The sequence below is a fragment of the Pezoporus wallicus genome, unplaced genomic scaffold (assembly GCF_028554395.1).
Source record: "Pezoporus wallicus isolate ANWC-B61680 ecotype Strahan unplaced genomic scaffold, APGP_CSIRO_Pwel_v1 contig_3568, whole genome shotgun sequence".
In the NCBI taxonomy this organism is placed as follows: Eukaryota; Metazoa; Chordata; class Aves; order Psittaciformes; family Psittacidae; genus Pezoporus; species Pezoporus wallicus.
The window spans coordinates 2,108,875-2,390,981 of record NW_026637826.1 but is presented as its reverse complement, the minus strand read 5'-3'; the positions used below and the strand labels follow the sequence as shown (position 1 = coordinate 2,390,981).

The window sequence follows — 282,107 nt, the reverse complement described above, 5'->3', positions numbered from 1 at the left end:
AGGGAAGGAAGCCTGGTGTTTCCTAAGGTCCTACAGGTGGGTTATTTCCTATGGAGCCTGTTTTTCATCTGGGAGGGTTGGCTTGGGGAATGTCAGTTCAAGAGGCTGTTTGTGGAGCATGCACTGCTCTCTTCTGGCAGCACAGCTTGAGTTTGTCCACATGATACAAGTGTTTGCAGGGGCACAGTATGTGAGCACGTTGGGCAGCAAGGCAGTGTGGGGTTGTGGTTCCTTCGTGTGCTGCTGTTAGGAGAGGATGCACTGTGAGTGCTGAGAGAGCTCGAAAATTTGCTTGGCCAAAGGGCAGAGAATTTCTTCTATGTGCATTGTGTATCATAGCCATTGATTCTTGAGTTAGTGCTGCCTGATGGGAGTGTCTCATCTGTGATATTGTCATAATTGGGCAGTAATGGTCACTTACCCTTGCACAGTTTTGTTAGAAAAATGCTAAATAGCTACAGAGTGCTTCCAACCCAGAACACAGCAGTGATGGTTGTGTGATGTTGCAGGAGGACAATGTCTTCAGGTGAAGAAATCCTTACCCAGACATTGTAAAGGCTCCTTAGAAGCCCAGATGTGTCTCCTGCTCCGTCCTTTGGCTGCAGACAGGAAAGACCCTCATGTGCTAAGTGTAGATTCCAAGGAAGGAGTCAGATAGCATCGCCAGAAGTGCACGTAAACAGAAAATACATATAGGAGAAGGAGCAGGTTTATGTGATGAAGTCTTGAATAGCTGCCAAAAAGCCAATCTGTGTATTTAATCACTTGGAGGAATCCCAGAGCCTGTGTGGTGCAGTGAGGGTCCCTTGAGATGGAAGCATTACTGCCTGTAAGTAATATTCCTGTTTACTCCCACTGATGCTTTATGTAACAGTCCTGCTCTGCCCCTGACTGCCTGTCAGAGCTGAAATAACTTTCCTTCTGATGGATGTCCTCATGCTGGAGGGGAATTGTGGGGATTTTCAGTGTGAAATGGCCAGCAGCAAGAGCAGGTATTCTCTCTGTGCTGTCTTCTAGAGCAGCGTGGGGGCTTGAAGGTGGATGATGAAGATCCAGACACTGAGCACTGCGTTTATTTGTCCTGGATGTTTCTTTACCGGACGTACGGGTTATGAGAGCAAGAGTCTTTTACTCTGGGAGGGAGACTCTGGGATCACTCAGTTACTTCTGGGAGTTTTCTCATTAAAATACGGGGTACAAATCCTGACATCATAATATCTGCTGTTTTCTGGCTTCCTCGCTGTGTTGTGTTTCCGTTAAGTGTGGAAGGCAAGGCTGTTTATGCTAGGAAGGTATTGCAAAGGCAGATGTCCAGCTGTGTCTGTAGTATTGAAAACCCGATGATTATATTCCAGCCCCCCCCAACCTAAACCCCAAGCAACCACTCACATGGCAGCAGCCGATAGAGGGATATTTAAATTGACTTGAATAAGCAGATATTGCTGTGTATTTTTTCCCCTTCTGTGAGAAGAAGTGGAAGGGGCAGCACTGTTGGAGAAATGCTGTGGTTTGGTGCTCCAGGGAGCCATTGTCTTGTGGGTAGGACAAGAAACTTGCAGCAGCGCCTTGGAACGGTTCAGGGTGTCAGCAGACAGGTTCTGTCAGGAAAGGTGCTTTGAGGATGCAGCAGGCTGATCTTCCAGGGCTCACTGAGGGCATGGCTCAGCTTGCATTTAATGAACAGCAAAGCTGTGGTTCGGGTAGGCTCTCATTCTTTTCAAATCTTCTACCTTGCTCTAAGATATACCAGGACAAAACTCACCCTGAATCATTCTGAGCCGGTTCCCTTGGCTGTTAAGTAGAGGAAGAGAAGCAGCAGCTAAAGCTTGACCTTGTTTAGAAGAACTCTAATTATTTATGTCCTTTTTATGGACTGCTGCTGCCAACAGCTTTCTCTCACTTTGCGGTTCTGGGTCTCACTGCCTGCTGCTGGTGTGTGTTCAGCTGGGCAAATACCGCATGCCCTGTTCCATGAATATATTCCCTTCATCAGAAATGAAGATTTTTTTCAGCTGTGTTTCTCTCTTCATCTACACTCTCTCCCCCCATCCACCGTATCCCCACCAGTAAGACCTCCTGCTTGCTTTTTCTTGAGACTGATGTGGCCTGAAAATGCAGTTACTTTTCATTTTATGCATGTGACTGGATGTCTGAAAGTCGTGTTTTCATCCCTGTTCCTCAACTCCTCCCAGTGAGCTGTTGTGAGACGTGTCAAGGGATAAACCTGAGTTGCATTCATCTATTCCAAGAAATCTGGGGTCTTGGCTGCACCGTGAACACCTGCCCAAACTCGGACACCAGAGACTGTTAACACCCACCCAACGCTTCCTCACTGGGACATCGCTGTGCTTTGTACTGTCAGAATGTGAGGGAGAAAGTACACTTTTAGTGTGGACACAGCCATACAGCCCAACACAAGTTACCCTTGTTTAAAATAAAACGGTGGGGGTGGGTTGCTGGTGTAAGTGTATGTGCACATGGGGCTGTTGCCAGCACGGCTCCGTCGGTGAAGGATCACACCTCTTCACATCCCTGCCTCGCAGAGCTGCGCTGGCAGAAATGCGTCTGCATACATCACCGCTTGTGGCCTGAGGGGTCCCTTGAAAAGGACTCTGCTGATGGGAAGCAGGGAGAGCGAGAGACCTGGCGTGAATTCCTCCGCTTCACCCACAGAATAGCTCCCGTGGGAGAGGACAGACTAATGAATGGGGTGTGAGTCTGAGATACTGGTCCCCTGACAAAAGTACGCATCGGCTGAAATGGTGTGAATCCAGGCTGCTCCTGTCTCTCTGGTACTATTTCAGTTACATGATTCTCATTACAGCTGGAGCACAGACATGCAAGTTTGGTCCTCGCTGGGAGAAGAGAGACATTGTGTGGTCCCAGCTCTCTGGGGCAATCCTGAAATTCATCCTTGCTTCAAGGCTGCCTTGGCTGTTTCAAGCTTGCCAACGGCCACCTGACTTTATTGAGTTCAGCAGTATCAAAGGAATCACCTGCAAAATCACCCAGTGACACAGGTTCCCAGTGAAAACGCCTCTGGGCCTAAGCTTGCTTTGCATACGTGTTAATTCTCTATATTTTCTTTTAATGTCTTCACGGTTGTGCTGAGGTAGTCCTACACCAAGTGCAGAATAAGGCCTGCTCCTGCCCTGGACAGCTCAGAGTCGGGAACCGCACTGAGTGGATCATTGGTGTGGGATTGAAAGTATCAGCAAAGCGGTCTTGTTCTCCAGCTCCCTTCACCATACATGCAAATCCATAGTGTTACGAAGTCCCTCTTATCCTCTTTCACATCCTGTTTCTGACATGGACTGTTTGCTCTGGAGCTCATGAGCTGGGAGGTCGTTGTCCATGTCATCTTCAAAAGAGACTTTTTGTCTGCTGCCATCTCCCACGTTCAGCCCTGGAGCACCAGGGTCTCAAGCCATGTCTTCCTTCTCATTATCCACACCAATATCTAAACCTTTCCTTTGATGCTGCCAAGATCCTGGTGCCAGAGAAGCTTTGCTGCGGTCGCTTCTGTAGTTAAGACAATGAAAACTGTCAAGTCTTTTACCTGTTTTGTTTGACATACCAAAGTGTGCCTCAGACACTCCTGTTCTTGCACTTGAGGACTGGTCTGATGCTGTATAAGGTTAGTGTGTTCAACTTGTAGCTCGGGTTTCAGTGCAGAAGTTTTGTATTCAGTTAACTCCAGTTTGGATGCCTGTAAAATTCCCACTATGCAAATGTCCTAAATTTGGCAGAATTGGACTGGAAATCTCATTAGAGCAGGCTTTTATGTGCCGTGTCCCTGACTTCCCTTCCAAATAAGCTGTCTTTAAAATACTTTATGGTAATTCTCTTGGGATTTTTGCTTTTCTATCCTTGCCTTTCCCCAGAAAAGGAAGAACAGAAAAAAAGCTGGAGAATGACAAATGCAAAAACAATTTGCATGAAGTGAATTTTTTTCCACCTCCTGCACAGGTTTGCTTCAGATCAAAGCTGAGGTTATTCCCCAGTGCCTGAGGTTTTTTAGTTTCCATGCTCGCAGCACAGAGGATGATGGAACTAATATGAAGTGATGCCAGTGCCTGTTTGGACATTACTTGGATCCGTAAAAATGCGCTCACTGTTGTCCAAGTATAAAAAGCCAAAAGAAACCACCTTGAGGTGCCATGTGATGTTATTTGCTTTGACCCAGGATATCTAAAATGAAAGGTCTCTCTGAACACAGGGTGTTCAAAACCATCCCACTTCTTTCCCTGTATGTGTGAGGAAGGAAATGCGGTGTTTACAGGGGCACACTGAACTTCAGCTTGTGTGTTTGCCTCTGTGTGCCCAGACAGCGTTTCCTGAGTGAAATTGGTTTGGCTGCTCAGGTCCACCTTTTAAAGGTGAGCAAACAGAGTGCTCTGCTCCCGGATTACACAGATGGAATCTTCCGCTGGAAATGTCAGGAAGCAGAGCAAGGGCTGGGAGGCTTGTCCCAGATGGGCTCACTGGTCGGGTGAAGTCTCTCAGGTTGATTTTGAGGGGTGCTCTCAGGGCCCTATGAGGTGCTGCTGCAGTTGGTTGTAGCTGCACGCAGCTGCGGTGTGTGCTTTGAACGTAAAACATGAGCTGCTGTTACTTCTAGCTCTTCATATGGACTGCTCTTGTCCTCAAGGCTCTTGGGTACCTCTGCAGTTTGGGACTGAGGAAACCAGGACAGTTTGAGGCTGGACCATGGATACCGGTACCGATGAGCAGTGCTCAGCTGGATTGAAGCCTCAGGGCTGCTTTGTGCTTCATCTTGCCTGAAACGGGACTCACAGGATAGTTTGGGTGGGAACCACACCACTGGGAATCAACGCTTTGTGCAAATACTGGGTTGATACACTGGGGAGCTGTTAGTTGGTGGACACATCTCAGAAGGTATCTGAGCAGTTCTCAGTCTTGTGCTGGGGTTTACAGTGTTTGTCTGTCCTGTTTTCCCACCATAGCTGTTGGTTTGGGGTAATGAGAGAAGTGGAAGGATGAAATGCTGTGACTAGTACTGACTGTTGAGCACAGTCTCAGTTTCAGCTCTTTGGAGATCAGACTAGCAGCTGCTGGTCATTAACTGACATCAGTACCCTGCCTAACCTCTGCTCATTCTCCTCACAGCACTTTGCATCAGGATGCATCACTCACAGTTCAGGTAGAGCAAAGAGAAATAGCACTAATGGAAGACCAGGAAGGATGCAAGGCTGTTGTGGTATGAAAGGAGAAAAGGTCTCCACAAGCAAGATGTGCACCAGTAGAAATGGTATGATTATAAACATGAGCATGTTGGCCATCTATGAAACAACTAAATAGGGGATGTGAATTGAAACAGAGGAAAACCAGAGCACATAGACAGCCACACCAGGAGGGGAAAGCCAGTGCAGTCTTAGCTATGATGTTCTCTCCATCATCTTCCAGTGGAGTTTTAAGTGGCAGTCACTAAAGATGGGATGCTTTTGCTTATCCTCTGTGCAGCCTGGGAGCACAGTCCCAGATGTGAACACAGCCTCCACCTTTGATATGTAAGAACAAGCTCTGATGTCATTGCACAGGCTGGCTGACTTCATCAGCTGCGATCAGAGCCTCCCTTGGCTCTGTATTAACACAGCTGGCATTTGCAAAAGCAGGGTATCATGCAGATATCTTCAACTTGCAGGTAGGCACCTGTGCACAGAGGAATATCCATGTCTGTCAGGGTTGTCCAAGTCCCAGTCTCAACTGATAGGTTATTCTTCCAGTTTAAAAGTTGCAACACCCGTTCCTTGTCCAGCCAGAGGAGGAACTCTCTCATCCTTCCTGCAGTCCTTTATGGGATTGCTCACCCTCTGCTATCCTTCATGCTGCCCTACACGTGACTCTGCGTTTAATCTGGCCTTGCTTGAACAGCCTGTTTTTCTCATGGAGGTGGATGGTAGGGGGCTGGGGGCAGATGCCAAAACTGAGCATTTCTGAGTGTGGACATGTAAAAACCATTCTGTGCTCAGGGGGGCTTGCTGTACCTGTTACTGAAGCTTGAAACAATTCCAGCTCTGGCCTGATCAAATAAAGGTGTCTAGTCTAATTGCTGCTCCCTGCTGCAGGGATTACTTCTCCTTGGTGTGCTGGGACTCACATCTGGTGACACTCATCCCGCTTAATCCCAGGGACATTATCCCTGCCAGGGGAGGGGCTCCCCAGGCAGCCATCTGTGCTCTGCCTACCTTGATGTTGCCTTGTATCCCCTTGTGACTGAATGAAATAGGGAGGATTAAAAGCAGGAGGAATATGTCTGTGGAATGGCAGGTCACTCTTACAGCAGCAGGGAGGTCTAGCTGGCTTTTAAATGGAAGAGGCACTAAGTTGCTGTTTGGTACAGAAGTCATTAATTAGCAGTGTCTCACTGGCCCAAACTCAAGGCTTTGCCTGTCCAGTTTAGTACACACCAGATTGCTCAGATATCTTGGTATGCAGTGGAAGCACAGGTCCTTGGCTCTCTCTTTATTATTATTATTAATTTTTAATTTTATTCCTTTTTTAGCCCAAGCAATGGGAGCATTTGGGTTTAGACTTGGAGTGTCCTTACTTGAGATTGTTACTTGTGATGCAAACAGCAATCCTTGGGCACTCGCCTGGCATCCGTGGGGGTTAGCAGCTAAATCCGAACAGTGTCCTCTGCTGTCTGTGCACTAGGGCGTTCTCCCAAGTGTTCATAGCCTTATTTTACAACCACAGTTTCTTCTAAACTTAGCAGAGCATACACTTTGTCAGGAACTGTTCCCATGCCAAGTTTCAGGTTTCAAAGTATTGCCATTTTTGAGCTATTCCCTACTTCTTTCCTTCTGTGTGTCTCCCTCACACTTGCACACAAAACTTTCTTTTTAATGTAGAAGACTATATTTTTTTCCACACATTTGTAACTTAAAACATCTGAAGAGGTTTTGCTCCAAGTTTATATTTAAGAGAAATAATGAAAGCCAACACTGGCAGAGAAAGCTGTGTGAAAAGTTGCAGCTCAGAAAATTCAGGAACTTTATGGGCATTTCCAGAGGAGAACTAAAATGGAAGTTCTTGCAGCCTGCCTTAGCAGGAATCCATGTGTGATGGTGAGATTATAGCTGCTGTAGCACAGAATAGTACCCCTGTTTGGGCAACTTAATGTGCTTTATAAAGCAACGAGAAGGGCTTGCTGGCAGTCCAGTCAGTTGTTGGATCCAGCATCTTCAAAAGCACTGTGAAAGCTGAGCATTTATATATTTGAAGATCTAACTGGGGGGGGAGTTTCTGTCCTGTGAGCAGTTACAGTCATCTGGGCTTTCTTCATACTAGCATCATCCCATCAGCAGCCTTTTGGACAACTCCCCCTGGCCTGGTGGAATCTTCCGCCATTCCCTGACATCGTGGGGTTTATTGACCGGCTGTCCCCCTAAAGAAAACCGGTGTAACATGAGCTGGGTCCAGGTTGTCTAGAGGCTGGTAGGCTCAATTTAAGTCTATGTTTCAGAGGAGGGCTCTTAACCTATGTCTGAATGTAGCATAGCTATTTGTACGCATCACCCTGAGGCATGGCGCTAGGTTCTGATGACCATGGCTGTTGGTCAGGGCAATGAGCTGGACTGTGGTTTTCATCAGAAAGTGAAGTTTCTGCACTTTAATATCCCATGAGCCGGATGCTGCCATCTCCTGGGGATTCTCTTCTGCTCCCACCCTGTCCTCTGAAGCCCCCCAGCAACTGTTTTATGAGTAAGGGCAGGCATGTGGGTTTCAGTTGGTGCACATCTTCTGTGGATTTGCTGGGCTCCATCGGAGTTGCTCTTTCATCCACCACACAGTTGTCTACATGGCAGGAAGTATAAGATCTGTCAGACAGGACTCAGGAAATAGTTCTTAGACAAGGACATACATCTTCTGCATGCTTTTTATGTAGCAGAAATGGTTTTCAGCTATAATCTAGAATGCTGGGACCAGGGTGACAACTGGGCTCCACAGCAGAACGCAGCATCTGGCAGATATAATCCTCCCGTGTGGCCCTGGTTTATATCTGGACATCTCAAACTTCCCACATTACTTTCTGTGTCACTGTTAAGGCTTGTGAATCCAGAGTTACGGATTTATTGGCATGTGCAAGGATTTGAGGTGCTACACAGTTAATCCTGGCTGCAATGCCAGCTACAATGAGATGTGGCTCTGAATCAAAGCCACAGGTTGGCCAGCCTCCTCTCTAGGGACATCCGTGCCTGTTTCCAGATCGAAGTGTTGTGTCTGGCTTGAAACTTTGTGATCAGGTAAATCAAATTCTTAGGTCTGAATACTGCAGGAATTCGTAAAGATGTAGAAATAGGGTAGGATCTAAACAGGCCTGGTTAAGGTTATCCTTTTGTCTAAACAGGCTTCGGCTGGGAAATTCTGGGGCTAAATTGTAGGTTCACTGCCCTGAAAGGGATGATTCAACATTTCATCTTTAGGCCTGGCAGGATTCGTTGGGTACAACCCATCTATTATGCACAAACGTGAAAGATCCCGTCTACTTTCCATGAAAATCTTCTTCAACCTGGGACTGTTTCAGGCTTTCAGCCTTTGAAGTATGTGTACGTTTGAAACCAACCTGCCAATTTCCTTTAAACCAGCCTGTTTTGTGTGTGTGTTTCTCAGTTTCTCACTGCTCTCAGTTGTGCGTGGGCACTGTATTTAAGAAAAAAGGAGAATCCAATGATATTGTTATCACCATTGACAAATTCCTAGAAGCGGTGCCATGGTGTAGTCAGTGCTGTGTAAACCCAGCGTAACAAAATGTGCTTTCATTTACCACCTACCACAACACAAAGGTGTATTTCTGGGGGTGAATGCTGTCGTGTACCATCCACAGCGTGCAGCTTCTGCGGCAGCCCGATGAAATGCTGCACGTTACTCCTCTGCTTGCATCTTTGGGACACGTCAGGTTAGACACAGGAGGTTTCTTTGTGGCTTAGGGTCCATAAACGGCCTTGTTTGCTTTGGCTTCTTTGCCGATTGACATCTGCCTCTTGCTCATTACGCACAGATTTAGAAGGTGATCACCCAGCTACTTATCTTTGCAATCCAGGTGGTGGTGCCAGGCAGTGTGTGTTTAAGATGTAGGAGAGCAGGGAGCCTCTCATCCCACACCAGTCACCTTCAGTCACCATGCCCACCACACAGCTCTATTTCTACTCCTTAAATATACTTAATAAATAAATAGCACCTTCTGAACACGTAGGCGGGTTGTCTAGCACGGCGCTGGCCCTTCCAAACGCACTCTGAAGTCGAAACTGTCTGTTCAGCTTGGCCAGGATTTATCATTAGAGCCGTATGGGCTAGAAAGCGTGTTTGTGGCCGGCGTGCCAGCTTGCCTGAATGGCCCGCAGTGTAATCTCCCTCTTTCCTTGGTGGGAGGAGCTGCCAAAAATAGCAAGCCAAGAATTTGTCCATGTTTTTTCTGGGATTGCACCAGGAATTGACATCAGGAGGGGAGAGGAGAGGAGAGGAAAAGCAAGCAGTGCGAGTTTAGGGTCCGTGGTTGGTTGGGCTTGCAGGCTGCCTTGGGGCTGCGTGGAAGGGTCTGGTAGCCACCTCCTCTGCGTGCGTGCTCCCATGTGCAAGGCTCTCTCCAGGCCCCGGGTGGCTTGAACAAGGTGACTTAAGCCTCTAGTCTTTGTTAGGGCAAACCTGCTTGGCCCAGCATCAGTTTGAGCCAGAAAGTCCATTCTGTGGTCCCATGGAGCAGCAATGCCCCCCCCCAACATCTGTAGTACTGTGTGAGGAGTGGAGTGTTAGTTCCTGCAGCCGTGAAAAGGCATGAATGAGACCCAGCTGAATCAGCCTTCACAAAAGCCTGTGAATCAAGCTGTGGGTCCTTTGTGGAAAGGGATGTTTGTGCTGTAGGAGACATCACTGCTGTGGACAGCTGAGTGGGATCCCAGGGACAGGGGTGGAGATGCTGAGCATCTCCTTAAGCTGGCCCTTGTGCCATGGGGCTGTTTCTCAGGCAGCTTGAATGATCCTTCCAGTAGAAAATTTTTGCTTCTTGTCAATCAGCAAAAGGAATATTAAAGTAATACTGTGTTGCCCCTACCTGATATTTTCTGTGCTATGTTGCCCTGTCCTTTCTTGCCTCCTCTTTGTTCTCATACGCATTGCAATGGCAGCAGTGAGCATCCTAGTCTGCACCCACAGCAGCTTCCCTGTTAGCCGGGAAGCGGCTCTGCGCTAGCCCTGGCATGTGCTGCCACTTGTTTGGGAAAAGGGTAGGGGATGTATAGGAAGCTGAGGTTACCCTGGGCTGAATGATGAAACATGGGGGGGAAAACAGGGTGTTCTTGTTGGAGAGAGAAGTGAAAGATGGTCCTGGAGAGGAGGGAGGAACTTGCGCAGTTGTGTTGACAGTGTAGGCACACTGCTGCAGATGAGTGTTAAATCAGGCTCCGTTAGCGTTCCTGCTGAAATAACCACTTTGTTAGCCCAAATGGATTCATCCCAGTACGTCATACGCACTGCGGAAGAGATCAGAGCTGCCTCTGTGTGCTAACGAAAGCTCTGTCTCCCTCCAGCACAGGCTGTGGGCCAGCTCTTTGGCCCATGATGGGGCTAATTGGGCATCCAAGTCCCGGGTTCAGTGGCACTGGCCTCATAAGGCCCTATTTAGCTGCTTATCTCCAAATAGCTGTTTGTTCGCTGCCTGCCGTTGCATTCACCATTATCTTTACTTAATAGTGCATCGTACTACAATGGAGAGGCTACTGAGTGTAAGTCCTAGGGAATGAATAAATTTCTGTGTTGACTGTTACGGGGCAGGAGGAAAAAGAGTTCAGTTGTAGCTTTAGTCGGCCCTTGCTTCTCCAGTATTTGTCATGCTCTCGAAGTTGGTCCATGTGCTATGGCAGTGGCAGTTTGAACATCCTGGGGGGTCCGCCCAGATTTACCAATGCAGAGAAAATAAGAAATGCATGTCCACGTTTGACTGGTGATTAATGGCATTGTACACACATCCATTTTAGAAAAGGCCTCATCTGGAGCTCAGCACTGGTGCTGCCATGGTGGGACATCCCTCCTGCTTTGCAGAGCTAAAAGTCTAACCAGAGAAGCCAGATGAAGGGTGATGTTGAGGGAGGAAGGGGAAAAGGTTCCAAGACTTTTTGTAAATGTAGAGGCTCCAAGACCTAAAAGCACCTTCTCCAAGTCCTGCCTAAGCAGGCAGGCAGGGCTGGGAGCTTAAATTAGGTGCCCTTGTTCAGAATCCTCAGTGAAAATATTCTAGGCAAAATCTGTCTGTAGGTTGAGGTTCTGGATAATGCCAGCTCCTCCTATAATCCTGTCTTTTGCCATAGTTAGTCCTGCTAGGATCTGACAAAGCAGCTACAGAGCAGGCTAACAGCCCTCACTGTAATTAAGGGGTTCAGGATCTGATACTAATGCAGCAAAAATCAGTCCTGGCTGCAGCAGGTAGCAGGAGCAGGGCAGCATGGTTTCACCTGCACCTTCTCCCTGAAGAAGTCACTTTCGCCCATCATCTCCTTTTTCTTTCCCCAGTGAATTAGAAATCAGCAGGGCATCTTGGTTTAGCACTTGCAAAACAAAGCATTGAGCACTTTTTATTTGAAGTAATGTTACAGTTCAAAATGGTGCTTGATTTTATTTCTGTTTAGAATGGCTCGAGTGAAGTATTTCACCCAAATGGGATCTTTTCTTCTTCAGAGAAGAGCCATGAGTACCACTCTGCTGATTATTTGATCATTTTTAAGATCTAGAAATGGCAGCTGGCCTTTTCCAGGTAAAAAAGGATGCTTTAAAAGCACCAGCCAGTACATTCAAGGAGGGTGCTGTTGTTTGCTGTTTAACTCCCCTCTGGTCTGGTGTTTCAAGGGTCAAGTAGAGATGTGTGGACATTTCAACAACTTGAAAACAACGCAGCAGGCTTTAAAATTTCACCAAATGAATCATTGCAGTGAAAAACATTCCTAATCATAAACCTGTAACTGGGTCATCTGCCAGTTATGGGAATACAAGAGTTGGGAGGCAGAACACGCCCCACGTATTAAACTCAGCAGGATTATTTGATTAATGTCTTGCTGTCATTCCCACTAATGGCACACAACTGAAGCTGCTGGAGGTGACCTGGGAAAATGCTTTCATAGTTTTTACTTTTTCTGAGCTCCACAATGGAACAGCTGCACCCTACGAAGCACGGCATCCCATCAGGGCACAGCCTGGAAAAGCCACACTGTTTTCCTAGTAAATGCTAGCCAGTTAATCCATAATTTGAGAGCTGCACATGACCCCTCAGCATGCAGGATCCCAAAGTGTAAAACCAGGTAAAGAGGAGAGAATGAAGGAAAGAATGAAGGAAACTGTGGGCAAGGAGGAAATTTAGCTGCATAGCTTTGTGGGATGCTGAAACTGGTGTGAGTGAACAGGACCCATCAGTAAACAGATTTGCTTCCGAACCACTTTTATTGATAAAGGCACTTACAGCCTTGATTCAGTGGTACAGCAGAGTGTTAAAATGCTGATCAAGAAGTCTTCAGGCAGTGCACCAGTACCAGCATTTGGGCTTGAAAGTGCTCCTTGGGATGGTTTTCCTCATGAGAGCTCTGTTTTTCCAGCACAAGCCAGAATCTGCTTCTCTGTCCATGCAACTTGGCTAGCAGGAAGATGGGAAGCATCTTTGTTTTCCTGTGCATTTAAATCTGGCTATGGTGCAGGTAACTCTTGTTTTGGAAACCCAAAGTGGGTGGTTCAGTTCTTAAGGACAGAAAGGAAACCCAGTGTGTATTCTATTCTTCCATGATTAGTGAAGGCCCTTGTTGCAGGAAATGAAATGGGTAGCTGTTCAGGAGAGCTTTTATCCTAACAGGCCAGAGCTGATTTTGTTCTGCAAAGCTGAAACAGAGCCTCTGGAGAGGAAGATAAACCTCTGTGTGCTTAGGCAGGGAGCTGCCAGAGGATTTTCTGGCTGGGGGCTCTCATCTTTCAACAGATCCTTATCCAGACGAGGTAGCGGGGAGATCAAGGACCACACAAGCCGACATTATCTCCGCGACTGATGCGTTTCAGTTTTGGATAAGGGTGGCCAGCTTGCTCTGTTGTGACTGCTTTAATAGGTTCTCTGTAAGGTCCCTAGAATTTGGCCTTTCCCTATAGAGCCAAGCCCATTCAGCTACAAAACCCACCCAAACCCTTTCATCACTTCCCTCGACATTCTTCCCTTCACATACCCCCAAGTGATGTCGGTGGTTGAAATATTTCCTCCTAGCCCGAAGCGTTCCCTCAAGACAAAGGCTCTGTGACTCAATGGGAGTTTTCCAGGGTAAAAACTCATTTAGGACAGGATGATGCAGTGATGATACAAACTATAACCTGTTTATTTTAGCCAGTATTTAGATTAGGACTGAAGTGGGAAGCAGCGTGAGCTGCTGCAGGCCAGCGCTTACATTTCTCACAGAGCTTTGGAGATGGCATCGGTTCAAGGTGGGGCTGGTGCTGGTGGAAGCCTTCAGAGTTGATGTTAGAGGAGAATGGACATGTAGAGCATCACGTCAGCCCCTCATTGTATATGAAGACCTGATGAGGGATGTTACAGATTAACCACAATGACGTATGCTCATAGGAAGCAATGGGCCTGGCACTCTTTCCTCTGTACAGATAAAGGATCAGATAAAGACATTGTGCCAGACACGGCCTCTGTTAGAGGAAGAGCTTTTAGGCTGGTAAAGTCATTGAAATATATCAGATTGAAACACTTGTCCTCTTTCCTATCAGACAGTCATTCTGAACAACCTTACTTTGTTTGAGTCCTGTTGCTGGAGTTGCTGGGAAGAGTTCATACGTGCATTGTTCACACCATTTTCCTGTTTGAGGACTGAAAGTCAAGAACCTCCTGTGTGCCTATTCCTGTATCTGGGAGTTTACTAATGTAAGGCAACATTTGTTTCAATGAAACAAAAAGTTTTTTCCAAGTCCCCTTTTTTTGTCCAAGTTTAGTCTAGTTTTTTTTAAAACAGACAAAAAAACCCAAACAAAAACCAAATTGGAACCCAGAAGGCAAGCAGAGGTTTCCCCTCACACACACTGTTTTTTTCATTCTAACTTTTGACATTGTGACTCTTCACCAGCACCTCTAAACATTGGCCAGCTCTCAGGTGTTGCCCTGCCTATGGAGGCTCAGGGCTGCTGCTCTTGTTCATCATTAACAGCACAGCCGTGACTTTGCAAACCACTCAGCTCTTACTGAGTCGAAACTCATTGCATGTCCCAGCAGAAGCAACAAATTGCTAGAGAAGAGGCACACACAAAAATGTAACTGGTCGCAGTAAAGTGCATGCAGGAAGATGCCAGTCGCGCAGATCTCTTGCAGTGTAAATGTTGCCTGCTCTTGGCTTAGCTTCAGTATGAAAACTGAAAATTCTAGAAGTATATAGTGTGTCGCTTCAGGCACAGCAAGTGAATGGCTGCAGTGAAGCCCCCGTGCTGTTGCCCCAGTGGGTAGCACTCCTTCAGGTGGGGGGCTCTGTGGGAGCGGTCAGTTTAGGATCTCCTGCTCTGACCTTCCTCACAATCATGTTTATCTCCTCTCTAAACATTCCCCGTTACCAAGTGTATCTTTGATGAGTGTCCAAAGTTCATATCCGCTCTTGTGTTTAACCTTCACGTCCAGCGGCCGAGGTCGGTGGGTTGGTGACGGGCGCACCAGCCTCCGAGCACGTAGAGCAGCTCCTTTGCTTTTTACTGGGTGACTGATTAGCAGCAGTGGGCCAGCCCCTAAAGGAAGGGGCAGCCATTCATGCCAGGAAGTCAACAGGTTTTGTGCTTGCACCTTGTAAATCACGCTGGAGGGTCGATGGGCAAGACCAAGCGCTGAGCCTTTCCTGCTGCGGTTTCTATAGGTGGTTGTGCAGACAGCGTGCTCTCTAGCTGATAGAAAATGCTTTCAAGGTGTTGCTAAGAGGCATAGTCCCATATTTTATCTTGTGATCTGGCCCAGCTTTGCTACTCTCATGGAAATGAAAGGTTAAGTAGCTGCTGCCCGAGCTTACACCAGTATGGGGAAGTTCCAGCCTTGAGGACTAAGTCCTTGGGGAAATAGCACAGCAGTCAGTGGGGTAGGACCCTCAGTGGTGTGATGGCTGGGGGGGGGGACACCGCAGAGAAGAGGCAGTTCTGCATCTCAAGGTGCTTCAGTGGAAGGGTGAAGCGAGCTGTCACACTGTGCGGTGTGGTTGTGATGTTCATGGCGTGTTTGATGTGTATCTGCAAAGAGACCTTTGTAGTTCTTAACTGGAAGGATCCGGAGTCTCAAGAAACTGTTTGTTGTTGCCCTCCAATACATGCAGCACATGAATAGAATTTGCAGTGGTCAGCATGTGGGGACATCTAAGTGTGCCAGTGATGAAGGCTTCAAAAAAGGTATGTCCTGAGTTCTCTTACCAGGGCTAAAGCACCTAATGTTCATAGCATAGGTCAGTTCATAGAGGTGGAACACGAAGTATGAAGAGGGCATAGTCTTCTCTTTCTAAAACAGCCGTGGTGGGGTTGGCTTGTCTGTGGTTACAGCATGTGCCCAAGAGGTGCACGGTGCCTCTCCTTGGGCAGAGGGGCTTGAAAGCGCCATTTCCCTCTGCACGGAGACTGCCCCAGTCCCATGGCAGGGTGTTCTCCCATCCACCTTCCTGTGGCCTCATGAGGCTTTTGTTTTGTCTGGAGCTTGGAGTTCTTCAGTACCTAAATAAAATCATCTGTTTGGATTGCTTGGGCGGGCTGCTGAGGACACCAAAACCAGAAGGATTTTTCCAGAGTCTCTAGACCTTAGGTGGCTTTAGCACCCTCTGAAGCTCTGGGAAATGGAGCTTTGCGCATAGATTTCAGACTCTTTATCTCCATGTTTTATGTGGATATTTGGCTTTGCATTAATACTTTTCAGACAAGATATTTTATGCTAATGAGCTACAGTACTTACAATAAAGAGAGCGGAACTGAATAAAGGGCTAAAGGAATAATTACTTTTACACTTGAGCAACAGACTGACAAGTCCTGCTCAACCCAACAAGCTCGTGGAGCAGGTGTTTTAGTGTGTTACTGTGAGATGGTAGAGCTTTTTCTGTGCTTCCTGGACACTGATACCTACTTGAAGCGCAAACCAGAGCAAAGCAGGAAAGTGTAAGCAAATCAAAGTGTGTTCTTCGCTTGAGGTAGCTTCTGTCTTCAGGGCCAGCTGGATTATAGGCACCAGTTTGGTGCAGTATCCTTTTTTTTCTCCACAGTTGTGAAAGAAAATAAGGTTCATGCTGCAGTTGAGTAGAGAACTCTTGCCTGGTTCAAACAGTAAAATACACCTTTTGCTCTTGGCATATCACACTGTGAATATTTGCTTTGGCTAATAAACACAGAGCAGTTGTTAAATGATTTACCTGCTCTGTGTACCTAGCATTTGTTGCTAAGCTCTACGATATTTAAACACCCATCTCTTCAGCACACAGCTCTCTGCTGAGCTGAGGTGTGGAGGCTCCATGCAGTATCTCCAGCTGACCTTTTTGGGGAATGTGGGTGTGTAAAACATCCCAGCAGCAAGGATGGACTCAGGGACCAGCAGCTCAGCTCTGTAGATGGGCATTGTGTGCTCACGGTGGGAGCTGCGTATGGGCCATCACTGGGTTTGACTGAGCAGCCTTGCTGTGGGACTGCTGGTGGCACTGGGACTGTACCAGCTGCAGCCTGCACAGGGTGCCTTTGGGAAGGCAGTTCATTATTTCTGTGATCTCATTTGGGGGTTTTGGTTGTTTGGGGGTTTGTGTGTGGCTTTTGTTTGGTTTTTTTGTTGTTGTTTTGGATTTTTTTTTGCACATAGTGTTAGACTACCAGTAAATCGCAGGGGGCTGCCCATGGATGATGATAGCAACTTGTTGGCGAGAAAAAACTGTTGTTAAATGTATTTGTCCTAAGGCAGAACAAGCAAGTGGACTAAAATCCAGCCAGTCAACATCTGTGGTTTCAAAGAGAGCTCAAGGTGTGAGTCCTGTCCTAAGATTTTGTCCGTTTCTTAAGCAAAGCTCTTGGCTTTTTTATGAGCTTGGTTTCTTACCTTGCCTTGACTCCAGTTTCCGGAGCCATATCCAGACAGGGTGGCCTGACAGAGGGATGTGTCAGGCAAGCTGCTCTGTATCACTGTCTCCAGTACAGGTTACTGTATGAATATGATAGGGATTGTTGCTGGGTTTTGAGCCTCCTAGGAGTCTTACATAACCAGAGGTACCTCTTGATGCTACGTAGAGGTGGGGTTTTCCAAAATCATCACTTAATGAAGCCATGTATCGCCAAAACCAAATTGCTCCTACCCCAAATGATGCTTGTGCTTTGCTGTTGTAATGCTATTCACTAAATCCATCCCTTGAAGCACACCACGCAGTGTGTTCCTATGTGCAGTGTCTGTCATTGCACATGGCCCTGTGTCATACAAACGTCAGGTATTTGGCTGGAATAGCTGTTACTGGTCTGCTGCATGGCTAAAAATGGTGGACAAAGATAAAATACCACTTCAAGTTCCAGCCAGCAAACCAGCTGCCTAGGGAGCCTACTTTTCTTTCAGTAATAAGCTTAAAACCCGCAGATTACAGATTACAGGCTTTAAGTAGCCTTTACTCTTCATAGTGCAGAGTGGGAAGGGTTCCATTTGACTCTGAAGTTCTGCACACCTGCAGGATGATCGTTTTTACCCCGGCAGGGCTTGCTTGTGTGTTGAATGTTGTGCTTGGATTCCAAATCAAGCTATTTGCTGATGTCATGAAAATTGTTCCTTAAGCTGTGTCAAACCCTCAAAAATGTAACCAATTTCCTCTGCTCACTCAACACCTCATGCGCAGTACGCTGGGGCCGGAAGCCAAACGGCAAACCAGCTTGTGACTGGTTTTGCCTGAATGTTCTGTTTGAATGGTTTTGGGTTGGTTTGTGGGGTTTCTTTACCTTTTCTGTTGCTTTTTTTATCTGTCTGCGCTGATTCCAACAGTGGTATTTCTGCTGTGTGATTTTCCCTAAGCAAGAGAGATGTGTTTGCTCAAATTATCTCCGAGCATGAGCTCTACATGGTGTGTTTCCTGTGATGCACTGCAAGCTCTTAGTGCATAGCCACCAAAATGGGGAATACTTGCAGTCCTGGGGCTTCTATAGTTATTCAATGTGGAATGGATTTCTAAATTTGACCATGAGCTACCTGAAATTCACTGTTTGCAAGGCATTCATTGAAATAGGCTCAGGCAATGCTGCAAAGCTTCAAGCAACAAAGTCATTCAAAGATTTGGTGAGATACCGTGGAGCATTCAGCTGGAAAAGTACTCATCTGGTAGTTTCCAGGTAGAAAGTGAGTCATGGTTTTGTGAATGTGGTGGTTGACTTCTTCATACAGGAACATTTCCTACTAGTTTTGGTCCTCGAGTTGTGTATTTCAGCCTGGAGAAGAGAAGGCTGCGGGGAGACCTCATAGCAGCCTTCCAGTATCTGAAGGGAGCCTATAGGGATGCTGGGGAGGGACTCTTCATTAGGGACTGTAGTGACAGGACAAGGGGTAACGGGTTCAAACTGAAACAGGGGAAGTTTAGATTGGATCTAAGGAGGAAATTCTTTCCTGTGAGGGTGGTGAGGCACTGGAATGGGTTGCCCAGGGAGGTTGTGAATGCTCCATCCCTGGCAGTGTTCAAGACCAGTCTGGACGAGGCCTTGGGTGATATGATTTAGCATAAGGCGTCCCTGCCCAAGGCAGGGGGGTTGGAACTGGATGATCTTAAGGTACTTTCCAGCCCTAACTATTCTATGATTCTATGATATATGGTTTAATTTTAGAGCGCTTTGAGATAAGTAGATCTGTGTGCCTTCCACAAATGCTGATGATGGCTTCTGTTTTCCCTTCCACCTGGGAGGGGTGTGTAAGCAGCTGGGTTCCCTTTTCCAAAAGAAGGCTGGTGATCATAGAAGGCGTCTGATGTGCCTAACATCCCGTGCAGTATCTCAAGGTCAAGCCAGACTCGGGTATCCTCCCCTGGTGTGCTCTCTCCTAACTTTATTCACCACCTAAGGCTTTCTTCACGTGCGCCATCAGAAGGAAATGTGGTTTTGTATCCCATATTTACCCATAAGAAGGCTTTCTAACGTTTGTGGAAATAAGGGATAGGAGTTGGTTTGAGACAATTTTCAGTGTGAGCTGGGACTCTGATCTTGCTGATGTGTCAACACTTGTAAGAGTTGAAAGCTGAGAGAAGAGTAGTTCGCAACATCCAATTGTATCTTTTGGCCCCAAATTGGGATGTGAGATCTTAAATTGAAAATACCATTAGAACTCGGAATACAAGAGCCATAGGAAGAGAATGCAGATGGAAGGAAATACTGTTGAGCATTAAGCCTTAGGGCTTAATTTGAGGTTTGGAGCAAAGTCCAGGCTAGATGCTGTGTGCCTGTGGCTGGTAAGGACACCATGTGTCTGCATGCGGCCTGAATTGAAGCACTGGGATATGTTTACCCCAGCTAATGGTCACTGCCTGCAGGAACTGAGCACTGAGCCCAGCTGAGCTGCTGTGGCATCAAAGGGGACCCAAGTGTGGTGTTCAGGCAAGGTGATAATGTGTGTGGGGACTGGGCTCGCTGTTACAGGCTGCTTTGGCCTCCACCGTGTTAGCCAGGCACTCGAAATGGGCTGGCTGCCTCTTACAAGTTCCGGAGGTCTTTGGTCTCCAGTGCTTTCAAAACCAGCAACTGTCATCAGTAGTGCATTAATATTTCATAAGTGAACAGCATTGGCAGAGATGGCTCTGCAAGCCATGTCGGCTCCTTGGGGAACAGTTTTTCAGGTTCTCTGCTTAAAGCGTTGCCTGATGCAGTGGCTCTCAGAAGAGCTTGAGAGGATTTCTAATCTGCAAAAGCTGGAAAAGAAGTGACCATCTCGTGGCAGGATTTGCCTTTCCCCTTTGGCCTCTGCATCACTCTGCACTTCCCTTTGGGTTTTGAATGCGTTCCCGGAGAAACACCCTTTGCCCCCCATGGGAGCATCGTACTTCAGTGTTTCCTTCTACGCATTATTAAGCTCCAAAAAAAAGCTTTGCAGCTTTGAAATATGTTCTCATTAGCTGTAATTAAATCTCTGCATTCTTCTTCAGGCTTGGGTAGGGCGCAAGCTCTGCTCATCCCCAAAGTTTTTCTTTTCTTCCTTCCTTTTCTTTTCTACTTCGTTAGTCTCACACTTTGCTAATTACTGAACACAGTGATGTTTCCAAAGCAGCCACAAATGAAAGGATTTACTATTCAGCGAGGCATGTGTTAATCTGGCAAACTATTATATTGGCTACACAGTCTCTTATTTAATATGAATCACTCTGTAAAGTGCCTCAACAGCACAGCTTCTTATTCATTATTGCTTAATTTCATGATATCTGAGATGTGGGATTTCAGTTAACGGATAATTGAGATCATAAATCAAAATATTTTCAATGAGATTACACGAAACACAAGATGTGCAGGTTTGGAGCCTGAAACGTTGTTCTTCTCAGCAGCTCTCAGCAGGCATGGCTGAGGTCTGCAGGCTCATCCCTTTTACCGTCTTGACTCCAACATTGGATCAGCCGGGAGGGGGCAAGTTTTTGGTGTGATGTCCACTTTCTGTCTGTCTGGTAGACTTGCATTGCCTCTATCAGTGTAGGATTCCCAAGTGATGTGTCTCTGCTCCTCACGCATCTGTTGGATGAGGAGCATTCCTATCCCCAGTTTACCAGTAGGAATATGAGGCCAGTCACAGCACATGCACTCAGTTTCTGGCAGCATCTGGGCATCCAGGGATGTGCATGGGGCTTGGCTGGGTTTTCAGTTCTGTACTAACTTGCCAGAAACATCCTCCAAGTGCCCTCAGGGTTGCATAGGAAATCTGGGAAGGAGCAGAGATGTCGCAGACAGATGATCTGAACCACTGACCCATCTTTCTAACTCTTTTCCATGGCAGAGAATGAAAATCGACTCACCTGGGATGAGTAAGTCCTTCTAGAAGGCCTAAGTATTGCTTTTGTTGCTTGAAAAGGACTCACAGATATCATAGCAGCCACTGACAGAACAAGTATTTTAGAAGAGATAAGTCACTAGATGTACGGACAGGCACTTCCAGTCTGTCTTCCCCATTTAGCCCTACTGACCTCTGCAAGCCTCAATGGTGTTACCATGTTTTCTATCAACAAATTAACTTTTTTATTCCTTTTTTTTCTGAGAAAGCACCTTAATGATCAGCAGGAGGACAGGAGTCCTGTTCATGTGGAACAAAGATGTAAAACAAGAATGTCCAGTTCTAGATTTTTCTATTAGAGATGAAAACCTGCAGCACATTTTTATATTTTTAATACATTTCTATATTTCATATATTTTTAAAGGAAAAGTATTTTGGGGGCAGATTCCTTTTGTTTCTTTTCTATCTTGGCTCATTTGTATCAGCCTTGAAAGTAGTAATTTCATATGGAAGCACTGATGCAGCGCTTGGGGGCACAGCAGCAGCCCCTGTCTTCTCTGGTAGCTTAGGCTGCCAGCAAGGCCAGGGTTACTACTGGCTGCATCTTACCAGGCTAAATTACTGCTTTTTATAAGGTCAAATGTGTAGCTTCTTCCTACTGGAAAGCCTGAGGAAGGACAATGAATGATTCATTGTAGGCACTCCAGAGGCACACAGACCCCTCGTGTGCGTGGCTGTGGGATACATTAGCACACAGATTTCCTGTTCTTACGGTCCAAGTTATGTAGAAAATGCCTGTGCTCCATCGTTGGAGGACAGAATGGGCTGTTTGTGGCCAGCTTTCTCTTGTTTCCCGTTCTTTTTTGCTCTGCCCCTTCCAGGGTGGTGTTTGACTTTGCTCCTTACCTGAGGGGTTTATCTGGGAGGTTCACCCACAGCATGGACAGTGTGAATTTAGAGCAGCTGCACCATTTAACCCTGTGGCTGTTGCAGAACCTGCTGCGGTTTTGTCCAGAAGTCTCCAGGTTGCTCCGTCTATTCAGACACTCAAACCAGGCTAATACATTCTCATTGCTAATCCACTTTTACTGATCCCATACTCTGTGCACTCAGGTATATGCATAAAAAGCAGGGGAAGGACAGAAAGGCCATGGAGAAAAGAAGCCATGGAGGATCAGGGGTGGGAAGTGAAGAGCATCTTGGGCAAGTGTTTCCTCATGCTCTGAGACCCTTCAGATCCACAGGTGCTCTCACCTCTCAAGTAGGATGGGGAACAGAGTCATTTTTGAGACCTGAAAAAGTTGCTTCAAGCCTTCAAAGTGATAGAGATCTGGTGCCAAAGTCATTCTGTGGATCCAGGTGTAAGTGGGTCTTCCCCAGGCTGTGGCCAACTGGAGGCATAGCTTGCAGTTTGATGCAGTGCACATCGGCCCTTGTGTGCCTGTGGTTCTGCCCCACCATCCAAACCATCTTCATCTTTTGCCTGTAAACTTCCAGGCTGCCTCCTAGCTGCTTTACTTTTGGTCAGTGTTAGCTAGAGGCCTTGCTAAGAAGTTCATCCGTAGGTAAGGGTGGCTAAAAGGGTTTCGGTAGTGTAGAGTAAGGCCACTCTCATTGCCTCACCTGGGTCACAAAACCCAGGAAACTTCACTCGCTTCTCGAGCTCTCACTACATCCCTGTTTTGCCCTTCTAGGCGGGTTTTCCTTCGTTTTCTTTCTTGCCTTTAATGGTTAAAATAACTCTTAATAGCATCATTCGCTCAAAGGGTAGAAACAGACCAAAAACGCATTCCCCAACTGAGCCGAAAACCCGTCAGGTCTCATGTCATTATTTTTTAACCAGGTCTGCATTAAAAGTTTTATGAGCTGCTCCAGTTTCGGAAGGTTTCCCGTAAATGAACTTTCCACCGCTCTGTGACAGCCGTGCGCTGCCAACACATGGATAATATGGAAAAATGAAATAAGGAGAAGAAGCAGCCCTTCCCCCTCCCCTTTCCTCCATCTGTTACAGTGCGGGACTGCGGCAGGAAATGAGGCTTTGCAGTTTTATATGAGCAGAAGTGTGTTGTGTTGAAGGGGGGCTGCTGGTGGCTTTTCTGTGTTATTTTCCTTGTGAAGCCGTGGAGTGCGGCGTTTCGGAGCGCGCTCCAGCAATCTGGAAGCAACCAACCGAAGGCATGGAAAAGACATTATGTAATTGCAGAAAGGACCAAGGAGAAAAAGCCCTTCCTCGCGCTTGTGGCAGAAGCCAGTGTCTGAGCTCAGCCTGCTCAGGATCTCTGGAGAACACCGTGTTCCTCTGGCCCCTCGTGGAAAAAGAGCCTCTGCCAGATTTCAGCGCACAGTTCCGGCGTTTCCTTCCCCTGCCTCTGGTCTGTGGGTGTTTTGGAGGCTCTCGCATGCGTGGGCAGGGATTCGTTAGCTAAAATAAAAGCCGTACTACAGAGCTGCATTAGGGAGGAAGAAAAAACAAGCTGAGGGGTGGAAAGAAATGCAGGCAAGTGTCATAAGCCTGCGGCATCAGCCGCTCTGGACTCAATTCCAGTGTGGGAATTAATAAGGAGTAACCCAGAAATACAGGGGGTCTCATGGGTCCGCTTGTCTCCCGTCCCGTTGTCGATCCCAGGTGCCCTGTCTTGCCCGGCAGCAGCCCCACTGCTGCAGTCTGAAGTGCTGCCTGCGCAGCTCCCGCAGGCAGAGCTGAGCACGGGCCCAGTGTTTGAAAGATCAAGGTCTTTGTTCTTTTTTAGCTTTTCCCAGTATAATCTCTACAGAGATATAATTGTTCGGTGGTGTTTTTCCTCTGACTTCTCTTTAATTTCCTGCCTGTGGTTTTGGGGGTTTTGTGAGGTTTTATGGTTGTGGAGAAATTTTGCTGTTTACAGTGGCTGTCCTACATGCTCCAAAAACGGCATCCCATTTCTTCTAAGAAAAGTCCTTGTCTGTCCTAATTTAAATTGCCAGGTCACCATCATTGCCACTGTGATACTCGTGTGGCAACCCAAGGAAATAGCCCTCCCTCCTCATGGGCATGCTGCCTTCGCTTTGGTGCCAGGTCTCTGGGAGCAGGAGGACCCAGTTCATCTTCAGGGTGCAGGTTGAAGACCTTGGATTTCACTCCTGGTGTGTTCAGAAGCAAGGGAAGGCTGCTCTGGTTCCCAACCGTGGAAGCCAGCCGTGTTGCCCTCAACTTTCCCTGCAAATGCGCTCAAGTTGGGTTGGTGTCTGCCAGCTGGAGCTCCAGACCTTCTTTACAAGCTTCTGCTTTGTGCAGGCAGGCTGCCAGGGGAGCTGGTGATAGGTTTTCAATGGCTGTGCTATTTATTGAAGATCATGGAACCTCAGAAGGCTCCCAGAAGCAACCAGAGGTTTTGGTTGGCCTTACAGGGAACCCTACCTCTGCCTGCTTGGGCTCTGCAGTTATTGTTTTAGCATTAAGAATCATTTGTGTTGCATGTTCCTCATTTGGCTGTCATGTCTGGAGAGTTTTGTCCTGTTCCTGTTGGCACTGATGCTTTCCTTGCTCGTAAAGCTCTGCATTAAGGAGCAGGTTTGGGCTGGGAACTCAAGGGAGTCTGTAAAGTGTCTTCTTGGGAGGGCAGCTGAAGGGTGAAGAGAGAGCTTTGTGCCTTCAGAGGGGCTTGCGTCCGTACCTCTGCATTGATCACTCCTCCCTGGCACCAGGGATTTGAGCGATCACTTTGCACCAGTGATCTGCAAAGACATCTGAGCGCTGGCCCTGCCGCTTGCCTCGCTGGAGGGAGCCTGCTGCTTGTTGGCAGTTCTTTCCTTCGCCCCTGTGGAAGAAACCATAAATCATTGATGAGTTCTTTACCTAAATGACTCTGCAGCTCCTCCAGTGGGAGAGCCCGGCTGCAACCGAGAGTCACCGGGGGGAATGAGTCCTGTTCCCTTGTCCCTTGCCGGCGGCAGCAGAGCGTGCAGAAGCGCTGTGGTAGGGTGGATTGAGCAGAAAACCCTGGGAGCCTTTTTCCTAAGCCACGTGGCGCTGCTGTCTCGTTGCCTGGTTTCTGGAGAAGTATCTGACATCTCGCTGCTGTGGGGTTGTGCCTCTGTTGCCCCAGAATAAAGATAAGTGAATATACAGTTAGGGTATCTATGTATTCAATATATTCATTTATTATTAATAATTCTATATTATACAAATGTAGAATTAATAATATATAGTGGATAAATCTAAATAATAAATGAAGCTGTTTGCCTCACTTGCACACAGCTCTAAAATGTGGCAGGTTTGTGCAGCACTGTGGAAAATGCAGTGGGAAGAGGACAGTGAAGTAATGGTGGCAAGAATGTGGACAGTTGCCAGGATCCTTGAGGCCACTTTGATAAACCTCTGCTGAAACTGATAGAAACTGAGTGATGGATGGAGAGGATGCGTCAGCTCGGAGGGTCAGCGCTGGCTGCCCAGTCAGTCCCAGCTGGCTCCTTGAAGTATTTTGTCTTCATCAATCATATGGTGATTGATAAAAGCTCTGAGTTTCTTGAGGAATGTCCATCATGTGTGCTGGAGTGAGGAGCTGAGGAAGGTGTCGAGCATCTCCAAAGCTCTGGGAGAGGGGAAGTAGCAGAGATGCAGGTGGGAGAGGGGGCAGCATGAGCTAGACAGGACACTGGGCACTGGTTGGAAGGATGCAGGTAATTCCTGCTGCCAGCAAAGCTGCTGATGTTCTGGGGACCTGTTTCCATGATTGCTGAGGCTGGCGAATCTAGAAGGACTGCACAGACATCAGAGAGCATTTACGAATCTGATTTCAATCTGGCTGTGCCTTGCCAGCGTTTCCACTGGGAAGACGTTGGCTCTGTTCACCTAACTGCTCCTCTGAGGATCCCAGTCCCTTGTTAAACGCCTGCCTGATTTCTCAGGTAATTTTCCATTTGCACAAAGTGGCTTGATTTTGGAGAGGGAGCACAGAAAGCGCTGCCAGCAAGCTGTTATCCCTGACAAATAACACTGTGTGAGGAGAGCCTTGAAATCCCAGCGCTGAGCTCTTGCTCTAAATGCAGCCTTCAGTGGGGTTTAAACCATATCCCTGAGGAGACACCAGCACAAACATCTTATCTTCCTCTCTGGAAGGGGTTTTGCCTTGCTGCTTGATAGTGTTCCTCATGATAATTTGCCAGCAGTTACTTCAGAGCTTGGTCCCCTCTTGTAAACAGTCTGTCAACCTCGGATTTGTCATTCCTGGGCTGGAGTAGCGCATGTGTGTCTATGTAATGCCAAAGGAACCTGGTTTAGGTGAAATAAAGACCAGCTCGGGGCTGTGTTTTCTGCTGGTTTAATTTACCTGTGTGGGTCAAACCTGTGATTGTCTGTAAATGCTGCAGGTTAGCTAACTGCTGCACGGGTTGCAGCGGTGTCTGGTGATCAGTGAGAGCTTTGCTCCGTATCTGGATTGGGATGGTTTTGGGTGGCAGCTGCCCTTCCTTCCCAACGCAGCTGATTCAGTAGCTGTTCCCCTTGCTCTGTCTCCGTTTCCCATGCATGCTGTCAGTAATGTAGTTTTTACCCCAGAAAGTGAGATTTCGGTGAGCTAAGGGATACCTTGGTGTTACTGGGGCAGGAAGGGTAGAGAGGTTGTAAAAGTGAATTTTTCCTGCTGTGCAAGGCTTCTCTTTCCCAGCGCTTTCCTTCTCTGGCTCTCCCTGCAGTAACTAGCTGTAGGTGTGTCCGTACTCTCCATCTCATTGCACAAAGTCGTTTGGCTTTGGCACGAGCAAGCACTTGTTCCTCATTTGTGCATTTTTGGAGTGTAGGACTGCAGCCACACCACCATCAAAGTGTCTAATGAGCATGTCCTCTGGTGACTTTGGCCTAAGGGCGAGACTGTATAGCCAGGTCCTGGTCCAGCAAATAGGCTCAAGTGGCAGAGTTGTGACTCCATGGGATTACTGGGTTTACCAGCTTTGAGATGTGGTTCTTGTGTCTGAGCCCTGTTCTCCTCCTGACCCCCTTCTCCGTCTGAATCAGGAAACACTGTTTTAAAAAAGGAAAGTAAGAGTTGTCCTGCCTCTGCTTTTACATCCGTGTCAACACGAAGCAGGGATGCCAAGCTTGGAAAAAGCAGACAGGGGTGTCTGGGTGGAACGCCATGGATTTGTAGAGGAGGACATTTCAGAAGGAATTTCCATGTTTCAGTTATTGTTCTACTGAGAATGAAACCCAGTGAAAAATGTGCCCTCAGTGCTGGATAACCTCTCTCCAGGGAGGAACAGCCAGCGTTGACTACACCCTTTAGCCAGAACTGCGCCCACAAAGAGGAAAGATGGGTCATTGTCATTGGAGGCTCCTTTCTGAAGGGAACAGAGCAGACCCACTTCTTAGGGAAGTCTGCTGCCTCCCTGGGGCCTGGGTTAAAGATGTGAAGAGAAAGCTTCCTGCCCTGGTACAGCCCTCGGATTATCACCCCTTACGGGTTTCTCAGGCAGGCAACAATGAAGTTGCAGCAAGAAGTCTGAGGGCAACCAAGGGAGACTTCAGGGCCATGGGATGAGTGGCTAAGGGATCAGGAGCTCAAGTGGTGTTCTCCTCTACCTCAGAGGAGGCAGGGGTCAGTCTCTTCTCCCAAGTAACAGGCCATAGGACAAGAGGAAGCGGCCCCAGGTTGCACCGGGGAGGTTTAGATTGGGTATTAGGAAACGTTCTTCCCTGAAAGGGTTGTCAAGCACTGGAAATCGGTTGAGTGACCATCCCTTAAAGGTAGTAGAACATGCGTACATGTGGCACTTGGGACATGGTTTAGTGGTGGACTTGGCAGTTCTAGGTTAACACTCAGTAGTCTTAAAGGTCATTTCCAACCTAAACAGCTCTGTGATTCTGTGTTTACCACTCAGGCCTCTGAATACTGGTGTGTTGCTACAGTGCATCAGAATGTTCTCCCCAAACATTTTTGGAGCAAGAAGTAGCTTTTGCCAAAAATACGTATCTTATCTGCTGAAAACAGATTTTTGTTTGATGAGAAAGAGTCAAAAAGCATCTCAGACAGGTAACGGGAATGTGAGGTACTGAGTGGAAAATAAAATCCTCCTGGTTTTCTCTCCTTCTTTCTCATTTGCATCCAACCCAGCCCCTCAGTATTTCCCCTGTGTAGCTATGGCACAGCCCGTCTGGAGTTGTTAAGGGAATTTTTTGCTTCTGGATTGCCAGTAACTGAACAGAAGATGATCTGGCCTGGAAAGAGCAAGCGTTTTAGCTTGACAAAGAAAAAAATGGACTATTGTTTCAAGTTGGATTATTTGAAAGGAGTGAAACTACTCAAAATAATTTGCTTCTTTCAATAAGCCATACTTTATGGTGGAAAGATCATAACTTATGTGCCTTATCTTTTTATCACCAGCAAGTTTTTAATGTAGTACCATTTATCTCTGCATTAGTTGAAAAGTTCATCGCTGTGCCTTTCCTCTCCAAATTAACATAAATTAATTACTCCTCCCGGAAATGACTGTGGGGAGAATAAAAATGCCTTTTGGTAACTGTGATCAGACTTGGACAAAACCCCAAGAGTGAGTGTAGCTTTAAATGCAGAGAGAAGAGACAAAGCAGCCCCCCATGTTAGATGCCAGACAATAAAGCCTTTAACGTGGCTTTGGGATTTCGAGGGGACTGTACTGCTGACCTCTCATTCCTGCATATTTTCTGCTGGCAGCGTGGCCGCCTTTTCCCTCTGTTGGCTCTTAGAAACCCATTCCATGAAACAGCAATACAAGGACCAAAGTAAAGGCAGGCACCCAGCTGATGGCTCTGCTTTGGAGGGTGGAAGATGCTCTGAGCTGGTGACCCCTGAGGGTAAACACAGTCCAAGGCACTTAATGCCATGGACAGATGTTCTGCTCCTGATCTGGGTGGGCTGGCCAGAAACATCGCTGCTGCTCACCAGGAGTGATTCTACAGCTCTCCTGGCAGAGGGGATGTCAAGCCCCCGACATGGCTGTTTCCTTCTCTGTGGGCTTGTTTGGGTGGTAGCCGATGGGGCAGCTCTGGCATTGCTGTGCTAGTAAACATGCAGGAGGTAGGAATGGCTTCAGCTGGCCACCGTATGTAATAGAAACACTTATTCATAGCCTGAATCCAACCACGAGTCACCACCTTGCTGCTGCAAGTAGCTCCTGAAGGTTTTGAGGCTTGTAGGGAACTTCTGGTGACGTGGCTCTGGTCCTGGTGGGACCTTGTGGTGAGGATGGGTGCATGATGGCTCCTTTTCACTCCAATGTTGCATGCACACAGAGAGCTGCCACTGTGCTTGTATCTGTGTCACATTGAAGCCATCACCTGGGATATGAAGTGCTCACTGCAGGAAGCATGCATCTCTGGGAGATGCCTCTGCTCTGGAGCCAAAGAAGAGGAGCCTTCATCTGCTGACACTCACATTGGTTTTGTATGAGCCTTACACCTGTGGGAGGAGGATGAGGAGGTGTTTAGAAGTGACTGCTTGGGGGATGAGCACCTTCCTTGCATGGTGACGTGAGTGCAGATGACTCACTGGCTGTGCAGGGTGGGCATTACTGTTAGGTAATGGTGAGCTGGCTGACTTTGTGTATTAACAAAAGGGGGACCTGACTAGTAAAATGGTAATTACCTTTGGATCTAATAAGTGTAATTATTGAGTAACCCACCAGAGTATATAATGAGATGGGAATATTTTTAGCCTGTGCGTGAGTTCTTTGCAGTCCCCCGGTGCCATACTCCGAGTAGAGAGCACTTGGGCAGCACTGATGGCCTGTAGCTTTTAAGAAATTACAGTGATACATCTTTAAAACTGGCAGCTGCAGCTTCATTAAAAAGGGGGGGGGGGGGGATGCTGTTAACATAGCAGGGCTAAGAGAGAATACGCATTTCGGAAGGGCCCCATTGCATTGTGAGGCTTGCAGACTTCGTAGCTTGAGGTACAGCTAATAGCCAGAGATGCTGAGAAGTTTGTCTGGCCCATTTTGAGCTGAACACGGTGCTGTTCTCTTACCTGGGTGGTGGGGCTGCACTGGGCTCATCCAGCACTGATGTGGGCACTGTCCAGCTATCCCATATGTAGGGAGAGCCTTTGTCAAATGCCCAGAGGATGCTACAGCACAGAAACCAGCTGAGCTGGAGCAGTGCTTTAGCCCCATGTTCGCTGATCAGGTGATGATTACGGAAAGGGAGAGGAAATCGTAGTTTTCTGGTGGAATAAACTCATCATTTAAAAAACCCCAAAACCAAAACAAGCGAAGGCCCAGGAAATGGCACTCATGTTTGCCGTGTGGCCAGGGCGTGTTTTCAGAGAGCCATCGCAGAGCAAGCAGCGCAGCAGCATGTTCAGGTGCGATTTCGGACTCCCTGTCCAGCTACCCCCATTGCCAAGCACTTGGTGCAGCCCCGAGGGCAGGCTGAGCCCGGGGAGAGCAGAGCCTTCAGGCCTGTGTCAGCACAAGCACCCTCTCATCAGCCTTTCCTTTACTACTTCTGCATAACAAATACCAGTCAATACCATTTATGAGGGTAGAACAGAGGTCACGCTGGCACCGTGAACAGCGCTTGGAAGATGTCAAGCTGTGATAACAAACATCTTTTGCTCGTACTAAAATCTTCCCTTTGCAAGTTTGTCTTCTTCCCCAGCCAAGAGCTCGAGCTTTGGAGAACATCATTTTTACATCAGGTGAGGATTTTCAGGGCTGAGTGGCTGGAGTTCATCGGAGCCAGCCATGCACTCCCAGTCTGCAGCACTTGCCAACAGAGCGGGATGGTGCTGGGTGCTTGTCATCGCAGGGCAGTGGAGCTGGGCATTTCCATCGTAAACGCGTGTTTACCAGCAAGCAGAGTACATCGATGTTCCCAGGGAAAGGTGTGCATTCCCCAGGCGCGCGCAGGAAGCCCATTAAAAGCAAGAAGGGTGTAAAACCACTCAGCTGGATTCATTTCCATATCTGCAGAAACTTCCGTGGGAACGCCTGTCGCAGCGCTCAGCCAGCTCGTGCTATGAATTAGCTGAGCCCTTTGCCTGCCCCCAGCCTGCAAAGCAATGGTGAGCTGCCTCTTTCTTCCTTTTTGTCATGGACGTTTCAAAAGGCGGTATCTTATTCCAGGCTCTTCAGACTGGAGTGGGAATGCAGACCTCAAAACACCTGCTTCCCACACCAGCAGTGCTGAATGGCTGAGGAGCACACGGCCGCTGAGCCTTTGTTTTGGGGTTTTCTTTTAACTACAAGGAGTAATCAGAGTTGGTTGTTAAATGAATGAGTTTGGTTTGGAAGATAAGCGTGGACACCTGAGGTCTTGCATTCCCAGCAGGGCTGGCGAGCACCAAAGGGCTTTTTCAACTGGCATCTCTGGAAAGTCGCTATTATGTGTGAGCTTTACACTCAAACACCTTTGGACAATGAAGGCACCAGAGGACACTGCTGCTCCCAATTGTCAGTGGCAGAATAAATCTGTGCTTCCTGTGGTGTTTCCCTCCGCCGACCACGGGGCCAGTGAGGAGCAGAGAGCTTTGCAGAGGCACAAAAGGTCTCTCAATAGAGCAGGGGTCAAACTGCGGGTTCCTCCTTTCAAAACGGCTCCTGATCTCTGATGCAGGGCCCTGCAAGACAGCCTTTCGGAAGCGCAGAAAGAGCGACATTGTGTTGCTGAAGCGAAGGAGAGGGAGGAGAGAATCCCAGAGCTCCCTCCTGAAATGAACCTGTGCTGACGTTTTTAAAGCTCCCCGTGGTAGAGATGTAGGTTCCCAGTGCCCAACAGGACTGATTGGTGCTCTTGGCCTACATCTCTTGCTGCTGTGCAGCATCTCTTGCAGGGGGGTCCAGATATCTGCAGCAAGTGGCGGGTCCTGTTAGCCATGCACCCCATTTGGTCTCTCGTGTGTTGGGGGTGTTTGCTAACCCTGGAGTTCTAGGGAGGCAGTGAGATGGGGTCTGGTACTGAAGGACACCTGCAGTTGCAGTAATTCAGGTGGATTTGTGATGTGTGTGTTAGCACAAACGGGCTGGCTACAGGCTATGTGTGCAGTGTTTGCAGAGCTATGGGCTCATGTGTCCACACACAGCCTTTCCCAGGAGGCTGCTGAGGACCAGCATCTTTGGAATGAGCTATGCTGTGGTGCCAGGAGCATCTTTGCTCTTTCTTCCAGTGGTGATGGGCTGCACATGGATTTTCTTCTGCAAAGCAGATGGAGGTTGCGCTGTCTAACCTCAAAGTTGCTGTGCTCCCTGCAGACCCAGTGTCTACCCTTGAAGCTTGAAATACAGTGCCCTTCAAAGCAGGCCTGTAATCTTACAGCTGTTCTCATTCACAGTCATCTGCTGTGGTGGTCAGGTGTGGTGTGCTGTTGATGGCAGGGTTGTTTTGTACAGTGGGCTCAGCTGGACATGGCACCCCAGGATAGCTAAAAGGGTATGTAGAACAACCTCATTGCAGTGTAGGTGGTATCTGTGAGAGCAGACACAATGGTGCCATAGAAATGAATGCAGAGAATGTATGTATTTTGGGGGTTCCTTTCACTAGCTCTGGTCAGATCTTGGGCCTGTTAGCTGATGGGGCATGTGTTTGTCTGTACCTGTAAGGAATCCCGTTCTCACAGCCCGAGTTCTCTGTGTGGTGGGAGTCAAAGTGGAGATCAGGATTTCTCTTTCCAAACCATACTACTGATCCAGATCGGTTCCTACTGAGGCACTTTGGTGGACTGCCCACCAGCAGCATTGCTGACAATAGAGTGGTATTTTGGCACCTTGTTCCTGCCAGTGTATGGTGGGTGGCAAGTCTGGAAGAACTAATGGGGTATGCAAACCTCCTCCTTTCCTGTACAAAAGGACAGGTACCTAGGCTAGGTCTATCAGCAGCAGCCAGAGGGGCCCAGGCATCCACCCCTCACTGAATTGGAGTGCCCAGCGGGCACTTTGTTCCCCTGCATGCTGTGAATATCCCAGCATGGCAAGCCAAGAGCCACTGTTAGTCAGTGTATGAATGGATGCAGCATTTGCATTTTGAGTCTTTTACTGCCGTTTTTAAGGCGAACATTATCCCCAGAGGTCTCTGAACTCTTCTGAGAGTGTAGAAATATGGTCATGCGCATAGTGCCCTTCCTGTCCAAGCCTTGTGAAATCCCTCAGTGCAGCTCCCTGGCATGGGGTAGGGTCTTCAATGGCCCCGGATTCAGCCACCAAGATTTCTTCATTTGAGTGAGGAAGCTTTTGCAAGTAGTCCCTTTCCTATTTTTCTACCCACAGAAAGGACGGGACAGGCTGGTTCTCAGAAACTAACCCAGGGAGCCTGAATTTGGCCATCACATTCCCCATCTGTTAAGTACATCCACACAATGATATTTCAGTGCATGTCTTAAAACAATGATTTCCTTTTCTCGTATTGTTTCAAGTCCTTTGGATTCCTCGTGCAGATAAAGGAGTGTTCCTGTAGAGCTGAAACACTGGCAGAGCTTCTGGGGTAAATTGGATCCTGTCTCCCTGCAGAGCACCAGCAGCGGAAGAATAGCACTGCGCTGGCATTGCATATTTGCTTTGCAGCTGGGAGCGTGGGGAAAGAAAGGATCCAGCTTGTCCATTTTGCATGGGCACAGCCACATTTTAAGGGGTGGAAGAAGGGAAGGGGAGACCCACCAGGAACTCATTGAAAACTGCCCTTCATCTACGGCTTTTCTTTCTGTGTGATAAAATCCTCTGCTTTCCACTGTGCGGAAAGCAGCATGTGGGTAACTCCGGTGCCAGGAACACTTCTTACTGGAAACCAGGATGCTTCTGTAATGAGGGAAAAAAACGTTCTTGAGTATGAAGTTATCAAACATCTTGACAAATTCAGATGCGCTAAATCACCCAGTGTAAACATGTGTCTGGCCTGCTCTTACGTGCCTACAGCAAGGGCGGCTTATCCGCTCCTTGGCGAGATGCGATCTCTGTCCTCTGCTGCTATTTTTAGCTTGTATTTGTTTGGAGGAGGCTGTTACAATAATCAGGCCTCACTTCCCTTTAATTCCTCTCAAGACTGTTTTGGGGAGAGGGGCGGTTAAAACACTGCTGTAGCTAAAGCTTTGCAGCACGCTATAACGTGAACGTATGGTACCCCTTGAACACTGGAGCCGCTGGACCCTGGGTTGCTGGTGCTCCTCCCGGCTGCATTAGTGACTTACTTTCTGACGTTGGGGCAAATCGCTTTGCTGTTCTGGTTTCTCTTTACCTTTTGTCCTCTTGGACAAAGCCCTTCTGGGGCAAAATTGGCTGTTACTGAGACTTCCTGGCGCTTGTCTGGGGGTATAGGGGAGGAGAAGGATGGCTGGGAGCTGTTAGAAAGCAGCATTATGTTCATGCATAATCCCATTGACCTCACCGAGGCTGTTCACGTGTTTTAAATTAAGTGCGTCCTTAAATATTTTCAGGAATGGGAGCTGGGTTAGTTTAGGCTGAATATATTAGGAAATACATATGCATTTGGGACCAGAAGGGAACCCGGCTGTTTAAAATCCATTAAATGTAAAAGAACAAGATTGAGTGTTGGCTTAAGAGCTGGGAAACCGAGTCTGAAGTCAGTATTCCCTGCTGCTGAAAGGAACCCAGCGCTGTGGCTGCACAGTAGCATGGGAGGGAGCAGAGCTCCTAGGGGGAAGGCAACCACCTCCCTTTGTCAGGCAAACCTGGGCACCAAGGAATGCTTGGTGCAAACATCTGCTTCCTTTGTGTTTCACCTCTCTGTGCAATGATGTACTGCTTTGGCAGGTATTTCCTGCTGTCTGTGGGAAGTGCACCTTCATGGCTTTGGTGTCCCCCCAGAGGACAGTGGAAGTGGATTTGTAATTCATGCTAAGTGAAAATCTAAAGGCAGCTTTTCAGAACGTTGCCCACACTGGGACTTTTCCCATCTTCTCCCATTAGGGATGTTCCGTTTCATGAAAGGATACTTTATTTGAGGAAAAACCTTCAGCTATTTCTTTTGTTTGGCATCAAAGCCAGCCTTAGAGGAGACTTTCTGGGAGCAGCGAGCTGCATTAGCAGTCTTGAGCCATGTTCTTCCTTCTGCTTTGAATATAAAGCCTATAGCAAGGGAACATTAGTTTTTCATCATGGCAAATAGGTTCTGAAGCTGCTGGTAGTGGAACTTGTCCATTTACTTGGGAGAGAAAGTCAGAATAAGCACTAATGCAGAAAAGAAGCAAATCCAGCATTTCAGGTCCATATTCCCTGTTCCCTATGAATAGGCATATATTGCTTGGAGCAGTTATGGTGATGGACTGGAAATCCGCTGGATGTTGCTTGTGCAGGTATAAATCCTGCTGGCTGTGAGCCACTTCTCTTTTGCCAGTTTCTCTGCTGCAGTGAAATGGCTTAAAATTCACTTGTGAGTCCTGAGGCGATGCTCATGTCCTTGCTTTGGCTTTTGTGTGTAACAGCAGAGCATGTGTTGCCTTTTGGTTCAGTTTTTAGAAAGGGTGGAAGAAGAAGAACCAGAAGAAGAATAAAAGAAGGTGTTCACTTTATTCCAGGAAGGTTCTCCTCCAGATCTGAATGGAGTAAAATAAATGCTATATGACTTTCCAGCCACAAGAGAGAGCTTGTCCAGTTGACAGAGTGAATGCCCTATTTATGGGCTAATCTTTGTGAGCATTTCAGTGCCCACAGCTAACATCCCAGAGGCCTGGGAGCCTCTTTGTGAGCCAGCCAGCTCTGGGGAATGGGCTGCTGCCTTGGGATTTGCTCTCTTGCATGAGCTCTTCGTGGCCCTCGGTCACACATCACAGCGCTTCTGGGGTTTGGCTGCTTCTTAAGGGATGTCCCAGTCAGGCTGAGCAGACACAGAGTCTGTGGTTTTCCCTCTTCCTGAGTTCAAGTCCTGTAAAGTGGGAGCGCAGGGAAGAAATGAGCCTTCGTAAACTTTCAGTTCACAACTGTTGCTGGGTCTTGTATCTATCCGCTCATCCCAGTGCTTGTCATCACGCAGCTGCCACAAGCTTCTCTTTATCTCGTTCCTTTTCTTTCTTCCTTCCATGGGCTTTTTTCCTCGCTGCTGGTTTCTGCTCCTTTTTCCCTCTCCCCCTTGCTCCCCCTTGTCTCTGTACTTTTTTCTTGCCTGTACATTTGCTCACCACCTGTGTTCAACCAGGCTGGGCAAGAGCAGCTCACTCCCTGCAACCCCCCTGCGGCGTTCCCATCGTCTGCAGGAGCCACAGCCGTGGGACATAAATGAACTTTGCTCCTGTGATTCAAGTACAGTGAAAGTACTCAAAGGGCTATTTAGAAAAGAAGAACCAAGCTCATCTTTCCTTTGAGTTTTAATTCATTCACCAAGGTGGAGATCCAGCAGAGATGGACACCCTTGGAGTCCCCACAGAGCCAGTGTTGGTGCATTGCAGCCCAGCCAGAGAGTGTGGATGGATGCTGGGCATGGTGACACTGATTTAGCAAAGCTGCTGAGCCCAGTGGCTATTGTGGCTTCAGGGGGAATTACGGCACCCAGTCCTGCCTTCTTGGGGTGTAGAGTCGGAGCAGATGATACTCTGAGCTGCCTCTCTGTCCTTTGTTTCAGATGAGCTGCTCTGCCAGTCTGTGATACACCCACAAAGTGCCCTGCCCAACAGACAGCCTTGGCAAAGAGGGATTGGGAGCATCCATTTCTGCCTGAGGTCTCTGTCTGCCCAGTTAGAACTTGCATGAGAGAAATCCCATGTGTATGCTTAAAGAAATGAACATAAAATCACCTTCTCACCCACTTTCTTGCATCCTCACCTCCCTAGTTAGTGTTTCCAAAGATATCTTTGCATCTGCTCACAGACGATCTCAGGAGTGATTTTTGGAGATGAACAGGCTTTGCTACTTTTACATAAGCTTTAGTTTTTCCCTGTGGCACCATGAATTTGTTTAAACCTGAAGTTCCAGAAGCACAAAACCATTGCAGAAGGCTGTTGAAACATGTACAAACTGGCAAGCAAAATATGCTGCATCTTACTGAGAGGGCCGAAGGTTTCCTGCGTCTTAGAGTTGTCCTTCACTTACTTAAGGGCTTGAGTGCAAGCAAAATCAGAAACCTAACTTCAGTAATTCGTGTCTCCTAGCTGTTTTCTTTATAAGCAGCAAAAGATCTTGTGTCCTGCTAAATAACTTTTTGGGACTGGAAAGGTACGAGATGAGGTGCGTAACCACTTTATAGTTACAGTCGTGCACTTGGGATTAAGCTTTGAATTCTCCTAGATATTCAGCTATCAAAGCTTTTGCCCTGAACAAGCTCTGCTTGTAGGAAGATTTGCAAGCAAAGCAATATACAATTCTAATGGAGTATTTGGTAAGAAAGCAACCCTATGATTCTCCTTCAAATGTGGGGAAGTCATAACTTATGTAGAGTTCTGGAAAATTAGTTCTGACTGTAAACTGAGATTTTTATCTCAAATGAGAACTTTTTAGAAGATGCTCTCTGGAGGCTCAGGTTGTGATTTGCCATATTGTCGAAAGGCAAATGTTGTACAAAGCATCCCATTCCTCTCTGTGTCTCACATCTATTTTGGCCAACAGCTAGTGAAAGATGAGGAAGCATGGAGAAGGCAAGGCGGTTGCCTTCATAGAATCACAGAATAGTTTGGGTTGGAAAGGACCTTAAGATCATCCAGTTCCAACCCCCTGCCATGGGCAGGGACACCTCACACTAAACCATCTCACCCAAGGCTTCATCCAACCTGGTCTTGAACACTGCCAGGGATGGAGCATTCACAACCTCCCTGGGCAACCCATTCCAGTGCCTCACCACCCTCACAGGAAAGAATTTCCTCCTTATGTCCAATCTAAACTTCCCCTGTTTCAGTTTGAACCCGTTACCCCTTGTCCTGTCACTACAGTCCTTCCTTGTCCTGGTGCCCCCATCTTTGCAGGACAGCATGTGAAACTGCAGAGCTGCTCCTCTTGACAGGCAACAAAGATTCCTCTTTCAGGAGAAAAGTCTCGATAGCCAATAGCTTCTAAGGTTTTTGTGGTACCCATGCCAAGCCCTAATTGGTTTTCTTAATCAAATGCCTCTTCTTTGGCTTTGTGCTGTTGCTTGTTAAATAAAAGAATGCACTGGTGATTTGACTTGTTCTTTGGAGATGAGGTATGTGTAATATTTTTACATATATACAGATATTATATATATTATATATTTATACACACACATAGTATTGTGTCTTTGTCTCAGAAGTCTTGCATTGAGATCCATCGTGTAAAGAGGCATTTAAAACATCCATGGACATTTCTGTTTATTTTTTTAGCAACATGTCTGATTCCTACTGCATTGAACTGCCTCCGAAAGGACTAATGCAAAATGTTAACCATAGAAACCACTAATGCTCCTCAGTTCTTGCAGGGACTCGGTGAGGTAACAGACCTTCTTGTCCGTGTATCACTTTGGTTTTAGCTGCATGTTTCCTGTTAGACTTACGTCGTGTATTCCCATCATCTGGGTGCTAAAAAAGAAGAAATTACCCGCAATGATCAGTATGATTCTTGTGACTTTTTGATGGTTGCTCAGTCTCCGGAGGGGGAGAAGGTGTGGGGCTGGGCAGTGAAAACCTTTTCCTAGCCCCATCCTTCCATCCACACCTCTCTCTGAACGCCGCCCTGTTCCTAACCAGTGAAACGAGGCCAAAACTGGGATCGGTCTGCCCGATGGTAACAAGGCAAAAAGCGTAATTGTGTTTGCATGTTCCAAACCATGGCTAAATACTGTGAAATGTTGCCCAAAGCAATGCTGTGGCTGCTCTCCTGCCTGTTGCCGAGCACATGGCTTGTCAGCTGGATTCAAGAGCAGGCAAAGAAAGGTTCTGAGGTGGTGTGACAGCTGTAATTGTCAAAGAGGGGGGAACCTTTGGGACAGCAGGTTCAGTGTGTGTGTGGTCTCCTCACTCAGCCTTTCTCCTTGTGTAAGGGTGTATAAAGTTCCACGTGCGAATCAGTTTGAACTCCAGGGATCAGCTTACAGACCTTGTGGTGAGCCAGGTTGATGTTGGAAAGCAGCAAGAATTGCTTCAGGAGATGTCAGTGCAGGAAGAAGCAATCCCAAAGTGTTTTTAATGATGGTGACTTGGAGTTTTGCAGTTTGCGGGAGAAATCGGGTTCCCACAAGGAGCGCATCACTCCAAGTATCTAATGTTTACTGAAAACTGGGGAGGAGGCATTGGAGGCTGGGGCAGACGCTGATCTTACTTCACCTTCCTGAGTGCTCATGAGTGCCTCTCTGAAGTTGTATCGCAAGCTGCGTGTGCTTCTTTGTCTGTGGTCTGGAAGTCGCCCGGCCTCAATGCACTGCACTTCCTGCCACAGGGCTCAAGTCCAGGCAAGCCTCTCTTCATTGATAATTGCCATCATTTTTAAGTTCTTGATTGCATTCAAAGGGATGCCCGTACTCAACTGGATGTTACCTATTTTGTTTCCAAGGGTAATTAGTCATGGGTTTAAATAGAAGGACATAATTGATGCACATATAGAGTGGGAGCACTTCTCTGCCATTACAGTCTGAAAACTGTTCATTCTGCCTGAACTTGAAGTAGCTCTTCTGTTAGCAATGTAGAAGGAGTGGGCTTTTTGACGTAAGATTGTTCTGTGTCTTATTAGAGGCTATTTTCTAATTTCTGGAAGAGTGAGTAAGAGCGAATTAATTTATCATAGAAAACAAAGGTATTTTTCTGAAGAGTTAAAATGTATTGCTGACATAGTGGTTTTTACATTGGTATAACATGGCCAGTGTATACTGAAGTACACCTGCACGTACATGATTGAATAGAAACCTGTAGGCTGGAAAGGTTCTGATTCAGGATTCCCATCTGGGAGGTGCAAGATACACTGGTGTCATCAGCCAAGAGCACGAGAAGGGTCTTTACTTTGTAAGTCCTTTTCCTCCACTGACCTTGCAGTTCAGGTTGCCTGCCTTCCCTTCTCTTCTCCCAAATGGCCTGGTGTGCTTAGTTGTGTGATGATATCACCATGAGGAACATCGCCTGCCTGCCATGCCTCAGTCATCCTTTGGTCATCTCTACTTTATGCTTCCCTTGGGTCACCCCTCAAGTTCCCCCATTCTCTTGGAGCACTTGTTAGATACAGCCTCTCATGACTCACGTTGTTGGCATCTGTCCTCCAAGAAAGATGTCTTGATTATCTTTCCAGTTCTGTGCCCACTCTTTCACCTAGCTTTCCATAGTGAATTCTTACAGGAAAGAAACAGCCTGCACACAGGGTGCAGACCAGTGCCATGTTGGTTGGTGGAGGATGCAGTGTCTCAGGTAAAGCAAAAAGTGTTTGAAAAACTGGGCTAGGATACAGGATCCAAGAGAGCTGAGCTAAAGGTTCCTCAGGGAAAGACGGGACCCAGTCCAGGGCTCCCACATTCTATGCAAGAGCCTGAGCCACCAGCCCCTAAAGAATAGAAAACCCTTTTGTTTGCTGCTTTGGCTCATCAGATTTTGACTCAAATCCACAGATTTCTGGCTGATCTACACTGTGTTTCTGCATTAGTTTTATGAGTAAGCTGTGTCTTGAAAAATTCCATCTATGTATAGATAGAAGTCATAGCATCAATTCCTGCCATGTTCTCAATCTGACAAGAGTTACATCTTGCTACTGTATGTAGGAATTCCCACTGCTGTATGTACAAATGCTAGTATGGTGCTTAAAAGCTCTCTTTCATGTATCTTACTGGGCCAGAGAAATGCCTTCTCGGAAACCTGTGCTGTCAGCTGTGCTGACAAAGGTTTTATTTAACATGAGGCAGAACTTATATCCTTTAAAGAAAGCTGCCATGCCATTAATTGTCACGCTGGTTTGTGTCAGATGCTTGCAAGAAGCGTGCTTGGTTCCTCCTCAAACACAACAGCATCTTTCACTCTTAATGAATAATGCACTCCAGATGTTCCACCCTGGGAGAGTTTCTTGCGCCCACTGCAATGCCAAGAGAAAAATAAAGCAGTTCAACTTATTTAACCCAGATCTCAGACTGTCTGTCTGCATCATCTTAACTCCGTCAAGCTGGTGGAGCACATGGAATGGATGGAAAACATGTGGTTCCTATAGACTCCTGCATTTCATGTTGGCTAACAAATGTAGCATTAGTTTACTCAAGGCCGTAACGGGCATATGAGCTTAAACCCAGCGTGTTCATGGCAGGTTCTCTGTATCTTCTGCATACCATACCATCAACACTCAGGCCTGGAGCCCTTGGAAGACTTTGCCAGCCCTCCTGTTTCTGCTCACTGTATCAGCCTCAGGGTTCTTTTACTTACTTACTTTATAGGGCAAACACAGAAATAGTGCCTAAGCTGCCCTTAAAAACCTAAATGGACTGCAATCCCTTTCTGCCTAACTATTTTGTGAGTGCCACTGGGACCTCTTGTTCTTGTCTGTAGCTCAGGTACTTACTTCAGTGTTTCTAGGCAAATGAAGAGTGGGGGCTTTAAAGGGGTGTTTTAAGGAAGCCCCCTCAGAATGGGCTCTGAGTGGCACAAACTGTCTTGCTAACTGAAATGCCAGCACCACACTCCCATCATTGAGTGATGACGGGAACCACTCAGATGGACCATTGCAAGAAAGGGCAGGAAAACCGGGTGTGAGGCTTGATGCATTACAGAGCCCTGGTTCTTCCAGCTGAGCATGCTGAAAGGGGTGAAATCATCTCTAGGTTTAGCTCCAGAGTTTTCCATGGTTGCTTTCAAGGAGGGGAAGAAAGACAGTTTTGTGGTTCAGGTACTGGAACATGATTTATAGGCTTACCCTAGCGAGAGACTGCCCAGGTAATCCCACTCATGTTGCATGGGAAGCTTGTGCACTTGGCTTCGCCCTTACAGAGAGTTCCCAACCAGTCAGACTCTTGAGGGAGGGTGTATTGTTACAGGGGTGAAGGTATGGGTGTGAGGATGTGTGCCTGTGTGAATGCTGCAGTCCTGCATGGGAGTGCACAGTCATGAAGTTGGATAGATTACTTAAAAATCCCTGAGGGGTCTCCAGCAGTCCTCCTGTCTCTGTGTTCAGAGCTCATTCTTTACGAGTTATCTAGGTTTTGAAGAGGTAATTTAGGGGAAGCCTTTGCTGCCTGCCTCAGGTACAAGACCTCAGACTTCTCTGAGTAAGAGAACTCACCATTACAGTCAGTAGGACCAAGTGTGCTAGTTCAGTCCGTTAAGTCCATACCTTGCCCTTGTCCCGTGCAAGCCGGTGGGATCTCTGGTGGTGCGTGTTGGGGACTGTGTTCTGCACTTGTGGCAGGTCTTCATCAGGAGCATCAAAGGCAGGGCTCCAGTGCCAAAGAGTTGTGCTGGTTTTACAAATGCAGGTAGAAAAATGTAGGGTTTGGTGGTGTTTTTTTTTCAGTGGCCACACAACTGGGAGAAATTGTTTCTTTCTCAGGGCTGGAGCTCCAAGTGTCATCTGAAAATACCACGTGTAAAACTCACCTCTATCCTGCTGGTTTCTCGTAAGGTCCTGGCATTCCCTGGTCCTGCGCTGCAGGATACAGGATCCTGATTTCATGGTGGTGCTGGGACTCTGCTTTTATAATGGCAGGCACCTCAGAAGCAATGGGGACATGTTGCTAGCACAGCAACTAGTGTGCTCCCTTGCTAACCTCCCAAAGGGTTCTTTAAAAAGAGCAACATCAAGCTTCAAAGCAGAGTAGCACCTAGTTTTCCATGGTGAGTTCTGCTAGCTTCCATAGTGAGTTTCCAGCAGCATTTTTCCTTCATCTTACAGGACAGAGGAGAGGTCACCAAACTAATTTTGTCATCCATCCTAAGAAAGAAACTCTGTGGAAGATGGTACCTGGTTACCCCATCTGTGCCTCTACCAGTGCCGTATCCGTACAGGATTATGCATGAGTCTTTTGGCGTATCCACCTCTACGCCGTGGCTTTCTGAGGTTTACTGAGGCTGATGTTCTGTACGCCCTTTTAGAAACGTCTTTCTTCCTCTGAGCTGTGCAAAAGATGCAGAACCAAAGCAGCGTGCCAGAACAATTATTAGACGTTGTTAATTAGGATGTGTGAAGATGGTCCCTCTCCCCTTTTCCTTTGAAACATGAAAGCCCAGAGGGAGCCTTTATTAAAGTCAACAAAGAGATCTCAAAGGAAAAAATTCCCTTCTTTAATGTGGTCACACACATCATCTCCCGCCTGGTGCGACCTGACATGTGAATGTGATTATGGGCTGTGTCGCATCGGGGCACAGGCACACTGCGCCCCGAGCACCGGTGGGGAGAGGAGAGGGCAGAGTCCACACAGTTGGTCTAACACCCAGCTGCTTGGATGCCACAAATGCAGCATCTGGAGCTTTTGATGGATCACGTATTTTTCATTAACTACCTTTGATTTAGTATGTTTTCTCTCCAAAGAAACCTCTGATAAAAGCAAGCTTCAGCACCCAGGGTAGTAGCTGGATATCCATCCTGGGTATTCCTGCTACAGGAGTGCGCATTGCAACTTCTTTACTCACCAGATAGTTTTGTTTGTGTGTTTAAATTTAAACCAGTCTCACAGCAACCTGGTAATGGTGGTACTGGTGGGCTCAGAAATGCCAAAGATCCCACTGTACTTTGGGAGCTGGGGTAGCAAACCTCAAGATGTCAGCTTGGTTACGTGACAAGCAATCCACAGTATTGCTTCCTCCTCAAATTCTTAAATGGTGTCCATTTGTGGGCATAAATGCATTGTCCTCTTCAATCCCAAATGACACAGGATTTGAGAAGTGCTGCTTCACGAATTCTTGCTTTCTTCCTAAACCTTCCATTACAGGGAAAGGTGGGGTGTGGCGAGCTCTGATCCATAGGGTCAAAGACATCGGGGTCTTGCACTGAAGCTGTGTTTTCTGTTGGGTGGAGGTGATGAAGACAGGGCATGATGTGTTGCACTATACTTTTATTACATGAAAATATGAGAAGCCCTTTTTTTCTCTGAGCTGCCCTGTGGGCTGGAGAGAGCAAACATTGATGTGCTATAGCTTCTCAGGGGTGCCTCGATAATCATGGAGATCAACTAGGGCAGGTCCGGTATAAGATTAGCAAAGTGGAGAGCCTGTGCCCGCATGAACCAGCACCGCTGGTTGTTGCTATCAGAAGTGTTCTGTCTAAACAAGAAACAGTGCAACATGTGCTAGTCCTGTCCTGCTCTGTGCTGTTCCTTTGGTTTGGACTCTGTGTTTTCTAGAGAATTTTCAGGATACCAGGATTTTCATGTTGTGTGTCCCCATCCCTCCTGCCCCAACCCCACCTCCCCTCCCTGTTGTTAATTGAGAAATGGGGCAGCATCCTCAGTGGACTCTCCTATAGCCACGTTCTTCTCTGTGGCCCAGAGCTAGGCCGTGAGCTTGGAATTTTCCAACCAGAATTCTCTCTCCCTTTCTTACGGAAAAACCCAAACCCCATATGAAAACAAGACAGTTTCCAAAGAGGAGCATCCAGCCTCTTCTGACACCCAGATACCTTGGCACGGTCATCTAATCTTCTGCCTCGGCTGCTGGGCTGCCCGGCCACATCTGAAAGGAGGGGGATAAGCCAGCAGTCAGAGCCTGTATCTGGGAGCGATGTTGGTGGCAAGGAGACTTTGGCAGTGGGTTGCTCTCTCACAGCCGCCTTTTCCCCAGCTGGAGGCACCAGTTGTTGGGCGATGGCACATGAGCCTGCGCCCCGAGCCCGGCAGAGCCCCGCAGGAGCTGGCTCCGCACTGTGAGCAGACAATGCAATTAGCTGGCTTTCACAGCGTGCTGCTTGGGGTGACCTTTCCGGGGAAAATAATTAGAGGGAGACCATGTCTGCCACTGGTAATTGCCTTCATTAGCTCTGAGGTTAATTTCGGGGATGTGCCCAGGAAGCAATAAAAGAGGCTCGGGGAGGATGCCCAGTGAATTACTTGTGTGCAGCAAGGGGGTGGCTCATGGGCAGGTTGGACCCTTCTCCTGCCATCCCAGCAGCGGTGGGGTCAGGCAGCCTCTCAGAGTGGGAAGTTTCCAAGCCTTTGGTAAAGACTTGCCCGACTAATAGGGGGTATGAGACCAATGGACTGGATCTGCAGAGACCACTTAGTCACCCATGCTGCAAGCCGGAGGATAGGGCTAGCCTCGGTGTAAACTTCTGTTTCTTAGAGATTGGGGGATGCGAAAGGGACATCCCTCCTGGGGGACCTGTTCTTTCTGGTGGCACTGAGCGTCCAGGGAATGGGAGCAAGATGAGCAGGAGGGAAGAGCCCTGGACAGCAGAGCCATAAGCCTTTTCCATGCTGCATCTGGTCTGGCAACACAGACAAAAGTACCACTTGCTGTCTGTCACCAGGGCTGTCCCCACATTGCCCTGGGGCTTCTCCATAGGCCCATGTCCCTCTCTGCAGGGAGTCCAAAGCTTGCTTTTCCTGCTGGGAAGGCAACCTTTCCTCATTGCATGTGCAACATCTCTGCCTTCATGGAGTCTCTTTTCCGTTGTCTGTTTTGGTATCACACAGGTAATCAGATGCTTGATTGCAGTCCTTGCTGTCTCCAGGCTTGGAGTGGTGGGAGCATGAGAATTAAGACAGATGAGTGCTTTTCAAAACAGATTGGGATGAAGCTATCCTCCTAGCCTGGCTGGTCTTGGTGTGCACCCACTGGACTCAGAGGGGCTGGTCAGTGCAGACCTATTTCAGACCCATCCTGAAGACAGCTAAATACAACCCCTCCATCCTCCATGCTTGCCTGTCATTGCAACAAGCAAACTGTGTTCTTTTTTAGCTTTTTTGGGGGAACTGTAAAAGCTTCTGCTTCCATTTGTAACCAAATCTGAACAAGCTTTGACTTCCATTTACCAGTGCTAAGCGAGCTCCCAAATACCCACCATGTGGTTGCATTTGGTGGTATGTATAGTTTGCTGAAGCCAGGGCTGGGAGAGGCACAGCATCAGTCTGTTCCCCCACTGTTGCCTGTGGTTCTCATGTTAAAAGAGTGTTCCTGTCTTGTGGGACATGAAGGGGAATGGGGGGCAGGGAGAGCAGGAACACCAACCTGTGCACAGCCCTTGCTCCTCTCCTTACACCTTTGAGGGGGCTGTAGCCAGAAGGGGCAGCTCAGAGGGCGTCCTGGAGGTACACAGAGCGTTTAAAGGGCATTTGAGGTACATTACATTAGCGTGGCGTATCTTTGTGCTATGAACTGGAGAGAGATGAGACTGTCAGAGATGAGTTTCCCTCTGTTCTTTTGTTGAGACGGACATCAGAGGAGAGCAGGAGGCGTTGGGGTTTTCAAGCAGGAGAGCCAAGAATAAGGAAAGTGGGAGCGGGACACTTGGGCGTGCATTCCCACAGCAAGCAGTTGGGCAGGAAAGAGGTGACCAGGTCAAAGGGAAAGCATATAAACAACCCGGAGAGAGCATCTTCTTGGCCGCTGCTTTGTTTATATCTTGCAGAAAAGAGCAATGCACGGCACGTGCGTCTCTAGCTAGCTACGAGACAAGGTTCCTGTCCTTCCCCATGCTAGTGCAGGGGAAGGACCCACAGAAGTCACGTCTCCGTTTCCTGTCCCCATTTTGGCATGAGGAAATGCTGCAGGTTGTACCCTAATGAGATGATCAAAGTGGGGGGTTTTGTTCCCTTGGTTTCCCTTTCCTTGAGCACACAATTCCCTGGGAAAGCTCTCTGCAGTGCGGTGTGGAGGGCGGAAAGGTGGGAAGTGTCTAGGATGGGTATGAGAAAGACCCTTCCTCTTGGCTTCAGTGAACCAGTGCTCAGGCATGGCTGGACTTGGACTTGATCAAGATTCAAAAATGCATAACCTGATAAAGAGTGGGGCTTTTAGGGGAGCCAGCACGGATGTGCCAGGCCAGCCCAGTGGGTGCTGGGCATTTTTGTGCTCTTCGGGTTTGAGGAAAATCCCTCACTTTCCTCTTTTAGGAGCTGCTCTTTTGTCCCTTATTCCCAAGTGTTCAGATCAGCTCTCAGTACTCTGCTCCTCCCTGGCATGTCCACTTCCAGCAGAAACTGCATCCCATGAGTGAAGGAGAATGAATTGTACCTTGATGGTAGAACCATACTTAGAGTATGTTAGATCATTTCCAGTTTGCAGGCTTCTCATTTGTGTTTGGAGTCCAATTCTGCAGCTTTTATTATTGATTGCACCTGTGCTAATGTACATGGGGTACTTCTCTGGATGCTTTGCCGTGCACATTCCACAGGAGACCATGAGTTCAGTTTCATACTCACTAGGAAGTTCTTCCTGTTCTGAAAAGCATCAGTGGCCGCGTGTTGAACCAAGGTTTGATTTTTCCCTGCAGCCTGGGGTCGGCTCTCTGCTTCTTTTCTCTAATGGACTCTGCAGATGGGTGAAGCACCACCGTGTGTGCTGGGTAAGAGCAGTGAGGAAGGAGCTCTGGAGCAGCGCGGAGCTGGCATTCGGTAGGGGAGAGCTCAGCTTCACAATGGGATTTTACTGCACTTGGCTGTGGCCTCAGAGAGCCACCGCGGTGTAAACCCTCCCTAGGAGGAAACATCTGGAGGCCAGAGGTTTTGCTTGGGCTGCCTGCGGAGCATCTTGCACAGAGAGGTCCCAGTCCAGGCGAGGAGTGTGTAGCAAATAATAACCGAAAGAGGCAAAGGGAGTTTTGGCAAACACAGCTCATTAGCCCCTCATCCCTCAGTTCCCTGGAGATGATCTAACAGAGCTGTCTTCAAAACCCACTGATTTTGTACGTATGGAAATATTACTTTAGTCGTCTTTAAAATTACTTGCTCAAACGTCGAGAATGGCATCAGTGTGCGAGAGGCCATTCCTTCAGTCACGGTTCCTCTTTCCTTTTCCTGTGCTGTTATTTCTTGGAGCCGCCTGCGTAGATGATTTGTTAGCAGCTTGCTGCTTTGCCATCAGGTGATCCTGGCACTGGTGCTGGGAGGGGGTCTCTCACACTCCCTGCTTTACTTTTCTCATCAACTTTAATGTCACTTCCTGAGCTGGAAGGTCATGAACAGAGCTCTGTACTTTCCTTGCCCGGTCTGACAGGCATGGCTGAGCAGTTCGCACCCTGCTCTGAGGGTCAGGGCACCTTGACCTTTATCTAGGTCTTGCCTGCATTTATTGTGTGAGCCCCAGTGAGTCAGGCTCAGAAAAAGGTGACTGCACATAGCAGGTATGAGAATGCCTTCATCCTCAGCTTGGCTTTGCAGGAAGCTGGGTTACCCGCCCTGCTGCTCCTGGTGAGACCTCCTGAGTTTCGTATCTTGGACCTTCGCTGGTGTCCACTCTCCTGGGATTAACACAGGACGTGGATGCTGGTATGCAAAGCATAGCTGCTTGCAGCTGTGGTAACAGGGCTGTCCCACCTCCACTGCCTGCCACTGGGCATCCTACCAGCATGCACGTAGGGGAGGCTTTGAAGGCCTTTAGTGCTGGCTTTTATCCATTCCTGTTGAAGACAGTAGGATGCGTGCAGGGGTTGACCTCAAATTCCCCAAGCCAATCCTTGCTATTGACCCCAAAACATCCTGTTTTCCGTGCAGAAGCGGGATGTTTCCCACATTCAGTCATGTTGAAGTTCTCCATCTCATCTCTGAGAGGGCTACAGGTTTATTTAACTGGTATCTGGGATCAGCAGTTACTCCCCAGGGATCCCTCACCAGCTGACACATCATTTCTGCATAGCAGCTCACAAATACCAGCAGAACTGGAGATAGCATTAATTTCTCCGGGTTGTGTCCCCCACCCTCCTTGCCCCACAGAAACATTGCTGTTCCTTGTAATGTTGTTACTTCCCAGGGGAAGATAAGTAATTCACAGCACACAAAGACAGTCTTGGTTCCTCAGAGCTCCCTGTTCAAGAGTAATTCAAGAGGATATTTTCAGAAGGTAGTAGATGGGTCCTTGCAGCTGATGGGGTTTCACTGGGGAAAGCAATGATGAGCTCCTTCAGCTTTCCAGTGCCCAGGGAACCTCCTGAGCGTGCCCAAATGTTGAGCGGGTAGCGTTGACGGTGACCTTGTTTGACAGCACCTGCCATAAACCAAAGCGCAGCAGTTGTGTTTGGTCGGTGGTGCTGCCAAGCAAGAGAGGAACGTTCATCTTCTGCCTGTGGCTGTGGGTGGCATTGAGAAACCCTGAACCTTGAAAAAAACCCTTAGTGAAACTTGCCCAGGGATTTACGCAAGCCTTGGCTGCTGTGAGAGAGCCTCGGCTGGTACCATGGGCTTTCCCCAATGGCTCTTCGCATCAGCTGCTGAATGTCATCAGGAAATAGATGTTGAATGCCTTCTCCATAGACAGTTTCATTTTCCACCACAGTCACGTCAGAAAATGCTTGTCAGCCAGGTTGTATGCAGTGCCCACAGTCAACAGTAAAAGGCAGTCATTTGAAGAACTACCTGAAACTTTTAAGTATATTACAGGAGGAACAAATGAACAGAGTATGTGAAGGCCTGCAGGGTCAGTCATCTTGTAAAATGCTTGTCTTCATTTCATGACATGTCTGAGTATGGCCCATGGTTATTTAGCAAGTCAGCAGAAGCAGAAGTTTATGCCAGTGTCTCCTTTGTGGGCAGCAAATGTACGAACAATCTATGTAAGTGTCTTGTTTCCATCCTCTCATCACTGCTCATTGCCATGTACTGGTGCACAGAGGCATTTGGACAGAGGAGATGAAGTTCATCTGGTTCCTAGCTAAAGCAAAGGCTCTGTAAAGCACTCAGCTTTTGGGAGGTGTTGAACACTTAGTTGTTTTCACACCTCAGTGCAATGCAGCAGTGGTTTCTGCAGCCCCACTTCATCTCAGGGGTCTCCTCCAGCTCAGGCTGGGATTAAGGCTATGATGAGGTGAGGGAGGGCGATTCAAAGTAAGGATGGAGGAAACTGCTGTGTTTCCTACGTTATGGATGCGTTTGGTTCCCTTGGTGCTAACCAGGCAGCCTCTCCCCCCACTGTGATGTGCCTGGCCAAAGGAAGGAGCATGGTGGGTCTTGCGTGACAGCATGGAGCTCATGTCACAGAGCCAGAGAGGCACGTTGAGAGTTGTTGTGGAGACCCAGGCTGGTGGCAGGGGTCTGTGGATGGCAGGGGAGTTTTTACAAGACTTCCTGGGAGAAGTGACTGCACTGGGGAGCTTCAGCAGTGCTGATGACTTTTTCCCTGTATCGCAAGACCTACGAGAGGCAGAGTGGAAGATGGGAGGAGATAAGTGTGTTTCTTCTGGCAGAGTAGCCTGGAGTTGGGAGATAAAGCACCAGGACTGTTTTGTCTGTGCCTTCATGCTTTTTCTCATTGAGTCTCCCAGTGCCTGTTGCCTTGGGTCCTTTCTCTTCATTGCCGCTTTGCAGAGTAGGAGCAGAGGGCTGCTCTCTGGCTCTGATGCAAGTAGGGCAAGGCAGCTGCTGGGTTAGAAGTGCCAATCCTCAAGCCTTCTTTCCTTTGGGTAGATAGTTCTAACACCTAGAAGGTGTAAGACCTAGGTGAAGTCTCAGGACAACGCACGTCCAGGAGTCATTCCTCTATGAGCCTGTGTTTGAATCTTTGCCTGGGCTCTCCCATCCCTCTCCTCCATCTCATCCTTCCCTCTCTGCCATGTGAGATCCTGATGCTGTCTTTCTCTTACCCATCTCCTCACTGCTCTGTTGCATGGTGCTTGTTGCTAGATGCCGTTTTGGGAACGTGTTGCATCTTTGAAAACAATACGACCTTGTGCTGTCCTGAGCATCCAGCCGGGGTGTTTGCTGCTGGATTTTCAGCCTAAGCATTGTGTTTTCTTGGGGGAGAGCCATGAGATCAGACTGTGAGGCAGCTGTGGTAACCTATTTCAACTCCAAAAGATGCTGCTTTCTTCAGCAGATGGGTTCGGACCTCTCCCTTACATATAAGCCAACTTTTAGGGCACATTAAGAGTAAGTGACTGCTAGATGAATGGAGATGAGCTGGAGAAACACAGCCAGTGCAATTAGCTAGTGTATGACTGGAGGGAATTAATTAATTCAGGCTTTGGTTCTGTCCTTTGAGAATAAAACAAATGAGAAGACGTGCCATTAGAGGACATGAGTTGTCTTAATCATTGGCTTGACATTCCTGTTCTTTTGGTTGGGCACCTTTTATCAGCAGGGCTTTGGGTACAGATGAGGGTACCAGACAGGCACTGGAGAAAAAGTCACAGCGTCTTAGGTCATGGCTCAGAAATTTCCCTGCACAGCTACACTGGTGTAACAAACCCTTGGTGTTTGGGGTATCTCCAGTGTGTGGATGCATTACTTGCTCAGGGGCAGGAATCATAGAATAGTTAGGGTTGGAAAGGACCTTAAGATCATCCAGTTCCAACCCCCCTGCCATGGGCAGGGACACCTCACACTAAACCATCTCACCCAAGGCTCTGTCCAGCCTGGCCTTGAACACCACCAGGAATGGAGCATTCACAACCTCCCTGGGCAACCCATTCCAGTGCCTCACCACCCTCACAGGAAAGAATTTCCTCCTTATATCCAGTCTAAACTACAGGATTATACTGCTCTAACCCAGTGATATCATCATACTGGGACACTTGTGATGGTAAATTCATGGAGGTGGACGTGCCAGTAGGTGTATTGTGACTTAAATCACAGTATCTGCTAAAGGCAGTGTGTATTCTCCCCCCCCATGTATATATATATTTAAGTAGGCAGTGATTCTGCGTTGTTGTTCCCATCAGCCCACCAGTCCTGCCTACCTCATCAATAAAACAGTGTGACAAGTTCAGCTTCTAGGGAGAAAACAGTCGGTGCCTCTGCCCGTTGTTCACTCATGGCGTTGGAGCTCGTCATGGGGAGCCCATCTCCAAGGCAGGTGTCAGACACGAGACGTTGCAGCCATCCCTTTTGGATCTGGGGTCGGCAGGGTGGCTCAGCAGCGAAGGGCTGCTCTTCTGAACTAGGAAGCGAGTCCTTGCTCGAGCTAATCCTATGGATCTCAATATGTGCTTTGGCTGAGCTCACAGTGGCACAGCGTTTTACCTGAGGAGAAATGTTGCATGTGAAAGTCATAAATACAGAAGCCCTGTCCAGCTGGATGAGGGCCAACTGCAGAGCGGTTTTAACTCACTTGTACCGGGGACAGTCCCAGTGCACGGATTTTCTTGGTCCCTTTCCCCGGTCTCTCAGCTCAAAGTAGAGGTGAGGAGCCCTGCTCCCACTTTCATTAGCAAAGGTGCTGTTTGGAGGGGCTGGGGAGCAAGGTGTGAGAGGCAATTACACACCCCAGGCTTGGAGGCCGGTCATGGCTTTTATGATCTCATTTCCTCATCCACACACAAACGCTTGGCCAGAGCCCAATCTCTGCAAATGGGCTTTGGTCTCCGCTGGTTTTAATTAGCAGGAGCAGTCCTGTGCAGTGTTCCCAATGAGCAAATGACAAAGTATCGGCCTCGGTCTCTGGCACTTTTCTCTTCTTCATCCTGCCAGAGGGCTTTCTGTGAGCCCCAAACCAGCCCCTTGATCTCCGCTTCCAGGAAACCTTTATAAAATTCAGACCAGATTCTTGAGCAAGACCCAAATGTTTCAGCCAGAAAGGTTTCTTTTTTCCCTCTCTTTCTTTAACCCCCCTTCATTTTGTTTCTGGAAAGGTGACTGGGGGATGGCTAAACCTGAACAGATGATATTTTCAATGACACATTTAGCATTTATCTGAGAAGACTGCAATGGGCACGGGATTGCTTTTGTTTTCTTAAAAACATCAATCAGGCTGGTGTATTTAAACAGGTTCGGCTGTCACCTGCTTTCCTCACGTTTCACAAGCGCAACCGGTGAGTCATGTGCAGTGTTCTGTATCGGTATTACAGTGCAACAGTGATGGCCCATTGTAGGAAGCATTGCAGAAAGCCCAGCAAGCAAAAGGCTTCACTTTTGAAGATCATCTTCAGTGAAACACCCTAAGTGCTGGCTAAAATCGCTAACTCCCTTTTCACACAGCAGGGATGGAGGTGGCTTCCTTCCCATGGCAAACGCCGTTGCACGGCGCTAAGATGACTCCTCATGATGCACAGTGGCTCTCTTGGTCACACCAGAGAGCGAGCTGAGGTTCTCTGAGCCTAAAGACAAGCTGCTGCTGCTGCTCATGTGTGCCCTATGACCGATATACTGTGTGCATAAATCATTGTGTTTCCATGCCCCAGCACCCAGCGTGATTGCCCAAAGATGCTTTTCTGCGTTAAAGATGGTCTCTCTCCAGGCCTTAGTTAACTTTCCCATTAATGCAGCCCCATTAATTATTCATCAAACCGCCAATGAGGCCATTAAGCTGCTTTTGAAGATACTGGTACCTATTTCTATAACAAGAGCAAAGGAGGAGGCTGCAGATCTAATTGCAGGCTGCAAAGTGAGGAAGACTCCTCATCTGCTGCTTTCGTACTGTGCCTGAAAAGCCTCTCTTTTATGGAGGTGTCAATAGCAATTTCATTCTCTTTTCAGAGGAGCCTTTAACCATTTAAACCCACTTAAACGAATGGCTTTTGTGCTTCGATTAAAGACACAATGCACAGCAAACCAGGCCTGCAGAGTCCCCCATTGGGGAAGGTCCAGCCTGTGGCCAGAAGGGTCGTGGATGCTGCTCTGCCCTTCTGACCTGCCAGCCTCTCCCAGCTGGGATAAACCTGTCCCTGCTAAACTGAGGCTGGATGCAGAGTTCCATGGGCAAGAATTGCCATCTTAAGGCTGCATTTTGGGACACAGCTATGGAGCAATGCCTCCTGTCTGCGGGTGACACCCTGCCCTCTCCCACCAGCCACATCCAAGAGCCCCCATGTTGCTTTAGGAGGCCTGGGCAGCCTGTGCCTGACTTGGCATCCACCCTCTGCTTTGCTTTGCTTTGCTTCAGCAGCTTTGTTGCATGCAAAACTGCTGTGAAATGGCCCTTTGCAGCCATGGGGTCACCTTGCTGCAGAGCTCGAGCCCCTGCCCAGGCACTGTGGTTTTCTTTGTTGTTCAGAATATTCCAAGAGCTCCAATAAATAATGAAAGACATCAATAGTTCTGGGGATTTTATAGCCACTCCTATCTCGAGATCTCAAAACATTTCACAAATGGTAATTTATGGAGCCTTACAGATGCTCTTGCCAGACTGTTCAAGAGTGGAAAAGAAAGGGCATGCAGGAAAGCAGGAACCCTTTGGGCCGCAGCTATAAGCAGCCTGCATTTGTACAAGCATTCAGGGAGGCTGGTTTTTTTACCTAATTTTGATATGCATAGCACCCTTTTGGTTGGATAGGAAAGAAATCAGGAGGGCTGTTGGCTCGTGTTGAAACTGTTTCTAGCAGCCTTTGATATAAACAGCCCAGAAGACCTGTGCTGGTACTCAGCTAGTAAGCACTGGCCTGTTTATATGCTGTGAACCGCGTCTTTAAGGGAACATGAGATCATTGTCATAGAAGGGTATTATTTTGACATAAAAATGTGATAGGATTGAGTGGTAAGGGAAGGAGGCCGTCTGGTGCAGACAGTCTCATCCTCCAGGTAGAGTTAAGCAAGCTTAATGGCTAAACAAGGTTTTTTAATGTGGTTTTGAGGCTATTTTGCTTTCACAGTCCTGTATTAGGGACTGTATTAAGTCTGTTCTCAATTAGCTCATGGCCGGGGTGAACTTGAGGAGGCTTTGCTGGGCAGGCTGAAGCAGCACAACAGAGTTGTAGGAAAGCCCAGAGGAAGACACCCTTGTCTTCCTTTCTTCATGCTTTCAAAGTGTTTGCTTGCTCACCGGATCGAAATGCATTTCTTGTGTCACTGCAGTGGCCTTAGCTGGCTCGGTGCTCAGCTTGCTATGAAGTGGGAAGCAAATGGCAACAATGGAAAAATAGAGTAAGAAGAAAGTAGTCTTTCTTCAGGTTTTCGGGGCAGGGTATAAAGTCCTGCTGAACAGCAACATTAAGAGAAAAGGGCCGAGATCTGAGTGGAGAAACTGTAGATGGTCTGGTACAGGTGGGAAGGCATGAGCTGTCAGCTTAGGCAAACATGTAAATACCCAGCTTTGTGTATGTGTGTGTCACTGTATGGTCAGCGCTTATGGGGAATGAAGCAATTGCTTTGTCCTTCCTAAATATACTCCATTCAAGCAACCCTGATGTCCAGGGAATTTGTTGAGCTGTGCTGTGACCGGCGTGGCTGCTTGGTGACGGGGCTGAGCTCAGGGCAAAGGAAGGGTTGTGGCAGGAAAAGGGGATTGGTGATCCTTATTTCTGTTTATCCCATCTCAAGTGACTCTCTAGTCTTGGCACAAGGGAGAAGGGGTAAAGTAAGGCTCAAAATGCGTCTTTGTTGCTGACCTATGTTCGGTTAGCCACGCTCTGATAGCTCACCAGGACAAATTGTCTGTGGGGGCAGTCGCTAGCGAGGATGATCGCATCACCTAGGTGAAGTGTTTTCACTCACTGAAGATTTAGTTGTTCTTGGACCAAAGGCCAGAAAAAACCCATGGAAACCTAGCTCCTCTTTCTGTTTCCAGAAGTGAGGAGCGGAGGGGAGGCAGCAGTTTCTGTTGGTGTAACTGAGTACATGGGAAAGTGACAGTCCGTGGTCCTTCCTAGGGCTGCCATGCTATGGGATCAACTGGGAGCAAACTGTGCCCATTAATGATTACAAAATAAGGGGATTAAAAGCTGTGGGAAATGGGCAATGGGATGGTTAGTACTGTATCAGCAGATGAAATACAGGAATGCAATGTCTGCGTCTGCAGCACAGCGAATCTAGTTCAGGAGCAATTTTGGAGGCGGTTTCTGAACCATGTCAGGATGTTCCCTATCTAATACTGACTCAAAGCAGCTACAGCAAATGCTAAAGGATTATGTTCCTCTACAGGAAGGCTTCCCAGGTTCCTGCATAACCAGAGTAAAGGAGAATCCAGCTGGTTTGGGTTGGGTTTTTTTTTCCTTTTTATAGTCATCAGTTTTGTTGTAACCCACCTTGGTTGGCAGTGGTTTCATTTGGCAAAGGTGCTGCTGTTGGCTTAAGTGTGTAGAGCAGCAGATTCCCTCTGGTGATGCTGAAAGCTGCAGCATCTGAACGTCTTGCGCCACTGTGAGCCACAGATGTAGTGTTGCTTCTGGGTTTTTAACTGGTTGTTTGAAAACAAGATGAAGGTACAGCACAGAGCCACAAAAAGAGAGAGGAGAGCTAGAGAAAATAGGCATCGAGGGCGAGACGCCTGTATAGTGAGGCAAAGAGAAGTGAGAAGTGATTTGGGTTCTCTGCCCAAGTACTTTTGCAGGGAGAAGATGCCAGATACAAAATGGCTCCTTAATCTCAGGAGGTGATTCAGCACAAGCATCCCTCGCTGGTAAAATGAAGCAAAGAAAGTTCAATAGGGCTTGTGTTTTTGGCAGTGGGGACAGCGAGCCTTGGGGACAAATGACCCCCAGCAGAGGCTGCTTTGTCTCAAGTGCTGTAATAGTCTCTCTTTTGAGATAGGCCATAATCAACACAAGCCATTAATCTTAATACTGGGGTAATTAAGCTTAATGCAGGGTAACTGAGTGAAAACAAATAGGCTGGGATGTACGGGAAGTCAGATGGGATAATTCTTCCTGGCCTTCCAGTGCACAAACAAGCTTTGTAGTCCTAACGCAAGCCCCGGAGGCTTGCTGTGTTTTGCTGTGAAAAGACACAGCTTTTATTAACAACCAGATACCCTTCCAGGCTGTTTTCATAGGAGCTGGAGGGTGTTGCAGGGGTCGAAACTTCCCGGGGGGTTTTAAACTGTTGGCAAGTGTGCTCCCACCTTTTTTCCTGCAGGATGTGGAGAGGTCAGGTGCAAAGCTGCAGAAACGAGCTGCCTCTCCCCAGACGTGTGCGTGTGATGCACGTCTCGGTGGGTGAAGAGGCGTGCAGGGTGGCTGTGTGGGGCAGGATGGGCAGTGCCATACGTGTGTGATGAAAGGTCAGCCAGCCCGCTGCTATTTACAGCAGCAGTGAGCCGGAGCCACGTGGAAAGATGGCTTAAACAGAGGTGTCCGTGAGCAGGGAGGGAAGCGCGGGGGGCAGAGGGTGGGAGGGCTGGCTCTGCAGTGTAAATGTCACTGCTCATCACCTCTCTCCTTGCCCCTGCGCACCCAGCCCTCCATAGCCCTGGGATGAAAACCTCTTGGCATTCTCAAGAGAAGCACGTTTCTTTCTGTCTTCTTTTGCTTTTGTGACTGTGTTGTTGCTGATTTCATAGCTACATATATACTGCATTAAGATGTTTTGCATCACCAGTAGCTTCAGCCACATGAAGTCCCGTTGGGTGATAGAAGGGAGAAAACGTGACTGTCCTGTTCGCCCCAGACCTGGAGCACGTAGGGCTGAGTGGCAGATCAGACTTGGCTTCTCATCAGAAAGCCAGAGCTGTGTTTCTAACAATACTGCACCCACCCAGCATGAAATCGTAATGGATCACGCTTTGCCCTAGGTCCCTGGCTTATCCCCGGTTGACGCTGAATTAAAGAACATGATGTGTGGGACTCGGTAAATCCCTAACCTGCTGTCCCAGAGACAAGTATTACCAACCGTACTATGCTGACAGATGAGATTAGTGGAAGAGGTGCCCTCAATGCCAGAGGCAGAAATGGGTCAGCTCAGATTTAGAAGGTTTTGTACTTGAAGTGAGTAGCAATGCAGCCTGTAGACATAAAAGGCCAAAAATGCTGTGTTTTCTACCTTGGAGCCCCGCTGAGATCCACAGGCAGTGAGCCCTAAGTGGCTGAACAGGACCATTCTTGTGATGGGTATTAGCTTTGTGAATGGCATTTTATTCAAGATTAGGTAAAAAAATAGGAAACAGCCCCATTTAGGAGCTGTACCCTTAGCAAGTATGAATCTCCTGGCCACCACCAAAGACCCTAAATTTATATTAATGTACATCAGCCAAGAATTTTATGATTAAGGGCATTATTGCTAACTTCTCAAATGCAATCCAAGCGTCCCCACTGTTTCTAATAACTGTGTGCAGCAGCAGCACAAATCTCATATCTCTTCCCCTTTCCCTCTTCCCCTTGCCCTAATCAAATCCTTTATTCATGCTTTTCTGACATACTAGGTTTCCTGGCTTGGTTCAGCAATGACTAAGTAGCTGTACAGTAACGAAACAGTGCTGCCTTTGTTCTGGAAAAGTGGAGAAATGAAGATGTATAAGCTTGAAATAAGGAGGCTTGCAAGTGAGAAGGAAGCCAAGCGCGTGCACTGTTGTACTGCAGCATGAGCTGGGTTGAACTTACCAGTGCTGCTTAGAAAGAAAGCAAAGAAAGAAAACACACTCACATGTTGTTTTGTTTTACCGCCTTTTAAATGACCCAAAGCTTATCAGAGCCGATGGGGTTTCTGTGTTTAAACTGATGGTACTCATCTGCTTCTCATACGTATTTTCTCCATTTCACTCTCCCACTGTTCACTTTCCTACAGTGCACGTGCTTATCCTGCCCATCAGGGTCACAAGGAGTCCCAGTCGAGTTCTTCCTCCTGTGTAGCATCACATCTTCAATTGGTATTTCAGGCAGGAAATCATTCCCGAAGCTGTGCTTTGCTTAGGACAGCTTAGTATAGTGCTTCCATCGTGATGGAGCAAGTCCAGAGGAGGCCACGAGGATGATCAGGGACTGGAGCACCTCCCGTATGAAGACAGGGTGAGGAAGTTGGGGCTGCTCAGCCTGGAGAAGAGAAGGCTGCGTGGAGACCTCAGAGCAGCCTTCCAATATCTGAATGGGGCCTGTAGGGATGCTGGGAAGGGACTCTGCATTAGGGACTGTAATGACAGGACAAGGGGTAACGGGTTCAAACTTAGAGGAAGTTTAGACTGGATATAAGGAAGAAGTTCTTTACTGTAAGGGTGGTGAGGCACTGGAATGGGTTGCCCAGGGAGGTTGTGAATGCTCCATCCCTGGCAGTGTTCAAGGCCAGGTTGGACAGAGCCTTGGGTGACATGGTTTAGTGTGAGGTGTCCCTGCCCGTGACAGGGGGTTGGAACTGGATGATCTTAAGATCATTTCCAACCCAAACCATTTTATGATTCTGTGTGGGCCTCTCCAAAGAGAGCCCAGCTGAATGTATGTGCATGCTGTAAGGAGACCATAAGTGTGTCTCTGCCTGGGGGTTTTCAGCAAACCCTGTTAATTCACCATACTTGTAGAAAGCCAAATTGGTATATAAAGTGTTGCCTCCTGCATAAATCCTCGGGGCAGGATGGTGTAGCCGAGGTGCATTCCACAGGGCTTTTGATGCCCCCACTCTGCCTCTACTTCTGGGCTGGCCACTGTATCTCTGGGAGCCTTCAACGAGGCCATGAAGGCGTCAGTGCTGCAGGGTACAGATGGGGTGCTCTAGGCGAGTACATACAAACTGGGGACAAGCCCCAGCTCCTCCCTTCAGCTGGTGGAGCCAAGTGTTAAGCTGGGGAAGATGGGGGGTGAGGCTGGTTTGCTCGCTGGTAACCTTTCAAGGTCTACACAGACATAGAAGGCATGCAGTGGGCAGGAAGGGGAAGGCAGAACCAGGTGGAAACCAGATGTGAGCGTGGTTCATTTGAGAGTTTGCGCACAGACCTGTGGAGCTTGGCTTCCTCTGCTCTTTTGAGTCTGCCCTGTGAGCTACCCCACAGCTTGTGCACCACTGGTACAACTAAATCCCTTGGGAAGTTTGGCTTCTCCAGGCATCTGATGGTGTGCACAGTCTGCTCCGTGTCCGGTTGTGGTTCTGTCCTGCAGGGCTGTGCTCTGCCGTAGCTGTGTGCTCTAGGTCTGGCTCTGGAAGGGGAAAGGTCTGCCTTCCCCGGGAGCCCTGGCTGCTGCTCTTGGGGAGGAACAGACCTGGGCTGGCTGTAGGGCAGTGAGCCTCATGGGGAAGCTAGGCAGGGCTGGCCTGGGGAGGCACCTGACTGCCCCAGAAACCAGCTGGAGAGAGAGCCAGGTCACAGAGCTGGTGGGAAGACAGAGGCACACGGAGGAGACTACACTGAGCTGACAGCAGCCTGGAAGGCTCTGTGAAACCACACCTAAAAGGACAGATTTGTCTTTCAAGGCAAGAGTGGGAGCAGTCTGGTTTAATCCTTTTGGGGTGGTTTTTTGGTAGTTTTAACCTTTTTAGTGTCATTCTTTAATCCAGGAGTTCCTTGCTTATGGAGCAGGAGGCAGTCATGATGGCTGCTTACACTGAGGGAAGGCAGGGACAGATCCACCTCAAAGCTCTTGAGCTTTTGAAAACCCAGTGCCAGATTTATCCCTTCAGCCAGTTCCTGTGGCGGTCTCTGGCCAGCCAGGTTGTGCCTCCACCAAGCCAGTACAGAGTCATGGCCCGACCAGTGTCCACAGTGGGAAACTGTCTGTGGTGTCTGGAAGCGTGCAGTGTCCCAGCAGTGCTCTGCAGAGCAGGTCCCCAGGTTCTCAGCCTGCAGGGATGTGTTACTATAGCAAGTCCTGCTTCCCAGATTTTCCTTCTTTGGTGGGAGCCTCAGGAAACATGGGGCCACCTTCTGCTCTTTCCCATGTCTTGGAGTCCTTTGGGTACTGCGGGCCTGCTTTCTCGACCAGGGTGGTTTCCCCGCGCATTCCCCACGGGAAGAGCCATCAGTGCGGTCATGACGCTGGAGTTCATTATGAGATGACTGTGCCGACTGCAGGAAATAAACAGTGGGAGCAGATGGGCTTTTCGAGACCAGAAATCCCATTTCTCTGTTAACATCTTCGATAATTAGACACATGCAAAAGCAAAGGAAGGAATTAAAACGTGGAGGGTTTGGGGCATCCTGTAGGCAGAGTTGCTTTAACGTACGTGTGAGGCTTTCCCGGTGGCTGCAGCGTGGTGTGGGCTGCAGGAGCTGGATGTGGATCACCTGATACACTCTTTGCTTCGTTTTGCTGCACTCATTGCGCTGTTGGGTGAAGATTTCCACGCCGCCACCCCAAAGCATGGTCATCTTTCAGGGCTTCGCGTTTCATCAGCTCAGTAGCGTGACCCAGTTACCTGATTTCATAGAATCATAGAATAGTCAGGGTTGGAAAGGACCTTAGGATCATCCAGTTCTAACCCCCCTGCCATGGGCAGGGACACCTCACACTAAACCATCTTAGGGATGGTTTGTTCCCTTTGAAGGGCATTATTGTGAAAAACTGTCTTTGCTTATCAAAGCAGCAGTGACTAAACCCCATTCTCCTACCCCTGTCCCATCCCACCCGGCCCATCTTTACATCCTGTTCTGCATTGAAATCCTTGGCCACAGCAAAAATTATTATACATAGCAACATGTAGAAGACAGGGGAGCTGTAGAAGGCTATGGAGAAGCAGTGGTCATCAAAGGCATTCGTATTGCTCACAGCAAATCCTCTTGGCTCCAAACCTTGTACATTCTGGCTGTCTTGGGCCAAAGGGGCTGTGGATTTGTTGCTTCCTTTCCAGCTGAGGTCCTTACTCAGCCCAGAATAGCTGCTGCTCTTCCCCAGGGTTAATGCATCGCAGTTACGCTGAGGGAGAAGCATGGCACGGGCTATGACTTAAGAACAGCAGCTTTGGGTCAGCATCAGCAAAACTGGGGCTACGGTCTGGAGGAGAGTGGCGAAAGCAGATGGAGTTTGTGCTCCACTAGGCTGAATTGGGATCTTTTAGGAGAAGGGAGATCTCAGGTGGTCCTGAGAGATGTCCAATGGGAGGTGAGGGTTCGTAGTGGTAGAGGAGGAAGCTGCTGTATGTAGGTGTGGGATACAGACTGGACAAGTGCCTGTAAATAATGAGGTGCAGCTGCTCAGGGCGGGCAGGTCAGGAGGCAGGTAGTTACGGCTGGTCAGGAAGTTTTTCCAGCTTGTCTGTTTTTCTTAGAAGGCGTGTTAGAATGTGATACATAAACAGTTGCCTTGGTAAGTTTTGTGTTTTCCACAGTAATTTTGGCTTGTGCTGGAAAATGAAAACCTGAGCACCTAAACCCTAGTTTAATTTTCTTCATTTCTTACGAAAGGCCTGAATGCTCCCAGGATAGGGATGGAATTTTCCAACCCCTTCTGCTGAAACTGCTGGTATCTTGCTGGTTTCCTGGAGGTAACATCTGGTGTCTCCCACGAGGGCTAAGATGTACAGTGACACCCTGCCTTCGTTTGACACTGTCCTGTCCAGGGTTTGCTCCCTGAGAAGTGGCAGATTGCCCTGAAAACGCCTTGAAATGTGCTCTAGCCGCCCCTCGGCCACACTCTCACACATGGTGCTTCCAATGCCAGTGCAAATGAGAGTTGGTTTCAACAGTTCCTTGTCTGTAGCAATAAACAGAAACACAGGGCTCCAAAATACACAAAGATGCAAAATAATCCTGGCAGGGGGTAGTTAATCAGGCATTAAAACCCAGCACTGAGTCCAGGCAGAGATTAGACAGTTGCTCTTTAATCAAAGCAATTGAGCTCATGTGTGACTGCTAGTAACACTGCTTTTCAACCTGGAATTGGAGGTAGGAAAGCAAGGTTTTCCTGTAATTCCATGAATATTCTTATTATTATTATTTGTGCAATGATCTGGAAGCATTCTCTTTAACCAGGGTTTGGGATCAAGTGCTGTCAACTGCCTGTTCCTGCTTAGAGCAGCAGTAAAACAGAAAGATGTCCTGTCTTGGTCCGTTGCATTGCAGAAACCATGGTGAACCATTGCTTCTGAAGGTTAATGGCTTACCAGGGCTTGCTACCAAACCCTGCTGTGGGGTCACTGCCAGCATAATGCTCTCTCTTAGCTGACCAGCTCTGGCACAACCAGGTGCCTGAGCGAGCTGGTTGTGTGTGGTACCCAGCCTTTGCCCTGCTCGTAGCATCAGTGGTGTAGTGGTTTGGTCTGTAAGGTGAGAGCTCAGTCCCAGAAGCCTGTCTCTCATCCTTCAGCCTGTGGATCGTGCTTTATGTAAACTCAGAGGCTCCCTTACAAAATATGGGTGCTGCTGTTGCACGGATTTAGCTTGCAGGCACAGGGATGCACTGGGCAGACCAAAAGGACCAAAACCACCTTGAGGCTGTCGGTACTAAATACACAGCAGTCCCAGGAGCTGCCTCCTGCTGCATAATGGAGCCGTGCAGATGTGAGAGCACAGGATTAGCAGGGCCCTGAGCTCCTCGCTGTCCGGATTTACAGATGGATTTGAGCTGCAGAGCTCAAGCACAGGGCAGCTGCCCTTGCGGCTGGTGCTCGGTTTCTCCTTTCCTTCCTGTGCTGGATGCCAACGAGTTCAGCTTCTCTCTCTCTGCATGAATACCTCTTTTCTCGGCCCTAGCAAGGTCTCCTCATGCCAAGCAGAGCTGGTGCTTACTGGAGCTTACTGGACCCTTATGGGCACTTACTCAAGCAAAACTGTTTATGGTACTGGGAAGGCTGCCAGGTTTGCACCTCCAGCTCCATGGCCACTAAGATAAATTGCAGTCCTCCCTAGTGCATGGACAGGGTGGGTTATTACTGGCCAGCAGAGGTGGTGGTAGATAAGGAGTTCATTTTTGGCAGTTTTCAAAGGTTTCATAGCTTGGGTTTTGTTCTGGGTGTGATAGCACATCAGTCACAGGTTGGCTTCGTTTCTCTCTGGTCTTGGAAACCTTCTTGTCAAAACCTGATTGCAATATATAGCTTTTGACTTCAACCCGCTCTATTTCCATAATGATCAGTTTGAACAGTGGTGTTTGAGCAAGCTTTACCCATCAGTTGCTCCATGATGCTTTTAGGATTGGAGAAACAGAGGAGCTCCATTTCCTCCAAGGACTTTTGGGTGGCAGTGAGAGCTGGCCTCAGAGAGCCGGCACAAGTTCACCTCCCCAGTTTCTTAACTAGACTTGAAATATTTCACTGCTTATTGGGCATGACATGTATCCTTCTCAGTGGAAGGTGATGCGCTGGGGACACTGCTCATTTTTCGGGATTAGAAGCTTTTTTTCCATCTTACTAAAGACACAGTAAGGAGTGCTTGTTGGAGGCATTGTCTGCAGATGGGTAGTGTGTAGCTCATCAGCTGTCCTAACACTCTGCTCTTAGTTTTGGCTTTCCTTGATGTTGGGAATCCTCACCACTTTCCAGCTAGAATATTGCTGTACATCGTGGGCCACACAAAGTGCTATAAAGAAGTAAAGCATTTGGGAGTTGGCGCAGGTGCATGAAGCTCAACTGATCCTCATCTTGAAATTCCCCAGTAAAGAAAAGGAGGCAGAGAGATTTGCAAAGGAACCACCCTGCTGCTTTTCCATGCTGGAAAGCAGTGGAATCAAGGAGTGGAGATGTGCATGTAGACAGGTGAGAATGCTGCTGGACAAAACCAGAGAGATAGAGGGATCTTCAGGTCTTGCTGGGACACCGGGCCCCTCTCTTTGGTGATGGGCTGCAGTATCCCCTCCTGCTTGACTGATGCTGCTCGCTGGCATCAGGACTGCAGGCCAGCCGTGAAAATGGCTGTTCTGGGTTGGTATCCAAGGTGTCAGGAGGAAAACAAACAGGCTGTAAAGGAGCACCTGAGAAGTTGCTGCGGGAATTGAAGGCAGCACGGGGGAGAGACTGCTGGGTAAACGCAGACTGGTGTTTGATAGCTGCACCCAGCAGTCCCTTCCAGAGAGCCTCCCTGCCCCCAGTGAGGAATCCCTGCCTTCCCCGTTAAGAGTTAACACTAGATCAGCACAATCGCTACTGTTAATTGTCTCTGAGTCTCCTAGCAGCCTGCTTTGACTGGGTTGTGCCGAAGGCCTGCAGGAATGTTTCTGCCATGGGGGAAAAGAAGAACTCCTGTGCTGGCCCGGGAGCTGCAGGACAATTCCCAGTGAGTCCTGCTTCGCCCACTGCCTTTTCCAGTGCTTCTGTCCGGTTGAAACAAGAGCCCTTCCAGAATTTCTGAACAATTAAAACTGCGGAAGGCAGGCCTGGAGTATCTTTCAGGAAAGGAGGCTGACTGCAAGCAAAGTCAGCTGCGTCTGTGTTGAGCCATGCAGCAATGCTGGGAGCAGTTTGCCCTCCGATGGCCAGTTGGAGCTTGCAGCAGGTTTTCCTTCAGCTCAGGTGGCTCTGCACTCTGGATTAGTGCATTGTGCTCCTTGCCTGCGTCTTTACTCCAACCTGAGGAGAATCTGTCTGGAAGGGAGAGCAGGGGTCTTGCCTGGAGCAAAGCACTCACAGCACAGGCCACTCACATTGTCTCTGCAAAGCACTCCACATCCCAGAGCAAAGCAGAGAGCTGGTACCAAGGGACAAGCCATGGAGCAGGCACTCCCCGGTAGGCAGCTTTTGCCAGGGATGAGGAGGAACTGGTTTGGAGGGGGCACGTCTTTCTCCTCCTCTCCAGAAGGGGAAACACAGTCAGCAGAACCTGAAAGAAGAATGCAGTGAAAATAAAACAGGATTTTTCTTTGCATGGTAAAACAAGAAAGTAAATACAACATCCTGCTTTCCATAATCTTGTTTGTTTGAAGTACGTTTATTTCCAGAGGCTTAGAGTCTCAGGTGTTAGGTAGAAGACGGAAAGAGGGGCAGGCAGGCTGATTAACCCTCCTCCCCATCTTCAGTGACATCCCAGTAACAATGAGCTATGAAGCTCTGCCTGCTCCCCCCTTCACCCTCCTATTGGAAAGCTGTTCTCCTCCTTTGCCCCTTGCATTTGTTGAGGTTTTTGTTCCCAGCATCTTCAGCAGATTTCCAACCCTCAGATGTTCCTGCAGCCCCTGGCTACGTGCAGTGGCCTTGTAGGCAGTGTGTGCATGGCAGCAGTTCTCACCCTGGTGACATCTGAGTCCCCAGCCCCACTCTCCAGACCTCAAAAATACAGGCTCTGTTAATTGGCTCTTAGCACCAGCAATATCCAGAGTTGAATTTCTTGGTCTTTGAGCAGCTGGTAGTTACCATGCTGTGTCCATTGCAGCAACTGTGGAAAGTAAGATGATTTTAATGACAGCATGTCCACTGAAGTCCCTGGTGTGTGTGAGGCTGTGGTCATTTCCTCTCTCCCAGATAAAAGACGTACAGAGTAAGAGAAGTTCCTTGGCCGTTTCTGGGTGGACACTTTGAATATCTCATTTCATTTACTAGATAATGATCACATTTCTGGAACAGCTTGTTTCAATTTTCTCATTATCACTAACTGAGATGATAGCTTGTTTAATCCACTTCTGCACCACTTCACAGACAATGAGAAATGGGGGAAGGTAAGTCATTCAGGGTAGCACGTGGAGCCCGTGCATAAGCAGGCTGATGGAGATGAACCCACCTCAGGTGTCTGATGAAGGCTGTGTGAAAATGAGCAGTTTTTCAAGGCCTGCACTGTTGTCTGTTCAGGGAGAGCCATTGCAGGTCATTACAGTGGATTGCTGGCATCCAAGAACAGTCTCAGGATTGTCTTCAACGCCTCATGCTCCCATGCTGCTGGAGCTGCAGTTGCTAAACCAGATGCCAAAGCTTTCTCCGAGACGGTAAGAAGTCTGTGCTGACTGTCAAAAGCCTGATGTATTGTCTACTGAGAGGACTGAAGCAAATGATGGATGAGATCAGAGATGAATGTGCCCTAATACCAGTGCGTTATTTGTAAGAGCACAGAGCATTTCCGCTGATTCTGAAAGAAATTTAATCCTCTGCCACTGAGAAGGAAATGGGTTTGTAAGTCTCAGGAAGGAATGCATCATAATCCCAGGAGAAGTAGGCAGCAATTTCTGGCACTAGAGATCTGGCAGAAATTGGGGGTGGAAGCAGAACAGGAGGAGCTTTAGCCAGTAGATTTCAGCAATGGCAAATGGGGTGAAGGGCATTTGTGGTCTTTTGGCTGTCTCCGGGCTGTTGTGTCTGTTTCTTACCCATGTGATGGTGGCAAGATTAGTTATCTGGTGTTTTTACATGGCAGAGAGCAAGCTCTCATGCTGCTAAGCCTCCTTCCCTGCATCCAAGTGCATGTAGAGCCCTACTGTGGGAGGGGAGGGGGTCCCAACTTCAGGAGCAGCCACAGAGGAGAATCAGCTGATGTCCCAGGGGGGACTCCCAGGGAGCTCTGGCATCATCTCCCTCTTTGCCCAGTGTGACAGATGACGAAGGAACCCACCAGCTGTCTAACTCAGAGCAGAAAGAATGTGACTGAGAGCTTCTATCCTCATGCACGCCTTCATGAAATGACACGTTCTCTGAAGGCTTACACAGAACCCCCTAGAGTAAAGTAAAATCACTCCTCTTATATAAGTTGGCTTCTAAAGAAGGAGGTGCACAAAAGGGGCCGGGAGTACTTAGGCCCTCAGCTGTCTTTGTCAGTGTCTCCCCAGGACTTTCTTCAGAGCTCAAATGAAAACCCAGGTGTGCTTTGCAGTGGGATTTGTTTTTTTCCAAATGGAAATTAGAAGACAAGAAGAAAGACTGTCTTTTCAAAAGGAAAAAGCCCTCTTTGGATTCCAGCTGTAAATCAGACTGTCAGACCTTCCATCTCTTAAGTATCTGCTTGACCTGAAGCTGTTTGGGAGTCATTCTTAAAATACTCTATTATAAATTACCAGGATCAGAGCTGTGTCTAAAAAGTTCTTTCTGACGGGCTGTCCTGCCTTCAAATCCTGCTCATTTTATGCTAATTGCTGGCAAGTCATGATTTTCCAGTAAACCACTCAGAACAATCTTGATGCAGATATTAACGATAAAATAACTCTTTGAGAAGGCACTAAGAGTGCAATATGAAAAGCAGAAGCATTTGCTTTGGGGATTTGAGCACTTCATGTACTGCTTGCCTTCTAGACAGTGTGTACAAATTCTGTGTGCAGACGGTTGATTTTTAATCCCCAAATCACAGCGATGAATTGATCAGTTACCTATGGGATTAGCTTGATGAGGATGGAAGTGCCACGTCTGCAGTTTCTGCCCAGCCTTAGGGCAGTGAGGTGCCCATTCCCTCCAACTTTGGTAGCAGCCAGGTGCCATATTCACTTACACTCATTGGATGAATCCAAGCTATTACCACTTATGCTGCTTATTGCATTTCTACTCTCAGCCTTACTGGAGGAGTGTTGACTGCAAGCTGTGTGTCGTGGAGGGGTGTCTAAGGTGCACTGATACAAAATGGTGTGGTCAGATATGCCTGGGGGTACCACTGCTGCCTTTGGAAATAGCCCAACTGCACACAGGTTCAGGAAGGGAAGTGCCAGGAGGAGCTCCTGGCCAGAGCACCTAACGGGTAACTCCTCCTCTGCATCACACATCTGATGGTGAGGGGGGGGAATTCTACAGAGTGAGCTTGGTGGAGGCAGTTTTAGTCTTACTAGTGTTTGGAGGAAACCCAGGAAATGTTCCATTGGAAAGCTGGAAGCTGTTCTGCAGGGTAGCTGCTAATGACCTGGTATGTGCCCTTGGGGACCCAGCTCTCCCAGCTTTGTGAAAAAATGGGATAATCTGATTCTCTGGCTTTGTGTCACTGCAGACCCAGTGTGGTGTTTTCTACAAAAGCATCATGATGCTCAACAGCTGCCGTAGGATTTCTGGTCTTTTTGATGGGTAGGACAGAAAGGGAAATGAGAAAGCAAATGGTGGAAATGTAAAGTCTGTTACTGAGTGACTTACCGCCTGGAACCCAGTAATTTGCTAGGCATTGTAGATTTTTCAGTCCTTTCAGTTACTTGTACTGGGTAACTCCCAGGATCACCCATCCATCAATGTTTAAACAGAGGAAAATGGGATTTTCCCTGTCTGCCAGTTAATTCATTGTGATCAGCATGCAGTCTTCAGGGCATCACCAGCACCTGTGGCCCTCTCCTCCTTCCTGTGCTTTACCACCACTGCTGCCTGGTGTGTTTGTTGAGCTGTTAACTCTGGGCACGTGGTCCCATTGGAGAGGACCTTTGCTGACATCTTGTCTCAAGTCTGGAACAAGCTGAGTAGCTGAGCTGGAGCTTGAGTTGTGTTTCAAGGGAAAGAGGCAGGTAATAAGTTCTTACAAACAGCTCAGCCCAGAGGAGGGTTGAACTGGTTGGGAGCTGGTAAGATCTTCCTCTTCCATTGTGTTGTTTTGGAGGAGGAGGCCTTGTGCTTTTGGCAAGCTATGAGCACCTCTAACCTTCAGGAAAGGTCTAATTGTCTATTTGGGCCAAGGGCTGACATCGGGTGAATGGCACCACGTAGCTTGAAGAGGATGAGAGGATCCGAGCCGCTGGTTTCAGTTACGCAAGGTGACTGTGCAGTATTCCCCCCCTCCACTTTCCCACAGTGCAAGTGCTCAGCATCCCACCTAGTGAAGTCATGAGGAGGAACCTGCCAGAGCCTTCACATAGCTCCTATGTCTGCTCTGTACCCATGAGCTTGCGCTGAATCATCTGCCACAGGTCCTGACAAAAGGTTGCTGGGACTGAGGAGATTGCAGGGACAAGGCAGCTGGGTTTCCTGGCTGGGAGAGCCACCAAATGAGGAAGACTTTCTTGTTGCCACCGTACTGCTGTTCCTGGCCTGCTTACAAGCAGGAATGGGCTGAAGCAAATCTCAGACAAGCTCTTAGGCTTAGGAAGGGGAAAGACATGAATAGGAACTGGGAGGAAAGGATGAGAATAGGAATGGAAGAAGGAAAGGCATTTTGGCCAAGCAGGCTATGCAGCTGCCTACAAAAGAAAGCCTCTTCCCATCATCCCAGTCACACAAAAGACACCAGTGCTCACCAGAAAGCTAGTAAAAGGTACAAGATCAGCAAGCAGAGATTGGAAAGCTTTGTTACATACACTGATGGGCAGTGCCCAACACAAGTGTTATCTTTTGTGCTTCAGAAGACAATACGCAGTGTTGGGAGAGCACTGCTACGTCTCAGCCTGTGGAGCATCCTGGGAAGGAGAGTGGCAGGGTTTGCTGGAGTAAGGAAGTATCTGATCGTGGTAGACACCTTGGCCATTTTAGAAGGCCATGGTCATCACCTGGAGGCATTTACTGTTGTATCTAGTCAAAGGATGAGCTAAGATGAAACTGTGGTGGCCTGAAGTGCAGAGCAGTTGCTTCAGCTCCCCCGGTGACATGAGTGGGTAAAGGGGAAGAGGAGGCTGTTAGCACCCTCTAGGCACGATCATTTTGTTGTGTCTTTAGCAGACCAGGTAGCACGGCTAATGATAAGTCCTTTGAAGTTCCTAGCCCTCTCCCCACACTGGTTCCTTCTGTTGGTGGCTGTTTGAGGCCAAACGGTGTCTCCACCATGCAAGGAGCTGTCATGAGCTAGTTAGAACTGGCAGCTAAGGCTCGATTTGACATGAGAACCCGTTCCCCCCCCCCGTGCCAGCTGTACACGTCTCTTCACGCCCAGGCAGTGTCATTTCCGTTTGCTTCCACTTACTACATCTCTCCTGGCTGGCCTCGCTTCCTCGCCGCCTGCGGAGCGCACACGCAGGCTCGGCTGTGCCCGGAGCTGGGCGCACGTGTTCGCGAGCGCTCGCGCTGCGCCAGCCGGGTTGCTCCCCGGTGAGGGCTGCGCAGGCTGGGCGAGCCTCGGGTGGCACCAAGCCAGCAGCTTGCCGCTGCTGTCAGGGTAGGTGCGGTGTGATGAGCAGCACGGCTCTGAGAGCGAATGAGTAATCTCCCTCTCAGCCCCGGCTCTTTCGCCATTCATTGTTAAAATAAAACAAAATCCCTTTGCGCTCCATCGCTGCGCTCCCAAAGGGCACTAAATGGCCCTTTGCACCTGATGGTCACCATATCTCTCTATCCTCAGCATGACTCCAGCTGAGCCTAGAGCCTCCCTGTGACCACAAGCAGGGATGTCCTGAGGTGTCACCAGACATGGGCGCAGCGGATGGGACCTTCCCCATCTTCCAGAGGGTGGATGGGGCTTGTCCGGAGATGGACAGGAAGCTCAAGAGATTGATGCTTAGTCCACATCCCCTGAGTCCCAGTTGAGAGCTTTTGAACTTACAACCGTTCTTTGTTACCCAGTCTGGAAAAGCAGTAAAGCACATATCTGATATTAAGCATGTGAGTAGTTTTGCTGTTGATTTGTGAAGCCTGATGACCAAATGCCAGAAAATCATTCCTTTCAAGGTGTTCCAATTTAAGAACACAAAAATAAAAGAACTTAGCCCATTTAAATAATTTGTCAAGCCATTTAAATCTTCCAGGAGCAAAGGTCAAGCTGTACAGCTCTTGTTAAAAGAAAGTGCTGTGAAAATGCAATCCTTCGTGAAAAAAAGCACTCACATTTTCAGATTGCCACGTTTGACAAGTTTTTATGTGTTTATCTTCCCTTTCCCCAGTGATGTCTTGAAGATAACTAATAAGCTGGTAAGGCTGATTATAATAGATCCAAAAATAAGACTCAGAGATTCCCCGCAGCCCATATCCGACAGGTCTTGTCACTTGGATGCATTTGTAAAGAGCTGGTTTGTCTCTCCCCTTGACAGATGCTTTGATGAGCTAATCATCTCATTTCCGTGAACTGCACATCTGTGAAAACAAAAGGGGATGAGACTCCAGTAAGTGACTGAGTGACTAAGCCCTGTTCTTGTTTGCATTGTTTCGTTACTATTATTTGAGCGGAGCTGGTATTCCTCCCATGGAGCCTGCCATGCCCTGTGCCTGCTGACAAGTGACATGCAGACCTGCTACTTCAAGCAGGTGACTTCTCCTTCTGCTCACTAAAAAGTCCACAAGGAGCTTTTTCCCTGCACCAGTGATGGTTTCTGATACCCCAGGACCAACCAGCCTTGGCTCAGCCAGCCACTTGTCTCATGGACGTGTTGCTCTCACTTAGGAGGGCAGGTAGGAAGGGCAGAGCTGGGGGGGGTGATCGTGATGCAGAAGTTCCTGGAAGTGACAGATGCTCTTCTCCATTTTCTGCACCAGTGGTCATCCCCAGCGCTGGATGTCCACATGGGCCACAAGCAGCAAGAGGGTCCTCATTGTGCTCGCCATGTGTGAAACAAGTGTTAGCCAGGGGACAGAGGTTAAGAGCCTGCCAAAACTTTTCTGCCAGGGCCATCAGCTTTGTGGGGTCACCTGCTCCAGGAGCAGTAGCTCTCTCATGCATGTTAGGTTGTAAGTCACTGGATGCTAAATAGGTGGTTTCCTGCCTTTGTTACTGTCAAGCCATAGATTCCCATTATGTTTTCAGGGTTGTGCTCAGAGGCCAGTGAGGTAGAAAGATGAACAACTTTTCTGTACATTTTCTGCACTCTGTATTGTGGAAGGCAAAGCCCCTACGATCCCCGGTTCTCATGTGATTATTTGAATCAGGAAGTTTGTCTGTTTTTCCTTTAGGTTTTTGTGGTGTAGAGCCGTGATGGAAGAAGAACACATAGAATGATCCTGGAGTACAGGGTGGAATATGCCTGACTACTGAAATGGGCAGGAGCGTTAAGTACTGGTTGGGTTGTATATCCTCAGAAGTTTGTTTCCTTGTTTCAGTCACAACTTGAATTTAGGAGAATGTCACATTGTGTGTGCCCACCTCCGCCTGCCCAGAGCCATTTGTTTCAAAGCAGGGTTTGTGCTCTGAAGTGGCAGTTTAAAAGGGAAATGATCAGGTACTTTCAAAACCACTTTGGCATCTTTGTTACTGCTTTATCTCTAGTAATTTGAAATGCTGTGGGTGGAATGTTTTCTGATGCAGTGCCAGCAGATAAGTAAAGCCCAGCTTTAACCCTTGGGCTCCTCTTGTCATGGCTTTGTAGCTTAGGACTGTGTTCTGTGGACAGTGAAACTCCTTTCCTTTGGTAAGAGTTGCAGTGAGCAGAGGAGCTCACGCTGTCCTTGCAGAGGTGTTTCCTGAGCCAGAGCTGCAGGCTGGAAAGTCATTGTTTGTGCATTAGCCAAAGTTCCTTGGGTGGGGGTTGCTGGTACGGGGCTGTCATGGTCCAGAAACAGGTATGCACAATAATGAGTCACACTGTGAGCAGCCAGCTGGGGAGGCTCCTGCATCCGTGGTCACAAATGAGCACTGGAACATGGCTTAGTGATTGCTCTTTCTGTGCAAGTAGATCCTGTCCGGGGGTTTTTGTTGGTTTGGGGTTTTTTTTTTCCCCATTTTCTTTCTTTTTTGTTGAATGTGTCAACACCAGTCCATGGGCACCGCACCGTGAGCTAATGTTGCTGCCAAGCAAGGGCTAAAGTGTGGCCATTCCCCTCTTCCATTTCCTTACTAACAGCTTTCACATCTTGGCATCTATCAAAATAGATGCTGGAGCCAAAACCTAACAAAGGTGGAAATGACCGCCACAGGGCATGCCGCTGTTTCCTCTAATCCAGTCTCAGGCCAAGGCAGATACAGCTCCAGCTGCAGCCCATGCTTCTGCTGGAGATGTTTATGAGGAGCTGCTATGGTACCCAAAGCTGGAGCAGTCCAGGGAACTGTCTGTGCAACCTGAAAACAACCAAACCAGGGGCACGTCATGCCTGAAAGTGTGGGTTTGGACAGAATATGCATGAAAAGACATTATGGGTAGGGGTTATAAGGGTGACCTGGCCATTGGGAGCCAGCTTTAGCTTACAGAGGAATGTGGTGGGAAAGGCAACTGATTTGAGTAAAACATCTTGGCTACCCCATGAAGTGTAGTGAAGGAAACAGGCGCTTCATGTTTGCAGGGCTCCAGTCAACTGTAGTTGCCTCCATCCTTGTTCCTAACCCAAAACCCACCAACAGTCACGACAGCCGATGGCTCAGTAGGGCTTGAACAGGCACCTTGGGTGGGCTGTAGTTCTGTTGATTTTATGGTCTTGTGAAAATGTGGTGGCTTTAAATGCCAGTCTGGTGGTGCTCTTTTGTAGATGTGTGGCATGGCGGTAGTGGGACTTTGCTGGTCACTATCGGCTCCAGCATGGCTGAGCCCTGGCACAGATTGATGTCAGCTGCTTCTAGACTTGGTTGGGGTGGCATAATGGGTGCCTCCTGGCTGCTGCTTCTATACCCTGCCCCTTTTCTGCTGAGATACAGAACTCTGGAAGAAGAAGAGTTTGGTGGAGCTACATCTGAGTTGCAGAAGTGCAGGGAAAGGCAGTTACTGCTGATCCTGGAGGCATGTGGGGGGATTCTGGACTCTGGGATCGCATTTGAGGACAGTGGAAGTTACGCTGAAAGCCCAGCGTGTTGGGAAACAGGCTGTAAATGAAAAGGGGATGTGATTTCATGAGGTGCCTTGAAGCTTGTGGAGGTAGCTTACCTAAGTCAATTAGCAGTATTCATGTGCCTTGGTATGCATGAATCCTACCAGCAATGTTGAGGCTTTGAAAACCAAATCTGATACAGTTTTGGGCAGTCCTGGAAATAGGAAAGTCTGCAAGACTCCTTTGAAAGTGCTTCGTGTTGGAATATTAACTCAGTTTTCCAAGGGCTGCCAACACACGTAGTTCCACCAGTAGAAATGGAGGTGAGGTTACACCAGTTGGTAAGGAGTAGTGTATAGACATCCATTAATTTTTTAATCAGGCTTATTTTGACCTATTTAAAGGTCAAAGTTGATTAAGAAAAGGTTGGTGTTGAACCACAATAAAGCACTCTCAAATAAAGGAAGCAATACAGATTAATCAAGTGAGTAATAAGCTGGATCTGGAACACTCAAGTTGCATCTCTGTCTGTCCAGTTTTCTGTTAAGATTCCTTTTACACTGCAGACTTTCTCTCTTACTTTCTCTGTGCCTATGAAGGCATTTTAGATACCTGTTCTCTAGTGCCTTTTTTTTTTACTGTGGGCATTTACTGGAAATAGCATTTAGCTTCTTACCCCTTAAAGCTTGTGCTCAAACCCATGCAGAGGGGGAAACAAGTGTGTTTCTTCTTCACTGTCATCACAGATCTGTACCACAGTGTGCTCTGCTTGAGACTGAGAAGTACTGGAGGTGTGAAATTCAAGCTTTGTGCATACAGGTTTTTGCATTATAAGAAGAAAAGCATAGTTCTGTGACGTTCAGGGCACAAGAAGGGTTGCTGTAAGACACCGGCATCCTTGCATCTGCCATGGGTTTGGTACGTGGCCTAGGTTTAACTACTGCTCTTGCCCTAATGCAGTTAAGACCTCCCTGAGTCTGAAGAGTGCTTTGAGGTCTTGAGGGGGTCAGGTCTTTCTAGAAAGACGAAGCATGGCTCTATTCACCTTGTCTTTCAAACCTTTTATTATAAGTGCCTTCTGTGAGCACCAAGTTCACACAAAAAATGTGTAAAGCATTTCAAAGTCACGGCAGCCTGTCTCCTTTCCCCCACTGATTGCTGGAGTTTCTCAATTTCGTAATCGGTTTCCATCACTTGGGAGGCACATACATCATGCCAATAGCATCCATAAATATTCTTAATCCCACTTTGCTGGCAATTTACTCTTGTTTTAATCTAATGCAAATGAGATCCCAACTCATATGAGAAGCCACTGTTCCGCCTGGCTCCACTGGTAATAATGCCTGCCCCCCCTTGAAGCATGCTGTGGTTGTATTTTGAATATAAACCCACACTTATTTCATGTTTACATGGTCTCTAGGCTTTGAAGTCCTTCGAGGGCACCCCGAAATGTGCCTTCACTTGCTACTGGTTACCAGGCACTAGAGGAAATACTGGAGGCTGTTCAGAGCAACAGCCGCAAGGCAGAGACCGGGATGTAGTGGGGACTCATCTAGCAATGCCAAATAAAGAAAGCACTGTGCCTCAGGAGGGTTTCTCGAGTGCTCACCAGCGCAGTAGGCGTGGGGTGGTGGGCTGTCATCCTTGTGACGCCTGAAGCGAGTGGGGTCAGCCAGGATTAAGCTGCAGCTCACAGCTTTGAGAAGGGCTGTTGCCTCACCGCATCATCCAAAGGTGTGTTCGGTGCGTGGTGGTACATGTCACCCTCATTAAGCTTCATCACGTCACGCCGGTCTGAAGCTGGTGATTTGCTTCTGGGACCAGTGCCATGCCTCGGGGCGCCTGACGGGAGGATTATTTTTGTTCTTTGCAGAAGACACTGTTTCCAAATGGATCATAAAAAGAAAAATGTGCTCGTAGGTGTTGGAAGAGCAAATGCTTTTGCGTTTGACTGCACTGTGCTTTTTCTAGTTTCTCCAATCTTTGGAAGCAAATGGGAGCTTGCATCCTGAATTTAAATTCTGGGTCCTCATGCACTGGCTTGGACTGCATCACTACAGTGAGGACTGTGATTCTGGGGGGGAAGGCAATGGAAGCAGTGTACAGCGATTCACAAAACACACCTTCTGAGATACCATCTGCTCCCTTAGCCAAATTTTGCCGTTTACGTTTTCCTGGGTCTTTTCAGCTTTGTTCTTGGTTTGTGGGCGTTCATGCTCTCATACACCCCCAGAGTGTTTCTGAAGCTCTTTTAGGCCTGCATCTGTGCCTGGTTTGAAATCCATTTCATCCTTTCTCATGGAGGCGATGGTAACCCACACTGCGGTTTTCCATGAGGCAATCTGCCATACCGTGTCTTGCCCACAGTGTTCTCGTTACGCACTCTTTCTTTACTCCATGTTACCCTGCCTGGACCCATCCGTGCTTGTTCTGAAGGTTGCTTCTGGTGTATTTTTTTCCCATGTCTCTGGCTTTTAGTCAGGTTTCTTCAAGTCCTTCCTGAGAAGTCCCTGGTGCCTCCTTATATACTGATTTTGGAGGATTGTGCCTGTCGTTTTCTGCACTGTAACATTTGGATCCATTTTGAGACTTCTTATTTGTGAGTAGCTCCCCAGGCCTGCAGCTGGCCTTGTCCCCTACACCAGCATGCTTCTCTTTAGCCATTTGACTGTGCAGATCTGTTCTGAAACGCTTTCCATGACTCATCCTTTTAATCCTTTTAAACTGCCCGCTTGAACAGCACATTGTAGGCTGGGATGAGGAACTCACCCAGGCTTGAGCTGTGCTGCTGCCTTTCATCCAAGGGACTCTGAAGCTTCTGAAGGGGAGATAATTCCCACCAGAGACCCACACAGACTGCGGCATGAGTTTGTGTCTTCTCTGGCTGCTGGGGAAGAGTCCTGAACTTGCGGAACCAAAAAGGCCACTGCCTTCACTTGCTGGAAGGCAGGTTCAGCTGGGAGAGTGAATGAGGAAAGGCTGAGTCTGTGCTGCTGGTTCTTTGCATATGGTGATACCTCATTTTTGTAGAAAAGCTATGATTCTGTGCTGCTGGTTCTTTGCATATGGTGATACCTCATTTTTGTTCAGTATTTTTGTCATGGTTTAAGTGCAGTCAGTAACTCAGACCCACGCAGCTGCTCACTCCCTCCCTCCCTTCTCCCCCCAGCCCGCTCCTGGAGGGATGGGGAGGAGAATCAAAAGAATGTAACTCGCACGGGTTGAGATAAGAGCAGTCCAGTAACTGAGGTATAACACAAACCACTGCTGCTGCCACCAGTGATAATAATGAGAAGGGAAATAACAAGGGAAGAGAACACAACCGCTCACTACCTGCTGACCGATACCCAGCCTGACCGAGCAGTGAACTAGCCCTTCTGGGTGACTCTCAGTTTGCATCCTGGGCATGATGTGCTGTGGTATGGAATACCTCTTTGGCCAGCTTGAGTCAGGTGTCCTGTCTCTGCTTCCTCCTGGCTTCCTCTCCTCCCTGGCAGAGCATGAGGCTCACAAAGTCCTTGGTCAGACCAAACAGCTGAGCAGTAACTAAAACCATCGGTGTTATCAGCGCTGTTCCCAAGCCAAAAGTCAAAAGCACAGCACTGCACCAGCTACTGAGAAGGAGAAAAATGACTGCTACTGCTGAACCCAGGACAATTTTCAAAAAGCTCTTTTCTGTCAGGTCAACAAAAAGAATTTTTCATGGGCATTTTCACAGGAGAAGGAGCCAGTGAGGATGTCCCCATCACAAAGTGGGTCCTCGCTGGGTACTGTGGAGGCAGAGCTGGTGCTACATGAATGGCCAGAAGGAAATCAGTCCATAACCACAGATGGTTCCTCTGGTGGCACAACCTCTGTTACTGGATGCACAGAGTTATCAAATCTTACCTGCTGTTAAAACCACGTTAAAAGGGCAACAGCAACTTCAGAGAATTCTCTGTGTGTCTCATGTCGTTCGTGGACATCTGAGCTCTGGTTGCAGGGTTTATCTCTTTGGAGCAACCTTCCTAGGTGGATGGATGTTGTCTCTTTGCTATGAATTCTTCATGGCATTGTTGATCTCCTGACTTACTTTTTTATGCAATTCACGAAAGCATTATCACCAGCCTGTCTCTGCAGGGAAGTGATGATCGGTGACAGCCTGAATATATCACATCAACAACTTCCTACGAGGCACTTGCTACCTCCACAGAAGTTATTTGCAGATAGTTTTTGTTACTCTTTGTCTTGCCCAAAGGGAAAAGAGTCGCTCAAAAACTAGGATGGTCAGTGGAGCCTCCAGAGATTGCCTCTTGTTTCCATGTGGTCTTGGGAGGTCCTGTTTTCCCAGCCTGTGAAAGGAGGATGTTCTTACTGGATGGAAGGGGGAAAAGTGTTGAGATGTGCCACGCAAGTTTGGCAGGTACCTAACTGCAGAGAGAAAGGGAAATGGGCCCAGTGCTCTGCAGTGAACCCAAACTACATGGGGTAGAGTTTGAGCAGAGCTGCTGCTCCTGAACAGAGCAGGCCACAGTTGTGCTTCTTGCTCTGAAATGAAGTCAAAGGATGTGTGCCAAGCAGGCAGCCATCGCTATGGGACAGCACACTGCCTGCACAAATGTGCTGCTGCTCTGTACAGAGCATCACTGATGCTCTGTGAGATGCGGTTTCCAAAGTGGCCATTGGTACTTGCCTCTTCCTCTTGGGGCTGGTCTGGGAGCTTCATGCCAGGGGTAGGATGACAGAGGTTGCACATGGGCAGTTGTCAAGTGGAAGGAATAAGTGACAAAGCAGCCGTGCAGGGAAGTGTTATCCCTAGCAGCTGTTTATGTGTGTGGTCACTTTAATTAACCTCCAAACAATGTATTTGGTTATTTTTTTTTTCTTTTTAAATATTATTTGAGCCCAGCTTCAAAGTGACCTCCTGGGATAGTGGTTCAAATTATTCTTGGTAGAGAACTACTTCTGAGTAAGAGCTGGAGCCTTGTAATGAGGCCTCAAAACATTAAAGCCATCACTTCATTTCCTCAGGTACCTGCAGCCTGGAGTACATTCTCCTTATATGCCTCTTTTTTTGGACTCTAGGAGGGGCGACAGAGTTATTAATGAACACAGTGGCGTGCACAAGGTTTGAAAAGGGAACAAGAAACACGAAAGGCCTGTGAGCAGTTTCCTCCTCCTCTCTTTCCCCTGCAATTTATTCTATTCCTGGTTTTCTGTGTGATATCTCTTCCTTGGAAAAAAAACAACCCAACCAACCCACATTCCCCATCCAGACTTATTTTGAGATGGTGCTTGGGAACACCTTTTGCTTTGAACTGAATCATTGCTTTATTTCATAGGTACAGAGGCAGCAGCAGGGTCCCCACACATGCGCGCCCTGCGTCAGGTGTTGCTGCTATGCAGATATACCACAAAAAGACATGTCCACAGTAAATCCCTGCCCTGGTATGGGGATAAGAGGGAGGCTCTCAGAAGCACCTTTTTCTTTGGGTTCTCTGCCCTTTTTGAGTCAATGAGGACCACTGATGATGTCTCCGTGCAGGTGAGGCTCTTGATGTGAAAAGACGTATAGCTAGTTACAGGTGAAGACTAAAAGTCAAATCAAGGAATCCAGTGCTGGCCATCTCTTCCAGGTAACAGGTCAGGGCCTATTAACCAGCCTGGCATCCTCCTCTGTGTCCCACGGAAAACTTCCTTTGTATAATCTACCTTTATGCAACCTTTTTGCCACTGTTCCCTCTCACTGAGAAAAGCTGGTGTCCTGACTGGCCTGAATGCTGCAAGAATAACTGTATTGTCTGCAGTGAAGTAATATAAAAAATTAACACATTAAAAATGTTTCCTTCCTCTCCAGTAATGATAATCTTAATTTTTGAGCTTCCTGCAGTGGAACATTTTCTTAATTGAATTCCTAATTCATTGAACATCTCTAACAAGCATTAATGGCAATTATCATCTTACTGGCTGCATTCTTCTCAGGGACGCTCTTTGGAGATGGGTTCATGAAACAAAGACATTTTTCCCCTCTCAGGACAAGGTTTTAACTCTACCCTTTGCTCACCAGTCAGCATCAACCCAGGACACTCCACTCATTCAGGCCAGGGAGTGAAACAGGGGTAAGTGCTGGGTTCCTCTGGTTGCTGTCTCCAGCTTTTACATGTCGTTTAGACATGGCATTCCCAGTTCTCATCTCTAGGACCATTTATCCTCTATCTTTGGTATTTCCAGAGTTTAATTATTATTATACCTCAGGGCTTCCCAAGGTCTGAAGCATTTATTCAAGACCGGCACAGGGTGAATGAGCTACGAAGGGATTTGTGTTCTTCTGGGAGGAAAACCCCAGTCTGGCATGCTTTGAGAAGCCAGCACCATCCCTTCCTTTTGCAGCCAGGGCTGACCGTTCACAGTCTGCAGTTCAAAGTGAAGAGATGGTCCAGAGGCTGCAGGAACATCCAGGGAATGATTTCCAGGGCAACCCCACATAGTGCTACTGGTTGTGCAGGAGCTAAATGGAGCATGCATGTATCAAATAGCTGCAATGCTGCCAGCTTATTGCAGCCAGGAAGCCACGCTTAGGACATACAGAACAGCCCAAGCGATCTTGGGCCATGCTGGGTCGTTTCCCATGGCAGAGGCTTTTTGCATGGTTACTTTGTGCCTGTCGTTTTGGGACTTGCCAAGGCAAGACCAGAGATGAAGCGCATTTGAGGCATTATTCTTTAGATCTGGCAGAGAGCTGGCAAGTTTGGGAGAGTGGGGGAATAATGGGAAGTAATCCCTCTTCACAGGAGGTCTGAATTCTTCCCAGTTCTTCTCTGAAAGTCACTGTCAATCATGAGCTCAGTTACAGCATAGCTCCTGCAGAACATCTCTCCCTTGCTGTCCAGCTTCATTATGATTCCTGTTTTCTCTTGCCTCCCAGGGCAGCATTATAGTGCACTTGCATTGCTGCGCACGAGGGAAGGGAGCCCTTGTAAGCAAACCTCTTGTGCAGGGAATAGTCCTGATATAAGGCTGTTTATGTGCATACCTCAGAATCACTCTGCAGGCTTCCTCTGCGGTTCATTATAAATGTGACAGCAGGCAGGTGAGCACTGCTGGCTAGAAGAGAACATTTTTGCCCTCTAATAAATTGTCAAGTCAAGCTCTTTAGAAGGAAAACACTGATAATCTTCTATCTCAGGAAAACTGAGCACAAGCAAAAGTACAGGGCTATTCACACTAACTCTGCTAGGCCGAAGTGTGTGCAATAACACCTTTAACTCCCATGGCTCAGCACATCTGCTAACAGAAGAAGTTGTACTAGGGACTGGCTGGACCATTTCACTGTTTAGTGGTTCTTTTGCAGAAAACACCCTGTGCTGAAGATGCTTTTCCATTTGGGTTAACAGAGGAGTGCTCTCCAAAAACTCTGAGCATGCACAATATTTGTAACTTAAAATGCAAGGAAGCGTGTGGCCAGTTAAGCCACTGACCATTTAAAATTAGCACATGTGGGTCAGAGAATACAGCCCCATCCAGTTAGAGCTGAGTGCTTTGCTAAAGGCATGTATAAAACCAGGAGCTTTGGAGAGGAAGAAGGGTCTAGAGGCTTCTCAGCCCCATCTGCAGACGAAGACTGTGCCCTTTTATTGTAACTTGAATATTCTTCCCATGACTTTGATGTGGAGTGGAGAAGAAGGAGATCACAAACACCCGTGGATCTTCTATAGCTTGTGCCATATTTTCCAGCTTTCTCCTTTTCAGTGGTCACCTGTATGAATGCAAGACATACTTTACTCAAGGCCAGAGCAGATAAAAACTGCTCACTATGTTATACATATATTTAGTCAGGAACTTAAGTCAGGTTGTAGTTCAGTATTGTGAGGGGTGGAGGAAGGTTTTCTTCCCTGCACAGCCCAAGTGGTGGAGCAGTTGGTATGGGCTCACTGCTGTCATCTCTTGTCATTCTGTGTGCTGGTTCGATGGCTCAGTGACACATCCCACAGTCTGGGGGACTCCTTTAACTCCATCCCGTACCAGTTGAATGCCTTTTCTTCGTTTTTATTAGTAACACCAGTCTTTACTAAGGATGGAAGCTTGTACCAAGCATGCATCATTTAATTAGAGGGATGATACCAACATGTGTCTGAAATATCCTGTGGATATTGACTTCTGGGAGGTTGTCCGTATTTTGTTTGGACTCTGGCAAATTGGTGTCTGTGTAGTGCTTCCTTGGAACAATTTGGTTTGCTCTGAAAGCAGTAACTCATTTAAGGCCACTTAATACATGCTCTCAAGGTGAGCTGCATCAGGGCTTCAACCGATTTCAGCTTTCATTAAGCAAATTTAAGAGGTCTCTTTACATCAGGAGCCTCTCAATATGCTGATACCCTTCATGGCTGTGGGCAGGGCAGTCTGTCCACTAGAGACCTACCCAGAAAGGTGACCACTGCCCAGCACTGTTTGTGCAGATGGGTCTAGCCGTATTCTCCAGCATGGCATGTGTCTTGTCATTCTCAGTGGGTGAGCCTGCTAGTAAAGACTTCCAAGCTATATCTTGTTTGTATTTTTTGGTTTGATTTTATTTAGAGAAGCTGGACAGGTTCAGATATGAGTGCCCCCATGTTTCAAATCAGGTATTGTCATCAGTGAAGAGCCTCCACTGTGTAAGTTGGAGGATGTAGCTTGAGAAAAAGCCGAAGTCACATAAAGAGAATATATTGTCCTTTGGAAGCGGAATGAAGAAACTGGTTTCCTGGAGGCAATTTTAGAGGGGTCGTTTGAAGGCAAGCTCTCATCGTCAGTCCATACAGCAGCCTTGGAACCCTCAGAGCACTTACAAAATTGTTGCAGAATTTGCTTTCAGGTGGGACTAGAAATGGGGATGTTAACCCAGAGCCTTGGAGCCTGTGCCATGCATGCTGGGGGCAGAGAAAACACCAGCAGTCAAACAGGGCAAGCACACACAATAACCCCCATCAGCTGGTTACATTCCCTTTGTAATTAAACTTCTGGTTTGTGTTTCAGTGCATTCCTTGCTGCATTGAAGTCACTGCTGTTCCATGATGTCTTCTCTTTTCTGCATTGTTCAGGTGGTTCTGCTGCCTCAGTCACAGCAATACTGGAGCTCTTTGGAAAGTGTATGATCACGGGGCCTGCATTTCATCTTTTGTGGCTCTTCCTTGTTCCGTGTCCCTGAGATGATGACCCAGGTGAGTGTTTCATTTTAGCGTTTTCCTTTTTTTATCACTGCTGACAAACAAGTGTCCACAAGGGAGAAGCTTAGGAACTCAGCACTTGAAATGTGATTCAGCTCTGAGATGTGGTGGGAACTCATTTTAGGGTTAGTGCTTGAGAAAGGTGGGGTTTATTTCCATGTTTCCCAACCAACTGGCCTAATGGAGTCTGGGAACAGGTCATCCCAAGCTTCACTGTGGCCTCAGTGGCCTGAACGTATTTAAGAAAACCCCAAGAGCTGAAGATGGACTTTGAGTAGAGGAAAATGATGGGCAGGATGGCTGCCCATCAAATGATGGTGTCATGTAGCTGCTGGCCGGGTCAGTGAGCGGCCCTGCAAAACACCATGTAACACTCAGGTTTTCTGAAGAACGTGGTAAATCATATTGCCAATCTTATATCACCTGGAAATGAGAGGGGTGGGCTTCCAGGGTCCTCATCTTGGAAGAGGAGTGTCAGAGAGCAGTTCTGCCCTGTTGCGTTAGCATGGGGAGCTGGGAGAGAGCACTCTCTGAGCCCAGGGTATTACCTCTGGTAATACAAGTTATGTTACTAGCTAAAAGAGGTTTAAGCTTGGAAATGTTGCAAAGGGATAAAAATATGCAGAGAGACAGTTGCTGCAGCTCAGCCATGTCCTCCTGACAGTGGTCTGTAGGAGAAGCTAAGCAACCTGTTGTGGCTGTCAGAAGAATAAATCTCTTAAACAATTCAATATCCATAAAAGATTGATGGTCCAAGCCCTGCTCTCAGCCAGGTAATTTTCACTACAGTATGTAAAATTATTATCTACATCAGAGCATCCCATAGACTTACTGAGTGTGTAAGAAGCCCAAGCCTCTTGTGTTAGATAATAATCCCAGAAAGAGTTGGCTGAGTGTCCCAGGCTGGGATCTTGTGACAAAGAGAAAAAAGGAAAGGAAAATGCATTAGAAACAGTATGTGTACAGCTGAGAGATTCGGGAGGGTGATCCAACCCCCTGCAGTCAGAGGAAGAGGCTGTTGTGACTCTTAGCACTGGTACTCTGGCTCAGATCCTAAACAGTTACTGAGGCCAGATTATTAATAGAGGAGGTGAGTGACAGATTCCAGACGCTCAAGTCAAGCTGCCTCCTGACATTTTCTGTCGGTAAAAATAAGTAGCCTTTCTTTACATCTAACAGAAATCTCTTCCCTGGCTCTCCTTGATGGCTCCCCCTTCTCTCTCCACCTCCGGAGATGTCTGAACAGTATAATTTCCTTTTATTTTTAGCCACATTTCATAATTGAAAGTATCTCTGTGTCAAAGAGAAAACGTTCCCATGAATTCCTCAACAGGCACTTACTGAAAGCAATTGATAAAACTGAAATATTTAATGGGGTTTTATACCTGTGGACTTGGCGACACGCATCTCAAAAGCAGAATTTTAATGGTATCAGGATGGATGGGCATCGGGCCATCATCTCCCCAGTTTCGCTGGTGCTTCTCTTTTGGGATCAGTATTGGATCCACGTGTTGGAGCTTTGGGAAGTGGTGGCTTCGCTGACCCCAGAGTGTCCTGCTTTTCCAGCTGAATTCCTACTGGATACTGCCACTCGGGGCAAAGCCGATGGTTCTCACTTGTCAGTAGTACTTAGGGTGGGTGCAGTGCTCTCCAGAGATTCAGCCATGTTCACAGGCAGCTATTCATCTCATCTAAGGTAAGAACTACTTGGAATCATATCCATGGTCCAGCTAGCCCCATTCCTTCTGTTGCAAAGTGGCCAGAGTGGATGCCTCTGGAAGATGATGAAATGGGAGCTCCTTTGCATGGTCTCCTGCATATGTGCTGCTCACCTGCCTGAGTTTGCCTTCGGGATCTTCCCAAGACATTGCTTTTGTCTTTGCATTCAGTAGTGTTTGAAGGATTTTTCTTCCCTGGATTAGCTCACCTCTTCCTAGGCCATTTCTGTGCTCCGGTTTCAGTGCTCAGGGAGACAGGTACTGCTCATCCTCGGCAGCTCAGCTGGATTTTGCCTTGGCCTAAAGAGCTGTAACCAGAGCATTTCAAAGAAAGCAGAGGAGAAGAAACAGCCCCCAACAGCACACAGTGAGGCAGGAGTTCATTCAATTGAATGTGGCTACTAAAACCTGCCTCCAGGATTCAAGGTTTTAATTGCATCCACTTTGCAAATCAAGCTCTTCTAATCAAGCTCTTTTGTTGTGACTCACCCCTAGCCCAGACTGCTGTGGAGGTGGAGAGGACTCGCCTCTGTTCCCCTCTGCCCGTTCTCCCTCCCTCACCAGCTAATAACATCTCCTTCATATGTGGCCCCTTCTAGACTGCCTCCCCTTGCCCCCCAAGTGTCACTGCTCTGTTTCCAGCCACTTCCCAGCATGAGCAGTGGCTTGGTGGAGCAGGGTGTGGGGAACACTGTTGTGTCCAGAATTAAGGAGGCAGGACCCCTCCTTCTCACTGCTGCCCCAGGTGTGGGTGTCAGCCTAAGGAGGATCTCACTTGCTGCCTATGTCCGTCCCTCATGGTTTTCTGTTGCAAAAGCTGTGGAAGAGATTTTTCAGGGTACCATGTCCATCATAACACGGCTGGAATTTATGAATCATAACTAAGCACATTGCAAGGTACAGAGAGGATTGTATGATGTGTGATCTAACAACTCCTGACCGGTTAATCACGTGGAATGGGTTCTGAGCACGCTGCATGGCAGGTAACTGACCTTTAAAAGTGAAACCACAAAGGGTGTTATTTCATAGGTGTTTCCTCACTCTGCTTACCTAGAGCATCATTGGAAGTAACGGTACCTCCTGGCCTGGAGGCAGCCAGCACTAGTGTTGTCCCACAAGTGCTGTCACATCTCAGAGGAGTCTGGGATTTCTGCAGTGATTTCAACAGCAAGGGAAGGAACTGAAGCTGTATTTTGCATGAGCCTGTTGTTGCACAGGGGTCTGTAGATGCCCAGAAGCCCACATGGTCTCCAAAGGAAGCTGAAAGGGTTCTGCTACAGAGAAGATGTTACTGGGGACCCGTAACTGTAATCTAGCCCTCCAGCTTACCTGCGTGTGAGTTGTGTAGGTTCAGAGCTAGCAAACTCATGCCGGCTGCGCATTGTTCATTCACTCCTGTCCATCAACCCCAAAGAAACACTTTCCCTTATAAAGAGCTGCCTCCATAAGGAAGATATGAATAATGGAGATAATGAAGATGTCTCTTGCCTGGCAGGGACAGTCCCTTCCTGCTGACACCCCACCACTGCAAGCAGCTGAAGTGTGCACCACCAGCACAACGTCCTCAGCAACCTCTTAGTCTAAGCTTAACTTAACCAGTACAAATACACCTGCCACGGGAACGCAATTACATCTAATTGCTGAAATGGATATGAAATAATTGCCCAGATGACATTCACCTTCCCCAGGCATCTGTGAACAAGCAGGGGGGGTTCTGGGTAACCCCGTGCTCTGCCCAGGCGCTGATGGTGACTTTCTCAGACAGCCAAAGCTCGATTCTTGCTCTTGAACATCTTCCCAGCTGCCCTTGAGTGGTTTCAACTGAAAAACAAAGCGGTGACATTTCTTGCATCATTCATGTCATTAATCACAGAATCATAGAACAGTCAGGGTTGGAAAGGACCTTAAGATCATCCAGTTCCAGCCCCCCTGCCATGGGCAGGGACACCTCACACTAAACCATCTCACCCAAGGCTTTGTCCAAACTGGCGTTGAACACTGCCAGGGATGGAGCATTCACAACCTCCCTGGGCAACCCATTCCAGTGCCTCACCACCCTCACAGGAAAGAATTTCCTCCTTAGATCCAATCTAAACCTCCCCTAAGTTTGAACCCGTTACCCCTTGTCCTATCACTACAGTCCCTAATGAAGAGTCCCTCCCCAGCATCCCTATAGGCCTCCTTCAGATACTGGAAGGCTGCTATGAGGTCTCCACGCAGCCTTCTCTTCTCTTTCAAACATTGCCTCCCACCATGTCTCTCTTCAGCCTCCACTGCTGCTTGCTGCGGGTTCAGAAGTCTCTGGTAGATCAGTCTGCCCTGAAAAAAACCATGGGTATGCCAAAATAGAGGCAGTTTTGCAGAAGGCAGTGATTTGGCTGCAGGTGTTGCCAGTGCGTGTCTCTCTGGGGCTTGCAGTTTGTTTCAGCATTTTGTGGTTTGGTTTACTTTTGGATTTAATTTTCTGTAGGAGATACCAACAAAACAACAGGTTAATGTTTGCAAATAATGGTTGGGGCAGGGGGGAAGACATTGGTTTTTTCAAATCTATTTTGAAATGCCAGGATTTCCTATGGAGCAGTAGCCCCATTTTGCTGTCAGCTCACAGCATCGCCTCTAGTTATACATAACTTAATGCCACTGTGAAAGGACCTGAACGTCTTTCCTATTAATATTCTTTCAGGATGGTGAATTATTTAAAATGCTTTCAATGGCTTTAGTCTGCCCCAAGTCACAATCTCATATTTCATTATCTCAGTCTCATAATCGATTATTTCTTTTCTGGGATCTCCTGTCAAGGACAAAAGGTGCACTTGGTACCTTCCTGGGTGGTGATGGAGATCAGGGCACAGGGGCTCTTGTATGGTGCACTTATTCAGCCAGAGCTAGGGGTGGTCGTGACCTGCACAACCCGGGGCAAGCTGGAGAAGAGCAAACCCAGCAGCTGAGCAGAGAAATTTCAGAAGCAGGGTGGAGTAGACACTATGGTTGGTGGAGAGGGAACATAGAACAAAACAAGGAAAGTTCTTTGAAGGCAACGGGAAGCCTTTGTATTTGATATACCTCTGTAAATGCTGTTTTCTGGCACCTGGGAAAACTGCTCAGTAGTCATAGCAAGAAAAGAGAGTGAAGAATAATGTGTCCAGCAGAAATCCCTGCAGTTCTCAGCTCAACAGAGAGTAATTGCTGAAGACTGGAGTCTGCTCAGGGCACTGGAGCTAACACTTCTGCGCTCACCAGAAGTGGGACCTTGTGCGACCACAGGCAGTAAGCTTGGGATGTCATTAAAACAGCAACACCTGCCCAGGAGTTCAGTGTGCTGCTAACTTGGAGGGAAGATGCCACTACTAAATCATCCGAACTACTTCATGCAGCACCTGGTTTTTCCTCACGCCTCCTACCCAAATAGTGGCTAGACCCATCTAAAAATGCTCTCTCTGCTGAAATAGCTGGGCTGGGCATTGCTGGATCCACAGCACACATCGCCTGCAGGAGGAGTAACATAGAGAAGGAGTAATGCCTGCCTGCATTATCACAACCCTCCCCGGAGGCAGGCTCTGCAGGTAGTTGTGGCTGACTGCAGGCTCCTGGAGATGTACTCAGCCAGTACATTGGTGGGGTTTGATGGAGAAAAGGTAGCATAGGTGTGCATATACAGGATGAATTTTATGAGCTGCGTGGGACTGAGTAGCCTACACAGTGGCATCTCTTGGGCTCAGCATCCCAGCTACTGCAGCAACCCGAGAGGCACTAATTCCCCTTTCCTTCGTGCTTTTTCCATCCCTTATGCTTTTGGGTAGGACCTGGAAATGGCAGGAAAATAAGTGTCCTCAGAGCAAGCTAAGTTGGAGTGCGGTGCAGTTGCAGGGAGGGCTGTGAAGATCCGGGATGGAACCAGATGGGCTGTACTTCCAGTGGCAGCTTCTCAGAGGTGGGCTTCCAGGGACAGCGTGGCCAAGGCTGCCTGTGGACACCGCCAAAAGGAAAAGCCGTGAACATTGCCTAGACCCCGCATTCACCTCCCCTCCCACCCTACACCACCCCTGCTGAGGTAAACACGTGGATGGAAGCAGCTTATTCCCTGTCAGCTCTTTCCTGCTTATCTGGAGCCAGGGGTGAGAGCAGAAGCTGCTGTCGCTGAGGGACCCTGCAAATCCTCGGATGAAGGCCCGGATGGAGCGCTGTTTCCCAGGAGGATCGGGGTGGATTGGGTAATTAATCACAGCTTGTCTGGGGGAGGTTGAGGAAGTCTGAATAAAGGTGTTAACGGCTCTTAAAGGCTTTCCCGGTTCGCAGAGGGTGCTGCCTCAAAGAGATTATCTGGAAATATTATTAGCTGAAGGGAGAAAGGGTTTTTTCCTCTTCTGGGCAATTTGTAGCCACCCTAAATCTGCTTGAGCCGTGGAGACAGGTTGTATTGTGTGGGGGGAGATGGGGGAGAGGCGGTGGCTGTCAGTGGGTCAGCAATTAATTGGTTTATTCCTTTCTCACGGTTATTTTCTACCCAACATCTGCTAAAACCCCCGTGCCCACTTTGTCCCAGCTCAGCCAGCAGTTGATGTGAACCGCAGGGATTTGCACTGGGGGGAACCTCAGACTAAGAGGTCAGCTTTACTGGGAGGTCCCTTGTCCCCTGCCAAGCCTCTTTTCCTGTTGTCTCATCTTAGGAGGAGGATGTGATTAGTGCTTTCTGCCATGGGATGTCAGCTGAGGGGTAAGAACTGTGTGCCAAGAGGAGGAAAGAGCTGCCACAGATGGGTGGTAAGTGAATACAGAGACATGCCCCCTTTACTCCAACAGAAACTTTCCTTTCGCATGCCTCCATGGCCCATTAGTTCAGACAAACGTTCCTGTTCAGCCCTGTGCTACCTTCTCTCCTGGCAGAAGTGGCCCTCAGCCATGTGTTTTTAGTGAGGGTGGGCTCTCCTCCATTTCCTGCTGCCATCTGGGAAACTGTGTATCATGAAGCCAGCTTTACTGGAAGACCATTCCTGTTTACCCATGGCTTTATCACAATTCTAGTGCCTTTGCAAGTCAGAAACAGTCAGTGCCATCACAGCAGAAACCTTGTGCCCTGCCAGCCGCAGCTCAGCCCAGTTTCTGCCCACCAGCTCCACTGCTATAAATGAGCTGAATTTGGTGGTGGGACTGTGCCAGGCAGCAGGGTCTTGCTGGGAGCATCACAGATGGCTCTCTCACAGTAATTGCTCTGATAGTGCATCTCGAGCTAGAAAATCACCTTTCAGACCAGAGCAGGAATAGAGAAAGAACATGGCTTCGCCCTGAAGAATTTTGATACTTGTAGTTTGACATCACTTGGCTTTGAGTGAAAACCAAACGTCTTTAGTCCTAGAAAGGTGATGGAGCAGGGTAGTCCCCACTCTGCAGCGCCTGCCTGGCCTCCCCAGAGCGTGCTGGGCAAGTGGGAAACCCCCTCTGTGGAGAAATTAATTTGAAATCACATTGTCCACAGGGAACATTCTTGCCGTGCTGCTGCTTGTCTCCCAGCTCTTCCTAGATCTTTAATTGGAATTAGGTGCTCTGAGTAGAGTCCCTCGGGCTGCTTTCTTCATGGTCTCATTGATTTCCAACAACTAAGTTAGCCACAAAGCATAATGAAAGCAGCAGATCTCCAGGTCTCTCTTTTCCTTTACAGAAGATTATCCCTATCAAGCATGAAGCACAGCAAGTCCAAACCAGATCCCCATTCTCCTTGGGGATCAACCTGCAGGGTCGATGAGAGAAACAGAGTGAGTCCTCGGCCCTCTGCAGAGCTAAACTGCAAAACCACAGGCTTCAGCAAAACCCTTGGAGCCAGCCCATCTCCCAGCAGATCCTCTGTCCCTTTCTGTCAACTCAGGGCTGGAAATAATGACAGGTATGGAAAAACCATTACAAGTAACTAAATAGCCCTTCATGCCGTGATGCTGGCTCCATAAGCACTTCCCCAGCTGCTGGGAGACTGTGGGAGCACTCCCTGGAGCAAGTGGACACGGGGCACTGATGTGTCTGGAAACAGCCCAGCAGTGGTGGGGGGCTGAACTTTCTGGTTGTCTGGACCCTCTGTGGCCAGACCTCTCACCAAGCCCTGCAGCCTCTCGGGGGTTTCTGGACAGTCTGCTGTGTGCCCAGGGGAGTCCCACTGTAGGCTCAGTGATCTGAAGGCAGTGGCAGCAGAGCAGGGGGATACCCTGTTTCCTCGAGGCAGAAATGTAATTTTGGGTTTAAAATTGCTTTTTCCTTCCAAAAAGCCCTTAAGCATTTGCCAGGCTGTTAAGAGGCAGGGGGGATCTGGCTGGCTAACCGGCAAGGCCGCAGTGGGATAGAGGGGAAGGGACCAGGCAGTGTCTGTTAGCACTGGCAGCCAGCACGTTAACCATGGGAAGGGAGAGAAGTTGGCCAAGGGCTCCAGCAAAACCCAGTCAAGTGCAGCCCACTAGGGGCTTTTTACTGTTGGTCCACTGGCACCTAAAGCAGCATGTGTTGAAGCAGCTGAAGCTGAAGGGCTGTGTCCATACCTGACACTGCATTATTTTTCTCCAGGGGTTCCTGGAGAGCATGGAGCAGGCAGGAACCCGGAGAGGGACAGGTTGTCTTGAAGTTGGACTCTCACTACCGCACTAAGTAAAACCAGAAGGCAAAGGGTCAGTGTTTCTGGTGCACAGGCAAGCTTTGAACTAAGCTAAGCTTTTGCATGCTCCCGTGTCTCTTTCCTTCCCAAAGGATGTTTCTGGTAACACGTTTCTAGGGAAGGAAATCAGCCATCAGTCAGCAGGGTGGCACAAGGAGTTCTGAACTTGATGGTGCTAGATAAAAGCAGAGAGATGCTCCAAGAGGAGCAACTGGACAAGGGGCTTGTTACAGGCATCTCCTTCCAGCACTCCTCACTTCCCTGCAGACTTGAACTCTGCAAAGCAAGCTGGATTGTAGCCACTGGGAGTGAATAGATGTACCTGGTTAGTCTTGTTGCCCATACAGGGAACATATAGGTATAGTGCACATGATGGAGAAGAAACCAACTGCTCATTCTTGTCTTGAAGAGCCTCCTCTTGGAAGTGAAGGACAAGGGTTCACACCACAGCTTGTGTTCCACCAGTAACTTCTGCTCTTGAAATTACATTGTCTCTCTTAATCATGCAAGGCTTATTTTCCCACACTGGAAAATGAATTCATCACCGTTGGCAAAGCTAGGGTATGGGAAGTTTTAATTACTGTTTGTGCAGTGCTTTGGGGCTCTGGAGTGAATGGTGCTGCAGGCCTGGGAAGGGTTCTGTTATATATTGGCAGTAACTTTTATTATATATGTGAGCTCTGTGGTCCTGTCAGCAGCTCCGTCCTGATGCCTAGATGCAGTGGGGCTTCCTAACACAAGTAGTACAAATACCCCCCTCTTGTAGCCACTTACTGCTGCTGAACATCACTACATAGTAAGAGATGCACCTACGAAAGAGCAGTGTCCACCTCCAGCCAAAATAAATTCAACAAGTGTGTGCCTGTAAATACCCACCTGCCACACAGCGAAGAAGAACCCTAAAGCTCTCCTCTCATGAGGTTTTTCCCATTAAAGCATCTCTTCCTTAGGCAATGCACCCACATCCTGTATTAACCTTCCTGTCCCCTCCCCCTTGCTCAGAACAACACCTCCTTAATTATAATCCATTAAATTCCTTTCTCCTGTACCTGGAAAAAAAGGGGATTTGGGGACAAGGAACAAATGTGAAGGCGTAAGTCTCTTTTCATGGGAAAGGAAATCTATCCAGCGCCCTGCTGGGAACCCTGCTTTGCCTAAACCCCAGCATAATGCAGTAAGAAGTTAAGGCTCTTAGCGGGTGAGCAGTGCAGTACTGTTAAGCAGTGTCGGGTCTCTGCGGTCAAGCGCTCCATGTTGTACCCAGCGCACCGCGTTTTGCACAGCAGGCAGATTGTGGCCTCTCGGCTCTGGCATCGGCATCCTGCGAGGGCTGGTGTGGGTCCGGGGAGGGCAGGCTGGCCAGCTGCCTCGCGCAGGCTGAAGGCACTGCTTTGGAAAGTGGTGGTGTAGAGAGAGGAGTGCTTCGGTATCGGCAGAGTCCTGGATAAAGAGCGCATGTGGGCAGGTGAAGTAGTACGGTATCTAGGCTTATGATACCATCCACGTGAAAGGCAGGGAGGGAATATGATGACTTGGACCTAAAATACGATTTCTGTATTTTTATCATCACATTTGTTCTTTGGTGGCACGTTTGGTTTTCTGACAGGCACTGCAGAAACATTCAGCTGATTACCACAAGGGCAAAACTGGAGTTACTTACAGTTTGCCAAAGCTGCTGAAAAGCAAAAGCCTCCCCAGTAGATGTGCTGTCCCTCTCTAGCCAGCTGTCACTGCTGATTCCTCCTGAATGGTGGCTCCCTGGGGTGGTGGGCAACCTGTGCCAGGCATAGCAGGCAGGGCAGGATAGTCCAGGCAAGGCCCCGGGGTGAGGGCAAAGCCAGTGGGACAGCACTTCAGTCACCACCCAGTGGGTGACATTGCCAGCACTACTTCCAATGTGTCCCCTTCAGCTTGGAGTGGACAGAAGGCAGGAAGAAGTTAGCTGCACCTCTGTGACCCTGCTGCTGCTCCTCAAGAGGGCTTCATTTACTGCCGGGTACATTAATGGCTTCTGCTAGGTGGCTGCTGGGTTGAGATCTGTGGCTTTCTCAGGATGATTGGTTCTAGGTCCCATGGGTTACCACAGCCATTGCACTGAAATCAGGTGAGAACCATATCAGTCCTTTCAGCAGCACCAGCATGTCAGGGTGGGATGGTGTCAGCCCAGCCCAATACTGGGGCTGAAAGGCACAGGGCTGCTAATGGGCTGATGCACATCTCCCCAGTGCTTCTCCACCAACAAGCAAATTTGCAATGGTTTATTCAGTCTGTTCTCTCTCTTTCAGGATATTCTCTGCAGCCTGCCTGACATCCAGCAGTGGCAAAGAACCAAAGCACTGATCCAGGTATTGCCTGCTGCTGGGCTTATTTCACAGGCACACAGGAGCAGTAAAAAGAGTGCTGAGATCACAAACTTCACCTTTAATTTAAACCTCCTTTTTTAGGGATGGAGCCAGAGCTGACCCTGCAAAGGAGAATCCAGCTCCAAGGACTCGAAGGAATCAAACAGACCCTTCAAGACATTTAATGCTGAATGAAGCAGGGAGGGATTTGGCATGAAGCCACAGAACCAATTTTGAGGAAGAAAAGCAGCTTTCCTCCTGCCCGCCACCTCTGTGACCTGAGGGGGAAAGGTTGTCCATCACCGCCTGTCCCTTCAGGTCAGCACCCGGGGCAAAGACTATTGGGTGTTCAATGGTCTCTTGGGGCACAGTTCTGTTTAGGTTGGCTGCTGCTGACCCAGCCTGTCTTCAGCACATGGGGGCTTTCAACCCCTCAGGCAGGGGTCTGTGTGGCCAGCTGGAGGGGAGAGCACCAGCCTGCTGCTGCCGAGGACACTGCCACCATTCATTCACGTGCTTGCTCAGGGCACAGACTGTAAACACAGTAGGGAAGCCAGGCCACAACCCAGCCCAGTTTGGCTGCTGGCCTTGAGGTCCCCATCACCCAGAATCTGGAGGTTACTTCTTTTTCTGTTACCTCTAAGCAGCAGTGGTGAATGTTTTGGTAATGTGTCCTAAAAATAGAAATGTCAATAGAAGTAGCTGTTTAATAGCATGAGTCTGTGCATCTCTGAGCCCTCAGCAATCCACAAGCTGGAAAGAGAAATGCTGAAATAGCTCTTGAGTGTGCAGATACTCTGAGAAGCTCCCTTACTGCACATGGACCAGCTCACCAGCATCACCTGAGGCAGGAGGGTTGTTTGAGGACTGTTTTCCCTACCTCCGTAGGCAAATAGCTACCTACTCTTCAGCCCATTTGTCTGTTACTCTGGTTGGTAGAAAGGTCTGTGTCTGAAAAAAGGAACACAACTTGTGCCGAGATGCCTCCAGTGTGGCAGCAAATGGACTGGTTTCTGTTCCTTCACTTAACTAGGGTGTTAATTTTCTGCTCTGGCTTTCACAGGGAAAGAAGTCAAAGGACGCAGGCACGCTATGCCGGGCAAGAATTTGCTATTTGGGGATGCACAAATCTGGTCCAGTTCACGATAGCCTTAAATGTCAGGGAGCAGCTTCTGAAGGGAAGCTCCGGAGCTGTCTGGACAGCAGCACTGTGCAGCAACACAGGAGAGAAAACAGAGGGCAAGTACTTTGTGCATCCTTCTGGTAAATGTGTGTTGAGAAGGGGTGTGAGGATAACAAAATTAACTCCTCCTTGCAGTTCAGGCAGTGTTAAACCCCTGCAGTTCACGTATTTGGGGAATGACCCTACCCGGCACCCTTGCTTGCCTATGTTAGGCCCTGATCTATTCCCATCAGAATCCCTGGCTGGATCCTTTATAGGAACTTCTCCCCTTTATTGAGCTTTTCCCCACCAGCTGACGACAGGTGCTGGGGTGGTTAAAGCATTAGTACAAGCTACATTAACCCATCTTCTGTGCCTCAGCTGTAAGTTGGCAGGTCTGATGGGTGTGCTGCATGGTTACAGAGAGTAGTGCTCTCTGTATGGGAGCAGGGCATCTGAGGACAACAGGAGGACAGTGAAAGCCTTGTCATACAGCCTGAAATCTCACAGCAAGTGTCTATTAATATGCCATGCCTACGCTTCCTCCAGGTATTTACAGTGCACTTCCTCCCTCTTAGCTTTGAAAACCACAGCTCTGTTCTGACATAGCAAGTCCTTTTCTTTTACTAATGCATTTGGTACCGCAAGTGCATTTGGCTGGGACGTGTGTCAGTAAAAACCTACCTCATTTGGGGATGCAGACAGGATTTCCCTCTAAATAATCTTTGTCTCCAGATGAACAGTTTCAGCCTGTTCTCTGGGAGCCTCTCTGCTGCAGAGCTGCTGTCTGGCTGCCTTTAATCGGGCTGCAGATGGGTGCCACCAAACCCATGCAAAGTCTCGCAGTGACAGCATCAGTCCAGCCAGCAGGGTCACTTCCCCCTGTGCCTGCTGTCCAGAGGAGTGGGGCAGGTAAGGATTCCTGAGTGCTCAGAAAGGGACTTTTGGAGGTTTGCCAGTGTGTGGGGAGCCCCCCAGAAACCCTGAAAGCTTTCTTACCTTTGCCCAGGGAGGAGCCCCTTGAGCCATGCTCATGCTTTGGCAAACGAGCCAAAACTGGTATAGCTGCAAAATGGGGCGAGCTGACAACTGGGATGAGCCTGGCTTGTGAGTCAAGTTGGGCTGGAAAAGTAAGGAGGAAACAGCGTTTTCAGCCCAGGGAAACAATGGGGAAATGAAATGGAAGCTGAGACTGCTGAGTTCCTCCTCCCTTCCCCAAGGAGAGCAGTGGGGTACAGAGGGCAGTTCCCAAAATCCAGCATCTGTTGTAACTCAGTTATACCCTCTGAGAAATGCCTTTTTGCCTTTAGATGTGCAGTTCCTGCTGGAATGACTTCCTTCTCTTCAGCTGGAGCCAGAGACAAAGGAGAGAATCACTGGTAATGAGCTATTTATGGAGAAATTAATCTTGATATTTGCATCGCTGGTACAAGGCAAGGCAGCGACACAACTTGCCTACCATGGTTAAGGGTAGCACTCGGAGCATGTCGGGAGCCTCAGGGTCCTGCGAGTGGTAAGAGCATGTTTCATCATTGCTTGTTTGCAAGAGAAGGAGCCAGTTTGCATCAGTGGGAAAACAGCCACAAGAACTCGTCATTCTGGTCAGGCCCTTGGATTTTGTCAGGAGTTTTTGAATACTCCTTTGCAATTAAAATTCCCACTGCATTGTCTTGCTGTTTGCAAGGCTGACTGGGGTTGGGAAAGTGCAGGTAAACTGGCAAGCCCCAAAGCATCAAACTCTATTCAGTTAGCCCACCTCAAGTGCAGGAACATGGTTAGCTGGCAGCACATCACCCCCCCTGGTAAATTAGATACCGCACTGTGGTGTAGTCACACCGGAGAAATAAATGGTTCCTAACTTGCTGAGACAAATTCCTCCCAGCTTTAATTAGCCGTGAGATGCTGGAGTGCCTAAAGCTGCCTCCCTGCCCATGTTTGCACTCAGTGCACCAATCCACTTTGGACTGAGGTCTCCAAATATTTGCAAATAGCAAATATTGCTAAGTTTTGACAGCCCAGCTCTCTGCAGCTAACTGGGAAACACAGATTTGTATTCCCACTCTCTTCAAACACAAAAGGACAGATGCCAGGACTTCAGCAGGAGAACCAGAGCTGCTCATGGGTGTGCACTGGATTAGAGTCATCCCACAAAAGAAATGTCAGGAGAGGCTTCTGGCAACCTGAGGATGGACAGGGAACCGTGTAGCATATAAATGGAAGAGCCCTTAGCACTAAAGGCTTCATCTCGCCTTTGCTGTGTTTTTTATACCGTGTCTTGTAAAATGGGTTGCAGATGATATGTGCCCGTGTGTGATGCTTGTTTTCACTGGTGTGCCTGCAGCAGGTAGAGGCAGAGGCTGGTGTGATTTTGACTGCCTGAACTGTCACCTTTGTGTGTCCCTGCGCAAGTCAGTCAGTCCTCATGGGGGCCCAGAGCCAGTGCAGGCTGGAGGGTGCTGGGCAAGGCTTGGTTTTGCTGTGACTTTGAGACGAGATGCCCTCATCCTGGATGGCTTGGGCAGATCTGTTTGTGAATGGAGCATTTCTATTCAGCTTGTGATGGTCGAGGAAATCCTCCCATTTCCCCATCTCCTCTGCTTCCATCCTGTTTCTCTTACTGATGTGATGACAGCCAGGTGACAGAGGTCTTTTCAAATAAGCCTCCAAAATTCTGATGGTGGCATGAAGTTTCCCAGTGCAGACAGCTCACACTTGCCAGCACTAGATTTAGCACTTCTTATCTCACAGCAAATGCACTGAAAATCTACATTTTGACCTTGGTTGTACTAAAGAGCTTTCAGGATGCAGCACCGCATTTTGCTAGTTGCAAAGAGTGCTGTTGTCTCTAACAAAGCACACAAAATCCATGTCCCATAAACGGTGCTAAAGATAAATGTTACTTTTATATATGACATACGAGGTTAATTTAAAGATCTGAGGTCTGCTGACTCTCCAGCTTGTTGCACAACCTTTCATATGTCTAAAAATGGATGTGAGAGGCAGTCTGGTTGGGTTTACCTGTTCATACCAGCAGCAGAGAGCTGCAGTTGCTCTGTAAGGACAGATGGGTTTGAACATGCATGGCATTAAGGCACGCACTTAAAATCTCCCAGCTCATAAATACTCATTCTGTGTTCCGGGGGCACTCGTCTGAACCTGACTGCAGTGATGCCAGATAAGGGCTGTGATGCTCGCCTTTGTGTTGGGCTCTAATGGCTGTGGAATGGGTTGCCAGAGGCACTGGGCAGTGCACAGCAGCAGTGGTGGTGCCATGGAGCCCTCACTGGTGGCAGCGCTGCCTTGGCACTGGTGAAGCAGCCCCAGGATGTGAGGTGACATCTTGGCTCTGTAGCAGGTGTGGGGAGGAACCTGGCGCCAATAACTTAGGCTGTTCTCCTCAAGCTAAAAGGGAGCTTAAACTAATACTTTATTCCTCCCACCCAGACTCAGAAAATGGGAGCCTTGGTCACTGGGATGTTTTCCTTTGCCAAGCCTTCGCATGGCTTGGTTTTAGTGAAAAGTAAGGCCAGCCCCTGAGACATACGTGTTGAGGACCTGGTGCTTGGTAATAGTTCAGCACATATATTTAAGCCAACACAAGCAGGTGATGGGGAGCAATCCTGTGACACAGCCTTGTGGGTTTCTATGTTATAGCAGCATGAAGGAAAAGAGGAGCAGGAACAAGAGGAGGGGATGAGGAGGTGACCCTGCCAGCAGGAAAGCAAAGGCCTGGCACGGTTCATTGTGGTGATCTGCTCTTTTGAACCCTCCATCCAGCTCCTGGTCCAGCACCTTTGCAGGAGGAGCTGCCCGGCTGATTGTTGAGCTTTGCTGCTCACATTGCATTGCGCCTTGGAAAGGCGTTTGCTGTGTTTGGCATTGGTCATGATACTCAGGAATTAGGAGGGTTTTCTCTTTGGAATCATCGGGGTGGCTGAAGGGCACAAGTTCTGTGGTACCCGGCTATGGGTTCTGTAGTACCTGGCATTTTGTCTCCCATCTATTTGTCGGCTGGAAAACTGGTAAGCCAAAAAGAGAGCAGAGGATTGCATTTACCCCTTCTCCCAGCATGGGTTAGGAGAAGAAAAAGGATAAATCAGGACACAGTTCAGCACTTCCCTCCTGTTTTTACAGAAATCACTATACATTACAAGTGCCTTTGCATATTTTATAGCGCTTTAAAAAGCCAGTGTAGCTAATCTGGAAGTTGGCTTGTTCAGAGAAGCACAGAACATGTGCAGCCATAAAAATCCCTCATTTGATGCCAAGCTATTGCATTTTGAAGTGTCTGAAAAGCAATCACTGTTACGCATCCAAAGAGCTTGGTTTGACTTCCCCCGGCTCCTGATGATTGGTGAGAACAAAACCACCAGCACAGCATCTTGAAAAGTTGTGGTGTTGCCATATAGTACAGATGTTTCTGTAGCAAAGGCAGGCTCCCTGCAAGGGCTCACCCTTAGGAGAGGAGCAGTGTGCTTGTGTGCAGCAGGGGACAAACAGCAGACTGATTGAAAAGTACAGATAAACGAGGCAGTGCCCAAAGGCTGGAGGAGTAATGGTCCTGAAGCAATTGGCATTCCTCTAACAAGGAAATGTGGTTCATGGCGGGGGGGGGGGGGCAAAAATGCTGTCCCAGGTCCCTGAGAGCTGGTGAGAGGTTGGGTATTCAGTTTCTCTCCTCTGTCTGGCTCTTAATACTACAAAACGTGTGGGAATTTGTTATCATTGGAAAAGCTGCTTCTCTGCCTGCTTTAATCAGGAGGTTCAGTAGTTATCAGTGGTATCTGTAAGACATGCATATGTGCATGCACAAATACTCAGTGTGGTCACATAAACCCTGTTCCTGTAGAAAACCAGGCTAAAAGCGTGGCCTCTCCAAGTGCTTGACTCAACATTAAGTCTTTGAGGGATGTTCCCACGTCCTTTTCCTCTCCTCACTTGGGCGTTTGATGTGCTTGGTTGGTCAGGGGAAGACAGTAAGTGCTGGTCGTTGCCAAAGCTCTTGCTCTACCCTGATTCAGGTGATGGCTGGATCTCCTTGGCCCCTCTTCTGCTGCTTTGCCAACCCTAAGCGTGTTGTCCTTGTCAAAAAGGTCCCAGCCATGGAAGGAAATCCATCTACAAACGGGGTCTGACATTGCCGGGTGTGTGGGTCCAGCTAAGGGGGACAGCCCTGAGCTGGTCTGCGTGGCAGGGGCAGCCTGTTCAGCTGGTGCAGAGGACAGCCATGATCTGGCATTAGCAGTTGGTGCATTTCCTGACTGTAACCTACTTAAGGGGAAGGCTGAAATCTGTTGCAGGAGCAGGCAGCCAGGAGCACTGGATGCTGGTGGAAGAAGGAGCATGATTCAGCCACCTGAATGCATCTCCCTGTAGGAGAATTACCTTCCCTATAAAGCAGCAGGCATTGCTCTTAAGTGTTATCAAGCTTAAATCGGTTCCCTAGGTGACATCCTGGTAAGTGGATTTCCCAATTAAGCGCATCCCGATTAAGTGGGATGTACTGTAATTACAGAGTGCTCAGCGCTAGGAGCAAATCAGATCTGTCTGCAGCAGAAGGGCCGGATCGAAGCTCTTCCCCAGTCTGGAGTGGGCTGTACCAAGGCACTTCTGTGAGCATGAAGGTGGGCAGACAGGAGCTGGGATTTTGCAGCCACCCCTGCCATGCCAGTCAGCCTGTTCCCTGCAGAAGGAGGATGCTAGAGGAAACCCTGGTGCCACATCTTCAAACCTTCTGGTACAGGAGCAAATTCCTTTTGAGGTTGCACTCCCAAGTTTCGTGCTAGTCCACAGTCTGCTGGATGAAGCGTGTGCTCCTGCCAGAGAAAATACCCATTAGCAGAGATGGCCTTGCGGATGCTGCAGAGGGAAGTGATGGCTCTTCCTGTGGTGGCAGAGGCTGTCAGGTGGTGCTGCCAGCCACCAGGCCAGCATTACAGCCCTTCAGAGCCAAATTGCCCTTGCACAGCCCAGGAGAGGTGGTGTATTCTTTCACAGCTCCCTCTCCCCATCCCTCTGGCTTCCTCTTTGGAGGGGTCCCACACCCAGCGTGAAGCCTCGTGGTCCTGGAGTCAGACTGGGGCTACATAAGCCCATTCCTGTAATACTTTGTTGTTCCCAGCTGCAACTGGGACATCACGGGGGGGAGAGGAAGAAGATGCTCCTTTGTTTGTTGTCCGTTAGTGAAAGGAAGAACTGAGCATATACTGCCTTGAGTAGGTCAGAGCATTTTTAACTGGGTGGGGATTGGAGACCTCCTGGGAATTAACTGCTCAAGGCAACACTGAAATGCTGGAGATAGGACATTAAGTGGTGATGTGATACAAAGGGAGGTGAAATCTGTGCCAGGAGGCCTGTGTGGCACCTGAGCATGTTCACTTTGGAACTAGAGCAGGACTTTATACCTGAACATGGACCCATAGACCAGGCCATCCCCCAGATTAGAGCCTGCTTTACCACTCACAAGGTTTACCCAGCTGCCCCAGGATCCTAAATTCCCACTTGTCTGGGAGGTGATGTAAGTGCCATGCAGCACGCTTTACCTGCAGGCTCCCAGGCCCTTAGGTCATGCTGGCTGGTGCGTGTGTTTGGTTGCTGTGGTGCTTCCAGGGGTCTTGTGCCTACAGGCGGGATGGCCAAAAAGCTCTTACACCTCCCACACTCCTGTTCTTCTTTATGGGAATTGGAGGGTGTGGGGCAGGAGCCTCTCTGGTTCCCAGAGATGAGACCTTACATTTTGGGGTGACATACTGCATGATTTTTAGCTGCAGAGGGAACATACAGTAGGATAGCAGGGGAAGCCGATGAGAAGATTACCCACGTGTACATGAACGAGGTCTGTCCCACAGGGACATGGATGGATTCGCATTCCCACTTGCTGGGCTAACCTCAAAGCGCCTGCAGAAGGCCTGCACCACCGCAGCACCTTGAACACCTTGCTGCTGCCTCCTCACCCCCTTCTGCACGTGTCCCTCTCACACCCCAGCAGCTTTCTTCCTGTCTCCAGCCTGGCTGCAGCATCCCCGCACTGCTCTTATCCGATCCCCCCGGCTCTCCAGCCAGAGATGCACAGCACGTGTCTGCATGCAGTGGCTGTGCTGCTGTTCCACCCCGAGGTCCTTGTTCTGCTGCTGCTTCCATACTGCCGGTTTTGCAGTGCCACCCACTGGCAGAGGCTCCCCAGAAATCCTCTTCAGCTTTTCTGTGCCACAGGTGATGCTCCAAAGGTGAAGTATTAGAAGGAAGGCTCTGGTGGGTGTGTTTCATACGGTCCATCCCATGAGTGCTGGTCTGTACACCTGGAAACATTCTGGCATTCTTTCCAGTGTATCTCAGTGTGTGTTGAGCCCAAGCTGCAAGGTCACAGGGTTGTCAGTTCATACTGGCGCACCCTAACTGGCCGTCCTGCCTGCAGTGTGGCAGGGCAGGCAGCAGCAGCAAGGTGGTTTCCCATCCCTGCTTGCTGGATCTGCCAAGTCAGTTTATGTAGGTTCTGGGTTCCTGATTTCCTCTGCCGAATAAAATACAAGCCCCTGGCTGGTACCAGAACCCATGTGGTACATAAGGAGCATTCATTCCAGTTGGAAGTGTGCTCCTGGGAATGCAGGCTTGGGGGCTTTTGTGGGAGAGGATGCTTTGGGGCCACTTTGTTAAAGTCAGCCTGGTCTTCCCAAATTTGCCTTGTCCCTTTGTGACCATCTTTATACTCTCACCTCCATCCCCACTTTAATGCTTGGTGTGATCCCAGTCAGAAAACAAGATAAACAGTGAAGAGACAGAGTGATGCAGTTCTCAGGGTTTGTGCACAGTGAGCCACCACACGCTGGAGGCTGCTGCCAGGCTGGTACCCAGTCAGGGCAGCTGAAATCAGCTCACTGCCCAGATGCGATCACCGTGTTGATGCAGCAGCAGCACAGATGGACTGTCAGGAACCTTCCCCCCAGCCTCCTAATAGGCAGTGAGTGCTTGTTTAAAATAAAGCCTGACAAGTGGCATGTTGGGGGCGTCAAGTCCTGGAGCACTGTCTTCCGAAAGCACTGCAAAGGCACCGGAGGGGAGCCAGGCTCAGCCTCCCAGATGACAGTAATTAAAGGCTTTTGCACTCAGGCAGTGGGAGCTGCTCCTCTTGCAAATTGGCCTTGATTGAAAGGAAGAGAATGATTAGGCTGAAGGGGAGTGATGGAGGTGGCAGGTGAAAACACGGAGGTAAGTCTCATTTTGTCTTCTGAGCTTTTTTCCCCTTCTTCCTCTCACCCAAACTGTGTCCATGTGAGTGGAGGAAGCAGTGCTCCAGCTCTGCTCAGCCTGGGCTGGCTCTGCCTGAGCCCCTCAGGGGGTGTTAAGCTGAAAAGGAGCAGCTCTGGTCTGGTCCTGCCTGTGCAGCCCCAGAGCATCACCCAGCACCTTGTGCAGCTGCCCTCCTCCAGTAAACTCCCCAAGCTGGATGGTACCAGGGTCACCCATCACTTTGCAGGGCTGGCAAAGGGGTTAACCCCTCATCTAGCCTATACCCCAGCTCTGAATGGGGTCTATGCCCCTGTACCCCCTATGAGACCCAGGGTTCACAGCTTTTTCCCATATTTTAATTAGAAAGGGGACATTGATAGCTTGTTCAATGCAGATTTTACCACATTCTTTATTTTAACCCCCGTTTTTGATGAAAGTGAATGTGTTTGAGTTCAGTGCTAAGCCATGCATCAAAATGAGCAGTTCTTGCAGGGTAGCTGACAGTGTTACAGAAATACTATCCCTTCCCTTCCTGAAGCTTTGTCTCTTCTCAGACCCATGAGCACCATGGCTCTGGCTGTCTTGGCTGCTGCAGTCCTCCCTGGAGCAGATCGTCTTGAAGTCGCTGTGGCCTGAGCAGGATTCTACCTCCAAACCCAGCCAGCTGCTCCACAGCACAGGGCCAAGGAACCAGCTGAGCATTCAACAGAGGCCCTCTGGCCCACAAGCCCAGGCCAATTAACAGTCAGGAAAAGTAATTTAACTCGAGTTATGGCAGGATAGAGCATCTCTTGTCCCGGTGTGAAGAACAGCAAATTAAGTTGACCCTATTCAAGCAGCTATGAAACTCCAGCAGAGTTTTTGAGCAGCCATACTCCCTCAGAGAAGCTGCTGGTCCAGTGTGCAAATGGGTCCCCTTCTCTGGGTCCAGTCATGCAACTACCAAACCGAGTGGCCAAACTCCCTGTGGGAGCACAGGGAAGCAGGCCCAGTGCCCTACATTTGGTGCTTGTTAATATTTGGATAAGCAGTGTGCTTCATCTAGTGCAGCAAGTGTGTTTGTTATAGGGCAACAGCTCTGCAGGGTTACCATGAAATTCAGTGCAGCTTATGAAAAATGCAGGCTGTTGCAGAGGCAGGGGTGCAAACCTCTGGTTGCAGTGGGGTGAAACCTGCGTTGGAATCAAAAGGGTGATGTGATTGAGGAAAGGATGGACAAAGGCACTTTAACTGCCACCTCAGGCAAGGCGTGATACCCAGCCATCCCCACGTGCTGTGCCACAGCCCCTTCCCAGTGGCAGGGTGCGAGATGCTCTGCCTGGCTGGGCTCCAGCTCCTGCAGTGGCACTCAAGTCACCCTGAATCCTCCCTGGCCTTTTAGAGGGGACGCTGCTTGCTGGAGGGAGCAGGGTAAGTGGAAGAGGAAGAAACAACAAATCATTTGCTTCTAGCTCCTGCAGGCAGCAGATGCAGTTACTGTGTGAGCAAGGCTTGTAGCACAGGTTCATTCAGCAGGTAGTGGCTGTGTACCCAAACCCCCACACATGGCAAGCTTTGTGCTCCTGCGGTCAGCTCAAAAACCTACTTAAAGCCTAGGGATGGTCCCTGAGGTTTGTATCTGCCCTCAAATGCCCTACTGAACACTTGTAAAATGGCTCCCACAGCCAGCTGCTAGATGAGCAGCTAGATGAAGTTGCAGGGAGAATCACCCCAAGTCCATACAGTCAGCTGGGATTAAACTGGCGCTGAGGAGTGATGGTGGCACTGCATTCAGGTGGGGCCAGATGCTCCTCTGAGCAGTGTGTGCTGCTTGTGGTGGTCGCATCAGGTTGCCTGCAGAACTGCAGCAGTTGAAGAGCAGAATCAGATCCCAGGACAGTTGTTGCCTCAGAAGGAGGTAAAGAAGAGAACACGCTTTCTTTTCCAAACCAGAAGTAAAGCTGGATTCCCTTTCCTCCCCAGAGCATCCAGGTTTAGTCTCAACCCCACCCTGTGTTAACCAAGGGAGCAGCAGCATCTTGCTGCTCACTGCTCTCATCCCCATTTAAACCACCCCGAATCCCAGTCACTGCCAGGCTGGCTGATGGGTTCAGTTGGTTGTGCTCCAGAACAGCACAATAAAGCCTCCAGAAAATTACGTTTCATTTCTATGTGCTCCCCACAGCCTCCTGCAAGCCCTGTGCCACGCGTGGCTACCCAGGGGCTCACAGGATTGGGCTGTACAGGGAAGGAAAGGGGGGGTGCCAAAAGGCACCTCTGTGGCCCTGCTGCTCATCTCACCCAGTTATGCACTGGTGTGACTCGACAGCAGATGACAGAGGTTAGGAAGAGGCCTGGGACAGCTGGGATGTCGTTGCCATGGAAATCATGCAGTGTCTGGAATAGCAAGAACAAGAGCAACTCAGAAAGTAATGATCTGTCACATTGATTAAGGGGCAGTTGGGGGGATTTTGTTTAGGGGCATCCTCGTGCTTCAAGCGGTATGAATCCATATGCCACGTCTCCCCGTGTGCCTCTCCCTGAAGGGCTCTGTCAACAGGAAATAATCTGATTTGTTTTGACCGGGGGTTTCTCTGGGGAGTACCGACCTGGTTCCTGCCCATCAGCTGTGCTGCTCAGCTCTGCCATCCCAGGATGAAAGGCATCAAGTCAATGCAATATTCATTCACTTCCTCTCCCCTCCTTCATTCATTTCTTCATCCATTCATCTGCTTCATTCACATTTCCCTGGCACTTTAATGAACAGTGCTTAGCCTCTGCAGTCCTGCAGAGCCTTCCCCTGATACGCTCTTCGCTGCAGATGGCTGTCTTCAGGCTTATTTATTCTGCAGGGCAAGGCTTGGTGTGGCTGGGGCAGGCTTGTGTTATGTCCAGCTGACACGTGGGTCTTTAAACCCCTCTCGCATCCCCCCCGGGGTTTGCTCTTCCGCCTTTTTACATCTTGATGATCTCTCTTTGTTACGATTTTCGTCTTGTCCAGCTCTTGTCCTCTTCATGGGAGCCCATCACGGTGCCCATGCCCGTGCCTGCAGCAGCCCTCCTGGGGCAGAGGGGGTGGCTTGGCAGGAGGTGGCTTCGCTGGGGAAGCAGGAGGGAGCCAAGCATGAAATGGGCATCGCTGGAGTGCTGGTGCCAGGCACTTGCTGCTGAGACGGAGCCACAGGTACAAATGTCCCCAGGGCTGTGTCACCATCCGCCCGCCCCTGCCATGCTGGTGCCTTCTGTGGTGCTCGAGCTCTCAGATTCAGCAGGGGCAGGTGGGTTGTAGTCCCTGTATGAGCTCCAGGCTTGGATCAGGGAGCAGGGCTGCAGATCTGCAGTTACAGGGCAAGGGGTCAGGCCCCCGGCATGAGCAGCTTGAGCAGCAAGAGGCCACAAGCCACACGCAGGAGCAGAAGCAGGAGGCCCATGCACCAGCCACGCACAAGCCCCTGCTTTTAGGGCTTTTCTTCAGATGAGCATGGCTTATCCCTCCCATCACCTGTATACTCACTGGGTATAGGTAGGGGGAACAAGAACACTGGTATTTCAACGCCCTTTTTTTACCACCCCTGAGCAGGTTTGGGGTTTTCTTCCCCACCAATATGCAGATTCTTCTCTTGAAGAAAATCAAATGCCTGGGTAGAAATCCAAGAAGGATTAAAAGGAGAGAACTAATTTTCCTGCCCATGATCTCACGAGTGGAAAATGATCCCTTCCTCCCCAGCCTAAATTCCGCTTCTGCTGTGCGTGCGGGTGAGCACTCCAGCACTGTCCAAATAGCTAAATGCATTTCCGAACCAAAGGCAGCAAAGAGAAAACATCCATTCTTTGTATAATGGAGAATGCTTTCTCTTTTGTTCCCTGCTTTTTATCAAGTATCTGCTGCCATTATTGTTACTCACTGGGTTATTACCTCTGAGTGGCTACTTCCACCAGCGTGAGCTGGTTTATTGTCTGCTCGGAGCAATTATGGATTGGGATAATTCCTGTCGTGCTGTTTCATTGTGGAAGGATCCGCTGTGCTCCCTGGCCAAGGTAACTTGAGGTGATTTGTGCTGCTGAGTTACTGCCCATCAAGTTAATTAAGAGTGGGTGGCTGGTGCCCTGACGTGTGCTGGGACAGAAGGATCAGCGGAGGCTGAACCCAGGCGTCCTCTTGGTGTGAGAAGTGTTCAAAGGAGAGTTTGTTCAGGGGAGCAGAGGCTGGAGTTTGGTTCATTTCTAGGACCAGTTCATCTTTATTTGCTGGTTGACAGAATGTTGGCCGACGCATCCTCCCTCTGAGGGTATGGGACCCTGTTGCTGTGTGTGTGCAGAGGACAGGGGTGTCCTGCAGGAGGACTTGCCTTCCTGGTGGAAGCTGCTTGCTCTTTTGTTCACTTTTCACATCTAAGAGGTCATTTGGGTCCTTGTCCTGTGCTGCAGTGATGAGAGGAGGAAAGTCTCCTTTCCTCGCTCTGTGTGGGCTTTTCTCTTAGGAACTGCTTTGTCTTGCCGGGTGGAGCAGGGAAATAAGATGAAAATGCTTCTCTGAAGTTTGAAATGAAGACTTCTCCTGGGCCTTGCACATCTGCAGAGATCAGAGCCCCAGTGCTGTCGTGCTGCCTCTTTGAACCGGGTATGGGGAATTTCACCCCCGGCAGGAATATACACCTGGCTTCACAGGAGAGGGCTCAGCCTGCAGGTTGCAAAAGTACCTGCTTATTTTTATTCCTTTGATACTTGATCTACTATCAAAATAACTTCTTTCTTTCTCTTTTACATCCTAGGAACCCCAAACAAACCTGTCACAAGTGATAATATACACTGCTGAGGCACTGCCAAACCCCTGGGAGTTGTCCATGGACAAAAGGGGTCAGGTCATTCCTTGCACAGCCCTGCAGCCACGGCCTTGCTTGGTGCAGGTTTCTTCTGAAGACATAAGGGTTTAGACCTGCAAGAGGAACTGCGTGGGTTTTGCAATCCAGATGCTCAGGTTAGTAACAATGTGTTTCTGCATTCACTTGATAATTAATAAATACAAATGTGTGACACTTGTAAGCACTTGCCAAAGCTGTGATGGATGTGGTTTTCCCACAGTTACTAACCTGTGGATTAGAAAGCCATGATTTTTATTTAAGAGCACACAATGAGGACAGATTAGCCTGAAACCGTAATGCCATCACATGCTCTCAAAATCCTCCATGCCAAGACCTCATCCAAGCTCAATACAAGTAGCAATGAGCTTTTCTAAAGAGGCTGGATGATGAGGAAGTGTTTTTTCTTGCTGGCTTAGAAACTGTAACTGGCAGAGTTAAATTTCTGGGTTTGCAGGTATACATAAACCATTGGCATTTTTTAAGTTATTTCCTCATTATTGAGCTTGGCCTTCCATACCCACAGAAATCTCTGTGTGTCTGCACTGCACCTGACACAGACAAGTCCTCCTGGACCCACTTACTAGAGCTTCTCTTGGGTTTGATACTAAGCCCATACCCTGAACTAGGTCAGCATTTGCCCATTTCCCAACATTTTCTTGTCTAAAGCTTGACTTCATGCTTTCTTTGCTATTCAAACCTGGCCTGTCTGAACTTTTGGATATCCTCTTCTGCAAGAAATTGATGGTTCAAACTGATCTGAATGGACAGAAAGACTTTACCTCTTTCCTACTGCAGGTTGGATCCTGGGAAATGCTATTTGGTGGTGCAGGGGGCAGGAGACCATAGAAAGCCACCTCTCTCCAGCTCCCCTCTGCTCTTCCTCTGGTTTAGCTGAGGTTTAAAGGTCTGGAAATACATCCTAAAGTTTCAAGGCAATCTTCCTTGTGTCATCCCTTGTCAGGCTGAGTTCCCAGAGCAAAAGGAAATGGTGGTTGTTCACAGAGCGCATTTCCCTCAGCATCACAGTGATGGCATTTGGGGACCTGGAGAAAAACCCTACCTTGCCTCATGGGGAGGCAGAGAGCAGGCAGAACCAGGCAGCAACTCTTGAATTGGGATGCTGTCCTATATGAGACAGGCTCTCCTTTTCTGCTGAAAAAATTGCCTGGATCAGAGTTTCACAGCCACTCCTGCCATCCCAGCGTGCACTAAGCTGTGAGTCAGTCACATTAGTTTTCTCCATAGCTACCTCGGTGCCTGAGTGGATTATTAGAGTCCAGGGTGACTTGGGAGACAAATGGTAGCCAGCATCCACCTGCCAGCTGTAGATGGGGTCCATCCACTTCAAGGTAATAACATCTCAGTCATAGAATCATAGAATAGTTAGGGTTGGAAAGGACCTTAAGATCATCCAGTTCCAACCCCCCTGCCATGGGCAGGGACACCTCACACTAAACCATCTCACCCAAGGCTTCGTCCAGCCTGGCCTTGAACACTGCCAGGGATGGAGCATTCACAACTTCCCTGGACAACCCATTCCAGTGCCTCACCACCCTCACAGGAAAGAATTTCCTCCTTATATCCAATCTGAACTTCCCCTGTTTAAGTCTGAACCCATCCAGACAGGCGCCCAGCAGTAGCATCCTGGCAGGTGACTTGAGGCCTCCATCAGATGGTGAGGTAGTGGAGGTCTCCAGAGACTTCTCCTACACAAGGCTGGTGTCTCGTATCCCTTTTCCCTTGTGTTTTTGGCCCTTGGCCTGCCCACTCAGCTTCCCTCCCTTGCCCCTGGCTCCTGAAGCAGGCCGGGGGGTTGTCACAATGTGTGCAGGTACCTGCTGAGTGCCCATCTGCATTTATGCAGATAGTCCTCCCAGGACCTGATGGCATTTGCAAGTATTTGCATTTTGAGAGGAAATCCCCTGTTTAAACATTGGGTGACATTAACTGCGTCTTCTTTGTGTTCCCCCATGTTCCTGAGCTCCCTTCACCAGCCTTGGCCCCTGAGACAGCTCCGCTGAAAGCAAATATGTCAGTCTTCACTGCAGAGGGAATATTTTCAGGCTCTGAAAACAAAGTTTATTATAGCAAAGCTGCCAAAAGCGTAACCACTGCCATGCTAAAATATCCTCTGCCTCCTACATTTGTAATGTGGGAGTCTTTTATATCCTCTTTACTGCTGCTGAACCATACATTTGTATTGGCAGCAGATGTATATAGACTGAGACCTATTTCAGTGTCATACAAAAGAGCTTTTAGGTTAAAAGATATATTACAACTTACTGGAAAGCTTGAAATTAACTTTGTGATGATGCCACGTGAAGATAAAGAACCAGCAATTTATTGAAGTGTGATTTTATCCATATGGGCTGAAGGGTTGAACTGCGTTCACATCTCCAAAGGTCTCTCTTTGCCAAATTAACTATTGAGTTTTGGGCAACTGGCTGGAGACAGGAAAAAGAGACCTCGTTTAACCATTCCCAGGAAAGCACTGCCTCCTCCTCTCCTGTATAGGAGCAGCCCAGAAAGAAGGCAGCCAAAACACAGCCCCTGCTTCAGCCATTGCTGGCCAGCATGAAGGCTTCAGGGAGGATTACCACTTCCCTTGCTCTCAGGCACAGTGGCAGGAAAGACTCAGTTGATCTCTATGAAGTTCTGCTGTGGTTATTATTGATACCAAGCCCATAAATGTTAGTGCTTCAGTGGCCAAATGGCCAAATTCCTCTGCATTGCTGACAGGTCTCTTACAGCCCCTGGATTTAAGCAGCAGCACTGAAGGTGTCCTTGGACAGCCCAGGATTTCCTCGTGTATTTGGCAGTGGCAGGCAAAGAGTTAACACTGGAAAAATACGGGTAGGTTTAGGGAAAGGATTTTGGTTTAATGTATGTTTTTTGCTTCACATCTGAGCTCTTGGCACTGCGTCCCCTGCCTCTAATCACACCTTATAACTGCAGTTTAAATCAAAACCCGCAAGGCTGGACCAGTTGGATCCAGTTTCCATCAAGCCATTTGATCTGTGACTGAGCAGACTTGCTGTCACCAAGCCAGTCCCCTGCCTGCGCCTCTACAATGATGAGGCAGCCGCAGCTCCCCACTCAGTGCAGGGGAGCCCATAAAATACCCATCAGGATACATCCCCCTGCAGCAGCCCTCTCCTCCCTCCCTCCCTCCCCAAGGAGGAGGCTCATGCTGGGCTCTGGAGCACACCTTAAAAGCCTTGGCCATTTAAAAGGTCAAAAAAAAAAAAAAAGAATTCTTTCTTTTCTTGTATTTTCTTTTAATTTTCAAGTTGAAGCAAAATCCCCTTTTTGTTCCTCACTCTAATTTGTTTGAACATTAACCACTTGAAGACCTTGGTCACGGATTTTGCTGTTAAAGGCACTACACAGCTGTGAATAGGTACGTAGCTGCCTTTAATAAAAGATGAGATCTCATTCTCCCTGTGGCTCGTCGCTTCTCTGACAGAACATGGGTTGGAGCCACAGCTGATAAAATTGCCTGGGCCCTGTTTTGCTCTCTGCTGATACCAGTGAGGGAGCTGGCTCCTGATTTTATAGACTAAAAGAACCCCTCACTCTTTATTCTTCAAATGAGCACCCCCACTGATGCACATATTGGCAGTCAGGATTGTCTCAGACGCAGCCTCAGCCCCCTCTGCCCTCTCCTTTGCTGCCCCCAGGAGCCCTCACGTACGCAGGGCAGGAGGATGGAGGGAAGCGATGGCTCAGCATCCAGGACTGCACCGCCAGGCTTCTGGGTTAGCTTCTTCTTGCAGCCATTTTGAACACTGAATAAAGCAGGAAAAATAGCATGCAGCCCTCCAAATAAATCCCAGCAGTCTCCTAACTCAGATGTATTTGAAAGCAGAATTGCAGCTGTGACAGGGAGGGAGTATATTCAGTAGAATTTCCTGCTTTTTTTAACCCATCTTTAAAAAAGCATTGGTTTGGGTGGGAAGTGAGTTTGGGGGAAATTCTTGGGGATTTATTCTATTAATGGGATTTTTGTTTTTCTTTCCCTTCATATGTCACTGAACCACACAAGACCGCTGCAGACTCCAGGCTCTGAATCTCCATTCGTGGGCTCTGAGCTCCTGACATTGATTTTACCACTGCAGTAATAGGGAAAATTATGTGAATTGGTGGCAGAAGCAAGTTACATGGTGAGTGGAGAGAAATACAGCTCTGGAGCCAGGTTACTACTTCAAAGAAGGCTGCAGCAGGTGACGGTGCCCAGCTCTCCCGGCAGAAATGACTGCAGTGAAATGACCCAAGAGGTCCTGGTTAAAATTAATTGTGCTAATTAATGGAGCAACTGTGGAATTACTGTTTTGTCTGCATGTACTGGCTCTTAGTCCTCCTTTCCAAGGGGAGAAAGTGTCATTGAACCCATTTATTGGCAGTGTCGGTTCTCCAAAGCAGAGGTCATCACTGTTGGTGTCCCGTCAGCTCTGGGATACTCATTGCAGGTGCCTGAGCCTCAGCTGAGCCTCAAGACTTCTAGACCTTGTGACAATGTTTTTTAGATGCAGAGAACTGAGAGAAGGAAATGTTCTGCAGAGTTTCTATGTTAGTGTCTGCAGAAGGATGGCATCGCCTTCCCTCTGCCTGCTGTGAGCGCAGGATGGGGACATGGTGCGGGGTGGCACCTGCGCAGGGAGGGCGGGCTGGGAGCACAGTGTGCTTCAGGCCCCTCAGAAATCCCACAAACCCAGATCTCTACTTCCCCTGCACGTTGTTACGTGCAGCAGGTCAGGTCTTTCTCTGGAAGTCACCGAGCTGGGGATCAGCCACGTAGCTGACGGAAATGCTGCTGCTGCTGGCCCATGCAAGGGGTTTTGGGGTGGGGATTCTTCTCCAGCCAACCCATTCAGGAGAGAATAAGCTTTTATTTTCTTAGCCATCACTTTTTGCTGCCTGTGTCAAGCTAACAATGGCTGGGTATTCCTTTGAGGCTGTAAAATAAGCTCATTCATCCTTTCTGTTTGTTGTAGGGAGAAAAAAACAGAAACAAAAGCAAAAAATCCACTGAGCTACTGTTTGCTTTCTAGACAGAGCCTGTGGTATGGTACCAGCAGCCAAGCACTGCTCTGGGTCAAACATGAAGGCAACGTGCTGTTTGTGTTTGCTCAGCAGCACGGATGCAGAGCAAGAGAGGAGGCAGGAATGTCAGTGGGAGCCTTTTGTGGGCTCCTCCTCACCGGGGGGAGCCTCCCTCCCCCTGCCTGTGCTGGAGCTCTGTAATTTCCAGCAGGATCATGTTAACCACAGACCGAGCAGGCAGCAGGGCTGGGGTTTCAGTCCATAGCCACCTTCCCATTGAGTCAGGGCTGAATCACCGCCCTGCGCTGAGCGCAAAAGGCCACGGGGTGCTGGGAGCTCAGTCTGCATCAGCTGTGGGGATGGATGGGGGATGCTTTCACTTGGCTTGTGGCAGCAGCCTGGTGTTGCGTGGCATTGAGGTACGGTGGAGGCTGCAGGGGGAAAGAACAAAGTGACATCTTTGTCTTTAGAAGGAGAGACAGCAAATGAGTTGCCCGACTCCCTGGGAAAGGGGTTGGTGGCGGAGTTTGGGTGCTGCCCCAAAACTTGTTGCCAGTGGCAGGAGAGTGGTGAGGGCAAAATTGCCAGTGTGGCTGTGGGACCAAGATGGCAGCGCTGCAAACAGCTTTACCTGCCAGGAGCAAAGTGCTAGGGGAGGTATACCCAAGCGTTGGGTTTGAGTGTGTGGCCATCCTGGAGAGCTGCAGGAGCCGCAGTTGTGTGTCTGCAGCTGCAGGCAGAGGTGGTTGCACGCTGACATGCGACCTGTTACAGCCCACGTCAGAGTTGGTGAGCAGCCACTGAAATCCTGCTGGGCAGTTGTAGCTGAAAAGCAGAGCTCACCTAAAGTTAGGTGCACTCCTGTGCACTTCAACTGAGGCACGTCAAACAAGCGTGTCTTGTCACTTGTAAAATGTCTCTGCTTGGCCACAGGCTCTGTTGGGTCTCCTCCCACCAGAGACCACGGTGATAGGTTTGAACTTTCTAAGGGGAAAGGAGGTTGTGGGTTCTTAAAGGCAAAAGCCTGGAGAAGTAATGGTCTTAAGGATTGTGCTAGAATGGATTGGATTGGAGGACCAGGATCAACCTTCGCCTGGTATCTTCCCCAGGTGATAATCATGGATATTCCAAGATGGATATTCCAAGAAACACCAGCTCCCATTAGCACTGCAGCTGTCTTGTAGGTCTTGAGATGTCAGACCTTAACCCCCACCCAACTTCTTTCCAGGTTTGAGGAGATGCTTTGTCTTGACTGATCCGGGCTAACCTATGGGAACATCCCAGTGGCTTTGCTGGCAACTGGATCTGGCTGTTTGGCCTGGAGATGCAGTCCAAAACCAGGAATCGCACCCAGGAAGCAGGACTTACAGGAATGATTGAGGAGGGGAAGGAGTGGAGCAGACATCCTTCGCATCCTTCCAGCAGGTTTAGGGCCTGTTCTTTGATGTGTTTTACTAGTCCACAAGCAGAGCAGCCATCCATCCATCCTACTGAATTCCTCCTAAATTCTCCTGTGGCAGCGTGACCAATATGAATGCCAGCAGCTGGAAGACTGAAATAGCAGCTACCATTGCTGAGGCCCCACTGATTTGTCCTGTGGTTTTTCCATGTCCTTTAATCTCCGGTAAATAATCCTTCACTTCCTTGTGGTCTTTCTAATTCCATGCTCTGCACCAGTGCTTCCTGTAAACAGTGGGGCTGGTGGCCCATGCCCGGCCAGCACCGTGTAATTGAGGCTCTCCCCAGCCATGCAAAGGGCATATGACAGGGTTGGTTTGCAGGGGGGATGTGGCCATGTCCGAGGGCTAAATAATGGAAATGCCTGATTCTCTTCTCCATCCAGCTGGGGGAAGTCAGGGCTGGCTCTGATGGGGCAGTGAATAATACAGGTGTAAAACCAGCACATGTGAGAGCATGAGACCTCCAGTAATCATGGTTAGGAAAGCAAAGTTGGGCTGTTTTATGGGCGGTGAGGTCCTTCCAGCACGTTTGCACTGGTGTTTGCTTTTATGTGCAGTAGCCATGCCCCATGCAGGAGCTGTGACTGGACCTTGCTCAGCCCTTTATTGTCACATCTGTCCTAAAATTAAAGAGATGAAGACACTGTGCTAAATGAAGGCCCTTCATGATGTTTGTTGCCTCACGAGCTTGATCCTTTGCACTCTTGTAGGTGAGAGGCTTCAGATCCTCCAGGACACTCTGACAGCAGGGGAGGTTTGACAAGGCATTGTTCCAATGAAAATGTCTTCAGCTGTTTCTGTGCAGTAGCTGTAAGATTTGGGTATCAGATACCCATCCTCAAGTGAAAGAATCTGCTTTCTGCAGGTGAGGTTGTGTTAAACTGGTGGTGGATCGAAGAGGGCTGCGACAGGAGCTGGGCTGCGCTTTTCGGGTGGCACAGCTTTTCCCCCACCTGAAAGTTCACATCTCCCTGTGTTTCTGTACCCACAGATACCTGAGTGTCCAACAGGCCATTTCTGCTGGAACATCTTTGCTGCCCATATATCTTGGGCTCTCACTTGTGCCTGTCCTGGCCATCCTTGTACGTGGGGCATCTGCCTGGCTGGAAGATGGCAGTGTGAGTGTGCTGATGGGGGTGGTTCTGGAGATGGACGGGTGCCATCCTGCCGGCCCTGCCAGTCTTTGCAACTTGCAACATTAATGCTTATGTATTTACACAACTATAGGAGGAGTCCTGTAACCAGACCCTTCACACGTGCTCCTTCCCTGCATAGCTGCTTCCAGAAATCTCCGGGTTTCAATCCATTGGCTGTTTCAAGTAAGTCCCAATTTATTCATTTTCTTCTCATGAGCTCCCCACAGCCAAGCCATGAGGGGAACTTGCTCAGTCTTTCAGCATTAACATCTCAATTATCAGAGCACTGGCTGCTCCCATACGAGGATATTGTGTGTGTGTTTTGGCACTCCTTAAAGTATTTTCAGAGCTGAAACGCAAGCAGAGGCTCAGTTTGGCATGGCATTGGGGGCCCTGAAAAAACTGCCAGGAGGGAAAGGCCAACCCCAATTTGTGTCATTTAATGCCATTTAACATCTGTCTTCTTGTTTAGAATGGGACAGTCAATAGCAGATATGTAGTAGAGCTGAGTTTTTCCACTAAATGCTAATGACCCAGTTGCATCCCACCGTGGTGCTTGTATCACATGGAATTGTGTGCATCCTGCAGCTGGCTGATGCACTGAGGCATGAGCAGTGGGCACCCTGCTCTGCATGCTCTGGCCTTGACTAAAGGAAGCTGGGAGGGCTCATGTGAGGAAGCAGGTGGGAAGTTTGTGTTTCTGGCTGCCCGTGCAGCTCCGAAATGACTGGATGTTGGCAGGAGCGGTCCCAGAGCATCCCATGGAGATCAGATGGGGGAAGATCATTTCCTTGACCCTTGAAGAAGTGGGAATTGCTGGCTTTTTTCATGACCACTTTTCCCTGTGTTATCACTGGGCTGAGCTGCTGGCTGAAACATAGCCCCATGCAAAATCAGACTAAACCAGAACTCCCTCAAGGTGTTAGATGGCTCCCTGAGTCCTCTTCAGCGTCACAGGTGTGGATGAAATTGCCTCATTTGATATGTATTTATGCCTGCTCTCATGGATCTCCCTGGCCTCAGGCTGACCGTGTGCCTCCACTGCTCCATTTTACCTGACACTGGGGATGTGATAAGACTTGAGAGGGGCAGAAAGGCTTTGTCCAGGCAGCAGTAGGAGCCCTTGAGACCTGAAGGCAATAACCCTTGCCTGGAGCTGGTCCTTTTGGCTGCAGGCTCTGCTGAGTTTGCTGGTGGAGAAAACCACTGCGCTGGATCAAACGGCTGTTAAAGGAGACCTCACAAAAGTGAATAGTTTGTGGTCAAGAAGAGCTGCCAGACTCCTGCTTTCTCAGTAACTAATAAAAGTGCTTTTAAAGACAATTAATGTGACGTCGTGCTAAAGACTGAAGGAAATTGGAATTGAGACATCTGTATCTGGACAGCCTCCGTGGAAAACTTCTGTTCGGACTGGTAGGAATGAAACCAATAAATTTCTGAGGAAACTTTCTGCATCCAGCCTTCAAGGTAACAGATAGGCTGTTCTGACTGAGCATAAACAAACTCTGTTTTTCTAAGCGTTTAAAGACCTTCGGGATGACGAAGTGGAACATACTTGTAGTCTCTAAAGATGGGAAGTGGCTTCTCAGTCAAACGCCCTCCTGTGCCAGGGCTCGTATTTTAGACTGAGATCACTCTTTTGTGACTTGTTGACAGGGTTTTTGTTGTACTTTGAGGAAAAAAAGGGAAACTGTCTCAGGCTGAAAATAGCTGTGAAACATTCCCCAGCTGCCCAACCTGTTCTTCAGGAACACTTCCCAGGGAACGCAGAGTTCCAGTGGCAGCCCCAAATACACCAGCTATGAATGCCTGAGCATTGCTCATCTCTTGTGGTGAAGGTGACCACCTGAGGAAGGAAGATTTGGTTCCCAGCAGGAAACACTTAGAAAGTGTACTGTTACGGCAGGAAAGGTGGGAACAGCTCACTCCCTTTTTGCCTCCCCCCCCTCATGAAGAACCTACTTGCAATTCTTGCTCTCCCTGGCAGCAGCTGCAGCCATCCCAAAGGCAGGTGGTGAAAAGGCTGGATCAGAGCTCATGGCCTTCTAGAAAAGCATTTGTGCAAGGCTGGGGCTTAATTCTGCAAACCAAACCAAAGCAGATGCAACCCTGAGCCATGGGTGGTGAGCAACACCAAAGCATTACTACTAAGCTTTGTTTGCTTTGTTCTGGGTATCTGCTGGCTGATGTGAACTGATGGGGGTGTTGGACAGAGGCCAGCAGGATATGCTTTATTTGAACTGAATATAAAGTCACATTTCTGGAGGAAGAAAGATGAGTCACATATACAAGGTGAAGCCCAAACCAGGCTGATGGACTGAAGGGATGTGCGTGCCTGCAGTGGCACATGCCAAAGGATGGTCCTGACACAAGGGTGGCAAGCTGGAGCAGTGTGCCTCAAGGTCAAACACCAGTGTGATGGCCAAGTTGCTGAGGCTCAGAGAAGAGGCACCAGAACATCTCAAGGGGCTGCTCATGGAGCTCTGTCTCTTGGGTTCCTCAAAGAGAACAGGAAGAGAGAGTGGGTCAGGGCTTGTGATGTACAAAGATGATGGAAATAGAGGAGTAATGGGATTTAGGAGGCAAAACCTTACAAGAAAAGGACACCCAATGAATCCAGCCTCTGAAAAAGGCTCTATTATTTAAAAGTCATTAATCAGGGAAGTAACTTAGCAAAGCTTGTGCTGATCCTCCACTGCTGAGAGTGTTATGATCAAGATTGATCCTTGCTCGCCAAAGCAGAAGCTCTAATTCATGTGGAAATGAGTTGAGGTCTTATCTACCCCAGGGAGGAGCCTGGATGGCTGCAGCAACTCACGCTGCCTTTGAGGCTGGCTCAGGGAAAGCAGTTGTCCTTGCCAAGGAGCAGAGGGTCTGGAGGAGGTGCTGAGGCTTTGGCTCATGCACAAGATTGCCCAGGAGCAGGAAGATGCAGCAGCATCCCTCCAGCTCGGCACATGGGCACAGGGGTGGGGGCAGAGGGGGCTTTTTTCTAGCAGGGGAAATCAACGTTCTTGCAGTTAAGTGGCTCACACTCCTTCTGGCTGCAGGAAACGTGTGCTCCTGCCACCAGAGACACCACAGTTGCTACAGCAACTGCAAAGCACAGATTCACCAACACCCTCTCTCTGCCACCCTCCCGAAATAAGGCAGGCCAGGGAAAGTGGTGATGGGGAGACAAAGCAGCTGGTAGGGGTAGCCCTTGGCAGCTGGGGCCAGGGCTGCTGCATGCTCTGCTCCTGTCCTGCTGTGGCCAGGCTCCAGGCACCGCTGTGTTCCCATCAGCCCTGACGAGCACTTGATTTCCAGGTCAATAGGATTTCATCCACTCAATCTGCAACCCAGGGGTGGCTGAGCAGAGCACATAGCTCCCCAGTCTGCCTTCCCAACCCAGACATGTCCCCTGCTGGGACCTGCAGGAAGGCAGTGCTAGGTCAGGTACTCAGTGCTTGTTCATGCGCTGGGGCTGGTGCAGGAGCTGTCAGGATGAGGATGCGATGCTGGGGATGCTGCGGGGAGCACCACAGCAAGGGGAGGCAGTGGGAAGCTAAAACTGAACCGTGCTCTGCAAGCACCTGCCAGCTCCTTGCTATTTAAATGTGGTTCTCCGTGGTTCCCAGCACTGTGCATCCTGCCTCGGCAAAAGCACATGCTTTCCCCCGGTGCTCCTCTCTTAAATATTTAATGGCAGGAGGAAGAGCTGTTTGAAGAAATGCTCCAGTGCTTCCATGTGAACAGAAGGTTGGTTCAGGTGGCTGCTGCAGACAAGAAAGCTTTGCCTGTAATTTTTCAGGATCCTTCAGCTATTGAAGGGGCGGCAGCACGATGATGCACAGTAGTGGGGAAAGGAGAGGTGGTTTAGGTGCCCGGGGACAGTAAGGATGCCTGGGATCTGTCCTGCATCCTCTTCCTGACCCTGTGGTGCTGTGGCTTGGTTTCTTATGTAAAACACTTGAAAGAGTTTTCAGTGTTGGAGCTTGAGTGGAAAATGCTTGAAGATCACCTGCCCCCAGATCTTAGGTGGGCACTCTGTCCTCCCCACCACCTCTGGATGTGTTGGGTTTGTCAGGTGCCAAGGGTAAACAGAGATTTAGAGGCATCCCCCTGCCAGAGAGTCCCTAAGGATTTATTGGAATTCATGAAGTGGTTTGAAAAGCCTGCATAAAATCATTGCGGAAGGAAATGTGTTGTAATCCTGGCCAAACTGTAAATCAGGCCATCCTTAATACAAATACTGAAATGAGGCTGATGCAAGAGGGGAGGGTCTGTACTTCTCCTTTATTTTGCAGTCCTTGTTCCAGTGCATCCACTCCTATGGGGACCAGTTCAGTTATTGATGACACTCAGAGCAAACCTGCACATCAGGGTGTGGGATAGCAGCAGGGCTAAAGGAAGTGTTGCCACAGCCCTTGTTATCTTATCTCCCTAATAAAGCCCCTTACCCCCCAGGGCAGCTGGTGTCAGGCTGAAACTGGTGGCCTCAAGCACCATTTCCAGAACAAGTGACAAGTGTATTTAAACCAGTCAGACAGCCCAGGCACAGCATGCAGGGTGGTCTGCGCTGGGCTGGGGCTCAGAGAAACACAGCCAAAACCCATATGCAAAGTGACATTAAAATGCAGGCTTTCGTAGTGGGAACTGTGAACTCCACAGCCAGCCTGTTTGCCAGTCCCAGCCCCTTCCCATGCAGCTGGGGTGCAGTTATGTTTTCGTTTGAATTATGTGCAAAGGAGGGGGTCACTCGTTTCTCAGCACTGACTTTGTGACAGGGCAGGGCAACTGGGCTGCTCAATAATTTATGGCAGCGTTTGTTGAACTTCCTTTTGCTGCCACCCAGGGTAAGAAGCAGCCTTCCAAGAGAGATGGGCTGATTGCAGTGAGCCCTGAGAGCATGCACAGAGCGCACCAAGAGGTATTTGCATTAGTGGTTTTGATGGGGATGTGATTTCTTCATTGGTACGACCTACTGAAAAGATCTTGATACAAAACCACAGCTAAAATGAAGCAGCAGATGCAGCCGGGTGGATTTCTGCACGTCTAAAGACAGGGAAAGAAATAGCACAAGATCTGCTTGGTGCTGCAGGGGGAAGGATTTCAGTGCTGCTGAGCAAAGCACACAGCTATCTCTGCATCCCGGGAAAGCTGAGATGGTCCGTGGCTGTAGCGGGCAATCCAGCCAAAGGAAAGCATGGGAGTGGGGGCATGCAGGGGAGCGCCGCCAGCTTGCAGAAGGTAGAGCTGGTTTGCCATCCTATTGCTTTCTGTGCGCTAGGCAGGGAAGGGAGCTTTTTAACTGAATTCTTAGAAATACAGTGGTAGCCTCCTACAGGGCTGGTTTCACACACTGCACTGCTCTGCTTCCATCTCCAGCAGGCAAGTGGCTCCTGTGCCCACATCCATAGCTTGTAAGAAGTGTAAGAGCTGGGAGCAGCAGACAGAGATGCCCACACTGGACCAGGTCCCACGTGTTTTCTTTGGCAGGGGTCTGCCTGCCTGCACGAGACTGGCCCAGCTCTTCCTGCTCCTGAGGGTGAAAAACTCCTGAGGCTCTGCTGATGGAGCGGTCAGAGCAAGGCCAACCACGTCAGGCCACATCCTGCCCCGCTGCAATAAGTGAGATCATGAGAATATTACTGTGTTGACAGAATCAGCTGTTCCTTAGAAAATATTAAACTTTAGCAAGCAGCTTAGGAAGTGCCCCTGCTGCTAGGAACTGGGGAAGTGCCAAAGGAGAGGTTTCTTTTTACTCTTTCCCTAACTATTTACTCCTGACAGGGTCAGATGCAATAGCCAGGGGTGGAAGGATCTCTGCGCTGCCCCAGGCAGTTTGATAGCAGGTGACAGCGCTTTGCATAGCTGCAAATCCTGCATGCCAGGAGGTGATTTGAAACCCATCTCCCAGTGCAAGTCAAAGGAGAATGACAATGCATTATCTCCCCTTCCCTGCCCCCCCCCCCCCATCATCTGTGTTAACAAAGAAAGCTTTTGGAGCCACTAGCTAGAGGTAGTATTTGTCAAAAACCTTCTGTGCCCTAAGCCACCTCACCCAAGAGAACAAGGCAAACCTGAAGTGATGAATGTCCCTTGTCACCTGCACCTCTCTGGGATGGGGTCTGAAGGCAGCAGAAAGTTTCTGGTCCTGGAAAGCCCCAGGCCCCTGTCCCAGGCCCCCCCCCACTCATCCTGTTGAGTCCATTAAGGAAAAGAGGGTTAAGGTGCTTCACGTCCTGGAAGCTGCTGATGTCATATAAGCATTATTTTAATGGGTGCTTCATTTATTGCAGCACCCATTGAGCAATTAGCAAGTCCTTCCCTGCTATATGTTAGCTTCTAGCATGGGATTTCACTGGAGGTGAGAAAAGGGAGTGTGGAGCACACAGCACCTGGCAGGATCAGGCCCTGCTTATCTCCTTCCCCTTCCCCAGCTCTGCTTAAGCAATAACCTACTTTCTTGCTTTGCAGAAAGAACATCTTGGATTACATTGCTGCAAATGAAAGGTTTCAGTCATGGTGTCAGATGAGCTGCAGGTAAGCACTAGTTTTAATGTCAGCTTTTTTTGGCAGCTTCTTTATTCCCTCTCCGCTTTGCACAAACAGCCCGTTTTTGTGTGGAAGTTCATTTTCCTTTTTAGCTGCAGCAGTTGTCAACATGGCTTCCCAGTAATCCTCTCCACGCAGATAAAGGCGAGCCAGCAGCGAAACTGGATCCCTCACCTGGAGGCTGAAAACCAGCCTGCTGCCTACTCCAAAACCAGTGCTGGTTCATTAAAGGACTCTCCCCTCTATCACAGTCCCTTGCTGCCACGGAAAAGGGCAGGAGTTGTGCCCACAGGATGGATCCTAAATCCCAGGTGGGATTCCATTTCCAGTCCCATTTGTCTTTAACTCCATCCTAATGAGCCCTATGCAATTAAGGCAGATGCATCAAAACCCAGGACTCCAGGGGTCTGGGATGGCAGAGTGCCTTTCTGTTTGCATTAGGAAAATCAGAGCATCATCCACTGCACTCCAGTCCAGGATATAGGGAGGGAAATTGAAGCTTTCCTGATAATTCACTTTGGCTGCCTCTGTCCTTTACTTGTTCATTCTTTTTTTAGCCTCACAGGGCCCTCAGACCAACATATCTAAACACTGTATTGCTTTATATTAAAAAGCAACCCACAAATACAAACTGCAGTATAAAGCTGCACGCCCTGTGGGTTGCCAGGATGAGACCCTGCCCAGTGTTTGCACTGCCCCGGTTTAACCAGCAAAGGCAGGAGAAGGGCCTGACTGTGCCAGGCGGAGCAGCACCCACCTTTGCAGACCCCACAGCTGGCTGCTTCCCTTTGGTGCTTGCTGGTTTGGAAGACTCTGACTTGCAGCCTCATTAACTGCTTCATTTCTGCTAATTTGCACTATCCCACCCCCAACAGCATCATGGAATTCTCCAGCAGTGTGAAGGCAGCATGAGCTGAACTGCCTTTGCTGCTGAGCTGAATAGCATCAGTGCTCGTTTTACTGCTTAAAAATCGTTATGGAATCAATCAGGTTGATGAATAATCCTGTTTAAAGAAACCATAACAGAGATTCTGGCCTAAATTTGGATACAGCACTCCCCTGGATACTCCCCTGTAACTGGATACAACACTCCCCTAAACAGGGGAAGTTTAGATTGGATATAAGGAAGGTGAGGCACTGGAATGGGTTGCCCAGGGAGGTTGTGAATGCTCCATCCCTGGCAGTGTTCAAGACCAGGTTGGACAAGGCCTTGGGTGAGATGGTTTAGTGTGAGGTGTCCCTGCCCATGTTAGGGGGTTGGAACTGGATGATCTTAAGGCCCTTTCCAACCCTAACTATTCTGTGATTCTGAATTCGTACATCAAGAGATGAACCCTAATGAGAAACAAAATGAAAGGGCTCTGCACAGCACAAGTTTGGTGCTGCACAGGTTGAATCCTGGTAAGCAGCTCTGTCCATCCCCCTGTGCCTGCGCAGGAATGGTGCCTGGCTTCAGACAACCTTCACAGGCAGCAATTCTTTTTCCTCAACTTGTGGCTCTTGAGCCGCAGCACCTTTGAAACGTGCCATGGGCTCACAGAGGCCACGTGCAGCCTGTGGGGTGAACCGCAGCCCAAACCGCTCTCCGAACAGCGGGGGTTCCGTGTCCTCGTCATAAATTCCTCCCGAACAGTGTTGCAGGAATTACTGGGAGGTGAGGAGAGAGGAGGCTGCCTGGAGGTGAGACAGGCTTATCCTTGGAAGCCTCCATGCTGCAGAGCCCAGGGCTGCGTTTGGCACCCTGCACGGGGGAGATGTCGGTGGAGGCTGAAGGCTGCCTCGTGCTGTAGGAACTCACCAGTCCTCTCACCAGCCAGCTAAATGGGAGATAAATCTCCCTATTAACAATGCATAAAGCATGCCAAAATGTGAGCACCTTCCCAGGCGGGAGGTGAAGCAAAAGCTCAAAATAACTTTAAATCCTTCCTGGCTCGAAAGTGGCTGTGTCGGCGCTCCCCATAGCATGCCTGGCTGCCTGGTGGGAGCGCGGGGTGCTGAGCAAGGCTGTGCTGTGCTTTTCAGCACGATGGATGTGAGAATCGGGTCAAAAATAACCCCATCCCAACGTCAGCAGCAGAGCTGAGAGGAACCAGAAGTCCTGAGCTGTTTCGAAGGCGCGTTAAATAATAAAAGCAAGGAGATGAATAAATTAGCTCAGTATCTATTTAGGTCAGCCCTCTCTGTTTCTCCCAGCCGCCTCCGTGTGCCTCCTCCCCTGCCGCCATCAGCTGCTCCGCGCATGCTGTGCCTGCGCATCCGCTCGCTCCTTCCCAGCAGCCGGGCTCTCTGGGGGTGCAGGGTGAGCAGGTGTCACGGCGGCTTCACCCCGGCCTTGGGAGGCGTCAGCAAAACTTCCAAAGTATTCTGGAAAATCCCATTAAAGTGATGGGATTGAGCGCACGCGGCTGCTCCCTTCCGGGCGTTCTCCCCTACACGCAGCCCTGCACGGGCCGCCTTGCATCTGCCCGGAGCTCTGTCTCCCTGCTTTGCTTGGGGCAGCCTTGGGCATCCATTCCCAGCTTCCAGCCACAGCAGCCTCTTCACCTTTGCAGACCGTGCTTCTGCACCTTGCAGGTGCCCCAGGTTCACTTCATGTGCTTGAAGTCATCATTTGTTGATTTGGGTCCACCTGGCCCCGGGTGATTGACACACAGTAACTGTAACAGCTTTTAAAGCCCTAAGTTCCCCTTACGTTATTCAAAAGCCTCCAGAAAAATGCAGCTACCATGCAGTCATAGAATCACAGAATAGTTAGGGTTGGAAAGGACCTTAAGATCATCCAGTTCCACCCCCCCTGCCATGGGCAGGGACACCTCACACTAAACCATCTCACCCAGGGCCTTGTCCAACCCGGTCTTGAACACCGCCAGGGATGGAGCATTCACAACCTCCCTGGACAACCCATTCCAGTGCCTCACCACCCTCACAGGAAAGAATTTCCTCCTTAGATCCAATCTAAACTTCCCCTGTTTATATCTTTGTTTACGTGTTTCCCAAGCCTGGAAAGCCCTTTCTGATGTCTAGAACATCTCATGGTTCTTGGCTATCAGCACGCTGGGTACACGCTCACCAAGTAGGAATTTATCTGTATCAAGGGCTGCTCTGTCTCAGCCCAGCACCTGCATTGCCAAAACTTAGAGGAAACGCAACTGAGCTGGTCCTCCCCAAGCCTGCAGGTAGCTGGAGAAGGTCTCCAGTGACGAGCCCAGCCAGAAGCATCATCCAGGGTGTAGGCAATGGAAAATGAGATGTTACTAAGTTTGGCCAGGCTTAGCTGGCTCCTCACGGGTCCCAGCCTGTGAGTCACCGGTACGTGGGCCACCAGCACAACCTCCCCGCTGGAGGAAGGAGCGGAGGTGGAAAAATAACAGGAGGAAACCAGTTGTTAGTAGTGCCAGCTCTGGGGAGAGCGGGAGGAGGTGGCAGGCCTGGCGAGAAAGGTCACGGCTGTACTGTAGGCTGCTGCCTGCTTTGTCTGCCTGCCTTCATGGTGGGAAGCTGCTTACAGGAACACGTGTGCAGAGGGTCTGGGATGGTCTCTGTGGGGAATGAAGGCCTCCAAGGCAGCCAGGAGCGATGGAGCTTTTGTTCACAGTCCCTGCTCTCCTGTCTTCTGGATGCTTCTCTGGTTCCTGCTGGGCTAAGATTGATTATCGTGCCGAAGGAAACCCTGGCCCACTGCAAACACTGTAAAAGAAGGCATGCTTTGCAGGTGTACTTGGAACAAACACGTCTGTCCCCCCACTGTGGCTAAACACCAGTGCAAAGTGTTTGTTCCCTAGTCCCTGCCCCATCATTTGCTGATGCTCATCTGTAGCTAACCCAGGGACTCTCTTGCTGTTTGCCCTGAGCCGTGGTGACAGTGATGGGAGCGGGAGATTCAGACAACTAGATCTTGAGGCAGTGACCCTGTTCCTCCTCCAAAGCCAGCACAATGAAAACATTGCTGAGGGGAATAAAAGCCCTGCCTCTCTCCAGCCTCTTCCAGTGGCCCAGCTCTCCTCATGTGCTGAGTACACCAAGCAGAGCACACAAGCCTCAGTTACTGTTCCCAGGTCCCTGCCGTCAGCCCAGGGGCACTTGCAGGGCTGTGTCACAACAGCTCCCCATCCTTGTAGGAAAGCCGTGGCTGTGGGTTAGCACTTCTGCTCCCCTTTGCCTTGCAGTAACTCCTGCTTTCTTGAGCCCTCCAGTCTGATGACTGCACCAGTTGCACAGAGCCAGCTGTCTGGCTGCTGGCAGATCAGTGCTTTCTATAAGTGAAGCAGTATTTCTTCGTGTCTTTAAGAAGAGTATAACAGCTGTCAGGGAAAAAAAAAAGCCCCAGCAGGTCAAGAGGGGAAAGTGCTGTGTCTGCTGTTATTGCCTGGTCCCTTCTCCCTCAGTAGGACCAGTGCTCAGACATTGAGCCAAGAGCGGGATCTGTTATGCTCAGGCTCCCTCTAGTGCCTCCATGTGCTGATGTCTCTGCTTCTCTATGTGGCTTCTCTGGAGGCGTATTGGCCATTTGTCCTTGGGGACTTCCAGCATCACTAGATCGGCCTTAACAGCACAGCCAAGTCCTGCTTGCCCATAAGCTGGGAACAACCCCAAAACTGCCCCAAAGCCACCACATCCTACCAGTGCAGGGACCTCTCGGGGACGTGCCAGTGAGCTCAGCCTCTGCTCCCTGGGGGAAAGGACAGCGATGGAGGTGGCCATATCCCACAGAACGGCCCTGATGGAGGTGCAGCCCTGCACACAGCAGCTCCACTCCAGTGGTGTCCGTGGAGAGCACAGCATGAAGGGTGATGAGTGGCACGCGCCCTTGAAGCAACACCTTCCCTGGGAGCCAGCTAAGACGGCCAAAAGCATTGCTGTGCTTTCCCATTGCTGATCACTCTCCAGGAGGGGTCAGCTTTTAGTCCATGTCAAACAAAGCCAGCTGGACTCCTTCTAATCAACACCTGAAACTGTTATCCCTGATTTTGTCCAGCCTGGAGGGTCCACATAGCAGAGGCTGCCTGTGTACGAGGGCACAGGAGAGCTACGCTGTCGCACTGTGGCCAGCATCTTATGTCAGTACGGCCTTTCCTTGTCTTCTTCCTGGGGAAATGGGGAGGAAATGTCCCAATGGCTTGGGAAATGACTGACCTCAACCTCACTTCAAGCCCTCCTTGTAAAACTCAGCCTAGCTCAGCACCACACTGGATAGCCAACAGCTCTGAAGCAGCCCTGTTTCACAAAGCACCATGCAGAGGTTAGGGCAGCCCCATTTTCTCACAGAACAAGGAGATGTTCTTTCGTATAGCCGTGAATCGAAGCAGCTGTTGTTCCTGTAGATATACATCCAGTCAGAACAAAATATTGCATAAGATGTCAACAAAATCCTGCCCATATCCCGTTTGGGGTGGATTGCAGTGTTTTCCTGGAAATTAGTAATATTTTCCTGATTTATACCCATGGAGTGCTTGGCTTGAGCGCCAAGCTGCTCTGAGTCACTGGCATTACTAAATGGGGGAAGTTATGGAAATTCATTACCCTAGGTCCAAGTGTCAGCTTACAGGGAGGGAGAAGGCAAGATGAGAGCAATCTGCTGACATGTGGTGTCAGCATGAAAACCGTGACAAACCTGGCAGAGCTCAATCGGCATAAATGTGTGTGGTGCGAGGACATCGAGATAACGCGGCTGTCAAAGGCACTGTGAGATTTCTACTTTAACCTATGATTTTTCCATAATTGTTATGCAGCTGGAGTAATTACCATCCTATTTAATGAGCACAGCTCCTTTAACAGAGGACACTTGGGCTAACATGCACTAATTAAGTTTGTAATCACTACAAGTATGATTGAAGGTTTTGAACTGCCCAGCCGTTCTCAGTCATACCATAGTTAGAGACACTGCTGCTCATCAGAGCACAGGGGCGTCTTGATCCTGCCTTGGCTCATCCTTTTTACCTGATAGCCTGCATTGTTTTGGAGTGGTTTATGAACCATCCTAAATGCATTACTCTCAGTCCCATGAAGTGAATGCATTTCCAGTTTTATTTTAATGATTTGGCTTACAGGTCTTGTAAATCACCTGGGCATGAAGCACAGCTTCCCTCATCCCCATCTGTGTGACTGCTTGTCTCATGAGGCCCCAGCAGCAGCTGTGAATGGCTCCCAGGGAGCTCCAGCAGCAATAATTGCAGTGAGATACTGAAAGAACTTGGAAAACATAGCTGGAACCATAAAATAAACCCTTCTGCTTCTTCCTACAAAGGAAGGCTCAGAAAGGAGTGAAAAAGATCAGGAGTTTTCACACCCTAATGGATAAGGGAACCTGGCAGTCTGTTTCCTTCTGCAACACAGTGGAGGCAAACCTGCCTCTCGGATTCAGGTTTATCTTCCACTGAGCTTGGCTCTTTGGGTTATCAGGAAAGCCAGGCTTTCTCTCTGGTGCTGGCTGCAATTAGCTGGCCATGGAAATGCCTGAATATTTGAAGACCACAACTCCCTACAATGGAAAAAATTTAGAAACCCCATAATTTATAGTCAGAATTTTGTGTTTCAGGGAGGATTTTGTGGAGAGCCTCATGTTCCAGCTGCACAATGCCAGAAGAATATGGGTATTTTCATCTATGTTTACACTATTTGGTAATAACAGTGGCCCAGAGAGAAAAAAAAGACAAATACAGTTTTCAAGACTTTTCCCCATTTTTTAATAGGGAGAGCTTGGTCACAGCTATCCAGACTTGAGGCAGAGTAGCTCTGGAAGCAATCAGTCACTGACAAAAGGACCAGTTCTCTCTCCCATGTCCTGGTCCAGGGGCTTTGGTCTCTGGGCTGTTTTTTCCAGGGTGCGTTATTTTAGGCAATTCACTTGTGCCTCTCCTGTGAAAGGCAGTGCCATGAAAAGATGCACTGTTTTTCCATTCAACCACAATGTGGAAAAGCCTGGCCTTTTTCTTGCTCATTTTTCAAAGGTTCCCATCTGAAAGCACAGCAATCCTGGACTGAAATGCAGCAGTCTGTACACAGATACAACCCAAATGCAGCAGTCTGTACACAGGTACAACCCAAATGCAGCAGTCTGTACACAGGTACAACCCAAATGCAGCAGTCTGTACACAGATACAACCCAAATGCAGCAGTCTGTACACAGGTACAACCCAAATGCAGCAGTCTGTACACAGATACAACCCAAATGCAGCAGTCTGTACACAGGTACAACCCAAATGCAGCAGTCTGTACACAGATACAACCCAAATGTGGCCGTCTGTACACAGATACAACCCAAATGCAGCAGTCTGTACACAGATACAACCCAAATGTTGCAGTCTGTACACAGGTACAACCCAAATGCGGCAGTCTGTACACAGATACAACCCAAATGCAGCAGTCTCTGCACAGGTACAACCCAAATGCAGCAGTCTGTGCACAGATAAAACCCAAATGCAGCAGTCTGTACACAGATACAACCCAAATGCGGCAGTCTGTACACAGATACAACCCAAATGCGGCAGTCTGTGCACAGATACAACCCAAATGCAGCAGTCTGTGCACAGATAAAACCCAAATGCAGCAGTCTGTACACAGATACAACCCAAATGCAGCAGTCTGTGCACAGATAAAACCCAAATGCAGCAGTCTGTACACAGATACAACCCAAATGCAGCAGTCTGTACACAGATACAACCCAAATGCGGCAGTCTGTACACAGATACAGCCCAAATGCAGCAGTCTGTACACAGGTACAACCCAAATGCGGCAGTCTGTACACAGATACAGCCCAAATGCAGCAGTCTGTGCACAGGTACAACACAAATGCGGCAGTCTGTACACAGATACAACCCAAATGCAGCAGTCTCTACACAAATACAACCCAAATGCAGCACTCTGTACACAGGTACAACCCAAATGCAGCAGTCTCTACACAGGTACAACCCAGCAAGCTTGGGCGACCTTGGCTCTTGGTTCCCCTCTTTCTTTTCACACTTCCCCATGGCAGATGCCCCAGTCCATAACCACAAATGCCTCCCTGTGGCATCACCACTGGCAGCCCCACAGCCAGCACTGGGGCTCCCTGACAGCCAGTATCACAAAGCTCCCTGTGGCTGGGGTAGCAGAAGCTACCACGAGACTTAATTCCAACCCTTGGCCATGAGCAGGTGGATCCAGTCCCCTCCGAGTGGGCTGCCTGTGCCAGCAGCGCCTGGCCTTGCTGTCATCAAAGGAAAATCGCATTAGTGTTCTGGTTCAGGGGGCACCTTGGCAGAGCAGCTGCACCGTGGGTCGACACAGTTTTGTTTGCCCATCTTGGTGACCATTTTACTGTCTTTCAGGTACTAAATTGTCTAAGTCTTGGGTCTGTATATTTTGCAGGAGTGAGACTTTCACCTTGTGGGCCAGTGCGGCCAGGCACGGTCAGGCACAGCACGGATCACCCTGTGCAGCTGCAGGTACGCTGGGCCCAGGAGCACCGTGTTTGGGGGGTCCCAAGAGTGGCAGAGCCAAAGCTACTTGTTGTCAGGGTTTGAAAATGAACAGAGCTGTTCACAGCCTTTCTGCAAGGGCCTGTGATCCATGCAAATAAGTGCTTAATGAATCTGCTGTGAGGAAAATACACTCTGTGTGATCTGATTCATAGAATCACAGGCTGCAGTGGGTTGAAGGGACCTTAAAGCTCACCCAGTTCCAGCCCCCTGCCACAGGCAGGGACACCTTCCACTAGAGCAGCTTGCTCCAAACCGCGTCCAGCCTGGCCTTGAACACGTCCCTGTGCCAGGGTGGTGATGCGAAGGGTTAACCGATAGGTCAAGCTGCTTGCTTAAGTGTTACTACTTGCTCATGCTTATCGTACTTGAAGTGTACAAGGGGATAGATCAAGCCACTTGCTTAATGATGTTACTGCTCGGTCATGCTTACCGTACTCGCCGTATATGCTAGAACAAGGTGTAAGGACATGGCTGTTGTTAAGAGGTACGGACTGTGACTTGATTCCTGTCCTTTCAACACCCAGGTTGGCTGAAACTGGCTCTGCACTTTGGGCAATGACCAGGCCTCCAGGGAGCACGTGTAACGACTAGGGGTGAAAAGGTCAGGCTCGAGGAAGACTCGTTGACTTCATCTTGAGACCCTCACCCACGACCACTAGGGTGCACTGCGGAGGCGCAAAGGACTTCTTAGCTCATTATAGTACGAAGCGGGGATAGGACATGAATATGTATAGGCGTGTTGTGCAACCTCACGCATATGTATAACTTCAGAGCATAAATGCAAAGGGGAGACGACGCTGAGGTGTGAATGCCTTTGGAGGAGCGATCTCCCATGCGCCTCAGCGCTGAATAAAGCATCCCTGCGGTACAGCTTTAACGAGCTGTGGGGTCTGTCTGCGCATCAGTGGCGCGGACAGCTGAGCGTGCAGGGGGTTCTGGCTGAGTTCAGCTGCCCGTGGGCTGGGGCCCCGTGCTTCCAGCGATGCAGCAGTGTCACCAAGCACCGTGGTGCCGTCGGGTCCCGGGGCCGCCCGGCCCGCACGGTGCTGTAATGGCGGGGAACCTTGGTGGGGGGACGGACTGTGTCGGCGAGGAACCGTGTTATAGGGGAACTCTGGGAGTGCGGGACCGTGTTGTGGGGGAACCATGTCGCTGAAGGACCGGGGTCCGCCACATCGCTGGGGCCGCGGAGCCGTGCTGCTGCGGGTCCTTCCCCACTCGCGTGGCCGGGGCGGGAGCGGAGGCCGCAGCCACCGGGGCCGGTACCGGTGCAGGGGCCGGGCACAAACGGGCGGTGCGGGAAGGGGAGCCGAGAGGTGCGGGGCTTCCGGGCGGAACCTCCCCGTGGCGGCGCTTGTTGCGCACCGGAGCCAGCGGGCAGTTCCGTTCCCAGCAGCCCCCGCGGTGAGCCGTTCTCTTCCGGCTCGGCGGCAGCGGCGGTGGGTGTCCCTCCGCTCCATCCGGCTCCATCCGCGGCCCCCGGTCCGCAGGGAGAGCCCGGGCAGGGCCCGCCGGGCTCGGGCTGTGCTGGGCAGGGGGCCGGAGCGGCGTGGGGGGGGGCGAGGAGGCTGTGGGGATGGGGGATGAGGATGGGGGATGAGGATGGGGGATGGGGTGAGCCGGGCTGAACCGTGCTTCTCTCTCCGGCAGGTGCAGCCATGGCCAAGTCCAAGAACCACACCACGCACAACCAGTGTAAGGCGGGGCCTGGCGGCTCCGGGAGGACGCGGTGGGGGCCGCGCTCCGCTGGGGGGTTTGAAGGCGCTGCTCGGTGCCGGCAGGCCGGTGTTCTGCCTTACGTGTTTGGTTCTCGGGGGGAGAAGGGGGGGGCTGAGCGGGGCCTTCGAGAGAAGCGTGGCTTGTTTGGGCTTCATGTGTTTGAACTAAGCACGTTGCCGAATGGCGCTGAGCCTGTGATCCTGTGGCATCCAAAGATGGCCACAGTGGTAAAAGAGCTCTTGTTTGGGCTTTACTTCCATCGGTGCTGTAAGTTAGGAGAGTTCACCACACACAGGAGGTTCTGCTTGGGCTTGCACAGTGCACGGTGGCGCCCATTAATGCTAAGTACAAGTGCTTGAGCTGCTTGATGGCTGAGGCCCCTTAGTGTGCCAGTGGTGATGCTGCCGGTATATTATTAGTTGATGAGGAGCCTGAAGTCCTTGGATTAGAAGCCCATAGAAATGCAGAGGGGTGAGATCAGAGGTGTGTTATTAATTTGTATTTACTTTGGATGGGAAGGGTTAGAAAACGTTCTATTCACCATCGTTTTGGTGGGGTCATCTGGACTTAAATGGGAGGTAATGCAACACCGGTAACTTGTTTTCTTGTCTTTGTTCATAGCCCGTAAGTGGCACAGAAATGGCATCAAGAAACCCAGATCCCATAGATACGAATCTCTCAAAGGGGTGAGCATTTCTGTTGATATTCCCATGCTGTTACTTTACTGAGTCTTAACCATGGAAAAAAGTCCAGTGTTTGTATTATTTTGAGTGGTGTATTTTTTGCAGGCAGGGGTTTGTGTTTCAGGTGGCCAGAACCACTGCAGGTTTCTGGTTTGTCTTTTGCTCACCTTCCGTGCAGCTGTGATATTTCTGACCCATGTGAAATCCACCCTTGTGTGTCTGTTATACTGCTTCTTACCTATTGGCCAGTTTTGTCTCTGTCCTGCTCGGGTGAGTGTCACTGACTGCTGCTTCATGTGAAACAAACCTGTGTCAGTTGGATAGCTCTTCTCCCTCTTTAGTCCTGCTCCCTCTCCTCCTTCCTGTACACTTCACTATTATTATCCTGTATTTACTATTTACTGTTGTATTCATCCAGAGAATTTCAGTCTGAAGATTAGAGGAATTGGCATTTCTCTCATACATATGGAAATGGCAGCATTATGCTTTTTCTGAGATTAGACAAGTGATATAACAGGATTTTCTTCCATACTTGAAAGTGAAGACAGGACATTTGGGGAGGGTTGTCATTCTGTTTGCTTTCTAGGGCACTTCTCATATGAAAACAGGCTGAGAAAGTTGGGGCTGTTCAGCCTGGAGAAGAGAAGGCTGCGTGGAGACCTCATAGCAGCCTTCCAGTATCTGAAGGGGGCCTATAGGGATGCTGGGGAGGGACTCTTCATTAGGGACTGTGGTGATAAGACAAGGGGTAATGGGTTAAAACTTAAAACAGGGGAAGTTTAGATTGGATATAAGGAGGAAATTCTTTAAGGGTGATGAAGCACTGGAACGAGTTGCCCAGGGAAGCTGTGAATGCTCCATCCCTGGCAGTGTTCAAGGCCAGGTTGGACAGAGCCTTGGGTGAGATGGTTTAGTGTGAGGTGTCCCTGCCCATGGCAGGGGGGTTGGCACTGGATGATCTTAAGGTCCTTTCCAACCCTAACTATTCTGTGATTATTGGCTTTTTGGATGTGATGTAAAAGCTTGTTTTCTGCATAGCTCGGGGAGGGTGCGGCTCCCTCCTGCAGACACTGCTGCAGTCTCTGGGTCTGTCTCCTTGCACTGAGCATGAGTTAAGATGACAGAATCCCAGTACTTGAGTGCGCTGGTTAAAAAACTGTTCACAGTAAAATAGAATCATAGAATGGTTTGGGTTGGAAAGGACCTTAATATCACCTAGTTCCAACCCCTGCCATGGGCAGGGACACCTCACACTAGAAAAATAGCCAAGTGTTTATCAATGCAAGAGCAGTTGATAGTTCTGAGAATGGGTCCTGGCTGCTGGAGGTTTTGGCTTGCCATTAGCTGACAAGAAAACTGGGCAGCTGCTGTTCTGTGCTGGTATTTTTTTTACTTTAATGTGAAAAGGAAATGCCTGAGGAAGTGGCATTGGTCTTCACCCAGGCATTCCGTGTGTGTGTGCTCACCTGCCGAGGCTGGTTTGTGGTACTTCGGATCCAGAACATACTGTGTCAGGGGAATGAAACTTGGCTTGTTTACAGCTTTACTCAGCTTGTAATTTCTGTGTGCTTATTGCTGAGGTTTTGTGTGAGTTTGGTTATGGAAACGAAGGGAAATAGCCAGTTAAAGCATGGTTACAGATAGCTAAAAGAATTTTGTTGATGTAATAAATCAGAAAAACTGAATTAATCACAGCCAGCATTTGGGAGTAATTGGAACAATCTGGAGATTAAAGTGTTTTTACTTATGTCCCTTTTACAGTATGGCTTGTTTTTTCCTCATAGGTTGATCCCAAGTTCCTGAGGAACATGAGATTTGCAAAGAAACACAACAAAAAGGGGCTGAAGAAGATGCAGGCCAACAATGCCAAGCAGGCTGCTCAACAGAAAAAGGACTGACGTGGTTTAAGACAGCCAGTTTTCCTATAAGCATGCGTGTTACAGCATTTTTATAAGAAATAAAATTGGATGTAACAAAGTCTTTCCCTCCCAGACTTGAGGAGAACCCTCCAGAAGCCTTCTTTGATTTGTATTTTAGATGCCAGTTGTGCATCAGGCCTATGTGTAGTGACCAGTGTGTGGTTTTGTTCCCTGTCAGATGAAGCCAGCTGGAGCTGTAGAGAGGTTTTGTGTTGTCAGCCTCCAACAGGGAAAGTAAACTACATGCTTCCTCCTCAGCACTCTTACACTGTGGCTGTTGGTACAGGTCATGAGCATTTGGTAGTTCAGTCTGTTTTCAAGTTGTGAAATGCTTATTACGTGAAGCTGTAAAATTTAAACAAGAAACAACTTATTTCCATACAAAGTGAAGCCAGTGTTGCCTGGACTTTTGGGTGATAGTGTTCAGTACAGGTAATGTTATTTTTGATACTGGTGTGCATGTTCAGCTTGCATACTGTGTTTTTTATGATAGTCCCTAGTGGTGCTACAGCAAGGTGAGATCTCCAGGGGCTGTTGTGTGTCTGCTGTTACACTGTCCAGGTAGGGTAGCTACAGCTGTGAATACCTTGAAAAATGGGAGGGTAGTGAGTGCTAGCTGTGGTGTTAGAAATAGCAATTAGTGTTAGAATTTGTGTGTGTTGTATTCTGAAATAACTTGGAAGTATTGAAGCGTTAATGGAGCTACCATAGGGACGTGTAAGGGGTTTGGACTCTATGAAATAAGCGTATTTTTCATAGAGACTGTATTTTAGTGGACTTCTTTCATTCCAGTAACAAAAAAAGTACCTATCTGAAATGTGCTGACTGATGGGGAAAGGGGAGTGACATTCAAAAGCCCGAGAGGTACAGGGTTTTGTTACTGCTGTCCTCCTGCAGGTCAGGAGAAGGCTTCACTCTCCCCACCCCCCCCAGTGAGTAAAGCTGGTTCAAAAGGTGCTTTTTTATTCACGAAATGAGCCGCCCGTTAAAATGCAACGAACTGTTCCTGAAACTGTAATTCCAAAGCTTGTCCACCCGGTGGTGTCGATCCACAAATCACAAGGGCTGGATGTGTGCAGCTATCTTCTGTCTGCAGTAGAGCAGCAAAACACCTGCTGGCTGCAAGACGTAATCAACTGAGACATCCAGTTAATGTATTTATTTCTTAATAGTTAAGCCAATTGCCAAAATGCAGCGTTATTTTGAAAAAAGGTAAATACTTTGAGTTCTTCATGGCTTGATTTCGAAAGTCTTTTCCCAGTTCCCACTTTTGAGTTGGTTTTAACTAATGAAAAATACCGCCCAGCCCTGAACCAAGCAATCTGCAGCCCTCAGCTGCCTGATTCGTGCTGTTTGCATCTCCTGGACTGTTGTGGATGTTGGTGTTTGTCAGTTGAAAGAATTGAATTGCTGTGTGAGAGCAGCATGCTGCCTGGGAGGGGTTCTGTGCTGGAGAGAGCTACAGTCGCAGGGTTCATACCACCAGGTAGAGTCTGCTAAGTAGTCAAAGCTGGTCTGGTCCCTGCTGCACTCGGGTACACCAGAGGGTCAATGGGCAAGAAGGTGCTCATGGTGTTAATCCTCCTTGGAGAGTGTTCTGTGGCAAGTGGTGTTCACATGTGAGACGTGCACAGCATTGAAACCCTGCTGGCCTCAGTGGTACCTGAGTGTGGCTATTGGAGGTGTCGAGCTCTGTGGCCGCTGCCTGCCTGGCTTGGGTGAGTTTGTCTACAAAGGTGATATGTAGCTGTGGTTCAGGTTAGCATGCGTGTCTCATAGCCCCAGCTGCTGGCTCAGAGCTGCTCAGCAGCCCTCACTAGGGCTGACAGACCTAGCACAGGGCGATACCCTTTGGGTTGCTGCTGGTGTTGGAGCAGGCAGCGTGACTGGTCCAGCTGTGTCAGTGAAGGTCAGTCCGCTGCAGATGCGTGTTGTGACAAGGAGAGTGAAAGGAAAAGCCTCTGAACAGAGGACTTGGTGTCTGTCAGGATACACCTTCCCCTGTGTGTCTGCAGATCTCCAGCCTGGTTTAAATTCCACATTTTAAGTCTAGCATTAAGACTTTTTTTAATCTAAAAGGTAAAATTTCACCTCTAAACCGCCTTGGTGTCTTGTGTTATGACAGTAGCTCACCCACAGGATGTAGTTTGGGGGAAGAGAGAGGCAAGGGTCAGGCTGAGAAAGAGATGTTGGCACATTAACGAGAAGCAGAGGGAAAGATTTGGGCTTCCTGTGGCTCCAGGCAGCTCCCCTGGGCCCGCGTTCAGAAGGAGCCTTTTCATCTCTGCCCTTCATGCTGCCCTTCAGTGGGACAGCTTCCCAAATATGGGCTTGCTGACTTTCTGACCAAAATAGCGGCTGCGTGACAAAATGCAGCGGAGAGGAACGTAACCTTAATCCAGGCATCATTGTGTAGCAAGAGACAGGAATTCTGTGAGCTTCCACAGCAGCTTGGTGTCAGGTTTGTTGTTGTCTGCTCCCTGCGCACGCAGGGGTCCCGCAGGACTGCCCAGGCGTCAGTTATCACCTATTGCATTTTCTAACCCTGAGGCAGCTCAGTCCACAGCTTCCTTCCTTCTTGCAGAAGTTGCCCCAGCTCAGATGGGAAGCTGCAAGGGGAATCTGTACTGACATGGCCTCCTGGTGCATCTTCATCCTCTTTCACTTGCCTTGTGAAATCATTTGAGTTTTGTTGGTCAGGTGAGGCCAAAGATCTTTTTTGGGAGGATTACGTACAGAGCCCAGGAGACGGGACTGGCAGCTGTGGTCTGTTTGAAACTGTTCCCATTATGCTGTGCTCTGCCATCTTTGATGTTTAAAAACTTCATAATTCTCATTACTAAGGCCTTGGTATCCTGTAGGAAGCCAGTGAGCTTAAGAGCATCTCTGCTCAGCTACTGCAGCGCGTCAGGTTCTATGTTCCGTGCGTGCTGCTGCTGTATGTCGTACTTGGTGCAGATGATTCTCCCATTTGTAATTAAGAGGACTGTATCAGGTTCCAGTTTGGCTCCTTTTTTCCAATTTGAAAAAAAAAGGAGCAAAGGTTGTGTAACCAAATACGGGATCAGCTCTTTTGGCAAAGGTGAGCCATTGCGCTGAAAGCCGAGAGCACCGCCTGGAGAAGGGAGATCAGAGCGCTGTGAAACGCTGTGGTGGGGCAGAGTATTCACTGCAGGCAGGCTGGGCTGGATACGTGGTGCTCTGTCCCCCTTTACCACCTTTGGTAGTGTGTTCAAGCAGGAAGCAGCAAACAACACGAGTTCTGCTTTGCCCGGTTTGTGAGGATGTTGCCGGAGTTCCCGCACAACAGGGGTTTTGGTGCTCTGAAATGTTTATCCGCTGTACCTTGGCTCACGGCATACTGCTGCTGCCCTGCTGGCCCACGTAGAACTGTAGGTGAGATGCAGAGGTTTTACCAGGGAGGTGTGTACAGAATGTCCTCAGACCTTCCTGCAGTCACTTAATGCACCCAGCAGTTTTGGAGGGCTGAAGAGAGGTCTCGAATGTACTGAGAAAGCTGCAAACCAGGGCAGGAGTGAAATCCACTGGCAGCAAATGCAGGTAGATCAAATGGCCTGGAAACTCTGTGTCTGGTAGCACGTACTGCTGCCACTTGCCAGCACAGCTCCTGTCTCGGCCTGGGGGTTCAGAGCACACAGGTCTAGGCACTACTTTCAAGTGTAGTAAACGGTGTATTTTTTTGCCTGACTTTAAAAGGATTATTGTTTCCCTGAGGTGCGCTTTTCCCCAGTGGAGCGCATGGACACGTGGCATCTTCCTCAAAGGCTTCAGGCACCGCAAGGTCACTGCACATGCAAGGGAACCTGCAGAATTGGTTGAAGTTGCGTCGATACGCGGGTTCCCCCTGCTGGGTTTCATTTACCATTTGCACATCTCCAGACCCACGCTCTCTGTGGAGGCTTTAACTGCTTCAACTTCTCTGGGGACTTCAGCTGATCCTGTTCTGGCTACTGGCTATTCAGCTGCCTCGCCACCTCACTGGCCTGTCATGTTGTGTTACGTTCCTAACGCAGTTGTTCCCATGTTTTAGCCAACAGTGAAACCCACCCGTAGCGCAGCGCCCTGCGGCATTTGCCGCCGTACTTGTGGAGGGCCATCAGTGCGTTTGGGTAAATCAGTCCTGCGGCAGTTTGTCTGACTTAAGACAGAGCGTGCTGATCTGCTGGTGCCTCTGGTGTAAGGACTGGGAAAACCCAAATGCTCCCAAGTGGGTCTGCTCTTACACAGCCGTGTTTCAGCTGCTGCAAGACCTTTGTTCTCTTCCCAGCCACCCCTTTCCCCCTTTTACTTTCGGAAAGGAGTGGGTAGCCAGCAAGATTGTGGCTCGCTGCTCCCTGTACCATTGAACCAAGGGGGCACATGTGGCAGGGTGGCTCTTTGCAGCCATCCTTTTCCCTAGTTAGGGGCCAAACTGCCCCCAAGCCGCCAGGTTGACTGAAGGGAGGGGGTTAACCTTGTCTCCTCTTGTTCGCTCTTCAGTGAGCTAAAGCCTGTCAGTAAGCAGTGGGTGATAGCTTGGAGATGTTCTTGTCGGGTGTTTGGATCTGGTCAGAGGTGGGTGATGGGGCTGTTGGCGATGCCTGCCGAGATGTGAGGTTGCCCATGGGCTGGGTGGCCGTGGCGGACCTGGTGTCACCGCCTGGTGGCTGCAACTCCATGGAGGTTTCCAGGCCCGGGCTAAAAACGCTTCAGCTGTGTCCTCAGCAGCAGGGCTTGGTGGGAAATAACCGCTGCAGCCAACTGGGGAGGTGCAAACTGGTTGGGTTCGGTCTCTAGGCTGTGGGTTCACTGGAGACAGAAACCCTCGGGAGCGCTTCTGTCGCAGGTGGCTTGATCAAACGCATCCCCGCGTCCCTTGGCTTCTGGTGCACCTGCAGTTCTGCTGAGCCAGCAGAGCTGTGGCACCGGGGGCTTGGCACCCTCGGCGGGATCCCTTTGAGCAGGTCTCCCAGATGTTTGCCTTCGGGGTCGCTGCGGTTCTCTCAAGTGCAGCTGCTCGCGGTGTTCTGCCACGGGCAGCAGGACAGAGCAGCCGGCACGGGGGCACTGGCGTGGCCCCATCGCCGGGGCTTGCACCGCGGCAGTCTAGCGCCTTGCCCTGCCAATGTTTATCTTGCTTGGGTAAACGATTGATTTTAGCAACACGAGTGCAATGTGTGAGCTGTGCTGGGGCTGTGACTCCAGGGGAGGAGGCAGCTGTGTGCGCGGAGAGCTGCTAATGCCGCCGGAATGCCGCGCCTCCTTGGGATGAGAAAGGATGGCGCCCCGGGGCACTGGGCGATAGCACGGCTTGTCCTCCTCTCCGCAGCGCCGCTGTCTCCCCGTGCCTGAGGACTGAGGCACAAAGTGGGGTCGTGCCGCACTCGGGGCATTTCTGCCCAAATGAACGTGATTTCTGGGGGAAAATTGGGTGTTCTGGCTATTGCAGCGAGGCTCCCATCCGGGGCTGCCGGAGGAGCGTGAAGTGCCATGGGGCTGCTGCCGTTTGCCGGGTGGGATGGGAGGGGTGCACCCAGTGTGGCATAGGAACGGCCTTTATTCGTGTTCCCAAAGAAAACAGGGTGTCGTTGTGCACGCCCCGCGGGGTGGCAAGCAAGGCGGCGGGAGGAGGAAGGGGCGTCCCCTCAGGAGCGCGGGGAGGATTTCAGTGATGGGCTAAGTGGTTGTTAATCCACATTTCATCACTCAAATGCCACCGGTGCTCCAGTTAAACCAGCAGGAACCAGTTCTGGATCCTGAGCCTGCTCACCGTGGCAGGGGTGAGGTGATGCAACACAACAGCTCCCATGGCCCAGTTGGCCCAGCTTTGCCAGCGGGCTGGCAGCCTCCTGGGATGGATGTCCCCTTGCTCTGCAGGGCTCGGTGAGGCCCCGTGATCTGTGAGCGTGCAGCCGGGGTGGAGGCTCCATAAGCCTCCAAGGAACAACCATCCGAGGCACTCGCTGTTAACACGCTTTATTTTCCCAGCGGCCACCCTTCTCAGCGCTCAGTCTTCATGCCGGTAGCCAGGGGACGTCGCCAAGGAGGCGGGATGCAGAGCTGGAGGGGTTCCGGAGATTCGGGCTGCCCATCTGGCCTCAGGTTTATTCAACTCCCTTCATAAACTCCAGGAACTCTGCCAAGGGAGGACATCGGAGACACGGGTGTGAGGGGGACCGAAGCTCCCTCGCGGCTGCCGGGCGCGCTCTTGGCAGGTTTCCCCAGCCCTGTCTCCTCTTCCATCTCCCCGATGTGCGAGAGGCGGCGGGGGATGGCTACCGCTCCTCTGAGCGTGGCGAGGGCTCCTCGTGACTCCGGATGGAAATGTCACTGGGGCCCAGCACGGCCCTAGGCAGCCACCGAAATGCCAGAGGTGAGCGCACGGGGTGAGATGTGGCCACCACCAGCTCAGCCCAGAAATGGTCTGGGGGTCTTCCCAGCAGCACTGCCTTCAAAGAGAGGCTCCCTCCACAGTGCTTGTGGTTAGGGGGCAGGAGGGGATGGGCAGGTCCCTGGTGGAAAGCAGCGTTGCTTCAGTGCAGGCAGGTTTGGGAACATGGGAATAGTTATGGCAACCCCAGGACCTTGCTACCCTTTTGCTAGCCTAAGAACCCCCCCATCCCTGGCTGTGGTGAGGTGTGCTGCCTGCATGGCTCATGCCTGGCCAGGAAGATGCCCGAGACCATGGGGGGTGCCTGGGGAACACTCAAGGGCTTGTGACCCAACTGCATGCAAGGAAGAGTCATACCATCATAGTCAATCCTGCCATCGTTGTTTTTGTCCCCATCTCTCATCAGTTCTTCTATGTCATCTTCAGTGATGGTCTCTCCCGTTGCCTGCAGCATGATCTTCAGCTCCTCGAGGTCAATGTAGCCATCAGCATTTCTGCGTGAGGACAGGAGAGCTCAGGAGCAGAGCAGCACCCTGGGGAGGGGGTGCAGGACAGCTGCACTGTTCCCACACCCCTGCCACGCTGCGCTCATGGCTCTTACTTATCAAACATCCTGAAGAGGTCTGAGAGTTCCTCTTCAGTTTTTCCTTTGCTGTCATCTTTCATGCACCGGACCATCATAACGAGGAACTCATCGAAGTCCACAGTGCCGCTGCCTGTAGGCGGAATAAACACCGTCAGCTCATGCTGCAGTGGGTGGACAGGCAAGGCGAAGCGAGGGATTGTGCTTCCCTTTAGTAACCAAGGACCAAAACTCCGGAGAGCAGCCCTGCAGCAAGAAGCAGCTTTCGGGATGCAGGAGTGGATGAGTCCCTGCACTGACTTCATCACTGCATTTTTACCTTTTGCAATCATTTTGCCAAGGCAAAACGAGCCAAAAGGCCTACTGAAAGCATTGCTGGAAGGAAACTCCTGCTATGGAGGTACCTGTCCATCTCATCCAGGTGTTAATAGTAACAGCTCCAGAAGGCAGGTATTCATGCAGTGTGGTACCGTTGTTTTCAGGCAAGAAATGAAACCAGTTATGTCACTGATTTTTAACTGTGCTTTTACTGTCCCGTTTTTAGCATGGTATTGCTGCCCCGCTTGCACACAGTGGATTTTGTTGGGTGTGATCACCAGCAGACTGATTTAATCAGCATTGACAGGGGTTTGTGTGTGCAATCAAGCAGTGAAAGACTTCCCCTAGGACAGAATCCTGTGGCGTTTCTGAAATGGCAGTTGCTACGTTTGTTTTTAAATGGGTCTGTGCCATTTCACAGTACCTCCCAGGTCAGTCCAAGCAGCCTGATCGTTACAGGAATAATGATTTTCATAGCTCCTCTTTGCCTGCAAATTTCCTAAAGGAACCATGCTGAAGTGTGGTGGGTGTTCAGTGGCCTTCAGAATCGCAGCACATGATGTTGCTCCCCACAGGCTGCAGCTGTCCTGAGCATAGATCCTGTCAGTACTGCCCAGGTGCTGAGCCCTCCTGACCCACACCATGCCCCCCATGCCTGCAGACATGGGGATGGTGCTAGGGAAAGCACCCCAAGAGAAGAAAGCCAAGGCTCTCACCATCCTCATCCACCTCATCTATCATCTCCTGCAGCTCTTCAGGGGTTGGGTTCTGCCCCAGCATCCGCATCACCTTGCCCAGCTCCTTGGTGCTGATGCAACCATCCTCTGCACCCAGCACGAAGATGTCAAAGGCAGCCTTGAACTCTGGGGAGAGAAGTAAGAGGAGAAGTTGGGGGGTCTTGCTCCACATCCTAACCCTGCAGGTGGGTGGCAGGGCACCCCAGGCACAGCCTCCCCTGCCTGTGCACCCCAGCGCTGCCTGGCCATCGCATGGTGCAGACACCCAGGCACAAGCACAGGAACAGCCTTGCTTGAAATGCTGGTGGATGGCAATTCCTTTGGCCAGTCTGACCAAAGCACTGGGGTGTAATTGCTGGGGCAGGCTGGGCTGCTGGCCAGGGAGCTCATCCTTGGGCTGTGGTGTCAGGTTAAAGGTACACCTACCATTTTTTTGCTCTTCTGTCAGCTGCTCAACCTGTAAGGAGAAGAGACGCAGTCATTTCTCTTCATCAGCATCACTAGTTGTTAAAATGACATTATCTGTTCATCAGCCTTGTCAGCGAAGCCTCGCAGCCGTCACCATCATGGGCCATGGGTTATAGGACACCACAACTTCCTGCAGTCTAAGAGATTCTTCCCCTTAAACAAAACTACTCCCAATTGCTTTGAAGCGAGCATCATGTCTCTAGAGCGGCAGCAGCCGATGGGCAGCAGAAGCAGCCTTTTCCCAGAGGGTCTCCCCTGCTTGTGCAAAGTGTTTGTCAGCCTTTTGAGGATAACTCCTTGTGGCTGGCAGGCTTCACAGTGGGATGGCCGCACTGCTGAGGGCTCCTTGTGTATGGGCTGAGGCCAGGTCGGATGTGGGATGTGCGAGGGAGGTCCCCAGGGAGGAAGAGGTGGACGAGACCGTCCCTGGTGGCTGTTTTTCAGCCCAGGGTTCAGGAAACTCCCTGCACTGTCAGAGCACCAAGAGCTGGTCTATTTCTGTCCAAGTCGGTGTTTATGACAAAGGTTTCTGCCTCTGAAGGGAGCTTCCGCTCTCTTTAGCGTGTTTTGGGTATCTCCCTGCAGAAATGGCCCGTGGAGCATTAGCTGAAACAGGCTGGCAGATTGTTCCCAAACCAGGCCCTACATCATTCTGTGCAGGCACTCAATGGCAGCTTATTAGTTAGCATTAATGAATTACAATAACCAATGAGAGGAATCCATCAGCTCTGTGTCACGTCTCTTTAAGTGCATTTCTGTCTCTGGCTGATGTCTCCTTCCTGTCGCCCCTGAGCAGGCAGTCCACATCGCCCATCCCTCAACCCCACAACCCGAACTTGTGGCACCATGTCTTTAAGGGAAGGCTGATGCTTCTGCCCCAGAGAACGACAGTTTTACAAAAGCCATCTGGAAGTCCTCCCCACTTGCAGCAAGAGCAGGAAAAGTGCTTTTCCTCAGTGGGACAGAGCCTGCGGGAAGTAGGCAGAGAGCTTTACCCACTCCCCACACACAAGGTGAAGACTTTCAAGTCCGAAGGCACTAAAGATGGTGTTGGGATTGATACTGCAGGAGGGAGCCCAAGCCCACTGTGGCCCTGGTGCTGCTCAAGGCAGGCAGGTCGCTGCTGCCCCTTCACAGCTATGGTTTGGGCAGAGCCCTCGGCCGCTGTCCTGCTGCTCGGGTAGCACGATTCACTTGGTGCATTCGCTATTTATAAGCCTGGGTGCGAGAGGTGCTGGAGATAAAGATGAGCTCCCTGATTGTTCCCAGGCTTTGGTATTTATCCTTGCAGCCCTTTATCTGGACACTTGTCCCTAGCACTGTTCTTAGTGCTGCTTAACAGAGCCTAAAAATGTTCCCAGAATAGCTTTGTGTTTGCACACCCTTATCTAGGCATGAGTGGGCAAGATGAAAATCCATTGGGTTCTCTGGCTGCACGTAGGGGATTGGGCATAAATACAATATTAATATATGCCCTTAGCATGCAGCAAATGAAGAAATACTCACATTTGAAGCTTCCTGGACTGCTCAAGTGATAGATGTGTAGCTATGCTATATGTAAATTAAATACGTTATAACCATAGCATGACACTTTGGTTAGAGAGATGTCTCTTGAGCTGTTCCTAGTACCCCTGTTCTGGACACAGGTACCCTTTGCACCTTTATTCCCCTTTTCTGTCCCCACTGCAGGGACAGGTTTCTCTGGCTGCGGCATGGGAAGGCAAAGCACTAAGCTCACAGCACTGCAGCAGCCATGGTAACACCAGATCTGCTGTATTTTGCTTTTATCAGCTCCCTTCTCCATCCCATGTTCCAGTTGGAAGTCAGATGCAAATTTAAGTTCTTGAATGTTTTGGGGAATGCATCCATTAAAAAGCTGCTTGTCTCACCTGTGCCTGCCTTGATCTTGTTTTGCCTCTGTAAAGGTGCTGGCAGTTAATGCCCAGGATTCAAGGCTCATGTTTATCAGTGTGCCCCCACCTTTAAATCAGCAACAAAATCCTCATGGAAGCCCATCGGGTATCTTGTGTGGCCCATTTCCCTGTGATTGGGGTAAGGTTTTGGTATCTGGGGTAGCAACTTAGGGTGGTTGTCTCTTGCTGCAGTTACTTCTCAGCTAAATTCCTCTGTTGTCCAGCTCCACTAAAGCCCACAGGCTTCGGGTAGGGATGACCTTCACATGTGGGGCAAACTTGTGGGGAGAGGCTGGAGCTCGCATGTAGGGAACTCTCTTTATGGGGCTCTGCACTCAGGCTGCGAGACTCTGTGGCCATCACCAGCTGGCAGAGCACTTCAGCCTTTCTCCCTAATTACAGGCATGAGGTCCCTAAGCAATGAGAGGACCTGTGCCTTGAGCCTCAGAGAATACATTTAGTTGCAAAGCTTAATTACAGCGATGTGACCTGTAAAATCAAAGCAAATCCACATTTTTCTCCCTTTTGGAGGTGTTGGTATGGAGACTGTTTTACTGGTCAGCCTTTCCTGAGCCTTTTCACGCTATCAGGATCACTAGAGGGGTTCTACTGCACGAGGTTCAGTGCTGACCAAAAGACAGAAGAGGTGTGAGCATTGTGGGTTTTTCCTTCAGCAGTGTGTCAAGCACTATCTTCCCTCTAAAAGCCGTTGAATTCAAGGAGGACTTGTATGACATATCTTTTGAGCCCCGGATAAAATCAAACCTTACCAACTATATATTAAAAGAAGAAAAAGTTGCCCAAAAGCTCTTTTTTAAACTGCAGTTATGGAAGGGGCACAGTAGCAATCCCCGCAATCCACAATCTATTTTCATCCTTATTCCACGCCTGTATCACTGTCTGTCTACATTACGAAACAATGCAGTGTTCTTATTACAGATCAAATAGTTTGGGTTTACACAGCGAGTGCAGCATGCAGCTGTGTGAGTTAAAATAGCCATCAGGATGCTCTGCGTTCCCTGGGAGCATAGCTCACATTCTGGGTTTCTGCAGGGCAGATAGCAGCAGCACCAGCAAATAAGAGGAGGATATTTGGAAATAACTTCAAAAAGCCAAAGGGGTCTTTAAATACTCAGCCAAGGAAGGGGGAAACGTAGCAATGGCAGAATTATAAAGCACTAGAAAGAGGAGGGTGAGGTTTAAAGCAGATAAATACTCCCCTTTCATGGGAAGCACTGCTTTGCTTTGTGCAGGCTAAAACCAGCAGCCACCTTTTACACCGTCAAGGTTTTGTTGGGGTTTCTAACTTCGCCTGCAGGCCATCTCCCTTCCCGCAGTGAGGAGCCAGGGGAGTAATTGTCAATAACCTTGCAGCGCAGTTGAGACTTTCACGCGTGCAAGAGGAGCGTGAAACCTTCAGAGCCACCAGTGGGAAAAGCCTGAGCCCTGGATAACGATGTTGGTTAAGAGCTGCCACCCATAAAGTATTTCTCATTTGCTTTTCTCCATTGAATGGACTCCATCACAGTTTGAGGGGATCTACTACAAAATTCCTGAAACCCCTTTAAAGCTTCCCCCCCCCCCGAATCACATCCCAGAGGGAGGTACTTACCGCTGCCTTATAAATGTCATCCATGGCTGGAGAGGGTGGGCAAGGGGCTGGGGAATGTCAGGATCGCGCAGTGCCGGCTCTGCCCCTGCGAGCCTGGCTGATATAGGGGTCTGCCCGCCCCGGGGGATGTGGCCAGCCCACCGGCAGCCCCACACACACCAATCCCCATCCCATCCTCCTCCCCACAGGAATGCCTCGCCTGCGTGCCTTGGGATGGGGACACTGCCGAGCCCAGGGCTGGCATGTCCGGGGCCAGCCCCGGTCCCACTGCGGGGCAGCTGGAGGCTTCCTCGTGACTGATGCGGGAACAAGCGAGCGGTTTCAGCAGGGGTTGGGCAGGACCCTGCCTGATACGTTATGGTATATGGTATATTGTCCTGACTGCAAGCATGCCGCCACGGCACCTCCACCTCCTGCGTCTTCCTCCTTCAGAACCTGCGTTAGAAGGATTACACCGTGCTTAATTAAAGTGGGTAACACGGGAAAGCCATGCCTCCCAAAATAGCCCTGTCCAGCAGCACACTGCTGGGACACTGCTGCTCCGGAGCAGTGACGCAGGGGGTGTCGGGGGCTCCCTGTCCCCTCCGACGGCTGTCTCCAAACCCAGGGGGGCCATGCAGCCAGTGCCAGCGTCCCCAGAGGAGCTGATGCCGTGTGCGTGTGGGTGCTGCGGACAGGGAGGATGTGCAGTCCCTGCTGCCATGGGGAGAAGTGTGGGGGCAGATGGAGCTTTGCCTCCATTTTCTGCTTTTAACTGGGGCTGCAAGATGCGGGGTAGGAGGATGAGGATGGCTATCAGCTGTGCTTCATTTCAGAGAGCATTCCCAATCCGATAGGAAACCAGGACCTGCACCCAAAGCAGCGAGCTGACCTGTCCCCACTGCGAAGGGGGAGAATCCACGTTCACGGATTTAGCGTGAATTTATGCCACCATTGTGGAGAGCAAAACATACCAAAGGCCTTCAAACAACGAGCAGTGCTCTCTCAGTACAGGGAAAACCCTTTTAATCCACAGCAACCAAAGCAAAACCGCTCTTTAGGTGATTCAGGACTCCCTCTTGTGTCCAAAGGAGCTCCGGATGGCTCTGGCGTCTCAGGGTGACAAAGTCCCATCTTCTTCAGCAAACCAGAAAATCCTGTGAATGCAGCTGTCAGGTTTCCTCTCCTCTAAAAATCCCTTCACCCTTTACTAGAACTCGTGTTGCATGAAAAGCCTGCTGTCCCTATGTAACACCTAGCCAAAGTGCTGCTAACCAGTGACCCGGGTGGCATCAGCATGGAGTGAGGGTGCAGGTGAGCACAGAACCATGTCCCCACACCGCAGCCCCCCAGGTTTTGCCATCCTGGAAGAATAATTCGCTATAGAGCCTGTGGGTGCCCACTGATTTACCCAGGCTTCAGCAGGGCTCTGCCTCTTCTCATCATGATGCTGGTAAATGTTCCCTAAAGGAATTACTTTCGGAAGCACGTTAGTCTTCAGAATTGGAGTGTATTAGTACTTTGGTTGCCTTGAACATCAGAAAGCTGCAAACAGAAGCTGTTATTTTGTTAAGGGCATCAGAGCCTGCCCTTAAGTGAGGGAACAGGCTGGGATGGGGAACCTGCTGTCTCCCAGTACTGAGCCATTACCCAAACCTTCTTGAGCACCCCCATGGAGGTCTTCTCAGTGAAGTGCTGCCCCGAAGCAAACCCAACCCCAAGGCTGCTTCCCCCCACCTTGGGATCCCCTGTGGCAGGTGCTGGCTCCAGGCAGAGGGTGAGGAATGGTGCCTGGCCCTGTCCTTCCATCCTGGGTGGCAACAGCTCTGAGTCATCCCCCTGAAAACAGCCCCTGGGATGCACCAGAATATATCTAGGGTGATGCATGGTGGGAGCAGGACCTCTAACATTGCCTTCAAAGGAGCGCAGCCATGCTCCAGGAGCACCGGGGATGAAATCCAAGTCGGGACGTGGAAGAAAGGCTTTTGTTGGCTTAGAGATGGGAAATCTGGGCCACTGCCACCATGCACACGGACACGGGAAATGGGCACTTCTGCACACACCCAGTGCAAAGAGACACTTACAAAACACAGGTATGCCTAGAGGGGAAGGATGAAATCCATCTGGCATGGTGCATGTGAGGGGCATCATGCCAGCCCCTGCATCCCTGCTTGCTGCTTGGAGCCAAAGCTTCCAGCATCCCCTGGCTCTCTGAAGCGGTTTGCTTACAAAAGAATTGGAAATTGGAGTTTTGTAGAGAACCCCAGAGCCTCTTGTGCAGACATAGGGGAAGGCTGCGGCTGCTGTGGTGGGTATGGGGTGTCCTGGGGAAACCATCCCTGCTGTTGCTTCTCTCCTCCCTGCACCAGACCCACAGCAGAGCTGGAGCATGGCTGTCTATAGCCTAAGGAGGGCTGCCAGCACCAGTGCCCTTAATACGGGTGTGTGGCCGGCTCGGCAGCACACTGACTGTCACTGCAGGTAGGTATGGCACATTAGCTCAGGCTTCAGCTGCACCCCATCATGCTGTGGACCTGTCAGTCAATCCAAGGTACCAAGACAAGCGGAAGGAAGGGTTTCCTGCACTTTTTCCCCAAAACCTCAGTTCAGGTTTTCCTTTCCAAGCAGCTGTAACCCATTGCAAAACAAGAAGCGGCATCCTTGAGGTCAAATATAAGGAAACAAAATGCAGAAGCACAACTAAGTTGCAACTTTATTCGAGGTCAGGGGTTTTTTTTGCAGGGCTCTCCTTGGGCAGTCTGTTACGGCTCCAAACAGCAGCAAAGTGCTCCAGCTCCCCCTTCCCTGTGCAGGGAACCTGGCTGCAAGCAGGGCCAGACCCACTGGCAGTGAAGCCCTGCGATTTACTGCTACCTAAATCCTCCTTGGAGGACTTCCGTTGAATGAGCCCATTTGCTCATTTCCCCAGCTGCATTGCTCCTGTTGATGCAGCTTCCCTGGGAGCCAGGGCAGGGCTGTCACACCACGAGCCACCCCGGTGCCTGCCGGCATCGACTGCTTTGCGAAGAGTACGGACCAAGAGTGCTGCAGATTGTTCTTTAATTAAGGAGATGGGCCATTCAGAGGGAGCTTAATTAAAGTTGCTCTCTGAAAGCACTTATTACCTCGTCAGGAGGCTGAGCTCAGCGGCTGATGCTGGAACAGTGCTTGGGAATCCCTCTTGGGCTGCCTTTACCATGCGTGTTTTCTCCTCACACACATCGTCCTCCGGCTGAGTCCTGGCCAAAGGAAGGTGGTTTGCAGTCAAAATAAAACCCGAGTGCTCTTTTCCAGCTCCATCTGCAGAGGTGTGTTTATTTATCTGCCTCCTGGTCCCCGCTACAGCTGCCAGCTGCCAGCATTTCCTGCTGTAGCATTACTGCCTCTGCACCACAGCTCCTGTCTCCCCAGGAAATACTTTCCGTCCAATGCCTTTGAAAGCCACACACGCACCCAAGGCGTTTGGCACTTCATTTACTGTTATTATTAATGACACTACACTGGAGCTAATTGCATGCCCAAAGGAAGGACAGAGTGTGATCACCTCTGCTTTGTGGGAGGGTGCTTTTTCACCCAAACCTCCTGTGACTGCCCCTCAGGGCAGCTTGGCTTCACACTGAGAAGGCTGAAGAGGATGTGCTTAGCATCCTTTAAGATCCTCCACAAGTTCTGGGCAGGATCCCTTCAGGGTGCACAGATTTGAAACAGAGTGCACTGAGATAAGCGAAGTTCATAATGTCAGTGAAGTCACCCCCCAAAACACCCGGGGTTCACTCTTAAGCTCACACAGTTCCAACCCCCTGCCACGGGCAAGGACACCTTCCAGTAGACCAGCTTGGTCCAAGCCCTGTCCAACCTGGCCTTGAACACTTCTCTCCCACCTAAAATGCCCTTGAGAGACAGGGGTGAAAGGAGCCACTTTTGTCTCCTTCCATGTTTGAAGGGGCTCTTGACTCCAGCACCAACCAACCACCCTTGCTGCCACCCTGTGAGGAGGCAGCTGCTGCAGCCTTGCACCATTTGGGGTGCCACTTGGGGCTGGGGCCCATCGCTGCGGCAGGGACCAGCCATGGCCCCACAGACCCTCCAGCAGGGCAGGGCCCTTTCCTCAGCTATGAGCTGGGCCACCCCAACCCCAGCTCCTCAGCCCTGTTTTTGAAGAGGCACCAGGCAGAGAGGGACTGGCTTTGCCCCCATTAGTTCAACCATTCACGACACCATCATGTGGGGCCGTACAGCAGCTGCAGATTTTGAGAAGGGGAAGGAGACAATCCAAATCCTTCTGACGGCCGGTTTTGCCATAAAACAAAGTAAGGTCGAGGGACCCGCACAGAAGACACAGTTCTGGGGAGCAAAGTGGCAAGACGGACGTCAGATCCCCACAGGTGTGTTCAGCAAGGTAACAGCAATGCCTGAAGGCCTGAACCTGAATGCCTGTGACTGCCTGTACTGCAGTGTGCAGCCCGGTGCAGCACTGCACGGCACAGCACTGTACAACAGAGGACAGTACTGCACAGCACTGCACGGCACAGCACTGTACAACAGAGGACAGTACTGCACAGCACTGCACGGCACAGCACTGTACAACAGAGTACAGTACTGCACAGCACTGTACAACAGAGGACAGTACTGCACAGCACTGCACGGCACAGCACTGTACAACAGAGGACAGTACTGCACAGCACTGCACGGCACAGCACTGTACAACAGAGTACAGTACTGCACAGCACTGTACAACAGAGGACAGTACTGCACAGCACTGCACGGCACAGCACTGTACAACAGAGTACAGTACTGCACAGCACTGCACGGCACAGCACTGTACAACAGAGGACAGTACTGCACAGCGCTGTACAACACAGCGCTGCACTGCACAGCACTGCACTGTACAACACAGCACAGCACTGCACTGTACAACACAGCACTGCACTGCACTGTACAACACTGCACAGCACAACACAGCACTGCACTGCAGTGCACTGTACAACACAGCACTGCACTGCCCATCACATCACTGCCCGTACCCGCCCCGTCCCGCACGCCGCCGGACGCCATGCCGCAGGGCGCAGCACCGACGCGCGTGACGTTACGCGAGAACACCCCCGCCCCGGCACCCGAAGCCCCGCCTCTCCAGGCGACAAGCCCCGCCCCCAGCAACAAACCCCGCCCCCAACGACGAGCCCCGCCCCTCCCGCCGCTTGTTTCTGCCAATAAAGAGGCAGAGGGCGGGGCGAGCCGCGCCCTGAGGGGGTGGTGAAACCAAGATGGCGGCTGAAGGACAGCGGCCCGAGCTGGGCGGCAGTGCGGGCGGCGGCGGCGGGGCGCGGTGATGGTGTGAGCGCGGCCCAGGCCGGCCCACTGCGGCTTTCGCGGCGTCATGGAAGCGGCGGCAGGGGGCGAGGACGGCGAGGAGCCCCCGCGGGAGGCCCGAGTCCTGGGTTCTGAGCTGGTGGAGACCTACACGGTGCGGGGCTGGAGGGGGTCCTCGCGGGGGCGAGTGGCGAGGCCGTGAGGGACGTGCCGGGGAGGGGATGTGGGTGGCGGCGAGCGGTGCGGTGTGCGGGAGCGGACCCGCGTCGTCGCCGCCGCCTCAGGCAGCCGGCGAGGTACCGGGGGAGCGGGCGAGGCCGGGCTTGGTGCTGCCTGCTTGGTGCCGCCGTCTCCAGCCCTGCGCCGGGGAAGGCAGGCAGCGGGTCCCGGCTTTGTGCCCGCGGTAAAGCCGGAGCGAGAATAATTTGGCAGAAGTTTGTGAGTGGTTTCTGCCCCTGTGCAGGGACCCGTGTGCTGCACGGGTTTGCGGATGTCGTGGTCTTGCTCATAAATACTACATATGCGTGTCTAAATGTGTGTGTGCATCTGATTATGACAGAATTGTCATGGAGTAAACACGGCTTTTAAAGCTGGACCAAATATAGTAGGAAATTTTTTCTTCAGGTGAAAATACAGTAAAAATTCTTCTTGAAAAGATAATGATATTTTCAGAGGAAATCAGATTATTTGGGACAGATAGCTTTTTGTCATACCCTGTGGAAAGAGGAAAGATTGTCAGCAGTGTGTTTGTTTTGGGGAAGGAATTAAATGTTTGATGTATAACTTGTTTTTCAACTGGTTGCATTCTACCAAGAGTTAATTGGTCTGTTTTTCAGGAAGAAGCTCATCATCAAACAAACCTCAGTATAACTGCAGCCAGAAAACATCTTGAGCACACCACCCTTTAGTTATATAACTAAAAATGTTTTCTTCTCCTTTAGTGTGATTTGAATGATTATATAGAATGCGTGTAATGACACCAGGTTTCTTTCTGTTGTAGGAAACTAAAAGAAAAGGGAGTGGTGGTTTAGAAGGGCAGTATTTGTATAGCTGCGTAATAGTTACAAGTAATACTTCAGGTTCCTGACTCTGGAAAGGTACTCACAGAAAACAGAGCAACAGGGGAGTGATTTCTAAGTTTTTTTGCAGGACAGAGCATGTGCACAGCTGTAGTACATGAAGGGTTTAATGCCTTTCCAGTTAATGACCCTTGAAACATCACTGTGTGGGAATCACTGTCAGGTGGTGAGTAGCTGTGTTTATGGACAAGAATGTAATGAGCATGGTGGCTGGAATCTTTAATTTCAGGTGTGAACCAAGACTGGGCAGTGGTCATGTTGGTGTTGAGAGTTTTGCGATACCAGTAAATGAGAAATTCAAGTGAATTTAGTTGAGAACATTAAAATGTTATGTGCCCCCTTAAGCCACAGGTGGTTATGGACACAAGAGGTGAAATGGTAGCTACTGTGCTGCTTCAGCCTGCAAACTAGTGGTGTGGTTCAGCCAACCTTTATGTGGCCGCTACCATTAATGTGCTAGATTGAGCTGTAAGTTCAGGTGTATAACTGTGCTCCAGGTAGTGTTCAGCAGATCAGCTGGTAGTTGGGAATAGCATATTAAGCTGCTGAAGCTAAACCCAAGGAAGCTTATTTTTTCAAAGCCAGATTTCTTTTTTTTTTTTAAATGAAGTTCTGAAGATGCCATGTTATTTTAATGCCATTTTTCCTTGGGAGCTTTAAAAGTAGGGTGTTTGAAAGGCAACATTTGTCAGTATTTGGTCCTACGTTGATTCTCTTGCTGCATTTTTGAAGGAGTTGTGGCATTAAGCTTACCTGTGTGTAAGCCTCCTCAAGCTCTTGGCAGGACTTCAAGCCTGCAGCCAGTCTGTATGAAATAGACCCAAGCCATTAGAAATGTAGCAATAAATCTTTATGTGAAAGCAGAAGTTGTATAAAATTATTCACAAGGTGAAATGTTCTACAAAAATTAGCATTGGTGTTTCAAAATTAGATTAGTGACACTTAAGTACGTGATAAAGACCTGTACTAGGGCAGAAGTGAAGAAATTAGATGATGTAAAAGTCAGGCAAATCTGGTGGATGTGAGAAAGGAAATACAGCTGTGGCAAGCTACATGTTTATCTGTTAAACATGTAATCAAGGTGGCAGTGGTCCTTGGTTTTGAGTAATTTTTCCTCTTGGCATGTGTACTTCCCACTGTACTCTGTATTTGAGAGCTCAGTCTCAATAGAATCGAGATTTATTTCAGTGACATCCATTTTGCAGTTGTGAGATTAAATCCTATAAAATACATCAGGGAGACCCACAGTTGTGTGTCATTTTGAAGGTGCTTTAAAAAAAGTGATTCTTGTTGGAGTTACTAGTGTGTAACTAGAGGAGTTACTAGAGGTAAGGTATGGCTAAATCCAGCAGGAAAAAATACTGCACTTACTGATGCTTTTTTCTGTTGGGCTAGAAAACTATGAGCACTTTTACTAGGTATTTCTCCTGCATGTCAGCTGGATGCTGACTGAAAACTGGCTGGTTGCAGAAGGCCTCGAGGCTGCCAGTGCTTCCTTTGTTTACTACTATGCATTTGTTTGCCCTAGAATTGCCTTCCTGCTTTTCCTGTCTTTTGCAGCTGTTTTTAGTGTAATTACTAGCTTTGATATATATAGAAAATACTGTGGCTTCCTTTAATGGGTGTAAAGCGTCTGACTACTTGATGAAGCAGAGAGAAGGAGATGTACTTGCATCAGTGCTCTGGAATTTGAGATGTACTGGCTGCAGTCACACCTGTGTCCCAGGCTTCCTGTGGGCAGCAATGTCTGTCATCTGTTAAGTGTCTTTTTCTTTACAGTACTGAAGCGTGTGAGGTTGGATGAGGGATGCTGTAAAATTCAAGCTGTCCATAGAAAGTGAAATGGACAAGTTTTTGTAATGTGTGCATCTTAAAAAGAAATAGTAAATATTTCCCCTTTAAATCCTAGGGAAATGAAAACATGCTGTTTGGTGGTGTGACGACTGCCAAGTTTGTATAAAATACTGACAATACACATCACTGCAGCTACACTAAACACTTTACTAAGTAGAACTTAGCCCAAACAATGCATTAATTGAAAGATGTACAAAATTTATTGCACAGAAAAGTTTGATGGAGACATGGGGAGGAGGAAATGCTGTGAATGTAAATACTTTTGTATCGGCTTAATAGAAATGCAGTTTATGTCACAAATATGGGTGGAGGCTTCACATGGTATATTTGTCTGGGAGACAGTGAAGTGTGAGAGAATTTCATCATCCATCTACTTATGCCTTCTAGCAGTTGGCTTGACAGGTAGGCAGTCCTTGAAGAAGCTTGACCTAAACTGGCAGCCTTGTCGTATTAGTGCATTTGAAATTAATTGAAGGTGAATTTAGATATGTCTTTTTTAGAAACTTAAGGGAGCTTTTTTATTTATTTCTGTATCACAGCAAGGCTTTGGAGCACGTAAGCATATTGCCTTTGCATTTGTTCTTTAAGATAATGGCAGCTTGTGGATTGATGTGAAATCAGTTGCTGTCATTCTGCATACTGATGCTGTTTGAGTGATGAATATGTGCTGCCAGCTCTGGCTGTGTTCTACATGAGGAATGCTATGGCTTCTTAAAGACTTAATTGGAGGAATTGTGTCAGTGCATGTAAACACTCACTTTAACAGATAGTTAAGTGTCCATTTGGCTCAGTGCTATGTTTCTAGAAGTGGTCAGTGCTTGCCATTTCAGCAAAAGGATAAGAAACCTTTATTATAAATTCATTGTACACAGAGAGGAGGAGCACTCCTTCCTCCTCTTGTGAGCTGTCAGTTGCGGGCTGTGAAGTTTACTGTGTTTTCAATGTCTAATCTGAGGTTTTATGCGTTGCATACTCCGTCTGTACTCATTTAGCTGTACTGCTTGATCTACCATAATTTAGCACAGTCAGCTTTAAAAACAAAGCCTTTTTATTATGGCTTCTAAATGTAGTAATACTCCAGTTCTGACTTTAATCTTCTGGTTTCTTTGAGTATCTCCTTGCTTTCCTTAGGGTTACTTTTGAATGCTCAGGTTATTCCTGTTCTAGTTTGTCACCGGCTTGGTGAATAATCCTGATTTGCTGTTTCCCAACACAGCATTATGGGAATGCAGACACAGGCCTTACTTAATTGAGACTGTAATTCTGTAGGCATTCATGTGTGTTTCCAGTGCTCATCTGAACACTGACGTGTCACTTGCTGTGTGCACTAGTCAGACATCTCGGTTCACTTCTCAGTAGGACTTGAGTTTTGTTGAGGAAGCCAGTGTCAGATGCTTGTAAAAATACAATTGGTATGGGAGAGTTCACATCTTAAAATGCAGGTGGTATTCTGTTTAATGTTTGGTAGTGTGCTGCTCTGTACTAATAGAACAGAGTAAAAGGCCAGTAAAAACTGGCCTCTTCAGTAACAAATTGAGACTGTTGATGCCTTTTTTTCTTCAAGTGTGTTTAGCACCTGGATGCGCAGCATTCTCATGGCAGCTGTGAGTCAGGTCTGTGTGATCTGTGGTTCTCAGCTACAAATGCTTTTAGGATTTGATTACGAGTTGGTGTTTTCCCCAAGGAATATAGTTGGATGGGGTAGTAGTCTAATTTGTTCAAGTACTTGTAGAACTGGTTTTGCTGAGCTTGCTTTTTTTTTTCTGTTAAATTTCTTTGGGATAGCTTGCTTCTGGCATATCCAAAGGTACATTGTGAGCTTCCTGCAGAACTGGTACTGTTCAATCTGGAAAGTCAGCTACAATGAAAATCTTGAATTGCTGGGTATATGCATGTCTAAAAATACTTAGCTTTTGTAAAGACATGTTGGATTACTGTAGATAATTGTAACGATTCTTTGGGCATAGCTGTAACTCTCAGAAAGCTGTCTTGTGTGTTTTACCCTAAAAGGAATAAAATAATGCAGCCCACCAAAGGATTTGGCTATTTCACAAGGGTAAGTTAAGGGAAGCAGATTTCTGCTTAACTGTGAAGTGACAGCAGGATGCTTGCCAAGTTCCTCTGCCTGTTGTGGAACTTGGTAAATTGAAGGAGGGATGCTGTTGTTGCAAGCTTGTTGTGAATAGCTTTGAATACCAACTTAAGTAGCAGGAATCTTCAAAACAGGAAGTAGCTTAGAGATCTTGGTTATTAACCTTCGGGCTGCAAAAATGAAAGCTGTTGCTTTACATTGCTATCTGTATTGGGGGGGGGGCGGGAGGAGGCAGTCTTGTGAATGAAATGCATCATCTTACATTAGCAAAGTCACCTTAGTGTTTGGATTAGATTTTAGTTAACTGCGATACTTCAGATACTTTCAGAATGTAGAATCACCTTACAGTGCTACAATAACCAGCATGCCTCACAGTGAGCTTCTCTTTAAGACAAGTTGCTTTGCTGTCCCTTTACTTAAATTTCTTCCTTTCAGGTATACATTATTCAGGTCAGTGTTGGCAGTCATCAGTGGACAGTCAAACATCGTTACAGTGACTTTCATGACCTGCATGAAAAGGTAAGAATACTAATACTGTGCCCTTGGTATTGTACAGTTTATATGGTTCTGTTGTAGGGGAAGAATTCTTTCCTAAATAAAGAATGAGAATATCTGCCAGATGCCATCTGAACTGCAGACTAAATCCTTTGTTGTATGAACAATATTATTTCAGCCTGTTACACTCCCCTCTACAACTGGGGAAGGGTGACCTTGGGCAGAACCTTCTATCAGAGTGGAGTGCAGGCTAGAGTAATTAAACTTCCCAAGAGAAGTGTTTATGATCAGCTGATCTGGTAACCAAATGCTTGATTGGCGCAAAACCTCTTTTCTGGGTATGGTGGATGGTAAAACTGTTGTTAGTATGATGGGGTAGTTGCTAACCAGTACTGATTTAATAAAGAAGCAGGGGAAAATGAGGGAAAGCCGAATTTACTAAAGTAATTTTATTTTTGGATCTTACCAGGATCAGGCAACATGCTCTTAATGTGTTCTGTTGCATCTTTTGTACAAGTTCATGTAGTGAGTTGGGTTGTAACTCTGGTCTTTGTCTTTCAGCTTGTTTCAGAAAAGAAAATAGATAAAAATCTGTTACCTCCTAAGAAGATTATTGGAAAAAATTCCAAAAGCCTGGTGGAGAAAAGACAAAAGGAATTAGAGGTCTACCTGCAAACTCTGCTAGTCAAGTTCCCTGTTACTGCTCCAAAAGTTTTGTCACACTTCCTACACTTTGATTTATATGTGAGTTATGTTTTTAGCATATGAATGGAAGCCTGAGTGTCTGTGTCTGGCTCTGGGACTTGGAGAGAATTGTGTGGAATCTTTGCAAAATAGCTGAAACTGCTCATTTTCACCATTTTGTGCAATGTAATAAACAAAGCAAATGTAATGATTTCTGACACCGCTTTACTGCAGCAGGTACTGTGCTGAGGAGTAGTGTGGATAGGGACTTCAAGAGGAGAAAATAAATGCTGGCAGGATAGTTGGAAGCTAAATTGGTTGTTAGGCTGAAGTCAATAGCACTGGCTCTCTGAAGAAGCACTGTATAATTGATCCACACCCCCCTACTTAGTGGTTAATAGTTAGAGTTGTGGTTCACATTAAAACAGTTTCCAGTAGCCCAAATGAAGAAAAATGTTGCTTTTCAGTGAAAAGAGTACTGATGGAGTGCCCTCTAGAGAACCATCTCCAGCTAGCAGACAGAATGTTACAGTAAAGGATGCTTGAAGAAAGAAGCAATGGCTTGCCTTCATGTTTAGACTGCAATTTGCTCATTTATCTCCCATGTATAGTTAGGAGGGTTTTTTTTTCCAGTATGACATCATGTAGTTAGGGGAAGAATGAACTTTGTAAGGAGGAAAATACACTGGGGAGCTCAATGGAAAGGAGGAACAGTAATTGCTCTTGGGGAGATGTGCTGAGATGGCCCTTCACAATTTCATATAAAGGCTTCAGGAATGAATCACAGGTGGTCCATTCGGTGTGTTAATGAAGCGTTATCAACAAAGAAAAACCTGATTTAATTAAGTTACATGAACATAATTATCCTGGTGAGAATTTAGCATTTGACTTGAATAACAGGAGAAAGTTTACTTCATAATGTTGCTCTTGCACTTTAGATTTGAGTGAGAAGCATTAGCTTGTCACAATCAAACCTGCTAAAACGGATTGGAAGTTTTAACAGATGGCACAAACTACCTGATCACCCGGAAGTAGCATAATTTTTCTGTTCTGTGGCTGCTGTCTCTTAAGTGGTCTGTTTCATTAATGTTTCAGTGCTGTAACTTCAGCAAAGCTTTTTAATGCAGGCAGAATTCTTCCTAGTCCTTCTCTTGGTTTTCAGTTAGGCTATTATTCTTCCTCTTCCTGTAATGTTCATGATTTTTTCCTTTTCCAAAGAACTAGTGTTATTTGGGTATGAATGCTTCCCTGATTTCATGTGGTGCTTGTGTATTAAGAGCAAAGTTATTGCTCAATCTGCATTTCATTGCTTTAGAGCAGTCTGACTTGAGGTATAAACTCAACCCGTTTTGCTTGGAACTTTACTTTTAAATATTTACCAAAAAAGTTGGTTATTCAGCAGAAAAGCTAAACACTTACCACAGCACTTCTACTGGAAAATGACCTTCCTGTAGAACTTTGATCTTCTAAAATATCTTTAATACCAGGCAGCCCATGTTTGTGCTTGAGCAATTATTATAATCCCTGGTACATGTAGGAAGGCTGCAGTATTTTTTGTCTATACTTACTTGTAGTCTTTCGAGTAGGAATTAATTTTATTTTGCAGGTTAATAGAATTAAATGCAGTAGAAATTCCTAACATAAATACATTAAAACCACTTTGAAGCCTTTACATGTGACAAGGAAAAGCCAGGTGCAGCTGAGTTAAGAGAAGCATTTTCATGTAACAGTAATATAGAACATTATTATTATTATTTTGACATTTAATAGGATATCCCCACTGATATGGGGATGCTTATTTTGTTGCACTGTCTTGTACTTTGTCATCTCAGAAGATTTGGTTTGTTAACTTACAGATAGAAGCTTTAGCAAGAAAAGAATGGAGTACCCACAAAGTGCTGTTCAGAGACACCTGCAAACAATGGATCTCTGGGTGTGATGCATATATGTAGTTAGAGCTGTGACAGAGGTCTCTTGTAGGTCTGACAGAGGACTAGAATTGCTTTCTTTGCCTGCTAGTGACTGAACAGTTGAAGTCATCATCCTGTTTCAATTATAAATGTAGAAAAAAATTCTGCTCTGTCCCAGATGACAAAAGGGGTACAGAATATAGTTTTCAATTAAGTCTGTGCATGCCAGAGGAGTGCAATTGGCTTATTCAAATTAGAGTCAGAATTGTTGGATTTCAGTTGGAATGCAGCTTCTAGCTTGTTGTTCTCAAAGCTATGGTGTGGAGGCTTTGTTCATCCTCAGTGGGTGGGGTTTCAGTTATACTAAGAATGTGCTCTTTAAAATGCTTGCTTCATCAAATGTGCTGAACCGTCTGCTGCAGATGTACTGTGGATTTATTCCCTTGTAATGAATCATGAGGGATTTGTGAGCAAAGTAAACTCATCAAATATTAATTTTGTGATGATCCATATTATCTGTTTATCCCTTGCAGCTACCTTAAAATGAGATGCGTGTGTCTAGGGAAAGCTTCGCCATAACAAATAGTTTTATTTTGTTCTTTCTGTGGGCCTTTGAGAGAACACTGTTGGAATTGCTCAGAACTATTTCTGCATTTCCACAGAGCATTTGCTTTTTGTGGAGGGATGTATGCCCAGATGGGAAATGCTTGTACTGATCTTTGTGAACATTCAGATTTAGAAAGAGCAAATGCCAGCTTTGAGAGCTTTCAGATTTTTCTTTCTTTCTGGAGCTGTCAGTGCCTGGAATGGAGGCTGAGCTCCTGGGTAGGTGCAGGAGGGTGGAGATGATGATGGATGGCGAAAAGGGACTCTCAAATTACTCTGTAGCAGGCATAATAGTTGAAGTACAGAAAACTCATTGCTACTTATATATCTCTTCTTCCCCCTAGACCTGCTAATCTAAAGTTTTCTGTGTATTCGTGATATCCCAAGGAAAAGTTGATTGCTTGATGTGTTAGGCTAGTCTTAATGCTGCAGTTGTAACAGTTTCTTCAAACCAGCTTTCTTTCAAGTTGGGCTGAAAAATTAGAACCCTAAATCATAGAATCATAGAATAGTTTGGGTTGGAAAGGACCTTAAGGTCACCCAGTTCCACCCCCCCTGCCATGGGCAGGGACACCTCACACTAAACCATCTCACCCAAGGCCTTGTCCAACCCGGTCTTGAACACTGCCAGGGATGGAGCATTCACAACCTCCCTGGGCAACCCATTCCAGTGCCTCACCACCCTCACAGGAAAGAATTTCTTCCTTATATCCAATCTAAACTTCCCCTGTTTAAGTTTTAACCCGTTACCCCTTGTCCTGTCACTGCAGTCCCTAATGAAGAGTCCCTCCCCAGCATCCCTATAGGCCCCCTTCAGATACTGGAAGGCTGCTCTGAGTCTCCACGCAGCCTTCCCTTCTCCAGGCTGAACAGCCCCAACTTTCTCAGTTTATCTCCATATGGGAGGTGCTCCAGTCCCCTGTTTGTCCTCATGGCCCTTCTCTGGACTTGTTCCAACAGTTCCATGTCCTTTTTATGTTGAGGACACCAGATATGTAAATAATACTTGGTGTATTCTTTGCAGGAGATCAATGGGATCACTGCTGCATTGGCTGAAGACCTCTTCCACAAAGGTAAAGAGCTGTCAAGAATTGAACTGCGAATGTTCTCTATTCACATACCTGTGATGTTTTATCTCCAGAAAACAAGAGACCTGAATCTTCCATATCAGACTATGAGACTTTTTTCTTTCCCTTCTTTCCCTTCACCTTTTTCTTGCAGTTTGCATTTTGATTCAAGCTGCCTTTTGGGGCTAGCTGTAACAGTAGTGCAGCTACTTTTGGAAACAAAAGAAACTGGTAAATCGTGGCTTTGAAAAGGGTTTACTAGTTTGTGTCTGTAAAGGACAGGGTGTGGTACTGGTGATTAGGAGCTGTTGCTAAGCTTTCGGTCTTGGTACGTTTTAGTGTAACATGTAAGGAGCATTTTGTATCAGAGTCCTGATCCAAGTATGTGTTAAATGCAAGAGACCACTTTACATATGTAAATAATGTTCTTCCAGAATTCAGGAAACATGGGACCACCTTAAGTCAGTTAATTAAAGGATGTGCTTTTCAGAGGCTGGCAGATGAAAATGAAATGCGCTTACTGTAGCTGCAACAGGTCTTATTGGTCCATTGGTAGCAGGAGGCATGTGAAATGATTAGCCCATACTAATTTTGTTTAAAAGGACATGCCAGATGTTACTGTATAATTCCCGAGTGATAGGTAAAGCCTGCTTCAGCATGCCATTTCAGATTGTTCTGGCACAAAATTAACTTTAAGTGAAGCCATTTCAGAGTTCTCTCAGCAAATTTTGGAACATTTTAAGGAAGCTTCTGCAGAAATTTTCCTAACTTTGTAGGGCCTGTAGTCTCGCTGATACCAGAATGACTGTTGTCTGACTGCTGTATGTTGGTTTAGCCTTCAGTAATGCGCAGCTGGACTCTCGGACTTGCTCCCACTGAAGCCAAAGAGAACTTTACTCCTCAAGCAGAGTTGTCAAATGCTCTGTCATGAAAGCTGATGTTCTTGTCCGTGAAGTTAAATTGATGCCCTTAACAGGAAGTAGAGAAAGATGGTTATTAATTCCACATGTGTGTGCTTTGACTGCTGTAGTCCACTTTGACTCTTGTGCCTTCAGAGAGGGTTTTGGGTGCTGTTTTCTACTGTTCCTAGAATGAAATGGGATTGTAAAAATACCAGATAACGCATTTCATGTTCTGGGAATTTCCATTGGTATTAGTGTGGTGAAAGTCTTCATCATCTCAAAGAAAACAATTTGCTACAATTCTGCATTTAGGCAGCATGGCAAAAGATTTAAGGTTTGAGTTTTTTACATGGCATATGCTATTTTTATAGAATAAATCCTAACTGCCATAGAACTTAGGACTGTGTTGGAAAAAGCTTAGTTACTCTTACATTATATAAATAGATTCCAGTCCTCTTTAAAATTGAGGGAAATGGGCCATTATGTGCATTAGGAGCTTCATGCTTGTATAATTTTTGCCCATTTGAACACCTAGGTTATGAGGACTTTGGTCCCTCCATTGGGAGCTTAGAGTATGTGACAAATATTCAGACGTTTAACCTCTAACCTTAGGTATTCTGTGTACTCTTTATTCTGTTGTAACCACTGCAACACTGTTTGATACCATCATATTCTGTTTTTTAGGAGAGCAGTTGTTAATGGCTGGAGAAGTCTTCACCATCAGACCCTTGCAGTTATATGCTGTCACTCAACAGTTGCTCCAGGGGAAGCCTACATGTGCTAATGGGGATGCCAAAACAGATCTAGGTCATATTCTAGATTTCACTTGTAGACTGAAGTATTTAAAGGTGAGCTATGCTTGCACAAATACTGGAGATGTTTTCTACCAGACTGATGTGATTCTTAGCATACTTTTGGAGTCTAGCACAAGAATTTTACTGATAGCAAACACCTGCAAGCACTTAGAAGTGAATGCTAAGTGTTTATTCTTCCAGCTTTCAGTACAATGTAGTTCTCTAATAAGGATGTTGATTCTCTTGTGTGATATGGTCTCTTCAGCAGTGCTGTCTGTAGAAATGCAGCCACAGAATCTTACTGGGTGCTAGTCGGAGTGGGGAGATAGATAAATATTATTCTCTTCAACTCTGCATTCTTTGGGGACACTGTGGGTAGGCCAGTGTGTATGTATATATATATGCATGTATGCATAAACCTTGTCCCCTTTCTTGCCTTTGACTGTATCTAAAAGTTAAAACCCCCCAAAACTAATAAGCTCAGTTTTGTAGATGAGATGGCCCTGAATTTCTAGCTAAAATACCATTTCAGAATAAATGTAAAGTGGTCTCAGAATAGACAATTTTTTTCTGGAGTCAGTTTAATTTTTTCTAACCAAATAAGTGAATGGGAAAGACTTTTCCAAAACAATTATTTTATCATTTTGTGCTACAGCTCAAACTCTTTAAACTCTTTATTACACGAAGAGCTTCCTTTTAGTTGTGTGGTGTGCTCAAAGGGGAAACAAAGTAATGGAGTGAGGGAAGCTTTACTGGAGGACTGAAGAAGTTGAAAAAGCAGAACCACACTTGTAATCATATTCCAGTGGATCTTAAGTTGCCTTTGTCATCCTCTGAAGAAAGGTTTCTTTGGCTGGAGAAGAGCAGTATTGGGAAGATACCTATCTTCAGAATTTCTGGCCCTTCTGAATGCTTTTGAATGGGCACCTTCAGAGCTTGTAAGATACATATAAGAGCAGACAAAAACCTTAACATATTTCTCCAAAAAATCTGTTTACAGCAAATACAAATGAAACTAAGTGTATTCTCTGCTGCCAACATGCTCTGAGGCAAGAATCCAGTGCCTACATGGAAATACTAGGTGCATGTTTTAGATGTGTACCCGTGCCTAATGTTTTCTTCAAACCTATTTTGTCAACATCTTGAACTTCATCCACTGTACTGAAATTGAACACAGTTCTGTCTTGGAGGAGCCAGATATTCCAAGGAGGTTGTCCTTAGTGAATGCAGCTCTAGCTTGGTGAGCTGAGCATGGAGCCTTGATCAGTCTTGTCTATGGTATCTTTTTTTGCATGCTTCATGTGCTACAAAATATAAGCACAAGGTGGCAGTTCAAGTTCAGTGCTTCAGGTTCAGTGCACTTGGCTGGAGCAGCTGTCATTTTTTTTCCCTGAAGAGTTAATCTGCAAGTTTTATGAATCATTCCATAATGAAAAATTAGCTGGAATTCTGGCTGTCATTCCAGGCTACTGTATTTGTGCCATTACCCGTGTAAGACTATCTGAAATGTGGATGAGTTGGATTGTGTGTGCTAACTCTGTTCCTAAATATTGACTACTAGGTCAGTGGAACAGGAGGACCTTTTGGAACCAGTAACATTCAGGAGCATCTCTTGCCTTTTGATCTGTCAATTTTCAAATCACTTCATCAAATAGAGGTACAACTGAGATACTGCTCATATTACATATGCTCTGCAAATGCCAGGTCTGCATGTCTCTCATAATTGGTAATTGTGTGCTTTGATTTGGTGCTAGAACTGGGGAGTGCAGTGTTTAGAAGGACCGTTAGATTTGTGAGAAAAATACTGTTTCACAGGTCTTTGAAATAAGTTTTGGGTGTAGCTTTGCTTAGTGGGGGAGGGAAGGTTTTTCATCTTGAGGACTTTGTAATTCTGTGTTCATGATACGTGTTGGATTGGCTGCACCAGACTGACATTTTCATCTAGTAATAAACACTGCCCACAGATTAACAGTAGTAATCTGGAAAGAATTTTTTCAAGGGTGGCAGGAACTTTCTGTTTACTGTGGCTTCCCTGGTACACCAGCAAATGTGCCAGTTGTTGTGGTTGTACAATGTGTGTGACCATCCCTAGAAAAGGACCTGGCTGCTGGACAGACCGTTAGTGGTGGTGGTCCAAATGGTGCTACAGGAAAGAGACTCTACTTCTAAACTTGGGTTTGTGTAATTAGCTCACTAGTGTATTAAATACTTATATTAGTATTCTCACTTCTTATGCTTTTTATTTATGATGGAGAACATGATACCTAACTAATAGTGTCTGCAGGTAGAGCCATGGCTTGACATACCTCTCTTTTTGGAAACAGTAATATATTATCCCCTGTTAAACTGCCTGGGTAGTTTCACACTGAAGAATACATGAGGCAGGTAGAAAGTCAATGGAGAAGAAGCGTTTTTTAGGCATCTGTTTGACTTTCAATTTTCTGTAGTCATGTCTAATTTCTTGCTTCAGCTTTACCAAATATTGGAATTTCTGACCTGATCATCTCAGGAGATTTTAAGATTGTGCTGTAACTACTTTCCACATTGGTGGAGAATCTGTTGAAGCTTTTAGCTGCCTCTTCCATGTCTCTTATTTGTCTGTTCTAGCATTTCTGACCTTGTAACGTAGTTTATTTTTTTTTAATAGATCAGTCATTGTGGGGGGAAGCTTATCAAAGGGCTGACTTCATCTAAACATGCGCTGGCCACAATGAGCGTTCGATTTTCGGCAACGTCCATGAAGGTAAGAGTAAGTTCCTACTTCTGGTCATTGTTCAAAGCACATGCAAAAATAACATGCACATTATGGAAATGGCCATTTGGAGTCCATGTACTTTTCTGTCCTGATTGTTGCAGGTTCTGCTTTTAAAACTGTGAAAGAGTTTGCTAACTCTTCAGAGTGTCAGCTTTAAGTGGGGGAAGTGTTCACAAGTGTCCCTTCATGGGGACATTTGTGATGCCTTTATTGGAGTGTATGTTTTTGATACACATCCAGAACTGAATGCATGTGTCTTACTATTTTTCTGGGCTGTGATTTGGCAAGGGCTATCCAATAGCACAAAATTCACAGTCCCTCTAGTGTTCCTCCACCTTCCCCAGTGTGGATCATCTGCTGGTCTCGAACCTCTCTCCCTGCAGATCTAAATTCTGACCCAGTCAGCTCGTATTTTGAGACTTAAAACTTTAAAATGATAAAGCTTAGAAATCTTCCTTATGTATATAACATTCTTTGGATTGGCTCGAAATCTGTTAGCTTTCACTGAAGGTACAAGCACAGTATTTTAGTATGCTTGTCTTAAATAGGAAATCCTAGTGCCTGAGGCCTCTGAGTTTGATCAGTGGGAGCCAGAGGGTGAAACTTCAAGTTGTCCAGTGACAGCAGTTATCCCAACTTGGAGAACTTTGACAACCTTGGATATGAGTCACAATAGCATCTCACAAATTGATGATTCAGTGGTAAGAAATACTTTTTCATTTGTGGAAAAAAAGTGTGACCGATCTTCTGTGGTACGTTATGTATCGGGGCTTTTGCATTTGCTTTATATGCGTCTTTTTTCAGGAAGGTTTTCAGTTGCACTTGGTTTATGTTGATTTGCCCACCCAAATTAATGCTTAGGAGATTTGTTCCTTTACTACGTTGATATTTTCTTTGCTAAAGGAGAAGTTTGTCATCCTGCACTCTGTAAGCAACGCTTCCGTCAGTGCTGACTTTTTGAAACATTTTTACTGTTTTCATTGGCCTTAGGCCACTTACAGAAGTGAGGTGTTTTTTAAAAGAACAGAACATCTCTTGAGCTCAACTTTGAAGTGTTACCAAGGCTGAAGCTTCTGCATATTTAAAAATCTGGCCTTGCTGGAAGCCTTCTTGAGATCAAAACAATATGAAGAGCATAAAACCAAAACTTGGAATATTTGGCTGATACCTTAGAATTCCATTTTGCAAATCAGTTAAGAAAAGAGAAATAGCATTCCTCACAAGAATGTGTCAAATACAAACATAAATTTTTACTTGAACTACTCTTGTGAAGCAGAAAATAGCTATGTTTGTAGCTCAGCTAGAAATCATGGACATCTAGTGCAGTTCTCTTGTTCAGGATTTTCTGTGATGGTGACTTTAGGTTTTTCAGGTCTGAGTCTAGCTTTAACTCCAGGGTGAATCATTGGTGAGGTTACAGCCAAAATCACTGATGTTAGAATCCAACATCAAGTTGAAGGCATGAGTCCTCAAAAAATAAAAGGCTTTCTGGGTTAAAGTGCATTTTCAAGAGTTTTGTGTGGCCGTGTAACACTTGACTGGTGTAATCAAAACATGGATACGAATCATTCAACTTATTCTGGTTTTTGGTACTGTTGTCTTTATCCAGATTTGTGTAACATGCTTGTTTAGATGGAAACACCTGTTAATGTTTGATCTATAGTTAATAGGGTGAAACTGAAAGACATTTGTATGTCTTCAGAAAGAAACAGGTTTCAAATTAAAACTTAACCGTGCTCTTCAGTATAACCTGGTTTTCTTAAGAGCAATATTCGGCTCTTGTGTTGCTCTAGGTCACATGGAATGCCAGCAGCAACTGTGCATTAGATACCTTTCTTCTGTTGTTAGTCAGCTGACAGTGAAGGAAGTATGGCCTGATTTATAAGATGAAATGCATTTAATGCCTGCATTTTTTTCTTCCTCCCATAGAAATTAATACCGAAGATTGAATTCTTGGATTTGAGTCACAACGGGGTGTCTCTGGTAGAAAATTTACAGGTAAGTGGTGCTTTTGAAGGTGATTTTTTTCCTCCAGACTCTCTGAGACCTTAGAACAGATTTTCTTCATCAGAATTTTGTTGCTTCTCTTCCCATGGAGAATAATTTAAGCCCAAATATCCTTCATAACACTTTTCCTGATGCATTTCTTACTTGCTCTGGATATTATAATTTCTTTGTCTATATTGACATACAGCATTTAGTTCTTAACTGAATTCCTTCAGTGCCAGCTACATCTGTGGGTTGGTAAAAATGCAGTTGAGGTTCCCTGTCTACAGGCTTGGACCTGTGAAATGAGAAATTTCATGTCATGTTTTTCATGCTAGGCAATGTCCAGCATGAAAACCCTTGTTGCACAAAAAGAGCAAGCTGCAATACAGTGTCTTTGATATTGCTTACTGAACATGGACGGATTACTGAACATGACATGGATTTTCTGTGCTTTTATAGCACCTTTACAACCTTGTTCACCTGGACTTATCCTACAACAAGCTAACATCATTGGAAGGCGTTCACACAAAACTGGGAAACATCAAAACTCTGAATTTGGCAGGAAATCAGCTGGAAAGGCTGTGTGGTCTTAACAAACTGTACTCATTAGTCAACCTGGATCTGAGCAACAACAAAATAGAACAGGTAACCGCTGATTTTTCACTATTAAATTGTACTTTAGATGACAGGCAATTTTTCTAGTGGATGAAACTGCAAATCGAAGTGTTTCCAGTGTTTTTAATTCTGGTTATCATATGTAATTTATGCATGAAATGCTTAGTCTGTCTGCTCATTTTCATTCAGCCAGTCTGTATTCATCCTTTTACTAAAAAACTTTCAGATTGATGAAGTAAAAAATATAGGAAACCTCCCATGCTTAGAGAAGGTGGTCTTATCCAGCAATCCGTTGAGCATCATTCCCGATTACCGGACCAAAGTACTTGCTCAGTTTGGGGACAGGGCCTCAGAGGTAAGCCATGTGGCATGTGAACAAAATCCTTTTTCAAGCCTGGTGGGGAAAAGTACTGTGAATCTTCTAAAAACCTGACAAATTTTTGGTGTGTGTTGGAGAAGGTTGTTGGAGAATGAAATGGTGTTAACATTGACTATGCTTCTGGGTCTAAATGGAACTTTATTGTGCCTTCATTGGGTAGCAGTGTGTTAATAGTGAAACACAGTTGTGCTAGAAAGGTCTTAAGCTTACCAAGCACTTCTAACATGAATTTACAATGCAAACTCAAGAGCTCCAATGTGATGATTGGCTTTGTATAATGGTTAAAGATGCACCTAAGTTTGCATTAAGCAACCATAATTTAATATTACATTAATTCTCGTAGCTTAATGCAAGTCAGAGCTGCAATTTAATGTTTTCAATAGTTTTAGATGCTTTAACATGTGTTTTAGGTCTGTTTGGATAACATTGTTACCACAGAAAAGGAACTAGACACTGTGGAAGTGCTAAAAGCTATTCAAAAAGCAAAGGAGGTGAAATACAAACTGAGCAACTCTGATAAAAAGGTGAGTTGGTGCTGTGGGAGGAGTAGAGTGTGCTGTGTGCAAAAGCAGCTTACAAAAAGCCTTCAACAAAATAGAACTAAGCAGAATTCATTAAACTTTCCTTAGCATGAAAGTTTTTATGCTTTTTGTGCTTTAATGTGGTATGAACTTTTAAGGTTGCTTCTTTTCCTATTTAGTTTTCAATGTAATTTGAGTAGTTCTGACCTTCATTTTTGTACTGGCTTGGGAGAAAGGAAGTGGGAGGAAAATACAAGATGACTTAATGGTGTACACCATGAGTATGCAGTTGACCCTAACAGCCATATTTTACTACTAGTACAAGTATTGCAGAGGTGTGATTTTACTGCTTGTGTTGCAGAGTGCTGAAATGACTTCCCCAAACTTTGAGTTTTTAGCAGTGAGAAAGAATTGGACCTCTAAATCCTCTTTGTCTTTTCTCATGTCTGTGCTATGTAGTTGATTAGTCTTGTTTTGGTAATAAACTTACTGGCAGAACGTGTTCTGTCCCTACAGTGTGTAGAAATTCTGGTTTCATTCGCTGTGGGTTGTGAAAATAGCTGCTTGTTTTGTCAATACAGTGATTAGTCAGTGATCAGAATGACTTCTTTAAACAAATTCATCGAGGAATTTCACTTAATGTGAAAACAGACACTTGAGAGGATGTGACCACCTCTCCTTCAGAAAAGCTGGCTCTATCTTTGCTTTTACTGAAATTGAGAAAGCTTGTGTAGACCTATTTTAGTTCAGGATCTAATGTGTCCTGTGTACTTCGTTGTTTTTTTCTTTAATTGCTGCATACTTTCTTTATTAGATCAGTGAGGACTCCAGGCTCACTGCTGCCAGCTCCAAATCAAACTGTTCTTCTCTTACTGTTCGTCCTTCCTCTCCCTCTCTGCCTCGTCCTGTCAGCTCCAGCCAAGGTAATCATGTATGTATCGTGCTGCTGGGCTGAGCCTCTTGGTTCTGCTTTTCTAAGCTGCATTGATATACATGAATATTATGTATATGGATATAGGGCTTATTAGGTCAAAGCAGAAAGACCTGGTAGTATTGGCTTAAAGAGTGCAGGCTGTATGTATGTGAATTGGCACTGACTGAGCTGTTGTTCACTGTAGCGTGAATTAACTGTAGTGGAATTTTTGGGTACAGGGCTTTTTTTACTGCATCATCCTGCAGAAATCACCAGCAGAGGACTATATATCTGTTCCTAGTTTAGATACATATCTTGGTGGAAAACCAGGGCATATATAGACAATGTTTAAATGTTGCTCCTCTACCTGTTCTTTGTTTTCAAAATGTGAGCTCAAGCAGCCCGTGTTCCATTATTGCTTTTTTGCAAGAGCTGTATTTCTGTCAAACCACAAGGAAGATAGAAAAAGGAGATGAATAAAAGACAGCTGTGGGATTAGTGTTCTTCTGGCTGAGCCTGTGATTTCACTGTATCTGTTGTGCTCTACAGCACCTGCTTAACCTTACCTGAAAATTACTTTTACGGTATGCTTCAAATAAGTGTGCCTGTTGCTTTAGCAACTTAGAAGAATGGTTTATCTTCGTCTTTGGCAGGAGCCTGTAAGATGGACTTATTCAGTGAATATTCATTTATGACTGAGAAGAAGAGATAAAGATGCTTTTTATGTCTTCCTTTTGCCTATTGAAAACTTAAAATGCAGGAGGATATGAATAGTGGGAGAAGACTTTGTAACCATTTGAAAGACCAGAGGTTATATTCTTGGTAATTTGGGGATGTAACAGTTTACTCTTCCCTATAAATCAGTGGATTGGTGGATGGGGAAGAGATGCTTGGGAAGCTTCATCTTTGGAAAAAGCCCATTGCTGTGATTTCTGTAAAATAAGTAGAGGTTTCTTGGTTCACTCTGCAAGAATTAAATTGTTCTGACAGCATTTGATTGAGGGACAGGCAACTTAGATACAGATTTCATTGTTATTAGATACTTCATTTGCCATTCCAGATCTCTTTTCATCTGCAGGTTAAATGCCAGATTTTTCCAAAATGAAGTCAGTGCTTGCTTTAAAGCATTAAGCGTTTAAGGTACAGGATTGGGACAGTTTGTCTATGTGACAACCTGCAGTTTTATAAAGGACTAGCTGTAAAAATGCTAGCAATCACTGTGACTTTAAAAGTCATTTGTCAATAGTGTTTCTATTACAGTAAATATTTAGGTGCAAATGAGTCTTGGGAGGAAAAATGAAAATCTAGATCTTGCTTTTGAAGTACAGAGTACTGTTTTATACAAAGGTTGGTGTAACATTCAAGGTTTATTTATTGCTGCCCTTCTCCATAATGTTACTTTACTGGTATCTTGGGGATGGCTTGTATGAATAGTGGGAAAATGAGGAATAGGGCAGGCTATTTCTCAGCTTTAACAATATACATTGACTACTTGCTATGTAGCTAGTTATCAAGGTTTGTTTGCAAAATGCCGCTTTTGAGAAATCCAATTTAAAAACTCAAAATATGCTAAGCAATGGGTTTCACTGTTAGGCCTTAAATCATGAACAATGGGATTAATTTCCTGATATGCTATTTCTATGCATTTGCTGTGTAGTTTTTCTAGACACCATCTGTTTCCATAACGTATTATTCAAATGAAATGTCACTGGCAAACAGCTTATGGAGAAAGATTAAATATTTATATAGGAAACAGAAACCCCAAAATAATGCTGTCATGTTATGTTTTTCCTGTCAATTTGAGTTTCCTTTTTGCTAACACAGTGTTTTGTTCAAGTAATAAATACCTCTCGTGTTTCCTCTAAGAGATGGTTTGATGTGATCTGCTAAACTAACATCAATCCAAAAAGACAGATACAGGAGTTTTTTCTGCTCAAGCCAGAAACATCCACACTGTAATTCTGCTGTTCTATTTGCACGTTTATACAGTTGAGCTGGCTGGCTCAGTGGTAATACTGAATTGTATTGCCTGTGGATATCACAGGTAAAAAGTCAAATGTCTGAGAATGTTGCTTTATATGCACTTCTAAGCTTTTACTGATGATTTGGCTTTGAACCTTGCAAAAATGTTCAGAATAAGGTGAGATAATTGTCTTGAGTGGCATTTTGGGGACCAGATCTTGTGGAAGGTTTTGCACAGACTTTTGTTCACTTAAGTGTATAGAAATTTGAGACAATGCTACGAAGTTTACACAAAGTGCTCTGCTGTGTTTTTTCCAGCCTGGCAGTGTTTTGGTAAAAAGGTTAGTATTAACAAAGCTGATGAGTTCTGTCCGGAAGAGCTCTTGCACCAGATGTTGAGATTTGAATTGTTAGCTTGGAAAAACAAACTTTACCAGTCTTTAATGCAACTTTTAGTGCAGTTAAATTTGCTCCTGTAATTGGACTGAAATTCTGTCTGATATTATTTTATCCTGGCTGTTATTTGAAGATATCCTTTAGCTTTAATGGTTTATGATCCCATCTTGATTATATAATTTTAATTCCACTTGTTTGCCAGATAGTATTAGACATTCATTTTGGTTTTACTTCAGTGATTTTAAGAGCTCTTTATATTTGTTCTAGAAATGATTTGTGAAGAAACAGTCCTAGCCAGCAGTTCTTTGCAGTCCAGTGGTTCGACTCCTACAGACCATACAGTTCCCCAGAGATGCTTTGAAATAGCAGACTCCAAGTGTAAAAATCAGGTAATTGCCATACTTCTGTTATTTTATGGTATTTTTGAGTGTTTTTGCAAGCTTATTTCTGATGTTAAACTTGCTATCATAGTAATCCATAGCAAAGTTGGGGTTTTGATTCTCAGAGCTACTAGAATGGAGAAGGTAACCACAAATTTGAGTCAAGTCCATCTTGTAAATTAAATGCATAATCCAAATTTACCAGAGTTGGGGTGAATTGCTGTCATGATGTCATGACATTGAGTTGCTTACCCAGTATTGGTATCACATCATTTAATATCCACTCGGGTACCGAGTGCAAGACTTACTTGTATCTTACTCTATCAGTTTTTGGAAGATGATTCTCTTGCTAGTAGAGTGGAAGAACCTTTTCCCTGTCAATTGGTAACAATTTGTTGTCGTCAGACTTTTGCTATCTGACAACTTCTGCATTGTGATTTCATTTGTTGTATTGGAAGCACTCTTCATATGTGTGGCTTCAAGGAATGAGACAGCAAGACTTGGGAATCTCTTCCTTTGCTACCAGTGTTGCTGGTCTTTGTCAAGTTCCTTTACCTTTTTACCTCACTTTGCATTACTTCAGTAAAAACTGGGTGTGCTAAAATGTGCTAAAATGTGCAGATGGGATCTGTTCTCAAGTCAGTAGCAGAGTTCATTCTGCTTTAATTGAATGCTGTACCTGAAGTAAACAGTGTTTCAGGGTCAAAGGATAGCTGTCTGTGGATACAGCAGTAGGACTTTGCAGTGAGTTGGCTGGCTTTAAAAAGCTGGAGCCATCATTAACTTTACTTTTCATGTATGCTGAAATCTGACAGCTGCTGTAAGTACTTGATAGCTTCCAGATGCTTTCTTCTTTTCCTTAGGCACCTGCCTCTTCACTTGATTCAAGCAAAGAGTATGGAAGTGGTCATAATATATGGTAAGCTAGACACACAAGTTCTGGTTTAAATCCTTGTTAGCTTTTGGGTAGTAACAGTGGATGCTGCATTTTTAAACCCGGCCTTTAAGGCAGAACAGTCTCTCTTATTGTATGCTGCCCCTGTTTGGGTTTCTTCAAAATAATTTTCCTGGAGTAAAGTGTTCTTAACTGTTGAACCCTGTGATGCAGTTGGTAGTTTAAAAACCAGCAATACTTGTATTGTACAGTCCTTTAACTCATAAAGATACGATTTCTGGGGATGGGAAATGGAAGGTGAACTAAACTTTTGGGGTTTTGCTGTTTATAGAGTTGCATGCTACCAGCCTTTAAAATAAATGGTTGTGTGCAGTACAAAGATGTACACCGATTTAACTGTAGTAACAAGAGTGAACCTCAAAGTTCTGAAAAGCAGCACCATAAATCATAGGTAGCTATGACTGTTATTAAACTCCAGCTTGACTTACTGTGGCTTATCTCTTTTGAAGTTTGGATCATTCAGAGGAAGAACACTGTGCGGTGCCTGACCCCTGCAACACCATCATCTTGCCTTTTAATTGTATGTCATATACTGCCACAAATGAAGATTTTATCCAGCACCTTTCTGCCTTGATAGTGCAGACTGTGCAGAGATCACCTCCTTCCTTTACAGAGAATAAAGGAAGCCCTCCGGGTGATTCTGGAACCACAGACAAAGAAGATGGATATTTCGAAATGGGACTTCATGAAGGAGATGAGACATTTGAGTTCAGCACTAATTCAGACACTCGGTCATCTGACAACGTAGCAGTGGAGCATGTTGACATAGTCAAGATTCTCTGGAGTTTTTCTATTCACATTCATAAAGGACTCAGGCAGTTTGCTTCCTGTTTGGTTTTGACTGATGATATGCTAGCTGTGTTTGAGATCCCTCATCAGGAATTGAGAGGAAATTGCCAGCACATTCCTTCTGCCTTGAAATTAACACTGTGCTTTCCGTATACGGATCTAACAGAATTCGGCTTTCTTCTGCCAGAAATCTGTTTAACACTGAAGCTGAAAAACAGTGACAACTACTTGTTCATTGTTTCAGACTCCCAGAATCTTCAAGATTTTTATTCCTGTTTACACACACGTTGCTCTCAACACTACACACCAGTGTTACCAAGCTCCACGTTGTACTGTGGTAAAGCAAACCTGCAAGAGTTTCTGTCTCAGCTTATGGAATTGAATTGCATTTCAACAGAAGATGTTGAAATAAAAGGTCATTTCCCAACATACCTTGTTTATGGGAATAAGACCAATATTCAGAAAATCTTGCATCAACCGGGGTCAGCTGGCAATAACAAAGAATGGTCAAAAAATGTTTTGTGTTCTGCACTTTATTCTTCAGTGTATAAATCTTCTGACCACGGCCCCTGTGTGGTCCATCCATGTTGGATATTTCTAACACCCCAGCATTTGTATATACTAAAGGTGGATTTCAGTTTACTGCCAGGTAAATGGATAGGCACAGAAGAGTTGGGAAGTGCATTTAAGTTGAATAGGATTCCGTTAGCATCACTCGTGTTGCATCCGACTCATGGTTCCAGCCAGCAGAAGGGTTCATTTTTGGATGGGCATGTACTGGAGTTGCTTGTTGGATACAGATTTGTTACAGCAGTGTTCGTTCTACCTCATGAGAAATTCCACTTCCTAAGAATCTACAGTCTTTTAAGGACACTCCTGCAGGATGTTAAGACTATTATTATTTTCAAAGCTTCAAGCAAATCAGATGCTGTAAGAAACCATGTTGTGGAGGCAAACAGACACGGTCAGTCAGCAAGGTAACAATGCCCTTAAAAGGCCTGTTGCACAGTGCTGAAGTTAATGTGGCCTAGCCAGTGTGTTTACAGTTGTCATCTTAATTGATTTTGGCCTGTAGTACTGATGAAGTACTCTTTCATTCTGCTGATCTATAGTATGTATGAATGGACTGTACCAACATAAAATATGTCTTACAGAAGGAGACTTCCTATTTCATGTGCTTGCAGACTGAGGTCATGGCAGATTGACAGCTATGCTCAGTTTACTTTAAATGATTTTGAAGTGAACTGTTAAGTGTAGAAGTTGCCTGTTTCTAATTCCTGAACAAAATACAAAGTATTCTTGTAGGAGAAGAGCTATGTATTTCCTTAAATTTTGATGATGTGTTTTCTGGATCTCTTCTAGCTTTTGCAAGCCTCATCTGACGCTGTCATCTTTATATCCATCTGAATTTCTTATGCAGAAGATAACAGAAGATAACCAGATTCCTGTTCACCTTCATGTTTCTGTGTCTCTGCAATATGTGGCTGGGCTGAAAGGCAATGCCCTAGTCGAGTTTTTCCACAGCAATATTGCAGAGGTATTGTGCCTAGCCCAGATGTATAAAAAGATGCCTTGTGGCCTGTCAGTACTAGACAGCGTTGTAAAAAACTTTCCTGATGAGACTTAAAAGAAATACTTAGGCTCTACTAAACCTGGAAGCTTTTTGATCAAAAGGCTGCCTGCTATTCCATTTTTAGCGTATTTTGCCTTCAGGAACCTTGATGCAGAATAGGAGAGTGTGTTATTGTATGTCTTGATGTAATTATTCCAAGAATGTCCCTCTTTTTTTCTTTAAAGTGGCAACAGGAAAGAAAACTGGAGCGGAATTATTTTGTGATGGTATCTGGCTAAATCAATAAGGGCTCTGATTCCTTTGTTTAATATGGGTGCTTGAATATAACACATGCATGGCTGTAGGTACTCCAGAAACATGAGCAAATAAACTTAGTTTCTGAGAAAGATTTATAATCTGTGTGGGGAACATCAAATTTAAAAGTACAAATCTTGCCTAAAATTCCTGTGGCTTTGAGTGATAAATCATTGTGGACTGAGTAGAAAAGTCAGTTGAAAAGCTTATTGATAAATACTTTTTATTCAATTACCATCACTTCCAAATATGAGTAAGCACAAGTTAAGTTGTGCTTCTCTTTTTACACCAGAAGTTGATAAAGCAAGCAGATGACTCATCTGAGAATTCACAATAGGCTCATCAAGCTGGGAAGGTGCCTAATTGGAACAGCAGCTGTAGTGGCAAGCTGTGCTTCTGGTCCTCTCTTAAGGATCTTTGAATCCAGCCCCTCAATAGCATCTGAAGGCTCAATAGACTTGTTGAGGCTTGGGAGGAACTGCTTAGCTGTTGATGAAAATTTCATCTGTAGCATCTGTTCTAGAAAGTTTTGTACACTACATGTTTGGTTTCTAGCTTTCAACAGAAAACAAAGAACAATTATATCAGAATTATTTTTCTGTTGTGGTCCAAGCACAAGACACTTTCAAGTAGGCGGATGCTTGACTACAGCGTGTTCAGATGCTTCAGATTCTGAAACTGTTTTTCCAGTAGTCTAAAGTTGCTTCTAGGATGATGAAACTATCTGAAATATCAAAGTATGCAGATAACTTATAAAATACAGTTTATATCTTAGGTGGAGAATGAAGAGTTGAGACATCTCATGTGGTCTTCAGTCCTGTTTTACAAGACTCCCAATGTGGAAGTGATGGCTTGTGTGCTTCTCTCAACAAAAGCTGTTTACTTTCTCTTGGATGACTCTTTCATTCACGCTGATGAGTGCCAGTCAGGTAAGAAACTATTTGGACCCTTTAGTAAGATTACCAAATTAATCCCTTACTGTGTGTTTGTCTTCAGTTTCAGTACCAGGTTTGGTCAATATTCTTACTTGGCCCTCCTGTTTGAGGGAGGGAATGGCACAGTTTGCTGTGTGTAGAATACTTGCATAAGGCTTTTAGGTTCAGAAACCAGGGTTTTCACTCATGGCTTCTTCTCAAAATAAACCTTTCCATGGGCTGTTGTTTCCATGCCTTTCTCAGATTTAATTTTGTAGTCCCTAGCAACACCTAGGCAGCTAAGGACCTTTTCATAACCAAAATGGTAAGTGAAGGGTAATGAAACTCGTGGTGTGCATTCACTTAGTGGAAGTGGTTTGTTAATTCGCCTGCTGATTTAAATGTGATGTGACACATACTTCGAGATTTAGTTGTATTGGTTGCTTGAGAAATTAGTTGCTGTTCCCACTTTCTTCCAAATTTCTTCCTTTGAGTATGATACAGGTATAAGATTTTAATATAAAAAATTATGCTTATGGAAAGGAAGAAAATTTTTTCTTTTGACTTTTTATCATATATCCTTTATCGACAGATTTTTGGAACAAAGAAGATTCAGATTGTGAAAATAGTTCTTTCCACCTCTCTTGCTGCTTTGTGCTGAAACTTAATGACTTGCAGTCAGTGAATGTTGGCCTGTTTGACCAATACTTCCGAATTACTGGTGAGTACATGTTGTACTTTAAATTTTTCCAGTTCTGTTTGGTCTGTTTAGTCTTATCTTAGATGCATTCCTGTCTTTATGAGTGAAGAGTAGCTTTTATTTTTCTTTAAAGAAATCAAGTTAATGTAACACTGGTGCTGTGCCAGTAGCCGATATACTGTCTTGCAACATCTTAATGGGAAGTTTAATATCAAAGAATTAATTAGTCCCACAAATGATCTTAAAAATTCACTTAGTGATGCATCAGAAGGGAAACCTAAAGACTTTCTTATTGTTTTGAGGTTTGGCTTGCAATAAGGAGTGAAATCAGGGTACTGCCCGGGTTGCAAAATGTGTACTTGATAGAGTTATTTATTTATTTATTTATTGCAAGTGAGGCCTTAAAGCTTACAGAAGGTAATGATGTCAACTTCAAATTTAATGTAAATAACATGGGTGAAGTTTCTGGGCTGATGCCCAGATGCATGTGAGCCATACACTGCTGTGTTCTAAAATGTCTTCTGATTGCATTGAGAGTTTTGGGGTGAAATCTCCCTTGTGGAAATTCTTTGAAGTGACTTTATATGTAACAAAGAAAACTGAGGGCAGTTTTTTTCTGTAAGATAAATTGAATCCCTACAGCAGTAGTTGAACAGTTAAATCCTAAGTGTACATTATAATTTCTCAGGATTTAAAATATTTTCTTTCTTTTTTTTGAGGGATTTGTAAGGATTCTATTTTCCAAAGATTTGAAAGCTTTCAGGACAATGCGTATTTTCAGGAGCAATAATACTTTTGTGTTGGCAGTTGCATGTTGGTTGAAGAAATGATAATGCCGTTTACAGATCTGTGAGTGATTTACATTCTGTCTTTTCTTCAGGACATTCTGCAGATCATATAGTTACCTGCCTGACAAGAGACAGTTACAACACTCACACCTTCATACAGCAGCTTATGGCAGTTCTGTCCTTACTTGCACGCACACCTTCGCCTGAACCAGTAGATAAAGACTTCTACTCCGAATTTGGGAGTAAAAACACGGGTAGGTAGTCTTTTCAAGATGTCACGAGTTACTTAGGCATCATACTTGGGGCATTATGAAAAACTCTTGAGGGAAATTTGTGCATCAGTTGTTTCCCATTTCGTACTTTAACCAGACTCTCTGACTTTAATTCTTACATGTTCCTTATCTAAAGAGAATTGTTACATACAAAGTCTTGCACATATGAAGTTAGCAATGGCTTCTTGAGTCCAGCAGAAGCAGCACTTCCAATACAGTATTTTGGGGTGTACATTAGTGTAGCTCTACTGCAAGTTTCAGCCTAACCTGTAAAGTCATCAGAGAACAGTGAAGGTAATGAAGACTGAAGGCTGTTTTTCTTTGTTTGGTCAAATAAAAGAATCCTGTCATTCTGTGAGAATATGGTGAAAACTAGGCTTTTTTTTTTAAGGTGTTAGGTTTAATTCCACTATCAGGTGAAATTGTTTGCTTAGAATCCTGAATCTAGTTGAAGGCATGAAATAAAATGGCATTTTCCTGAAGAATGACTGTTAACTGTTACTGTGCTGAGAATCTGTAAGCCCAGAAGGTGCAAGGTTTAATGGGAAGGCATCTTTTATTAGACCAGTTTCTGTGAAAAAAAGCTGGCATGCTTCCTTAAAGCTTTGCTGTGTTGTGTTTCACCACTTTCAGGGAGTAAGGGGCTGTGTCACCTTCTGCCCTTCCAGAATGCATGAAAATCAGAATAATTTTCCTTTTTTTGTTTCAATTTCTGCCTTTCCTCTCTGCTTAAAAGAAGCAGGGATTTTGTTTGTGTTCTGTGATCTGATAATGCTTTCAGTGTTTTCAGAACTGGAGAGTGGGAAGGAGGCAGAGGAGGTCAGATGGTGGGGAGGTGGATCGTCTCTGGGAATCCAGCTGTATTTATTTGGAACCTCTTCTGCCAACTCCCTGAACTAGTTTTGTGGCTAGAAATTTGCAGAAAAGTATGTTGGTAATGCAAGAGAAGACTCCAGTAAGGATCTGCAATCGAAATACAATTATTCCAATATTATATATAAGTAAAACTGTATGAATAGATCCAAACCTTGAATTCTTCCAGCTGCAGCCAGCTGTCAAAGGTTAGGTGCAGATGCTAATATATTAAGAAACTATTTTAGAGTGCTAAATGCAAAAATGTATGTTTCTTGCAGGAAAAATGGAGAATTATGAACTGATTCACTCTAGCAGAGTAAAATTTATTTATCCAAATGAAGAGGAAATTGGGGACCTTGCTTTTCTAGTGGCAGAGAAGATGGATGGTTTGACTAATCTTCAGTCTCTCAACATTCTTCTGTATGTGTTGGCATTTCAAGTAAATCATGCTGAAGGATCTGCCCAAAACACTAGTTCGCTTCAACCTAAAACACTTATATTAACCAGCTCTGATCTGTTTCTCTTTGATGAAGATTATATCAGTTACCCACTGCCTGAATTTGCTAAGGAACCACCAAAGAGAGATAAGTATCAACTTGCAGATGGAAGACGAATCCGGGATTTAGATAGGGTGCTTATGGGTTATCAGACGTACCCACAGGCCCTTACGTTTGTGTTTGATGATGTGCAGAATCAGGATCTGATGCAGAATTTAACACTGGATCACTTTGGAGAAACTCATAGTGTCCCCAAGGGAAATGCTAAACAAGAAGGCAGCAGGAGCAGAGAGATCCAGTGGTGCATCTTTATCCCAAGTGCAGAAAGCAGGGAGAAATTAATTTCATTGCTTGCAAGACAGTGGGAGATCCTGTGTGGTAGGGAATTGCCTTTGGAACTCACTGGCTAGTTATTGCACAGGTAAATGATTTTGAGCTAAAGCACAGTGTTTAAGTAGCACCTATTAAGTTCTGTATTTTAATCAGGAGGTGACCTGGACTCCCTTGCTCCCTAGTGCAGTGAACATTTAATAGTACATAGAAATATTCTGACATGTTAACTGGGGACTGAACTTCTTATAAAGTCTATTTTTTATGCAATAGTATATAATGGAAAAAATAATCATGACACATCCTGGGAAACTGTATGGAAAAATTAAGGAGTCAACACTAGATATGCTGTCTAGGGCTGTTAAGGTTTCCGCTGTTTTTCTGTATATATCAGTCTTGCTGTTCTATACAAGTTCTACTGTGTAAATAAAGGTAAAAGCTTGTGTATGTTCAAGTGCAATGTTCTTTGTATGAGAAGTATTTTGGGTATTCTGCTCTAATGCTTATTATTTAATGATCTTACAGTTTTACATATGTTTTTCTTTGAGGCCAAATGTGATTATTTGCTGCCAATCGTGAACTTAGGAAAATTTGAGCCAAAAGCAGGTAACAGATTTTCATATGGCATTTTCATTGGAGTTCTTTTTCCTTATCCTAGGATAAAGAGGAATTACCTGTTTGAAAGATCCAGTTAGTATTGTCTTGAAAGTGGAAATACCCAACATGGGTGTACAAGCATTTTGTCAGCAAATAATGAATTTGTATCTCTGAACACAAAGTCTTTCTTTTGCTGATCTTGTCAATACAAATAAAGTGTAATTTGACAGTTTTCTTTTGGCCTTGTCTTTTTGAGTTTATTTTGTGTTTACAAGATACCATATGGCAGTTCAGCAGCACATGCTGTGCTCCTAGAGTGTATTGTAAAGTATGAAATATGCAGCAAGGTGAAAGAAGAAAATAGTTTATTCTACTATAGCAAGTTTTTACTGGTCCAGAAACAGAGCTCAGTCATGGAAACTGAGGATCTGCAGCTTCTGAATACAATTTAAGGAGGTTATATTTCAAGTACTTTCGCTTCTTTGTCAGATATTAGGGCTTTGCTTTCCAAGCTGTCATCCAAGTTGGCAGGTTTCAGCCTAACTTGTGAAGTCTTGTATGTCATCAAAGGACAGTGAAGGTAACAAAGTCTGAAGGTTGTTTTCCTTGCTTGGTCAAATGGAAGAATTCTGTCATAGAGTTATTATCGTGCCCAACAAGTTTAGTCTCCCCTGTAAAGTCAAGTCCTTAGTATTATGTACTTTATGGACTTTAAGACTGTTCTGTATCCACTGGGAATAAGAAGGGAGGAAACAGTTTTGATACATATGTGCCAGATGATGTTGCTTAAAACTGATGCTCCTTAGGAAAACACATAGAAGAAGTTATGTTGGAAGAGACTTCTGGAGGTCCAGCAGTCAAGCTCACAACAGGGCAAGCTCCAAACAGATTACTCGGAGCGTGGTCCAAACAAGTTTTGAATTTTCCCCAAGAATGGCAAGTCCACAATGGAGCTGGAAATCTGGTAGCTCCAGATAGACACAGGCAGCCAGATTGTACTGCAGGATGCAGTGGAGTTCCTTAAGCAACCAAAGAGGTGAGAAGTGTTAACTTAAGTGTTTCTCTGCTCACACTTCAGCAGAGGGAACCTATCCCCTTTCAAGATTAGACCAAACTGAACTATTAAGGTGGGGACTACGGTAGACTCTTGGGGAGAAATGAATTTTCCTGTATTTTAGAGGTTGTGTGTTCCCTGAAAACTTAAGGATGCTTGTGTTCATTTAAGCTTAATCTTCACTAGGTAGAAAAAACCCTAATTTCTAAAATAAAAAAATTGAGGGAAAACAAAAGCTTAGGTCTTCATTCTTTCTGATGTAGTCTTTTTAATCACTGGTAAGTCTTGTAGGTAACACTTAGGAGGAGCCTGTGGCAACTTGAATAGTCTGATATGCAAAGCAATTGAGAGTTTACCAGATAAGCAGATCATTCACAATGTGGCTTATGGTTTAAGTGAATGCAAAGGGAATCTGTATTGAGTCCTTTGGACCTGCATGGGATTTGAGCCAACCTGAATAGATCTCTCTGCCTCTTGTACCTAGGGGGTTATACTTGATATTTCTGGGTAAGCTAACCTGGCTTCCATCTTTTTTTATAAGGCCTGTTCTGGGGGATGCCCTGTGCTTGAGTCAGACCCGAGTTCTCTTTCTAAGCATCTTTTGTAAAGCCCAACTGTTCAGATTTATTTTAATACATTAATGCATATCATCAAATCCTATATTAGGATAAGCAAGGGTAATCCCCTCTTGTTACATAGTTTGAGCAGTCAAGGTTTCCTTTCAGATCTTACTGCAGCAAGAACACAGCTGCGATTAAACTTGAAATTCTTGGAAGTCCACAGCTGTTTCAAACATTAAATCTGCCCCTTTAGATCAGATTATTAATCCAGGGCAAAGGTACAGTGTCCCCTTGGGTTGTTGGTAAACTCTGCTCACGTTTTAAGATGAACAAAATGTTCAGTAATTCATCAGATGCATATGACAGGATTCTTCCAGTTATTCTCCCATTAATATCCCAGCTGCGGTGCTACCAGAATTGTTCATTTCCAGGCACCTTTTTCTGATGGATAATCTTTCACACTCCAGCAGGGAGCTCGTGGGTGATGTGAAGTTTCTTCTCTGACCCTTCACCTCTTTTTAATTTTTCCCTTTAAAACATGAACCCCAACAAACCCAAACCAAGAAATCCTCCTTCTCTCCTGTCACCACACATCTCATACCCTCCGGCTCTTTTGCCCAAGGTAAAATCTGCTGGAGCTGCAATGATCTGGGTGTGGATTTCTGTTCATTTAAGTGCAATGTTAAGGTGAAAGATTCTCTTCACTCTCGTTCCTCAGCACCACCCTGTTGTTTAATTCTGGTGTCGTCCTTTGTTTCTATGTAAAGGGATTTAACTGAAGGGTTTTCCTTGAAAGCGCGCGGTCCCTCATCCTGAGCTTTATGGGTTAGCTGGTTGGTTCGTTTCACAGAGGTTTCTCAGAGCTTTCCACAATTACTTTCGAGAGAAAGGTCTGTGCAATGAATTGGTTTGTAAGTGGTTGCGGTCACAGGAGGCAGTCTTGATTTCTTCCTTCCTTTTTGCAAGAGCGCTATGGAGCCTGCATGTGTGTTTTTCTTTACTAATCCCTCATATGCAAATCTTTTACGGTTTCCAGCCCTGTTTAACATTAAGACAACATCTGAGGTTGGACGAGGCCTTGGGTGAGATGGTTTAGTGTGAGGGGGGTTGGAACTGGGTGATCTTAAGGTCCTTTCCAACCCTGACTGTTCTGTGATTCTATGAGTAGCTAAAAGTGCATGTAGGCAGGCGGGGATGGTTGCCTGAAAAAGGTATCTGCTAACCCATCCTAGACTTCCGCAGTGTGGCTTAGGAGCTGGTGTAGCTGTGTCACCCGTGGGAGACCCATGCAATTACTTAATGTTCAGTGGCATCTGCTGAAGATCTGGCCACAAGTTTTCACACTTCCCCTTTATTACAATTGGAAAATCGCGTATAAGTTTCGTTAGGAAGGAAAGTAAATGAGGTGCTGAGCTGAGCTGAGCTGGGCTGAGCTGCTTTCTGTGTGACAAAACACGCTAGCGCAACCTGCGTCCTGTCTGGCCTGTGTTCATTCCGCGCTGCTTTTACAGCACCCTCTGACCTGCCTGCCTGTCGATGTACTGAATGGTGGTGTATTTGCATCAGCCCTCTTGACGTGTTCTCCCGGTCTTGTCAGCTTTGATAAGGAGTTTCTTTTTTAATTGAGTTAACACAAAATGCTGCCACTTCTTACTTGAATGTACTAAATCTGGTCGGAGAAGCAGCAGTGCAAGGAAAAGCATGAGGTGTGGTTCAGAGCAGGCAGATTGCAAACTTCTGTCTCTTGCTGTCTACCTGATTTTGAAGGGCAGTTAGTAACCCGGAAAGCCTTAACTTGGTGTGGGAAAAGGGGGTATATGAGACTCACTAGACCGAAAAAGTGCTAAAGACTAGCCAAAGCTAGAAAAAAACCCCAACACCTGAATAGGTGCAAAAGGAGTAACAGCTGGGGTTGGTAAGGTGGGCACAAAGCCCTTGTGCTTCAGACTTTAAGACGGGGTGACAAGAGCTCACATCGTCTCTAAAATGATGGGATAGCGGAATCCAAACTCCTATCTCTATTATGCTGTTCTCAGACAGGCACATTATACACCCTTTCTATCCCTTATAGATAACGGTACGTGAAGGATAAGCAGCATCACCATGGGCAAGCAAAGCACGCTGCCTCTTCGATCATGCTGGTGTGAGCGGGTGCTGAGTTTCAATAGCTCAGCCTGAGCAAGACTTTTACTCAGACTTCATATTCAGTATCTGTGGGGAGTTTAGTGCCTGACTGTCCCAGAACAAGGCCAGAGCGCTGCTTAATAGATGGGAAAGGTACAAAAATAAAGCCAAGAGATGGGATGTATGTAGCTGGCTTTCACTGCAGGCTGCGTGGGTTCAGGAGCTGGGAGTCAATAGCAGTGAACAGGCCAGGACTCCCAGCATTTCTGTACTGACATTTGTACTGCTGCCCGTCGAGGCTTTGACCTAACAGGATGTGAGCAGCTGGGATCATTTCTTCCTGCCTGACGCGACAAGGCTGTGCTGGGGCAGCTCTACCTCTCTGCCTGGACCACTGCATGTGTGTGTGCGTGTGAGAGAGAGATAAGCGACCTCCTCTTTACTTCCTGTGCGACCCTTCTGGGTTTTTGCTAATAAAATTCCTGCACTTTCCAGTTTGCCAAGATGAAAAAAAGGCAAAAAAAAAACCAACAGGATTGTAGCCAAGTCTCTTCACCGAGAGCCTCGGGGGTAGGTTCAGTGAGTGGTGCAGCTGGCCTTCTTCCTACACACAGGCATTCCTGGAGTGGTCTGTTCAATCTTTTGGTAGTACCTCTTCAGACCCGTAGCCTTCTTGCACGCTTAGAATTCAGAGCAAAGAGACTTCATGCTCTTTCCCAGCTTTCTGAGTGGAGCAAGGGTCCATTTCCCTCTGTGGGTGTCACCAACTGGTGAGCTCCAGCAGAAGCCCCGTGGTCCATATGGCAAACCCTTTGGCCCGGCTCTGTAATTCCTCTAAAGATCTCTTAAACACGAGGTTTCAATGGCAGGAAATTGCCCATGCTCGCCATGGCAGAGGAGGGCTGGTGACCCAGCATTTTAAACTGCGACGTGTGGCACAGGCACAGAGGCTGGAAGCGGTCGTAGCTGTATCCTTTGCCTTTATCCAGGCTACTCTTTTGTTCCCCATGGAACAGGCTGAGTAGTTTTTTTTGCCAGCAGTTTCTCAGCTCTGAATGTTGATGTGTGCACAGAGAAACAAATGCCAGCTCTTGGACAGGTTATTCCAGAGGACCCAACCTTTCATCAACGCATAAACAAAAACAGCAAGTGAGGAGGGCTGCTTGCCAGCGACCTGCTGATGATTTGTGAGACTCACACTACAAGGCAAATTATCAGTGTTTCGCAGAAGTAGTCTGTGTCAGGGCCAGAAGCTGAAGGGGATGCTTCCGAGACCCACATCTATGACTTCAGCTGCTGAACCAGCTGCCTTCTGCTGAATGGGCCAGGGAGACACTTGGCTGATAAGTCAACCCCTGGGCTTTCCAAACCAAACCAAAGCCCCCGTGCTAAACCTCGCAGATAAGCACGCTGGCAGACAGCTGACAACAACTGCTGCATGTTTTAAAACTGGATTTGCACGATCCTGTTTAATCAGATATTGGCTAGGATGTGAATGAAAATCCTTCTACCCTGCCTCCACAGGGTCGTTCACATGCTCTGTCATTAGATCCTTACAAGTCTTGCCTATAGAATCATAGAATCATAGAATAGTTAGGGTTGGAAAGAACCTTTAGATCATCCAGTGCCAACCCCCCTGCCATGGGCAGGGACACCTCACACTAAACCATCTCACCCAAGGCCTCGTCCAACCTGGTCTTGAACACAGCCAGGGGTGGAACAGTGTTGGATGGAGCAGGGATGGAGCATCCTTTTGATGCAGGCTTTTTCCCCCCAAGTTTTCCTGTCTTACTTATTCCTATAATTGCTAATGACAGCAAGTCCCATGGCTTCATTCTTAACGCACTACTGGGTATTTCCTGTGTAAACTCTGGACTGTTTAGAAGCAAACAGATGTTGAGCTCTCTGACATCTCAGGATCTTCTGTTGTGGGACCTTAGAAGGTTTAAATGCTTTGTGCAGATGCCTCCCTATGGGCTGCTCTCATGTAGACAGGAGTGAGGGCAGTGGACTTTTTTACTTATTGACAGTTTTGAAGGGTGTTGGACGAAGCAGAGCCATCAAAAAAATCAATCCGATGCATTGTGAGACCTCACCTGGAGCATTGTGTGCAGTTCTGGTGTCCTCAACATAAAAGGACATGGAACTGTTGGAACAAGTCCAGAGGAGGCCACGAGGATGATCAGGGACTGGAGCACCTCCTGTATGAAGACAGGGTGAGGAAGTTGGGGCTGTTCAGCCTGGAGAAGAGAAGCTGCGTGGAGACCTCAGAGCAGCCTTCCAGTATCTGAAGGGGGCCTGTAGGGATGCTGGGGAGGGACTCTTCATTAGGGACTGTAGTGACAGGACAAGGGGTAACGGGTTCAAACTGAAGCAGGGGGAGTTTAGATTGGATCTAAGGAGGAAATTCTTTCCTGTGAGGGTGGTGAGGCACTGGAATGGGTTGCCCAGGGAGGTTGTGAATGCTCCATCCCTGGCAGTGTTCAAGGTCAGGTTGGACAGAGCCTTGGGTGAGATGGTTTAGTGTGAGGTGTCCCTGCCCATGGCAGGGGGGTTGGAACTGGATGATCTTAAGGTCCTTTCCAACCCTGACTGTTCTATGATTCTATGATTTGGTCTCTAAGTCATAAGATTTTTATTGATGCCATCCATGAGAAAGTCCATCTGTCTCCTAGGAGGAACCCATCCATTAGACAAGAACAGAAACAGTGTAAGTGGAGCAGTAGGATTTTTTCACCCAGCTTTGCCCCCTGTGCTGTTTCCATGCTGGTGTTGCCACCTTTGCTGACAAAGCCACCACAAGTACCTTGGCATCTTTCCACTGTGCTCTGACCATTATTAATGGCTCTTGGCCACCCGTTACTTTGGAGGCAGTTGGTGCTTCACCTCCTTAATTCTCAGAATCACATAGATCCAAATTTGATCAGGGTTTCCATTCCCTCAGAGCAGTTCATGGGCAGCGGCTGACACATGCTGGCTATGCCACTTGATCAGGAAAGCAGCGTCTGATGGCAGATGATCTTTTGGTTTTGCAGCTTGTGCTCTGCTGTGGTGCAATGGTACTGCTCAGTGTTTGCACTTTTAACTTGTATTTTGCTGTTGTATTGCTTGTCTTTAAATGATATATAGATAAAGAAGCTGGCTGGGAACCTTTTGATGTTGCTGTGAATCTGATTTAAATCAGATGGGAATGTCACCAAGCCGTCTCTCACTTCCCTTCCTAGTTTCCTCGTGATAGGCAATGACAGGCGGCAGTGGAGGGCTCAGAATCAGTCTTTCTGTGTCCTTTTTCCCCTGTACCATTTTTGTGTCAACTCAGTTAGAAAATGGCCTGAAGATTCCCTAAAAGGTGCCTGTGCCTCTTCAGGTGCCTCAGGGTAATCTGTTTTCACCTTAAAAACTTATTAGCTATCTCTGACAACAACATAATCCTTATATCATCTACCCAGCTCTTGGGAAACCCACCAAGCAGCAGTCAACATCCTTCTGGGTGCCTGTTAAAGATGTGTGTGCCTAAGACCAGCAGTCTCATTCTGTTTGTGTGGCCAGTGTGGTTCCGTGCTGTGGCTGCAGAAAGCATTGTACAGCTTCCACGCTAATCCCCCTCTGCGAGGATGCTCTCGCTGTCCATCTGTGACTTTGCCATCCCACCAGAGGTGGTCTGAGCCATGTGGACCCTGCCCCATTTCACAGGCTCACAGGGTACCCAGTGCTCTCCGGAGCTGTGTGAACCCCCTGAGTGCCCGTCTGCTGGCAGTGCGAGTCCCAGGGCTGCACTTGGCCTGGAGCAGGACAAGTGGGCTTAGTCGTCAGACTGAGCTGTGGGCTGGTACTTCTCACATGGGCTGCAGTGGATGGTTGTGTGCCTTATCTGCTTCCTGTTAGTGCAGGGTATATAACAGTGCTGGCTGTTCATCATGCTGGCTCTCTCTGTAGGATGGAAGAAGAGGTGAAGCACAACTGACGGCACTAGTAAGTACTGCAATTTGTGTGTCCTTCATATGTTAGCGCGTGTGTGTGTGTATGCAGGGGGCAAAATAACATTAATGCTCTCCATTATTTGTGCAAAGACAAGAACAGCTTCTTATCCTAGCTTCATTTAGGCACCTTCACGTGCTATCAATGGCTCAAAACCGAAACGGGATTTGTTACTAACAGAAGCAGTCCTTAGACTGCTCAGTACTGTGGGTTCTCTCGGTAGCATAGGGAGACAAAGTCCATGTAAAATCTGTTGATAATCAATTCTTGGTTATTTCTGGTGTTCAAAAGGAGAAAATAAATTGCAGACCATACCTCAGGCTAGCGTGTATTTTTCAAATCAAATCTTAGGGCTTTCCTATTCTAAGTGCTATGGAGGTGTTCCTTGGATCCATCAAGCTGTCAGCAGAGTGCTTGGAAAATGATGTATTTTGCCATTGCTTCCATAGCACCTGCAAAATTTGATGCTTTTCCTGCTGAGAAACTTAAATATTTTAAATACCAAAGCCTACCCAAAGAGCTTGCTTGCTTGATTGATACAATGTGCTCGCATTATTCCTCTGAAGCACAGCATGTCATTTGCATTGCTCTGTTCATGTATTCTTTGGGATAGGCAATGATCAGGTCTGCCTTCTCTTTGAGGCAGTGTGGGCACACTAACATCAATGATAAAAGGAAATTAACTTACCCTTTATGAATTCATGGTATTTAAGTTTGCCCCTTGGATTTGCCTTCAGTTAAGCATACAGTTAACCTTTTTTCATTGCAATTAGTTGAAAACTAAGGATTTCCTTCCTTCTGTTTTGAACTGATATGTAAGAGGAAATCCGCAGATGTTCCTGTTTTGAGTAAACCTTTTACTAAGGAGTTCTGCTTGTGCATTTAAAGTAAGAATAGAAAGAAAGAAAGAAAGAAAAAGGTGGTGTTGATTCAGACGTAACACTCCAAGTAGCAGATCCACTTCGGAAGGCTTTGCAGCCCCAGAGCACAGTGCGAAAATGCTCTCTCCCTGTTTACTTTTAACCTCTGGTTTTTCTTGGATCTGATTCATAGTAGGCGGTCTTATCTTACAGAACTTGCAGCCTCTATCGCCACCCCTTCTGTGGAAAGGGTCCTGCCTGGGAGAGCATGAAAATGCATCCTCCTGGCTTGCTGGTTTTCTTCTTAGCAGCGTGCTTCACTCCCACAGCTGACTGCCAGAGTCAGAAGGTAAGCCTGCGAGTCGTTGTTTGAATGTTCATTGAATGACTCTTCCTATTTCGGTGGTTGCACGTTATGAAATAGTCCTCCCCAAAACTTCTTTTTTTCCACTGGCTTTTAGTTATATGTAGGATAACACCCATAATTAAGCTCCAGGACTGTAAAGTGTCTTCTTTGCTTATGTGTAGGTATGTATGTGTGTAGTCTACACTGAGGAGCTACAAATAAGGTTGAAGGGAGCTGCTTGAGTTTCAGATTTGTTTCACACTGACTGCGAAAGTAGCAGTATGAAAGGAATATACTCAGCATCTTTGCCTTCCGCTGCCTTCAGTACGTGTGATGGGAGCTCAGCCTGCGGCAGGACAGGTCCACAAACGTCCCAGGAGAATTTTATTAAAAATAAATAAGTGAATTAAAAATCCCATCAAATTGATGCTCTGCAACAGGGTGAATATATTTGCTTCGGGTGCGTTTCCGCGCAGCTCCCCGGTGAGCGGTGTGGAGTACCTTCCGTTTTGGTTCAGTTTTGTCAGTTTTCCCTTGGTTCTTTTATCCCTCTTCTTGTGCTTAGCAGCAGCACCGAGAAGAATGTATGATGCCTTTGTAGATCTGCTCTCTAGGCTCCACGGTGAGGCATCCCACCTTCTATAGGCTAGAATTCACACTCGTTCCTACTGTACTGTCTTCTGCCATTGCCTTTCTGGTGTCCTGCTGTTGGAAGAACGAAGTGGCCTGCAAAGTCAGAAGCTGTGGAAGCATTTGGAAATGTGGGGACCCAAGCTATGGAAGGGTTGTCTTGTCTTGAAAGACAATGATGGGCCTTGTGGGGAGTGGAGAGACCTGTGCTAAGGAAGGTGCATGTGAGTCTGAAAGACTCCATTGATAAAAGGCCAGAGCACTGAGAAGATGCTTCTGAGTCAGACACTTGGGTGGAAGCTTTTGTATAAACCCCTTAACAAAAGGGCCATAAGTGATTAATAAGCATACAAATAAGGTAAGAACCTCATGAGCTTTTAATTTGTAGGATCATCACATGAAGAAGTGGCTCTGCTGGTGGTTTTCCTTTGTCTAGAAGCACAGGTTCTGTGAGTTCAGAAGCACGGGCTCACATCTTCAACTGGTGGAGGTGAAGATTTATGTCTCTTCACCTTGGGATGCTGTATTGATTTCTCAAGGCACTCAGGTGTTTGGCTTGACATGAAAAAGTTGCATCAGGTAATAAGTACCCGCTCACAGAGAAGGCAGTGTTTTGAAACACATCTGGAGCAGTTTATTTAATCCAGGTAAAATAACTCCCTTTTAGGGGTTGGTTTGGGGGTTTTTTCCACCCTAAAAGGTTTCTTCTTTTGGAGAAAGAGAAGAAACATTTGAGAAGTTATAATGGGAAATAAGGAAAAATCTGAGTCTAATGAAGTCCTGATAGCTTAGGATGGCTGTTGGATCCGACTGCAGTGGAAGTGCTGATTCCACAAGAGCCCTCTGTGGGCTTGCAGGGGCTACTAAGAGAGAAAAGAGAGACTCTGTGCTAGCCTTTCAGGGATGCTACCTCAGGGCTCTGCTGTGGTGGCTCAGAGGTGACAGCAGATGTGTTAGCCTCATCTGGTCTGTGTTTGCCTCTTGGCATGGGCTGGGGAAGATGCAGCAGTTGTGAGAGCCAGGAGAGCTGTTCTGCTGTGGGGAGGCCAATCCCAGGCTGTACCGGAGGGTGAATGGAGGCAGGGGAAGTGCTTTCTGCATCCCGGTGCCTCCAGTGCTCTGCAGCTGGGGCAGTAGGAAACACCCAGGGCAACAGCAGGTCTTGTGTTGTGTGATCTCCGAGCTGGGCGGTTCATCCTCATGCTGGAAAGTGGGCAAAAGTGAAGGGTTTCTGTGTCCAGAAGACACTGGTCTGTTCAGCTAGCGTTACTGAAAACGTCTTGGGGAGGTACAGGACTCTAATGACTCAAGCACGCGTCTACAGCTCTGTTTTGTAAAGGGCACATGTGCTGGAAACTTGGTGATTCATTAGATAATGAATGTTTCCCGAACCAGCTCCCAGGATTGTTGGAGCCAAACGCTGACGTCCAAGCGTGTTTTTCTTTCTTCCTTGAGATTTTGCCATGCAGAAGGATTTGTGTTACAGTTTGGGAGGAAAAGATAAAGGGTGAAAAGGAGGGGAATGAAAGCAGCCCTTAAAAAAACCTCTCCAGCTTATTCTTTTGAGGTGGAGCACAAGAAACATGAGCCCTTGAGAAGGAAGGACCTCCATGTCAAAGAGAGAGGGCAGAAGGAAACGCTACAACCTTCAGAAGCTCAGTTACGTCTCAGCTAAGCACAGAGGGCAATGGCTGCTCATGCACATGCATGTGTTTGAGTGCAGGGAGAGAGCACAGCCCAGCCCTAGCAAGACAGAGCTCAGTGTGGACAGAGGCACCCTGGCTCTTAACTTCTCTTGGCTACAGCCCGATGTCTTCTGCGAAGGGCCTCCTCTGAGAGCCCCAGTATTTCTTTTCCATTGTGTTGTACCCCCAGTGTGATATGGTCCAGGCTCACAACATCACCTGGTTATACAATAGTGACTTGTTTGCACCCCCTTTCCCTGCCATAGCCACCAAGCACCTCACTGATGCTCAGCCTGCCAGGCAGCATTGCTGCATCACAGGGAGCAGACGTTTCCTCTCGCTGCTTCCTCTCCAGCATCTTCAAACTTAGGAGCCGGGGTCAGATGTACCCAAGGGAGCAGAGCCTCATTTTTTATCACGAGGCTGTGCCCCAGCAGCCACCTCTGACTCAAACTCCTGTCTCTTTCATCCTCTCCAAAATGGGACTATTCAAACAGCTGCATTTATGTTCCTTGATTCCCTCTTCTGCTTTCTTCAGACGCAAAACCCTCCACAAAATGACTGCTTCATCAGTTCTGTCACTCAAATAAGAAAGGAAATATCTTTCTTATTTTCCACTCAGCTGTTTTCTTCCTCTTTTCTCCTGCCTGTTGCTGCTGACACAGGAGTCTTTCTTTATAAAAAGGGGAAGATCTTACTGGAAAGCTGCCTGCAGATCATGAAGTGTCCCAGGAAAGTAGGGTAGGGGGGATTCCACAATGATCTGTCTTGTCTTAGAGGGCTGCAAGTAACAAAAGATGCCGAAAGGGAGGAGTGATAGCCGTTCGCTCCAGTGCCCGTCTCCATCTAGAAATGGAGTCACGTTGATGAAGGAAAGAGAAGGAAAATGTGAGCATAATGGTGGCTTCCCCCACCAGCGTGATGGAGAACACATTTAATAGCCCAGCTGTGTTTGACAGCCACCTCCTGATGTCTGGAAGTACAGATGAAATAGAAGACTGGAGAGTTTCCATTTGGTATTTTGTGCTCTAATGTTTGTGAGGTCTTTTCCATACAGACAGGGTGGCTCCGGCGTCTCATACAGGTTTGTGGGGTGATTCTGACCGTGTTAACATCATAACCCATGGGAAGGCATCAACCTTTGTGTTTCTTCCTTGGGCACCTTCCCATTCCTCTTTACAAAGCTTTGTCCCAGTGAAGGTTACAGCTGGGACTGGGTGAGACTAGAAAGGCAGGAGGTGAACTGCTCTGTCACAGCTGTGTGCCTGGCCTCAGCTGGGTCCTCTCAAAAGCCCAGCTTTAATCTGAAGACCTGATTTGTCCTTGAATCAGCTGGTTAGATGGGCAACTTCCCTAGCACATCAAGCACTGTTAAGACAACGTGCTCCAGAGGCACCACATCGTTTATCCATCCATAGGGGCCGTCTTCTCTGTTTTGCCCTATGAGAAAGGGGAAATCTCTGGCTGCACTGTGTGCCAGTGGGGTGGAAATACAAGGAGCAGCAAAGCTGATCTCTGCCCTGCTGCATAAAATGAGTAAAGCTGGTGCTCACTGGACATGGACAGGTGGCTTTGGTGGATCTCAGGTTGGGTTCGAGCTGTTCCTAATGCCAGGTAACCCTTGACATAACAGGTTCTTTGAGGATCCTGCTACTAAAGGAAGTGGAGGTTGCTGTACAGTAAGAAAAGCCCCAGATGTGCAACTGGGAATTACTGTCTATGTGAAGGGCAACCACAGATACAGAAATCTCTTTCTTCATTGGGCAGCATTCTTGTATGGAGGGCTCCAGAAGATGGATCCATGGAGATGAGAAAAAGCTCAACAGCTCCAGGCAGAGGGAATGTGGGTGTGAGTCAGGAAAACGCTCCCGGGAGATGTCTCTGTAGAGCTGGGACTGGAGGGTTATCTCTCAGGAGGTTTTCCTGACAGGGTCTGCTGGCTATCATTTGGGAGGGTCTTCCTGAGCTCTTGATAACTGATGGGAAGCCATGGGCTTCCTGCCTTGCCTTGAGGCAAATATATGCATTTAGGCCAAAGTTCAGAGGAAGCAAAGCTAAGATTGCGGATGGGAGCCCAAAACAAGAAGTCCTGAGCCCAGGAGGGCTGCTGCTTTAAGGCCATTCTTCAGGGTAGGCTCAAAAGATCCCAGATCAAGGCCTCCTCTCAGAATCTGATCTCATGGCTTTGGTTTTAGAACACAAAGTGCCTGCAGAGGCACAGTTGAGGTGAGCTGCATGGGGCTTTTTCCAGGCACTGACCTCTCTGGGCAAGCCCACCTTGTGCCCCCCAGTTTTCTCTGTCACCATCAGTGGCAAGCATTGTCTCCTTTAAAATGAGCAATGAGTTTTCCATGCAGTTGCTTCCCTTCAGGGGTGTAGAAATTCGAGGGAATGCTTTAGTGCTTTTGGGGTAAAATCATGAGCTTTAGTCACAAGTTGGCTTTTGATGCTGATGCTGATCCGCTCTGAGGCTGCATGGTTTTTGTCGCTCAGGCTGTGTTTCATTTGAAGAAGTAGAGTTAATTGTTATGGGGGTTCGGGAGAGCCCTGTGAGGAAACCTAGAGCCCTGAGGTTACTCTGCTTGCGTTGGAAGGACTCATGCTGAATTTATCACCGGCCACGTGAATTCTCCAAGCGTCCAGCCTGGTTGTCTTGCCAATGTTTCTGGAGCCCTTTCCATCTAGGATAAAAGCATGAAGGGCCATTCAGGTGTTCAGAGAAGTGTAGAACACCTTTCGTTTTAATCCCCACCTCTCCACCCTCTCACACACCTTGAAGACAGTTGCCATGAGATTGATTTGTGTGAGCGGCTCCTGGGCTCTGCGTCATAGACTGACCTAATGTATGTGGTTCTTCGGACCCATGGAACACCAGTGAACTGCATCACGTCAGTGGCATGGAAAAGAAATGCTATGTTGCTTTCTAATTCAGTGTCTTTTGGCAAGGGCTGTTAACTCAGGGCAGTGCCCCTTTGCTCTTGTGAGACCTCACCTGGAGCATTGTGTGCAGTTCTGGGGTCCTCAGCATAAAAAGGACATGGAACTGTTGGAACAAGTCCAGAGGAAGCCACGAGGATGATCAGGGACTGGAGCACCTCCTGTATGAACAGTGAGCAGTTATGATTATTTTAGAAATGGTTAGATTTTTTGCTGTGAGGCATAAGGGAAAGATAAAATAGCTGTGATCTACCCTGCTGCCTTCCAGCTGAGATCCGAGCAGAGCGGCATGTGGCAGCATGACGTGATGGTTTAGCCCGCCTGAGTGCGTGGTGCTGCTCTGGTCCCTGCCCTCCCCACTGCTATCTAAAGAATGGTGCTATCTTGATAAAGATACTGAAGGTTGGCAAGGTGAGTGGCCAGGGTAACAATTTAATCTGGGCTTCTTTCCATCTGTTTTCTCTTTTGAAGTTAAAATCCATGCGATGCAATATCAAGACGATGTTTACCTTGAATACAGCGTGTACTGCTTGTGCTGCAGCACCTAAAATGATGTGTCCAAGAGGCTGGTTAAAGATGACCCAAGGATTAGGAGTGCGAGGCTGCAGGTAAGGCCTATTTCCTAACAATGGTAAGGTTTTGGTGCAGCCATGCTCTGGAAGAAGCAGTGTGTATGCCTTCAGGAGAACGTACATGGGTTGTGAGCTCTAAAGATGCAGTCAGTTTTGTTTTCAGATGCATAAAAATAGATTGATGGCCCTTATTATTGTTGCTCTTGCCCCTTTGCATATTCCCTGGACTTTTTGTTGGGCATAAAGTTCTATATACACAGAAGAAATGACATGGTAATTATGTGTAACTTGCCCTAAACAACCTGAGTTTGCTAATCCTGCTGTAAGCACTTAGCAGAGGTCTGGCTAGCATTGAAACCTGTTTCAGATCCAGAATTCCATAGTGTATTATTAGGAAAATAACATAATAGTTCCCCTTGTATATCCTTCCAGCTTCCAGCAATAATTCTCTGAACTTTTTACCTTCCTAATTCACTTTATGACAATTGCTGGTTCATGTGTTCCTTGCTCGTATTCTGTTAAGCTTGGCTGTAATAGGAAAAGGGTGAAGGAAAACTGAATTTCCTAGGAAGTTTTTAAAAACTGAAACACTATAGGTTATTGTTTGCATATCTATACAGCAGTGAATGTTAACTCAATATATAGCTCCATTGTCTGCTGTTTTCTGTGGTTCACTATTCTATCGAGATGCTTTAAAAATAGGCGTGGCAGTTTTGCAGTTTATAGCAGTTTTTGCACCAACACACACAGGAGTCAGATTGCAACCAAAGCAGCAGTGCTATTGAGACAATTTCCAAGTTCCTTTTGGGAAGGATGTTGTGCCAAAAATAAGATGAAGTGTAAGAATACTGTGAGTGTATGCAGCTTTTCTGAGTGTTACCTGCTGTCACGGTGGTGCTTGGGCAGACCAAGAGTAGTTCTGTGCTGCATACGTGCAGAACAAGAGACACTGCCACCAAAGACTTACCCTGTGTGTACAGGTGATGGATGGAGGGTTGAAAAGGAGGTGCTTCTTTTGGGGATTTAAGGGGTTTGTCCAAGATTGAACAGAGGGTCTGTCGATTACACAGGTATTAAATCCAAATTTCCAGTATCTCAGCCTGGAACCTTTAGTGCAACAGAAAGGGACAAGTCCTGCAAAGAGATTTTGTTCTTCCGAGGTTATTTTGGGTGTGAAGTTCAATGTTGAATCACCCTGGAGATACTAACTTTATCTAAGCATCCAGCATCCAAACTTTCTGTCCTGATGCTCAAGGTCCTGTCTCATGTCCAGTCCCTGGCAGATTTCTTGGAACCAATCTTTGAGGCTTAAACCAATGGGCATCCTTAGAGAAGACATAACCCAAGTGCAAACTCTCGTGTGCATGTATGGCAGAGAGAATGAGTGTCCTTCCTTCCATTCAGAGTTCAGTACACTGCAGTGTCATTGCTTAGAAACCCTCCAACAGGCATACCTCGCTTTTGTGTTGTAATTGTGAATCTTGGATTGCTCTTTTTCAGATACACTGTCAAGTTAGGAGAAAATACCCTTTCCCAGCCAGGGTGCCATCACATATGTAAGAAGGAAATTGAGGAGAAAAAGTGCTGTCCAGGATTCTGGGGTACCGAGTGCTACGGTAAGTTTTTCATCTCTTGATGACATTCTCTAGCTAATGAATAAATCAAACAGTGTTAATAGGAGGCATTAAATATGCATTGAGGTGATTTTTTTCCACCATTCCTTGAACACCCACAAGATCTGTTATCTGTCCGGGAGGTTCAGAATACAATGGGGAAGGAATCTCTGCTTCAGATGAGTTGAATCCTCTTGCATTTAGCACATAACCTCCTTTGGTAGAACTTCCTTTTGTCTCTTCTTTAAAAATAAGCTTTTGGAAAGGGATGTTTTTGTTCCTCTTTAAGAAAGTTTCCAAAGGAAGAGGAAGCTGTTTCTTTCTGGTGTCCTTCTAGTCTGCAGCACGTGTGCCATGTGTGCTCCTGTACAGTCTGGACTTAGTCAGCCATTCAGGCACTGAAAATACTTAGCAATTCCAATCCAAGGTGAAAATAACCATTCCAAAGCTCCCACACTGGTTTATGCCAAGGGAAGAGAATTTGTCTTGCCTCAAAAAATCCCAAAGCAAGACTTTCTAAGCTAAACACTTCTCATTTTTTGAGTGATGATGGAAACGACACTCTCCAGTCCTGCACAAAATGGGACATTGGTTGAGTGCTTGGGCCTGTTCTCACACAAAGTGGTGTGAATAAACAGATGTTCATTAGAAGTAGCCCCCAGAATTTGGTGGTACCCCACTCCAAAGATGTGTCGATACTGCTTTTCTGAGCACAAGTCCAGCTCTTCATGGAGTGAGGGAGAGCTGAAAATCCTCAGTACCTTTGCAAAGCAGGCTCCTGTCTGTCCTCAGTTCCCAAAGAGCCCTCAGATATTTGATACTGCTGCTAGCAGCAGTGGCTCAACCTCAAAAGAGGCTTCAGTCCCTTTGCTTGAATTTAGTTAGTTACTTCCCACTGGGACTTTTCCTTAGACTTTCAATAAAAGGTTTTCTTAGCTGTCAGCCAAATTGCTCCTTGGTGCCACTTCACCAGCACTGGGCCACTGATACTGGGTACGTAGGCAGGGACTTTGCTGGTGAAGAGGCCATTGCCTTTGCACCACTGGAATGCCAGGAGGAAGGGGAGATAAAAAGGGGGATGCAGGCGCTGGTTGTTCAATCTTACCTTCTCTGGCCTATCTCTTGCCTGCTAGAGTGTGCAGGTGGCTCTCAGAATCCCTGCAATGGCCATGGGACATGCTTGGATGGTATGCAGCAAAATGGGACCTGCATCTGCAAGGTCAGTGTCTGGTTTATTCTGAGGGTTATGTGTTTCGTCGGAAGGAGCTGTACGGTGTCTGTGCGGGTGCTTTGGATGAAGGATGCTCTTTCATTCCAGCATCTGTGTCTGTGGTCTTCCCGGAGGGCTGGTGTGGTCTGCAGTAGCACTAAGACACTGGTGGTGAGGGTATGGAGTTGGGAAGGATCTCTGGGGGGAAATGAAGACAAAATTGCACGGATTTAACCCTCTGAGCAGCTGAAATAATCATAAAAAGATCCCTGTGTGTTTGAACCATACAGAACCATGTTTCTAAAATGTTTAGCTTAGTGCATCAGTGTTAGGCTTGAAACTTTCTCTTATGAATTGCATGTTTTTACAGCATCTTTAATTAATAACATTGTGAGCTAAAATCCTACCTCTTGGGCCTTTCTTTGAGAAAGGTTGATTTTGAATTTAACTCAAAGATGCCTTATATCAACTAAAATACATGCTGAAGGTCCCCAGGCCCAGTAAAATCAGTGTCAGAAATCCCATTGGCATTAGTGGATTCCAGACTCCTTTTTCGGAGAGGTAAGAGAAGGGAGCTGGTACGTTCTTGTACGTTTGTCCCATTTGGACATTGTTTCCTCAGTGCCCACCAGAGTTTTGCTGGCACTCTCTGTGTCAGCTTACACTGTGGTGATCTTTGCCATGGGGATTGACTAGTACTACTGGAGCATTTAGCAGTTTTCTTTACTGTATTGTGTTGATGCCATAAGAAGTCAGAAACGGGGAGAGACTGCACTATGACAATGTGTGGAATCATGCAGTGAGACAAAAACTAACATCTGGGACCTCTGGGGGCCCTTCTAGGAGCAATACAGTGGGTTTGCCTGCCAGGATTGTCAAGATGAAAATCACTTTGGCCCAGACTGTCTGTCAGGTAAGACTGGGTGAAATCCTCACACGAATAAGTGAAAGCAAGGAAGGAGGGAGGGGGAAGGTTGCCTGAAGGAGGCTGCTGGAGAGGAGGAGAGGGTGCCAGCTGCCGGTGCTCAGTAGCAGGTGTCTTGGTGTTCTTTGTGCCCCTCTCCGCTGTCCTGCTGGACGCATGATTCTCAGTCTTTCACTCGAAACAGTCCATTTTTCCTATTGTAAATCTGTCTCTCCCCTTACCAGAGCTATCTCAGTTTCCTATCTCTTCCTAGCCAGGCTGTTACGGAGGTGTGATGTTGTTGTTGTGCTCACATGGCAACACCAACGCTGGGATGCAGGTGTAGCAGTCACTCATAACACTGCCTCCTTCCCCACTGGCTGCAGGAAGAGGAGTGGGAAGTTGAACCACATTGCCTGAAAAGCTGCCCTAGATCTTGCTTTCAAGGCTGTTCTTAGAGGGCAGTACTTGGTCTCCTTGAGCCCAGGACATGCAGTTTGCCCTCTGCAAGCTCTCAGTGGCACAGACAGCTTTTACAAGTAGCTACATTTGCTGTGAATCCCTGGTTCTGTGGATTACTGGGAAATAAATCGGGGTGCTAAGTCTGAGGGCTGTTGGCCAGTGTACGCCTGGAGCCCTACCACTGCCTTGTAGCTGAAGGTCAGGTTTGTCTGGACTTCCCTTGCAGTCTGTGACTGTGTGCATGGGGAATGCAACAGCGGCATCAACGGGAATGGAAGCTGCACGTGCTATGGAGGCTACACTGGCCCCAGATGTGACCAAGGTAAGTATATTGGTAACTGCAGAAGAACTGTTAGAGGTAAACTGTGATATGTGCTTGGATGCATGTGTCCCAAAAGGAGCTGGGGGCTTGTGTGAATGAATAGCTTGGGAATGTTAGAGGGAAGATGATCTGAGCACTGGAGAGCTAGACAGAGGGAAAAGCTGGGGTGGGCTCCTCACTCTGACAGCGGCCGAGATGTACGTACCACCTCTTCATGCCTCTGCTCTTTCTTGGAAAAGCAGATAGATCCTCTCTTCTCTCCAGGCTGTGCAGGACCTGACTACCCAGACTGCAGTGATTTAGAGCTGTCCATGCTGCTTGTACCCCTTGGCCTTTGTGTCAGCTTGGGTGTCTCTGGAAACCACATTTGCCTTCGTTTCCAGATACGTTGTAGGATGTGTTTTCCAGCACGCTCAAAAGGAAACTCTCTTTGCTGTGTGATTCCAGAGCTTCCCCTTTGCACAGGCGTGACATGTGAGGCCAACAGCGAGTGCGTGGTAAGGGATGGGACAGCCATGTGTGACTGCAAGCTGGGCTACAGAAAAAGTGGGAGCACTTGCCAAGGTGAGAAGCTTCCCTGTGACCATAAATGGTGCCCTATTTGGAAAAGCCTTACTGCACTGGCATCTCTGGATGAATCTGATCGATGTAAGTGCAGTGCCTACTTCACTGCAGAGGCTTCAGAGCCTGGTTTTCAGGAATACCTCTAAGATTAATGGCTAAAGTTTGGGCTTTCCTCTCACTTGGTCCTGAAAGCAGGAAATGGATCAGAGTTGCAGGTTCCATCCAGCACCTCAGCATGTACTGAATAACTGTTACAGTGGGATATTGCTGTCTGCATCAGTTTAAATGATAAGGTGTGTGATTGTGGATTTCCTCACTGATTTCAAATATAAGTGTCTGAATTGGCTTTGTTAACATAAAATCAGTAAGATGCATGTGATTAGCTAGCTACGGATAGCTCTGTTTTGACTGACTTTTTGAAGGTTTTGCCAACAAAACTGCGGTTTCGTATATCCTCAAATGTCATGGAAAATCAGAAATAAACCCAAGCATCCTCTGTCACCCCCAGTTCTGTTACTGAAGTAACGTGAAGAACGTGTCATCCAAATTCCTCAGGTTAAAACCCATCAAAATGTCTACTTCCTGATTTATTGTTTTTATTATCCTGTGAAATTAAAAAGCTCAATAGCATCAATCCCTTATACTCCATTCTTTCCAGGCCTTTTGCATTCTGCTGTGCCGCAGTAAGTGCTGTTTTGAAAACAAATTTGATTACTCTCACTTCTTTAATTGCAGCTCAAGATCCTTGTGCTGCTTCTCCATGCTCCCCCTTCGCTGTATGTAAGGTTCTTGGACCACGGAAGTATCAGTGTACCTGCAAAGAAGGATTTCAGGGGGATGGGAAGATTTGCCAGCCCATAAACCCGTGTGTTGACAACAATGGAGGCTGCCCAGAGAACTCTACAGTGTGTGTTTACAGACGTCCAGGAGAGGTAAGGGCAATAGCAGCACCTCAGCAGCCTCTAAGGGTCTGAAATATGGTTAGTGAGCTCTTCAAATGAGCTCACCGTTGTGTTGGTCAAATCTGCTCTCTTCACCTTAGATTTTGCAGAGGGAAACCAGACAGCTCTTTTGTAGGGTCGCTGACTGGGTAAAAGCTAATGAATGAACCTCTATAATCACTGTGTTGCCTTCCCTTAGGCAACTTGTATTTGCAGGCCCGGGATGAGTAGAAGGAGTCCTTCATCCGAGTGTGTTGTATTTCCCAACGATTGCCGGCAGTATCTTTGCGACATGACTTCCACATGTGAAATTAATTCCCAGGGGAACCCTAGGTAAGCCAGTTTAAAGCTTATTCTGAAGCTAGAATGGAAATTGAGTTTGCATGAGCTGAATTTTGAAGAAACTGAGAGCTAACTGAGAATGGGCCAGAGTCACCTGTTGAGTAGAGACTGTTTGTAACAAGCCCATTGAAAGTAAAGAGTCAGTCCAAGAAAAGGTGGAGCTTCTCTGAGAGGATGAAGAGGGAAAGAGCAGTCCCATTTCTTTGACCCTTCCTTCTCCAGTGCTGCTAAAACTGTTGGCTTCCACTTGCTCATTGTGTGCTCCAGGCCAGAACTGAAACACGGCGGCTTCCCCTTGCTGAAGATCTGCTAGCAAAGTGCAGGACGCGGTGTTCAGCACAGTCCCTGCCTTAGTAGATCTGTTCCCCAGCAGCTGGCACGCAGCCCTCTGAGGCTGGACTAATGTCAAATGCCTCCCCTGTGTCGCATGTCTTTGCATCCCTGCCTCAGAAAGAGCAGAGCCGATGCTTGGACAAAACCCAAACGGGAAAAAACACAGTTATCGGCCAGTGATCTTGGGCAGTCTCTGGGTAATGACTATAAACGCGTGTGAATCAGGACAGAGATTTTCACATGTAGATAAGCTCTTCTGGAAAAGTCATTATCCTGCCTGGGGCCCTCGTGAAGTCCAAGACGAGCCGTAGATAACTGATGCGCTTGAGCTGGCCCTTCTTGCTGAATCCGAGGGGTCACACAGGAGCTGTTTGTTAGATTTTCACTTAGCTTGTGGGTTTTAAACGTTACCATTACCTCAAATATTCAGCTGCTGTAACGACTAGTACTGACTGAATATCTAGTTAGAGAGACATTGATAAATGTATTGTGGCTATCTGCAGCCTTAACTCTAGAGCAGACAATCCGTACGTTGATTGTATCTGAGACAGCATCTTTATTTTCTTTGGGTAAGTCCAAATTTGCTTGCACTCCAGAAGTGTGCATCTTTTCCTGTCAGCTTAGAAGTTACTAAGCTCTTACCTGCTCCCTAAAGGTGGGATTTGTCTTTCAAATGTAGACTCTGACGTGTTGTTCTACTTACATCTGTTGAAAGCATTGTGAAGTGTTTTGTAATGGTTTTTTATGTTTCATTCTTGTCTCTTAGCTGTGTGTGTAAAGAAGGGGAGATTGGAGACGGGAGAAGTTGCTATAAAGATCTCTTGGGTGAGATAAATCAGCAGAATTCAAGAGGAAGGTTTGCTAGGAAATTAAACGTCGCCAGGAGAATGTTTGGTAAATGTCTTTTGAACTTGTTTGGGGAACGGGGCAAACATGAGCACGTCTGGAAAGGCTAAAAGCCTTCCAGTGTAATAGATCTGTTTTGCAGTGTATGAGCATGGGCTACAAATTAAACACATCACACCTCTGAACTCATATAACCAGTTCTAGACTGTGAACTGAGGAGGCTGTTGCAGAGAGCACTGTGGATGTGCATCAGGTATTTGACAGTTCTGGTGAAGAAGGTGCCTTACCTACAGAAGAAGAAAAGCTTACTTCGGAGCTGTAATTCAGAGCTGTTTGTGTCAAACCCCTGCTGTGCCTCCACCTGCAGCATCTGTGTGAAGGCTCAGCAATCTTCAGCTGTCACTGAGTTTTCTAGCAGTGATGCTTGAGGCTGGTGTGCCACGGGTCCTCTACTTGGAAGAACATTTACTGAGCTCTTAAGCAGCCTTAATGAGAGGCTATTATAGAGATGAAAAGGCTTTATTCTATGCACCGTGGTACTTTCTGAGTGAGGAAATGCTTTGCAAAGCACAGAAAACTGTTTTAGAACCCATGTACTGCAAGTGCGGGGAGTGATAGCTGCACAGTTTCATTTTTTGCCTCACTGTGATCCAAGGAAACAATGAGAACCCTGTGGACCAAAGCATATTTATGTTAGATACCTTCTCCAGCTCATCCTCTGCACAGTCTTCTCTATCTCCACTAACTTGATAGGAGCATAGAGATAGGTTGCAAAGCTCAGCATTTGTGAATACTCCTCCCTGCTATGTATCAGTGTTGGCAGCACTGGTTTTTTGCATGTTTCCCATAATGATTTGTGCAATGGACAGCCACATGAGGATCTCCAGATTACTAACACCTGTGCAGTGGGACTTACTACCTTACAGCTTTGTTGATGTGGATTTTGTTGATGGGCCATTGGTGACTGGGTGAGGACTGACAGGTGTGGGCTCATAGCAGCTTGTCAAGAAGTATTCAGCCTCAATAAATTCTGATGTAAAGGATTTCTTTATTCAAACCCCAAAATTAATTGTTCCGAAGGAAAGACAGAGGGCACTTGACCCAAGAATAAAGTAGTAGGCATGTGGAAACAAAATTATGAATATTCTGCAAATTTCAGCAGTGGTCCAAAGTGAGCCAAAGCCACCACCAGTCCTTCAGAAATGGTGTGGGTAGGTGCTTAAAACTAATAGCAACCAAGTTGGGCTGTGATAGCCATACGAAACTGCCCCTGGTTCCTTGTAAACAAGTACTAGTTACTTGCACTGGGCCAAAAACGTGTAGATTGAATTGTGTTAAGAAGAATAATTATTGCTGGAGTTAAACCATATGCTAAGTGACTACTTCACATTGCCATTCTTTTTGCAGTTTCTGGTTGCTCAGTGTTGCTGACTAAATACGGACCTTTCACAGTCTTTGTACCATCCCTGCTTCCCATTCATGATAGAATGGAATTTAATGTAAGTTTTCTTGGTTTCAGCAATTTTTTTCTGCTCTTCCCTGACTTCTGCAGCCTGTAAGAACTGGTTGATACGAGAGTGGAATTTGGGAAAGCAGTATTTATAGAAGCAATCTCTTGGGAAGACTCTTCTTTGTCTGGTTAAGCTGCAGTCTCACAGAGGTTGATACATCCCTCACCTCTCTCTCTCTCTTCAATATTGACAGTTTGTTTGGTTTTTAATGTCAGGAAGTGCAAGCGTTTCTGGCCATTCTTCACTTAAAGGTCAAACCTCCCGTGTGCAACTGTTCTCAAAATCTGAGGTGGCTTTCCACTATTTGAGGTTGGGGTTTCCCAAAGGGCCTGAGATTTGCATCAGTCTTGGATTTTGGCTCTGTGGCTCTAGATGTGGGTAGGATGTCGACTTCTTGAGAAGAGCTCTTTTTATTAATGGGGACAGCGAGTATGGCAGGACAGGAGTTTGGGAATTCTAGGCACCAGCAAGTAGGTCCTGCAGGTCATACAACTATTTTGTTTATCCATTTAAATTAAATGGTGCTTTTTTGCAGTAGCTTTTGCACAGCTGAGCCCGCAGCCAGGCTGTCTATCATTAGCATGAGAAAGGATCCAAGCCGTTTTCCCAGGGCAAAGCTAAAAATCAACACCCGTGAGCTACAAAGGCAGCTCATGCAGCAGGGATTTTACTTGCGTGCTAGCTGTGTTTCAGGTGGCAGCTAGCTTACAGCTAGCACTTGGATATAAGAAGGTAAATGCCTTAAAAAGAAACCAGACAGACCAACCCCATTTGAACGTGACATTTCCAAGGGGTTTAGAAATATCATTCCTTTGCTTGATAGCAAAGCTATGTGTGCAGCAGCAGGGACTTGCATACTCACATAGAGGCAAGTGAGCAACTCCTAACCGACAAGCTGTCCCCTACTAGCATGTTGAACATCAGTTTCCACTAACACAAGTCATTCCCTGTGCCTAGACCGTCATGGTAATCTCTGGGTTCATAGAAAATACATCAGGAAAGGCTGCCGAGCTGCATAGTCTACCTGTTCCCACATGAGTCAGGTCCAACGAGAGCAAGACTGACAAGTGGAAAGCTCAGAAAACAAAGGAAGAAACTGAATGTAAATTCAGTTGCTTAGACCACCTATATGGTTCATTGTAAACAACGATTATGTATGGGGGCTTTAGCAAGTGTTACAATCTGGAGCATGCAAGGATAGCTTCTAAATTGCCCAAGACCAAGAGGTTTCTGTCTAGGGGATTCCTCTAAAGTCACTTGATCAGTCTCCCTGTATTTGAATGTGTACACAAACAGAAGCAAAAGGTTTGCCACAGTGTTACTCCAGTAAACCAAAACGAGGAGGGAAGCTCAACCTTGTATTGAGCTAGCACAGAAACAAGAATTTCTGTGTTAGCTGGGAGAAAGGTAATGTTGCGGCTCTTTCGGTAGGTGAGGTTCTTGAAAGAACGTGTCATGTATTTTCTTTGTGCTCTTTATTCCCCATAGGATACCACTGCTGAGCGTTTGTGCAGGATGCATGTTGTTGCTGGTCTGCATTTGATGGAAGACATGGTAAAAACCAAGACTCTGTGGACCTTGTCAGGGCATCAGCTGACATTCAGCAGCCAGGTAAAGGATCTCCTGAACTGAAGCCCTGTTTTCATGTGAGACAGAGTGGAGCTTGAGCATAGTTTCCTCGGTGTGCTTTTATAACCAGAAAACCTTTCTCTCATCAGCCTGCCTGCAATCAGAACAAGCAGCTCCTTTGTGGAGTCCAAAGCAAGTTGATTTAAGACCAGACACCCAAGCAACCACTTCTTTCTTGCAGAGAACTAATGAGACAGAACCTGACTTGTGAATGTTTTTTCTTGGTCTGTATATGTATTCTGGAGAAGGGAACTTTTCCCTACATCGCTGGCAGCTATAGTACTCGTGTAGCTGACATGGAAGAGGCAGCAAAACCTCTCTTCCAAATGAATGCTTCTCCCTGGAGATTGTGTGCTTAGACACAACCACACGCTGAGTATTTTCTCTTCCAGTTTCCCTTTTACCCTCTTTCTATTTTACTTTTCTTCGTTTTCCTAGCAAAGCTTTGTTCATCATTCTGTTCTGATACGGAAAGCTTTTTTTCCCTTTTCCAATTGACTCATATTTTCCAGGATCCACTGCTCTTTCTCCATTCTGCACTTTTCCTGAATGCATGCTCACAGCTGGCCAAGGGAGAGCCGTATGTTTCCTCTCCGAGGACCCAGCCTTGGCCTTGAGGTCTAGGTCATAATACATGCACCCTGCATGCATCAAAAGGACAAAGCCCTATTTGGAGCCGGGGAATCCAAACTGAGGCTCTCAATGCTTTTCTTACATTTCTTTCCTGTTTGTTTACTCAGAGTCTTTTGATGTGAGAAGTCTGCCCTCCCCTTCCTTTGTTTCAGCCAGAATCCTCAGTGCTGTGAACTGAAGTTCAGGGCAGGGAGGAGTAGTTCAAGGAATGCACATGGTGAAATGAAAAGCATGGGGAAGTTGTGCTTGGCTGAACTTGGGTTATGGCTCCAGCACCAGGCTTAGTTTGTAGGTTACCCTTGGAGCACCCCCATACTCCCAGCTTCAGTGCAGAGCTGTATATAGTATAGAAGGACCAGATGTGTTCCTTATAATTCAGTGAGCCTGACTGGTTTGGCTTTGTTATAAAGACTCCTTGTTGGTATTGTGAGCCAATAAAAGTTGCAGCCAAGGCTGTAGTTCCAGGATTGCCTCCCAGTTCTGTACTTCAGTGCCCAGGAGTCACCATGCTTCTCTCTTTGTACTTGACAGACTGATGCAGCAGCTACTTGATAGTGCAGCCTTTTGTGATCCAGAGCAGGGATCAAGCATCATTCACACTCAGACTCAGTTCTAGAAATGATTGTCCCAGATTAGTTTTTTTTTCTTTAATTAGACTCAGAAGCATCCCCCAGGATCAAAGTACTGCCCAAACTCAAGTACAAGTGGGATGTTTGTTTTACACAAGGCCACTCCTTACATTACTTTTTCCAGAGTAGAAGGATCCTAGAAGGATGCCAGAAAGGGACTGTAGTGACAGGACAAGGGGTGATGGGTTTATGCTTAAACAGGGGAAGTTCAGGTTAGATATACGGAAGAAGTTCTTTACTATGAGCATGGCGAGGCACTGGAATGGGTTGCCCAAGGAAGTTGTGAATGCTCCATCACTGGTGGTGTTCAAGGCCAGGTTGGACAGAGCCTTGGGCTACAGGGTCTAGTGTGAGGCATTCTTGTCCATGGCAGAGGGCTTGGAACTAGATGATCTTAAGGTCCTTTGCTCACTTAAACCATTCTCATTCTGGTTGTGCCTTCACCTTGCTGACTCACAGGCAGAGAGCCCTGAAGGGAACAATGTTTTATGGATCTATTGTGATAAGACAAGCATACAACAAGAAAATAACCTTTTGTTATTATCCATGTGTACGTCAAGTCGTTTCGATATCAAGACCTGCCAGGGGAATTGTACAATGTTTTGCGATCAAACCTACCAGCAGCCAATGGCATCATGCATATTGTGAACACCCTAAGGAAAAAACCCAGCACTGACAACCTCAGAAACCCACAGGTACACAGACATCCCTATTTCTTTTGTTTAATGGCACAGTAGAATGAACACTTATAAAATAACCTGTTCTCACCATTAAACTTCCGAATCAGTGATGCTTTTTTTTTAAAGGGAAAAGGCTATTTATTTTGTTTTCAGCTCTTAATCAGACCCATTAGGTACTATTATGTCAGTATAGCATTAAAAGTCACTAATAGGACTATATTAGCCAGATACAGACCTTGCAATGAAGCCTTTACAGTGGATGAATAGTGAATTCTGCTTTCATGAGGGACCCCTTCAGATGCTTCCTTCCCTTGTGATGTTGGCTTTGCAATAAAGGCTAGTGCTCACGTCAGTCATTTTTGGAATCAAATCCCTTTGTACCAGTGCTCCTTGGACCACTGCCCCTCTGCATGCTCCACGGGAAGCGCTTTCTGCCAAACCCCATGCAGGTTCCCACAGATAAAGGTCAGGCAAGTTTCTTCACCGGTTTTGGTGCTTGAAGGGAGGCTCCTCCCGTTACCTTTGTCTTCATGGGCAACATGGCAAAAAGGAAGGCATCTATTTCCTCTGCGCTTGCAGCAGTATGCACACACACTTTCTCAGCATTGGTGCTCATTTGCAGGCGGCACAGTGACCTCTTGTCCTCAAAGCACAGGGAGATTTGAGGTGAGAGAGCAACTCCACTCCCTGCCAGCCCAGAACTGATTTGTATAGCACTGGGAGCACTGTATCTTTAGTTTTATTGATAGTGAGCAGCTGCCTCTTCATTTAATTTAATGTGAAGATGGGAATGGGAAAACATAAGGCTGATCAAGCGCATGGTACCTTGGAAAATCCGGTTTGTTGTGCAGTGGAGGGAGTTTGTGCTTAAGTTACTGCAGGCTCAGTCCGTGTAGATTTACCTGGCCATTTACCTCGTTATATCTCCTTGCAGAAAACCATTGGTGAGATCCTTGCTTCAATGGAGATCTTCAGTAGATTTGAAACTATACTGGAGGTAAGCAAACTTGTGTCTGCCGCAGGAAGGTTTGGCAATGCTGCTGCTGCGAAGCCTGCTGCTGGTTTTGGGGGAATTTTGAATGACTTTTAAATACACTTCAGTGCTTTAGCTTTTGTTCTGAATGCCTTTTTCTGTCTCATGCCTTATTTTGTGTATTCTACATAAGCAAATGCAGTTGTCAAGATCAGCGTTTTCCCACCTATAGGGCACCTGGCACAGGCAGCAAGCATACATGCCTCTTTCCCATCTGCTTCCCCTTTCCCCCTTCCTCTCTATCCTGGAGAGTTTGTTTTCCAAAGCATGTTCAGTTCTTGATCGCTGTCAGGACAAAGAGTGAAGGTTTCATGACTGCTCATGCCAAGCTAGATTGTAGCTCCCTGGTTTTGGGGTGTAGATCTCTGAACAAAAGCAGTCTCCAGGTTACAAACACTTGAGGCTGCTGCCCAGGATTAATTCAGTTAGTATTTTCCCTAGGGACAGACTGATTTTCTTTTTGCCTCCATCAGAGTTATCTGGGGCTTCTCTAGCCTTGCTCACAGCAGTCTTGGCCTGCCTGTTTTCAGCTCTGTCACCGTTAGTTGTTTGCAAAATTCACTAATTGCAATCATGATTATAGGCTTGAGTCTCCTTTTCTTCAGGAAAAAATGATGCAGTTGTAGTCTCTGTATATGTATGTGTGTGTTCAAAGCACGCAGGGAGCATTCACCCAGTAGTCACTTCATTCAAACCACTGGCTTCATTGTCCAAGCTATGTTTTTGTAGCATTTACGCCTCTGTTATATCACATACCTCCCCTTGGTGTCCAGTCGCCTCTTATACCCATTTGCTTTTCAATAGTTCTGCCTCTAGCAGGTTGCTTAGAGTTTCCTCTCCCTTCCTGATAGACCCCCTCACTAACTCTTGCTAGCTCCATGATGAAATATTTTGCTGGTTTTGCAGAACTGTGGCCTGCCTTCAATACTGGATGGACCAGGCCCCTTCACTGTATTTGTACCTAGCAATGAAGGCGTGGATAAGCTGAGAGATGGAAGGCTCATTTATCTTTTCACAGAGGTGAGAGCTCGTAGTGCTTTAAGACATCCTGAGCTAACAGTGTTGCACTAGGCTGTGCTGGAATGGCTTGTACAGTGTTATCTGACCATTGCTGAAAGTTCTTCCTGGAGATGGCTAAACCAAGTCTGTTTCCATAGGCTTTGGATGAAAAGTGAATGCTGATGAAGCCTGCAATGAGAAATATTGTTAGCCAGGTTGTTTGGACCTGATGTTTGGCTTGCAGTCTTCACTGTGGCTTTGGGTAGGGGAAAATGAAGGAACTTATTCGCCAAGTGAATTTACTGCTATAGCACATTCGCAATGTGGTCTTTGGTTAAAAGAAAATGTAGTTGCCTCCTCTTATTCCTGAGCGTTGAAGGGGTATCTAATTCTCATGTTCTCTTCTTTCCTTAGGGCATAAATAAGCTCCAGGAACTTGTGAAACATCACATCTACACTTCAGCAGCGGTAAAGCAGACAGCTCTAATTCTAGATAACTGGGATCCTATGGGCCAGCATGTTATCAGCTGTGTGGTTTGGCATAGAGGTTGGCTTGGACTTGCCCTGAAGGAGCAGAGATGTGATTCAAGATCTGATGAGGCAAAATGATCACCATGAAAGTGGTTGCCAAAAGGCACAGCTTGTGCTCTCCATCATAAAACTCTCGAGTTTCCTGGAAGTGATGGTGCTCACTTCCCAAACCATTAAGTTTTTCAGTACAGTACCTACAGCTTACATTTTGTCTGTCTTTAGAAATAAGCTTATTTATTAAGTCAAGAGATGTTCCCTATTATGCTTCTGACTGAGCTTTCTTTTTTTATTGAGTATGTCCTGGAATATCCCCTTATCAGTCTGCCCTTACTTGCAGGTGTATCAGTAAGTGACACTATTAGTGAGATGTGATTCAGCTGTGCTGGACTGTTACTTTCACAAGGAATGAAAGCCAAGGCTGCTGCCACCAATTGTTTGTGGTATCAAGCAATTCACACAAAGTCCTGGGTTTCTCTCTGACCCATTGCTTGTGTTTAAGCTATTTAATGAAATGTAAATCACAGAATAGTTAGGGTTGGAAAGGACCTTAGGATCATCTAGTTCCAACCCCCCCGCCATGGGCAGGGACACCTCACACTATTGAAGTCCCATTTAGAATGTGTTTTAAGTGGCAGGAATCATGGAAGGATCCATTAAGCTGTACTGAAATAAACCTGCTTTTTCATGCTACTGTCACCTTGTGGTTTTATTTCAGGTGACCGTAGAGAAACTGATAATGATGCCGCACATTGTTACTATGGCTAACCAGATAATCACTATCAACATCAGTGCAGATGTAAGTATGAATCAAAACCCGTTTGGGGAAACCCTGCTGTGCTAGGAGAAAGTTTGGATGTGGTTCTGAACAATGCATTTTCAGCCCACCTCTGCTTCTTCCTCTGCTTAAAAAACACTTCAATAAGGTCACTGAATTCTTACCCAACCTGTGACTCCACTAAAAGGCTTCACTGTTTGGTTATACTTGTTGATGTGTACCATCTGCATCCTGCACTGGCTTTATGTAGTTGATACAGTCTAAAGGGCTAAAATGAAGGTAAATTGTTTGTGTTTCTGTGTCAGGGAAGAATTCTGATGGATGAATCGGGGATCCCCATAAATATGCGAGACATTGTGGCATCAAATGGTATTATTCATACCTTGGATGGCATCTTTATCCCGCCTTCCATAATTCCCATTTTGCCTCACAGATGCAATGAAGAGCAACATAAAGTTGTGACGGTGAGTCAGCGTCTACTCTTCTCCTACTAGTGGTTGCTAGGTTGCTACAGACCCCTCACTTGCCTGAAGGGACAAAAGCAGGATGTGTAAATTGCATTTAGGAAATACGTTCTCTCTAAGAGGTTCCCTGATGTGAACTTAGGCAGTATCAGCACTGTTAGTGTTTCTTCTGCTAGCACTAGGTACCGCTTTCCTGGCCAGCATTCCCTCTAGGTTGTTGTTCTTTCCTTGACCCATCCTACCTTTGATTCAGAGTGTATTTACCTTTTTATAAGGCCTTATATGATCTTCCTCACAGCATAGTTGCTGACTCAGCTGACAATGCTTTGTTCCCATTGCTGTCAGCATTCGTGTCCTGTAGTTTGGACAGGAAGCAGTCATTCAATAGCAGTGCAATAAATGCTGTGTTTTGTATACCTTATTTTAGGTGCTTGCTCCCCAGTTTGATCATTGGTAGGTTACTGAAGAAAGAAGATAAGGCTCTGAGTAGGCAAGAGGTACCTGATTTGGAGGGATGCAGTTAATCCCTGGTAGCCAGAGGGTCCATGTAACTGGCTGATTTAGTGAGGCCTGCTCTGAGGATGCTCAAAGGGTCTCCCAGCATAGCTGAGTGTCTAGTGGCTGATAGACACACAGAGCAACCATCTTGCAACCAGGTGCAAGCATGTCCTTGAGGCAAAGGGGTAGTCTTATTTAAGTGATAAACTTAGCCCATTTCAGAGTGCTGAAACTCCCTCCTACAGATGTTTCTGATACATGTTATGATTTTTCTGTATATAATGGGAGCAGTAGCTCTGTAGCATTCTTGGCATGGGCAATGGGTTCCTTTGAGAAGATGAATTTTCCCTTCTTGTTTTCTTAACAGGGCTCTTGTGTGGATTGTGAGGCCCTCAACAACAGCATTTGCCCACCTGGGAGCAGAGAAATGGTAAGTATTTTGGTGATTTTTTTCCTGCATGATGATATACAAATGTACTGATAGGCATTTTCTAACCTAAGCCTCTTTCAAATAGAGAGCAGGGAAGGCAAACAGTAGAGAGGCTTGTTGGAGAATTTGTACTGCCCACATATCCACAGCTCTCATCCCAGCTGTCACCCACCAAGTGCTCTCTGCTATTTCTCATTCTGAAGCCTGTCTGCTCAATCAATGGAGCTCACTGAAGGAGGTGTAAGGAGGAGGAGGTTGTGTGCTGGTGTTTGAATTATCCCATGCTGAGTTTAGCAGAACAGCAAGTTCCAGGAAATCCCCATGTGAAGGCCAGAGAGGTGCTCACCACTGTTACCTGCTGGGTGTCTTCTGAGAGACCTGACTCTCAGGAGAACTTACTGATACGCTCGCAGTGTAAATACCTTAAGTAGAGCTCTGCAAAATCACTGCTCTTTCATATTCCTCTCTGATTGAGGCAGGTGAAGCCAGAATCATCGGGGGTCTAATTCTGCCTGTGACAGGTCACTAAGCATCGTTCCAAAGTTATTGCAGTCCTTACCCCTCTTTGTCACTGTCTCACCTGCTTCCCTGTCACTCTCACCTCCCTCCTCTTTCCTCCCCTCTCTTACTCTCTCATTCTCCCTTACCTGCTACTCTGCTCCACACTCTTCCTCCCTCCTTCCTTTCCTTTCCCTTGTCTTTCCTCCCCTCTTTCTTGCCCTCTCTTTCTCACCCTGCCCTTTTCTCCCTCTTGTCTCCTCTCCCTCCCGTCCTCTCTCCCTTATTATAGACACTACTATTAGAACAAAAGGGCAGCACCTTGGCTCAGACTCAGGAACTGCAGGGAGCAAGAGGAAGTTGCCATGTGCCTTCTTCCATGATAGGCATGCCATGATGGTGTCTTGTTCACCTTGGCTGCTCTGTGAACTTCCTCAGCTCAGCGATAGGCATAATTGCTCCCTGCAGCAAAAAGAGCAAAGAGGAAGGTTACAGTGCTGATGACTTGTTTTGTTTGTACAGGAACCAACGCTTTCCCCAAAGGAATGTGTCTACATCCATGATCCACAAGGCCTGAATGTCCTGAAGAAGGGGTGTGCCAGGTACTGCAATCAAACCGTCATGGTGAGTGTGATGGAAGGCCACATTCCCTTTGCAAGGAGCTCAGCTTTGCTATTCCTGTTCGTCAAGAAGAGCTCTGACTCCTTGGGCTGAGAGAGGGCTGCATGGGAGCAAAAGGGAAGCTGTCCCACACAAAGGGCTGTCCCCAGGACCATCAAATGAACTGGCTCCCTCCTTTGTCCCTGGCAAATGGAGAACACAGGGCACCAACCTGCTGCAGGTGTTGAAAGCAGCTCAGTTAAACCCCAGTGCGATGAATAAATAAAATAAAGCACACCAGCTGTGGCCAGCCAAGCTGGAGGGAGCCCTGAGACAAATGGTGCAGTGTCAGCTGTGGCACGTGGTCCTGGGTTCAGCGGGAACAGGCATTTTATTCCTTCTTAGTAGCTGGCGCAGTGCTCTGTTTTCCACTTTAGCCTGAGAACAGTGCTGAAAACACTATATGGATGGTTTCAGTTGATCAGGTGGCCTGGCACATCAGTCACTTAGGAGTGTAAGGCTCTGGTAGATACCGGTGCACAGTGTACCCTGATGCCATCAAGTCATCAAGGAGTGGAACCCATTTTTATTTCTGGAGTTGACAGAAGGATCCCAAGAGTTGGCTTTACGGGAGGCTGAAATCAGCCTAGCTGGGTAGGAGTGGCAAAAGCACCCCACTGTGACTGGTCCGGAGGCTCCATGCATCCTTGGCATAGGCTGCCTCAGGAGAGGGTGCTTCAAAGACTCAAAAGGGTACCAATGGGCTTTTGGTATTGCTGCTTTGGAGACTGAGGAAATTGAGCAGCTGTCCACCTTGCCTGGTCTCTCAGAGAATCCTTCTTTGGGGCCTACAAGGATGCTGGAGAGGGACTCTTCACTAGGGACTGCAGTGACGGGACAAGGGGTAATGGGTTAAAACTTAAACAGGGGAAGTTTAGATTGGATATAAGGAATAAATTCTTTGCTGTGAGAGTGGTGAGGCACTGGAATGAGTTGCCCAGGGAGGTTGTGAATGCTCCATCACTGGTGGTGTTCAAGGCCAGGTTGGACAGAGCCTTGGGTGAGATGGTTTAGTGTGAGGTGTCCCTGCCCATGTCAGTGGGGTTGGAACTGGAGGATCTTAAGGTCCTTTCCAACCCTGACTGTTCTATGATTCTATGGTTCTGTTGTGGGGATGCTGAAGGTTGAAGAAGAAGTGCCAGTCACGACCACAACAGCACACTGGGGGCAATATCGCACCGAGACTCCCCGATTCCCATCCACCAGCTGATCCATAGACTGCAGAGCCAAGGAGTGACCAGCAGGACCCACTCACCATTTAACAGCTCCAGTGCGAAAGTCTAATGGAGAGTGGAGTAACAGTAGACTTATCCTGGCCTGAATGAAGTCACACCACCATTGAGTGCTGCCGTACCGGACATGCTAGAGCTTCAGTATGAACTGGAGTCAAAGGCAGCCAAGTGGAATGCCACAGCTGATACTGCCAGTGCATTTTTCTCAATCCCTTTGGCAGCAGAGTGCAGGCCACAGTTTGCTTTTACTTGGAGGGGCTTCCCATACACTTGGCATCAACTGCCACAGGGGTGAAACACAGCCATCCACAGGGGTGAAACACAGCTATCCACAGGGGTGAAACACAGCCATCCACAGGGGTGAAACACAGCTATCCACAGGGGTGAAACACAGCCATCCACAGGGGTGGAAACACAGCCATCCACAGGGGTGAAACACAGCCATCCACAGGGGTGGAAACACAGCTATCCACAGGGGTGAAACACAGCCATCCACAGGGGTGAAACACAGCTATCCACAGGGGTGAAACACAGCCATCCACAGGGGTGGAAACACAGCCATCCACAGGGGTGGAAACACAGCCATCCACAGGGGTGGAAACACAGCCATCCACAGGGGTGAAACACAGCCATCCACAGGGGTGAAACACAGCCATCCACAGGGGTGAAACACAGCCATCCACAGGGGTGAAACACAGCCATCCACAGGGGTGGAAACACAGCCATCCACAGGGGTGGGAGCCGTCTTCCATGGACTGATCCAGACTGCCCTGGAGCAGGGGCAAGCTCCACAACACCTGCAATACATTGATGACATTATTGTGTGGGGCGATACAGGGGAAGATGTTTTTGAGGAAGGGAGGAAAATAATCCAAATCCTGCTGAAGGCTGGGTTTGCCATAAAATGGAGCCCTAAACCATAACACACGTTTTCACTGGTTTTAGCATTTCTCCCAAAGGAAGCTGAGCTCAGGGAAAGTGTTGTAAGCTGTGAAGTGATTGCATCCTGTTTATGAAACGTTGTCAGATGGTTTGGGAAGGTCTCTCCTAGCAAGTTTATGGACCTCGTGTTCGTCTGCAGCTCCTGAGCTCTCATAGTGACAGCTATATGGAATGATTTGTGGGGATCTCATTATATACTGTCAGTTGTTTGTCTTGTGATTTTAATTCCATTGGCCAGTCATGGCAAGGCCTGCAATCCAAAACCGCTGCATCACTACAAAGGAATGCAGCAAGGATAAAATAGGAGTGGGACAGTACCATTAGAGAAATAAAAGCTGGTAGAAAACATAGACCCTACTTGTTCAAGTCAGAGAAAGTGCAGAAAATAGTGATATATTCTGAGAAGAATCAGCTTTGAGCAGAGAGAGGGGTATTGTTGAAAAGTAATTGTAAATGCAGGAGCTTTTATACACGCAGATGCCAAATGAGATGGTCCATTTCAGTCCATGGCAGAGAGGACTAGGGTTTCAGAATTATAAGGGTAGGATGACTCCAGGCAATCCTTGTGAAGTCACATCATACCTTACCAGTTCTGCTTTTGTTTCAGAAACCTGGATGCTGCAAAGGATTCTTTGGTCCAGACTGCATGCCATGCCCAGGGGGATTTTCCAGTCCATGCTATGGCCGGGGAAGTGTATGTATGAAAGATCCTGCTATGTTGCAATGAGCAGTTGAGACGGTGTGGTTAGAGGTTATAGCTGTAGATAAGTACAATTCAGCATTTGTGCGCCAGGGCTAAGCCCACAGTGGTAGCAGCAGCAGATCCAGAGAGAATGGCCCATGCCTAGTGGGTTTTCTATCTCAGACTCTAATATAAGTCATGTCCTGGTTGTTGGAGACAGCTCTGGCTATTTGGTGTTTTGCATTACTGCCACCATTCCTCAAAGTCCTGCATTTTACTGCAAGTATGAAAGTGCTTTTGGTATCAGCACCTTGGCTTTGCCTTGGTTTCCTGAGTTTCAATCACTTTTGTTTCCTTGTTGTTTTCCTTCCAGTGCAGTGATGGCATACAAGGGAATGGCAACTGTCAGTGCTTTGAAGGTTTCAAAGGAATAGCCTGCCACATCTGTTCAAACCCACACAAACATGGCGAGAACTGTGATGAAGGTTGGTAATGCTGATAAGAGAGACTAGGGGAAGATGTAAGGCAAGGATATAGTGCAAGTTCATGTATCCTGGATTCCCTTCTGGCAAGGCCAGCATCACAAAATGAGTGTTGGAAGTGTCATCATGGATGTCTCTTCAAACAACAGTAGAGAAAACGTGGCCGATATGACAGTGTGATGGGGGTCTTGGAAACATCAGGCAAATTTAGGTTTGGGATTTTGCTTTTAGATCTCTCCTGCTAGGAAAGAAAAGACAGTTGACAATGACCTTGAGTTTGATACCCTAAATTTGATCCTGTCCTTACAGCCTGTAAAAAACATGGAGCCAGGCAGAGCATCCCTAGCCAAGCTTTGAGTTATGATGGGTGTCTCTCAGCAGACATCTATCTGTCAAGCACAAACGGGATGATTGCTTGTTACAGTCACAAGAGGTTGTGAAGCGAAGTTGGATGTCCACAAGACGCCGCCACTGTGGTGGGTTCTGGAGTTCTTGTGGTTACTGATCTTACTTCTGTGTACTTGACAGATTGTGGCTGTGTCCATGGCGTCTGTGACAACAGGCCTGGCAGCGGTGGTGTGTGTCAGTCCTGGTCCTGTAAGGAAGGCTATACCGGGAAATTCTGTGACAAGACATCCAAGAACTGTGGCCCAAGTGGTCTGTCCCAGTACTGCCACCAGAACGCTGTCTGCAGCCTCAATGACACAGCAAGGTCAGTCTTTCGGGCATGCACGGTCAGGTGTGATTTTCATTGTGCAGCTACGCAGCAGCTGGGAGGCTGCCAGCTCTCTAATTGTGTATGTGTGTCCGCTTACCTGTTTGAGTAATGCAGCCAACCTGCTAGGAGTCAAAGGCAGGTTTTTGCTTTCTTGAGAGGCTCAAACTGCCTTTTTGCTGGCTTTTAGAAGGGCTGCTCTATCTGTGTCCCTTTTGTGCTTCTGCTTTCAAGGTGCATCTGCATGGATGGCTATGAAGGTGATGGGTTTTCCTGCCAGCCCATTGACTTGTGCAGCCAGCCGGAAAAAGGAGGCTGTTCACAGAACGTAAGTGGGGTTGGACTATCAGAGCATGGAGCAGCAGCTCCTATCAATCAGAGCAGGGATCCAGGACTCCAGGGACTGTTAAGAGATTTTCTGTGCTAACTTTCCCTGTCTGCAAGATGAGGTGGAACGAAAGATACCGGGACACAGCCGTCATAAGGATGTCAGTCATTTAGATTGGTGCCAAAATGCAACACTCAGTGGGAGTTTGACTGGTTTGCACCAGATATGTTGGCAGGTACAGAGATTGGCTGTACAGATAATTTGTGGTTTGTGCTTACCCTCCCTTCAAGCTCTTCAAATGTGGGTTATTTTTGTTGTTGCTCTGTTCAGGCTGTAACTTAACTGTGAACTCCAAGTTATGTTTCTAGTACCCATCAACACTACATTATTATCCTTAGTAAAAATCGTGGTGCTTTATGATGGTAATGACTGCCAAGTGGTCAGATGTCTCAGTGAGAGGAACACACTTCCATGTGGAAGGAAATAGGGTGGCCCTGGGTTCAAATTAGGTCTTTCCAGGGGGGTATCTCCCCTCCATCATGGATTTCATCCTGCATGTACAGGCAGGCGATTGTGCTCTCCTCCTCTTTAGGGAGCATCTATGTAATCTATGTAATGGAAGAGCTGTAGAGGACGGTAAGGAATGCCCTGGATGTTCTGAGCCGCCCTAGGCACAAGCGTGTACCTCTGTGAAAACACAGAATGTTTCCAGAGTGACTTTATTATGAAATTGTCTATGACTTTTTTTGGAGAAGATGCTTCCACCTCCCAGTGCTGGACTCAGAGTTGGTCATTGGAAAATCCTCCACAGTCTGATGGAGGTTTATTTGTTGCTGTATTTGCACGGCGCCGTCTTCCTTCTTGCAGAGCGTAACCCTTTTTCTCTCTCTTCTCCTGGAGGCCCTGTGCACCAGTACAGGCCCTGGCACTGCCACCTGCCAGTGCAACACGGGCTGGACTGGGGACGGGAAGGCCTGTGTGGCTATAAACAACTGCGTGCTGGAGAGCAGAGGCAACTGCCACATCAACGCTGACTGCGTCTATATCGGCCCTGGCCAGGTATGAGCAATGCTGAGCAGTCTGATGGGGGACTTAACATGTCCTAAGCTGCTCTGAGATGGCCTTAGGTTACCAGAGGTGTAAATTGGGCTGATCAGCAGCAAAGCCTGTGTCTGCTGCCAGAGTCGCTGGCTGCAGCTAAAACCATACGGTGTGCTTGCGTGTGGTGAGATGCACTGATGTGTTTGAGGCTGCTGCTCTACTCTGAAACTTCAATGCAGCAAAGGGAGGAGACTATGGTCCATAGTATGGCTTGGTGTAAGGCACCTGTTGCTGTGTCCCTGTTATTCCCAGATCACAGCGTTGTCTCTAGGTGATGCTAAAAGATACTGAAAAGCATCTGAATACTGTTCAGATAGTCCATGGAGGCAGCTGGTCCAGGAACTGGGCGTCTTGAGATAGGAGAGGTGGCTTCTCAGGGTGCTGCTTCTCAAAGTGCTTCTCCTCACTGAGCAAAGGGAGCATTGGACAATGTGCTGAGAAAAAGGGGCCAAACCTTCAGCAGATTTTAGTGAAGTGATATGTGCAAGTGGTCTCCTAGCTGTCTTGAAAGTTGGGAGCTTGGGGATTAGCTCCTCTTTCTGCCATTCAAAAACCTGTGTTGTTTTCTGAAAGGCTGGAAATAAAGATGGAAACCATTATCCTTAAGTCACCCTGCAACAACCAAGCAGTGCAAGGGATCAATGCATTTGAGTAACCAGGCAGCGTGTGCTGCAATAGAGAATGATGCTATGCTAAGGAAGTACCTCTGCATTTCCAGGTCTTTAGGGACCAGGAAGAAAACTTTGGAAAATAAATTAGGACTAGGTTTTGGTACCTTAGTCCTTTTTTGGGTAGCAAATGAGGGTTCTCTGATATGTCTCTAAAAGGGAAATGTCTCTTACAGAGCAAGTGTGTCTGCAAGAGAGGTTATGCTGGCGATGGCTACAACTGCGATGCAATCAACCCATGCCTCATGGACAATGGTGGCTGCCATGACTTGGTGAGTAGCTGAAGAGCTGTCGCAGGCTGGCATGAGAGTGGAGGTTCCTGTGCTCCCTGACAGAGTTTTTGCAGCCGTGGCATTAGAGAGTTGCAGGATTTGATGTTATGTCCTCTTACTGGCAAGCTGAGGTTTTATAAAGATGGATCCTCTAAGTTTTGTGAGTTCACACAACCAAAGCTATCACCTAGGCTTAGCTGCATGAGGTATAAATTCAGTGCCATCATGAAGGCAACAGGAGAAAGGTGCTTATTTGTGCTTCTCTAGCCAACGCCATGGCAGGTCAGAATTCAGCTCCTAGATAGGTGTAACACTGCATGATAGGTGTTTGCTCTCTAACTTTCCCTTTCCTTGTGTTTGCAGGCGATGTGTGTACCCCTTGGAGGAGGAGAGAGATCCTGCACTTGCCCTGAGGGCTATGTTGGGGATGGTATGGCATGCTATGGAGACATTCTAAAAGTGAGTAAAAAGCAAATGTCCGAGGTCTCCTTGAGGTCGGAGAGAAATGGCTCTGCTCTCGCTTTCCTTTTCTCTGTTACCTGAGGTGACTCCTTTTTCCAGCATTAGCCTGGCACCACAAGTGTGTCCCAGGGCCACGGGGACAGAACTGACGGCAAGGCCATTTATTGCCAGTGAAATCGTTGTCAGTAATCTCTAAGTTGCTTCACCCCGGTCTGTCCTGTGCATTCCTTGTCATTCGGAAGTCAGGTCAGAGCTGCTATGCCCGTTTTCCATCATTAGAAATATCAAAGGTCATTGAGGATTCAATCCCTGTCCCTGGTAAACACGAGCAACTGCAGATGAGTTGAAAAGAGTTTGTTGGTTTGGGAATATGGTTTTTTACTGGCTGAAGTTTGGCTTTCGGGGTGCCTGTCCCACCCCACAATACATTGTGCAGGTAATGGTTGTGAGGTGAGAGGGGAAGTCATTACTGCCCGATCTAGTATTGCAGAGGGCTCCTTTCCCCCACCCTGGGTCTCCCAGACCCACAGCCGCAGCGCTCAGCAGGGGTAACCTTTGTGTTGTTTCTATTTGGAAGGAGCTGGCCCGGAATTCCCACTTTGCAGGCTTTTACGACTGGGTTAAGGTAAGGACAGCCATGGGATGCTTGCAGGGGTAAGTTCTGCAGAAGTGAAGTCGCTATGAGCACTGCTGTTAGAGGAAGAGAAGCTCCATTTATTCTCTTCATTAGAGAGTACCCAAACAACAGCAAAGGACAAATCATTACAGAACAGGCATGTAAAAAGCTCTGGAGGTTATGAGAGAGTGCGGATTCTTAGTGTTTTGGGGGCTGTTTTTCTAGCACAGGAGGAATCTGGGGCTGCGTTACACTTAATTTTCAAGGCTGTACCATCTGTAACTCCTGGCCCTCGTAAAATATCACAGAAGGGAAAGAAAGAGGGGTAGCATTATAATAGCTATTTTTCGGAAGAACATGCTTTGAGAAGTTAGACTCCGTGTTAGCTCCTTTCTTGTTACAGCTTCCCTGCCTCTGGTGTGGCAATAGCAGAGGCACTCTGCAGACGGCAGCAAGTCTGTGGAAGCGTGCTATGATGTGCAGTATCTAACTGAGCTTTAGTTTACCTGCCCTGCTGCGTACATTGCTTTTGCTAGGAACAATCTTGTTCCTTCCCCCAAAACTGATGTTGAGGGTTCAGAAAGGATTTGTGATAGGACTGAATGGGTTTGAAGATTAATCGAAGTACAAAAAGGGCTTAAAGCAGGAGGTTTTCCCTTGGCAAACAGATGTCAGCTGTTATAGCTGAGCCATATGTGGCAGTCATTGACTGCCAGCAGTGCTTACCTGCCATGCCCAGGTGAGCCTGCTGTGCTGCTGAGCATATGCTGTCCTTCTGCACATCCCTTTCATGCAAGAGCAGGATGACTGTTGGTTATGTTTTGTGGATTGGATGCGGCAGTGGCATGTCTTATTTGTTCATTTTTGTGCTTTGGACAACAGAAATCTCTCTTCAGCATCCCAGCAGGAACCAATGTCACTGTCCTGGTGCCATCGGAGGCAGCTATCAAAAACTTGAGCAAGACTGAGCAAGAATTCTGGTTGACCCCCTCCATGCTGCCATTTTTAGTCAGGTACGAGGACACTCCTGCCTTTGCTTTACTGTGCCAAACAAAGCCGTGAATGGGATTTCTGCTTCTGTAAGACCAATAGAGGGTTGCCTTGACATAACTATGGAAGCAGGATTAAATATCTAGCAGGCAAAGAATTTAGGAGGCATTAAAATGTATCAGACCACAGGCAACGGGAAGTGGGTTTGTTTTTCATTTATTTGCAGAGATCTTCCCTGTCATGTAGCTGCAGATGTCATCACAACATGTAATTCCTTCCATCATTCCCTCTATGTGCTTAACTACTTCATGCGAGAGACATGAAAATTGGGCAGTGTAGTCTTATCTCCCTGTTATTACTAATAGTGTCCTAATCTTTTCTTTACCTGCCTTTTTTCCCTTCAGATCCCACTTTCTTGAAGGTGTCTTCACTGATGAAAAGCTCAAGATGTATGACAGGCTGGAATTACCTACCCTTAACCCACAGACCAGATGGCAGATAAACACCAGGAGCGGTGTAAGGGCTTCTCTTACAGAACACGCATATACCAGTATTGAATTGAGCTGTTTAAGAGCTGCTGTGTCCAGTGGAGAACCTGGATGGGACACTGATGCCCTGAATCACGGACATCTTCCAAAAACTGTGCCCAGATCAATCATGTGCAACCTTGAGTGAGCAATATTCTTGTTTTGTACTCGCTTGGCAATTTCTAATCCTTTTGCTTCTCTCTCTGATACTTTTGCAGGTGCTAACAGTAGAGAATGCAAGTATAGTCATCAGTGACATCCCCGCCAGCAACGGCATTATTCATGTCCTCAGTAAGGTATGGTGGTACCTGTGATACTGGGAGATGCTGCAGTTGTAGCAGCAGGTTTGTATTGCAGCATCTGTGTCAGGGCCAAGGAGGAACACGTCTGGACACTTAGGAAGAAATAACAGGGGCAAAAATGTATTTGGTTATCGCAGGGTCCTGGTGGATGGTTCCTGTGCAGCAGTTTAATGTTTAAAATACTTGTCTCCAGGACAAGCAGGAGGGGAGCTCCTTTTCTCTTGGCTCTTGTGTAAAATGAGGTCTTTGCTAATGGCCTTTCTTGCAAGCAGGGCGGGAGTCTAGCGTGATTTCCCCCAGAGCCCCTTGCCCAGCCTCGCTTGTGAACTCACTTTTGCCACAGGTTTTGTTGCCACCTTCAGGAGATGTCCCACCGAGCCCTCCAGGTCTGCAGGAGCAGCTCGAGGCAGTTGCCTCATTCAGCACATTCAAGGAGTTGCTCCAGGTAAGCAGCGGAGGTGAGCTTGTTGTCTGTTGTCGTTGTCAGAGTGGTCTCTTGAGCAAATACCCACCTTACCTTGTACTGGGGGACCCACATTTGGACTGCCGGGGGAGAAAAGGGAGACCACCCATTTCCTACTGTTCATGAAGGACCTTGTAGGAAAGCTCTTGGTTTTTAGTGAGTACAAGTGTAATTGCTAATGTTACTGTCTGAATGGTTTTTAGGAGTACCAGCTCATTGGAAAACTCGAATCCTCTGAAAAATACACAGTTTTTGTTCCTGGAAATAATTCCATTGAGGAGTACTGCCATGCTGCCAATGTGACACATTTGGTAAGCTCACTGCTTGCTTATAGTTTGAATATGTCTTGCACTAAGTGCAGGGACGTGTGCGCTGTCAGATCATAAACGTGAGTTCAGTGGATTCAAACATCAAGAGGAGAAGCATAACTGATGCAGGTCGAAGGAGGTGATCCTGCCCCTCTACTCTGCTCTCGTGAGACCTCGCCTGGAGCATTGTGTGCAGTTCTGGTGTCCTCAACATAAAAGGACATGGAACTGTTGGAACAAGTCCAGAGGAGGCCACGAGGATGATCAGGGGCTGGAGCACCTCCTGTATGAAGACAGGCTGAGAAAGTTGGGGCTGTTCAGCCTGGAGAAGAGAAGGCTGCATGGAGACCTCAGAGCAGCTTCCAGTATCTGAAGGGGGCCATAGGGATGCTGGGGAGGGACTCTTCATTAGGGACTGCAGTGATAGGACAAGGGGTAATGGGTTCAAACTTAAACGGGGGAAGTTTAGATTGGACATAAGGAGGAAATTCTTTCCTGTGAGGGTGGTGAGGCACTGGAATGGGTTGCCCAGGGAGGTTGTGAATGCTCTGTCCCTGGTGGTGTTCAAGACCAGTCTGGACGAGGCCTTGGGTGAGATGATTTAGCATAAGGTGTCCCTGCCCAAGGCAGGGGGGTTGGAACTGGATGATCTTAAGGTCCTTTCCAACCCTAATTATTCTATAAAAAAAGGATTTAGGGCTTTTCTTTTTCTATTCTATTCTATTATATTCTATTGTATTCTATTCTACTCTACTCTAAAAGCTGGGAGAAACGTGGCAGAAAGGAATGAGGGGGTTTCCTGGGGTATTGCAATGGGATCTGAAAAGAATATTTGGGCTCCAGATGCAAAATTCTGAGTAGATTTGTATGTGGATGGATGGAACAGCATGTTCCCCTTCCTGCCTGGCTCTGGTGTATCTATCTGTGGCATTTATAGCTTCATCCAGTAACAGTCATCAGGTGTGATCAGTCACTTGTGATAGGGAGTTACAAGGCTCTGTTAGCCATTACAGATGCTTAGGAACTCTTCTTATGGCACTGAATTGTAATCTAGGAAATAAAGAGTCCTAACATTTGTGGGTTTTTTGTGGATTTAGGATAATGAGACGGTGCAGTACCACATTGTACTGGGAGAGAAGCTCTTGCCCACGGACTTGAGAAGTGGAATTCATAAGAACAGCATGTTAGGGCTCTCCTATTGGCTAATGTTTTATCAAAACAACACCCAGGTAAGGAAGGAAGGTTGTTCTGCCTTTTGAGGATCTGGCTTGACCTAACACTGGGTACGCCCACTTCTGTTCTTCACCCCCTTACAAGCTTGCCGTGTGTGACTGACAGCTGTTAAGCAATCCATGCAGAAGGAATTGAAGGTTCTTGTCTCAGCTTTTTTCTTCTGCTTTACAGAAGTTCGTCAATAACATTCCTTTGGATGGAAGATTTCTTGAGACAAAGAATGGCGTGCTGATTGGGGTTTCACAGGTCCTCCAGATACAGAAGAATCGTTGCACTGTCAATACCACCACCATACAAAAGGTAACGGTGATTATCGAGGAGCTGACTACCACTTCTCAGGGCTTCTCCACCTGTTGACTGATGAATAGCAGACTTTGTCTCTTCCACGTGGATGAGACAGTAGCTTGTGGACTGACCCCAGATGAACCTTATAAAATGGGGTTTCAAGGAGACTTGGCACCCTCCCAGTGCCAGATTCTGTACTTTTAATGCAGCAGATCTGCAGCTCTTACGCAGATTATGTTCGCTTCACTTGCTGGGACTCTCTCACAGCACCAGCCATGGGGCAGGCTGGTGCAGGGACAGCCAGATACTCAGCTGTGGAAGGAGAATCCAATGCAATTCTTGCACAGCATGACCACAGGCACCCCTAGGAAATGCTTTGGTATGCCTGGGAGTCACGGCCAAAGCCCAGCCTGCATGTATCTTGTGGCTCTTGGCCATGTGAAGATTGCAGGGTCAGACTGAGGTATGTATGTCTGCCTTATTACAGTCAGAAAAAAAGTATTTGCAGCCTTGTGTGAAGGAACTCCAGGCCTGCAGAAAGCCCTGCTCCAGCTCAGAGACTCAGGAAAGGGGTACATGTAATCTCTTCTGGGTTGTTTTGTGGTACAGTCTCTGGAGCGCAGGAATAAGATGTTGCATACACCACTGGAGTGAAGGAATAAGACCTTGCGTGAAGCCCTTGATAGCAACCAGGACCTGAGGGTCATGCATCATGATTTTAGGTCTTCTGGTATTTTGAGCCACAGAGAGATAAATACATCTTTGTCTTTGTCCCAGCCAGCAGCCTCGTACAGCACCATTTGTAATTCAAGGTTAGCGTCTTGGTGTGATGTGGGTAGAGGGCACACGTGTGACTTCTCCTGTTCTCTGCCCTAGTCAAGATGCAGCAAGTGTGAGAAGGGGATCAAGTGCCCTTCGGGATCAGTTCTTGTGGTGAGTCTTTGATTTATGTGACATCTCGCAGACTGCAGATAGTGCTTTGATGTACTCCTGTTGTTCTAAGGATGTCATCTTGATACCTGAAAAAATGCACCTTTGAGTCTTCTGTGGCTCATTTGGTAGCAGGGTTTCTAAGAGAAAGCAGAATCCAAGGGAGGCTTACAGAGGAAAAAGACAAGCATGAACCATAAGGCTCCTTACAGGGCTGGCACCAGGCTTTGCCTGAATTTTAGGAGCCTTTTAGAGCATGATGTGTGGGGAGTTTCTCCTCTTAATAGGGGAGAAGAGATGTCTTTTTTTTTATCTTTTACGACATTACATCAAATAAAGCCATTTTAGGGGTGCCAATAACAATTCCCCATCCTGGACCATTGATTTGTTCACACAGATGGGCTGGTTGTGCCTGCAGCATGCATGTTTCCAGAGAGGAAGACAACATTTAGCCTCTGAGCAGGCTATGAATTGCCCAGCAGCCACATCTGGTTTCTTAGGCTTCATTATGCCAAAGCCGGTCTGATTACTTTTTCTCAGTGTTCATACTGACACGTAGACCATGGCTTGGGCAGGTAACAGACACTGTGTGGTGACCTCGCATCTAGAGATGCTTCGTTGGTCTCAGCTCTGGATAGTCCAAACTGCTAGGGCTGTTACTGGGAAAGAAAAAGCATTTTTCCTCCTGTTAGGCAAGAACACTGCCATGAGCAGCACCAAAACGCACAGTGTTTGTGCAATCTTTGTGGTACCTGCTGGCTGTATCTCTGTTGATTATATCTGCAGGAATTGCCAGGAAGCAAGAACCTCGCTCGCTGTGAGTTGCGCTCAGGGGATGCAGGAATACTTGGCTGCCATTTCACCTGTGCCAAGGTTTCTCTGGTAAGAAAAACAGTTGCCTCAGATTCATTTTGACAAAGCAAGATGGGTATTAGAAATGCAGCCATGGAAATACCTTCTTTGGAGGAGGAACGTTGCACCAAGTGGAGAAACTTCCAGGCCAGGTTGGACAGAGCCTTGGGTGAGATGGTTTAGTGTGAGGTGTCCCTGCCCATGGCAGGGGGGGTGGAACTGGATGAGCTTTAAGGTCCCTTCCAACCCAAACTAGTCTGGGATTCTATGAAATAGAATAGTCTGCATAGCAATGGTTTGTGGTCTGCTGCTTTGGTATTGTTGCTTTGGGTTTTGTCCTGCAGAGGAAGAGGGGTTGGATGTTTGTAGTCTGGATTCCAAGGGAAATGAGGCACGAGGGATGGTATTTTGCTTGTGCATGTGCCTTCCCGAGTAACTGATGACTAATTGGAGCTGAACCAGAGGGAGGAGCAGAAGGTCTCACAGCTATTATGGCCCTTTGTGAAAATGTGTGGCTGGGAGAAAACATTTGAAGAGGAAATGGTAAAAGAAAGACCTGTGTGAATTCGAGCTCTTGTAGGTGTTGAAGCGTCTCCCTGGAAGGTTCAGTGGGAGTGGGAGATTGAGGAGAAGGGAGAGAGCAGTTGGACCTGCAGTACTTACACATAGAGCTCCAGTCAACTTGTACCTCACTGAATACTTCTGCACTCCTTCTTCAAACAATGTTTGTCTTCATCTGTACTGTCCAACTTCATCCCATCATGGTTTCTTCCCTCTGGGGGTAGAAGAAAGAAGTGAGAGCACCTGAATTAGGCTGCTAAAACAAACCACCTTCTGGCATGGCCCCTCTCACTGGTGGGGCACACTAGGGACACAGGCGGGAGGTAGACTGGATGGGCACAGGACTAAGTGTTTGTGTTACCGAATAGCTAGTGCTACTTAAGGACAGAGTAGACCTTTATGTAAAGCTGTGTGCAACAGAGCACCCTATTTTAGGGCATTCAGTCTGTCCAACCTGCACACATCCGGTCCTTTCATGCATTGTCAGAAATCATGGCTATCACATACTTAAAGGAATGAAGCAGCTTCCCCGATAAAGCTGTACCTTGTTTGTGCTGCACAAGACTGCTCATACCAACTTGTTGGTTCTTCAGAGGTCTGTCTGCTGCCCCGGCTACTACGGACACATGTGCGAGATGTGCCCAGGGAAGCCAGGCCGGTGGTGCTCTGGGAATGGAGAATGCCAGGACGGCATCGAGGGCAGTGGAGAGTGCCGGTGCCTGGAGGGCTTCCACGGCACTGCCTGTGAAATGTGTGAAGTGGGGCGATACGGAGCTGACTGCAAATCAGGTGATGCTGGGGGCTATTGCAGCTTGTCTCTGGCATTCTGCTGGGGAGGAGAGGGGAGAGAAGTGGCCACGTCCCAGCTCTTGGGACGGAAGAAATGTCCCAAGGTCTCTGAGACAGGCAAGCCACTGAGAGAGGGTCAGCGAGGGTGGGTGCTGTGGACAGGCAGAGGAGCGGCCCCGTTTATCACCCTCAAACCAAGGCACGACTGACCGTGCTATGGCAGTCACCCTGCTGCCACCCGAGCTACAGCAAGTAAGGGCGGGTGATCTGTTCCTGGGCTTTTTGTCCTGGCAGCGAGGGAACAAGAGTGTTACTGCCGTGATCTTTTCTGTATGGCAGCTTTATGCGTTGGATTAGGAAAAGAGCAGCCAGAGAAACGGCAGCAAGACTCTGCTTGTGGGACCTGTTGGTTTGACAGTGACGAGTGTTTTTATATTAACCCTGCAGAATGTGCTTGTGACAATGGCATATGTAACGATGGACTGCAAGGGGATGGGAGCTGCGAGTGCTTCCCGGGGTGGAAGGGCCCTACCTGCCAAGAAAGTACGTGAGTATAGCACTAAGGGCTAATACTGCCTTTCTGGCAGGGAAACCTGCATGATCCCTTTCACTTGCCAGGGCAATGCTCTGTTAGCAGAGCAGGGTGAGCGCTGTTGCATGTACTCTGCATCCCCCAGATGCTTATCAGACTCCTAGCTCATTTCTGCACACAAAGCTGCATTTGCAGTGTGACTTCCTCAACAGCACGAGGGAAATTCATATGGAGAAAAGGATATCCCCATCTTCCATCTCCACTGAGATTTGTGGCACCTCAAGGATAGTCCTTTGCCCTGGGTCAGAGAGATAGAAGCTCCCAGCTAGACTGGGTTCACCATGACTCTTGTCACTTGCAAGGCTTAATTTGAAGCCTCCAGAGAGCCCCAGTGTGTCTACTGAGTTGCTGTTTCTGCTCCCAGATCCATTTATTTAGACAAGCTGAGGCCATGGGCTGCAGCTCTTAATAAACCTGTCATCATGTGTCAAAGTAATTATGTTGAAGTTGGCTGTTCTGGGATTATGATCACAGTTGGGGTGAGGAGGAAGCTGAGCTCCTAAAGACGTTGGGATGTTAGAGGTTTGTACACAAAGATTGATTTTGGAGTGAAGTGAAATGTTCTGGGGGCATTTAGAAACGGAAATGAGTGGAGCTGTCCTGTCTAGTGCAAAGGTAGAGCATGAAAAAGGTTCATCTTTTCGTTTTGAAAGGGCAAAGCAAAATGGCTCTGTGTGCCTGCGTTAACGAGGTTTCAGTCCCTGTTTCATTCCTAGCAGTGTGGAGACCATGCAGATAAGGTCAAATTGAACTGCTAGAGAACATCGAATTCACTCCATTGCAAAATGCCAAAACAAATCCCATGAGGTCTTCCTGCTGCCATGTAGGACGGGAGAGTTACTATAACTGCTCGTATGCCATCATCAGCCAGGGCACCACAAGTGTGGCAGTGAGGCTGTTTGCAGGGTCCTTTACTCTCGATGGCAAAAATGGTCCCAGCAAGTGCTAAACTGAAAATGCCAAGTGACATCTGTGTTTTCTTTCACAGGAATCAAGATAGACTTATGCAATAACACTTGCCATGAGATGGCCAAGTAAGTATAGAGAGGAAGCTGGGTCATTCTGAGGAAGGCATGTGTGTTTGTATGTGGTTTACACAGAGGTGGGTCTGTGTTTAGGCTTCTCAGAGGGCTGGGAGAAGACTAAACTGACATTTAAACTGACATCTCATTAAAGATGAATGGATGTCAGTTCCATTCTGGGAACTCTGGTGCTAAGCTGCATACAATTTCCCCAAGGATTTTGTCTGTCTGAACATCAATCCTTTCCAAGTTCCTTCTGCATGCGTGGATGGGAGAAGGCAGAGACTCCAAGGCACTCAAGGCCTGGCCCTATTCATGGAGTAAATCAACCAACTATTCACAACTGTTTCTGCCTTGCTTGCCCCCACCAAGGAATTAAATAGGCTAATGGGCTACGATGACTCCCTCTTGCTGCCTTCTCCATCCATTATGTGGTCTCCTATTTTGCGGTACCGAGACCCAGCCACCTCCATTGTACTGTGCGGAAGCACGTGGGCATGCTGAAGGTGCAGTGTGTGAGGGGTGAAGGATGTGCCTGCCAGCTCCCTGTTCAGTGTAACTTGGGTGTTTGGTGAAGAAACACACAGCAGCTTCAGGCATGCTCCTCCTGTGGTCATAGAGGTCTCTAACTTGCATGTGCCAGACTTGGATAGCGTTTCCCACTGGCTGAGCAAATCAGGAGGTGTTGTCAGTGATTATTTATCTCTTTCTTGTTTCAGCTGCCTCAATAGTTCTGCAGGTTCCTCACCCAAGTGTTTCTGCACTGCTGGATACACAGGGAACGGGACCCATTGCACAGGTACGTCCAGCAAGTGTGGGCAAGATTCAAGGCTTGCATACATGGGTTGAAGCTGCACAAAGACAAGGGGTCTGTTTGTGAAATAAGTGGCATGATGCTGCCAGAGGAAAGATCATTCAAATCCCTTTCCTGTCAGCCATCCACCACGAACTCTGCCATGCTTTGGCTGTAAAAGTTTTCCAGTCCAGAGCTTTACACAGGATGCTCTTGATGGCGCTAGAACCTGTGAGAGAGGGATAAAAAGGCAGGCAAGTGTAACAGGACAGTCCTTACTGTTTGTGGAAAGAGACGCACATGAATGGGTTGTATTAGTTCTGATCTCACAGCAGTAGTGGCAAAGATATAACAGTTTTGGCCGTGAATCTCTGCAATATTGATGCTCTGATGCCCTAGAATTTTGTGCTCCTCCTATTTGTTGCCCATGCCAAAATCAGATAGCAGTTGTGCCAAAATTAAGTAGAATTTCAAGTTACTGCTCTGGAGCTATCTACAAACCTGGTTAAAAGCAAACAGATAGGAAAGAAAGAGTGATAAAATTGTAACAGTCAAAACACTGGTAGACATCACAGCTCCTTTTCAATATTGCCCTTGTATGAAAATGAGGGGGACACAGAAAAAAACACCTCTCAGGGTGCAGGAAAGTATTTTCTCATCTAACTGTTAGTCCTCAGTGCTGCAGTAGCAAGACTTCTTAGTCTTATTTGCAGGGTACTTAAGCTCAGCATGGCTTTTGACTGGCATCTTGCAGATCCAGATGAGGCCCCATGCCTTTAAAGGACCCACGGTTTCCTTGAGAATCAAAGGGATTTTAATCAGATGATGTGATTTGTGTTAAGATGGATCCTTCTGGCATGGTTCATCTTTCCTAGATGCTCTGAGCTGACTCTGCTGCTCTTGTTTGTGGTTACAGAAATAGATCCATGCACTATCGATCATGGTGGCTGCTCCATACATGCTGTGTGTACTAAAGTGTCTCCAGGAGAGAGGACCTGTGTTTGTAAGGAAGGCTATGCCGGGGATGGGACACTCTGCATGGGTGAGTGCTCAGGGCATTAAGAGCAATGAGGCATCACCCATGCAAAAGGGGCATTTCAGACAAAGACTGTTAAAGTGTTGAGTAACTCAATTCTCCCTTCAGATTCTTCAAGCAGGGTCTATTTCAAAGCAATTAGTTGCTGGCTGATCTTGATTCAACTGTCTTTCTGCTTTTTATTGCGGTGCATGCACACGTGCATGTGCATGTGTTCACACATACATGTGTGCAGCATACTCCCAAGCCACGATTAGTGGTCATCACTGCCCCAGCACAGTGCCCCACAAAACTGGACAGAGAGCCCATGGTGCCTTGGGCATCTGTCTTGCTGGATCACCTCAGATCGGTGTCCTCAGCTCAAACCAAAAGAGCCCTGAGAGTTTTCTTGCCCTGATGCATGTCTTGGAGATGTCCAGAGACAGAAGGGGAGGGCAGCCTCCCACAGTGGTGCTGAGAGGTGAAGATGGAGCCATGACAGAGTCCAGTCCTCTCATATCCCTTAAAGCACACCCAGGCAGGTGTGGGATACTTTGTGGGCAGGTATCACAACTCAGAGACCCACGTGTGGCAGGGGTAGAACTTGCAGTTGTGCCCTATTCCTTTGCTATCACAAGTCACTTCTCCACCGGAGCATTCCTAAGCTAGGAAGGTATTCCCTGCTGCTTTCCCAATACCTCTTTGGATCACCAATTCCCAGGCGCTTTGAGCAGCCCTCAGCAGTAATGTGGCTTCATTGTTTTGCTGCAGAAATCGATCTCTGTCTTGAAAGCAATGGGGGCTGCCACACCAACGCAGAATGCATTAAAACAGGCCCAAGGAAGGTGAGTATGTAAAGATGAGTGTCAGGGCAGCATTATAATGGAAGTGGTCACAGCTGGGTAATTCTAGAGGCAGTCCTTTCCACTGCAATGCACTGCCTTGTGCTTATGACCTTCCACATAGAAAAGATACCTGGGATGGGCATGAGAAGCTCGCTGTATCCTTGCAAGCAGATGCCTTCTGTTGGCCAGAGGCTGGAGGCAGTCTCAAGTTCTATTTGCTGTTGATAGGAGCATGTTTGCTCATGACTGTAGCAATGGGTGCTATAGCAAGTGCTTTCCATCCAGCCCAGCCGCTGGCTGTTTTCTTCATTGGGTCCAAGTTTCAGACTGAGACTGTTCTCCCTCCAGGTTGCCTGCAACTGCCTTCCTGGTTACAGTGGGGACGGCGTGAGCCAGTGCAACCCCATCAACTTGTGTGAACAGGTATGCCTGCGTTCTGCTGTTGGCAGCGGTGAAGGCCACAGCCTTGAATTGTGCCTTTCTTCTAGCAGTTAACGACAAGAGCAGGGTTAGCCTGCTTGTTTAGAGCTGGCTATCTTGCCTTTCCACATACCAAAGGCATTTCCTAGTCTATTTGGTTTCCATTGCCTCTCACAATGACCTGCAATTATGTTGGCCACCTGACACTCCTTCTTTTGGGAGAAGCAGTGTGGGAACTCTGACATAGGGTTGGAGACATGCAGGTTTGTTTCTCTGCATCCATTTGGTGTAGGACACTCAAAAGCTCATGGCATCACTACGATGCCAAAATGTCTCTGTGAATCATGGGTTCTGTCATCACTCTGGGTTGTAAACTGAGGTGCAAAAGTTCATTTCATGGGAGGGTTTGGTGCTGAAAATCCCTTGAGGATTTTGGTGAGGTTCATTCTAAGGCACTGAAGAGGTGGGAGGAATGGTTTCCTTTCCAGTGGGCTGGATGCAGTTCGCAGCTCCTGCATGCAAGTGGCCGTGCAGACAGTGATGATGCCCCTCCACGGTAGCTTTTTGCTTTGCTTGCTAGAACAACGGAGGCTGCAGTCCATTTGGGGTCTGCAAGTACACGGGCCCTGGCACTCGAAACTGCTCCTGCTCTTGGCTCACTGTTGGAGACGGCTTCACCTGCCGTGGCAAAATGCATCAGGTGAGAAGCACGCACAGCATCTTGTCTGTTCTGCCCCTGCCCCGCAGCAAACCGCTCCCTGCCCTCCGCGTGGAAGCTGCAGGTGAACAGCTCTGTAGTGCCGTGTTCATGTGTGTGGGGCAGGAGGGGGGAGCGGTGTTTCGAGGCAAACTGTCCATAAATGACAGGAGTATTTGCTGTGCCAGCTGTGGACAGAATCACAGTGAAGCGGCTTTGCTCCAAAGGGAGCCGTGATGTGAACACTGCTGCTCTGCCATCGGCACTTGGCCACACCTCCAGGGTGCTCTTTCCTTAATGTTAGGAGCAAATGGGAATATTTATCTTTCTCCCCAAAGGAACCCACTTCTCCCGGGCTGTGGGATCAGGGCAGGTTCCCTGTGGCCATGCCAGACCTTGGGATCCAGTCTGGAGGGCAGAGCCTCCAGCTGTGTTGCAAATAAAACAGCTGTCCTTGGGCAAACTGGTGACCTTTTCTGACAGTGACAAATAAAGCTGCCATCCCCACAGCAGAGCCAGGAGAAAAGATATGAACTCAGTTCTGTGCTTCTGCTTTACTGAAAGCTGGTGTGGTGAGGAGAGGGAATTTGCCCTGCCAAGCCAATGTCTGCCACTCTGGACGGCATCCCCGCGGTAGTGGCAGCACAGGGAGGGTAAAGCAGAGATGCTGGGAAGCACTGGAGGTGTCCCGTGAGCACAGGCTCAGTTAAACCCATGAGGCAGCTGCTACAGAAGCAGCCAACTCTCATCTCTCACACCACTCCATCCTGCAGCACCGCAGTATGAATGGTCAGGCATCCATGCCCACCACGCTGGCAAGAGAGGGAGGGAAAGATCACCGTGTTCCGTCGGGAGAGCTGGTGTCTCACTGGGGTGGGAGAGGGACCTGGAGTGGAGGGGGCAGGTCACTGCGCTGCCTGGTGAGGAGCAGGTAGCAGGGACTCTGCTAACGCCAGCTGTTTCTCTTTGTTCAAGGAGCTTGGAAGGACTGAAGACGCATCCGTGTTCTTTAAGATGATACTGGTCGGTGATAAACAGCTTTGGTTTTGTCTCTGGGTACTAAATCACACTTAGGGCGCTCTGCAAAGGGTCTTGCTAACTGGATCTGTATTCTGTTTTCCTTCCTGTGAACGCTGGTCTACTACAGGCAGAAAACATCAAGGAGCTCAGTGGGGCAGGACCTTTCACAGTCTTCGTCCCACGGACGGATTTCATAGGAAACAGCACTACAGTAAGTATCTTCCCATCCCAAGCACTGTAAACCAGGTTTTTAACCAACAGCTTTTTGACATCACACCTCCTGTTGTGCAGCTTCACATTACTAGTCCCAACTTCTTTCTCATGGGCCCCCGACACACCCAATAAAGGAATAATTCCCGGTTCCCAGGCATCACTTCCTCAAGCCAGTGTGTTCATTTGACCTCCATCAGGGGACCTGCACGCAGGTTTTGTCAAGCTGGTTGAAATCTCCCAAAGCTTTGTATGAGTCTGTGCATTCACCATGTTTGGGGGACTGGCTTTCCTGCAGGGGTGGGTCACAGGGAGCTTGGGCGTTTCAGTCTCCCTCACTACTGGGTCTGGGGTATCCCCTGCAAGGCAGAGTGTCTCTAGTGTGATCTCACTCTCGTGTTCTCTCTATAGTTTGAGGAGTGGAGGACCAGAGGTCTCCTTCGGGACCTGCTTCGCTACCACATAGTGGGTTGCCGGAAGCTGCTGTCCGGTGACCTGGAAGCACAGGAGTCTCTTACATCTTTATCTGGCCACAAAATGAAGATCACAGTGAAAGAGGTAATTCCTTTTCCTGGCCCATTTGCCAGGATGTCACTTGTGCTGTCATTTGGAGGCCGGTGACTTGCCTGTGGCCCACAGACAGCTCACAGGGCAGTGCCGTGGGTGTGGATACCTCCTCGCATCCCTTCTCTCTCAGAATAGCATCTATCTCAATGAGGAAGCCAAAGTAGTTGTGAGTGACATCGTTGGCATGAACGGGGTCATTCATTTCATCGACAAGATCCTCATTCCAAGTGACCTGGTGGACCGTAACGTCTCCTCAAAGACCTCACGGGTAAGGCTGAAGCAGTGACTGTGTTATAGCTGCTGTGGTGAGGACGGGGTTAGGGTCTTTGTCCCAACAGCTCTGGTAGTCCCTGACAAGCCCTCAGCCCAAGGCCACATGGGGTGCTCTTCCTCCCTGTTCCTAGCTCTGTGGGGTTTGTCTGAGGGCACAAGTTTGGCTTGTGAAGGTGACAGCATTTGTGGCATAGCCATATTTGAGACAGAAGGAGCCTTATCCATCACTAGAGAGTAACAATACTGGATGTAGGCAGGAAGATTGTGTCCTGTGCCACTCGTTTTCCAGCACAGAGCAGGTTGCAGTGTGAGATTGCCAAGGCCTCCAGTGCTCCTCCAACAAGCACTAGGAGCTTATAGATCCTGTGCTTGACAGAATATAACACCTTCCGTACAACAAAACTGCAATTAATCCCAGCTCCTGCCAAAGCAGTGTCTACCTGGGATGAATGAGAAAAGAGGTGGCTGTGAGAGCACTCACCAGGCCAAATTCAGCAGCACGATGATGACAGAGACAAACTTGCCCTTAGCTGCTGTGGTTGTTAACCATCTGGTTTCCCCCCTGCGTTGCTGCTCCGGTCCTTCAGAGGGATGTCTTAGTGACAGCTGTTTGCTTTCTTCCCTCTGCAGCAAAACATCACGGAAGTGGCAGAGGCCTTTGGGTACAGCATTTACAGCAAGCTGCTGCAGGTGAGCAACCCGAGCCCTGCTGCTCTGCGGGGAGGCGGTGTGTACATGGGCACGTTCAGTTTGTGCCTGTGGCTTTTTCTTTGTATCCCCTCTCATCTCGGACAGGACGCAGAGCTGCTGCCACTGGTTAGTGACCCCCTGCACAGACCCTTCACCATGCTGTGGCCCACAGACGCTGCCTTTAACGCCCTCCCAGAGAAAAGGCAGAAGTGGCTGTACCGCAGAGAGCATCGGGACGTGTTGGCATCCTACCTCAAAGCACACATGATCAGGGACGCAAAGGTAAATGGAAGAGCAAACAGGCTTGTACCTCCCCAGGCCACGTGTGGAGCCTATGGTTATACCAGAGCAACCTTACCAAATACTTTCCTGCTCTAGGGCATCCAGTATAGTAGTTGTCTTGAGACGATCCAAAGCTGTTTGAGCATTTGAAGTAACTGTTGCTTCACCATGAACCTCTGGTGCAGCATGGCTTAGCTGAACCCTTCTGTCTTCAGCTTCTCGGGGAGGCAGCATCACCATCAGACTGTCAGCCGGAGGCTCACAGAGAGGCTGTTGTCTGCAGGGGTGATGAACAGGGGCAGAGTTCCACTGTACAAAACCAAGGCCTGATTACACACTGGTCTATCACTGTTGTGGAATCTTGGACTACCCCAGCATAGTTAGACTGTTCCACCCACGCTGGCTTCATGTGCTGCCACATTTTGCCCCCGCTCTCAGTGTGGCTGCTGACCCCCGTCCTCACTAGGGAACTGCCAGTTTTCGCATCTCTCCCTTCACATTCTTGCTTTTCCCTCTTAGATTGTTGCCGGCAACGTGCCCCAGATTGAATCCATACGGACCATGCACGGCTCCACCATCTCGTTCAGCTGCAGCAAAACCCATGTGGTGAGTGATGGCGATGCTGGGCTCAGCTTTGCACTGAGCAGGTGTCCCAGGGCATAGCCACAGGGCAGCTGATGCTCTGAGATGGTCACGGGCAGAAAGTGAACACAGAGCCGGGCGCTTGCAGGCTGAGACACCCCATTTCCCTGGCTACAGCTGAGCCTGGAAAGAAGCTCGAGACTGCGTGGCCAGCTCTTAGGGACATGTGGAACCAGCACGTGCACTTCGTGACGAGCAGGTTGCAACGCCAGCCGTATGGTGCTGTAACCTTTACAGGGCACGTGCTGCCCGGACAAAGCCCATTGCTTAGGAGAGATGGCCATCAAAAGTGGCAGTCAGGAAGGGTGGTCAAGGACATGAGCACAAAGATTTTGGAGAGTTCCTGGGGCGACTGAGAAGTCATGGCAGCCAAGAGGGCAACTTCTGGGTAGTGCAGCCGGGATGTAGGGTGCGCCAGGATCACAAGGTGCTTCCTTCCTCTGGCAGGGAGAGCTTCTGGTGGGGAATGGCGATGCCACTATCATCCAGAGGCACATGGAATTCAATGCAGGCATTGCCTATGGCATCAATAGACTGCTGGAACCACCAGATCTGGGATCTCGGTGTGACGAGTTCATCTCTGTTGAGCTGCAGGTAAGCACCTGCGATGAGGCCAGTGATGATCTGGGCCTGGGAAGAGGGATGCTGGGGAGGAGGGGTTGCTGCTCTTCCTTGACAAAGCTCCAAGCAGCCAAGAGATGCGGGAGCACATACCAAGTTGTTGCGAGGTTTCTGTCTTCCCTCCGCAGGGATCTATGGAGAGCTGTGGACTCTGTGGCTTCGAGCCACCCTGCCCTGCTGGCTCCGTTCAACGGGTAATGCTCACAGCTTTGCCACCAAGGAGGCCTCTCACGGGGCTGATGACATTACCCACACCCCCCTCGTGTTTTAGTAGCTAAATGAAGGCACACCTTGTCCCTAGTCACACAGTCTTGTAGGGCAGGAGAGGGGCTAAGCAAAACAGGGTCAGGGGCTCCAATGGGCTTTGCTTGGTCAATCCCTATACGGGTGACAGTGGTAGAGCGGTCCCTGCAGTAGCACTGGGGCTTCTCTGAGGGCTTTATAGCAAAAGAGCTTGACCTAGCCTCTGGGGATGGACCAGGGGTGAGATGGTGAGCAGCCCTGGGGGGCAGTACTTGTACCCCACTCTCACTGCATCACCTGGTGTTCCCCTCTGGGGGGTTTCTGGCATGTCCCCGAGGTACACGGTGGCTCCTCTGTCACCAGCCCCATCACATGTTAGGCACTCTGTTACTTACCGTAAACCGGAGTGAGTGGCGCAGGAAGAGACAAGGTGAGACGTCAATGACCGGTGTGGCAAACTCTGTGTTTTGCCTGTTTCCTCGCAGGGGGAAACCAGGCGCTGCTTCTATTACGGCAACCAGCTGTTGAGAAACACCTTTCTGTTTCACCACAACTCCCTGTTGCGGCCGTCCTGGCCGCCCTCCCCGTGGGACCCCCTCAGAAGACACTTCTCTTCCAGGGGGCCTCTGAAACAAGGCTGCAAGAGGAGCTGTGTTTCTACCCAGTGGGTCCCTCAGTGCTGTGCAAACCACTATGGCCGTGAATGTCGGGGTAAGGAGCTGCGTGACCCTTTCCCACCCCAGCCCTGTCTCTTGTGGGAAGGCGGTTAGCGGTCCAGCACGGCTGGCATCCATCAGTGTGGTTCCCTGGAGAAGGCTGGGCAAAACCCCAGGCACGGAGCCGCTGGGGGTGGCTGTCAGCCATGTCGCTGACCCTTGGATGTTGCAGATGCTGAACAATTCCCTGCCCTCTGGTCTTTGTGCCTGGGCAGTTTTCACTCCTTGGATGAGTCTGCTGCCAGGTTATCATGGGGTGGGCCAGCTAATGGCAGCAGAGGGTCTTCCCCAGCTGGAAGTTATGCCGAATTTCCCCTCTTGCCCCTGTCCCGGAGGTGGTTGCCATGGGATGCCCCCAGCACTCACTCCCGCAGGCTCTGCGGCCAAGCACCCCATAAGCGGCAGTCGGTATGCAGGCTCTGCACGGGGGGCAGCGAACGGCTCCCCTCCAGCGCAGGGCCCCGTTGTCACACAGCCTCACTAGGGTGCCCCCTTTGCAGCGTGCCCGGGAGGGCTGGAGGCGCCGTGCGGTAACCGCGGGACCTGCCACGACAAAATCGGTGGCTCGGGGCGATGCAACTGCAGCCAGGCCTTCGTCGGGACCAGCTGCGAGCTCTGCGCGCCGGGCAGATACGGGCCAGAGTGCCGAGGTACGGGCGAGCTGCGGGGTGGCAGCAGCGGAGGAGGCTTGCACAGAGGAGGCTGTGGGACATGGCGCTCCTCGGAGGGGGCTCAGGTGTTGGGCCGACCTCTTACAGCAGGGAAATCAGCGCTGCCACGGGCACATGGGTCCTCACGGGACCCGGGTCAGACCTGTGGGGCTGGGTTCATCCTCCCTGGGCTCTAAGGCTGGACGGCACGGGCCAGGAGCTGTGGCCAGGGCAGCCATGCTGCCGATGGACTCACCTCCACGCCGGGGCTCTTGTTTGTCAAAGCACAGCTGAGAGCCCTGGTCTGGCAGAAGGCGTTCAGCTGTGTTTTGAGCTGGGGGACAAAGCCTGAAGTTGGATGAACCCTGTACAGAAAGAGCATCCCCTGGGACATGCTCAGCAGGGACCTGGAAACCAGGGGGGGCAAAGGGAAGGAAAAGGGAATCCGCCATCCTCCTGCCCCAAGCCCAGCCTTACCGCGTCTCCTGGAATGTTTTTGATGGCTCTATGTTCGCAGGGACTGGGAGTGAAAAATGCACTGAGCGTGCATCTCTAGAAATGGGGGACAACGGGGATTTGTGGGTGCAGAGAGGGTTCCCCTCCTCCCCAAAGGGTGCATGTTGCAGGGGTAGGGGAGCGACAGGAAGGGATGTGGTGTCCTGCAGGCACTGCCCACACAAGCCACATCTCTGCCGTGTGGCCTCCCACTGCCACGCAGGGACAGTGTTTTTATCCATTCCTCAGAGTGTAACTGTACCGAGAACGGCGTGTGCAATGGAGGACTGCATGGCGATGGCTTCTGCTTCTGTGCCGAGGGCTGGACTGGAGACCGCTGCGAAATCAGGCTGGGTGAGGGCTGCCAACCCCACCACCCGCTGCTCCCTGGGAGCCGGTGCCATCCGGCTGCTTGCCCGGTAGCTGGATTGTATGTCCAAAAAGGAGCTCTCGGCTGCAGGGCTCATCCTGAGATCTGCCCCATGCTGTTAAATCTCACGAGGGTTGGGGTGGTGAGGAGGAGGAGGAGGAAAGCTCCACTTGATCATGACCAAGCCCCTGAGCCAAAGGTGCTCCAAGAAGAGCTCGAGGGTGAGATGAAAGCCTGAGGTGTACCTAGGCAGGGAACAGCCCTTTGCATCTGGGCAAGGCATCTGCAGAGAAGCACCGGGGTAAAGAGTGGGGAACATGGGGCAGGCGGCCTGGGGCAGAGGCTGGTGGTGGCAGCCATGCCTATGCGCTAGCCCTCGGATCGTTCTGACCTGCGTTGTTCTGACTTCAGTCTTGACGCCCTCCTGCTCCCCGCCGTGCCACCCCCAGGCTGCCTGCCGCGACAGCAATCTCTGTGAATGCAACCTGCACTACGAGGGCGATGGGAGGATGTGCTCAGGTAGGGTGAGCCACGAGGGGCTGGGCTGGAGGGGTGGTGAGCACGGGGGAAAGCACACGACACTGCCAGGCAGGAGGTGACCATCTCCTGCTGGCCAAGCTGATGTGACGACGGGCAGGACAGACAGACAGGCCATTGGGACGCTTGGCAAGGTGCTTTAGTTAAGCTAGTTCTTCTGCCCCTGCAGCGATCGACATGTGCAGCCAGGACAACGGGGGGTGTGCCAGGCACGCACAGTGCACACAGGTTGGTGTGAACGTCTCCTGTGCCTGTGCTCCTGGGTACAGAGGTGACGGCTTCGCCTGCGACCCCATAGACCGGTGTGCGGACGGCAGGAACGGGGACTGCAGCCAACACGCCAACTGCATCAGCACCGGCCCGGTGAGCACAGCCCGTGGGGCCCTTCCCAGGGAGAGCTGCATACCTGGGAGAGCAGCCCCTGAGGCTGCTGTGGGATGCTTCAGGCTCCCAGAGGACAGCAAAGTGACAGCATCCCTTGTTACTGTGGTCACCAGGCTTCTCCGGTCCCCTCAGCTGTTGTGCTCATCCTGCAGGTCCTTTCTGCCAGGCAAGGGCCGTGCCTTGTTCTGTTGCCTGGCTGTGGTGATGGACTGGTGATGTTATGCTGAGGCTATTTCCTCCCATCCCTCTGTCTGAGGGGAATAAGCTGTGTCAGTTGTAGCATTTGGGGGACTGTTCTGGGGCTCAAGGGTTATCCTCCAAGGGTGATGCTGGTCATTTCTGCAGAGGAACCAGAGCTGCTCCCCACCCAGAAGGTGGGACTGGACACCTGATGTGCAAAAATCATGAGCCACATACCTCAAAGCTCAGCACGTGACAGTGATTCAATGTGACGTTTTCTGGTTTGTGTGCCGTTGGAACACCGAGGTAGACCAGAGGCCATGTGGCCTTTCATAGTCCCATCAGGTTGTCGAGGCATTCTGAAGGCTCATCCCCATCTTCACAGGGATGCAGGGATCCCCAGCTGCCACCTGCATGATTGCACTCACACAAATGCCCTCCCCTCCCTCCTTTGTGCTGCAGAACGAGCGGCGCTGCGAGTGCAAGCAGGGCTATGTTGGTGACGGGATCCAGTGCCTGGAGGAGGCTGTGCCCCCCACAGACCGGTGCCTGGAAGACAACGGGCAGTGCCATCGGGAGGCCATTTGCACTGACCTGCACTTCCATGGTGAGTGTGCTCAACCCCGCAGTGCCAGGGATGGTGTTCCACGGAGAGATCACACTCCCTCATCCTTCACTTCCCAGCTGGGGCACCCCTCAGGGGAGGGTTGATGGGCATGGATGGCCAAGGGGCCAGGGACTTACCTCTGTAGCTCGGTGTCGTGGTTTAAGGCCAGCCTAACTCAGAACCACGCAGCTGCTCGCTCACTCTCCCCCTTTCTTCCTCCCCCACTCCTGGAGGGATGGGGAGGAGAACTGAAAGAATGTAACTCGCATGGGTTGAGATAAGAGCAGTCCAGTAACTGAGGTATAACACAAACCACTGCTGCTGCCACCAGTGATAATAATGAGAAGGGAAATAACAAGGGAAGAGAACACAACCTCTCACCACCCACCGACCGATACCCAGCCTGACCAAGCAGTGATCTAGCCCTTCTGGGTAATTCCCCCCAGTTTCTATAGTGGGCATGATGTGCTGTGGTATGGAATACCTCTTTGGTTAGCGTGGGGCAGGTGTCCTCTCTCTTCTTCCTCTCGGCTTCCCACGCCCCTTCTCACTGCCAGAGCAGAGACTGAAAAGTCCTTGATCAGAGTAAGCATCACTTAGCAACAACTAAAACATTGGTGTGTTACCAGCACTCCACTCAGACCGAAGCTGAAAACTCAGCACGGCACCAGCTACTAAGATGGAGAAAAATAACTGTTACAGCTGAACCCAGGACACTGGATCTGGTTTTCACATTCACCTTTTCCACTAAATGTCATCTGGGGAGGACAAGCCATCCTTGTCTGCTCCCCTGATGTGTGAGGTAGCCTCTGGTGGGATTACACTGCCGGTGAGCACTGACTCCCTTGTGGAAGGCTCAGATGAAGCCGTGCTGCATCCCACCTTGCCCTCACTTGAGCATTATCCGCATCCCACCCTCTGGTGCAGCACGAAGCACCCTCCATTGGCAGCGCTGCCCGTGCTCACACAGGGGACTCAGGGGACTGCCCCAGGGAGCTGCTCACTCTGTGCTGTACCGATGCTCCCTTGGTATTTTGCAGATAAGACCATGGGTGTATTTCATCTGCAGTCACCCCGCAAAAAGTACGACTTCACGTACGAGCAGGCTCGGGAGGCCTGTGCTGCAGAAGGTGCTTCCCTGGCCACCTTCCGGCAGCTCTCGGCAGCCCAGCAGGTCAGGAGAGGGGCTGGCTCCATTGCCCCGTTGATGTGCGGGTGGGTGGGTGGGTGGATGACCCTGCATCCTCCCAGGCAGGCCCTGTTTGCTCTGTCTACATCCATGAAGCCAGGAGGGCTGGTGGCTCTTGCCAGTCACACTGGGATGAGAGCTCTGGCAGTGCCCAACCCTTCAGGTGTTGGGGGCACTCTGCACGATGGAGTGTGCATCGGGGCAGAAAACCTGGGCTGGAGATGAATTTTTAATCTGATGACTCATTTTCCTCTGCTAGATGGGATTCCATCTGTGCTTGGTGGGCTGGCTGGACAACGGCACAGCCGGGTACCCCACGGCCTACCCAAACCCCAGCTGTGGGGCTAACCGAGTGGGCATCGTGGACTATGGCTCCCGAAGCAATCTGAGTGAGACCTGGGATGCATTCTGCTACCGGGAGAAGGGTGAGTGGCACGAGCACGCTTCCTGGGGATGGTCGTGTGGGGCACAAGAGGACTGTCGGGTCAGCAGGCACAGATCTGCCCTCGGGCAGGGGGACACATCTCCCTCTCCCCATGCCTGTGGTGGGAGGGAACATGCTGAGGGGTATCCAGAAGTCAAAGGAAAGGCCCGTGGCATTGGTGAGTCGAGTCGCATCCTGGTGTTCCGTCGCAGATCTGACTTGCACCTGCCGGGATGGGTTTGTGGGCGACGGGTACTGGTGCAGCGGGAAACTCCCTGACGTGCTCGCGGACAACGCTCGCTTCTCCACCTTCTATTCTGTGAGTGAGGCTCCCCTCGTGTCCCAGAATGCCAGCAGCCGGGAGCAAGGCAGAGGGAGGGAGAAGCGGTGGTGTAGTCTGTGTGTGTGGGGGAGAGTACAATCAGAGAGGTGTTTGCTTTTCAGGGCTGGGGGATGCTCCCTGGGCTGGGGAGGGTGACAGCAGCGCGCTGATGGGAAGATGTTCTGTCTTTTCCAGATGTTGCTCGATTTTGCCAATGACACAGAAGAAGGACTGGATTTTTTCATCTATTTGTCTGATGACTCCACTCCCAAAACTCTCTTTGTCCCCCTGAACTCTGGCTTTGCAGACAATGAAGTAAGCAAGCAGGGACGAGCAGCTGCTCAAGGGGGCATGAGGAGCAGGAGTCCTCCAAGGCTGGCAGAATGGGATGTGAACTCTGGGGAAGGGGGAATTTAACCCCCTTAAAGGGAAGCAGTGGAGGTCTCCAGTCCAACCCCTCACACAGCAGAGCCGTTAGGTCAGAGCCTTTGCCAGCTGAGCTTTGGCTCTTTCAAAGCATGGCGATTCCCCTTCACTGCAGAGTAGTTTTGCACCGTGTTGCCCATGAATTGAGGTTGTCTTGTGGCCATGGAGAGTGTTGGGGCTCAGGCCCGGTGGGGGCTGCACACAGGGGAGCCAGCTCAGCCCTGCTCCTCCTTGTTGCTTTTTCAGACCCTGACAGGAGAGGAGCTGAAGCTCCATGTGTCCTCCAGCAATGTCGTCCTCTTCAGCTTCAACCTCACAACCGGCACCATCATCCCATCGCAGTCAGGATACGACCTCCAAGTATCAGATCTCTCAGTGGGCAACGGTACAGAGCACTCAGTAGGTTTAACCTCCACAGGGGTCAAAGAAAACCCCACAAGTTTTCACCACATCTCTTTTGAGGCAATGGGGAGGTTGGGTGACACGTCTGTCCTGTCCTGTCCTGCAGGACGCCAAGGCAATCAATGACACGATGGTTGTGGAGTGGGACATCATAGCCTTCAACGGCATCATTCACGCAATCGCAGAACCGCTGAGGATCCCCCCGCCCGCCGTCCAGCTTGGCCAGGTCCGTGCCCGAGGGGACGAGGTGATGCAGTCCTGCCCTAGGACGGCCCTGGCCCGCGGTCACGCCGGGAGCACGGCAGGGAGGCGGGGGGCGGGATCAGCCCGGGGTGACGGTGACCGGTGACGGCTTTGGCCGCAGGTGAACGGCGCGGCGCAGGCATCGGGCTCCGTGGCCACGGGGACGTTGTCGGCGCTGAGCTTTGCGCTGGCGCTCGCGGCCGGCGCCGGTATCGCCCATTACTGCGTGAGGCGGCGGCGGGAGCAGCAGGCTCTCTCCGCAGGACTCGCTCCTGTCCGACGCTGCCGCCGGAGGCCGCCCGCACTGACGCGCCCTTCGCCCCAATAAATCGCTCAGCGCCGCCGCCCGCGCCCCGCCTGCTCTCCGCCGACCCCCGCCCCCTGTCACCCGGCCCCTACGAGGTGCTGCCCACCCGGCGGCTCAGTCCAACCGCGCGCTGACAGCCCCTGTAATCAGGAGTCACCTCAGTTACCCCCAGGCGCCCCCTCTGCTCCATGCAGGAGGCTCCTGCCTGCCCTAAGGCCATAAGGGGCACAAACGGCCCCTCGACTCGGGCAGGCGTGTCACACACCCACCCAGCTGCAGCCCAGGCGCAGGAACCGACCGGAGCAGCGCCTCTGCAGGAAGTACATCGGTTAGTCAGTTAGTTACACGCGCGGCAGACCTTTATTGAGCCTTCACACCGCACAGCACAGGGACATCAAATGCCACATGCACACAGCAGACCCACTGGATTAGTGCAGCTATGTTAACAGCAATCGTTCAGGTCACGGAGTCAAGAGTCAAAGCTGGCACATAACAAAACAAGGCAGTGAGATACAGGTGTCAGACTGAGGGGCCAGCCAGGAGAAGGGTGTGTGTGTGTGTGTGTGTGTCTCATTGAGGGTTGTTGACACTTTCACACTGTACTTCAGTGCCTTTCCCTGAGGAGTCTCCTGGCAGAGGGTCCTTTCCCTCAGCTGTCCCACACTGACAACACACAGCCATTGCCACAGCCCAGTGCTCACAAACACCCCTGCCTGCTGCCCTGCTACCTCCGCCCCCAACCCAACAGCCCTTAACCCACCACCCAGACCCACCGTGCATCCCAAACACCCATCCTACATACCCTGCAGTCACTCACCAGTGTCTTTCCCCCTCACTGCCAGCCCCAGCACAAGTGTATCTGCTCTCTGTTCCCTCTCCTACCTGTCACCACCAGCTGGGCTGTCACCCTTGTTGCCACTGGCAACTGGTGCAGCAGTGAGGAGGAGGTGATGGACCAGGACAAGCAACATGTTCTGCACCAAGAGCTCTGCCTTCAAACATCCTGACAGCCCCTGCATGTCTCCAGTGCCAGCAGCTGCATTACATCTCTCCTGCTTGCTCTGGGGACCACACACTGCCCCACCTCACCTCTCCCTCCAGGGCCTCTTACCCCCTATCCCATTGCCATAGTCTTCCCCCACATCCAGCTTTCCAATGGCATGATTACTGGCCACCACCAGCGTGGCACAAACTCTCAGCAACCCCAAGGCTTCTTTCTGCCCCTCTGCTCCTCCCCAGGGCCCTGCCTGTCCCCCAGGGCAGGCTGAAGCCTGGGCAAAGCCAGCATAGCCCCGAACCAGGTGAAGAACTTGTTTTCTGCTCCTCGCATCCTAAAGTAGCTCTGACCTGCCTGGGCCTCCAGGCCCCCATCCTTACCCCGTGTCTCATATGCTCTGGCATCGCTATTATCTCCCCCTGAAGAGGCACACAGGGCTTTGCATGGCCTCGCTCCCCTTGCAGCCCCCTCCCACCCAGCAGCATGTCACTCTCCTCCTCCGACGTCCTCAACAGCCCTTTCATACACTTTAGGCTACATCTCCACAGGTGGAGGCCAACACCTCTGCTGCCCACCCTGCACCTTCCCTGAACGGCTGAACACATCCCTCTGCAACTGCCAACAGACCACGCTGCCTGAGCTGCCAAAACATTGATGTCACATGGCACCAACGCCCCACAGTACTGACACTGTGTGGCATTCAGCTCGCAGCAAACACTTGGTTTTCAGGCTCCCACCCCACTCTCACACAGGACTTGCACATCCTGTACATTTAACCAGCAGTTACCTCCTACCTGTGTGCCCCAGGACAGACCAGTCTGGTGAGGAGCGGGATGGGGCTGAGGGCTGCTGGTACCTGCACTGGTTAACACTGCTGACGCTTTTGTCGTCCATGATGTGCTTCACTGGTTGCCCAGTTGGCACCCCTGTCCCCTCACTGTCCCCCTCCAGACTCATGAGTAGTACCCAAGGCTACTGGGACAGGTACAGGCCTGACACACCTTGTCACACCTCCTGTGGGAGCCTGTGTTGAGCTTGCCAAGCACCAGAGACTCAGGATGCTATTTCTGAGCCACGTCTCTGCACACAGAGCAGGGAGCAGCAGGTTGTGCCCACCAGCACTGGCTCTCCACTTCACTGACTCACACAGCCCAGAACAAGCACCTCAGGGAAAGGGATGGAACCAGTGAAGGGGAGAAAAATAAACACACCACCTACACGTGTATGTAAGTGTCAAACACCCTTTAGTGGTAGACAGAGGTGCTGCTGGCCGAGCCCCCAGCTCCAGGTACAGCCACGCGCTGTGCTGCTGCCCGAGTACCTGTCCCCTCACCGGATGTGCACCATCTCCTCCAGGAAGGGGGTTTTCATGCAGCCCGTGCAGAGCTGATCCATCCAGAGGGGAGCCTCGTGCTGCAGGGGGGTGCGCCGGGGGTAGAAGGTGAAATTCACGTCGTAGTTCAGCAGGCAGCTGATGGAGGCCATGTAGATGTCGGAGAACCGCACCAGCCGCCGAGAGAAGTATGTGGGGTTGTGGAACGTGCGGAAGATGCTTCCAAACTGGGGGTTGAACAGGTTCTTTGTCAGTGACCTGAGAGGAAAGAGACAGTGCGCTGCAGGTAAGGCCATGGTCACAGATTCTTCCCCCTCCCGTTCCTTGCCCCTGGGCCACCCTGCTCCCATTCTGGGATCACCCTAAGCACCCTTCCACCCCAGCTGCAATGCAGACCAGTCCCTATGCAGTGAGTGTGTGACGAATGTTCAATGCACTTTTATTCTTTCTTGTTACCCTGTGACGGGCAGGAATCCCCCTGCTTTGCCAGGAGGTGCAGCAGCAGACACAGCCCAGCATCCTCTCCCAGCACAGGGTAACACCACTTCCCCTTTCCCACCCTGCCTTCAAACCAGGCCAACCTCACCAGCTGCAGGATTGCACTGCTGCTCCCCACCCAGACAGTGACACCAGGGAGGATACAGGCCAGCACCACTGTCCCCAAAATAAATAGGTTACAAAACAGACCCAGTGCAGGCCTGGGAACCCCCAGGAGACCTCCTGCTCACCTGATCTCCTGACGTTCCTTCATCCACTCCAGCAACACTTGCTTTGACTCTGCATCCTGATACATCTGCAAAGACAGCAGCAGAAAGCCCCACATTGTCAGCCCTGCGGACCATACCTCAGGGCTGACACCTGCAACTCACAAACCCATGAGTCCACTGCACCAGGAAGAGGAGGAGGTATTTTTGACAACACAGGCAAGCTGGTACGTCCCCTGATTCCCATGCTAAGCCCTAAACACAGACTCAGAAAGCAGGATATTGCCCATGCTGCTCAGCCAGGAGCTGTTTACCTGCATTCTCTCTAGCAGCCCTGTCAGAGCCTGCTGCCAGGTCAGGGAGTGCATGTACTGCTCTGTGTTTATGATCCGAATCTCCGTCTCCAGTTCAGGAACGATGGCTCCAGTCCTCCAGCCGTGACGCAGCATGAGGTCCTAGGGGTCACAGTGAAAAAACAACCAAGAATTCACCATAAAGTCTGAAAGCCAAACACAACCCTGCTTCCTAAAAGAATGGTCTGTTCCCATCACAGATTCTCACGGGACAAGCAACCGTGGCCCACGCCAGGTCATGCCAGTAACAGCCATCTACCTCCTGGCCACCAGGCTCAGCTGCATGAACCACCTACAGATGTGGGATCTGCACAAACTGCTCTCCAATTCATGGATCAGCAGATGGTCTTTACCCACAGAAAATACTTCAGGAGTCCTTTCTCCACTGCTTGCTTCTGCCTGACAGCAGAATGGGGATGTTCATGTGTCCTATGTGTGCCCCAAAAGCCACAGCCTGCAGAGCACCCAGCACAGCACAGCAGAGACCCAAGCATTCAAATCAGGGCCCTGCCTTACACTCCAACCCAGCTGCCACCTCAACAGTCACACAGGCTTGCTCCCCTCTGCTGAAGGGCACAGAGGCCTTTCACTTACCGCCAGGTCACTGTACAGATGGTCACCAAAGTAGAGCACTTTGGAGCCACGCCAGCCTGTCAGCCTCAGAAAGTCAAAGAGGTTACCCTGGAAGTAAAAGGATCACAGAGAGAAACGTGGTTACAGGCCAGATGCCTCCATCCTCACTGCATGGTACCGGACAGCCACCCCAGCAGTGCTGTCAACACAGCTGAATGGGACACCTTATCACATGCAGATGTGAACACTTTAATGAGATGTCCACCTGCTCACTCCCCCACTGTCTAAACCCAGAGGTTTCTGTCCTTTCCCACTTTATTTCACTTTCTTCCCATGTGAAAACCCCCTGTACATCCCTCAGCTTTTCTTAGGCCTCAGAAAAAGGCAGAAACCCTTCCAAACCCAATAGGCAATTCATGGGAAGTTCTGTCCTCTAGGACATAGCGAGCCAAGAGGACAAAAAAGGCAACAAAAGGAGGCAGTTTAGAGGCCAAAAGTGAAAGACACCTACCTAAATTAGAATCCCCTAAGCAATGGACAGACAGAACCCCAGGTGTTCTGGGTTCAGAAGTTGTTGAGCTCAGGTGATACTGATTTCATCTCATAGGGTGCATCAGAGGTGAGATGAGCACCATCATGCAAGGATTTCGGAGTCAGGAGCAGCTGAGGCTGTTCTCACATCACTGACCACCATCCCAACCCAAGAGACCAACACCACCCACATGCTCATAGGAATTGCTTCACCAAGCCAGAAAGCCAGGCAGCTTGGGCAGCTAAGTAAAACAAACCAAACCTCAAAACACAGCACAGAGCAGCTTTCAAGGCTTTCCAAAAATCCATCCATACACAGAGGAGACTTCAGGGACCCTCCTTCCATCTCCACAGAAGTTTTCCACATGAGTCACAACAGAAACAAAACCCACTAGGGAAGGAAAAGGCTTCATCAAGGCCAGACTGGACTGTGCCAGCACAAGCAATCAGTGCAAACGTGCAAGCCCCTCAGCAGCACCCCTCCAGCCAGTCTCCAGTGCCAGGAAAGAGCCAGCATGGATACCCAACAGCACCAGCCAGGACAAAAGACCCCAAACACAAGCCAGCTCCTACAACAGCCTACAGCCCTGTATCTGGCCACTGACCACATGCTGTATTCACTGCAAAGGGTGCCCAGAACCAGGGTGCTGGGCCTCCTGCTGCTCAAGCACCACTGGAGATGTGCAGACTTCCCTTAAGAGCACAGAAACACAGGGCCAGGCAGACCTCTGCATGTCTTGCACACCACTGCTGCTGCTCACTCCAGGGTTGCTCAGAGAGCCACTGGCAGAGCAGGGAAGTGGTCCACAGCCTCGGGAGGAGGATGATCATTTTGCTGTGCTCTCACCTCAAACAGCAGTGGACCTGACAACCAGGAAACTTGTGTGGAGCTCCACTGAGCTACAGACCTGCTACGTGACCTCCAGGAACTGGCTTCCTCCCCTCCTGAGATCGCAGACTAGGGGAGGGATGGGAGCACACACATCACAAACAGAAAACACCACATCTATCAGAAAGGAGGGACTAAAAGGCCATCACTTGAACTTCCCTGTCCCCAGGGCAAAACAATGATCCCTGAGATCCCATTCATAGGAGATACCCACAGCACAACCACCATACAGCTGCGCTGCGGGGGCAGGAAAAGTCAGGTAAGAGGCCTCTGGCAACATCACCAGTACAGCAAGGTCCAAGGCCACTAATGCTTGCCAGAAAGAAGCATATTGTGGCACTCCAAGAAACCAACATGCTGGGGACACTGAACTACAGCCATGATACAGCCCTGTCACATACCAAGAACCACAGTCAGGCAACAAACTTGATGCAGTCAGATGACCACTGTGGTAGAGAACTAGAGAGGAGGCCAAAATCGCACCCATCCTTCTTTCCTCCCTCATCTTTTACCTTCCTCAATGCACCATTCACTTAAGTGAGCAACCTGTGGCCACAAGATGTAGGTGGTCAAGAGAAGGATTTGATTCAGCAATCAACCCCATTGCTGAGGTGCACCTTTTCTTCTGAGGGAGTTGCCAACCCCCTGGGAAAGTTTGCTCATGGGAGAGAGACTTTGCATGAGCTCTACTTGCACGTTCCCAGTTCCTAGCTCTTGGCAGAGGGTGGGACACCAGCAGAGCACTTTGACAGACCCATTGGACAGGCCAGAGGCTTCCCAACAGCACTGCTCAAGGACATGACCTACTTTTCTACCACAGGTCAGGTCCCAGCCACTTGACCGCAATCTCGCTAACAGTTTCTTCCTGTGGGATTGGATATAACCAAGAACAAACAGTCCTAAAGCCAGAGGCAACTTGTTCTCAAGGGACAAACCAACTGCAGTGAGAACACCCCAAGGCAGCAAGTTCACCAGAGTAATAGCGCATCCTTTGGACATGCTTGTCCTTCAGGAGAGAGACAGGAGCCAGGCTTTGTACCCTATTTGATCACCCTTGTTTCTCTGTTCCCTCCTCCACAAGTCCTCTTTTTCCAGCCTTGTGGAGGTGTGAGAGGTCTTTTCATACACATCAGACTGCAAAAAGCTCTGCCTTCTTACCCTGAACTACCACACTCTTGAGAGCAACTCCACAACAAGAGTTTTAGTACCAGGACACCAAAAGAGCCACGGGAAAGCTGCGTTGCTGGCCACGCTGGACAATGTCAGAACACAGCTCCTAGGTGAAGTTTCATTGTACACTGGGGCAGGGGGCATTCCAGGCTTTTCCAGTCACTTTCAAAACTGCAGATGTCTTATAAGTCCCCACTGTTTCAGACTTGCTTCCTACCCCTTATGCACCCATTCACTTTACCTCTTTGTAGATCTTTCCTTTCTCCAGCTGGTTTATTTTGTCCCACTGCAATGAGCCATTATCATCCAGTTTCCTAAAAGGTCTGGGAAAAAAGGGGGAAAACATCAACTCCTTTTGATTTTTGGCAACTGTCGCCCAGCAACCACAACATTTGAATTGGAAAACTTTTCTACCTATGTAACAACTCCTAATAAAAGAATGAGAAGTGCCCTTCTGGGCCTTCTACACTACTTTCTCAGGGGAAGAGAAAGTATAAAGGGAAATACCTTTTCAAAATGCTTCCATTGACTGTAACCATTCCATGGCAATATCCCTAACAACCCTTCTTGCTTTCTAGATACAGAGAAGAGGGGAAAAAAGAATCATAATTACTGTCTCTGAAATGCTGAGGCCAAGAAGGCTTTGCCACAAAACACTCTGTGTCCTGTTACAGTCTGGCTACACCCCAGCCCAACAAAGACTGCTGCTCCTGAGGGCTTGTCTGATGACTTTGCACTTGGCCAGAAGCAGCAAACCAAGGCTTAAGTTACTTTGACCCCTATAAACATTCATGCTCAATAGGCACATTGGTCCCTTTTGGGGTAAGAATTCCAAACTAGGAGCTCCGGGATCAAAAGCCTTGGTATGAAGCTGCTCCTGCTGCAAGCAGAGATAATCTCATCCAGAGGTATTGTATGATCCTGAGCTGCCCTAGGGCAGAAGGAATCCAGCCTCCCACCATGAATGCTACAGAGTACCTGGGCAAGGGGCTCCAAAACCATGAGTGGTCTCTAGTGCACACCTGCCCTTTTGCTCACAGAAAACACGCCACAGTTCACTACAGCTCACCATCAGGAGGCTCCCCTCACCTTGGGTGCTTGTGCCATGTCATTCCACTGGCCCACTACGTGAGTGGACCTTAGGCACCATGCAGCTGTAAGGTTTTATCTCCTAGAAGAGCAGATCATCATTGCTCCAGGCTACATTTGTAAGACACTTCACCTACATCCCATGAGGAAAATCCTTACAAGGTCAGCACAGTTTATATGGCCAGTTCGTAGTTTACTCCCATTTATGCTAGTGGCCTGGGAAATGGGGGAAGAAAATACATAAATAGGAAAGACTAGACATCTTCCTCAAGGGCAGTAAATCCTGGTCAGTCATAAGTTGAGGCAGCAAAGCAGACATAAGCTCCCAAAGCAAATAACCCAAAGAGCAAAGCGAGGACAGCAGCTTGCCTATCAATCAATCAGCTAGTTCCATGGCAGTGCCTAATTGATCACAAAACCCAGACACCATGTACAAAGGCTTCTAAGAGCTGCCAATTACCAAACAGCATGTATGCAGTAACTAAAATAATAGACAGAAAGAAGCAAACAAACCCACACAGGTATTTGCTGTGGGGAATAGGAAAAGGAAAGATTTTGGCACATTCTCAAGACCTAGAGGCACGAAATGGCCAGCTCCCATACACAGCATTCTACTCTTCTTTTCTTTCTGAAGATTTAAGTACATTATTATCCCTCAAAATCTAAGGAAGTTAAGCACACACGATGACAAAACTGATGACAGACATTTTAGAAACATGCTTTCTGCCTGGCACTACTCACTCCAGCTACCTATTCCCAGAATGGTCAGTTTCCATCTCCTCAAAGAGTATCAGAGATGACAGTGGAAATGGAAAGTAAAAGGCAAGGGGCCCAAAACCTCAGCCCCCCGTGCAGCAGGGCAGTGTTTCCCCAGGACACGTACTTCCGCCGATCAGTGAAGAAGTTGGGCTTGTCAGCTTGCACGATGACCATGTCAAATAAGTCCCGCCAGTTCTTGCCAACCATGTGTTTCATTCCTTTGTCCCTAAGGGCGGAGGAACGGCAAAGTTAACAGATCCAGTACTCTTTCCCACCCAGTACTGCATTATTACACTCTAATTTCAGTAACAAAGAAAGCACAGATGGCAGGGGGGCGGAACTGGATGATTTTAAGGTCCTTTCCAACCCAAACCATTCTATGATTCTATGATCTGTGAAACCCCCAAGGGTCTCTCATTGCACAGTGTTGATATAGCACGCTGTCCCACCCTTCCTTCTCTACCATGGGAAGTCCAGAGAAATCTGTGATGCAGCAAAAGCTGCTAGAGGAAATGGCAGCTGTCAGCTCTGTAACACTGTGACCAGCCACAGCCTCGTATCTTCTTCAAAAATGTGAGTCAATGCTGTGCAGACCGCTGTGGGGTGCAGCATTCACCACAACCAGTTCCCAGAGAGCACCCTCATGAGTACTGCCACAAAAACCTCCAGTAGACAACTTCCAGATGCTCACAGGAGAGACCACACAACAGAGTTCTTGCTGTGGTGACCCACTGATGTGCAGTAATGGTACTCACACAAAGCTAAAGGGACTGTTTGTAATGAGGAAGAGTTTCTTCTTGTGGTTCACCAGTCGGTTTAGCACGGCATAGATTTCATCCCCGTGCAGAATATACTGTTCTGTATCAGAATAAAGCAGACATCGTCAATCAAAACTGACAAAAGTCATGACCACATGTCTTCAAAAACACAACCAAACCTAGCTCCTATACCACTAGAGATGCAAAAGGCCTGAGTTAGATCCACCTCAGGCACGCAGGTAGTGAACCACCATGGTGACAAAATGGCCTTCCTCATCTTCAATCCCACCCAGAGGGAAGAGAAAGAAAGACTGAGGAACTGAAACAGCTGGCAAAAAAGAGGGTTGATACCAAACCATCACAAGGGACAGGCACAGCCACTCCAAGCCATGTTGCTACCAGGAGCTTACTTTCTCCCGAAGGACCAGAAACCCCTCCCAGGTGGTACCTTTGCATGTTCACATCATGCCAGGGACCATCATCCCTCACTTACAAGCTGAGGGAAAAGAGAAACACAAGCAATGGAGGTAGCTGTTTCCTCCATTAAAGTAGATCCTCCACCTGACCCTAAATACCACTTGTTTAATGCCACTCTGCCCTTCAGCTGCCTTTAAACATGCCACAGTCAAGTGTACTTCATTAAATTCTGTGTCCCCCTGCCTCCTGTTACTGCATGTAGGAACTACACATCTTACACAGAACGCCACACAGTACGAGACATGTCAAAATGGGATGGGCACCAGAGCTCTGTTTAACTCACCCATATCTTTTTCAATCCATTTGTACATCACTCCTTTCACATGTACATCTCTAATAGCATCCTAAAGAAAACGGCAGAGAAAAATGGTTTGGTTTTACCAAAGACATTCCTGTTTCCCAGCATGCAAACCTATTGCCACCACTGAGGACCAAAACAGTAATGACACATGCCCTCTTCTTGCTGAATGAACAAAAGCTATGTTAAGCTAAGTAAAGGACCTTGTACAGTGCGGTTCACCAACATAAAAAGAACACAGTGGCTAGCTCAGCTGATGCAGGAGAAGAAGAAAAACCTCAAAACCTATCTATGAAAGCACAACTTCCTTCCTGCTCCTGGAAACCAGCACATGTTAACGCACTGTTACCAAGGCAAAACCAAGAGTGCACTCCAAAACCATTTACTGCCCCAGAACAGTACTGGCCCAGACACTAGCTGGCTTTTCTTCCTCCCTGTGCTTGTGGAAACTGCCAAATATAACCCAAAGGATGAGAGCATGGCCAAGGCGAACAGCAGAGAACATCCGTGATTCCAAAACACTTCCCACAAGCCAAAAGGGGCTACAGCTCCTGGCCCCAGAGGGCCAGTGGGCACAGGCAGAGCAGAATCTTCCACTAGGAGGGTGAGGGGTTTTTGCCAAAACAAAGCTGCCCACTTTGCAGGAGGGATGCGAGTTAAAACAGATATTGTCAAGGGCATCCAAATAACCTCTGTTTTCCAGGCCAGAGGCCAAAATGCAATGTATTTTTGGACACACCCAACTGAGATTCCTCCCAAGTCTCCATCCAATGGGATATGCTGGATAAACAAAATGATTTTCAGTGCAAAACCACATTTAGCAGTGTTTGTGCACGCAAACACTTATTTTAATGATACCATCTTCATCCCTGACCATTTAGACAGGTAAACAAATGCTGCCTTTCCCCAGCACTCTTAAATCCCAGTTACACCTCCTAAGAGCTGCCCTTTCAGACCGGATTCCCACACTTGCCACTGACACTGCCACCGGCCTCATGGCTGTGCTGGTGAAACCTGCTCGTCACCCTAAAAATCCTTTCCTTCAAAGCTTGGAGAGACTCAGAATTTACATCCTAGATGGGGATGATGAAGGAGAGGGCGTTACCTCTTCAAAACAGTTTCAGGAGTCTTTCCACCATGGATTTGAATGGTGAAAAGGCAGAGGTCACATCTAGTTCACTAAGGGACTGCCTCGCTGGAAAGAAACTGAGCAAAAACGCAGGAGAGCTAGCAAGCAAACAATTTTCTCTTGGCCAGCACTGGCACTAAAAGCAAGCAATGCTTTGGATTTCTGTCAAAACTACCTTTGCAGAGCAGAAAGAGATTCCAGTGTGCTCCTTCCCTAAATCCTTGCCCCTAAAAAGCGAAAGAAAGGGAAAGGAATAGGGAAAAGGGAAAGGAAATTGGTAGCCTGGGGGAGTACCAAACAGCTCAAAAATTCCTCCAAAGGAAAGCAGGGTAAATTGTACATTCTAACTCTCAAATATGAAGCGACCCAAGTGGCATGGCCACACTACTTGGTTTACACGTCAGCTTCAACCTTTACCATTGCCTCAGGGTCTGCCATTTTGACTCAGCGCGGTGCCTGTGGCACCCAACCTGCTCCCAAACACACAGCTCTGCAAACAGGATTACCATGAAGAGTGTCAGGTTTAGACATGTCTTAACCCACTGTGAGCTGTGTTGTCATAACAGCTGGCACTCTGCACGCCCTCTCAGACACCTGCCTGTGCAGGCACAGAAGGATCCCCGTGCTTACGTCCCAGCTTTTCAATATAGATTTCAGGCATTGGCACAGATTTCCTGTCCTAGCTCTCTTCTCTGCCTACCTCACTCGTTCCACTGGAATGACCTCATTCACCAGCAAAGGATGCAAAGAAAAATGCCAGGATCAGCAAAGTCAGGACTTTGAGGACTTGGGCACATCATTTGCACTGTATTGTCAATAAGTATTGAGTACGTATTGGGCTGTGTCAACCACCCAACTGCTCTCAAGATTTCAACTAGAAACACATCCATTTTGATCTCAAAAGAAGGTTCAGAAGACTCTCTTGACAAAAGCCTCAGGGGTCAGATATATCCTCTCTTCAGTTTTCCTCACCTCAAGAGCAAAAACAACTGCAACAACTAGCACCCTGGAAACATGTTAAGGTCTTGTGGAAACTGGCTGGCATGCTCCTATCAAGCACTAACAGAAGGGCAGAATGTAAGCTGTAATCCTTGGCTGCAGCAAAGCTGACAGGGAGGATCCTTATCACAAAAGCAGCAGCACAGACCTGGAGCTCCATCTCCCTCACAAGAAGACTGAGTGATGAGCGAATGGGCTGCTAAAAGTGGATGAGCGTAAGATTCCCACAAGGTACAAATCAAAAACTCCTCTCCATGGTAGAAGGTGTGTGATACATCTTGGATATCAAGAGAGGTGCATCATCTGTTAACAGAAGCCACACAGGGCAGCAATCTCAAGCACTTACATCTTTTCTACACCATTAACTAAGAGGTCAAACAGTATCTCCAGCAATGCTGACAATCCCACACAGCCCTTTTCAAATGCCAGGAGTGAAGCTGGAGGACAGAGTTAGCACCTTGGTGTAACTGGCTGTTGAAAGCCACTTGAAAACATCCCAAAAGGATGCAGCTACAAGAGGAACAGGTGGATTCTCACAGCAGGCAAGGGCAAGTTGCACAACAACTGCTGTATAAAGCAAACTGTTTGGTACAGGGTCAGAACAAGGCTCTTTGAAAAATTAGATACTAACTGGAAAACACAGAACCTAAAAGTCTGCAAACCAGAAAACATTTACATGGGCTTTGTGACAGATCCCCCACAGAAGGACGTTCAGCCTAACCAGCCTACACACTCCTGCAAGAGAATGTACAGCAATACCAACGCTGGAGTAGACAGAACCCCAATGTTCTGAAAACACAGCTCTGAATATTCCCTGGTGGTCCTTTGATCTAAAGGGGCAACAAAGCTGTTCTACCAAGCTGCTCACTAACAAACAGCCCCTTAGGTCTGAGCACTGCAAAGCTCATAGGTGCTAATGAAAAGCTCACAATTCTGATGTGGTAGGAGCTTTGGGACTGTTGACACTTTACTTACAGATATATCCTTGTAAAGGTGCACCTGGTCAAACTCAATGCCGTGAGTTATGAAGTAATCAATGACCGAAGAGAGCAGTGTCATTTCAGGAAGAGAAAAAATGTCCATAAACTGCTTAAGTGATGGGCCCTGGAAAGCAAAAAAATGAAAGAGACACATTAAGCAAAAAATACTTAAAAAAAAAAAAAAAAAAGGAAAAAGGCTAAAAGCCACCAAACAAACTCCTATCACCCAGTGCAGATGGAAGACATTCCAGGCTAACAAAAACACTAACGTGAGAAGTCCCAGCCACTCAGCAAGCAGCCCTCTCTTGCCAACCAAAATACTAATGCATGAACACATGACAAGAGAGAGGCTTCACTTTCACAGAAATCACTGAACAAACCAAGCATCATTAACGTCATAGGGTGGAGGAATTGGGAAGTCAGTCCTAGACACTAACTTCTATTTCAACCTCATGCCCTCTGGGCATTAATGCAGGTGGCAACAGACAACACTCTGCTAAAGAAGCAGCTATGGCCCTTGATGGAGGCGCCCCATCTAAACCAGTCTGTGACACTGGACATATGGACACCAAAACTGCTCCAACCACATTCCAGCGAGGTTCCACACGGCAACGCAGGAATCACTGCAACAAGCAGTTTGCCAACACCTGTATGCCCCTGAGCCACTCCAGAAACCCAGACTGGGCACAAAGGAGAAGAAAAAGAACTTCAGCCCACCCAACTGTCAACTGGAAATGGGCAATTAAATTCCCACCAAGGAATAATTTATCTTGCATTAGGCAAGGTGGCAGCTTTCCCATACATTTGCTATTTTTTATTGCCTATCAATCACAGAACTATCAGCGGGTCAACAGCCAACTTTGGCTCCAGAGAGTCCTTCCAGTAAAATAAAGCCTGTTCATTCAGTAGGTACCACCTGTGCAGAAGACCACGGTAACTCTCACTGGTAAGATGAAGCTGGACTCAATTTTTTCACCTTTCATTGCTGAAGTGCCAGGTCAGTCAAGGGAACAGTTATTATGGTCTTGTACCTGAAAAGCAATCTGGGAGGTGCATAGACCTCTCAATGGACTTGGTCACCAGAGGCGCTCTGGCAATCCAGTCACATAGTGCCTTTGCTTGTCAGCTCTCAGCAACCCATGACTGACAGCCTCAAAGCTGCAACTCTCTAGATAATATTCATCCACATCAGAAGGCATTTATTATAGCTATGTGACAGACAGACATGAAAGCAGCATCCAAAAGATCACAGAATGCACACATGGTGGAAGCTGCGAGAGTGCACATGCTGCCTAACGACAAACGCTTGTCCCTGTCATGACAGGGTGTAACGACAGTAACATCTCCTAGTAAGTCTGGTCTTGTAAGGGCAGAACAAGAGACTGACATGCTTTGCAGCACTATCTAACGGCAGCAAGGAGCAACACAAATTGGACTCAAGAAAGATGATGCAAAATGAGCAAAGGAGTGACAACGGCATTTTGCCTGAGGTCTATTACCAAAAAATGCTGCAGTCAGAAGCTACGTCAGTGTGCTGAGGGTTATATAGTTGCCAACCAGCCAGCACAGGACAACTTGACCTACTGCAGAAGAGAACACAAAGCACGTCCTCTGGTTTGGGCTGCATGCTGCATGCAGTAGTGCTGCTTAGTGATACTCCATGAATCCTTTCAACAGACTTCTGTCCGTTTTGATGTGCTGTTGCTAAGGGAACATTTCTCCCAACAAAACCAAAATTTCCTGAAAACAGCTTCCGTCTCCTTTTTTCCTGTTGTGGGATTCTGAGAAAGAATCAAGAGGGACACAGACAGGCAGCTCCTACTGTAAATCACTAGGTATTGCAGAGGGCAGCAGAGCAACAACCCAGCTTTCAACACCTTAAGGATAGAGAAGCCAGTTAAATCTTTGATGTTAACAGCTAGGATTTACCTTGACAACATTGATTTCATTGATTTTGTGCCTTGTGGCATTATCCTACAAACCAAGTCCAGCCTCCACTCATCCCATTTAGTGGCCTTGACATCCTTACAGCAGACAGTGTCACAAGTACGATGGACACTGGACCATAGTTTTAGAATGCTACATATGCTTTTTCTACAAAACCCACAAGTTCTCCACCTTCATGACAGCCATCACTAGTTCTGCCAGTGAAAGCCATGCTAGCTGCACTGTCTAACCCTGGGCAACGTCCGTGCCTTCCTGCTGCAGGTGTTGGTGTGCTGGTAGCTGTCCACACACTCCTGCCAAGAGAGGATCAAGAAAATACTTAATGGAGAATATTTATGCACTTCAGCTGTATCAGTCCCATTTGTGTTATGTCTTGCTGCCTGGAATCACTGACTGGCAGCCCTTCCTGTTAGCCATACAGGTAGTGGTATCAGCATGGCAGACTAAGGAGGACAAGACCAAATATCCCTGCTAAGGCCTCACTCCACACCAATTGCACTGCAGTTAACCCAGCTGCTTTCCCACTAATGTGTTAGTGCACAGGCTGAGCACTGCTGGGTGCAAATGGCATTAGTTGTATATACTTTCATTCTTCCTGGAATCCATCTATTTGTTTATGGAGCTCATTACATCATTAGGAGAGGAGTTTCACCTCTTCAGAAAGAATAAGTTGCTATCTCTACTTCTGTGGCCAAATGTTATACTGTATTTTTCAATACTAACTACAGCAAAGAAGAAAACACCTGGTATGTACAAAGCAGCACAGAAAGACACCTTGGCATGAGCCAAGGTCCCACGAAAGGCCACAGCTCAAAGCAGATTTCATGCCTACAATTGTTCAAAAAGAAAGGTGAAATCACTCATGTTTTCAGGAGTGAGGAGAGCTGCAGAGTGGGAGTCGAATGGAGCACAGTTTACAGACAGATAACAAATGCTAAACAGAAACATCCTATTTCAAAGCTGGAAACAACACTGAGCTATAAACAGAGTATACGCTTATCCAGAAAGCGACCACCCAGATTAATTGTTCCCAAGAGAGAGAGAGGAATCAAAAAGTGACCTTGCTGGAGACTTCACACAGCAGACTCAAAGGGGTATTGCCAGAGGAAGCTTGCCCTTCACAGTCCAGCTTCCCCTAAGGCAACTGAACTAACAAAGGGCAAGAAACAAAGCTGTTCTGGGGGGGAAAGGGATGTGAGGCTCTGCTTGCCCACTGCACCACACTAGACACTTGAGGAAGAAAAATCTCTCCTAACTTCCTCTAGTTCAGGCAACTGAAGGATTTCTATAGCTCCTAAGGGCACAATGTCAATACTTTAGTGTGACAGTAAGCGTTTCTGCCTAAAAAAAAAAAGCCCAAAACCCACACTCATGGATGCCAACCCTATGAATAATAGCCACTGAGGTGTGGAAGGGGATCCCTTTAATGGAGGAAAACCAAAGAGAAAGGCACTGCAAGCACCCTGCTGCTACACACACATATGCCCCCTCCTGCACAACTCACTGCAAACAGCATCACTTCAGGCTGGCCTGGTAGCTTGTAAGCTAGATTTGGCCAAGGACCAAGCAGGGAACATCTCCCTATCATTCTCCAGAGCCATCAGTCTCCAGAGGCTTTCAGCTCTAGGCCAATAGCCCTGGTGTTTAGGAATTATTCACAGATGTCTTTCACATGCTAAACTGCTAAATAACCTCTGGGGCAAATTCCCACTAGAACAAAAACACACACTGCAGGTCACTAGGGACTAACCCTTTCAGAGTCAGAGAGAGGCTGGAGTCATTTACATGCTCACACAATTCACTTTGTTTTCATAGCTCTTAGAAGAGCTGCTGCATCATAGCAGTAAAGGGCTTACAATACCTTGCCATAGAAGTCGCTCATCTGGTACAGGGGGATGTGCTGCGTACCACCATAGAGATCGATTACCTCTTCATCAGGCACTGGTTTGAGCCCTCTAGACACAAAGCAACAGAAATAGTTTGTCAATAATCACCAGTCTGCACAGAGCTACAAACTGCAGAGAAAGAGAACACGGGACAAACAGGCTCCTTTCTAGAACTCACACATTTATCTTGCACAACAAAGACAGCCAGAGAGCCTGACAGCTCCATGGCTTCTTAAGATTCACATAAAATCTCTCCTGAGACATTCTTCAGACACCTTGTTTGCTTCTTCAAGTTAATTGAGGGGCTTTATCCACATTCCAGCAAAGTTCAGATTCTTCTGAGAGAGAAGAATCTGTCTGCATGCAGAGATCTCAGGCAGGCTTCTCTCTGCATGCTGTCAATCTGCTGACAGGACTGCCCCACCAAATCAGCCCCACGACCTGACTTTGGCTCTGCTGGGTAACTGCAGTTTCGGAGCTTGCTTCCACAAGGTACATCACCATTAAAAGAAGTGGAAGAGAGATTTCTAAAAATGAAGTTTCCTTCCTATTCAGTTTTCCTAAGCAAAACAAGTTCTCAAACCACTCAACAGAGGTCACATTTTTCCCCTCTGAGACACGGTAGTCACAGGTATCATCAAGCACAGATATCATCAAGCACAGCTATGGCTATGAGCTCTATCACTTGTGAACATCAGGTTATCTGACTGCTGCACGTTTTGCCTCTTGCGCAATTTTTGATGGCTGTTTACCCAAGCAGTCAGCAACTTTCCCTTGCTCCTTTCCTATTCAATCATGGTACAGACCTCTGAGAAGCTAAAAGTTGCCTCAATTGTGCTCAAAAGCAAAGGGCAGTTTGGGAAAAGGACACTTCAGGAAGGACAATCACAAAATGACACTATGGGAAAAAAGGTTTAAACAAGTTTTCACTAACAATCTCTTGCAAAGCTGAATTGAAATATGGGGCCCCTCTCTCCCCCCTTCAAAAGCTAGCACTCAAAGAAGCCAATTCTCTTTGATTATGAAACTCCCTTCTTAATATTCTTGGTGTGTTTACTGTAACTGGAGCTTAACAGCAAAAGGGCAGAGCTCAAGAAAAAAACATTGGCTTCCATGCTCAGGAAATACAACACAGATTTACAGAAGCTTTGCTACTAATATCTATGAATTCCTACTTCTTACACACTAACCCCACTCCACTTGGGGGTAAGGTTTTCTCCCAGTCTCCAGTCTCTGCATTGTTTCAGCCACTTAATCAAACACACATGCAGCTTTCCTTGGAGGACAACAGGAGTTAAAACCTAGGCCCCAAACTGAGCCCAGATTCTGATGCATCGTTACTTCTGTTGACATGTCTGCACTGCTTTAAGACTCTACTTGCATTATTTGGACCACTCCCCTTTTAGCTTTATGAGAAGGAACAGTAGACCTTTGCTGGGATACATCCCTGCCTGGAGAAGACAGGCCTGTATGTGGACCACCTACAGAGGAGTCCCTTCCTAATCACGCTGTTTGCTCACAGACATTAACCCAGGTGTGCTGTCAGGTACTCAGGCATCACGCAGAGTACGTGACCAGATGTGTTATTAACCATTACAAAAAGCTCCAGGTCTTCCCACCCACACTTGGCTTGAAATGCTTGAGAAAAATAACTCCCTGCAATTATATGCCAGGTAAGCATTTGAAGCAAGCACAAACAGGATAAGCCAGATGAGAGGGTGCTCTCCTCAAAAAACCTCACCCCATATGCCATGAACATACACTCAGATTTAGTAATCCCCCTTTGCATATATGAGCATTTAGAAAATGATTTTCAGAATGGACAGACCTATATGCCGTCCCCAGCTGGACATAATGGAAAGCATCGATCTTCATGAGGAGACTCTGTGATAAGGGAGAGACATTTACTGTTAGAAGTAAGTTTATACTAAAAGCTTATTTATGTTTCAAGTTCCACACAAATTACATTTAGAAAATACAATTCAATACGAACATTCCACATTTATGTACTTTAAGCTGCACTTAGCCTCCAGCCACTTTCACACACACTTACTCATACTGTGACTTATAACTGGCCTCTCTGGCAAAATACCACCTTTCTATGAGCCAAAATACCACTCTCTGTTACACTCCAAAGTTTGTGGATAGGGATGCAGTTGAAAAACAGAGAGAACAATGTTTCTTTGACTCAGTCGCATCTTATCTTTCTTCCAAAAGCACACACAGTGCAAAGAAACTTTGTGTGCACAACAGATCTATTTCTTGTCACATTTATCTTAAGCAGAACGAAATGGGCAAATTCTGGTTTAGGGCTCAGCTGCACCGGAGTCATTTTCTTCACACAAGAGCTCTCCCTTCCACCATTTCTCCCTGTCCTCAAAAGAATTCAGCAAAGAGGCTCAAAGATGTTCAGGAGCATGGCAGGAGCTTTCTGCACATTTTTTGTATCAGACTCACATATTCACGAGTCATCTCTTCTCCACCACCCATCATTGTGAAGCGCTAACACAAGTGCTCAGGCATCAAAAGCAGCCTCTTACTAAATTCACAATGCTCTCCAACTTGAAAAGGACACAGCATCAAACTATTTGTGCTGTCTCTACCACAGTGCAAGGTAATAGATTCCACAGAGCATTCACAACCTTCAGGCACATTCTTTTGTTATGATACTGTATCATTGCAGCTGGTTACACAGCTAGTGGGGCAAATCTCCCACTAGTCTGTGAGGCACACAGGCAAACATGCTGACTAACTTACCCAGCTTTTTGTGTCTTTTGCAGAATCTGATCTAAGAAAAGAGAGTTCTCACCTTCTGCTCACTCGCTAGCTCTGCTTGGCTTGGCTAGTCTGTGTTTTGCCAATGTATCAGCCAGAGATTTAAACAGAGAAAGAAACTTCTCAGAGTCCCCCACAGATCCACTTCTCACTTCATGAGGTCAGAGGTATGGGTGGTCTGCTGCCATGCTGCCACCAGAGTTAGGACAAAAGACATGGGAAACTATATAGTTTTTTCTTCGTTCTCTTTTTTTCCACTGCTGGAGAACAGCACACACACACTCCAGCCTGTACGGCTGCCTCCTTCCCTGGGTTTGCTCAAAGCCCAACGGGAGAAAAGCTGCTAAAGTGAAGCAACTTTCTCTGCTGGGCTCCCACCTGACTCCTGGCTGCAGCAGCCACCATGACATCAGTGGGCATCAGGCTTTCAGGGAATCTGTCCAAAGCACTGAAAAGGGTTAAAGCTAGTGCTTGCCCTTTGCCTGTGCTCCTAAGAAGCATGCATCTCAAGCAGCTTGGATCTTTTTCCAGGCAGTCCTATTATTCAGGGTAGGGGGTGGGGAAGGCTTCCTACAGCATTCTCCTGACCAGTCATTTCTATTCTTGGAGTAAGACATAATGCCACTGCTCCTGGCAAATATTTGTAGTTGCAGAATTGAGGTTTGTTGCTTACATTTCCCGAAAGACAGAAGTGATCACATAAACAAGCTCAGTTTTCTATTTATTAGCTGCGGAATTAATTGACTTTTAAACTGGCAAAGCTTGTTTACCAGAGGTCTTTGCTAGAATGTCCCATTCTGCTAGAGACTATGCAAACATAGAAGACATCTCTCCCTTGGAAGGTTTATAAGCAAGAAGAACCCACAAAATGAAAAGCACACACACCTGGACTCACTGATCAATGTTACTGCAAGCAATGGCAGAAAATATTCCACTAAAAATAGAACCCAATGGAAGACAAAGCCCAGGAGACTGAACTTTGTATAGCTTACCTTTTGTACATCATAGTGAAGTCCACGTATGGCAAACCCTGGAATGTAGTCATACTTTGCAAGCCCTTCTGGGTACTGAGAAGACAAAGAGCAACGTAGTTAGAGGCATAAGCATTTGATTGTCAACAAATCATTTCACCTGTTGAGCCTGCTTAGTCCAACTAGTCCACTCACCCCATGCATAAACTGGACAAGGAACAGGTGCACATCGTTTTGCCCCTTCAACAAAGAAAGTGGATGACTAGAGAAAGGCATAAAGAAAAGGATCCCCAAAACTAGTTTCTCTCATGTAAGGGACACTACTGAAAGTGTAACAGATTCACTCAGGCAACTGAGGACACTTCCAGTGAGCTCCATTAAATGCATATATTTGGCAAAGCAGAGCCCCTCTGAAATGAAAGACATGGTGAGAGGAACATGCACAGACCTATTGCAAACAAGATGCCCATTACTGGACAAGCTATGCAGCATCATTCACATTGACTCGCAGAGGTCAAGTCCTGTACAGCTTCAATGCTGCTCCACAATTCATGTTTATCCACTGTGTGTACCTCGAACCAGCAATTTTGTAGGCATTATTGCCATAGTTAAGTAAAACAGACGAGATCTTTCTAGTCTAAGGTTCCTGCTCCATATTTATAAAACCTCAGGAATGTAGAGCATGGTTAATTGTCTCAAAGGAAATTAATTCCACGGACAGGCAAAACTTTCTGCAATCAAAGATTGTGAAACATGAAATTTATCTCAATAAAACAAGTAATTGGCACATGTGCACAATGCAGCATTTTGCAAGCACGTCTGGAGTGTAGCAATAAGCTTAATAGAGTGGAAATTCTTAGCACATCATTACCTTGAATTGTTCTATTAGGATGTCTCTGGCAGTATTGAATATCATAGAGTGTAGTAAATTGGAGTACTGTGCTAATGTGTAATCATAGTCAAAGCCATATATCTCAACATCTCCCAGGCTGATCTCATTGTTTGCGTAGATAGCTGCCGGGTTGAGGAGATTGCAGACTCCTGGTGGAAGGAGATCTAAGAGAAGGGAAAGGGGAGAGGTTAGAGAAACTGTGAGGAACACTGAAATGTCAACTTTTCATTGTGGACCTGAGCTGGAAGTACCACATAGCAGCAGCAAAGGAGCACAGTGCTGCTGCCGTAAACTCACTCAAATAATCCTCCCTGTGAAAAAACTCACTGTGAAACCCCTGGCTGCGACTGGGGATGAATCTTTCACAGTAAGACTGACCTTTTGTGTCAGGAAGCTGCAAAACAATGTCCTCTCTGGCCTGCATGAAGCAAAGCAGACCGAGATTTCCAAGTCTCAAATTTCTAGCTCCCTGCAGCTCACCAGCATGGAAGGCAGCTGCAGTGTATCACCAGGAAAACATGCACCCCTCACTTAAAACTTGAGCAAGACAAATAGGCTCCTCTGAGGAACCTGGACTACCTCAAATTAGAAATGGTGAGGTTTCTCTTTTGGCATTTTAGGTTTCTCACAGAAGCAGCTGGACTTCACAGAGCAATCCTGCGGGTACTGTTAGGGCCTTGGTGGTGGTGGTTTGTGGGTTGGGTCTTTTTCATTATAAATTGGCAGGATAAAACAAGGTTTTGTACAGGCACCAACAAAATGTAAGAAACTCCACACTAAGCTATGCTCTTGGAGCATGCAATGCTGATAGCAACAAGTTACCTGCTTTCCTCTGATAAACAGCTGTGGAAACAGCTCAGTCCTTGCATGCGTTTTGTCACTTCTAAACAGGCTTACTGCTCAAGATGCTTGTGAATAACACTTTGCTCCCCGCACCACTGGGAAAATGGGGGTTAAGTGACCTTCCAGCTGAACTACCTGTACCTTTTTTTGTCAGAGCTAGTCTAGAGAGCAGAGAGCTTCAGTGGCACTACAATGGGAGAGACAGGAACAGACCCTGGCCAGGCTTCCCACTCCAGAGAACTGTCCTTTGCAAGATGAGAAAGAGCAATAAAAATAGTTCCCCATAATAGGTTGCCTAGTCACATCCACAGTGGGGGACAGAGAGGGGAAGGAGCCATTTCCTCCCTCCTCAAAGACAGATAATTGTCTCTTTGAATGATAGGAAGAGTGCAGACATTTTCCAGATCCTACACAGCATCAGTGGGCAGGATTTTCTTTTCCCTTCCTACCTTCACTTCTGGCTTTTAGCAAGAACCCCTGTGCCAGTTCTTTAGTGCTTCCTTGCTATAAAACCAAGTTTCATCTGAATCTAGAATAAAAAAAATATTATTAGAAAGAGATACCAGCCATTCCCAATGAAGACTTTGTCTGGAATGATTACAGAATTTAGGTAAAAGCCCAAAGTACATTTGTGAGCGCTAATCCGAAGAGGTGATCAAAGAAACAGGATTCAGATACACCATAATATTTATTTTTCAGGGGAGAGACACATTACAAAACATACCCATCCCTCTCTCCTCACCCTCTTTCCTTTGGCCTTCAAATGCAGTTCACCAGATCAACTAGAGAGGAACTACTAGAAAAGCAAGCAGTATTTTAAGGCAGAAGGGTTGACTTACTGCCTACGCAACAGGAACAAGAGCTCCCTTTCAGTGACTGCTGGTGGCAAAGTTCCTAGAAGAGGTTGAAGAGAGCAGACGCGATCAGAGAACTTTCCACTGGGATTTTGAAAGATGGAAACCATAAATAGGATTTGGATGATCACAACTTTCATCCTCCCATCATAAACAGTCTTTGCATCATAAACAAACAGAGCTCCACTTCCTGTCCTCACCTCCACATAACTTGTGGGAAGATTTTTTTCCAAGCATACACTGGCATTTGCAGGGTGCTATTTTTCTTTCTCAGAAGGAAAATGACACGGCCCTAATTACATCACAGTGCACATGTGCAGCACTTTCATCTTCCTATGAAAGCTTTTATTAATACAACAAATGCACCCCACTTGCTGCCACCGTATCCCTACAGAGAGGTTAAGCTCTTCCAATACTCATCATTTGCTAACAGATTTATGACAGCACATTTTGATGACAAAATACCACTGTCTGAACCCCATCTCTTCTTTCACAGAGGACATGACACCCATCTAGATCCAACAACAGACACAACTTTTGCAGAAACAAACTCAGGAAAAGCACAGTGAGCATCACGATGTTGTTAAAACAAATGGGTAGTCTGAGATTCACCAAGAGCATGAAGTGAGTCTTATCTGTGATCAGAAGCACAAGCAGTAACTGTGCCACAATATGATTTATGAAGTATACTTAGACCCATGGGATGAAGTAGTACTGCTCCCTGCCAGCCTCAAATGCACAGAGTCTCTCTGCTGTTCTCTGACAGCCTCCTGCCCAGATCATTTTACCCCACTCAGATAATTTGCCACTAACTCTCACAGCATGTTCTCTCTTTACCACATAAGGGCTGAGAAAAGATGCATACACTAGCCAAAATGCTTTCTCACCATTGCCTCACAAGTGTTCCACACCTCCTGGAGCAGCGCACGTCTGTCTCCTTGCTGCGTTTTCTATCACACATCACTGTCCCCAAACCAACTTGCAGCAGCTTGCTGACAGCTGGCTCTTTCCACGCTGTCATTCTCCACCTTACATTTACAGTAGTTTCAAAGTCATTGAAATCCTAGAAAGAAAGAGAAAGCTCTGGGTTTCAGTCCAGAGACCCACACTGCTGTTTGACTCAGTGTAAACGTCCACTTGCAACATCCTCCTCAATACAGTGGTAGGAGTCCCTCCTTTTTAAATTCATGCAGGCTCTCTGGAGGTTCAAACTACCTCAGGGAAGGGGCAAAAGGTAGGAACACATGCAAGATCAGTTTCAACATGAGAGCCCAAATATGCCCGGTTTACTGAGCCAGGTTTCAAGAAGTTTGGATTTTTGTTAGTTTGGTTGGCTTTATAGTTTTGGTGGATTTTGGTTGGTTTTGTTGAGGGTTTTGTGTTGTTTGTTGTCTGCATTTTGAGGTTTTTGTTAAAATAATCCCAGTTTGGATTCTGTTTTGTTTTTTGTTTTGCTTAATCACCTGGTGGTTACAAATTGTGAGTGCTTAAGCAAGTCCGGGGCTGCAGACTTGGGTGCTGCTGCTCTGCTGACACTCAGCACGTAACCTGCCAGGGATCTCTGCCTCAGTTTGCATGGCAATTGTCAAGTCAAAACAGACACCCTCCAGAAGCCTATGAAGATGCCATTTTCCAAGCATGATAACTTTTGCTTTTCCTCTGCTAAGACACCGCATAACAGACTGCTGGACAGATTTGATAAATTACAGCAAGAAAAAACCCAAACAAAATTAAAACCACTTTTGATTATTAAAAAAGAATGATAATCCCATCTACCCTTTCCATTTGAGTCCTAGCTGGAAATGAAGACAGTACCACAGATAGTCACTGTCTACTCAGCACTTCACCAAGGAAGTGTGATCTAAGGAAGAACCAACATCTGAGGACAGTGGGGAAAAAACAGCTCTTGCAGTACATACCCCTGGAATCTGCATACTTGCACAATTTGCTCTGGTTTGCTACTCTGATGGTTTTAAGGGAAGTGTCTGCATATCCGTGGTACATGGTGAAACTCAGCCAACAAAGGCAGAGCACAAGAAAGCTCATGCTTTTTTTTTACACGTGGGTGTAAATGCGAGGTAAACACATAATACCTCCTTCACTTTGCCATTATGAGGCCCTGAACAGCTGGTTAAATTGGAATATCTTCATAACAGCACAAGTGTCTCTTCCCAGGCAATAGCCCACATTGTTAGAAAGCACTAACACTCAATCCCCAACAAGAGAGCAGAGACAGAAACAAAAGCAGGTAATTAACTGTGTGCAACAGTTAGAGATGCTGAGACACCATATGGCCCCTTCTGATGTGAAAAACGCTCTGGTCAGGTGGTGCCAAGCACGTCTGTGCTTTTTTGAGCTCCCTGGGGTACCAACAGCATCACGCAGGAAGCGTTCCTTTTCTCTCAGCCTCAGATCCAGCATGTTATTGAAGAAGAATACATAAAAAAGGCAACTCACACCCATCTCTCACACCCTTTGTACTCCCAGAGGTCCAATGCAGCAGACATCTGCACTATTTGCTTTGCAAGACTAGTGAGGAAAAGAACGACACTGAAAAGCAGATGGCCACCATCCTCCACGTTCTTCATGAATCAGAAAGTTCCCTTTGCTCACACCGACTTTCCTTCTAAAGGCAAACCGCCAGTTTCCCTCCCTTCCAAGCACCTCTTTATCCTTTTGAAGTGCTGTCTTGTACCATTTCCTGCAAAACACTCCAACTAGATGAAGTAGATGCTTCTACCAAGAGGAGGGAAAAGGAAATATTACTTAAAGAACATTAAATGATAGAGGAATCATGTTAAAAAGAGTGCTGAAAATTACTCTGGAGCGTAGTCTTGAATTTAAGCCATTGTGCCTAAATATTCTGGGATTTCTTGCCAATAAAATATACACAAACAAAAAGCAACATTAAAAAAAAACCTGTTTCATTAAAAAAAAAACCCACATTTTTTATATACACAAAGGCACTAAACAAATGCTGCTGTAAGAGTTCTTTACAAGAAAAAATGTTTACATTTAGGAAAGCAGAATTAGGAAGTTAACATAGCTGGTCACACTTGCTCATTGTCATTCCCAGTCCCAGCTCAGTCTGAGGATGCCACAACTCATTCAATGTGCAAGCTCCCTAAGCGATTTGCAGGGCATTTATCATCATAGCACTAGACTTGTTTCCTGGTTTGGAAAAGAGTGAGGCTTTTAAATCTTCGTGTCTGCTTGAGATTAGTGACACAAGCAGAATCAAAATGTGCTGGACTGCAGAAACTCCCTCTGCACCACACCAGAAATCACCAATGCACTGACCATGCAGGGGTATCGCCTTCTCTCCCATTTCCAAATGCGATGGGCACATGTTGCTGACTGTGGATTGCACCGTTTAGATGCAAAGGTATCTCAATCCACACAAACTAGAAAGAGTGAGGACTACCTCTGAGCTACACCCTCAGCATTACCAATACCTAACCAAGTTCTTGCTGTCTGCAGACTTGTCTCTACTCTCAGTAGTTCTCACATTTAAGCACCTCAAGCTTGTCATGCAGAGGCAAGAAGTTAACATTTGTTACAAAGGTTCCTTAGGAGAGCAAATCTATTGTAAGAACATTTACAACTTTGAAAGATACAGTTAAAAACATACACACTTGTTCACAGCTAAATCCTCACTCGCGTGCCAATTCCGTAGGGTTTCAGGATCGAATGTCTCCTAAAGAGAAGACTTCATACATTGCTTACTTAGAAAGCATATCAGCCTTCCTTGACACTTCAGATGCCATCAAATCAGAATACAAGTCTTGCTCAACAATACCCCCTGAAAAATGCAATTACATTAATTGCATTAAAAGCAAAGCACATTAAGTGTAAGAAGTAGCCTCAAGTTCTTGGCAGGTAATGAAATTTGGTCCCAAATATCAGCTGCAAAAGGTAGAGGAAAAAACTAAGAGAATGGCTTCTGTTGCGCCAGCACTGAGCAGATTTCACCTCAGGAGCCCCTTTTCCATAGCTATGTTGTGCTGTCATTTGTATCACCACTCTCAAGCCTGGCAGAACACAGATGTGTTTCTACAAAGCTGAGAACTTCTGGTGCTCAACTACAACCACTGAACTTTACTGCACAGAAGCTCTTGTCCTACACATCCTGCCCCATCCAACCAACCTGGTCAGCATTTATCAGTAGAATCCCGTGGGTGCAAAAATGCAACACTGCTCTATAAATCAGGTCCTAAGGAAGAGCTGGTTTGAAAAATAAATTCTGCTGGCAGAGACCTTTCTCCAAAACCAGTAGCTGTTAACTGACAACATAGGAGAAAGGACCTCAGAGGAGGAGTTTCATAGAAGGAAGGAAGAAGGTGGTAGCCCAGAAGTCTCAAACTCCATGCTGATAGTATCGAGATGTGATGATTTCAAATCCACAACCCACCACAGACATTCACCTTTCCATCAGCATTAGAAATTAAGAGGAAGAGAACTGATGAACATTTTGCACATGGCAATTCAGTCATCAAAGCAACAACTAAAACCAACTTGGACCAACTCTGTTTATGTCTCTTCTTGACAAGACTTGAATAACAGCACAGTCTTGAAATTTTGGTTTGGAGAGCTATTCTTTAAACAGCTGAGGGCCACCTCATTGATCATGTCCAATAGCTACTTGAAGGTTTGTAAAGAGTCTGCTCTATAACACATGGGTTACTTCGCCCAACTTCATTTGGCCTTTACTCCTGCTGGTTAGTTCTCCACCTCAAGCAATAACTGTACTTCTTGCTTCTCTACAAAGCATAACTACATGAATACAAACTTCATAATCTGTCACATAGTAAACTGAGGTTTTTCTCAAGAGCCAATAACAGCCTATGAACACATCTGCATTTACTGTTTCAATACCATTATGGAAAAGAAATAAATAGCCTTTGAGGACATTAAGGTCCAAACACCATTACAAGTCTTGCAAGTTGGAATTTCTCTCAAGCAGTGAGGCTAAAACTCAGTCTTGGAGCAGGGACTCAGCACAAAGCCACTGTCCTCTGTCAGCACTCTGTACTGCCTTAGCGGCTCAGGCAAAGGAGCTCGCATCCTGCAAAAGACAGAATGAGCAGGCTGAGTACCCAGCAGATCAGCAACCAATTCCTTTACATTTGTGCATCATTTTATGTCAGATCTCATGTACTGGGAGATGGGGAAGGAGGGAATGGCACAACTTGTCAATCTCAGAACAGCAAGACGGTTCTTCTAGATGGCTAAGCCTGGCTGCCCTCCTTTTCCAAACCTTTAGATAAACAAAGCTAAGGGAGAGCTATTTAACAGCAGACAAAGCCACACTTCCTAGCTCTACAGTGCTCACCTTCAGCATTCCAAGAATCAACAAACCAGCAGGAAAAATTCCCTGCCCTTATGCCATGAGACCAATTTTTTCATATTTTTAGAAGCACTTAACACAGCAGAGGTCTGCGGCTGCCCAAAAGACCACAGTCCTGTTTTACACATGGCCAGATTTGGCCACTGCCACGAGTTTTCTCCTCCCTTGGCAAGATTTCAACGTATCTGATGGAACAGCGTAACTTCTTGGCCAGAGAAGCAAAAACACACGTGCACACATGAGTAAAAGGTGTTTTGCATCTGTAACGCAAACTGAGCTCGGGATCAGGAGACACCCTAGCAGCTGTAGCATCGATCTCCTCCATGCTCATCCTTGTGCCAATGGCGAGTTAGAAGTCAGACCCTGGACTTCTCAGCACTTCGGTCACCATCCCTGCCTGTTCATCCTAGTGTAATCACATTTCTCTATGCCAGCCAATGGCACGTTTGAGGAAAATGCCACAAGCCCTTAATTTAGACCATTTGCCGTGGCTATACCCTTGTTAAGGTGGGGAGCTGTGAAGAGCCCCAAGTACTCTGCATGTCCTGAAACACCGAGACCAGCCGAGTGATCTTTACAGAGGGAAACCCAAGGTGGGGAAAGGAAGATTGAGGCCAGATTTGAGAAGAAACCAAACCATTCCCGAGGGGTCCCGGGTGAAGAAGGCGGGTAGATGGATGGCATTGCCAGGGAGAAGGCTGCTGACCCCGGCAGCTGCACAGCAACCCTCACATCCCCAGGTCTGCAGAGCGGGGAAAGGCACCAGGATGCGAACGGGGGGGGGGGGAAGACAGAAGAAAGGCGAATCCCGGCAGGACGTGGCAGTCCCAGCGCCCGGAGGCGGCCCTTACCGTAGACCAGCTTCTTCATCTCGTGGTACGGGCTCCGCGCCGCGCCGGGCTCTGCCGGGGCCCGCCGGGTGGTGATCCCGGGGCTGCCCGTGGCTGCCGTCACCGGGGCACTGGCTGGTTTTGGGGCGGCAGCTCTGGCAGGAGACGGCCACGGCGAGGAGCCGGGGGGCAGCGCCGCTGCCCCTCCTCAGTGCCGCCATGCCCAGCGCGGCCATGGTCACGCCGGACGCTGAAGCCTCGGGACAGCCCGCACACGGCCGAGGCTGGCTTCGCTCCGCGCCGCCACGGCCACAGCCCGCAGCGGCTCCCGCCGGGCGGCCAATCCCCGCCGCCCGGTGCGAGGGGGCCGGGCAGCGCCACGCCTCCGAGAACGGGAAGGGGGGGGGGGGAGTCCCGCGCCGGGTCACGTGGCTGCCCACACGTCCTTCCGTTCCGCCGCGGCCTGGGTCTGCGGGCCCGCGCTGAAGGTGAGGGTCTCGCGGCGGGAGCTGCGCTGATTGGCTGCGCGCTCCCGAGGGGGCGGGGCAGGCAGAGGGAAGGGGAGCCATGGGCCCCCTCCCGGCCTCGGCTTGAGGCGAGGCACTGGGGGCCATTGGGCGTCCCGTCCCGTCCCGTCCCGTCCCGTCCCGTCCCGTCCCGTCCCGTCCCGTCCCGTCCCGTCCCGTCCCGTCCCGTCCCGTCCCGTCCCGTCCCGTCCCGCCTCTCACGCCTCCTCCTCCTCCGTTTTGTTCTTTGTCCGCCAGGCGCTGACGGCGCCGATCCCGGCCCGTCATGCTGGTGAGCAGTAGGCTGAAGCGCATCTTGCGGCTGGTGCCCGGGAAGCAGCGCTTCGGCGTTTACAGGTTCCTGCCCTTCTTCTTCCTCCTCGGGGGAGCGATGGAGTGGTTCATGATTAACGTCCGCATCGGCAAGGAGACCTTCTGTAAGTGAGGGCCAAGAATGGTCCCCGCCCGGGCGGCAGGAGCAGGCCACAGCGCCGGGGAGCGGCGGAGGCCGGTCACTTAACGGCAAGGACAGCGGGGCTGACTTGGGGCAGCAGGGCACACACCGCTTCCTCTAGTGCCGGATGGGACACTCCAGGCGCTGCCGCACTAGCAGGAGACGCTAGGCAGAAACTAACAAAAAACCTGGGTTTCAAAGCCTAAACTAGATTTTGTTTTTACGTAAAAGCCTCACCAGGGCTGTGAGAATTGAAGCGTAGGAGTGGGTTCATCTGAAACGTGACTTTCCCAATTTAAAAGGTATGAAAATGAGTCATGAGAACTTTGCTAGTGGCACCTAGTTCCTAGAAGTTACAGCGTTTTAACGTGGAAATCTTTGCGAACCTCAGAAAAAGGATCAGCTTTACTGTACATGGGAAGAGTCTCATTTTTACAGGAAATCTAGTTGAGTCTCCTGTAGAATGAAACAGCTTCATACAATTTCCATAGCTGACAGTCAGTGCTGACAGAATTGCTTCTTTGCTTCATTTTCTGAAGGCCTGGGTTTGCTGTTTTCCAGTGTAAAATTTGATGCATACCTATATAGTAATAAAGTCAGCTTAGAAACTAATGCACATCTGCGTAGCATAGTAGCTAGCATGTTTCAGGTCAAGCCTTAGTTTCCTGGGGCAAAAAAAGCTCTGCCTAAATAGAACAGTAATAATTGTGCAGTTTGGCCTTATTATTGCTCCATAATCCATGCCAAGTGACGAGACTGATAACCTCTTTTTGTCAGTGATGGATATGTAGGTATGAGGAGAGGGGGGCAGGAAGAACAACCAGGAAGACTCTGAAGGTGGGTACAGCCCTATGCGTTGTTGGCAAGCATGAAATAAAAAGCTGAACTACTGAAGCCATGCTGGCTGTCCTTAGGCCTTGTCTTTGTGCCTATAATTTAATTTCCATTTTACTTCAGATAGCTTGGGCATTTGTATTTTTAATTATGCCCAAGGGAAGGTAGACAAGCAGTGGCTGTATCGCACTGGAATCTTATGGTTTCCTATAAAAACATTTAATCAGGACTGATGGGAAGAACTTTAGCCTGGATGGGAGGGAGAACATGAGCTATTTTTAAGCGGTAATAAAGATTTGTGTTGGCTTGATTTTCAGTTGTCTGTCAGTGTCTGCAAGAGAAAATTGAAGAGTTTAGAAAGATGTCAGCTTCTACATTTAGTGCTATCATGTACATGGAAAGCACTCATATAAAAATCTTTTTCTGGCAGATGATGTTTACCGAAGGAAACGATCTGAAAGAGAGTACGAGGCGAGGATGGCAAAAAATGAACTTTAGCAGAAACACTTCAAGGGAAAGGTCCTCCATGCTTCAGCTGTGTTGACACCAGAAAAAGCATTGGCACCACCGTGATGGGAGGGGAAGATTTTGTCTCTGCAGAAGTTTGTGTAATGCACTCTCAGATGGTTTTGGGTTTTATTCTTCTTCCATCTACTTTGTATCTTTAATGCTTTGTATTTAAGCCAAATACAGTAGCAAAAAGTTTGTTGTGTTTAGGTCTCTGCTATTTATTTAATGTTAGTTTAGTACTTTAAAATAAATTAAGTGAACAGAGTCTGGCTACTGCTTTTCTTCACTTGAGAAGACACTGTTCTTGTGAAAAGACCAAGGGCAAAGAAATGTTACATACTGCATACATGATATACCTCAGCCCAATGGAAAGAGTAATGTGTAGTTAGTTTCCTTTGTATTGATAGAAACTGCTCTGGCACCTGATTTGTTTTCTTTTGAATGTGGCATAGTTTTACTAAAGAGGGCAGACTTACTGCTCAGTGTTTACTCAGCCCACACTCTTTGGGAAGTCATCCATGCATTCAAGCTCCACTGCTTCCAGTGCTGTAATACCCATTGTTGCTACTGTAACTGAACTGAGCTGAGCACTCTGTGGAAAAGCCCGATACATTTACCTAGTAACAGGCACATGTTCAGAGTGCAAGGGCAGCGCTAGCAAACCTGAATTTTGCTTGCAGGACTCCTGTCTCCCCAAAGAAGGAAAATGGCACTAACTGCTTATCTGGGACAGCTGTTGCTCCCTAATGCAGTGACAATGGCTCTCAGATACCTGGGAACTTGTCAGTGACTATGCATTAGGGTGACTGGTGCTGTGAGGATCATATATTAAATGCAGTTGTTTCATTTCTGATGGTATGTGTCTATGCTGAGGGTTCCTAAAGAAGACAATTCTTAAGATAATCCTAAAACAAGAAGCCCAAGGGAGTTCATACACTTACATGCATTCCCGTGCTGCCTCCTGACAGCCTTTTCCCACAGAAGTAAGTTTTCATCAACTAAAGAGACAGTGGCTGTTTTGAAGATGTTACAGTGCAGGAGCTCAGCTTGCCAGCAGAAGGTGACTGCTGTACTTGTCTATTCCAAGGACTTGACCTGGAGGACTAGCGTTACTTGTGTATTCAGGAGATAAAAAACTGACAGAGAGTTAAAGGTGTTACTGTGCCACTGCATATTCTGGACAGCAGATGGGGAAAGCTCCTACTTCAGCAGTAGTAAGAACCTAGATTTGATTTAGGTTCCAAGGTAGAGCCCAAGTTCAAAACTTCATGCACAAGCTTATTTCTGCAGCCACAGATCACTGCAGTGAAGTAAATCCTGACTATAACAATACATTAAAGCATTAAAAGCCAGATTTTGATGACTGCTGAGCTTTATCTCCATCTACCTTTACTTCTTGAGCCTTTTGGAACTCCCTTGTGCTTGGTTTGTTTGAAAACAAGTGAGTTTTCCAATATCGTCACTGTTTTTTTGAGTTACTTCTCAGTCCTTGGGAGCCTGGTGTGAAAACATCCTGTAGCTCCCCTTAAGTGCTGCTATAGTAGTAGCAGTGTTTTACAGATACCAGTGAGGTGAGGTTGTTTTCCACTTCAGATCTCCTGCTTATTTTGCAGCGTTTCCCATTCACAGCTGAGCACACTTGGCATGCCTGGAAAATACCTTGGGTGTCTCCAGCTAGGTAAACAGAAAGGGAGAGAGGCTGCAGTCACAAGTCTGATGTCAGGGATTTCTGTATCACTACTCACTGTAATTAGTGCAGGAATAAAATCCTTCTCCAAGTTGGCATTGTGTCATTTCAGGCATGTTACGACACAAGATGAAGCTTGACTTTCAGAAATCGGAACTGTTGTCTTCATTCCATGATGTGTTTGCTAGTGCTGATACTTCAGCATTCTTCGATTTGGCCAGTCTCTCACTAATGTGGGAAATAAGAGCGGCTGTAAGGCCCCAGGCCCCAGCACATTTCAGTATCAAGCACACTTGGGGGTTAAGTATCAATATTAATCTACACCTAATCTTCAACAACCAAGGTCATCATTTGGTTTCTCAGTTTTATTGCTGCTGATTCCTAGTGCTGTGCTCTTTGCCTTCCCCAACAGTGTATTTCCCATCTTCTTTCCAACTCTCAGCTCCACATTTCCATCCCATCCTCCAGCTTCACCCCCATCTGTCTCCCGTGGTGGCAGGCAGAGGAGAAGAAAGAACTTTCCTCGGGCTCAGAGCTCAAGCCAGAGCTGGCCCATGCTGCTGCTGCTGCTGTTCTGCACTGTGGGAGCAAGCCAGGAACACAGCGTTCACTGAAGTGCAGCTGAGCCCCTGCCAGTTCTGGGGTTGAACACGTCTATTCCTTCTTCAAGGAGTTCACCTGGCATCAGCCCAGAACGCAGCGCAGCACCTAAGAACAGGGGTCTCTTGTTCACTCTGAGAAGCCACAGCAGCAGATCCTGAGGATCAGCAAAGCATTTCTGCTGAAAGCTTCCCAAATTGCAGCAGTCAAGCCAATCTAGATATCAGGCATGAAAATTTCAACTCAGCAAAGCAGCAGCTGTGTATAGTCATGCTGACAAACAGCAATACTTGTGTATGAGCAATGCTGCTCACCCCTTAAGCATTACAGAGGGGACAATTTCACCACCAGTCCACAGTGATTGTGCTGAAAGAATGGATCTGTTCATACATTATTTTCCTGCTGCTCTGCATCCTGGGTTGCTGTCTGCTGAAAGACCTGTGAAGAGTCAAGAGCAGTACTGCAAAAGCGTCGTAAAAGCAGCATGTGTGTGCCCAGCCTGTACTCTGTGGCACAGGGGTACAGCACTGCTTTGCCCCAGCTTTTCAAGGAGTAGAAGAAGGAAAAAAATAGTCACCTCTTATGTACTGGTGAATTCTCCCTGGAGCATTCACTTTTTACTCTCTTCAGTGGAGGTGAGCTTTCACTCAGAGATACAAAACTGCACCTGCACTCTGGTTTTGGTCAGCCCCAGCTCCTTCTAATAAAGGTGCAAAACTCTGCAACACGCACTGCTGGGATGTCCAGTCATGAGGAATTCCCTTAAGTCATTACTGGATGTTGGTGCTTCCCATTCAGGATGAGGATTAATTACAGTCCTC

General features: G+C 47.8%; 6 protein-coding genes across 13 annotated transcripts; 4 read left to right on the top strand and 2 right to left on the bottom strand.

Annotated features, from left to right (window-relative positions):
• Nucleotides 1-89,150: 89,150 nt before the first annotated feature.
• Nucleotides 89,151-134,938, top strand: RPL29 (ribosomal protein L29). 2 transcript variants are annotated; one of them, XM_057407785.1, is made up of 4 exons: nucleotides 89,151-89,156; nucleotides 132,196-132,240; nucleotides 132,886-132,950; nucleotides 134,732-134,938. In XM_057407785.1, exons 2-4 carry the CDS (start codon nucleotides 132,204-132,206, stop codon nucleotides 134,843-134,845), a joined length of 216 nt encoding a protein of 71 aa, XP_057263768.1. In that variant the 5' UTR covers nucleotides 89,151-89,156; nucleotides 132,196-132,203; the 3' UTR covers nucleotides 134,846-134,938. The 2 variants fall into 2 exon arrangements, with proteins under 2 accessions (XP_057263768.1, XP_057263770.1); XM_057407787.1 differs by lacking the exon at nucleotides 89,151-89,156 and adding an exon at nucleotides 131,985-131,990.
• Nucleotides 134,939-140,844: 5,906 nt separating this feature from the next.
• Nucleotides 140,845-147,018, bottom strand: TNNC1 (troponin C1, slow skeletal and cardiac type). Its single transcript, XM_057407853.1, has 6 exons — nucleotides 146,889-147,018; nucleotides 143,322-143,352; nucleotides 142,875-143,021; nucleotides 141,859-141,973; nucleotides 141,615-141,751; nucleotides 140,845-141,002 (listed from the first exon to the last, which is right to left on the bottom strand). The coding sequence occupies exons 1-6, from the start codon at nucleotides 146,910-146,912 to the stop codon at nucleotides 140,971-140,973; spliced, it is 486 nt and encodes a 161-aa protein (XP_057263836.1). The 5' UTR covers nucleotides 146,913-147,018; the 3' UTR covers nucleotides 140,845-140,970.
• A 5,169-nt stretch (nucleotides 147,019-152,187) lies between these two features.
• NISCH (nischarin) lies at nucleotides 152,188-182,366 on the top strand. 5 transcript variants are annotated; one of them, XM_057407780.1, is made up of 21 exons: nucleotides 152,188-152,331; nucleotides 157,638-157,721; nucleotides 158,259-158,441; nucleotides 161,922-161,970; nucleotides 163,551-163,714; nucleotides 165,222-165,317; nucleotides 166,308-166,403; nucleotides 166,964-167,116; nucleotides 168,345-168,413; nucleotides 168,864-169,049; nucleotides 169,246-169,374; nucleotides 169,809-169,922; nucleotides 170,734-170,842; nucleotides 173,458-173,579; nucleotides 174,434-174,489; nucleotides 174,975-176,291; nucleotides 176,677-176,851; nucleotides 177,957-178,110; nucleotides 178,688-178,816; nucleotides 179,676-179,837; nucleotides 180,989-182,366. In XM_057407780.1, exons 1-21 carry the CDS (start codon nucleotides 152,245-152,247, stop codon nucleotides 181,615-181,617), a joined length of 4,263 nt encoding a protein of 1,420 aa, XP_057263763.1. In that variant the 5' UTR covers nucleotides 152,188-152,244; the 3' UTR covers nucleotides 181,618-182,366. The 5 variants fall into 5 exon arrangements, with proteins under 5 accessions (XP_057263763.1, XP_057263764.1, XP_057263765.1 ...); XM_057407781.1 differs by lacking the exon at nucleotides 165,222-165,317; XM_057407782.1 differs by lacking the exons at nucleotides 177,957-178,110; nucleotides 178,688-178,816; nucleotides 179,676-179,837; nucleotides 180,989-182,366 and having other exon boundaries at nucleotides 174,975-175,729; nucleotides 176,677-176,841.
• Nucleotides 182,367-190,741: 8,375 nt separating this feature from the next.
• Nucleotides 190,742-247,332, top strand: STAB1 (stabilin 1). Its single transcript, XM_057407841.1, has 67 exons — nucleotides 190,742-191,059; nucleotides 196,780-196,916; nucleotides 198,381-198,496; nucleotides 199,627-199,712; nucleotides 200,547-200,616; nucleotides 201,296-201,391; nucleotides 201,839-201,955; nucleotides 202,691-202,887; nucleotides 203,096-203,229; nucleotides 204,338-204,465; nucleotides 205,825-205,916; nucleotides 207,417-207,539; nucleotides 209,380-209,514; nucleotides 210,434-210,496; nucleotides 211,439-211,552; nucleotides 211,946-211,999; nucleotides 212,778-212,858; nucleotides 213,143-213,301; nucleotides 214,167-214,229; nucleotides 215,250-215,351; nucleotides 218,169-218,255; nucleotides 218,617-218,728; nucleotides 219,254-219,437; nucleotides 219,675-219,768; nucleotides 220,669-220,827; nucleotides 221,714-221,809; nucleotides 222,173-222,268; nucleotides 222,849-222,896; nucleotides 223,770-223,900; nucleotides 224,282-224,393; nucleotides 224,623-224,700; nucleotides 225,050-225,151; nucleotides 225,373-225,480; nucleotides 226,575-226,706; nucleotides 226,882-227,010; nucleotides 227,872-227,928; nucleotides 228,712-228,807; nucleotides 229,932-230,127; nucleotides 230,575-230,670; nucleotides 231,708-231,753; nucleotides 232,461-232,540; nucleotides 233,451-233,576; nucleotides 234,321-234,394; nucleotides 234,743-234,817; nucleotides 235,395-235,514; nucleotides 236,487-236,534; nucleotides 236,659-236,742; nucleotides 237,153-237,299; nucleotides 237,439-237,576; nucleotides 238,212-238,271; nucleotides 238,377-238,553; nucleotides 239,073-239,159; nucleotides 239,643-239,789; nucleotides 239,945-240,010; nucleotides 240,545-240,770; nucleotides 241,276-241,425; nucleotides 242,170-242,274; nucleotides 242,702-242,809; nucleotides 242,997-243,190; nucleotides 243,854-243,998; nucleotides 245,039-245,172; nucleotides 245,447-245,612; nucleotides 245,824-245,930; nucleotides 246,129-246,248; nucleotides 246,606-246,758; nucleotides 246,868-246,987; nucleotides 247,126-247,332. Exons 1-67 carry the CDS (start codon nucleotides 190,979-190,981, stop codon nucleotides 247,330-247,332), a joined length of 7,671 nt encoding a protein of 2,556 aa, XP_057263824.1. The 5' UTR covers nucleotides 190,742-190,978.
• A 2,203-nt stretch (nucleotides 247,333-249,535) lies between these two features.
• On the bottom strand, nucleotides 249,536-276,742 carry NT5DC2 (5'-nucleotidase domain containing 2). Of its 3 annotated transcripts, none has more exons than XM_057407777.1 (14): nucleotides 276,717-276,742; nucleotides 268,801-268,985; nucleotides 267,951-268,025; nucleotides 266,012-266,067; nucleotides 264,159-264,252; nucleotides 260,346-260,474; nucleotides 257,228-257,288; nucleotides 256,465-256,567; nucleotides 255,834-255,935; nucleotides 254,103-254,184; nucleotides 251,293-251,379; nucleotides 250,660-250,800; nucleotides 250,370-250,434; nucleotides 249,536-249,899 (listed from the first exon to the last, which is right to left on the bottom strand). In XM_057407777.1, the coding sequence occupies exons 1-14, from the start codon at nucleotides 276,733-276,735 to the stop codon at nucleotides 249,638-249,640; spliced, it is 1,461 nt and encodes a 486-aa protein (XP_057263760.1). In that variant the 5' UTR covers nucleotides 276,736-276,742; the 3' UTR covers nucleotides 249,536-249,637. The 3 variants fall into 3 exon arrangements, with proteins under 3 accessions (XP_057263760.1, XP_057263762.1, XP_057263761.1); XM_057407779.1 differs by lacking the exon at nucleotides 276,717-276,742 and adding an exon at nucleotides 270,114-270,212; XM_057407778.1 differs by lacking the exons at nucleotides 264,159-264,252; nucleotides 266,012-266,067.
• Nucleotides 276,743-277,136: 394 nt separating this feature from the next.
• Nucleotides 277,137-279,085, top strand: LOC130598385 (ubiquinol-cytochrome-c reductase complex assembly factor 5). Its single transcript, XM_057407775.1, has 3 exons — nucleotides 277,137-277,183; nucleotides 277,460-277,638; nucleotides 278,920-279,085. Exons 2-3 carry the CDS (start codon nucleotides 277,488-277,490, stop codon nucleotides 278,985-278,987), a joined length of 219 nt encoding a protein of 72 aa, XP_057263758.1. The 5' UTR covers nucleotides 277,137-277,183; nucleotides 277,460-277,487; the 3' UTR covers nucleotides 278,988-279,085.
• The last annotated feature ends 3,022 nt before the right edge of the window (nucleotides 279,086-282,107 follow it).

Bases quoted from the DNA above. Each gene is read 5' to 3' on its own strand.
- RPL29 (XM_057407785.1), top strand. From the start codon at position 132,204: ATGGCCAAGTCCAAGAACCACACCACGCACAACCAGT. The intron at 132,241-132,885 runs GTAAGGCGGGGC...CTTTGTTCATAG, and splicing joins CCACACCACGCACAACCAGT to CCCGTAAGTGGCACAGAAAT. The intron at 132,951-134,731 runs GTGAGCATTTCT...TTTTCCTCATAG, and splicing joins GATACGAATCTCTCAAAGGG to GTTGATCCCAAGTTCCTGAG.
- TNNC1 (XM_057407853.1), bottom strand. From the start codon at position 146,912: ATGGATGACATTTATAAGGCAGCG. The intron at 143,353-146,888 runs GTAAGTACCTCC...TTCTCCTTACAG, and splicing joins ATGACATTTATAAGGCAGCG to GTTGAGCAGCTGACAGAAGA. The intron at 143,022-143,321 runs GTAGGTGTACCT...TTCTCTCCCCAG, and splicing joins GACAGAAGAGCAAAAAAATG to AGTTCAAGGCTGCCTTTGAC.
- NISCH (XM_057407780.1), top strand. From the start codon at position 152,245: ATGGAAGCGGCGGCAGGGGGCGAGGACGGCGAGGAGCCCCCGCGGGAG. The intron at 158,442-161,921 runs GTGAGTTATGTT...TATTCTTTGCAG, and splicing joins TCCTACACTTTGATTTATAT to GAGATCAATGGGATCACTGC. The intron at 174,490-174,974 runs GTAAGCTAGACA...TCTCTTTTGAAG, and splicing joins GGAAGTGGTCATAATATATG to TTTGGATCATTCAGAGGAAG.
- STAB1 (XM_057407841.1), top strand. From the start codon at position 190,979: ATGAAAATGCATCCTCCTGGCTTGCTGGTTTTCTTCTTAGCAGCGTGC. The intron at 227,011-227,871 runs GTAACGGTGATT...TCTCTGCCCTAG, and splicing joins ATACCACCACCATACAAAAG to TCAAGATGCAGCAAGTGTGA. The intron at 230,128-230,574 runs GTGATGCTGGGG...TTAACCCTGCAG, and splicing joins CGGAGCTGACTGCAAATCAG to AATGTGCTTGTGACAATGGC.
- NT5DC2 (XM_057407777.1), bottom strand. The intron at 268,026-268,800 runs GTAATGATGTGC...TTGTCTTCTCAG, and splicing joins TCCTAATAGAACAATTCAAG to TACCCAGAAGGGCTTGCAAA. The intron at 255,936-256,464 runs GTGAGTACCATT...CTCCGCCCTTAG, and splicing joins AACAGTCCCTTTAGCTTTGT to GGACAAAGGAATGAAACACA.
- LOC130598385 (XM_057407775.1), top strand. From the start codon at position 277,488: ATGCTGGTGAGCAGTAGGCTGAAGCGCATCTTGCGGCTGGTGCCCGGG. The intron at 277,639-278,919 runs GTAAGTGAGGGC...TTTTTCTGGCAG, and splicing joins CATCGGCAAGGAGACCTTCT to ATGATGTTTACCGAAGGAAA.